The 288358-nt window shown below is 40.1% G+C and overlaps 1 protein-coding gene across 2 annotated transcripts; it reads right to left on the reverse strand.

Annotated features, from left to right (window-relative positions):
• Positions 1-23600: 23600 nt before the first annotated feature.
• epha3 (eph receptor A3) lies at positions 23601-176774 on the reverse strand. Of its 2 annotated transcripts, XM_056252219.1 has the most exons (18): positions 176572-176773; positions 167405-167469; positions 158774-159431; positions 109939-110094; positions 90910-91245; positions 78978-79102; positions 69326-69488; positions 67156-67258; positions 66589-66653; positions 63998-64123; positions 61474-61659; positions 56935-56996; positions 53574-53783; positions 50095-50244; positions 48188-48381; positions 41450-41605; positions 28181-28273; positions 25077-25192 (listed from the first exon to the last, which is right to left on the reverse strand). In XM_056252219.1, exons 1-17 carry the CDS (start codon positions 176654-176656, stop codon positions 28198-28200), a joined length of 2916 nt encoding a protein of 971 aa, XP_056108194.1. In that variant the 5' UTR covers positions 176657-176773; the 3' UTR covers positions 25077-25192; positions 28181-28197. The 2 variants fall into 2 exon arrangements, with proteins under 2 accessions (XP_056108193.1, XP_056108194.1); XM_056252218.1 differs by lacking the exon at positions 28181-28273 and having other exon boundaries at positions 23601-25192; positions 176572-176774.
• Positions 176775-288358: the final 111584 nt, after the last annotated feature.

Here is a 288358-nt window from a genome sequence, read left to right on the forward strand (position 1 = left end):
TCTTTAAGATACGAATAGAAAAACGAATAAATAAATAAATAAGAATAAAAACATCTGCTTAAACCATTTTCATTTTTCTCCTGCCTGAGGCACACAACCTGTTTGCTGCTATCTTGGCTCATGGGCACTTTGGAAACAAAGAACATGACAACTTCATAGAGAGTACACTGCACTTTGATGTGAAAGGAAGCAGACAAAGAAAAATATGTCAATTTGATTAACCAAGTGAATTCAAAATTTGCATCCAATCTTTTCATTTCCCGGGTCTGGTTGGACAGCTTAAAGCATATTGTATCTAAAGAAATAACCTCTCATTAATGAGTGAATGCTATGTCTATCGGAACCATGTTATTACCATGTTATTATCATGTTATTACTACATTTCCCCTTTTATTAATTACAAAAATTGGACATGAACTACAGAAAAAACACTTTCATACAAGAAAAAAACTTTCAGTATTCATGAGAAATTGTATTTGAATATACAGTTCATTGAATATCCTGTATATGACATTTATGAGAACAGAGTTTGAGAATAACCAGTATTAACTTTAATAGATTAAATTAAATTCAAATACATTTTTAAAAGAAATGTTGATTCATCTGTCAGAAACAAGTGTGCATATTCATGTTTAACAAAAAAAAAATCAGTCCTAAAAGTATCTGTTAGATATGAGAAAGAGGCTAAATAGCCTATAACAAAAAAACCTCCGTTGATACAGGTGTACCTTTCGAAAATGGTTATGTCTCTCAAAAAGGTTATTGTACTAAAAACAATGCATGTTTTAGAAATTGTATACTTCTCTTCTGGTTCAAAATGGACCTGAATGCATTATAAGGGTTAAGGGCCTTCTAAAAAAAAGTTACAAATAAATCTATAAATAATAATTTAATCTTTTAAAAATATTAAGTCAGAATACACTGCTTCTTTCAAGTAGTCATTAATATAGTCATAAAAATGATTTGAAATTCAGAATGATGCAGTTACTGCCTCCACCAGCAGGGACTAAACAGCCAAGAAAAATATACAATTCTGACTTTCACACAAGTGATCATTTGATTACATCAAGGATTCAAATTTTTTTTTGTGGTGCAAGAAAAAAAAAAAGCCATCAGAGTGATAAATATGCTTCCCAAAAATGTAATATTAATTGAGTAGTAGAATGTCACAGGGTAATATTCATTACCTAGATATTTGCATGAAATAGAGATGGCGAGAAAAGATTCTTTCCTCGGCAGTAAGTGGAAAAACCTCATTGTTGAGCATTTGTGATGATAATTTCCCCTGCGCATCGGACAGATCATTTGTTAAGCAGACAAGAACAGAGAAGCGTGTTTAATCCCCCGACCTGTTTCCTACTTGGAGTGACATTGACTTTTCCCCTGGTTCCAGTGAGATTGACGAGCCAGTCCAGCCACAGCACCACAGAGACTCCCTCCTCAATGTATGTCTCAGACATCATCCGTTCTGGCACACACAGCGCACATCTTCTCCAGCGCATGCAGTGTGTGTGATGAAACACTGTTAGGGCAGCGCTCTGGCCCCGAGGCCCTGCTTTCACTCATTCTCGACACCAACCGACATTTTAATTGTCTTTTTAGTTGTCTTTGCTTTCATTTGCATGTTGCTGATTCATTTTTGAACACACGACAAAACGTTCTCCGAATCATTGCAGTTAAAACAAGATCAGTTTCATCCAAGAAGCAAGAGACGTGTATTTAGTGAATGTTGTGAATTCAGTTAAGTTTGTTATTCTGATTCCATTTGCAATTTTTTTTTTCCGTTTAAACATAAATACAATGCTTAAAACAAGAACAAAACTATTTGCAAATGAGGTTAAGTAAGCTCAGATACAGTATATATTCAGGAACAAGTCTTAAGGCCCGTTCACAATGAACGATAACTATAATGATACTGTAGCTGTATTAACGTTTACACCAATGCACAATAACGTTCTGTTTATAATAAGCACATGCTGCAGTTCTGTCGTCTGCCACTTTAAATGCTCTTTAAACTCTTTAAAGCAGAATTGGCTGTCAAGGATTTTATCCTTCATCAGCTGAAAAAAAGTTGTGAAATGATTTATATCATGCCAATGATATTATTCCTTTGTACTGTTATCATTATAGTCGTGGTGTGGATGTCCCTATTCTTTTAAATTTAGAACTATTTTTAAAACGATATCTCATTGTTGTCATTATAGTTCTTCTCCTTGGTATTAACATGCCTTTATCCTACACAGTTATTATTTACTATTTAATTATTATCCGTTTGGTTCTCAATTAAATGTAACTTGTTATCAGAATGTTTAAATATTTTACTAAAAAAAACAAAACATAGTTCAAATAGTTGAAAAAAGAAAAAAATACTTTTTCAGCACAACGCACGAGCATCTACTGAAGCAGTTGCATTGCATTTTTCTTCTTGAATCCCAGTGTCTTTGAGGACAGAAAAACAAGAGCAAATGATAAACACATGACATGCCAACTTTATCACTGACCCAAGACCCTTTCCAGGAAGTGACCTATGTGGACGACGCTCGATCAGGCCCGGGACTGCCAAGAGAAAGGCTGCTTATGGCTTTGCAAGGTGCTGTTCTGCTTTGTGCTACAGCTGCAAACAGCTGGAGGCTTTTGAAAGAGCTTGAGTTTTTTTTTTTTTTAAGAAAACTCAGCTGTCTTGTTTGTCATTCTCGTCATCTGATCCGTTGCACATGAGTGGAAGTTTAGAGGTTGTTTGACTTCAAAGTCTTGCCACCTACTTTGTCTCGGTGGAGCGCCCCTAATCCCCCATACTTGTAACCACACTGTTGAGGACAGTGGACTCTTTTGCAATTTGTTTTGAAATTCATGACAAAGACTACCAAAACCTTCTAAAATTTATCCACTTTGAACTGTAACTTACCATAGCATGGGATTATTATGACCTACTCACACAAGCCTCCTGGAATGAAGCCAGCTATGAAATCAGACTGTAATCATTAGAGTTGAACTGTATGATGTGCTGTGCAGTCCAGACTGGTGCGAGACCCCCCCCCCCCCCCCCCCCCCCCCATTACTTTCTAAATCCCATATCAACCTCAACCAGTTGAACAATACAAGAAGAATCTGCTCTTTTGATTGTTTCAAATAAACAAAATTAAATAAATTATTCGTGAGCTGACCAAAATATTTAAAGAGAGGTTACATTAAAAACATACATTTTATCATTAGATTGATAATTTTTAAATTTTGTATGTTAAATCCACTATTGTTTTAGATAGAATTGTTCTATACACTGTAAAAAAAAAAAAAAAAAAAAAAAAAATCCTGTAAAAAGTCTGGCAACAGAGTTAAGTACAATTATTCTGTAAAAATACAGAAAATATCCTTTTAAAAACAGACATTTGATGTAATACCAAAATTTAAATTACAGCAAATATCTGTCAAACAACAGGTCTATCTATCTATCTATCTATCTATCTATCTATCTATCTATCTATCTATCTATCTATCTATCTATCTATCTATCTATCTATCTATCTATCTATCTATCTATCTATCTATCTATTTATCTATCTATCTATCTATCTATCTATCTATCTATCTATCTATCTATCTATCTATCTATCTATCTATCTATCTATGCTATCTATCTATCTATCTATCTATCTATCTATCTATCTATCTATCTATCTAACAGGTCCATCCATCTATCTATCTATCTATCTATCTATCTATCTATCTATCTATCTATCTATCTATCTATCTATCTTATCTATCTATCTATCTATCTATCTATCTATCTATCTATCTATCTATCTATCTATCTATCTATCTATCTATCTAACAGTCCATCCATCTATCTATCTATCTATCTATCTATCTATCTATCTATCTATCTATCTATCTATCTATCTATCTATCTATCTATCTATCTATCTATCTATCTATCTATCTAACAGGTCCATCTATCTATCTATCTATCTATCTATCTATCTATCTATCTATCTATCTATCTATCTATCTATCTATCTATCTATCTATCTATCTATCTATCTATCTATCTATCTATCTATCTATCTATCTATCTATCTATCTATCTGTCTGTCTGTCTATCTATCTATCTATCTATCTATCTATCTATCTATCTATCTAACAGGTCCATCATCTATCTATCTATCTATCTATCTATCTATCTATCTATCTATCTATCTATCTATCTATCTATCTATCTATCTATCTATCTATCTATCTATCTATCTATCTATCTATCTATCTATCTATCTATCTATCTATCTATCTATCTAACAGGTCCATCTATCTATCTATCTATCTATCTATCTATCTATCTATCTATCTATCTATCTATCTATCTATCTATCTATCTATCTATCTATCTATCTATCTATCTATCTATCTGTCTGTCTGTCTGTCTGTCTGTCTGTCTGTCTGTCTGTCTGTCTGTCCGTCCGTCCGTCCATCCATCCATCCATCCATCCATCCATCCATCCATCCATCCATCCATCCATCCATCCATCCATCCATCCATCCATCCATCTATCTATCTACTTCTGTCTGTCTGTCTGTCTGTCTGTCTGTCTGTCTGTCTGTCTGTCTGTCTGTCTGTCTGTTTATCTATCTGGGTAGATATCAACTGTTACAAATATAATAAATATTACACCACATTACACCTGAACTATACTGTTTATTTAAGCAGAAAAGCAGTTTTGTTAGAAAATATTTATTTTATAGCTATATTACTGCAATGTCAGGTTTATGTTCTGTTTTCATGGACATTTTTAAGTGTGCTGCATCTGAAATCGTATACTTCCCTATAGGTGAAAAACTGTAACAAAAGCAGTATGTCCGAATTCACAGTAGGCTTCTCATTACCCGGAAAATGACCCGGATGACCCACTACTTCTGGTGAGATTCTGAAGTGTGCAAATGACGGACACTTTACTTTCCCATGAGGCCACGGGAGAGGATTTGTGAATGGCAGAGTGAAGCGATGCAACTGACGCTGGCAGGTCACATGATCATGACAACATGGCGGACATACTGACTAAACACATTGATAACATACTTTTGGTTCTCCTGTCTTGGATACTGTTCTCCTGTGTGTGTGTACTGAGTGTTTTTGTTTTAATAATTAAATGTGTTAACTGTTTGTATTGAAACCGACAATTCATTACTTCATTGTTTCTGCCTTAAATTATTACATTGTTTGATTTGATTTGTATATGTACATTTCTGAAATACATAACTCATACCGTTACCTCTGACAACAGATCACTCTAAATTGTAATGTGGACTCAAGCATTTTCTGTAAAGCTGCTTTGAAACGATGTGTATTGCGAAAAGAGCAATACAAATAAATGTGAATTGAATTGAATTGAATTTGATCCTTTCCTTCATGTCTATAGTATTCAGATCTGTATTCAGATCATCATATGAATTGCAAATAATGTATGATCTGGACAAAAACGAGTGTCATGTCATTAACTTGCATAACAAATGCAAGATAAATTTCAATTCCAACTCTTTTTACTCATGCTGATAAACTAATTTGTAATCATTATTTTATTAAAATAAAAAAAAAAGCAAAGAAGTAGCATTTTCACTAGAGGTTTCTACCTTTTGAACCTGACTTAGCTCAAATCACTGCAGGTGAATTCCTGATTCACTAACAGTCCTCACAGGAATCACAGCTCTGTCTCCGAGGACCACATAAAAGAGCAATCTCACATGACAAATGCAGTTCTACCCTGTCTGACCATACTATCACACACAGCACTCCCGTGGCCTCGTTATACTTATGTGGGAAAGATACAGTGAGTCGAAGCCTTTGACTCGATGCTTATACCTGCTCGTCTGCTTTACATTTCATTTCATTATCCTCAACCCACACGAGTCCTTCTGGAGCAGAGCGGCAGTATATCACCTGCTGAACAAATTGAGCAGCATCCCACATACTGGACTCATCTGAACCAACGGCCCACTCTTCCTCTGCCTGTGAACATCAGGCACATCTGCATCAGCACATCTGCTCCTTCTCAAGCTCTCTAGGTAGAGCAGAGTCTGCATCATTCATCCTGGGAACGGCCATGTTCGACTGCCTCGGAATTCGAAAGATATGTTGCATTAAAAGAGCACAATAAATTACCCGCCTAACAATATCTTTAAGGGTATGAAATGTTTTATCGACAGAGGGTTGTAACATGGCCTTCTTAGACTATCCATAATGTTCTGAGAACAGAAGCCTTGCAAACTAGTGGAGCTGCTAACCATATGTGCAATCCTAAAACTACATAAACCTTCTTTGTGCGTCACCTTAGGAAGCCTTCGCTTTGCCAAAAAGTGTTGTCACTTTTCCCAAACACTCTTCTTCATTGTCAGATTTACTGCGGGGATATTTTATTTTTTTCTCCGTATGTTGCGGCAATACTTTCCAAAAATTTCACTTTTAAATACTGAAGTCTATTCCAAATAATGTCTCTTTTGTTAAAATAGACCTCCGTTCCAACAAACAAGCCAATGAGTGGGAGACTAATAAGAGAAGGAAAAAGCCGTTTTTTTTTTAATTGCACACTGAAAACTACAGGAGTCTTAGACTTACCGCTGACAGAGGGCAAAAATTACATCCTCTAATTAAATCCTTTCTTCATGGCTGTCAATGGGTACAGTGTTTGCCAAATATCTCGGTGATTTGCAAGTTATTTTAGTTTGTTTGGAATGGAACAGTGGTAAGACAGAAAACTTAGAGAGCAATTAAATCCCACTAATTAGATAGTGCCTCCGATCGTCGACTGTTAATAATAATCTGATGCCCAGGAAAAGATTTATTTCAAAAAGAAAGGAAAGAAATGACAGCGACAGTATGTCATGGATATGGGTCAATGGGGACATCTTTACAAAATCTATTTTAAAATGAGTTTTGCGATTGTTAATTAAATCTTTGTATTCATGTTGGTTTCATATACGGTTAATAAAATGAATTTTGCAATTTGTTAATTAAATCTTTGAATTCATGTTGATTTCATATTAAAAAGTTTGGGGTTTGGGGTCAGTAAAAAAAAAAAGTTTTTGAAAGAAGTCTTTTATGCTCAACAAGACTGCATTTATTTCATCAAAAATACAGTACCAAAGAGTAATGTTTTTATCATTACAATTAACTGTTTTCTATTTGTATATAATTTAAAATGTATTTTATTTCTGCATTTTACTCCAGTTTTAGTGTCACATGATCATTCAACATTCATTCTAATATGCTGATTTGATGCTAAGGAAACATTTATTACAATTTTTTCATTTCTCAGATCAGAATTGAAATTCTCAAAACTACCTGTTCAATCTTCACATCATTGAGTCACTTGTGCACATCAAAAAAGCAGTTTCTCATTTCTTTGAACAAGTTGCAAATGCTTTGGTACATCCATGCAAATGATTATGTACAATTCTCTGCTGTTTCCTACATTATCAATTGCTCATGTTGATCAACATGTATTATAATGGGTCTCTGTTGAATAGTCTCACCCCCCACAACATTTAGGCATTAGTTCATAGCATCAGGCCAGATTACAGTCTTGCCTGGGCCCGGGACAAGATTTTAGATGGGCCCCCATCCCCCCCCCCACAATTTTTTTTTTATATAAAACACCATATACTTTTACCCAAACTGAATAATAAAAACCAGTTTAAATGGGTACATTTTCTATAAATGTCTTCATTTTCTTTTCTAACATAGCCTACTGCAGTTCTTGTTAAAACACACTAGACATGCAAAATCTGTGCATTTGGGCACTTTTTGTGTGAAATCATATTTATTTTTTTGTCCATCAAAACTATGCTTTCACTTTTAATTAAGCATGAGCAGCGCAGCAAAACTCAGATCTGGCCCATTATCTGTTCACCGATGCCGACAGTGACGCATTTCAGCCGGCTTTTTATTTCTCATTTCCAATAAATATATCTAGTAGTAAAGCTAATGCAAGGGCTAGAAATCAATGAATTCTTTGCTAATACTTCCTCGTCATCATGGAGAGCGCAGTTCGCACCGCTTTCTCCTTTCCACAAGCGCTTGGTGTCCCGTGGCGTCTGTCGTTGCTATGCAACAATGAAAAACGAGCGCGCCGCGGCTATTATGAGCTAATATCCTAAATATTTCCATATGTGGCTCTTTCCTCATTTCTTATCAACAAGTGGATTTACAACCACCACATCAGCAGCACCGCCGGTCGCCATGTCTCAGCGCTTTTATGAAGATGACGCAACTGCACGCGCTTCAGGCATGCACGCGCATCAAGTACCGGGTTTGAGAAAAATGTTCTCAAATGTTCTTGACCACTATTTCAAGGACAATTAGGAAGAAAACAAATAAGAAGCTTTTATGTAACTCAAATATTAGATATTTTTACCACAAATATGCCTATTTTATTTATTTTTTAACAATTATTCCATAATTTAATGAGGGCCCAGTTCTGCCCCCCCCCCCCCCCCCCCCCTTACCCTGGGCCCGGGACAACAGACCCGTTTGTCCCCCCCTGTCGGCGGGCCTGCATAGCATTACATGCAAAATGGTTGAACAAGTTGTCATAATCAAGCATATTTCTATACATTTCCATTAGACTTTTTTCTAAATCTGTCCTGTTCACATTTCTACTTTAGTTTTTTGTTGTTTTTCTTTGTGCTATGCAGTGCTGTCTTTTCCTTTTTGTATCGCAATGACATGGTCTGTCAACAAATTACAGTACAAACATTAAAAGCGAATGTGAATCTTGTCCAGTCTCTTGCATACACAATGGTATATAGGTGTGTAACCTACAATTTACAATAATTGTCATCAAAACTTTAGCCATAGTTTACATCAGAACATCCCTCCAGAGTACACTGTTATATTGACAACATGACTAAGCAATTTGTCTTATCCATACACAACGACACAAGGACTTGTCATTCTGATGGCACTGACATGTTCATTGCCACATATATTTACTTTTGAGAGATGAACTAAGGATTTTGAGCAAGAGACTGGCTTTTGCAGGAAATCCATGGTGTTTTGCTATTTGTACGAATTGTTTTGAGAAATGCACTTACTGTTTTACAAATGTCGAGGATGATTCGAGAAATGTACTAAAGCGACTGAGAAAAACTGTAATGGCCTGTATGAATTGAATTTGACTTACAATAAAGAAAAAAGAAAAGAAAAGAGAGACCAACACATAGACCTATATACAATATCCTTATATTGTTAAGTCCTATTTTTTTCAGCGTAAATACATTAATTTGTGCACGCTCTTCATCAACACCTTAACAGTGTGAATATCTGCTCGATATCCTGCTATGTTTTGGGGCGATGCAGGTGTTAGGAGGACTCTGGCAGGCAGTCGGATCTGGGTCACAGGTTCTGCTCGGCTCAGATAAGACTGAAACACACTCTTATGCGTAGGCCTCAGGGAGTCCCACATGGCTGCTCTTTAGATGCTCTGCACTCAGATGGCTGGACACATGCACCGTACAGTGGGGGGCTAATAGATTTATTAAGGTCATCTCTGTGGTGCACGGAGCGTAAATGAACACCTGCTGATGCACCACCCACCTTGGACAAACAACTATTATAGGGTCAGTGATAAATAAGGCTGCCTGAGGTAATGAATAAGAAAAATATGTTTGAAATCCATATATTTATATATATAATAATCTAGTTTAAAATGTGCGAACGTCTGAGAAATGTAATCTTCATATTTATGTCGTTTTCATAGATACAAATATATGTAACAAAGTAAAATACATACCCGTCAAAAGTTTGGAATAATGAACATTTTTAATGTTTTTGAAAAAGGTTTCTTATGCTCACTATGACTGCAAAACGTCCCGGGTTACGTATGTAACCCTAGTTCCCCGAAGGGACGGACGCTGCGTGTAATCGCAGTGGGAACGCCCCCAGCGTGACGCGTCTGAAGCATGAATGAAATCAGTCAATGGAGAGAATGAGCGTACGGCGAGTGACGTCATAGACCAGGAAGCTATAAATATCCCCTGAGCACACCACACGCCAGCTTAAAAGTCACTGAAGCAGCGACCCAAGGGGATGCCGAGAGTATGGCAGGACACGCAGCGTCCGTCCCTTCGGGGAACTAGGGTTACATACGTAACCCGGGACGTTCCCCTTCAGGGACTACCGCTGCGTGTAATCGCAGTGGGAACGCAATACCCACATCCCCATACGACCAAATCCCCGTCGTGTGTCATTAGGAGACACAAGCCGACGAGAGAACCTGAGCCCCGGGAGTGGAGCTAAGGTCAAGGGAATAAAATCTGACGAAAGTGTGCGGTGAGGACCAGCCTGCCGCATCACAAACGTCCTGAAGAGAAGCTCCTGAAAGAAGAGCTGTAGAGGCAGCCATACTCCTGGTGGAATGAGCCCTTACAGCCAAAGGTGAAGGCTGATGGGCCGAACCGTAAGCAAGCGAGATAGCCTCGACCACCCACTTGCTCATCCTTTGCTTAGATGCAGGACACCCTCTCTTAGGTGACCCAAAACAGACAAACAGTTGTTCCGATCTCCTCCACAGAGCAGCTCTGTGGACATACGCATCTAAAGCCCTAACAGGGCACAGCAAATTAAGTTTCCTCTGGTCTGACGTCAGAAAAGGCGGAGGACAGAAAGCCTGCAGAACTATAGGTCTAACCAAAGTAGTCGGCACCTTAGGAACATAACCTGGTCTCGGACAGAGAAAGGCCTTAACCATACCAGGAGCAAATTCCAGGCACGAGGGAGCCACCGAAAGTGCTTGAATATCACCAATCCTTTTTAGAGATGAAATAGCAAGAAGAAGGATAGTCTTAAGAGTAAGAAACTTTTCCGAAACTTCCTCGATGGGCTCAAAAGGAGCAAGGGAGAGACCTTCTAAGACGATGGCCAGATCCCAAGCTGGTACCCTTGTGCGAACTGCAGGCCTCAGCCTCAGGGTGCCACGAAGGAAGCGAGATATAAGTGGGTGTTTCCCGAGGGAACCTCCACTTGAAGGGGCGTGGTAAGCAGCTAAGGCCGCCACATACACCTTCAGTGTGGAGTGGGATAACCCTGTGGAGAGACGGTCCTGCAGGAAATCCAGCACTGTACCAACCGGGCAGTTAACTGGGTCCTGCTGGCGCTCTCCACACCAAGAGGTGAAAAGCTTCCACCTCGCAGCATATAACTTCCTCGTGGAGGGAGCTCTGGATTGGAGGATGGTCTCAACGACCTCAGCCGAGAGACCAGAATCTATGAGCTGGGCCCCCTCAGAGGCCAAGCCCACAGCCTCCATAGCTCTGGACGGGGGTGAAGGATCGACCCACTCGCCTGAGAGAGCAGGTCTCTCCTGATCGGTATCTCTAGGGGAGAGCCGTCGAGGAGAGACACTAGGTCCGAAAACCATACTCGGGCCGGCCAGAACGGGGCTATAAGCAGGAGACTGAGCCCGTCCCGGCGAACCCTCTCCAGAACTCCTGGGAGCAGAGCGATCGGGGGAAAAGCGTACAGGCGTGACCTCGGCCACGGATGTACCATAGCATCCAACCCCAGTGGGGCTGGCTGGCTGAGAGAGAACCACAGTGGACAGTGTGATGTCTCTCGGGACGCAAATAGGTCTACCTCGGCACGACCGAAATGTCCCCATAGGAGCTCCACCACCTCGGGGTGAAGACTCCACTCCCCGGGCCTCGGCCCCTGCCTCGACAGGATGTCTGCCCCCTGATTCAAATACCCCGGGAGATAAATAGCTCTGAGAGAGAGAATTTTCCCCTGGGACCATAGAAGGATCTGACGTGCCAGTTTGTAAAGCGGGCGAGAACGCAGACCCCCCTGATGGTTGATGTAAGAGACCACCGATGTGTTGTCTGTCCGGACAAGAACATGGTGGCCTCTTAGGTCTGGGAGGAAATGTTTCAGGGCCTGAAACACTGCCAACATCTCTAGACAATTTATGTGCCATAGACGGTGATGGTCCCCCCACAGACCCTGAGCCGGGCGACCACTCATGATCGCCCCCCAACCCGTGAGAGAGGCATCTGTCGTTAGCGTAACGCGACGACAAGGAGCTCCCAACACAGGGCCTTGGGACAGAAACCAAGGATCTTTCCACATAACCAGGGCGCGATGACACCGTCGCGAACTCATGATCATGCAAAGCGGATTTCCCCTCGGGGAGAATCCCTTGGTTCTGAGCCACCACTGTAACGGTCTCATGTGCAGGAGGCCAAAAGGTATCACGTTGGACGCAGCTGCCATGAGACCTAACAGTCTCTGGAACTGTTTTACAGTGGATGACCGGCCTAGCTTGACTTGATCTACTGTGGCAAGAATCGAAGCAACACGAGCAGGTGACAATTGTGCCTGCATCGTCGTCGAATCCCACACTACACCGAGAAAAGTGGTTCTCTGTAATGGAGAAAGAACACTCTTCTTGGCGTTGAGTCTCAACCCCAACCTCTTGATGTGAGCCAGAACGACATCTCGATGCCGAACCGCCTGTTGTTCCGATTGAGCTAGGATTAACCAATCGTCTATATAGTTCAGAATACGGATGCCCTGCAGCCTGAGCGGAGCTATAGCTGCATCCATACACTTCGTGAACGTGCGGGGTGACAGTGCTAGGCCGAACGGAAGAACCCGATATTGGTACGCTTCGCCCCCGAAAGCGAACCTCAGGAACTTCCTGTGTTGAGGGAGGATAGATACATGGAAGTAAGCGTCCTTTAGATCTATCGTGACAAACCAGTCCTCGGATCTGATTTGTGACACGATCTGTTTGAGAGTGAGCATCTTGAATTTGAGCTTTCCTACAGTGCGATTTAAGACACGCAGATCTAGAATGGGACGCAGCCCTCCATCTTTTTTCGGAACGATGAAGTACCGGCTGTAGTATCCTAACTCCCTGCTGGGTGGAGGAACCCGTTCTATAGCCCCTTTTTGCAGCAGAGTTTTTACCTCCTGTTCTAATACCAGAGCCTGCTCGGGGCCCACCACCGTGGGCAGAACCCCTCTGAACTGAGGTGGACGCGTTCTGAACTGAATAGCGTACCCGTTCTTTATAATATTCAGGACCCACTGAGAAACATTGGGAAGCATTTCCCATTCCGCCAGGAACTCTACTAAGGGAACCAGCCTCTCGAGGCTGGCCTCTGGATGAACATCCCGAGTGACAGACACAGCGCCCTGTAACATACTGGCAGGAAACAGCTGGTCTGAACACTCCACAACCCTCCTCGGAGGGGGCGAGCGTCCCTCGGGAAATCGCTCGCCGAGTCTCTCTACGCCCTGTGTAGGCAGGGTTAGTAGAACAGACCCCTGAGGGCATCGGGAAAGACAGGGCACCGTGTTCTTGTGCGGTGAACTCAAGTCTCTCCCGATGGGGACCACCCTCAGAGTCCTGACGTTCAGCCCGTCAGGATTTTTTCGACGCGGCCTTCCTGGCGACAATGACTGTCCTCAGATCAGTCCTGCCCCGAGACGGCCGCGCCGGGGAGCGCCCCGCCTCGTCCCTCCAGTTTCCCTGCGGGGGGGCACGAGACGCGACACTCCGCTTCTGCTGTGCTCTTCTTGAAGAGGAAGAACTCGACGGCTGGGACTGCCCTTTTCGCTCAGCAGCCCCAGTGACACGAATCTTGAGAGGGATAAATTTAGAAAAAGCAGCCGCCTGTTTTTTCTCTTCCTGGAACCTCTCCGTGACCGAGTGAAGAGCGTCACCGAAGAGGCCCGCAGGCGAAACAGGAGCATTTAAAAGGAGAGACTTATCTTTTTCTTTCATCGATGTTTGACTCAACCATAAGTGCCTCTCTGTGGCCACCATGGCTGCCATAGATCGACCAACAGATTTAGCGGACTCTCTGGTGGCACGCAGAGTGAGATCAGCAGTCTGCCTAAGTTCGCTAATCATATCAGCCGAAATTTCACCCCCCTCAGAAACATCTTTGAGCAGGTCGGCCTGATAAGCCTGCATAATAGCCATCGTATGCAAACACGCAGCCGCCTGCCCAGCCGCCGAGTAAGCCTTCCCCACCAGCACCGAGGTATTTTTTAGTGGTCTAGATGGAAGAGCCGGCGCTTTAAGTGAAACCGAAGAAGCAGGAGAGAGATAGCTCGCGAGCGTCTCCTCCGCCTTCGGCATCGTCACATAACCAGCAGATTTTGCACCAAAAATGTTACCATAAGCATTAGATTGATTCGTGTAAATTCTGCTAGAAACCGGTCTAACCCAGGTCTTTGAAACTTCAGCATGAAGGTCTGGGAAGAACGGCAAGCACCGGCGAGAAGGTTGAGGTCGTGCAGACAGAAATCTATCATCTAGTTTGCTTTTAATTTTAGAATCCTGTCTATCAGCTGGCCACTCGATACTGAGCCTTTCAACAGCCCGAGATAACACATCCATCAAACCTTCTTCATTTGCAGTATAATGTGTGACACTAGAACCCTCTGATGCAAAACTTTCGACATCCAGATCCTCAGAACTGGATAATCTTAATTCAACATCGTCATATGCCTCCACCTGGGCAGAAGTAACCGCCGCAGCGCGTGCTTCCGAAGCCGGGTGAGAGGCACCGGATCCCGCCGGAGAAAGCTGAGATAGGGCGGGGCCCGTCTCAACATCGCCGGTGAGATCCATCTGCGAACCCCAAGTCAAGCGCCGCCGCTCTGCCTCAACAGAAGCGGGACCCGAGCCTTGGGGAGCTCGCAGCAAACCACTCTCCTCAAAGAGCGATCGCCGCGAGCGCAGAGTTCTAAGAGGAAAGCGTTCGCAATGCTGACAGTCGACTCCCTCGAGAGCCGACTGGGCATGCTGAACACCCAGACAAGCCACACATAACTCGTGTGAATCCCCACCCGTGATATATCGAGTACAGGGGGGAACACACTTTCTATACTGCTCGCTCATATTGGTTTTTTTATATATATATCTATATATAGTGATAAACTCCTGACAGAACAGACAAACACAATCGACAGATTCAGACACACGCACAGAGCTGCTGAAGTGACAAAAAGCTGGCGTGTGGTGTGCTCAGGGGATATTTATAGCTTCCTGGTCTATGACGTCACTCGCCGTACGCTCATTCTCTCCATTGACTGATTTCATTCATGCTTCAGACGCGTCACGCTGGGGGCGTTCCCACTGCGATTACACGCAGCGGTAGTCCCTGAAGGGGAACTATATTTTCAGCATCATTTCTACAGTCTTCAGTGTCACAAGATTCTTCAGATATCATTCTAATATGATTTGCTGCTCAGGACACATTTCTTATTATTATCAATGTTGAAAAAGTTGTGCTGCTTAACATTTTTGTCAAAACCACGGCCATTCAAAAGTTTGAGGTACGATTTTTTAAAGACAGAAATTAATACTTTTATTCAAAAGTGACAGTAAAGACATTTATAATGTTACAAAAGATTTATATTTTAAATAAATGCTGTTCTTTTGAACTTTCTATTCATCAAACTATCCTGAAAAGAAAATCATGTTTTTTTAGACATTCCAACATTGATAATAATAAGAACCATTATTAATAATTGAGTAATAATAATTAACAATAACTGAGGAGCAAATCAACATATATTGAGATATATATTGACACTGAAGACTGGAGCAATAGCTGCCGAAAATTCAGATTTACCATCACAGGAATAAAGGACATTTTAAAATATATTCAAATAGAAAACAGCTATTTTAAGTTGTAATAATGTTTCATATTAATATTTTTTTAGTGTATTTTTGATACACTGATGGGTCTAACCACCCACAAAATGGGTAGTGGGTGGGCAGCGGCTTGACTTGGGCACTCGCCTTCCTCCCCTCAGAGCTTTTATGGATGACATCACTACTCTGACCACCACTGCTCCATGTACCAGGAAGCTGCTCGGAAAACTGGAAGAGAACATCAGCTGGGCTCGCATGAAGATAAAGCCATCAAAGTCACGCAGCATCTCCATTGTCAAGGGGGTGCTCTCTGACTGCAGATTCTTCATTGGAGAGGAGCCCATCCCAACAGTATCTGACCAGCCTGTTAAGAGCCTTGGAAGATGGTATGATGCCAGCCTAAAGGATAAAGATCAGGTACAGCAGCTGCGGAAAGAAATCAAAAGTGGACTCCAGGCTATTAACAACACTCAGCTCCCTGGAAGATTGAAGGCCTGGTGTTTACAGTTTGGCCTTCTTCCCCGAGTGCTGTGGCCCCTTACCATTTTTGAGGTCCCAATCTCAACGGTGGAGAAGTTGGAAAGAGGAATCACAGGCTACATCAAGAAATGGCTTGGAGTGCCTCGATGCCTTACCACCATAGGCCTCTACGGAGATTGCGCCCTCAAACTGCCCCTCACCAGTCTCACAGAGGAATTCAAGTGTGCTAAAGTAAGACTCCAGATGACACTGAATGAATCTCGTGATGCAATGGTGAGTAACAACGCACCAACCTTGGTGGCAGGCCGAAAATGGAGTCCAGCCAGTGCGGTGGAGGATGCAGCAACCGCTCTGAGACTTGCGGACATTGTGGGGCATGTCCAGCAGGGAAGAGGAGGCCTTGGGCTAACAACTAGGCTACCAGCCTGGAGTACAGCCACGGCACCAGAACGGAGGAAATTGGTGGTGGAGGAAATACATCGGCAGGAAGAAGCAGCAAGGTGGACCAAGGCAGTTTCCCTTGGTAAACAGGGACAATGGACACGTTGGGAGAGTGTGGAGAGGAGGAGGATCAGCTGGAAGGAGTTGTGGAGCATGGAAGCGAAGCGAATCAGCTTCATCATCAGGGCTACATATGATGTTCTTCCAACACCTAGCAATCTCCATCAGTGGTTGGGTGAAGATCCAGGATGTGCCCTCTGCTCCAGACCAGGTTCTCTCAAGCACATACTGACCGGGTGTAGAGTCAGCCTCACCCAGGGACGTTATACGTGGCGTCATAACCAAGTCCTTAAGATCCTCGCAGCCACCCTGGAGAACAAACGGACTGCTTCCAACTCCCTACCACCATCAGCACCCAATCCACTGCATATCAACTTTGTCCGCATGGGGGCAAAGGTAGCCAGTTGCAGGCCCACTTCTCTGGAGCATGGTCAGCTTCGAGGGGCCTGTGACTGGAAGATTCTAGTGGATGTTGGTCAGCGGCTCGTTTTTCCTCCAGAGATTGCAATCACCACACTCAGGCCTGATATAGTTCTCTGGTCCCTCTCTCTGAAGAAGGTCTTCATCATTGAACTCACTGTACCCTGGGAGGACTCAGTGGATGAGGCATATGAGCGAAAACAACTACGCTATGCTGAGTTAGCTGCTGAAGCACAAGATCGCGGATGGAGAACTGAAGTCCGTCCAGTGGAGGTGGGGTGCAGGGGGTTCGTGGCAGTGTCTACCACCAGACTGCTTGGAGACCTGGGAATCAGAGGCCAGAGTCTGCGCCAGGCCATCAAAGCAATGTCTGAGGCAGCTGAGAGAAGCAGCCAGTGGCTGTGGATAAAGAGACAAGACTCTTGCTGGGCTCCAGCTTGATTAGGTGATTGGGGGATACACTGCGGGGACTTGATCACCCCCGTAGGGCCTTCCTCAGCCAAGGATGTCTAGTTATAATGGCCGAAACATCCAATGAAGGTTGAGGTGTACTACTGATGATGTGTCCCTCGGATCACCCATCAAGGGAGGATACCCACCGGAAAACTCCACTAAGACAACTACATTGCCAAGGTCAAGTACACTCTCCTGGTACGCGCTTGCACTTAAAGGATGTATTACATCTCGTCCTGTGTTTCCTGAAAACTGAATATCTGGACAAGTCCAGTGACTGCTGAGAAAGATCAGCTGACGACAGGGGAAAGTCCTTGTGACGGCATGGAGAGACAGCTGGCAGGAGGGAACAGACCCCAATGGGACGGTCATGGGCTAGCTACCCATGGCTGTAGTTTCCATAGCTTTTGTAGCATATGGAAACACCCGCTATGGCTACGAAAACACAACAGAAGAAAATACCCTCAGAGTCTGCGAGAGCGAGGGCGCAAGAAGACTCATCGGCTGACACTATGGTAACAGACCCTGGACCGGAATCGACTACGAATGGAAAAAGCGCAGACCAGGAGAGCACCACAGGAATTGTCGTATCTACATCTGCAGCAGGGCACCGCACACTTCAGATATGTGCCTGCGGATGGAGGAAAGTAACGTCATACCATGGGTTGAGGATTCATCAGGGGAAGAGAAAGTGTTTGGGAAACCAGAGACAGGGGCCTCGCATTGACTACCTTCTGCTGAAGGAGTCAAGTCAGTCGAATGAAGCACAGCAACCGGACCTAAACCACAGCTTGCAGTGCATCAGCACCACTGTCATCAAGGAAGTACCCTCAAGCACAGAGATGGCTACATCACAGAATCCCACCCAACTTTCCAGACCCGCGATCGAGAGGAGGTTGGTCGGGCACAGACCACGAGTGAAATGGCCAGCTGCTGCCGACAAGAAACAGTGGGAAACAATCAACAGCGATTTGTCCCTGACCTTAGAGCAACTTAAAGGCACTGCGGAAAAGAAGTTGGAGAGTATGGGGGACATCATCCACCAGTATGGAGCAGAACGCTTTGGTATACAAGAAGGGAAAGGCCAGAAAAAGTCTCCAACTGCGACAACCTCCAGGAGGCAACAAGAGATCAAGCGCCTCATCCAACAGAGGAGGCAACTTCGGAAGCAGTGGAAGAAAGCCTTGGAGGGGGAAAAGGAAGGCATTGAGGTGCTTCAAGCTGACATCAAAAACCGATTGGCATCCCTCCGCAGAGCAGAAAACCTACGGAAACGCAGAAGGAAAAAAGAAAGATCTAGAACACAGTTCTACAAAGACCCCTTCAAGTTTCTAAAAAGCCTTTTCAGTAGAGAGAAAAGTGGATCTCTGAAGGCAGCAAGGAAAGACCTAGAAGATCACCTAAAAGCGACACACTCTGATCCAAAACGACATGAACGGATGACCATTCCACCAGACATCCCACCAATCAACTCTCCAGAACACCAGATGGAGACTGGTCCTCCAACCTGGAGAGAAGTGGAAAAGACAGTACAACGGGCAAGGGCGGCATCAGCACCAGGTCCTAATGGAGTCCCATACAAAGTATACAAGAACGCGCCGCAAGTCCTGAGGTTTCTTTGGAAGCTCATGAGAACAGTGTGGCAGAGGAAGATGGTGCCCAAAGTGTGGCGTAGGGCAGGAGGGGTCCTGATCCCAAAGGAGAAGAAGGCGGAGAACATCAGCCAATTTCGGCCAATATCCTTACTAAATGTAGAGGGTAAAATCTTCTTCAGCGTCATTGCTAAAAGGATGTCCGAATACCTTCAAAGAAATAAGTACATTGATACATCAATACAGAAAGCAGGAATCTCAGGCTTTTCTGGATGCTTGGAACACTCTAGCATGATCTGGCACCAGATCCAGACCGCAAAGGCAAGGAAAAAGGACCTCCATGTTGTCTTTTTGGACCTTGCTAATGCCTTTGGGTCAGTGCCCCATGAACTCCTGTGGGCCGCCTTCACCTTCTTTCACATTCCGGACACTATTACCACCTTGGTTAAATCCTACTTCCAAGACCTGCAGTTTTGTTTTACCACTGCTGATTTTACTACGTCTTGGCAATCCTTGGAGGTTGGCATCATGGCGGGATGCACCATCTCACCCCTGGCCTTTACAATGGCAATGGAGGTCATCATCCGGGCGTCAAAATGGGTAGTGGGTGGGCAGCGGCTTGACTTGGGCACTCGCCTTCCTCCCCTCAGAGCTTTTATGGATGACATCACTACTCTGACCACCACTGCTCCATGTACCAGGAAGCTGCTCGGAAAACTGGAAGAGAACATCAGCTGGGCTCGCATGAAGATAAAGCCATCAAAGTCACGCAGCATCTCCATTGTCAAGGGGGTGCTCTCTGACTGCAGATTCTTCATTGGAGAGGAGCCCATCCCAACAGTATCTGACCAGCCTGTTAAGAGCCTTGGAAGATGGTATGATGCCAGCCTAAAGGATAAAGATCAGGTACAGCAGCTGCGGAAAGAAATCAAAAGTGGACTCCAGGCTATTAACAACACTCAGCTCCCTGGAAGATTGAAGGCCTGGTGTTTACAGTTTGGCCTTCTTCCCCGAGTGCTGTGGCCCCTTACCATTTTTGAGGTCCCAATCTCAACGGTGGAGAAGTTGGAAAGAGGAATCACAGGCTACATCAAGAAATGGCTTGGAGTGCCTCGATGCCTTACCACCATAGGCCTCTACGGAGATTGCGCCCTCAAACTGCCCCTCACCAGTCTCACAGAGGAATTCAAGTGTGCTAAAGTAAGACTCCAGATGACACTGAATGAATCTCGTGATGCAATGGTGAGTAACAACGCACCAACCTTGGTGGCAGGCCGAAAATGGAGTCCAGCCAGTGCGGTGGAGGATGCAGCAACCGCTCTGAGACTTGCGGATATTGTGGGGCATGTCCAGCAGGGAAGAGGAGGCCTTGGGCTAACAACTAGGCTACCAGCCTGGAGTACAGCCACGGCACCAGAACGGAGGAAATTGGTGGTGGAGGAAATACATCGGCAGGAAGAAGCAGCAAGGTGGACCAAGGCAGTTTCCCTTGGTAAACAGGGACAATGGACACGTTGGGAGAGTGTGGAGAGGAGGAGGATCAGCTGGAAGGAGTTGTGGAGCATGGAAGCGAAGCGAATCAGCTTCATCATCAGGGCTACATATGATGTTCTTCCAACACCTAGCAATCTCCATCAGTGGTTGGGTGAAGATCCAGGATGTGCCCTCTGCTCCAGACCAGGTTCTCTCAAGCACATACTGACCGGGTGTAGAGTCAGCCTCACCCAGGGACGTTATACGTGGCGTCATAACCAAGTCCTTAAGATCCTCGCAGCCACCCTGGAGAACAAACGGACTGCTTCCAACTCCCTACCACCATCAGCACCCAATCCACTGCATATCAACTTTGTCCGCATGGGGGCAAAGGTAGCCAGTTGCAGGCCCACTTCTCTGGAGCATGGTCAGCTTCGAGGGGCCTGTGACTGGAAGATTCTAGTGGATGTTGGTCAGCGGCTCGTTTTTCCTCCAGAGATTGCAATCACCACACTCAGGCCTGATATAGTTCTCTGGTCCCTCTCTCTGAAGAAGGTCTTCATCATTGAACTCACTGTACCCTGGGAGGACTCAGTGGATGAGGCATATGAGCGAAAACAACTACGCTATGCTGAGTTAGCTGCTGAAGCACAAGATCGCGGATGGAGAACTGAAGTCCGTCCAGTGGAGGTGGGGTGCAGGGGGTTCGTGGCAGTGTCTACCACCAGACTGCTTGGAGACCTGGGAATCAGAGGCCAGAGTCTGCGCCAGGCCATCAAAGCAATGTCTGAGGCAGCTGAGAGAAGCAGCCAGTGGCTGTGGATAAAGAGACAAGACTCTTGCTGGGCTCCAGCTTGATTAGGTGATTGGGGGATACACTGCGGGGACTTGATCACCCCCGTAGGGCCTTCCTCAGCCAAGGATGTCTAGTTATAATGGCCGAAACATCCAATGAAGGTTGAGGTGTACTACTGATGATGTGTCCCTCGGATCACCCATCAAGGGAGGATACCCACCGGAAAACTCCACTAAGACAACTACATTGCCAAGGTCAAGTACACTCTCCTGGTACGCGCTTGCACTTAAAGGATGTATTACATCTCGTCCTGTGTTTCCTGAAAACTGATCAAATAAATGTAGTCTTGGCGAGCATAAGAGACACCTCCACATAACTACCTCTTGATGTATTATTTTATGTATGTAAATTAATTTAAATTGAACATTTTCTGTGCTTCATATTCATGCTGCCATATCTTTCAATGAACATTTCCTATGTCCTTATATTTCAAATGTCTTTAAAAACATACTAAATAGTGTTTTATTAAAAATATAAAAATGCATAAAGTTTCCTGTGATGGGTAGGTTTAGGGGAGTTAGTGTAGGGGGATAGAAAATACATTTTGACCAGTATAAAAACCATTACGCCTATGGAATGTCCTCACAAGTATAGCAAAACAAACCTGTGTGTGTGTGTGTGTGTGTGTGTGTGTGTGTGTGTGTGTGTGTGTGTGTGTGTGTGTGTGTGTGTGTGTGTGTGTGTGTGCGTGCATGCACAAAACAAGCACCAAAGTGACACTTTCTGCTTAGCATTCATTCTTTAGAAAATATCTTGAGAATGTTTATTATAAAAATATAAATGTTTCCACTACAAATCATTTTACATTAGTAGACAAGGCCATCTACACACTCACACACATACACACGCACACACATCAATCTAAAGAAGGGGAACAGGACGCAAAACAGTATTGCTCTTCAAAATATCTTCAAAAAATAAAACATAAGGTACACTGATAAAGTTGCAACATAACCATGTCATAACTTACTGAATGCTTACTGAAGAAAGAAAATCTGCACTGTGTATGGTGGTTTGTTGTTAAGAAATAAATAATAAGTCATTATAATTGTTTTTATGTAAAAACAAATACAATACAAAATAGCAAAATATAATACAATGGAATTCTGTAAAGGTTGTACAGATATCTTGTTCATTCTTTTATACATACATACAGACATTTGTACAGGGATGGCCAGGTAAATGATAGTACCTCTAGAGTCACCACTGCTATCATCACAGGTCCGGTTCACATGCTAACAGCAGGGGTAAAGCAACATTTACAGGCAGAATCAAAGGGGCGTAGAGGAAAAATGTATTGATCCTTCATAAGGTAGTGCAGTACATGGTCAGACTGTCATGTGCACCACAGATTTTACCATGAGGATGTCTTAAGAAAATATTCAGATGATGATTTGCAAATGTAGAGACACTTAGAAGTGTATTAAGCCTAATGGCAATATCCAGTCTCAAATTAATAAATGATCAGGAACCTATTGTGAAGATGAGGGTTGTGAATCCTGAGTGTTCATCATCAGATAGCCGCTGTCCTTTCAGAATAGCAATAGCAATGTGAGAAATGATCATACGATCAAATGTAGGACAGTTTCTACGCAACATTTTATAAATGAGGCCCCTGATCTCGAAATGAACGTCACTACTACAGAGCATGGCTATGTTCGGAATAGTACACTACCATACTACTCTTACTATTCTTAAAGTATACAACACAGAAGGCATATGTTCTGTATGCACGGAATATCCAGATGATAATGTATACTAACAGAGTACACTGCACACAATGCTATATCCATTGCAACAAGCTTGATTTAATCTTCCATTTCCGGTGTGACACATTGCTGGAAGTAGCTGTGATATTTGCACTATTCTTTTCCACAAACCAGTTCAAACTCCACCCCTCAGATTTCATTGGTCATGTCATGACAGGTGACTGATAGAGCTGACCAGTGAGTTTGCGTTTAAAGGGATAGTTCACCCCAAAAAATGGAAATTCTGTCAGCATTGACTCACCCTCATGTCGTTACAAACCTGTATGAGTTTCTTTCATCAGCGGAACACAAAAGAAGATACTTTGAAAAATGTTAGTAACCAAATTTTTTTGGTGCTCATTGAAAATATTCTCAATATATCTTTCATGTTCCACAGAAGAATCATATAGTCATACAGGTTTGGAACAACATGAGGTTGAATAAATTATGACAGAATATAAATTTTGGGTGAACTATCCCTTTAAGTGGTTTGAAAAAAAAATCACATGTGACATTTAATTGTCTTTCTTGACTCATTATTTGATTGTGTGCCAAATGTTAAACTCAATGTGAAGCACAATTCACAACTCATTCTACTCCCATAATTCGATTTCCAGGATATTCAACAAGAAAAAAACGAGGGCTGGGACTTTGTTTAATCAATTGGGAGCTGATTGGATTGTGAAAAGTTGGTGTTGCCAGAATGTAGTCCGGTGATTGGAATGAAGGGGTGATTTGTGGCCACAACAGAAAAGAGTAGTAGTTTCTAAGGTGGAGTCATACTGATATCAAGTCAACGTGATTTCAAATACAATTTTACACATATTTGGATTACAAATTCTCGAAATGATAACTGGTTGTTGTTGAAAGCAGATTGATGAGGTTATGTCACAATATTACTTTAATCTTCTTGCAAAACCCTTTTGTTTCACCTATTAAACAGGCAGTACGTAAGCTAGTATTTTATTTCGAACATAGCCCATGTCCCTCATATACATCTGAGACTTCTGAGATCAACACACTGCTGGTATTGCGTCTGGTTTTCTCATGTGATGCAACCATAAAAATGCTTGGGTACATTATGATTTACTGACTGTTACTGATTCTAGTAAACAGTTTTTTTTATTTATTTGATAATGAATTCATGTATCATCTGAACACAGTGGTACAAACAAACATTATGTCATGGGCTACATTAACAAATAAACCTTTTAAATGGCAAGTTTACCCAACGCCTCTACTCTACTCCATCCCTGATTCTCGAGAATGGCTCTCTGCACTTGCAGATAAATGGTTTATTATCAAATATATAGCCAAATGTGTCAGATCCTAACAAGCATTACCAGATTTCTCTAACAGTAACCAGCTGCATTTCTCCTGCTTTTCTTCAGAAGAATTAAAGGGGGCTTTTCCACAAGTGGCCCAAAACCACCAAAAACTATTGCCTCTCTGAAGTGCTACAGTACCTTCCAAAAGGAAGACGGATGCTTTTGCAAAGTGTTTTCCTGAAGGCTTTTTAATGCTCCCCTTCCACATGTGAAGAATTTTTTTTCACTAAATCCATTCAGAGCGGACCGGCTTCCATCCCTCTAGGAGTCTTTTGTCTATAAGAGCCATGTAGCATGACCGTAGACTCCTAAACACGAGGCCCGCGATCATCCGCTTCTCCCGCGTCTCGCCGATAACGCAACATGTTAATCGCTGGGAGATTCGCTCCTCGTCTTTGCACCTCGTGCCCCGGGAAGACGTGATCATTCTCCAGGAAGGTTGTTCTGCTTTGCACATGTGTTCAAGAATTGTAGTTCCACTTCCTCTTTTCATTTAAATGTCTATTTCCGGTCTGTTAAAGCCAAAGCAGCATCAATCTCATATAAGTATCTTTCCTTTCCGTCGCTCGTTTTTTAATTTTACACAGGAACTGGACCGTTCTTTGAGTGTGTTTCAAGTGTTGTTAGGCTGCTCACGATCTTCTTCTGAGGTCCCACGATCGTCACACCGACTTTCTTGAAGTCCCTGTGTGTCAGAGCGGAGAGAGAGACAGTGAGTGTGGGTACTATAGCTCTCACGGTTTGACATATGTTGACATTAATGACAAGCCCGCAGCATCGCTCTGCCTCAGACTGCATGTGTCAGTCATGCAGGACAAAGTATTCCAGGCGGACACCATGCTGCCATGCATACAATAAGTCGAGGAGCTGCTCTCTGGATTCGTGACAGACTTTGTGTTATAACTTAAGAAAGGGCTGATTTACAGCTTCCAGTGATGAGAAATTGGAGAAGCTGCTACATTTTCTGAGTTGGTTATTTCTACTGTAATTTGAAAGGAACAGCACTGTCAGGGTTACCCCCGGGGGAAAAAGAACGGCATTTTTCATTTAATGAGATCCATGCAACAGCTGACAGAAGCTTGCATTATTTACAATCGTGAATAGACTCTCCAGACTTACCATATGGATGAGTTCATCCCGTGCGCAAAATATCCTACCTGGTCTCGTAGGGAAAACGTGAATCTACATGAGGTTTTAAACAACGTAAGTCGTGGTTGTTTACAGGTGAAATGTCCGGAAGTGGCAATAAAAGAGCAGTTTACTCTCACCATAACACAGGTTATGAGGGAATAACGAATTACATTTTTGCTTTTGCTTTTACTTACAAGCCTACTGAAGGCATTAAAAAAAAATGACTGTTCGAATGTTTGGGATCGGTAAAATATTTTATCGTTTTTGAAAGATGTCTCTTATGCTCACCAAGACTGCATTTACAGTATTTGATCAAAATACAGTAAAAACAGTAATATTGAATACAAATATTATTGTAATTAAACAACTGTTTTCTATTTACATTTTATTCCTGTGATTGCAAAGCTGAATTTTCAGTGTCATCACTCCAGTTTTCGGTCACACAATACTTCAGAAATTATACTTATATGCTGAATTGGTAATCAATTAACATTTTGTAATATTATAGTCAATATTGAAAATAGTTGTGCTGCTTAACATTTTTTTTTCAGGATTCTTTGATGAATAAAGTTAAAAAGAACACTATAAATGTATTTTACTGTCACTTTCAATTTAATTTACCCTTGCTAAAAATAAAAGTATTCATTTCTTTGAATGGTAGAGTAGTTCAGGACTCAACAATAAGGATGGCCTGATGTCTTGCAAACCTAACAAATTGGTTCCCTTTCGAGGGAACTCGCGCTGCTAGACTTTGGGGAACACTAAAGCGCGTAGTCAGTAGTCCAATCTTAATTGGCTGAATGTGTCTTAGCACGCGCAGGTTTTCCTTTTTTTTTTCTTTAGTCCTGCTTATGAGTTCATGGGTTTGATTATAAGGAAATGGACAGAATATCCCGTGTGCGCTATTACTGGTTTAAATGCATCAGAAAATGCAGTGGTCTATTCTCAGGTTGAATTTTGGGTATATAATTACATTTAATTAAAACATTTATTCATGTAGGTGCTACTGACTGATTTAAAGTCACTAGAACATATTTGGTGATATGCTTGTTAACATTAACAATAACATCTATATAAAATATAATTCCACTCAATGGACATTTCACCTCTGGAAACTGCAGCTATTTGTAGAGCGTATTTCAGGTTTTACAAAAACCTATGTCAAGTCACGTTTTCCCATTAGATCAGATTGCACTGCAAACATGTGACAAACCAATTACTTTCATGAGCTCAAGTACAGGAGCTTTTGCAAAAGAACAAACAATAACACTTTCTATGAAGACCATGCTTATAAAGAATCTTAGCTCCATTTGTACTTATTTATAAGTATTACTTTTTTATAAATATATTTATAAAGACTCATCAAGACTGCATTATAGTTACATTTATATTATTTTTTACAAATTACTTATAAGTCATGCATTTGCTTTTTTAATGCTCATGTTCATAATCCATTATACACTGATTTATAAGTATTAATTAGTCAGTCGTATGGTTCCATGAATGTATTTATAAAGATGCAGCCTGCATAATATTAGCTACTATGACTTTTTAGTAATTCAGATTTATTTCTGTCAAATAAGTGAATATATTGTTATTATTGCCGTGTTGTGTTCTTATAAATATTTATTGTGAGTGATAATACAGTTACTAACCTCTATAAATGCATTATTGATGGCTTTAAGTAAAGTGAAAACAGAATGTAATTTATCTAAAGCAAATGTTAAGAAATCATGAAGATGTGCTCATTATACATTTTAAGTTTTTTACTTGTAAATGTAACTAATGAACAATAATTCATGTAGTAAAATAATGGAGAAAAAAAAAGAAATCATTAATACAAACATTTGATTTTTTAAAATCTTTTTTAATGTAACATACTAGCAAAACACTGCAACAATATTTTTTAAAGTATAATTCCAAACTGCTATAACCAATAGATAAAGATTTAAACAAATCAAATTATCATTCATGACCTCTAATGCAAACATTAGCCATTAAATACATAATTGATAACTAATCGGTACAGCAAACAAGTGTCTCTGGAACTATTTTATATTTGATCATTTATAAATCAGCGTTTAATGGATTATGAGCATGCACATTGAAAATGCGAATGCATGACTTATAAGTAATTATACAAATTACATAAATGTAACTATAACTGTTCTTATAAAGCAGTATAGGTCTTAATGAATCTTTAAAAATATATTTCTAGAATAGTAATACTTATAAATAAGAATAAATGAGGCTATAATTCATTATAAACATGGACTTCATAGAAAGTGTTACCGAACAGACATTCAATTCTTAGTATTGTCAGATCAGGGGATGCAAAAGCTGTGCAGTAAACATCATTACAGCATATTAGTGCAAGCAAGTTTATGTCACGACCTAGGTTAGGCTATGCACACCTCTGGTATGAGTTCTGTTAGAAACACTTCTACAAAGTGCAGCAGCGATTTAGTCCCGAAGTGGACATTAGTGCAAACAAAAGCTTGAGGGAGCAGCCAGAAATAGAAAAGCTATGACCGAAACCCACCATCCAGTCTATAAGCTTTAAAGTGTTGTAATTCCCATGGACGGCTCCCACTCAGGGCACGTGGCTGCTGGTCTGACTTCAGTCAGACAGATTCTATGGGCAAAATAAAGCTTTAGATCGACTGACACATGGCTGTTTATCGTCAATGCACTGCTATTGCACTGGCATCAGCCAGACAAATGCTCTCAATGTCAGTCAAGACAGGCCTGCAACATTTCTGTCAGACAAAACTTTAACTAATTCAGTGATTCTTTGGGCAGGCATGTCATCTGTAGCGCAAATTAAAATCAAGGAAAAAAAACAGCTGAATTCAAGGAGTTTCTGCTATACCATTATGACAGATGTAAAACATCTTTACTGCTGGAGGAATCAGACATGCATACCCAGTTTGATCAAATCATTCTGGTTTTAAAGCATCCCTTACAAAAAAGAAGTATACTGTAAGTAAAGTAAACTTAGAGTATAATTTTTTCAAGTATACTTTATGTAGTAAATCAATGCACTTGTAGTATATTTGTAAGTGTACTATTTCAATACTAATTGGGACTAAATTGCTCCACTTCTTAGTTTTTTTAAATTATACTTTTAAATAGGGATGCACCAAAATATTGGGCAGAGAAACCAAAAGAATATGAATCAAATTAGTTGGTTTAGCAAGTATATATTTCCTTCAGTTATGTTTATGCCTGATTCTGCTCCTGTAGGAGCTACTGTTACTTTCACTGTTCATATTATTGCTCATAATATCATATTTTATCTTTAATTTAATAGCACAGTGAATATTTAGAGCTGCTCAGTCAAGAGCAGTGAGTGATTTTCTTTTGTTGGTAGATTAACATTGAGGACAAAGACAGCATTTGTCACTATAAGAGCTGCACGTATCCAACATACTGTTACACACAAGTTTTCTTTTCAACTGTTTACGTTCACTTGTGACATAACTATGTTTCACATGAATACTTGCCTATATGGGCATTTTAATATAATTTTGCGTGAATTCATCCGTTCAAGTGCAAGAAAACATGAAAGACAACATGTAACTTGCACATCCGATTTAGTTTTAATTCAAATGGCGCATGTGTGCTGAGTATGCAACTATACTGTGAACTATATTTGTTGAACTTTGAAGCGACTCTTAGTAAACTACTAGTTTAATACCAGTTTGTACGCACACCTTATAAAAACTATCAATAAAATTAGCAATCATTTCAATAGACAAATCATTTCCAAAGGGGGGTCACCAACGGACGTAGCTCAAATGCCTCTGGGCGCAATTGGATAGACTTAAAACCAATCAGAGCGATGAAGGAGATGACGTATGCAGAGCGACGTTCGTCTGTTATTGAACAACTTAGTTTGAATAAACGAGCAGACACTGATTAGCTACTTTCTCTACGTTTATTTAAAATTAACAGCAAGACAACTTGAAGTGAATTTGCTTTCCATTAAATAAATCACACACAGTAAACAAAACCTTAACAAAAAAAACTTTGCAATGAACTTTGCAATTTAGACGCACAAACTGGGTGCCGGTGCGGTGAGACGTAGTACATGCTCGGGCAGCCCATTCTCATCCCAAGGCGTCATCTAACTGACGCTTTTGACCATGCGTCAACATGCCGACGCACATGGTACCCCTTAAGCGTCAATATGAGACGCGCCTCCTAGTGGTCTAAACCTAACCCTACCCCAGACCTAAACCTACCCATAACCGAAGCGTCATCTAACTGACGCTAAAGGGTGCCATGTGCGTCGGATTTAGACGCATGGTCAAAAGCGTCAGTTAGATGACGCCCGAGGATGAGCGTCTCATATTGACGCTTAAGGGGTACCATGTGCGTCGGCATGTTGACGCATGGTCAAAAGTGTCAGTTAGATGACGCCTTGGGATGAGAATGTGTTGGCTCGGGCAGATTCGGCTTGAAGTCGTTCGGACGCGGCGCCGCGCGCGCTGTTACAAAAAAAGCCGTGCACACAGCCAAGCGAAATGGGGTCTTGCGGGTCTTGTGCACCGAACGCGTCATTTTGGCCGCGCGCACCTTCGCGCTCGTGCGGACGAATCGAGTATAAACAAGGCTTTACTCCGTGTCAGAGGCGCTCTGATCGGTAAGGGTGCACAGACCTCTCCCGAATCATCTCCAGCAGTAGCAGCCTCTGAAGCACCACTAACTCCGCCTCCGTTTCCCTCGTAAGCTGATATTAGTATTTAAACATTCTAAACATTTAAAAAAATATTTTTAATAACATGGTTTTGCCGGTTATAGAGTTCTAATGACGGTGTTTAACTATAACGTCACACCCCTAGTTCCATCGCTGTGCTGTCGTCATAGTGTAAAGCCCGCCCCAACGTTTCTGATTGGTGCCGCGATTTCGACGGATTAGAAATGGGCTTAAATGAGCTCTCTGCCAGATTAACTTGCAGAGCAAATCTAAATTTTCCGGAAGTTGTCTGGGTTTTCCCAGGCTACCCCTTTACTATTTACTCTAACCACCCAAAGGTGTTTTGTAACTAAACTTGATCATGCAAGAATATCAGATAGTACTGTGTGTAAAATATGGTGGAGTACTACCCAAAAGAAGCCAATGTGTGTGGAAAAAAGTATTTTATAGACCACTCTAAGGAGTAAACACAACTACAAGCAAAGTATATTTAGAATACTAAATTATACTTCACTTAAGTATATCTCGATCAAAAGATTAAGTACAAGTATAGACCAAATACAAGTATAGGCCAAACTTTGTGTACTTGTAAGTATAAGCCAAGTTTACTTAAGTATAGTTTTTTTTTAAGTAGGCTTCATCTCTCTGATAAGTATATAAAAAAGCAAACAGAAAGTATACTCAATAAAAAAAAAAAAAAAAAAAAGAACTAATAGCACACTTGTCCTTCAGTAGAACTTTGTTTTAAATGACAATTTACAACGTATTTACTACAATATGAAAAATGCGTTACCATTAACTACCATTTTTAAAAACAAAAACACAAGAAGGTATAAACATTGAATGCTGCCAGCCATATAAATTCATATTTGTCTAGTCTAATGTGACTTGAGCTAAATAAGGTAAAACTTTCAAAGATAGATTAAAAAAGCATAACGTTCTGTTCAATTCAACATAAAATTGCAATAAGAGGCCAAACATCTGGTAAACTAACTATGGCCTCATCAACAAGAAAACCCAGAGGCGCACAACCAAGGTAACGTAATAAGTGAATAAATTATCAATAATTATGTCTCTCTTGTGGTTCTTCGTGTTCCTGATAGACCCTTTACACTGCAATGTTTTTAGGGCTTATTTAAGTTTGAACGAATTTTTGAAGCAATTTTTTGGGGGATGAAAACGTTGATCTTTAAGACCACAGATTCGTCTAAAACTCTCAAATTGGTGCACTCCTCATTCATTCTGCTGAAAAGACTAATATAAATCCCTATGCCGGTGTAGAGTTGGTCTATGTTGACTTTTTGCTCATTTTTGTACTTGTTAGTGTTGATTTGTATAGTTAGTACTGATGGGTGGTGGTTAATGCTGGTGTGATTTTACTTTGTCGCTGGATTATGTTGTTGAATGCAGATTTGATGCTGATTGTTCATGCAGTCTAATACTAATTACACTTTATTTTGATAGTCCACTTTAGACATTCTACTAGCTAAAAGTAATTTTGGCTCATTAGAGTATTTAGTCATTTATGGAGAAAAAAACTCTCATTAGAGTATTAGTAGACTGTTAAGTTATAGGGTTAGGGTTTGTAGAATAAGTTTACATATATGTTTGCAAAGTTAGTCAGTAGAATGTCAGTTAGGGGACCGGGAAAATAAAGAGTTAGCAGATATTAAGCAGACAGTCTACAAAAAAGAGTTGCCTAATTTGGTGCAGCTTTTAGCCTGATTAGTAGTGGTTTATTCTGGTGTAGTTTAGCAGTTGTACTGGTTTGTGCTGGTTAGTGATGGTTGCTGATTATTAGCAAAACTTAGTGAAGCTGATTGATCTTGCACGGTCTCACTGATGAAGATGATTGGTGAAGGTTAGTGTAGTTGTGGTTAAACAGAATCCAAAACATATAATGGTGATCCTGGCCTTTTCAGCAGTTCAGACATTTAAATTAACATTTTACTTTACAATACACAAAAATTGTAAACACACACGATTCTGTGGTCAGACCAAAGAGTGGTGGTGTTCACTCACTTCAGAAGGCCAAACAAACTGCATGTTAAATAACCCAATCTGGGTCATGGATGAGGGCCGCTATTTGCATGTGATTATTTACGCTGACATCTGAACAAAATATAAAGACAAGCAAACAATTACAGACTGCTCGGTGTTTAGATGTTTAGTCCTGAGGGTACACCGTGCAGCACAGCACTGCCACTGTTCCGAGACCGGGTCTTTGATCATTTTGAAGTTATGAATGTCAAATTATTTACATTGTCAAATGCCTCGTCATTTGAATTGAAATGTGGTCTCAGGAGATGCTAACCAGGCCAGGCAAGGTTCCTATTCAACATCTACAAAGCATTTCCCATAAACGCAGATCCACATCGTGGAGCACAATAGGGTCTTTATTATTAGAACTTTGTTTTGACTCAGCTAAGATTGTCCAATACTGGGGTTTATAGGAGGATAGCACTTTTATTTTTGGCAAAAGGTGTTTTACTTTTCTTTTTTCTTCTTTTTTTTGTAGGATTCATTGGCATACAATAGAAGAAAACATTACAAAAGCACTGTCATTGAAGATTAATAACAAATGTTATGGCCACCATTAAAAGATAAAAGCTGGGCTTCATTTACTGATCTGTAAATAAATTTGGCATCATCTTCGACAACGGTTTTAGGCTATTTTACACTATAAATCTTAAATTATATCTCTTGTCTGTTGCCTTGGACTCAAAAATACAGAATGCATCGTAAAAACTTGGAGAATGAATATAAAAGAATGACTATAAACACTACCAGAAAATATAGAACACTACCAGTAAAAAGTTTCTGATTGGTAAGATTTTTAATGTTTTAGTCTCTTATGTACGGTGGCCGAGACAGCTCAACGCGCTGCAACTGAAGAAAACATATGCAAATAGAAAAAAACGCGTGCAAATAGAAAAAAACACATGCAAATAGAAAAAAACGCGTGCAAATAGAAAAAAACACCTGCAAATTAAAAAAAAAACATCTTGCATCAGTTTCACAACACATGTGTGCTCCAAATCCAGAAACGCGCTGCAAAAGTTCACAACACAACCAAATACATAAATGCGCTGCAAATAACACAGACCACAACGGAAATGTTTCCAGGGGAACCAAATAAGTGACGAACCCGGCTGGGACGTGCTAACTGCTCGTGAGCGTCTCTGTGCCCTACTTCCTTCGAAGGGCAGACGGCAGAGCCCCTTAAAGTGGGACTTTGGAGTGAGCAGGGCTCTAGTGTGCCATTATAGCCGTGTGGAACGCACTTGATGAAGGAGCAACTAAAGACAACGTAATTCCTCATTATTTTCACCTGGGATGTTCCCATGACAACAAAGCACGGCGTCCATCTGAAGAGCTGGTCTTACGACAGAAATATAATGCTGTTAACATAACGGTTGCAAATACATTTGTATTTTTACTTTTTTTTTTTAAATATGCGTTATATATCTGTGTGTCTCAACTTTAAAATTTTGGACCCTACATTACCTAACATTTCTTACGAAACTTTTCTTTATGAAAATGTAAACATAACATGAAACAATTTGTACAGTGTAACTGATGTATAGATAAATATCTTTCCTTCATGTTTTTCTTCTTTATCTTTTTTATTTATTTATTTTAGTTTCCAATTCATTATTCTTTTCTCATTTGTATTCTGATGACATTGAACATAATTATTGTTAATACATTTTGTACATTGTATACAAGTTGTATGTAAAAAAAAATTAATCTCTGTATGTTTTGCACAAATAAATAAATAAAGTAGAATTTTAAGCTGTAAGCACCAGCACGCATAGATTTATGGATATCTATGCCAGCACGTCCCAGCCGGGTTCGTCACTTATTTGGTTCCCCTGGAAACATTTCCGTTGTGGTCTGTTATTTGCAGCGCGTTTATGTATTTGTGTTGTGAGCTTTTGCAGCGCGTTTCTGTATTTGGTGGTGTTGTGAGTATTTGGAGCACACGTGTGTTGTGAAACTGATAAAGATGTTTTCTTAATTTGCGGGTGTTCCCTTTCGTTGTCACTCCGAGTTCCGTCGGATGACGACGAATGGGGGTTTCGCTTAGAAAGCCAATCGACTTCGAGTACTACAAAACGAGCCAATGGCAAGAAATGCCATGGGTCTGCGGAATTTGCATAGCGTAACTCCGCCTCACCTCGTGGGTATTTAAGGAGGACGCTGGCAGCAAATAGGCATGTTTTCGCTTCGGAGCCAAGGTGATCCTTCGCTCCACAAGCCATTCCTGTACTGTCAGTTCTGCAGACGAGCGAGATTCTCTGGTGTTGGTGTGACGGCGATCTCCGGCGAGGACGCGCTTCCTGCTTTTCTGTCCGTGATTCGACAGCGAGTGTGTTTCTCCCCGGGCGCTTCAACACAGTCAGAGTTTCTTTTTCTCACAAAAGAGCTTGCACGCGGCACGTCTTTTTAAAGATGCCTCGCCCGTGCACTTCTGGTTGCGGTAGACTCGTTGATGACTCTGATGGGCACGAGTGGTGCATAGTGTGTTTGGGCATTAATCACGCTAGAGCAGCACTCGTGGATGACTCATGTTCTCTCTGTGGGAACATGACCATCGCAGCATTACGATCAAGACTCGGTGATCTCGCAAGAGTGAGGGTCCCCTCATCCACACCCCGATCTACTGACTCTAGAAATAGAGCTAGTACTTCGGCTGGTGGCCAGGGTGATCTGAGGATGACGGTTTGGAACAAAGCGCCGACTATCAGTCCGTGCCCAGCCGCATCCTCTCCAGTGCTGCAACCCGTGAGTGTTCGGGGGATTCCGGCGGGATCATCTTCGGGTGTCCCGCGGGTTTCCTTTGACGCTCCAGAGGATGACGCGATGTCTATCGCAGCATCACAAGGTGGGTCTGAGTCTTCTGGAAGTGAAGACTCATCACAGCTGCCACCTTCGGGTGTGAATACAGTTGTGCTAGAGTCTGATCCAGAGATGACGGCCATGCTGTCTCGAGCCGCCGCGAGCATCGGGTTAGAGTGGAACCCTCCGCCCTGCCCCGAGCGCTCGCGGCTGGATGACTGGTATTTGGGTCAGGCTGCGGACCCCCGTCCGCGTCAGGCCCCGATACCTTTCTTCCCGGACGTGCATGATGAGATCTCGAAGTCCTGGAAGACTCCCATGTCTTCCCGTGACCGCTCGCTGATTTCATCCGCCTTTCCTCCCCTCGATGAGGCCGCTGCCCGTGGGTACACTGGGCTCCCCCCGGTTGAACGCTTTGTTGCGATGCAACTGTGTCCTCAGAGCGCTTCTTCTCGTGGTGAGCCTAAGCACCCATCCAAAGCCTGTATGTACTCGTCTGCGTTAGTGGCGAAGTCCTACAGAGCTGCGGGACAGGCAGCCGCCTCTTTGCATGCCATGGCCATTCTGCAGGTCTACCAGGCCCAGATGCTCAGGGACATGCACGAGGGCAGGACAGACCCGGGGCTCTTCAATGAGCTGCGCGCCGCCACCGACCTTGCTCTCCGAGCGACGAAGGTGACCGCACGCTCCCTGGGTTTGGTGATGTCCACAGCCGTGGTCCAGGAGAGACACCTCTGGCTTAATCTTGCTGATGTGGAGGATGCCGAGCGGTCCCGGCTGCTCGACACCCCCATATCGCAAGATGGCCTTTTCGGCGGTGCAGTCGAGGATTTTGCCCAACAGTTCTCGACTGCCCAGAAACAGACTGAGGCTATTAAGCACATTCTGCCCCGACGGCCCGCTGCTGCCTCCACTCAGCCGACCGGGCAGAATACTCAGTCTGTTTCCCGCCGAGGGCGCCCTCCTACGGCTCCCACCCCTCCCGCCCGGCCCAAGCAGCAGCCTTCACCCGGGCCCGGTCGCGGAGGAGGCCGTAGGAAGGCGCCCCAGCCCTCTCCAGTCCCGCCCCCCGCTAAATGCCGGGTCAAGCGGCGCTCCTGAGACGGGCTGCTCAGGGATGATGTACACTTCTCAGGAGGTGGTAGCAGGACCACTCCTTCCCCCGGTGGAGGGCCGGGGGAGAATCTTGAGAGAAGTGACACATTCATCCCTGAGCATACAGAGTTCTTGGACGACACGGTGCGCCGCCCCCGGGCCGTGCACCCCTCGTCCTCCTCTGTCCCAGAGCCGGATGACAGTGCGCGCCGTCCCCGGACCATGCCGCTCTCATCCCCCTCTGTCGCCAGACCCCTGGCAGAGCAGACCCCCGTGGAACGTTCGTCCTTCCCTGGTCTCCTCTGTCAGGGCGCGGTTCATGACTGCACCCCCACATCGGGCCGCTATGCCGTCCACGTCTGGGTCAGTCATACCGCCTCGCTGCCCCACCGACGGGAAGTCTGTGGTTCGCATGACCCCGCTGGTTCAGTCCTTGGGAGCCTGGCTAGAGCTTCCCAACCTGTCCCGCTGGGTCGCACGAACGATCAGGCTCGGCTACGCGATTCAGTTCGCGCGGTCTCCTCCCCGCTTCAGGGGAGTCCGCTCCACTTTGGTCGGTGGCAATGCCCCTATCATGAGAGCGGAGGTTGCTACCCTGCTGGCGAAGGGTGCGATCGAGACTGTCCCTCCAGCCGAAATGAAGACCGGCTTCTACAGCCCGTATTTCATTGTCCCGAAGAAAACCGGTGGGTTACGGCCAATCCTGGACCTGCGCGTTCTGAACCGCTCCCTTCACAGGCTGCCGTTCAAGATGCTCACCGCCAAACGCGTTTTCGAATGTGTGCGGCACCAGGATTGGTTTGCAGCGATCGACCTGAAGGACGCCTACTTTCATGTCTCCATTCTCCCTCGACACAGACCGTTCCAAAAAAAAAAAAAAAAAAAAAAAAAAGCGAGGCAGCCCTTGTTCCCCTCCGGGAACACGGGGTTCGCATTCTGAACTATCTCGACGACTGGCTGATTCTAGCTCACTCTCGAGATCAGCTTTGCGAACACAGGGACTTGGTACTCCGCCATGTAGCCCGTTTGGGCCTTCGGGTCAACTGGGAGAAGAGCAAACTTTGCCCCGCGCAGAGGATCTCTTTTCTCGGTATGGAGATCGACTCGGTCGCCATGTCCGCGCAGCTTACGAGCGAGCGCGCGCAGTCACTGCTGACTTGCCTGAGACAGTTCGAGGGCAAGAGTGCGGTTCCACTGAAACTTTTTCAGAGGCTCCTGGGGCATATGGCATCTGCAGCCGCGGCAACGCCGCTCGGATTGCTTCATATGAGACCGCTTCAGCTTTGGCTTCGCGACCGAGTCCCGAGGTGGGCATGGCAACACGGCACGCTCCGAGTACCAGTTACTCCGACCTGCCGTCAGACCTTCACCCCGTGGGGGAACCTCAGCTTTCTACGGGCAGGAGTGCCTCTGGAACGAGCTTCCCGGCATGTTGTTGTAACGACAGATGCCTCCACCACGGGCTGGGGTGCCATGTGCAATGGACGTGCTGCCGCGGGCTCCTGGACAGGACCCCACCGCTTATGGCACATCAATTGCCTCGAGTTGCTGGCTGTACAGCTCGCCCTGCGCCGCTTCCGAGCCGTGCTCTCGGGCCAGCATGTACTAGTCCGATCAGACAATACCGCGACTGTAGCGTACATCAACCGTCAAGGTGGTCTGCGCTCTCGCCGTATGTCGCAACTCGCCCGCCACCTCCTATTTTGGAGTCAGAAGCATCTGAGGTCGCTTCGTGCCATCTATATTCCAGGAGCTCTGAACTGTGCAGCCGACGAGCTCTCACGGTTTCAGCCCCTCCCGGGAGATTGGCGACTCCATCCCCAGTCGGTTCAGCTGATTTGGGACCAGTTCGGGGACGCACAGATAGATCTGTTTGCCTCTCACGACTCGACCCATTGCGCCCAGTATTATTCCCTGACCGAGGGCACACTCGGCACGGATGCTCTGGCGCACAGCTGGCCGCGGGGCCGCAAATATGCGTTTCCCCCAGTGAGCCTTCTTGCGCAACTCCTGCGCAAGGTCAGGGAGGACGAGGAGCAGGTCACTCTGGTCGCGCCGTACTGGCCCACCCGGACCTGGTTCTCCGAACTTGTACTCCTCGCGACAGCACCTCCTTGGCCGATTCCTCTGAGGAAGGACCTCCTTTCTCAGGGACGGGGCACCCTATGGCACCCTCGTCCCGATCTGTGGAACCTCCACGTGTGGCTCCTGGACGGGACGAGGCAGGTTTGAGTACCCTGCCACCAGCGGTGGCGGCTACCATCACTTCCGCTAGAGCGTCGTCCACGAGACACCTCTATGCGTTGAAGTGGAACCTCTTCGTCAGCTGGTGCTCTTCTCGCCGAGAAGAGCCCCGGAGATGTTCGATCAACGTCGTGCTTTCCTTCCTTCAAGAGGGGTTGGAGCGAAGGCTGTCTCCCTCCACCCTCAAGGTCTATGTCGCCGCTATTGCCGCACAGCATGATCTTATAGAAGGTAAGTCGGTGGGGAAGCATGACCTGATCGTCAGGTTCCTGAGAGGAGCGAGGAGACTGAATCCTCCTCGCCCTCCTCTCGTACCCTCTTGGGACCTCGCAGTGGTCTTAACCGCCCTGCGTAGTGCTCCCTTTGAGCTTTTACAGTCAGTCGAGCTTAACTTCCTGTCAATGAAGACGGCGCTTCTGACTGCATTGGCCTCCATCAAGAGGGTAGGGGACCTGCACGCATTCTCCGTTGACGAAGCGTGCCTGGAATTCGGGCCGGCGTACTCTCACGTGATCCTGAGACCCCGGCCTGGATATGTGCCCAAGGTTCCTACCACTCCCTTCCGGGACCAGGTGGTGAACCTGCAAGCGCTGCCCCGGGAGGAGGCAGACCCAGCCTTGGCACTACTCTGTCCAGTACGTGCGCTCCGCATCTACGTAGACAGGACGCAGTGTTTCAGGACCTCAGACCAGCTCTTTGTCTGTTATGGTGGGAAGCTGAAGGGAAAGGCTCTCTCCAAGCAAAGGTTGTCTCACTGGATAGTGGACGCCATTGCTTTGGCATACCAGCAGCAAGGGCGACCGTGCCCCCTTGGTGTGACTGCCCACTCCACCCGGAGTGTGGCATCCTCTTGGGCTCTAGCGCATGGCGCCTCGCTAACAGACATCTGCAGAGCTGCAGGCTGGGCGACACCTAACACATTCGCCAGATTCTACAATCTCCGAGTGGAGCCTGTGTCCTCTCATGTACTCGCTTCAACCAGCTAGTACCGGACCCGCTCAGGTGTCTTCGCTTGCTCGCCATTCCACTCTACGGACTGGATACGTGCGATATTCTCCTCAGGTGAGCTTCTCCGAAAGCCCTGAGTTCCTCCAGCACTCCTGACGTCGGCGCCAGTGTCTCTTGCCTGCGCGTCGGCTAGGTGCCTCCCGTGTGCATGGTACCTCCCGGAGCTACCCCCACATGTGTATTCCCACTGTAAGCCTCTCTGAGCATGTGTCTTTCCCTTGGCAAGCCACCTTGCCACCCCTGGGGTTGAAATATTCCACCTGCGGCTGGATACCCCAGTGATTCCCCATATGCATCCCTCGGGTCATATGTGTATTTCTAAGTCCCCCCCTCTGGGTTGGCAGTAATTGCATACTTCCCTAAGACCTGGGATATGCTCCCCAGTGTACCTTGGTATTCCTGTGTTAAATAGGAGTCCTTCGTCCGTGCTAGGCTCACGACAGGGATCTCAGATTTACGCAGGGCACTGGAAGACAGCTGGGAAGGTGGCGTGATTAGACTGGTATCCCCATTCGTCGTCATCCGACGGAACTCGGAGTGACAACGAAAGGGAACGTCTCGGTTACGGATGTAACCCTCGTTCCCTGAGTAGGGAACGGAGACGTTCCGTCTGTCTGCCACTTCCGCTGTACCGCGGGGATCGCCTGAGCTCAGTCTTGGCTCCTCAGCGAAGAAAACATGCCTATTTGCTGCCAGCGTCCTCCTTAAATACCCACGAGGTGAGGCGGAGTTACGCTATGCAAATTCCGCAGACCCATGGCATTTCTTGCCATTGGCTCGTTTTGTAGTACTCGAAGTCGATTGGCTTTCTAAGCGAAACCCCCATTCGTCGTCATCCGACGGAACGTCTCCGTTCCCTACTCAGGGAACGAGGGTTACATCCGTAACCGAGACGTTTTTTTTATTTGCATGTGTTTTTTTCTATTTGCACACGTTTTTTTCTATTTGCATGGGTTTTTTTCTATTTGCACACGTTTTTTTCTATTTGCACACGTTTTTTTCTATTTGCATGCGTTTTTTTCTATTTGCACACGTTTTTTTTATTTGCATGTGTTTTTTTCTATTTGCACACGTTTTTTTTATTTGCATGTGTTTTTTTCTATTTGCACACGTTTTTTTCTATTTGCACACGTTTTTTTCTATTTGCATGCGTTTTTTTCTATTTGTATGTGTTTTCTTCTGTTGCAGCGTGTTGAGCTCTCTCGGCCACCGTACTTATGCTCAAGTAAAAGCAGTAATATTGTGAAATATGTCATTACAATTAAACAAAATATATTTAAATATATTTTAAATTGTAATCTATTCCAGTGATGGAAAAGCTGTCACACGATCCTTTAAAAATTATTCTAATATTCTGATTTGGTGTTCAAGAAACATTTCTTATTATTGTCAAAGTCAATTTTGAAAAGTTATTGCCACTTAATACTTTTGTGGAAACCTTGATACACTACCATTCACAAGTTTGGGGTAAGTTTCGACATTGATAATAATAATAACTATTAATAATTGAGTACCAATAATAATTAAAAACAATTAAGCACCAAATCAGCATATTAGAATGATTTCTAAAGGATCATGTAACACTGAAGAATGGAACTTTGCAATCACAATTACATTTTATATGTAAATTTGAAAATATATTCAAATTAAAAGCAGTTGTTTTAAATGGTAATGATATTTCACAATATTACAGTTTATAATAGTTTCTATTATAACTGTAAAGCTGCTTTGAAACAATCCATACGGTTAAAAGCGCTTTATAAATGAAGGTGACTTGACTTTTTACTTTATTTATAATCAAATAAATGCAGCCTTATTGAGCATAACTTCAGACTTCTTTCAAAAATCTTAATCAGTCCAAACTTTTGACTGGCAGCGCAGATTTTAGTTTTATAATACAAAAACCTGAAAGGCTCTTACTCTGCTGAGGTTTTGGCCAGTGTATCACAGGAGCTGTAGCTGACACCAGTGAACGCATCTTTACAGGGCAACGTCCTTGCACTCTCCAGCCAATCACCCATCGTGTGAAAGGAAGTGATGTCAGTGCTGGTCCTGTCCAGAAGCAGATTTACCGGTCTGGGAAGAGATGAAAAACATAGAGCAAGTACTGTTAGTTGTATTGTAAATATTGAAGATTAATCGTGTAATTTCTGCACCAGTGGCATCAATAAATGGTACTGGAAAGTATTTGGCTGAGCAGCCCAAAAGAAATGACAAACTTCACCCTCATGAAGCGCAAGTAACATTCATTTGCAGAGCTGATGCACAACAGCTTTTTATGAGAACACACCCCATGACTGTTCCTCTAACTTGCTGACTCAGAAAAAAATACAACACTGAAGTTGTGGTCGTCTGCAATTCCCATCACGTTTGACAAATGTCATTTATGGAGAAAACAAGCTTATAAAAGTGCAAGCCGAGGGTAAACACAAAGGCCTTCAAATCCGATATGCAAGCTTTGCCTTCAAGGTCTCCATAAGGAAATACCTGCAGAGAAGCGGGACTGATTCTCTCCATCTGTGTTATGGCAAGCATTCCCCAGGAAGAAACCAATACATTTAGGAATGTTTATTCGAATACACAGACATCTCTGTTTCTGAAGACTTCCCATTGTTCGCATACCAATGATTGTTTCCATTGTTTATTGGGTAAAATGCTAACTCATTAACCAAAACCTTTATAAACCTACACGAAAATATGTATTATTGCAGTATAATTAGCTTCTCAAACAAACACAATACTTTTAACGTGTTATTAGCATGTACGGTATGCTAATTTTCTTATATGTAATCCTTTTATGGGCAAATACTGTGTGGACATTTTATAATGTAACCAGACAACATTATGAAAACAATTCCAGATAACATTTTGAAAGTGAAGGAAAAATGTTTAAATAAATCATTTAACATATGGTAATAAAAAAAAAAAAAACTGAATTGAATTAAATAAAAAATGCTCGTCTTTGTTGATTCAGGTGAAACTCTCAAAATGTATGTGATGTCAAAGCATCTGAAATCCACAATTCAAGGCCAAGAGCACCTGATCAGAACCAGGGGAACAGACGGAAAGGAGACCACAATCCCTGTGGGAACTGCTGTTTATAGTCATGCAAATAAACAAATTAGAATACCAGGAAGTCCACTCAGATCCACATGTTCCCAGTGTTCCATTACTGTGTGATGAAAATAAAAGAATAATGTACGCTGAGTTGACTGGAAAAGAATGCTGAATGGATCCAAGTAACTTGGCAAAGGGGATCAGTAAGTGCTGACACAGCTCATTGAATCGAGCTGTCTGCAAGACTGCACTGATGTGCACAGGATCTTTAGAAACCATTTCCTAATGTCGGGAAAGAGTGGATAAAGTTTATTTTTAACAATGTCTGATGATTTTAGTCTGACCGTCACAGTTTGAGAAGTACATATATGTGCTGATTGTTTTATGAACCTGTGATGGAACTTTATAAAAAGGCTGTTATTTAAGGATGGGACGGCAAAGATTACTTTGGACTCAACATCAAACACAACAGTACTGTATCTAATTTCAGATGCAAAGGGTTTTTTTACATTTAGTCTTAGGCTGCATTAACACTGCAGGTTTTGATGCCCAAATAAGATTTGTTGACTATATCTGATTTGTTTTTTTTTTGATAGCCAGCTTACATCTTTTTAAAGTGACCCATATCCAATATCTGCATTTATACTATAATCTTGGCGAAACAACCCAAGGAAGACATACTGACCCGGAAAAGCTTAAGGCTGAAAAGGAAGTAAAAACGGTGCGATTTGCTATGGACACAGACAAAATGATAATACAAGCTTTTGTTCTCCAAAACCATCTTTAAAGGTCAGGAAAACATTGGTCTCTTAATGCGGAGAAAAAAGAGGAGAGCCTAGTTGGAGCCTGGGCATTGAAAAGAGTCATGTGATCACGGTTGGTGTCCAACCTGATGTCATTCACCACCGTCGCTTTTTCAATGACGTATGAGGAGAATATCCGATCTGTCTGCTTTAATGGCTGATGCAAATGCACTTATTCAATTCATATCAGATTTATTTCCACATATCAATGAGGCCTGAAACTGATCTGAGAATATCGGAATACATGTGCTTTTTTTCTGCTTACACATACGTGGGTCAAATTCGATCTGTGCACATGGGAGGAAAAAATCGGAATTTGTTCACTTGAACCATGTAATGTAAATGCAGCCTCTAAGGTACAGCAGCTGCCCCCCAAAAAAAGGTTACACTTTATTTTGACTGTCCAGTTTAGATATTCTACTAACTATAAGTAACTTTGCAACTACATGTCAACTAACTCTCATTCGAGTAGCAGTTAGTAGAATAAGACTAGTTGCAATGTTTCTTATAGTGAGTAGAATGTCTCTCGGTGGAGCATTAAAATAAAGTGTTAGCAGATATTAAGCAGACAGTCTACTAATACTCTAATGACTGCTAGTTGATTGGTAGTAGCAAAGCTACTTATAGTTAGTATAACGTCTAAAATAAACAAAAAACAGAAAAACAGTCAGTTTAAAACTAAGGGTCAGAGAAAACAAAATTATGATCTAAATTATGGCACAAGTCTTAATTTAAAAAAACAAAGTAAATAAAAAAGTATTGCATAATCCCTTTAATTAAAAGGGTTCTATCTCATTTCTAAAAATATATGACCAGAACCCTCATAGCTGACTGGAAATTATTAAAGCCAATTATGTACTGTACATACCGTGTGGGAAAAGTTGTATTATTGAAATACTGCAGCTATGTATTGTGTTTCACATTTATAGCATACATTTGTGCTTGTGTGGTGTCACCCACACAAATTGCAGAACCTAATACGTACGGTACCAGTGTGAAAACTATTGTTTTCTTTCATTAAAAAGGTACTGACACATTCACTAATATGTTAACTGCAGAAACGTTATATTAAATACAATTGATATGTTAAAGGATGGACAGGGCTACTTAAATTATATGTACGTGTACAGCATTAAAGGATTAGTTCACTTCAGAATTAAAATTTCCTGCTAATTTACTCACTCCCACGTCATCCATTTTGTCCAATGGTGTGAGGAGTCGCACCTTCAATTGAACATCTCCAAAACGAAGGATATGTACATTGATTTTGGAAAAACTCCAGGATATGAGGCTATAACTATAAATGTCAACTAGTGGATCAAGTACAATCCTATAGATACCTAGGGACAATTATTGACTCTAAATTAAATCTTCAGGAGAATTGTGAGGCTGTCTGTAAAAAAAGGACAACATCGTCTATACTGTTTGAGAAAATTGTACCATTTTAATATAGACAAGACTATGATGACATTATTTTATCATGCTTTTATTGAAACCATCATATCTTTCTCCCTATAGTGGCATGGTTTGGTTGTGTCTCAGTCAAGCACAAGAATCGCCTAAAACAAATTGTAAAATGGTCAAATAAGCTGACTGGGGAGCCCCAGCTACACCCCGCATCCCTGTATGCTAAACAATTACAGCGGCTAGCTATGGCTATCAAAAAAGTTACAGAACCACAAGATTTAAAAACAGTTTTGTACCAGCGGCAATCAAACAAACGGTAAAATTATTGGCACAAAACGCATAAGCAATCTGGTCATGTACTGTTTTCTGTTCCTCCTTTTTTTTGTTACTACCTGTTTTTATATGTTTTAATGTTTTGTATGTTGCATGCTATGTTGTGGTCAACAACGTTTTAAGGATGTCCTGCCTCTCAGACTGTAAAACTAGTTTACCTTTGGGTACCAATAAAGTAACCTATCCAAGATATTCATGTCTTTCTTTCTTCAGTCGAAAAAAAAGAAAACATTCCAGGTTTTTTCTCCATATACCGGACTTCAATGGGAACCAACGGGTTATAATAATAATAGGAATAAGGGTCTTATCTAGAAAAACGATCGGTCATTTTCTAATTTTTTTTTAAATGTATATACTTTTTAACCACAAATGCTCGTCTTGCACGTCCACGACTTCATGCATTACGTAATCACGTTGAAAAGGTCAGGCGGTAACCCGTAAAATGTAGGTTAGGGCGAAAAACTCATTTTCTCCTCCAACTTCAAAATCGCCCGACATCGTTGTTTTAACTTTTTTGAAAAAAAATTTGTAAAGGGTGTTTGACTTAGTCTTTGGACGTTCACTTTGTAAACACTAGGTCTGTACTTCCGCCTACGTCTCGCGTGACCTTTCAACGTGATGACGCAATGTGTGGCACATCGCAGAGCTAGCGCAAGATGAGCATGGTTAAAAATGATACACATTTTTATTTATTTTAGAAAATGACCGATCATTTCGCTATATAAAACCCTCATTCCTTAAACCTTAATTTCTTTTTGACTGAAGAAAGAAAGACTTAATTAATATTAATAATTTGGATGACGTGGGGGTGAGTAAATTATCAGAAAAATGTTAATTCTGAAGTGAGCTAATCCTTTAGTATGATAAATTATTTGTACATCTTATTCATAATGGCCAACATGGTGGAAGAAAGTAAAGATTTGACAATATAATCTAGAGAAAAAAATGATTTAAATCTCTGAAGGACCATACTGATAACCAAGAGATGTCCAGTCCTCTGTTGTTTGTTTGTGATGTGTAGCTACATTCTCACTTAAACTCACAAGGTGAAAAAGAAAGAAGCAGTTGACGAGGAGAAAAGTCTTTGTTGTTGGGTATAGAAGTGATAGCTTAAACTCTGGCATAAACACACTGCATTTGGACGCATCAGCTGCTGGCGTCAGAGATCTGAGCCGTCACTCGACAGGAGCACAACAGGCCATAGGGTGAGGAAAAAGAGAGGTAAACACTCGGCCTCTTTTCTTTTGCTTTCCTCTCTCCCCTCTGGTGTAGTGACCTCTAAATAACCGAGGATGCTTAGTATCATGTTTTTAAAGTTCTCTGGGGATAGGAAAGGGGGGAGGATGTTCCTCACAGAGAAACATCTGGGTAGCTTCGTCACGGACAAAAATGCATCTCTTGCTGTGAGTGTGAGGAGGCTCTGAGATTGTGCACCTACTCTTGTCCTAAGAGTGCCAACATTTTACATCCGAGCATCTGCACGCCATCTTTCCAGCTTAAAGTGGTCTGGCCTTAATGTCTAAGGTCCATCCATGAGAATAGCAGGAGTGCCGCCCCATTAGCATGCAGGGCATGTAGATAAATGAGGTGCAAGGGCTTGGACGCAGCTGTGGCTTCAGACCGGCGGCAGAGGAACCTCAGAGTGTGTCTCGCTCAGAGAGTCATAAATCACCTGGGCCCAATGCTGGTCCCCCAAACGGCCATGTTAAAAGCCAATCAGGAAAATTACATGCAAACTCCCTGGGACCCATTTTCACTTTCTTAAGAAACCATTAGTCACTGTTACATACTTCATAATAATAAAGCTCCTGGTTATAGCACTTACGTCCACACTCGTGCCGGACGAACCCTCTGGTCAATGGAGTCTTATTGCAATAAAGAGAGGAAAACAAGAGTCTTCGACCTTTTTTAGGCTAAAGACTCTTCAGTGAATAGATATTTAAAATGGTAAAATGGATAAATAAAATGGATATATAAAACTTTAAGTTTGGCCTATAAATACACAGATTTAATATAGTATAATATTATATACTATACTTTTTATAACAATAAAAAAAAATCTAAATCTAAAAAAAAATGTCTTGTAAAATATATGTGTGTGTGTGTGTATTTTTAGATTACCATTTTTTACATTTGGATTTAAAATCAATATTTAAAAACGAATTATTTGATAACACTGTTCAAAGTAATCTTTAGCAAATCTCTAAATATTTTCATTTAACAAACTATACATTATGATGTTGTGATGCCTAGCTTTTAAAACTATTAGTGTTAGCTTTTATTATTTTATTTTACATTTGTTTATACAAAGTAGCATAGAATTTTAAAACAGTTACAGGCCATGAAACATTAAAATAAATTAGGCAGCTTATTACGATCAATAAGAATTTAAATATCAGTGCAATATTTTAATTTCAATTCTGGACTTTGTGAAGGATAATCAAGTTCTTCCAAACCAGAAAGTGTCAAACCATTACAAAATAGATCTCACCAGGGGTATTGTCATGCTGGAAGAGAAAAAAATAATCTTTCCCAAAACTATTATCACAAAGACAAATCTAGAATGTCATGTGCAACCAATCAGGGGCTCTTGCCAAACCCATTACCCAGAAGTCTACTGTGTATACTTTTGGCTATGTTGTGTATAATACTTTAAATAACATTAGTACTGCATTCTGGATACTGGAGAAACAGGATGTCAGCAAATGTTTATCACAAACACTGCCTGTCTGAGGACTGTTTCTGCAAACTGGCTCCATAAATAAACTGATTTTGTCTAGAAAAATAATCTGTAGAAAATATTGAGGTCTTATGTACATCTTAATCATAACTGTAAGTGACCAGCTGTAGGAGTGTGTGATTATTCTAGACCTGAGGGGAAGACACAAATTAGAGTTCAGGAGGAAGAGAGAAACATTTCCTCTCATTCGGGATCATGAGAAGTTGATCTGAGCGTGACATAAAGCAGAAGAAAGAGAAGAAGGCAATTTGGGATCAGAACAAGCATCTAGAACTCGGTCTAAAAGCAGTCCTCTTGGGTACGAGAACAGCGACGTACCTGGACGCAGTGCTGGCCGTGATTTTAAGACTGCTGGGGTTGCGGATGAGCTTATCCAGGATGCTGACGATCTGCTCAAATTTGGGCCGGTTGTTTCGGTCCTTCTGCCAGCAGTCCAGCATCAGCTGGTAAAGGGTAGCAGGGCATTCCATGGGTGGGGGAAGACGATAGCCCTCATCCACCGCTTTTATCACCTGAGGCACACACGCAAATATCGTCAAGCTGAAGTTCTGCCATTCTGTCTAAAGGTGTGGTCACATTAGCAAAATGTTGGTGAAATTGTGTCAACTTTGAGATTCCTTGAGATTTGTCTATTGTCAATAGTATATCAATGTATGATATACTATTGCTCACACAGAAGTTACTTTTGGTTGGTCAAAGCGACAAACTCATCTGACCCCATTGCAAAATCTCCATGGGGAAATATTTTGCCCTCATGCGAAATTCCTGTTTTCATGAATTCCCATTAAAAATGACCGGATTTCACCCATGAAAATTTGCCGTACATTGGTAAATGTAACCGTACCTTGACATCTCCTCACTCCTATCACAAGATTGGAAAAACACATACAGTGGGTGAGTAAATGATGTCAGAATTTCCATTTTTGGGGGAACTATTTCCTTCAAAAGATGAGGTACTGTAATTTGCTGAACTATTTTCTTCAATTTCCTGTCTTTTGAGCGCCTAAGTCAGGACATATTTCTTCCTCTTCCCCGACTGTCACAATCCAGTACGATAAAACAAAAACAAAGCATATCCGTCCATGCAACAACACAAAATCAGCTGCCCCAGAACTGTGACTCCCTTTTGCTTTTCATCACTTGATCATCGGAACTGCCACAATCCAGTTCAAATAAACTCTCAGGGTCTTATTTGCTCAGGGTGAAGTTACTGAACTGCAGCAATTAGGCCACTGCGCAGGGTCAGTGCTAAAGAACTAATAACATTATCAACACAACAAGATTTCATAACAAACCACTACACATTAACCACAATTCCACACATGGCTCTTGTTCTTAACTTTCTGTAAAACCTATAGCATTTCTCTCTGCCTGTGAATCAAAAAGCACATTTTCACCATTGGCTGCTTAATGTGTGTTTGGTTTTATGTCCTTGTGAAGTTGAGTTTTCCTTCTATTTTCTTTACTTAATAAGAGCAGTTTAGAACAGCATGAATAGTCTAGCCATGCTGTTCAACAGCAAAAGTAGCTTGGTTGCTGGTTGATCTAGGATAATATTGCTGGTTTAATTATATTTTTCACCCAGTAAGGAAAATTCTGTCATTATTTACTCACCCCCAACTCAGTAATTTCAAACTCTTAGTGGCTGGTCACAAAGAGCACGTTTTTTTTTTTGCAGTCTTCTTCACTGTTTTTCTGTAAACATTCCCTAAATCAGGGGTTCCCAAGGTTTTTTTTTTTTTTTGTTTTTTTTTTTGTCAGCCGCACTTCTTAGATGTAAAATCATTGGGCCAATGGCCAGGGGTTTTTGGCACACCGAATACCTTGGTTCAAAGCGGGCCAACTAGGGCTTGAGGAGTGGTCATGAACAAAGGCGGGGTTTACCTGAAAAGGCCCATACATTTATATGATTTATACCACTTTTATGATTTATTTCCACACAAAATCTGTTACTCCATTTTAATGTTCAATAAAAACATATATTCTTTCTGCAATCATACACTATGGGAGTAGTGAAAAGCAAATTTTTCTTAGGGTGTGCCTTTTGCCCCGTTGTACCCGAGTACCCCTTAAGTTAATATTTCCATGTTCTGTGTGAATGGCCTCTTATTCTGTAATTTTTTTGTAAGACTCTTTAAATCAAATCAAACATTGAACATATGCCACACTGATCTACTTTGGCATGAAAGACATTGGATTGCTTTGCTGACAGCTGCTCTACTCACGTCCTGATTGGACATCTCCCAATAAGGTCTTTCTCCGTAAGACATGACCTCCCATAGGACAATCCCATAGCTCCATACGTCACTGGCCGAGGTAAACTTACGATAGGCGATGGCCTCTGGTGCGGTCCATCGGATTGGAATCTTGCCACCCTATAAACAGACAAAATCCATCTGTCAAGGAAACATATTGCCACCTGTGACAATATCCAAACACATATTTTGGAATAACAAGCATGTACCCTAACTTTCATATGCCAAATCATGTAATCTGTATGCATCTGTGTTAAAAACAGCCCATATGTAAAGTGTCAGAGCTGGTAGAAAGGGGATTTTTGAGAGTTCCATGCATCTAATGAATGAGCATTTGAAATAAGCTCTGAGGTACTATTAAGATTTGATCGTGTTTGAAATGGGATTGACTATACAACATGCGTAGTGGTTCAAAGTATACTCCATTTGAAAAAGCTACATGAACGCAGGATGTATGATGCATGTATACATGTATGAACACATGTGCTCTAGAAAGTTTCATCTTTGTCTAGTGTCTGCGCAATTTTTCTCCAGAAGTTATGACCAAATAAAAATAGCTTTGTATTCTCATAACCCCCTCACAAAAGCGCTTGTCAATGCAGGCGTTGTTGTTGTTCCGTCTCTTTAGTTTAGTTTTTCTACTGTGAAACAACGGCCCAGACCAGTGTTGCAACTGATTAGAACAAAACAAATTCAATACGCATGTGCAAAGTACACGAGGTTACAAAAATTGGGCAACGCGCTTACTATTCTGGTGGCGACATTTTTGTATGCATGTAAATATAGGTCATGATTTTCTCTATTAAATCACTGTGCAACAAAACACTGTCTACTCGAAACGACTTAAAATATGACAATGCATGTATTGTTTGACTGCAATGGTGTGGATGAATGAAATTGAAGCTACCCAGAGTGAAGAAAAAAAAAGTGATCTCTTTCACATCATAAATGTTTCTGCTAGACATAAATGAGGTAACATTAACATCAAGAGGAGGCTTTTGCCTGAGTCCTGCTTCTCAAACTTTTTTTCTTGAGACAGAAAATTCGAACTCTCTCACAATGGTCTCCTTTAAAGTTTTAGAAGAGATCTCATCATCACACACTGTGCTCAGATTTTTCTCCTTAGCTGGAGACTCTGGATCGCTCACATTTGTCTCCTCTAAATATTCACGAGGGCACACTTACATATAATTAAATAGAGTAAAAGATATGCGTATTTGACGTGCTCTCCAGGGGGAGGGCTCCGAGCTCAGAATCTGGCCCAAACCCAGAGTACTCCCCCATCCCAGGTTTGGGATATGAGTAGTAAGTGAGGAGATTCTGGTGGTGGAGGGATGCTGAAAACTTTCATAGAACAGCGGTAAAAACTGCTGTATATATACTTCCTGATGTTAATTGAGTTGACTGGATGAGCTCCTCCCATGATAATTAGGTTAATTATCTGAACGTGCTCCTCCAGAACTTTATTAATAAAACATCATATACGGAAAGATCTCAACAACATCACACACTGTGCTCATATTTTTCTCCTTATTGAGACACTGGATCACTCACATGTGTCTCCTTATCTCAACAAGATCATCCGACATCTCTGTGCACATAACCCATGTCTGACAGTTTCTTTGTGATTGTGAAAATTGGTTCTACACCTTTTTTTTCAGTGAACTGTTCTATCTTTGCTCATGGTTTGTGGTACACCACCACCTTCATCGATCCTGTCTTCAGCTCTGAACGCTGGCTGGGCTTGTTTCATGTGCTCAGGTCCACTTTCTCTGAGGACCTGCTTTGTATTTACCCAGCTCGGCTGCCGGGGTAACTCTACACTCAACCTTCATGAAGGAGGTAGACTGAGAGAGAACAGGGTAGAGCCAAAGCCAACCAGCAACCTGGCCAAGTCACACAATTCCTACCCCACATTCTCCAAATACAAGGCCTTTAAAAAATAAACCCACTTGTGCACAGGCCTCCCCATTGAGTGCGTACAAACAGTCCCTGCAAGATCACTGCTAATGAATGTAAAATGTGACACAATGTATCCTTTTGGTTTTAATAGAAGTAGAAAATGAAAGTTTCCAGCATTCTTGTGGGTTTGAGGTTCTCATAGCCGCACAATGATTCAGTGGGGGGTCTAGTTGTAACGGTGAAAAGATACATTTACATTGGCTGTCTAACTAACACAAGTACAACCCAAGCAATTTGGGTTTATCTAACTAATAACATGTTGGACTTCCCCTCCCCAGCATATGCTATATATCAGTGTAACACTTATGTTAGGTGACACTTGTATTGGTAATTTAAGCAGCAATATCTCTTCAAGCCTCACATGCTGTAGATTTATGCCTGAACTCTAAGTGTATTTATGCATTAGTTATCTCTTCTGATAATGAATGCTGCTCTTAAGGATGAGAGTGACAAATATGGTTATTAATCCCAGAGAATAATGTTCAGACATGCTGGCTGAGAGGAGACAGTGAGCTACATTGGTCAACCATGGCCTGGCCCACAAGGAATGTGCTCTGCAGATTTCTGCAGAATTGGGAAGCCCATCATTTACAAAGTTCTACTCATGCCTTGTTCCTTGCCTGTCATGGTAATGCTTTCAGCTACAACAAGAGTGAATTTCTCTCAACTCTGTTTAACACATTTTACCTTGTTTAAAATCTTTCCACATATTCAGTGTAGATTCTGTCTGGGTCTAATTACGGCTGAGAGAACATTCGGTTAAGGCTTGCTAATAAAGCACTAAAACACACTCCTTTCCCAAATCTAACATCCATCCATCCACCCATCCTCTATCTATCTTTACACTTTTGAATGGTAGTGTACAGTTTATAGAGCATCTCTCAATCCTCTCAGATCAATTTGAAATCACTGTGTTACTGTGTGTGTTTGAGTGTGAGAGAAAGCAGGAGAAAGAGGGTATGTTTTGTACATAACAAAACTACATTTTGTGGCAAAATAATAAAAACATGGAATAAATTTGTCATTTTCATCCTATTGTTTACTAGTTATTTGATTGGTCAGTGTCATTGTCGGTTTTAGTTTTTGCTGTTGTAGGCTGTAAGGAACTTTGAAATAACTAAAATCATTTGGCGAAGTAATATGGACATGTAATGCGGTCAAGACCTGCCTGGAACTACTTTAGTAACTGTGCGTTTCCAAGAAAATAATTGCACACATTAGAATGTCCGACAACCAATCAGATTCATGCATTCAACAACTCTGTAAAGGTGAAAATAAGTTCATATTGACATATCGTTTGAACATAGTCAAAAAGGCAACTGGAGTATATTTCAACTTCCAAAAAATGTCACGTTGAAATATTATGGGACATATGACATCTAAACAGATAAAACATGTAAATCCATCTCATTTAATCAGGTAGCATTTGCTATTGCTTATTGTTGAATTTCACTGCTGAACTGACAACAAAAGTGAGTGTGACTTACTCTTGTAGTGTAGGCAGCTTCTGGGTCGTCCTCCAGCACTCTGGACAAGCCGAAGTCTGACACTTTACACACTAGATTGCTGTTGACCAGGATGTTGCGAGCGGCCAAGTCTCTGTGCACATAGCCCATATCCGACAGATACTTCATACCAGATGCGATGCCACGTAGCATGCCCACCAGCTGAATCACTGTGAACTGGGCGTCGTGTTTCTGACAGAGACGGGAAGAAGGGAAAAGTCAAATAAGGTGTTTTATATCTACTGTATAAACAGAAGTCATGCTATGGGTTATAAAACACAATGGAACATTGGTGACTCATATCTCAAAACACTGCCTGACTTTTCCAAAGACATCTGTCATGAGCTAACTCCATCTCACGACTCATGAAATGGTTTTGCTGAGAGTAGCAGATCCTTGACTTAATAAATATGAGCGTTTGACTGTCTTTGCTGGTTTTATCCACAGTGTGCTGCAACTTGTTGAAGAATATAAATAGGATGTACACACGAACACATCGCTGACTGCATATCTGAACTGAAGCCCACTGGCAGGCTCGCAGTGTTTACACTGCTGCGTGTGAATAGGCCTTTTATACGAAGAATGATATGCTCAGGACTTGGAGATAAACACCATGGGAGGAAGCGCTTCAGTAGGAGAGGGAGAGACTGGCCGGATGAGTGAGATAGCATTGATTTGTCAGGGAGCTCTGGAGAAATGGCTTTCTATACCAAAGAGAGGCAAACTGCAGTTTTAAAGGAATAGTTCCAAAAAGGTTTTCACTACATGTAATGTCCAAACCGGTATGACTTTATTTCTTCCGTAAGACATAAAAGGCAAAATTTTAAAGAATGTTCTCGTCAATATTTTCCTAGCAGTTACAATAAATAAAAATCAGTGATATTTTACTATCATTAATATACTACTGTATCTTTTTGTCATATATAATATTTTGAATTAGATTTTTTTGTATTTTAATTTTAGTTAAAGTTTTAGTCATTTTGCAGTTTTTATCTTTTTTTTTTGTTTGTTTAAATTTAAAACAATTGTCTAGTTAATATTAATGTTAGTTTTTAGTTTTAGTTTATTTAGTTTTAGCTATTTTAGTACTCCAATATATATATATATACACTACCGTTCAAAAGTTTGGGGTCGGTACGATTTTAAATACTTTTAAAAGAATTCTCTTTTGCTAACCATGGCTGCGCTTATTTGATTAAAAATACAACAAAAATCAGTTATAGTATTAAATATTATTCCAGTGTAAATCAGCTGTTTTCTGTGTGAATATATAGTAAAGTGTAATTTATTCCTGTGATCAAAGCTGAATTTTCAGCATCACCAGTGTCAGTGTCTTCAGTGTCAAATGATCCTTCACAAAATCAGTATAATATGAGGATTTGATGCTCGAGAAACATTTGTTATTATTATCAATGTTGAAACAGTTGTTGGTTGTACAGTTTTTTTTTTTTTTTTTGGATTCTTTGATGAATAGGAAGTTCAAAAGACTTTTGTAACATTATAAATGTCTTTACTGTCACTTTCGATCAAATAAATTATTCCTTGATAAATAAAAGTATTGATTTCTTTCCTCCAAAATATAAAAATAAAATTCTCACTGACCCCAAACTTTTGAACGGTAGTGTATATTCTTCTCACACAAAGCTAATGCTTATTATTTCAAAAGATTTGAACTATACTGCATGGGTCACATGAACCACTTTTATGATATATTTGGATTCAGTTTTGAAGCTCCAGTCCCCATTCAGTTTTCACTTTTGTGTTCCACAGAACAAAGAAAATCATACAGGTCTGGAACGACATGAGGAGTAAACAATGTCAAATCCTGTATTATTGTTTGATCTATTTCTCTTCTTTCTCATTGTGAGTTTTGCTCTTTCTTCCTTTCATTCCTTGTCTCTGTCCACTCTGTTTTCACTTGCTTTCTATGCGAGTGTTTATGTACTGCATACAAACTAAGTTTGGATTAAAATAAACCCTGGACCACCTGGAAGAGAAAGGAGCTCAGAGAGGTTCAAAGGCTTGCTAATAATAGTGACATGAGCAGTGGCGAGGAAGCGTGTTGGAGGGAGGATGACAGATCTCTTTGATAGAGTGCAGGCCAGGCTGCAGTGCGCAGGAAATTGCTGCAGAACACTGCAACTTTTCTCTCATTTGTAGGAGTGGGATCATGTGCAGACACACGTGGAACGAGTTCATATAGGTCCTGCTAATTCCATGTCTTGTTTGCTCAGGTTTTTTTAATAAGCTGCCTCTGCATACTCATTTCAGTAGTGTGTATCAGTTAGTGTCCACTTTTTCGATGCTCTTGATTTCTGGAAGTTTTTTTCAAGTTCATCCCCATTCATTGTAGTGCCCAAGTCTAAACCACTGGACATTTAGAAACTCTGCATTGAACCTCTAAATGAATGGTTACACTCATGGATAAAAAATTAATTAGTTCTCAATTTTCAGTTATTGTTATGAGTGCAAGCTCCATCCGATGCTTTAGATTCTGCTGTGTTCATTTTGTTCTACACATAGCAGATTGTCTGGCACAATAAACCATGGCTGGTGGTAAACTGTTGAAAAATGACACAAGGCTGATAAATTCATATGTCAGGTGTATTAGAGCCAAGGCAGGATGGCCACAGCCAAAGGTTAAGCTGACCCATTTAATGATCTCATTAGCGCATTTATCAGCACTTTTCAGATGGGCCATCCCACAGCCTGTTGTTTGCTTGTTTACTTTCGCAGTGCGAGCGATGGGCTAAGAGGAAGTCATCTGAAGGACAGAGCATGCCCAGTCTGTTTAACTGGCACGGATGGGTTGGATGGCGGCGAGCCATTCTCCCCAGTGCCGTTTCAGTCTGATCGCAAGCGAATCCACGTTCTCTACGAGTGTTTCTTCTGAACACAAGCCTGGTCTGTTCTGTGTGAGAGAATGAGGCCATTGTGCATATAGGCTCAAGTGAAATTCAGACACTACAAAGCACTTGAAACACAGGTAGTGTGAGTGTCTATTTAAAGAGGACTGTGCCTCGGCTACGAATACCAATGTGATGAATTTGGAGGATGTTGAACACAAAGGCACCGTCGGAAAAAAAACTAATCTTTCCGCAGCAAATAGAGACATAGGTGAGGCAGCGGAGAGCAATTTGTGTCTATTTGTACAAATGAGAATAAAATGTTGAGAGAGCTTGGGAGAATTGAAGGCATGCTGCGATAAGCAGGTACTGTGAGAACGCAGGAGAGGCTGAGACGCAGATGGGTTTTTAAATGATTTTAGGATGAGCCCTCTGTGCTTTTCTTCTGATCATACATAATGGAGTCTCATTAAATGTGCTCAGTGTGTCACACTCACTCGCAGGAAGCCATCCAAGGAACCGTTCTCCATGTACTCGGTCACTATCATCACGGGTTTACCTGAGGAGAGAGAGAATTCAGACTTAGTCTAATCGAGAAAAGATGTGCCAAAATTGAGCTGTGCTTTTCTGCAATGCTGTCGTTTCTTTTGGAAGGTTAAATTACCCAATTTGCAAACTAATGAGCTTATGTTGGACAAAAGAAAACATCTTCAAAGACAGAAATTCTCAAGAAAAAAAAAAAATACATTCAAAGGCATGGATAAGTTTGACCTTACGTTTAGATATATATGCTTAGCATAACAACTTTCAAAGTTATTTCAATGATGACACTGAAGAGATTTAAGAGCAGACTGGTCATGAAACCTGTCAAGAATTTTTTTTTTCATCATGATAATTATGCAAATTACTCTACAAAATACACTACTGTTCAAAAGTTTGGGGTCGGTAAGTTTTTCTGAAAGAAGTCTCTTATGTTCACCGAGGCTAGTTATTTGATCAACAATACAGTAAAAACAGTGATGTTGTGAAATATTATCATAATTTAATATAGCTGCATCTTATAATTTAAAATCACTTAATTCTAATATGTTTTAAAATGTAATTAATTCCTGTGATGCAAAGTTTAATGTTCAGCATCATTACTAAAAATATTTTATTTCCGAATTCTTTGATGTATAGAACGTTCAAAAGAACCACATTTATTTTAAATAAAGTCAAATAAAATAATTATATATTATTAAAATAGCTTGAAACTCATAAAGTGGTATGCATTGATGTAGCCATTTGGATAATATTAGGGCTGTCAAACGATTAATCACGATTAATCGCATCCCAAATAAAAGTTTGTGTTTACATAATATATGTGTGTGTACTGTGTATAATTATTTTGTATATAAATGCACACATGTATATATTTAAGAAAAATATGTTATTTATATATAAAATGTTTATATTTATATAAAATATACATTATATATAGGCTATATTCAGTCTATATACAGTATATACATGCAAATATTTCTTAAATACACATGCATATGTGGGTATTTATGTATTAAAAATAATTATACACAGTACACACACATATATTATGTAAACACAAACTTTTATTTTGGATGCGATTAATCGCGATTAATCGTTTGACAGCCCTAGATAATATATATATATACAGTATATATAAAGGAAATGACACATTATCAGAGAATGTCTTGCTTTATCATTGGTAGTATTTGATTTGCTGCTTTTAATTTGTGCTGATAAATAAAACATATATTGTATTACAGTATTTTTTAATTATCGTAATGAAAAATCAGCATTGATATGGTAATTGCATAATGGTACCACAATGGTAAAAAAAAAAAAGGGAAATAATTGCCATGAAATTGCAGAAAATCTTAGTAGGCTTTATTATATTATATTTAAAAACAACTAATTTGTTTTATTTGATTTTGGGCTGAAATGTGACCTGGACGAGTTCCTGACAGGTTTCTTGCGATTCACTCTTACAGTGCTCAGCGCTACATGTGGGTGTTATAAAAGGCTCCGGGTTAAGCATATGAATCTTTTGCACAGAGTTTATTGGCTACACACCAGGTTTTCAACACATTATTGCCTGAAGCCCATAACAAGAGCAGGGGTGTCGGAGCAGAGGTGCACCTCTTCACATGACACCTCTGACACCACGAGGTCACCAATCATAACCATGACTTACTGGGACTTCAGGTAAATGAGAGTTTCCTGCAGGATGAAAAGAGTCTTGGCCTGAACTTGGACGGACCACAAGGTCAACTGTCACTGTCTGACAGCTTTATTTTCTCTGTCCTGCTGCTCGTATATCACCGGTTTTATCATCTGCACTTAATCTGTGCCTTATTTCAAAGCCTGTACATAAAACGACTTTATATCAATAATAGCCTTATGACCAGCCTGTGTTGTCACGATATGTATGTACAGAAATCATAATTTAGTCTTTTTCTCCTCCCAGCGTCCCGACAGCTGACAGCCCAGCACTGTGATGAATGGAATTTATGAAATGTGTGTAATTAAAATGAGTGGAGAAGAGCAACACTGCACAACTCATGACTATAACAGTCTTGCTCACATCAAGCAGCCTTTTCCACAGAGTGGATGAACAGTGCAAAAGTTTTTTTTTTTTTTAGTATTTGCGTCTTAAAAATTAGATTAATTTACTTGGGAACTAGACTATTGCAACTTCATTTCATACGTTAAAATATATTTGTTAATAAAGTTAAGTAAAATAAACTTATTCTTTATAAATCTGAATACAATAATAAAGTCTTTTTAAAAAATAAGAAAAAGATTCAGGTTTTTTTTATACCGCGCAGTGCTTTCTATGGAAGCTTGTTTCCGCCACAGAATAAAAAATAAAAAAGGTAATTGCGACTTTTTTCTGCGTGATATAAAGTCAAAATGGCAAGTTATAAAGTGAGAATTGTAGGATATAAACGTGCAATTGCGAGAAATAAACTCACAATTCTGACTTTATAACACTTTATAACACAGGTATAAAGTCAGAATTGCGAGAAATAAACTTGCAATTGCGAGCAAAAAGTTTATATCTCACAATTCTGACTTTATAACACGCAATTGCGAGTTTATATCACTCAATTCTGACTTTTTATTGATATAAAGTCAGAATTGCGTGATACAAATTCGCAATTGTGAGATAAAAAGTCTTTTAAAATGTTTTAATCTGTGGCGGACATAAGCTTCCATAACTTTCAGTGTTTTATGCACATAGATAAAACATTACACAAACTGTAATGGACCAGTCTTAAGATTTTTTCAGTTAAGTTGTTTTATGGTTTCTGATAGCAAAAAAATCCCTCCTCCTTAAACCACACATCTATCCAGTAAACTTTTGATCCTGAAATCCCGCTCGTAATCAGTATCCCGGTCCCTCCGTCTCTGTGAGGCAGCAATTGCCGCTCCACAAATATTTAGCCTTACGCAGGGCCAAAATCAGCAGGTTAAATGGGGTGTGAAAGTCTCTGGATTATTAAGAATTAACAGGGCAGAGTTAATAAATCACTTCACGTCAGAGGCTACAGAAGACACTTGCCAACCTCCTCTGGCCCCACGGCCCAAACCCGGCACCCCAGACTTACTTTCAAACACACGCAATGTGCACCACCTCCCTAAATACACACACACACACACACACACACACACACACACACACACACACACACACTACAAAGCCTCGTTCCTTACCAGCAACAGCCACATTTGACAGTCATTTACAATGAAGTTTCCCATTATTTACAGTCAAAAAGTCTGAAGCATGAGCACAGTAAGATTTACTCAACCAACATAATCCTCATTTTATGAGGAATTATGGACATGAAAGGAAACTGTGGCATTCCTTTCAGAATACTACTTAAAATAGAATGAAACAAAACTTGTCCGGGAACAGAATGTTTTTCACTACTGAGTAAAACATTTGAGGATTTTTTTTTAAGTTTGCCTGAATGAAAAACAAGTATAAAGACTAAAACGAAACATCTGATTTTAATTTACTTGTTATATTTAAAATGTAACATATGTATAATTATAACAAAAAACACAAAAAACCTGTACTTCAACATGCTTTTGAACAATATATATTGCGAAATGCCCTATTTAAATAAACTGAAACATCAATTGTTTTTGTGGTATACCTTTTTTAGGGTAAAATACTTTCCTCCATCATTTTAATATGCAGAGACTATTAGTCCATTTCTAGGTTGATGTGGCCAAAATGTCCCAGAAAAATCAGGCTGCGCACAAAAATCAGGCTACACACATCACAGTTGTTTTTTTGTGAGCATGTGCAAGCGACTGGATGCTCAAATCAAATATATTGAAGACGCCAAACATATAATGAAGACGTCATCTGTGCTCTCCGTCAATGGAATACAGGCTTGCACCCTCAAGCAGTCTGTTTGAAGTTAGATAAGGTAAAGTGCGAACAATTTTTTTTTTTTTTCTATTTTCGCCTATGAGTCCCTGAAGAGGATTGTGGAATGGATTAGAGAATTTCGCTTTGATCATGCTACATAATAAAGACTGATCTAGGGAGATTTACAACCACAGGTGATTTACAGCCCTGTGTGAATTGTCTCTCGTGCTGGACATTGGCCCAGCGTTACAAGAAAGAGGTCAATAAAACAGTGGCTTTCTGTTCAATGGATTTGCCAACTTCATGACATTCACTAATATTCCATAACTGGAAACAGCTAATGTTTTATATGAGATACTCCCAAAAGGACGAGCTCTGAACTAACATCTCTAAAAAAATGTAAACATGATAAATGAATCTTCCGAACATATTCAACTCACTGTACAGCACAGGAGAATTATCACATGCTTTTCATATAGATGCAAAAAAAAAAAAAAAAAAAAATCACCTAAATCATTCGTCTTTCTCCTTTTGAAATGGAATATTAGAAGTATTAGAACTGAAGTATTAAAAATAAATTGTAAACAGGTGGGCGCACTGAATGTGTTTAGTCAGTGAGTGGAATGTTACTTACTTCGTGTGACCACACCTTCCAGCCTGATGATGTTGGGGTGGTCAAACTGTCCCATGATGCTCGCTTCACTGAGGAAGTCCCGTCTTTGTTTCTCTGTGTATCCGGCTTTGAGAGTCTTGATGGCCACACAGATCTCCTTCTTAGACGGGAGCTTCAGTCGGCCACTGCACACCTCTCCAAACTCCCCTGGTGAGAGATGCTTATTTTAGAGAAAATGAAAGCTGACAGGAGAAGCACTGATTTCTCTTCTAATTAAACTGTATTCATGCTAATTACCTCTCCTGACTGCAGTTGATAGATTTAAGAATTACATCTAAGCTCTGTCTGTCTAAGAAACAAAACATTATCTGTGGGAAAATAGGGAAAAACGTTTCCATTAACATTTTTGGTACAATATGCTCATAAAGCGTGTTTTTTATGTGGGTTGGAATGAAATGAGCAGGAATCTAATAACATTGTTATCTGCCATTTTTTATTTTAGATTATTAAATGCAGCAATGTGTTTTACATTATTTGTGCATATTTTCTGTAAAAATATGTTTTCACACTATAAAAACATACAGATCCTTCATAGGTTTATACTACCCTTCAAATATTTGTGAAGGATCTTGTGACACTAAAGAGTAATAATGCTGAAAATGTAGCCTTGCCATCACATAAATAAAGTACACTTTATAATATATTAAAATAGAAAATAGTCATTTTAAATTATAATAATATTTCGCAATATTGCTGTTTTCACTGTAAATCAGCCTTTGCGGTTAGGACAATTGTGACTAGTCAGTATTTTTTTTAAGGTGGAGCATAATGATGATCCTAGCCTTAAAGGGATAGTTCACCCAATAATGAAAATTCGGTCATTATTTACTCACCCTCATGTCGTTCCAAACCCTTTAGACCATCGTTCATCTTCAGAACATAAATGAAGATCTTTTTGATGAGATCTGAGAGCTTTCTGTCCCTACATTGACAGCTACGCAACTACCACTTTGACGCTTCAAAAAGTTCATAAAGCGTAAAACTAATCCATATGAATTGAGCGGTTTAGTCCAAATTTTCTGAAGAGACTCGATCACTTTATGATAAACAGATTGAATTTATGCTTTTATTCACATATAAACATTGATCAGTGAACACAAACAGAAGTTCAACCAAAACTGCTTGACTCGTGAAAACAAACATCATTAGTTCTTGCGGAAGCTCAAATGTGCTGCGCGTAATATGAGAATGAACCTCATTGGTTCTCGCACGTCAAGCGAACATGCTTGATCTTCCGTTTACCACAACTGATGTGTGAGTTGATGAATGTTTTTATGTGAATAAAAGCCTAAATTGAATCTTTTCATTTTGGACTAAACTGCTCCATTTATATGGATTCGTTTTATGATCTCTTTATGAACTTTTTGAAGCATCAAAAGTGGTAGATGCGTAGCTGTCAATGGAGGGACCAAAAGCTCTCAGATTTCATCAAAAAGATCTTCATTTGTGTTCCGATGATGAACGAAAGTCTTACGGGTTTGGAACGAGATGAGGGTGAGTAATTAATGACATAATTTTCATTGTTGGGTGAACTAACCCTTTAAATTGATTTCTAGGGCCTGTACGCAGGTGTAAGGCAAACTTCAAAGTCCTCGGCAGGGGTTCAGATCTCCACAATGGACGATGTTGACAGAGACTTGGATGGACATTTGGGTAAAGATGATGTCACCACCTAGACATCCAGGCCAGGGCCATGTCCTGTTTGCAGAATTCGATGTGCAATTACTTTATTTCCCATGCAAGTTTAAAGAGATGGGTGAAATCCAGGATTGATGTCTGGAAAAAGTTAGCGGGAATAATTGCAAGCTGTCTAAACAACCGCCACGCTGGACTTGGCCAGCGCTCGGATGATGTTGACCATCTTAAATATCAACCTGGCTTAATCCTCAGCAGTGATCGCTCTGAAAAGCTTTGCAGATAAATGAAGATCTACCAAAACCACACTAATAGATCATTTTCCAAGTCACCTTTTTGCACCTTTGTATCACTTGCCAAAGTGTATGAAAGCTGCAAAATGCAGAAGTGATATTTGAACCAGGGAACGTGCTTATTTGTAGTGCGTAAGCCCTGATGTTTGTATGCCGACAGTACGGTGGTGCATCAAAAGTCAACGGTTCCTTTATTTGCTGGGCTCTGCTGCATTGTCTATAGAGCCATGAATCACAAGGCATTATCTTGATATGTGCTTCGCAGTTTAAGACATCAGGGATGCGGGGAGAGAGAGAGAGCTGTGGGGGGTGAAATATAATATCCCAGCCGGAGGTGTGCTCTGCTTACCCATGCTCCTCTGCTCCGGCAGCAGGCAGTCTATTAAAGGCATTGAGGCAGTGAGGATGAGCACTGGGAGGGACCCTTTCCCCATCTCAAAGCCACACACCTCCAACTGTGGTGCTAAATGATTCTCATTTACACCACCTGCCATGTTTGTTACAAGTGTAACAACTTTGTTTCATTGCACCAAAGAGTGAGTGATTACGCCGCATACCTGCCCCAACGACTTTGTCTATGGCGATACAAGACGCTTCCAGTTCCTTGGCGAATTCGTGCACGGCTTGACTCGGGTCTTCATAAGTGTGTGGGTCCACATAGGTCTTGATGCCAGGCAGTCTCACTGAAAATAAAACAAAATAATGCCAGTGTTTATGAGGCAGGGGGTTACTGTTCCGGTTTTGTGTAGCTTTGTTGTTGTTGTGACATTTATTGCTTCTTTCTCCTGTTCACTGCATGAGAGTATCAACAAACAACGTGAAAGCATTTTTTGCAGTGTAAAGACAACTATTTGGTTGAATAGGTACAAGAGAGAAATAACAAGTAATAGTTTGGCATGCAAATAGATGTAGAAAAGAAGAGCAATCAGAATTCAGTATTCAGTGAATATTCTATTAATGTAATGGGAGATTTTCCAATTTTCAATTATTAAATAATTATAAAGCTCACAAGACCAAAAAAAAAAAAAAAAAAAAAAAAAATCAGACAGCACATCTAAAGGTATAGTCACTTTTACCTTTGCTTAGCGGAATTTTGCAGGTGAAAGAATGCCGGACCAGATGTAACAAAATACGGTGAATGATGCAAAATAACAACAAAATCAACTCGAATTAACGGCTTTCTAAAAGCCTCTGACCATTTTATAATATTGAAGTGTAGTGTTACTGTTATATGTGCTAAAATGAGTTTCTCTCTTTAGTTTTGCTTTGTTTCTAAGTTACGAATCTCTGCCCATACAGCAGTCACTGCGGAATCAAGAGGCTTGCTATTGGTTGACACTGCGAATTTGTGTCTCACCAAAGTTGAACCAGATGCAAAATTTGCATAAACAAATTTCTTTGCCACCAGATGTCCATCAGCCGAAATTCTTCATCGTTCCGATTCCCATTCAAATGACTGGATTTTGCTTGTGAAATGTCGCAGAGCAACGATAAAATGCGACCACACCTTAAAGTTGACATGAAACGGAAATTGTGATCGTCTTTTCTTCTGTATTGTGACATATTTGAGTGAAACAGCTTCTCGAATGAGAAAAAGGTAGGGCAGCATTTTTTTTTTCATCAGGAATTAATTTGGTTATTGTCATTTTGGTGCACACGTGATCTGAAAAGAGATGTTTTTACATTAAAGATATTTGGCCCTATCATACACCCGGCGCAATGCAGCGCCAGACGAGACACAAGTGTTTTTTGCTAGTTTCAGCCCAACGCAGTTATCATTTTCACGTCCGACGCTATTTTTAGGCAACTGAAATAGACTGTGCCATTGACCAACAAAAACCTGGTCTAAAGTCAATGGCACAGTATTTTTGGGGTTATTTAAAGAGCGCGTTAGTAATATGTGCCTATAGGCGAGTCCACAACACACGTCACACTTTGTCCTGTAGATGGTCTGCTTGCGCGCTTTAACCTCGCGCACGAGCAGATCCGTTTGCTCTCTGGAGAAGCGTTCAGTCTTTCCATAGCGAATCCGCCATGGTGCGAGCGCAACTGGCTTTTAAATGGAATGTGAGATGAGACTCTGATTGGTTTATTGCACGTTTCGCCCAAAACACACCCATTACTCATTAAGAGAATAGGGACAATTATGGTGTGTTCACACCGAACGCAAATTTAATTATTTGCGTGAGTAGATTATGTAATCTACTCACGCAAATAATTAAATTTGCGTTCGGTGTGAACACACCATAATTGTGAACACTTTGTATGTACAAAGTCAATGCAAAGACGCGAATAGACGCATCATTCGCGCCGGGCGTTGCGAATGACGCGAATTGCGCGACGCGTTTGCCGCGAATGTCTTCCGCGCAAGTTGACTAGACGCGATAGACGCGTTTGGTGTGAACACACTATTAGACCATGTGCCGGGTGCGCGGACCATTTTTCCCATCGTTAAACTAGCAAAAGTGGATTTAGACTTAAGTGCACTTGCGGCGTGCGCTTTAGACCATGTGCTTAGACCATGTGCTTTAAGACTGCAACTATCTTCAACATTTTGTTTGTATGTTTATCAATTCAGGCTGAATTAATTGCAGAAGTTTGACATTGTGGGTTAGGATGTTAGAAAAAACCCTAACTTTGCACTGTAAAAATACTGATGCTTGTGCTTGGGAGGTCCAGTGGAAAAAAATACCATATTCCGTCACAGAGGTTGTTGATTTGAATCTAAACGATAGGAAGCTAAGGTTGTCAAGAAAGGTAATTTGCTGGGTTTCAAGATGGATAGGTCTATTATGGATGACCTAATCAGTTACCTAAGCTATAGTCCTACAGGGCAGCTCGTGCAGGTTAATCTAAGAGAAATAGTGTGGGCCTCCATTAAATCTCCTTCCTGATACCTCTGCCAGTGTGAAAAATGGTAGCATATGGACAATTGGCTTGCTGTAACTCGGGAGCAAAGGATATTATTAAAAACCTTCATCGTTACTGGGTTTTTGTGGGCTGTCTGACATTTAAAAATAAATACCACAGCAAAACTTTGTTTTTATTTTTACTATATTTTTAAGGAATGGGTATTAAATGCCTGCAACTTGCAAGACTGAAGAATAGATATACAGTATATAAGATATATATATATATATATACTCACAGTGGCCGTTGCCAAAGGGCAGCCTCTTTTCATCTGGATGTTTGGACTTGCTGTATCTACACAACCTGTCAATTAAAGTGATGAAAAGTGTTAATTATTCTTAACAGCTTTAATTGGAACATTTTTCTTCTCTAAACGATGTACAAAGAAACTAAAACCTGAACAGACAAAAGTCAGAGCCAGGAACAACTTGACTGTTTTGCTTTGCTATGAGGCATGACAGTATTCTGGGGTCTTATAATAAGCCATAGATTCAGTGCAGTGCAGTCTGCCAAAATTAGCCCCTCTGCATGACATGACACTTGACTCTCAGGGTGCCCGTTACATTCGGCAAAGCAGGGGCAGGGGAACAAAAAAAACAAAGCTTCTGCCAAGTGAATCGTCTACAACTATTTATAGGCAGAAGACATGAAGGGGCACACATTTTCATACTTCATATCTGAAGGAGGGGGGGGGGGGGGGGGGGGGATCAAGGGTCCTGGGGAGAGACTTGAGACAGCAAAGTGACAGCTTCAAGATGGGCACACTTAAAGCCCTGCGTGACTGTGGTTTGAGTGACAGACAGACCTGCTAATCACAATGTAGAGCACTACAGTGAGAAGGATGATGGCCACAGCGGAGGAGATAGCGATCAGCACCACCTGACTGTTCTCACTGGAGATGGAAAAGGCTGGGGGAGAGAGAGAGAGAAAGAAAGGGAGATTTTTATGTACACATTGGACAGATTATGTAGCTTTTCAAGGGCTTTCTTTGCTGCTCAAAGGTCAAATGTAACATTTAATTAGATTGTTTTTCTTTATTCGATCAAAATAATGACATTATCTGCCACTAACCCTTAAACCCCCTGTCCTCAGATCATAACTGAATACTTTTTACTGAAATATAACAAAAATCAAAAAAAGAGTCTATATACTCTTGTGGAAATTGTATAGAATGTGCATTTGTTGGGTATTTCAAATCATAAAAGTATATATTTTTTTAAAACTGCACATGCAGATAATACAATATTAATGAAATAAAAGGCCACTTAAGTGTATACTTAAAGAGAGTACACTTTCATGTTTTTTGTAACAATTTAAAAACAATTATGTACACTTTTTAAAAATGATTCTAAATAAAAGATATAAATTGTACTGAATGTCAGCTTGCTTATTTTGCTCAAGATAAGGATTTATTGTTTCCACATGTCATGCAAACAAGAAACGATTCTTCTAACCACAACTCGAGACCTGTCGTTCCAACCACACAACTTTGCAATGCTGTTTGTGAATGTTTGTTAGAACCATGTTTTCTGGAAACACTGACTCGTTGAACGATGCTGATAATGACAGAACTTGCAACCGTTGGCTAACGATGCTTTTGGGAAACACACACCAGAACATTCAGCATTACACTTTAACCATATTATGAAATTACATATAAAGATGTACTAAATTTTAACTAGCATATAATTGCATTTAATAATAATAATGTCCACAACCAGTAAGTATATATATATTTTTAAAGTATATTTTTTCTGTATTTACTGTAAAAGTTTAACAGAGTCACACAGGCTCTGGTGATTTTAATTTTTTTTTGGTGAATTTCAATTTTAAGCAGTTGTGTGCATATTTTTGTGTGCGATTTTTAGGTAATTTTCCACATTTGAAGTAGATGTAGCTACAGTAAAACAACAGAAAAACAAAACTGTTTCTGCATTTATATACATATGTCATGTGAAAAATACAGTTATTTTGTTAGCTCCATAAACACCGTCTGTTTTCCTTCAGGAGATGTCAGTAAGTTTGAAACAATCCTGTATTCTGAATCCATCCTTTAACAAAGTTAAATGCAAGATTGTAAATATTTATGATAAACATGTGACATGAGAGCACAGTTGTTGTTGCTTTTATTTGATGGTTTTGACACCTATTGAGTGATGACAAAGAAAAAAATCATTTTGTGAGAGAATGGAAGCAGCAGGAGTTTGCATGCTGATGTAAATCAATACCTCTGAACATACGGAACAAATTAATCCAAAATTGGTCCTATAAGAAAAGGAACCTTGTTCCTTTTTAGATCCGTAGCTTTTTTCCCCCAGAACTCAATAAACGGTGATTAATTAATACAACCCAGTGATTAATTAATAAATCCATATTGAGAAATAAACTTCTACCAATCATTTAACATTTATGATGCTACTCATTTTCAACTAATGAATATTTAACACAAAATATACACATTTATCTCTTTCATTATTGACACATAATTCCATATTCAGACCTTTTCTGCATGAGTTATGATCTTAGTTGTGCCACGGTGTATATTTCGCTACTATATGTGTAGAGGCGCCTATAGATCTCTGATCATGCCCAGAAACCTGTGGAGAGCCACTCACAGTATCATTTCATTACATGAGTGTGCATTGATTTCCTATAAATGTTTCATTAGATAAAAAGGCCTTCAGCAATGCTGCTCTACAATATAGGGTTTACAACTGTTTAATAGTGTTTCAGATAACAGCTGCCAGCCATCACGGGACAAAAGATGCAGCATGTGTCGTTTTAACCAAGTGGTTTACTGTGTGAATGACTTGCTAGACAGTGTGTGAGATGAGAAACCAAGAGAATTGTGACTATTGTCTATATTGTTCTTTGTTCTGCACAGCTGTGAATGGATCGCATAGATCCGGCGTGGTGACTGGGGGAATGTGACTGTAAATAGAGCACAGCATGATAGGAAGTAAGTAAATGCTTACAGTCTGGGCTGGTCTCAAACTCAAACTTGCGACTGGTCCCGCCATAACCGGCAGCGGTGCGCGCTCTGATCTGCAGCAGGTACGTGGTGTCGGGTTTTAGGCTGTTCAGTGTGACATTTGTGCCCTTCGACCTCAGGATGGTGTAACTGGTTTCTTGTTCCTGCTGTAGGAAATAAACCAAGAGGAAAACAGAAAGGAGATAAATTAGTTTCAGCATAGCATAAACATCTGAGCATCTTTTGCCTGCAATAACAATGCAAGATTAATGAATGAGGTTAATGGTGACTCAAATGTATCTTTTATGATATTATAATACATTATTATTATAATGTATAATATCAACTTGAAGTGCTTTTCACAACATATTTTACTTCATAATCCCATATACACTACTGGTCAGATATTTGGGGTCGGTAAGGGTTTTTAATGTTTTTGATAGAAGCCTCTATGCTCACCAAGGCTGTATTTTTTTGTATCAAAAATACACAGGAAAAAACGTTTTTTTTTTTTTTTTTTTTTTTTTAAGTTGTAAATGAAACGGAAAAAAAAAAGATGATTGAGTATATTTTGCAAGAATACAATACTATTTCAGTCATTCTACTTAACAATCCAATGTGTTACTTGCCGTTGCTTTCTGAAATGTACTACCAATTTCTGAGTGAATAATTTTAGGAGATCATAACTCAATTGTCTTTAGTTTAGAGTAAAAATAGTAATATTGTGAAACATTATTGCAATTTAAAATAACTGTTTTCTATTTTAATATATTTTAAAATGTAATATATAAAGCAGAATTTTCAGCAACCATTACTCCAGTCAGTCACATGCTCATTCAAAAAATATTCTAAAAGGCCGATTTAGTGCTTAAGAAATATTTATTTTATTTTTAATGTCGTGCTGCTTAATATTTTGTTTATGAAAACCATGATACATTCTTTTTAGGATTATTTCATGACATGAACAGAAAGTTTAAAAGAACAGCATTCATTTTTAATAGAAAACTTTTATAACTTTATCAATGTCTTTACTGTCACCTTTGATCAATTTGATCCACCCTTGCTGAATAAAAGTATTTAATAAGAAAATATTTAATAAGAAAATGTGGGCCGGGACTAGTTTTTATCCAACAGGATTTGAATTGATTAAGTTGGCGAAATTTAATTTTGATTGAAGCTTAAGAATTTTTTTAAAGAATATATATATATATATATATATATATATATATATATATATATATATATATATATATATATATATATATATATATATATAAAAAATCCTATTCTAGTAGACGCATGTTTACCACCTACCCTAAAAACAGCTGCCTGGGACTGTTACTAATATGGATTGACTTGCCTTAAAGGGACTTAGAGCAACTCAAGGCCACTTACGCAGAGCCTTGTCTTAAACCGTAATAATGAGCATTTTAAGTAAATCATATCTCATTAGAGACATACAAAGACCATCTGACCATACGAGCGGACAGGAAAGGGAAAGCGCATGCCCATCGGGAGCATCTAAGGCTAACTGGGACAGTGCCAGCTCATCTTAATATACTGCCACCTTCAGTTCACATTTTTATGGCTTTCCTAAAGATTTCTGTGGTACGTTGATCCTCTCTACAAGCAAAAAAACCCAACTGATTTATGGGGCGTCTTTGCTTTCAAACCATTGTTTCCAGATGTTTCTCTGACTGGAAAAAGAGGCAGGAGTGGAATGAGAAAGAGCGGAGGTTTCAGTTGTATATTGTAGGAGTTCAGAAAAAGGGGGAAAACATCCCACAAACAGAGAGATCACTCATTTGCCGGCATTATCCAGCACATTCATCCATGTAACTTATCAGTCTTCAGCCATAGCTAGTGTTATGGCAAAACTTCAAAAGTTAATTTGTGTTTTGCTCTATCGTTGACCTCTAAGAATAGCTCACTTGTCCACACTGTAGATATTGAATTTCCCCACGCTGAAGTAATTAATGGCAAAATGAGATTTGAGAGCATCTTTTCGAGGGTCGGTAAACATGTAACAGATCAAGCTCTATTGGGTTTCACGTCTAGACTACACATGCTAATAGGATTCATAATGCGCCACGGTATGGACCATAATTGTCAGACGTCACTATAGATGAGAGATGTAGTGTACAGTTACATACGCTGGATTTCTTTGAATATCCTCTGCTTATCCACTAATCAGAAACAAATAAAACAGCAATAATAGCCACATTTATAACAATGTGAGCAAATAGACAAGAAACAAGGCTTTTAAAATGCTAAAACAGATGTTAAATGGATTACTACCAATTGATCAAATGTGACATTAAAGACTTTTGCAATTTTATAAAAATAGATTTAAAAAATATTAAGAAGCACAACCATTTTGAACATTGATAATAATAAGAAATGTTTCTGGAGCACCAAATCAGCATATTATATTGATTTCTGAAGGATCATGTGAGATAAATGATGCATCTAAATTTACATTTTAATAAAAGTATATTACAACAGAAAACATCTGTTTTAAATTCTAATAATATTTCTCAATATTATAATGTTTACTATTTTGATCAAATAAATGCAGCCTCGGTGAACATAAGAGACAACAACCCACATAGTAGTGTTTTGATTTTGAGAAATTATTAATGTTAATAGAATGTTGTCATATAAATAATTGTGGAATTGTAAATATATAATAAATGTACAATGTAAAATTATATGTAGATTATTACATAGTAATTTTAAACATCATATTATATAAAAAAATAATAATAATTAACAACAGACCAAGTCACTCAAATAATTTGGCTAAAATGTTGAAATCATGACCTCAAATGTATTTAACATTTCTAAAGCCTAAGAAATATAATAAGCAAAAAATAAAAGAAACAAATATGCACGCACAATATGCGTCCTAACGGCTTAAATACACATTTCACCACATAAGTAATAATATTTGACATTGACCAGACTTATACAAATCAAAACCAGACCGCTAGTTTAGTTTGAACATGTTACTTAGAACATTTAAAACAAATGAAAAGCCATATTTTACCAGGATTGCATGTTTTTTATTCACATGTCTTTTCACAAAGAGCCAGTATGTGCAGCGATGGTGGAGTTAGATCATAGATGGTCTTGTACTTGGCTTTACATCTGTCAGCGCGGCTGAGCTTTAGAAGTTTTGCGATGTGATAATGTTGATATTACAGAAACATCCCAACTCTAAATCCTATCTGTTTAGCAACCATGGCAATTTCAGGACGGAAATAGAACTTTTTAAATCTTAAGTCAAGAATTAAGATAGGAAGTTTGTATAATACAGCCCCAGAAGCAATATTTTGGTATTTCGGCTCCTCTCACAGCACTTTTTGAATGAAGAACTAATCCAAAACAGCTCTTTTCTGGGGTCCCCGAAGAGCCTGTAAGTGTCACCAGTGGACATTTGTTTGTAAAAAGTGATTTCATCTGTATATCTAGCAGTTTTATAAATGCGGTAGGACGTCTACTGACACGACCCATGATGGAAAGAAACATCCATATGATGTAGCGGGACTCTAGTGGAAACCCAGTGACTAATGCAAACATCACATTTGATCTGGATCTGACGACAAACATTCCTACTTCTTTCCCGAACGCAGAACAGAAACCATTTCTAATCTTTGAACTTTAAATGCAAAGCCACAAATGGAGCGCATCAGGTTTTATGGTTTGAGGAGGCCTCGAATATAAATTCACTCTGCCACGGAAGACGAAACCAATACCTTGTGTCATATTGTACGCATCCCTGTTCGAGTCATAAATCTTTTCACAGGGTGTCACCGTTCACTGCTCACGACATCATGTGATCAGCTGGAAATCATATACAGGTGTGTCTAAATTTTTGCTGCAAAAAAAATATTCTTACCATATGTCCTAGGTCCGCATCAGCCACCTCCCAGCTCTGGGGTTTGACAAGGCGTGCAATTGTTACATTTCGACAAGTGCGCTATTGGTGGAATTTAATATGCTTGTCATGTTCTACTTTGACAGTCTAAATATTGCAATCTGGGCTTACAGCCTTCCTCTCCTCTAAAGAAGAAATTCTGTAAATATGAAATGGCTTTTCCAAAGCACTCCTTCCATCTAAGTTTGACGAGAAATAAACATTCTCAAATACACTGTGAGATCAATACGATAAACGGAGCAAAAAAAAAAAAAACATTCATAAATGTGCACCTTGATGAAGATGAAAACGCAGATTTGTGAGTGTTCCCAAAAAGACGAGAGCGACCGGGATGCTGTAACGTCAGGGAAACATGAGCCAGAGTGCTCAAGTATTTAGAGATGCTTGAATTGTAAGGCTCTTTCCTCTTTCATAGCTTTGTTAATTTGATATATACACACAAAGAGCAAAGTATTTCCCCTCTGGCATATAATCAAAAAGAGATTTATTTTAAGTGAAGCAACATGGACCTCTTGGACCTCCGGATTGGACCTCTTGCTTTCTCACAGGAGCTGCATCACTCCGGTTACCATGCATCCCGATGCCTTTTTGAGAATCCATTAAGCGCAGTTTGTTTGATTTTGCGCTATACAACATTATGCAGTGTAAACATCATGGTGTTTTTGAACTCTGCCCGTTGATGCCACATTTTTCTTTGAAAAGTCACTTAGCGAATCTGGCTCTCTTTTATGAGGTTTCTATGTTCAAGTCTGCGGCCAGTGTGTCAGTGAATCCGGTAAGAAGATTTGGGGCCCCCTTTCCTTCTCAGTGTGTGTTTTGTGAGGGTGAAGGTGGCTTGTTATCCTCTGCCAGCCTAGATCAAGGGGCACCAAGGGTCTTACCGAGGGTGTCCCTGGCTTTTCCACATGGCAGCACCAGTTGTGTAGGATTTGGGCGACTCCAGCTATGCCTGATGAAGCAATGCCTCACAAGGTTGTGTAATTAACAGGATTCAATGGAGAGAAGGACCAGATTTTATTGTGAACGGGGAACACTGTGCCACCCAGGGTCAAATGAGACATGGAGGATTTCAGGAGACCCCGAGTGTACCTGTGCCAGACGGGGAAAATAGCCCACGATGAGCTGCCTTTTGCTTGCAAATAAGGGGATTAGGGCCAAGCGAACACATTTCCACAGGCAGAGATTTGGGCCTCACTGATCTCACAGAAAGACACATCACAAAGGTCCTCACTAGGAAGCACAGGGTCCAATGAATCTAACAAACACTCCTTTTTCACCAGCAGATGGAAAACCAATATCAGCATATTTGGATTTAATGTAAATGATGAACACATTCTGAGTGTGTAACTCGGCTCAAGAGAGTTGAGCTGCTATCCTCAAAAGGTCAACTCATAAAGTTTCCATGTGAAACATGCAGGCCTAACTTTCTTGAAGCGATTCAAACTGTTTCTATGGCTAACTTATTAGCTCATTCTGCAGAAGCTTAGGTTACATAACAGTTGATTTTTGTTCAGTTTATGCTTATACGGTAAATCTGAGGCCGTAATAATAAACCCTGTTTGGAAATAAATCCCCGTTAATTCTGAGAGCCCTGTCAAAATAACTTAACAGATAATGCTTACTGTAAGATATCCTTTCATTATGACTGGGGGATATTTTCAATATTCACAATATAGTATCGTTCAAAAGTTTACAGTAAGTCAGTTAGATTGAAAAAAAAAAACCTTTTTATTCAGCAAGGACACATCAAATTGATCAGAAGTGACAGACTTTTATATTGTAACAAAACATTTTTTATTTCAAATTAATGCTGATCATTTGAACGTTGATCACAGTTTCCAAAAAAAAAAAAAATAATGTTTTCAACATATTAATAATAAGAAGAAACGTTTCAGCATATTAGAATGACTAGATCATGTGACAATGGAGACTGGAGTAATGGCTGCTGAAAAATCAGCTTTGCCTTCACAGAAATAAATTACATTTTAAAATATATTAAAATAGAAAACAGTTTATTATAAATTGTAATAATATTTCACAATATTACTGTTTTTACTGTATTTATATCTAATATATGCAGCCTTGGTGAGCATCAGAGACTTAAAAATAAATCTTACCACCGAAGAGTAGTTTATTCAGCAATTATTATGCAGCAATCTTAACTGAAGCAACTATTATGCAAATTTTTGGGCCATTAAGTTTCATAAAAAGCATGTGTTTTCATGAATCCGTTTAAACTGTATCTATTCAATAAACGTGTGTCAACACATAACATTTTAAATAAATAATTAAACATAAAATCTTAAAGCCATATTTTAAAAATTTATTTTAACTGTGTTATAATTTGGCCACAATGACTGTTGGGTTGAAACAATATATTGAAATTCATTTGAAATAAGCCACCTCAAAGTAAATACATTAAACTCAAAAGCTATATGACAAATCGTCAGAAGGCTGATAAATATCTAGATATCATTTCTCTTTTTGCTATATCACTCAGCCCTAGTATTTGGAGAGTGGAAAGCACAGCCTGAAATGAGATGCTTGTCTACAATATTGGCATGAGCTTTCAATTTTGAACTTGTAAGACCTTTTTGTCATGATGAAGATGAACCATGTCTTGGAGACAATCAAATCCTGTCTACAATTTCACTCTGTGCGTCTCTGTGTGGTCATACAGTCAAGCCATTTATCCACAAAGCTACGGAATGTTTTTTCTGCGGGAAGAATCCTGGATGGTTGCCATTGGAGACTGTTCTAGGGCTTTCTTTCACACCCTCAGATCCCCTGCCAGTTCGGGATAGGAGTCTCCCGCAATGTCAGGGCCCAGTTAAGTTCCAAACCCAGAGTCGCGCTTTCTTTATAGCGAAGGAGACGTTACCCACTTCACCTAGGAGCAGAAGACATCACAAGATCTGACAGCATGAAAGAGTCCTCTGAAAACTGACCCTAACAGAGCAGCGCTACAACAATAACCCTCGATCAAGACTACGGCTCATTAATCATATGGCATCTGTAGGAAACCAGCGGAAGGGCCGACCGGAGTGGGTTGTGACAGGAGAGGAGAGGTTGTGTTAAGTTTTTTTGTTTTTTTTTAAAGATGGGCAAGCAGGGGCTTGTATCCCACAAGGGCTTTAATGGGCAGGTGGTGTTTAGATCAGTGTCTCCAGTGTTACAAGACCAAAGCCGAGATCATCTGGCACTTTCACAGATTGTTAAGAAGGCTTAAAATGAACTGTCCTGGTCAGTGAGTACTAAGCAATGTTTCCTCTAAAACTGCCTGTGCACTTCCCACACAGAGAGAAAGAAAATTGGTGCAGAAGGCATTCTCAGATAGGATATAGAGTTCTCGAAACAAAACTAAATAGATAGTCACAATTAAACAAATAAATAAAATCCATCTGCATGTTCATATTCGTTGATTTTGAATGAACTGAAGCTATGAGAAATTGAGTGCATATATACACAATGCTGATTAATTGTAAGCTCACAGAGGCCAAGCATTATTATTATAATTTATATATTTACTATAATTTGTCTACTGTTTAAATAATACATTTTGTAGACTGCATGATTCAAGTTGACTGGCTCTAGACTGCATGGTTTTATTATTATTTTGCATATTTTTATGAAAGATGAAAGTGAATATGGCAACGTTTTATTACGTTGGAGTTTGTACATATCACCGCAGTTGAAATGTCCGGTGAGTGGCGCTAAAAGATTAATGCTCCATTTTAAAATAACGTACACCTTACACTAAACCCTAAACCTACCTTAATAGTGTTAACAAAAGCAAATGTGACATAAAAACGTAATCGTAACCATGGCATTTTAGCTTGTTTTTAAACTCTTGTCGTTGAGCTCTTTTGCTGGACTCGTCTTTCATGGGATTCGTACCTGAGCTCTCCGCATCACAAGTACAATTCTGTACCAGCTGAGTTACTGAGAAAGCTTAGTACGTCATTAAAACCGAACATATGGAGCTGGTTAAGTGATGAAAACTCCAAAATATATTTGTTTACAAATATATAAATTTACCATAGTGGTAAAAAGTGTTTTGAGGTCGTAACATAATTGTGCAAGGAGCCGCGTGAAAACAAGTCTTTATTAATCCATAATCTGCCCCTGTAATCATAATTGTGTGTGAAAACTATTAAAAGTGCTTGATGTGTTACTGCTTCTAGTGTTGCTTTTTGTTGAAACTGCTGTGATATGTACGTATTGGTACGTATTTTGCGTTGTGCAAAAAAGTTGCCACATGTAAGTTTTTTCCAATGAGCCTGTGTTGGATATTATACATTATGTCTATATAGCAGTGGTGAGGCTACATAAAGGCCATGTGGCACTGGATCCACTCAGATTGACGGCTGGTCCACCAAATCAAATGAGACACAAAATATTTTTTATTTTATTTTTTTGTGGGAAAGGAGAAAAAAAAAAATCACGCCTACATGACAATAATAATTCCTTGAATACATGAATTAATCGGATGTCACTTCCGAAACTTTGGAGCCTGTATGTGGCCGCTGGTCAAGCATGAAAAACAATGTACATGTCTGTGATTGGCTACATTGCTCCAAACTGCAAAACATGTTGTAAATAGAAACATTTGACGCTTTTCAGAACGCAAACACAGAAATGCAGGGGATCGCTTGCCAAATCACAAATATGCTATTATTACAGGGATAACTGATCCTAGACCAGCAGTTATGAGCAGCTTTTCCCTCTAAAAGCCATCAGAAGCAGCACCAGGCAGTGGTTTAAGTAATACACTCAAGCCTTTCATACGCTCCACCTATGATTATTTAGCTTTGTTTACTGTTCTTATTCGGTTCATTGGTTATTTTATTTATTAATTGATTTTGTTGTTTTCATGAAACTGTTGGTTGACAGTAAATCACATTCAACTAATCTTAAGCCCTATTCGCACTGGATTATATTATCTGGGGACCTCGTGTGATTTAGAAATTATCCCCCCACATCTGAATTTCGAGTGGCGCATTCGCACGGGATAAGCGAAGCCTGTGATTTTACTCGAATTTACTGACTTATCTCCCGGATATGATGTCAATAGGCTATTTTTTGGAAATGTCTTGTCGTTATAGGTCTAGCTGTATGATATATCATAAAAAGAAGAATTTTTACTTTACAAATTACAGACAAGGCTGATTCGCACGGGATTAAGATCACTGACAACCTCCACAATTATTATAATGACTAGAGGTCACCAGGTAATACTTATCCCGTGCACATAGGGCTTTAATTGTCAAATTACTTGTATCCAATGTATTGTAAAATTATGTAATTCGAGAGGTCCACCCTATTTCATCAAGGCCCACTCACCACTGGTTTATAGAGTTCTAAAAGAGTTTCATAGTGAACAGTGAACAGGTGGGTGATTCTCTTCAGGTGGCTGAAGGGTCTGTCCGACAGACATATATTTTGCTCAGCAAAAACAAAAAATAGTGAGAACATTAGTACCTGGTTAAACATTTAATTTCAGGCAAACGTCTCTCAGCAGAACAGAAAGAATCTATTTCACCTCAAACAATCAAATTAAACCACATCCACTAATGACTTGAAATGCTCCCAGATATATGGATGTGCACTCTGGACCAAGATTCCTAATGAGGCCAAATAAAAGAACATGATGACTTCAAATTAAAATGTTAATGCAGTGAGTGCCCACAGCGAGTCGAAATTAAACTGCCCCCACCTTCTCATAGTATTTGACCTCGTAGTCCAAAATGATCCCATTGGGTCTCTCTGGCTCCATCCAAGACAGTGAGATGCTGTTTCTTGATGTTCGGTCCTTCCTGATGACAGTCACTGCAGATGGAGCTGCGGAGAGAGAGGGAGAGGAACACACAAAATCGAAAGAGGATTAGCTGTTTCCACTCTGTATTACAAGCACATAAAGCCGTAAGGTCACAGGAAGTTCAGCTGACATTTTTATTCAACAATTTGCATCCTGTGAACTGGTTCCTGTGGACCTAATCGAGTTTGCTCTCCACTGGGGGCCTGTTTCAAAGTTGGGGAAGTTGGAGGACTGAAAGACAAATTGATGCAATCGGGCAACGGCTGGTGCCTGCAAACAACGGCCACTGCTATGTCAAGAGAATACCTTAAAGTTTGAGGCATAGCTTATCACCTTCAGTGTTTTTTTAATTTTTTATCATACATTTATGGGAGGAGAGTGTTTAAATGAATCATGCAATGTGACGTTTGCGCTAGTCAATTTACTGGTATTTACGCCATTATTTAATGCCTCAAAAAAGCATGTCTTAAACCAGATGTGAATTTGTGCTGCTCTTGGTAGATTGTGTTGGTCATCATGGAAATGATCTGGTTGTGTCAGTGTTTTTTAAATTGCGTGTCGTTAGTAAATCAACAATAGAAGTCTTTCCACTCCCATTGACACTTTTATAGGATTACGCTCTCACACTAATTTACTCTGTATAGTAAATCTGGCCCTATATTTCTTAAAAGAAAAAAGGGGAAAAAAATCATTTTGAGTGGATTATTTATTTATGTATTTGTTTTAACAGTTTTTACACAGTTTTAACACAACTGCAAGTGGTTGAATATTTGAATGCTACCCAATCTACATTCTGACTTGTGATGCAGCCTGATTCCTAAAGACACTGTGTTCGTTCATTGCCCAGAGGAGAACTGGTCCCTGCCTGAGCCTGGTTTCTCCCAAGGTTTTTTTTTTTCTCCATTCTGTCACCTGATAGAGTTTGGGATCCTTGCCACTGTCACCTCTGGCTTGCAGTGACACTATTGAATGAGAACTGAACTGAGCTGGACAATGACATCACTGTTTTCTGCAGAACTGCTCTATAGATGAAATGAACTAATTTAATAACTGATGATCTTTATAACGGAACTGAAATTACTTCAGCTGAACTATGACACTGTTTACTTTTAGAGCTGCTGTACAGAAAATATTACCTCTGTTTGCGAGATTGAATAATAAAGCTGTAAAAGCTGCTTTGAAACAATCTGTGTTAAAGCGCTATATAAATAAAGGTGACTTGACTACTTTTTTTACACTATTCTCTATAAACCCACTGCACCCCCTTTCATCTCCTTTGGGGCCAGCAGATTTCATTTTAAAGAGACTGCATAAGTTTGTTTAAAATCATAACGTTTAATCAATCCCCCACTGTTTTTGATGGTTTCACAATGAGCGTTGCATTTTTAAGAGGCTATATGATGTTTTAGCTTGTACAAACCTGTCTCAAAACTCACGGTTTTCTCACAGAAACACCCTCTATAAGAATCTGATCAGGGTAAACCAGCATAATTATTCAGGGTTATCCTTGAGGCAGATTAGTCATCTACTGTATAACCCACTAATAATTTTTTTTTTTTTTTTTTTATATTTTGCACATCTATAATCGTGCTACAGGCATACGGCTCAAAAGTTACGGCTCCTTCAACTCTGGCACTTCACATGGTCACAATCTGTGATCGTAATTCAAGTCAGAGTTTGGCCGTGGTTTCCTCCAGCCTGGCACTCGTGTTCTTTTTTCAAGTTTACAGCTCTGTAATTGCGAGGCAGCAATGAGGCCACGGAGGTATCTGACTTGCCTGTGTTTTAATTTTATTAGACCACAGGAAAAAACATGTTGTTCTTTCAAATGTTCAAGCCTTCCTTGATTGTGATTATACAGTCTTGAAATGCTTCTTTTCCCTTGGAACTCATTTCCCCCCGTCTATTTCTCTTTGTTAATGAATCCAGATGGGCACAGTCTGTTTCAGTTTGCAGCCCCCCTACACAACCCTTTTCCCAACTGCACTCTGATAGGGGAGGTATTATTGAAGTTTTAGTGGCCACAGTTTATGGAAGCTATGATTTATAATGTCTGGACAGCAGGCTCATTTGACACTGTGTATCTTTCTCAGCGTTCACAGTGTGAACAGACTGACTTTGTCTTAAAATCAAAGAAAAAACATTGGTTCCTCCAACTGAAAGCGACAGTAAAGAGCTAAATATGGTTATATTGTTTTATATACATATATTAGGGCTGCACGATTAATCGCAATTGCATGTAATCACACTTAAAAACATGAGAAGCATTTAATAACCTATTGTCCAACAAAAGACAACATTTAATAACATGCTTTTACTCCAAACTCACTTCATAACGACAGTTGAGCATCCTTCTGTGAGATGATGTGGCTTCTTACACAGAATAAGGCAGTCGTGTGTTTATTAGTCATGTTTAATCAATCAAAGCGTTTCAGTCTTCTGTTTATTAGTAAGATGCCCATTGGGATTTCCTGGAATGATGTGTGTTATCATACTTCTGCGGGGCATATTTGGCGTGTCTGTGTGAGAGCGCCCTCTGGCTTTCAGGTGGAGCAGCATTTACTACCGATCAGCTGTGCTGCACTGACAAATGGGGGCAACAATCCCATATATGCCTACAGCCTTGATGTGAAGGCTCCAAAAGATTATCAACATAATTAGTCTGCAGTCTAAGAGCCTCAGTACCTTCTTTTGACCAAATTCTGAATCACAGAATTAGTTAAAATTTGCGAAAAGCAAAAAATCTAAAATGGCGGACAAAGTGATATAAATGTTTATTATAATTTATTAAAATAGTGGTACTGTAAGTATTGAAAAAATAGTTGAAATAATGTGACTTTTTTTATCCAATTCTGTTTTTTGATGATTTTCCCGTTTTGAGTTGTTAGCTTAGCCTCATGCTAATGCCAAACTCAATTGAAAAAAAATGTGAGTTGAGTCTGTTATGTGTTTCATGTGAGAAGTGCTAATTTTGCGGCAGTAGATCTTTCAACAGGATGTTTTGGAACTGTGTATATTTCTTGGCTTTCTCCTTTTGAACAGATCACCTCCAACTTAAAGCCAAAGGAAATCATCAGTTCCCACAAACCTTCTTAGAAGAAAGCGACAGCAAAAAGAACCACACGATTATGTATGTGGAATACTGCAAGAATATTCAGTTACGAAAATTGCAGAAGGGAGGGACCTTGCTTTTCTGCTACATTCTGCTTGAACCCACAACCTCAGAAGTGGACTGCATTCAGATCTCTGCATTTACAGGTGTGGCTGATGAGAATTCTCCAGCACTTATTCTTTTGTAAACAATTCTAGTGAAGTTCTGTTAAGATCATGACATGCTGCAGAACACGGTCATTAAAATGTCCTCCACATGGCTCTGCGTATGTGGGACAGAGGCATGGCATTAATGTGGTTGCCCATGCCTGAGCCAGACCTTCCTTTTCTTTCTCGCTGCCCTTTACAAAATATTTCAAGAATGCATGAATGAGTCATGGAAAACCTTCTGTAATGCCGTGATCCAGCTGAACACTTCCACGTAGATCAGGGTCCGAAATTAGCACTTGCCAAGTGCCAAACACACGTAAAAATTGGCTTCGGCTGTTAACATCATCAAAAACGGCAACATTGTGGTTTAAACCGAATTGTTGGAATGATAATCTGACCCTCTCAGATGTTACATGAGCAATTGTAATGAAACATATACAATCTGTCTGGTCAAGTCCATTGATACCTTCCTTAGGGGATTTTTATTTTATTTTACTTGATACAGAAACATACACTATTGTTCAAAACTTCGGGTTCAGTATGCTTTTGTAATGTTTAGAAATAAGTCTCTTATGCTCACCAATTCTGCATTTCTTTGATGCAGTAAATACAGTAAAACAGTAATATTGTGACATATTACATAGAATTTAAAATAAAAATTCGGTTAGACTTTATTTTAAGGTGTCATTGTTGCGGTGTAATTATATATTTAAGTGCTGAGAGTAATATTAATCAACTATATGTACTTACTATAGGGTTAGGGCAGGATTAGGATTTGGTTGAGGGTTAGTTGCATGTAATTAAGCATCATTTTATTTATAAATTATTACTATGGTAATTACATGTAACATATGTAAAAAGGACACTGTAAAATAAAGTGTTAAACAGTTTTCTACCTGTTTACTAATTTTTATCTTTCATGGCAGAGCTGTATTTTCAGCATCATTAATCCAGTCTTTAATCCAGTGTCACATGATCAATCAGAAATTGAAATCATTCTAATATTCGTATTATTATCAATGTTAAAAATGCCTCCGTTACGATTGTAACCTTGTTTCCCTGAAGAGGGATTGACGGAAGTGTCAATTGACGCTGTGGGAACGCTCTGCGTGATTGCGTCGTGAAGCACGTGTGAAATCAGTCGAGGCCTTTAGGGACGATGCAGTCTGAGGGGAGAGATAGGTAGTTGGCTTTTTTTGTGGAACTGTGATACATTGTTTCCCCAGAATACTCTGATGAATAGAAAAGAACAGCATTTATGTAAAATCTTTAGTAACAATTAAAAGTTCTGATCAATTGAATGCATCCTTGCAAGAAAAGTGTAACTTTTTTTAAGTCATACTGACCCTAAACTTTCCAATGGTAGCATATATATTTATTGGGAATATGTCTTGCACTAAGCCACCAAAAAATCTGAGGTACAATCATAGACTGTAAACAAATATGGACGTTGTGTCCGTGACATCACCCGTAGGTTTCTGAAGAGCATTTTTGAAGCCCAAAGTGGGGAGAGCCGGCCGTCGCCATCTTGGTTGCGCGTCACTCCCGTATCACCGAGAATGGGCAAAGGTGGGATTAGCTGAGGTGATGTGAGGCAAACAGACAGCAGACAAACGGCTATTAGTGACAGCAGCGGGAATCCACCTGTCACTCAAGTGGCCACGCCCTTAATTATGCAGAACTTTAAGGCTTAAAGGAACACTCCGACTTTTTGGGACTTTAGCCTATTCACCGTATCCCCCAGAGTTAGATAAGTTCATACATACCTTTTTCATCTCCGTGCGTGCTATAAGTCTGTTTGACGCACCCACCGCTAGCCTAGCTTAGCACAAAGACTGGATGTAAATGGTTGCAGCTAGCATACTAATCCAAATAAGTGACAAAATAACGCAAACATTTTCCTATTTACATGTTGTGATTTGTATAGTCACAGAGTGTACAAAAAACAAAGTCACATGAGACACAGACATATTTTAACAGTATAAATACTGGGAATTATATTCTCTGAAGGCGAAGCACTGCTACTTGGGCGGAGTGATAACCGCAGCACCTGAGACGTGCCGTGGTGAGGAGCAGAGAGCGCGTCTCCGGTTATCACAACATGTAAATAGGAAAATGTTTGCGTTATTTTGTCACTTATTTGGATTAGTATGCTAGCTGCAACCATTTACATCCAGTCTTTGTGCTAAGCTAGGCTAGCGGTGGGTGCGTCAAACAGACTTATAGCACGCACGGAGATGAAAAAGGTATGTATGGACTTATCTAACTCTGGGGGATAAGGTGAATAGGCTAAAGTCCCAAAAAGTCGGAGTGTTCCTTTAATATAATTTAAACGAATGAGTTATAAAAAAAAAATTCACCCCCCTCACAGTTGTCATGAAGGGCAAATTTAGCTATATAGACCAAAACCACTTTTTTAACCAGGATGTAAACATATTTTTTTCTGCTGTAAAGTTGGGCATATTCATATTCACATATATGGAATTGACTCTCTTTTGCAGCCTGTCTCTAGTGGCCAGTCGATGAATTGCAGTTTAAGTCACTTCCATGTCGGTTTCAAGAGAGAGACTTGGGTACAATATCTCATTATAATTTTGTGATATATATATATATAAGCCCTTTTTTTCCTCCAGTTTACTCATCATACTACCGTAAAAGGGAGTCCAAAATGAACTTTTTGGCACAGTAGTATGAAACTTGGTATTACCAAAAGTTAGGTTGCACGCTCTTATGGCTTTGCTGAAAATCTCTGCTCTGCCCTGGCACGATTGAGAGGTCGGGTGAAGCAGCCTGTTAAGAAGCCAGAACTGTCAGGTCTCAACACAAGTGTTTTACAGCTCTGATGAGGTTGAGAGCCAAGCAGAGAGCACCGTCCTGACATGGAGGGCAGCTTACGTGTTCTGTCTCCCTTGGGCTGAGGAGCACATGCTGGCTCTGTTTAGATGGATTGGGCTGCGCTGACAACCCTCTGAGCCCCTCGTAAATGTGTTCTCTGCAGGCCCGATTGGCCATTCACACATCCATCTCCTTGTTCTGGCTGTGTTTTATAGGACAGTAAAGTAAGCTGGATTACTTGTCTAAGAGCAAGAAGAACAGAGAGGGGTCACGGTCTTCCTGGGTTAGGTTTCTGAAACAGTCTGAACTAAAAAATTTTGGTGAAAAAACAGAAAGTGAGGGTGTAGTGCAGTCTCTTTACTCGGAAATGAATACCATTAAACTAGAGCGCCTAAGTGCCTAAACTATGCTTCTTTGTACTGTGTCCATCGAAAGAAAGTGAGAATTGAGAGTGGGAGTGTGTATGTCCGATGAGATTAATAAATTGTCAGAGAGTAGGGGTGTAACGATACCCTCATGTCACGATTCGATCTGCATACATATCAAAATTCAATATTATTGCGATACTCCAAGGCACATGGTAAAAGGTTAACGGAAAATGTACTGTTGATTAAAATGCTCAATTTGATATTACATTGTGGATGTAAATGAATACATCCTTGGTGCAGGTAACTCAATGCACAGGACAACAGCGACACCAAATAATGCACAATGTGAATAATGCACAGTGACACCAACATAAAAATATTCATGATTCTGAAGCTGAAAATACAGAATTATTTTAGACAAATATGCTTGCACTCTGTCACTGACTAGATATATTTAAAATCATGTAGGCCACTTTTTACTGGTAACATAAGACATTTGGCATTATCAGGACCCACAAATATTCCCCCATTGCATTATTATACATGATATTCAACATTATATATAGTAGTTTAATGTAGTACTGACACTGAAACTCTGTAAACTCAAATTTTTTCTCACACAGAAATGTTAATTTTGGGTGATACACAATACATATTGTCACTATCCACGATACATATTAATGTATTTTTGCATTGCGATATATTGTGGCACGATATATTGTTACACCCTATTAGAGAGTAATACAGCCATAGAAAGCAACAATCAATGAATAACAACAAATGAAAAAAACATAAAAAGAATGCAATTTAAAGTTTATAAAAATGTTTCTCCGATACATCACTGAAGGACTAGGAGAGAGAAGTGCTAAGTCCATATTTACTGCCCATCAACCTGTCACCTGAAATCCTTGTCTGAAAAAGAAAAACCTTAAAACCTTAAGCTGTGACCTAGCAACACACACGGGCGCGCACACACACACACACACACACACACACACACACACACACACACACACACACACACACACACACACACACACAGTCTCATATTTTTTTTCAGGTGCTATGCAATAAATCCTAAAAGGAAAAAACATGTTAATTAATATAAATAATGTATTCATATTAGTAATATAATTATTTCAGTGTTTACTGTTTATTGGTTCATTTTTACCCTTCTCTAATTGAAATGTTTCAAACAAAACCCTTATTCTTAGGGATAATGTTTTTATTGATTTTTCCTGTGTCCTTAATTTCACTTTCTATCATTTTAATATTTTGTAACATCCCCCAAAAAATTCTTATTTTTATCATCCTCCAGGACTAAAATTATTTGTTTGGGAAAACAACAGCTCAAACATACGTAAATGTTAACAGCGTATTAGATAAATGTTGATAGTGTTTTTTTTTTCGTTTTTTTTTTTTTGGGGGGGGGGGGGGGGGGATTATTAGTTTTATTAGTTTACTGTTTCCTGACTTTAAATTAGTTTCCTGTGATTACAATTTATATATCTTTTGTAACATCATAAATGTCTTTACTGTCTCATTTGATCAATTTTATGTGTCATTGCTGAATAAGAGTATGCATTTTTTAGTAAGTCATTCCTCATTTTCTTAAATCATTAACATTTAATAGGTTTTAATGATTTACTGTGGTTAAAGTCTGAATGTCTGGAATACTCTTTTATGCAAATAATTTAAATTATAACACAGGCTTATATTCATTCTCAAAAGTTGCAGAATTTTAAAGGCACTGCACATCAGGAATAACCCACAAATACTTCAAATATTGAGGAAAACATGAATTTCCAATGACTTGAAGGTTGATGATGGAGTTGATAGTCAATACATTTAGGCCTGTGGTGCTGTATCATTCTGAAAGAAGATCCCTTTCTTCACAGATAAATCAGCATCTGCTCTATGACAGAAGATGAAAGATCTACTGAGTGAAATTGCAGTCCTCTCACAATGACAGTAAGGATTTTATGAGGTCTCAGGCAAAGTCAACTGCTCCCACTGGTAAAAGGGTGCAAAACTATCAATCCCTAGACTTTGAACCTCTAGTAGTCCAAGTAGTCTTCTGCCTACTATTTCATGACACCAGAGCCCAAAGCCTGTAAGCTGTGGACCAAAGCCTACTCTAAATCATCCGGCAGAACCTGTACCTATCACTCCACAGACAGCACTGAACTGACAGTGGCCTGAGCCCCACAGGGCTAGAGAACAGAAACACTAGTCTTCACAAAGGAAGCTTGCGTGGAATGAGAGGCAGATGGCCTGTCGTTCAGCATCCCTCTGCTTTAGTAACCTGAGGAGTCGTGACCTTCAGTCAGCTGTACTAGAGGCCAGCACCTGCAGAATGATATGCAGCTGTGATGAGCAATTGACTTGCGGAGGCATTAAATGGTTCTTTTCTTCCTTCCAAATGGAATTTTGAGCTTTGTTGCACATCGCCGAGAGGAAATTGAATTGTCTTGTGCACACGCCTCAATCGATCTTAGGGGACCATTAAAACATTTCACTCAATCAATGGAAATCTTTGAAGACATTTTTTCTTTTAAGACATGGCTTTGAATGAAGTGTATATTCTTGAGAAAATTGTGTTAATCATATTCCATTAGAAGACATGGGAGAATTAAACGGATAGTTCACACATTCATTTGCATGAAGCTCTATGAAGCTCTGATGCTCTATGATTCTTCCATGGAACACAAAAGGTGTAGCCTGACTTCGTCACACTCATATTCTAGTCAGAATGTGAGTCTGATACGGCTCCATAGGGCTTTGATTATGAGGCGTGTCTTAACCGAACCAGGAAAAAAAAAAACTCTGCACTCAATTGGACAGACCTACAACCAATCAGAGCAACGCAGTAAGTGTTTTTTTTATGAGCTATGCAAAGTTGTCAACAGAACAACTGCACGCACGCTGGAAGAAGTAGTAAAATAATGAGTGTTGCTTCTTTTACTTGGTCCTCCATGAGTGCGACCAAAGGAGAAACCACAACGACCACAGGGTTTTCATTGTGTCCCACCTTCTTAGCGACCATCGGAGCCAGCTGATAAAATAAACTTTTGCCGAATCCCGTAGGAAGGACGGCAAACACATCTTTCCGATTGACAAATGCCTTGATTGCAGTTCTCTGTTCGTCTTTTAAAATGAATGCGCTGTCGATTTCTTTTACAACAGACGCGATAGCGGAATCTATACATCTCAATTCTCCAGCTGCAGTCATCTTTGAGGGAAACCAGTTCAACCCAAGCGCTCTTTGATAACGTGATGATTACGTAACTGCAGATCATCTGTCCATCATCGTATAAAGCCCGCCCTGGCAATTTGATTGGCCCGACTAATTCTGAACCGATCATAATTACTCCTCAATGGATCGAGTCCAGACCGAACTTCCCGACCAAAAAATGTTGTGGGCGGGGTTCGGGCTGGCATCCAGGCTACAAAAGGTGAATATTTGAAGAAAATCCTGTCTGATCTATAACAATTAATGGGGACTGCAGGGGCTGTATAAATGTTTATTTTTTTTAATGATTATAAATGTTAAATATGTGTGTGCTATATTCCTTTATATATGCTACTGTACCACCTAGGCTCAATGGAAAAACGTGCCAGTGGTAACATTTCTGCAAAAAGATATTACGTTGATTTTTGCATGTTTCGCATGTTTCGTGTCCATGGAGTGGTGCTAACAGCGCGTTCGGTTTTATCCATTATATTAATGTAAATCTGCCAATTTTGTATTATGTTGGTTGTATTATCACGGCAGTTCGGAAATGGAAATGTCCAGTGAGTTAGAAGGTTAATGCTCTATCATGTTTGAAAATAACTTACCATCTAAACTACACTCTACACTCAACCTAACCGATAGTGTTAACAAAAGCAAACATTTTCTGAAGCAACCATGCCATTTTAGCTGGCTTCTATGAGTTATTTTATCATTACTCGTTCCTGAGCGCTTCTCATCGCAAGTGCAGAGCTGTACCAGGTGAGATACTGAGTAAGTTTACTATGTAAAGTAAAAGCCATACACATGGAGCTGGCTGTGTAATGCAAACATTGAAATTTATTACTTTAGAAATAATGAGATGTGGTAAAAGTGTTTTGAGGTCAAAACATAGCATTGTGTAAGGAACCGTGTGAAAAGAAGTCTTTATTAATCAATAATCTGCCCTTGTAATCATAATTTGGGTGAAAAAGAATAAAAGTTGTTTTACTGCCACTAGTGTTCATTTCAGCTGGAAACTGAAGTGAATTGTATGTATAGGTACATTTTCTGAGTTTTGCAATAATGTAGGTATTGCCACATTTTTCCAATGAGTCTATACTCTGCAGTGAACTGGCAATATTTCAGGGGTGTCCAATTCTGCTCCTGGAAGGCCACTGTCCTGCAGAGTTCAGCTCCAAAACCAATTAAACACACCTGAACCAGCTATAATCAAGCGCTGCGTCCCAAATCCAATACTACCCTACTATACAGTATGCGAAAAACAGTAACGCCAACAGAGTAGTATGTCTGAATTCATGGAATTCCAAAAACAGTAGGCTGAAAAAGTACCCGGATGACCTACTATTTCCGCCGAGATTTGGAAGTGCGCATTCGATGAATGCTTCACTATCCCATGAGGCCACAAGAGAGGATTTATGAATGGCAGTTAAGTGACGCAACTGACGCTAGCTGACATGACAATAACAACATGGCGAATGTAGCTAGTACGTCTGAAATGTCATGCAAACACAGTCGCAGCCGGATGATTTCCATAATGACCAACGCAATCTACCAATTAGCGTCTGCTTTGAGAAAAAAAAAAATTGGGGCGGTAAATAATGGTGCAAATACCAGTAAATTGACTAGTTCAAACCTTAGTAAATCACTGTGCATGCTTCATTGAAACACTCTCCTCCCATACATTTTGAGTCTGAAAGGTAAACTCCTACAAATGCAAATGCAATAAGGTCAGCTGCAGAAATAACTGTGTCCACGCCTTTTCAGCGTTAATTTTTCACTACGTGTCTTTAGTAAATCTGACAGTAGTTTTTTTAACACCAAAGGAAGGTTTGCACTGGCGAAAGCTGTTAGTAAATCTAAAGTGGTGTGCTTGAATCATATTTACCTAATACGTATGGACTTTTATAATACATTTATAGTGCTTTTTGTCATTTTGAAGCTTGACAGTTCCAGTCCAAGTTCATTACATGGAAAACAATCAGGATATTCTTCATAAATAAATTTTTTTGTGTTTCACAGCTGAGCAAACCTCATAGGGGTTCAGAAAAACATGAGTGTGAATAGTTAACAGACTTATTTGTGACGTGAACTATTCCTTTAACAATAGGATCAGCTAGGATGACAGACTCACCTGCTTGGTTGGTAGTGATGGTGACCGCAGCGTAATGGCGGATCGTGGGGGCATGGGAGGACACTGCGTTTTGGGCCTCAATCTCAAATGTGTAATTGGTGTGTGCCAGAAGGTCTGCCACGGTTACTGTCGTGTTAGTGAGGCCGAAGGCACGGGGCAGGAAGCGCACAGCCCCTCTGCAGGGTTCACACTGTCTGGGACCCGGCCAACATCGCTTACAGACTACGTTAAATATCACATCCTTCCTGCCTCCGCTGTCAGCCGGCCAGATCCAGTCCAGAATCACTGACGTCTCATTAATGGCTGAGATCACATTGCGTGGGGCAGATGGAGGTCCTGTGAAAAGAACATATGATATAATGTTTACTCTTTTTTTTTTTTTAAATCAAGCTATAAAAAAATATAGTACAACAAAGATTAACAAATACAGTAACACGTGTATTGCTCATGGCTAGTTCATGTTTGTTAATACATTAACTAATGTTACCTAATGAACCTTATTGTAAAGTGTTACCGCAATAGCAAATGACGATGATCCACAACAATCCAATCAATTTCCGATGGACAAAATAAAGTCCAGCGCTATATTTTTTCCTGTTCGAGCAGCCGCTTTACTTGGATATATGTCACAATAGGGAAGCAAAAACCATTGCAGCTTCATGATGACTTTAAATGGAGATGAAATGGAAACATCAATTTTACTATCAAAATTGTATTGGTCTCAATATGAACAAACATTTTTCATTGAATTATTTCAAGATTTACATTTATTGAATTATTTATGTAAAAAGATGTATGTAAAAAAATAGCCTAAGTTTCTTTTTTGCTAAGGGATGACAGGAGTAAGATCTGGGACAAAGTTTATACTTAAATGAAACACAACTGAGAACTCCATTAAATCTCATAAGCTATGAAAGAGCAATAAAACGTCCCTCTGGGGAAGTACGTTTACTTTAAAAAGTGTGGGTTTAATCGTTAAAGTCATCAGTTATGGATGGATACGGAATTTAGGCAGGCATGTCCTTCCCCTTGTTAAAATGTTGGCAACGCCTCTAGAAATTACTCCGGAGTTCAGAAGTGTCCTCAATGGATTGTTATATTAACTTTAAAGATTGTCTCGATAAAAAAATTGGGTATGAAGTGCAGCCAGCACTGATACTGATTGAAATAGCAGGCCTAGACATCAAGCTGTTATTTGAATAAGTGACGACTTCTACGTATATGTGTATGAGAGTGAAATCTCAGATTTAAGTAAGGAGATGGACAGCAGTTCAAAGACAGATCGTAATAAATAATAATTTTTGAATGTTTCAAGAATTTAATATCTGACCTCTGGGTATTATTACATACAATTCTTCCTAGATCTTCCTTAAAGATGGTGGTACGTGAATAAATGAAGAGCGTAATGTTTGTGTTTGGTTGGTTTGATCTGACATGAATTCACACACTGAAGCCCTGGAGCTCAGAGAAGGTTTCCTGCCTCTTGAACCTAAGAATCATTTTGACAGACATTTTGTCTGAGAAGGAAAGTGGGGGAGAGGTAGGATTTGATACTACATTAAGAAATAGAACATTACACAAAGGAATCTCTCCCACAAATTCACTGCCGGAACATTCCAGAACACTCCCTGTTGCTTTCGCTTGATTCTGACATGACAATAAATCAGACATTTAGCTTCAAGGTCAAATACAGGATTCACCACACTGGCCTTTTTAAAAGCACTTTTAGAAAGAAGAGCAAAAAATCCTTAAGGAATAATTCACTCAAAATGTAATTTCATAAATTATAATCATATTTGCCAGCTCTTGCGGAGGGAAACTTGAACTGAATGTCTTAACTATCAGTCTGGTCTTGTTTTCCCCCTAAAAGACAGAGAATATAACACATAAGTCTTAAATACCAGTGGTTCTCAACCTTTTTGATTTGAAAGCCCCTTACTCTCCGCCCATATAAAGGCCCCCCATACAAGCTAAGCTATTTCTTCCACTCTTTCTGATGCATTTATGACAAAGAATGCTGATTAAATCCTTTGTTGAAAACGAATCGGTTACCTAACGTAACCTCGGTTCTCTCTAGATGAGGGAACGAGTATTGCGTAAGCTAGCTTACGCTGCGGGAAAGATTCATCTTTTCTGAGAAATTGAAGCCAAAAATTATCCTATAATTTTTTATCCATTGTCAACGCAGTTCAGCTGCAGCAGAGCATGAGCAGGCTAGCTAGCAGCTCATTGGCTCGCTCACAGGGAACTGCTTAAGCCTATGAGGAGACACGAATGAACTCTCGGCCAATGAGAGTCTGACCTGCTCTCATTGCGTCAGAGCCCGCCGAAACGGGCGTGGCCAGAGAGTATAAATTCGCCTCTCAGGCTGCAAACTCTGGTTTTCATAGAATGAAGCGAGAACGCTAGTAGCACAAGCACGGCCAGGAACGCAATACTCGTTCCCTCATCTAGAGAGAACCGAGGTTACGTTAGGTAACCGATTCGTTCTCTTACGAGAGGTTCTCTCGTATTGCGTAAGCTAGCTTACGCTGCGGGAACACCTGGTCAACGCCGTGCGTGCTAAGCATCCACTATGAGTCCCAGGGGGGACCCCGGGGAACCCTTATGAGTGGGAATAATATATGTACATGAGACAAAGGCCAGCAGAGCGGGCCGGGGATTGTGAAGTACATAAGCACGTGATAAGGAGGGACAGAGCGAAACCGGTCTGAGTGAATAACTCCCTATAGTGCAGCTCAACCAGAAGAGCTGTAACATACTAGACTGCTAGTAGTTTAGCCTGCAAGGCGGGAACTTCCAGATTGTAAAATCTGACAAAGGTGGAGGGGGAAGCCCATCCCGCTGCCACACAAATATCATGAATGGAAATTCCGCTGGACCACGCCCACGATGAGGCCATGCCTCTAGTGGAATGGGCCCTGATGCCCAGAGGGCATGGCAGGTCTTTTGACGCGTATGCGGCTGCAATGGCATCAACTATCCATCTGGACAGAGTCTGTTTCGAGGCGGCCAACCCCTTGGTGCGCCCACCGAACGAAACAAAAAGCTGCTCAGCTCGTCTGACCGGAGCAGTGCGAGTAAAGTATAATCTCAGGGCCCTGACCGGACACAGGAGATTAGAGTCAGATTCGCTATCGGATGCAGGCAGAGCCGATAGGGAGATAACTTGTGCCCTGAACGGGGTACCAATCGCTTTTGGGACATAACCATGTCTAGGTTTGAGAACGACTAAGGAGTCATTGGGCCCAAACTCCAGACAGGAAGCGCTACTGGACAGCGCGTGAAGGTCTCCCACACGCTTCACTGACGCGAGCGCGAGCAGAAAAATGGTTTTGAGCGAGAGGTATTTGAGGTCCACGGTGTTTAACGGTTCGAATGGGGGGGCTTTCATAGCTTCGAGAACTATGGAAAGGTCCCAAATCGGCACCGAAGGGTGGCGTGAGGGGTTCATCCTTCTAGCTCCCCTGAGGAAGCGGATGACTAAGCCATCTTTGCCCAGTGACTGGCCGTGCCGGGGTTCAGCGAACGCCGCGACGGCTGCCACATACACCTTGAGAGTGGACGGGGACCTGCCCTTGTCCAGCATCTCTTGGAGAAACCCTAGCAAGGAAGGAACCTCGCATGACCGTGGGTCCAAGCTTCTGTCGGTGCACCACTTAGAGAACACAGACCATTTAGACGCATAGAGCCTTCTAGTAGAAGCCGCTCTAGCCTGCATGATCGTGTTTAGAACTCCCTCTGGCAAAGCAACGGGTAGTCGTTGATCACCCACGCATGAAGCGCCCAGCGCTCTGGGTGGGGATGCCAGATCGTGCCGCGAGCTTGGGAGAGGAGATCTGTTCTGACTGGAATGGGCCACGGGGCTGTCTGTGACAGCTGAGTGAGCTCCGGAAACCAAGTCTGACCCTCCCAACGCGGGGCTATGAGGAGCACCGAGTGGCGTGTTTCCCTGATTCTCTGAAGCACCTGCGGTAGTAGAGAAACCGTTGGGAATGCATAAAGCGGGCGGCTGGGCCAGGTCTGGGCTAGCGCGTCCTCGCCTTTTGAGAAAAATATTGGGCAGTGGGTGTTTTCTTCTGAGGCGAAGAGGTCCACCTCTGCTCTGCCGAATATTCGCCACAGCTTTTGGACTGTAAGAGTGTGCAGGGACCATTCCCCGGGGGGAATGGGGTTCCTGGACAGACTGTCTGGACCATCGTTCAGAGCAGGTGACACTGGGACCAAACTAGGATGCGTTCTGTCAGCCGGAAGAGATTTCTGGATCTGACTCCGCCCTGACGGTTTAGATAGGAGACCACGGCCATATTGTCCGAACGGATCAGCACATGGTGACCGTGAATGCGCGGCAGAAAGCGCGTGAGCGCGTTCTCGACCGCCAGCATCTCCAAACAGTTTATGTGGAGGAGACTCTCCTGAGTTGACCAGGGGCCGAAGGCCGGTGAGCCCTCGCAGACCGCACCCCAACCCGTGTTGGATGCGTCTGTCGAAATGACTTTTCGGCGAGAAAAGGTCCCCATGGAAACGCCCCGCTGAAACCATTCTGTCATGGTCCATGGCTGCAGAGCTGTGATACAGGTCTGCGTTACCTTTATCAGCTGGCGGCCCGTGGTCCACGCGCGGTGAGACACACGGCTCTTCAACCAGAACTGAAGCGGGCGCATGCGCAGTAACCCCAGCTGGAGCACTGCGGAGGCTGAGGCCATGTAACCCAGCGCCTTCTGAAAAGTTTTCAGAGGTGTAAGTCTGTTCATCTGATGGATGTGGCGAGACGCTGAACACGGCGCGCGCGCTGTGTAGACAGACGAGCCGTCATCGAGACCGAGTCTAGCTCTATACCCAAGAAGGAGATAGTCTGACTGGGATGAAGTGCGCTCTTTGTCCAGTTGACAGAGAGGCCCAAACTTTTCAGATGGTCGAGGAGAACTGTACAATGAGACAGTAGCTCTCTCTGTGATTGTGCCAAAATCAGCCAGTCGTCCAAATAGTTCAGTATTCGCAGCCCCTGACTCCGCAGGGGGGCGAGCGCCGCATCCATGCACTTCGTAAACGTGCGGGGTGCTAGGGACAGGCCGAACGGAAGGACGGTGTATTGATAAACCTGGCCTTCGAAGGCGAAACGTAAGAATGGCCTGTGAAGGGGGTTTATCTGAATCTGAAAGTAAGCATCTTTCAGATCTAGTGAAATGAACCAGTCCCCCTGGCGCACATGCGCGAGGAGTTTTCTGATAGTGAGCATTTTGAACGGTCTCTTCATGAGAACTTTGTTCAGAAATCTGAGGTCTAAGATTGGTCTGAGGCCGCCGTCTTTCTTTGGAACCAGAAAATAACGGCCGTAAAACCCTGACTCGCTCATAGACAGAGGAACTCTCTCTATAGCCCTTTTGCACAATAGTTTTGCTATCTCTGAACGGAGCAGAGTCACTGCTTCTGTGTTCACAATAGTTTCTAGCCGCGCTCAGAAACGTGGAGGGCGGAGGTGAAACTGTAAGCGATAGCCTAGCCTTATTGTGTTTAGCACCCACTGGGAAATTCCCGGAATAGCTTCCCACGCTTTGAAGCGTAACGCTAAGGGGTGAATGGCTACATGGTCCCCGTTGCTGCACACAGCGGGCCGCGCGGGCGCGCTCATAGTGTTTATGACAGCGGGACTTACACTCAGAGAGGAGTTTAAGGGCCGTGTAACAGAGTGAGCAGAGGTGGGACGCGCACACGGGCTCGTGGGCGCGCTTATGCACTCTGAAACTCGAGCGGGTTGGAACCGCTTTATGAGAGTGGGCTCTGTGAGACACACAGGAACTGAAATGCTTTTGTGTATGAGTGAACACAGTGTTGTGGGAATCTACACGTGAGGCTTTTATGCTCTTTTTGAGATTTCTCTGGGTCGCCGTGATAACGGCGTTTGTGCTCATGCAAGCGGGAAATGGGACCGGCTTGGTAATGGCGGGGTACACTGCAGTAGTAGCCGCGTGAGCGGGGACTAACAGAGGGCGAAACTTTTTTCTCAGCTGTGCTAGGCAGACTTTGAGTGATCAGGTTTCAGCGTGATCCTGGACCGAGGCCCCCGGGAAGGCGGCGGTCTGTGGCGGCTGTCTGAGCGAGAACGAGGGCGGCCGCCCTGGCGTCGCTGAGAAGTCTGACTGTGCTGAGCTGGGCGCTGGGGTGGGGCTCGTGCAGGAGGCTGGTCACGTGAGCGGCCTGCAGAGGATCTAGCGCGACGAGGCAGAAAAAGATTCATGGCCTGGGAGGCTTTCTGTACTTCGGAGAAACGGTCAACGATACCCGTGACAGCAGATCCGAAGAGGCCGGATGGAGAGAGCGGGGCGTTGAGAAAAGCGGCGCGCTCGGAATCTCCCATGTCGGCGAGTGTGAGCCACAAATGTCTTTCAGACACGCAAATGGCGGCCATACATTTCCCCAGGGCTTGAGCAGCAGATTTTGTAGCGCGAAGGGCAATGTCCGTGGCGCTCCTCAAATCCGCGACTGAGGGAGGATTTTTTCCGCTCTCGTCCCACTCACGCAGTAAATCACCCTGTAGAATCTGAAGGACGGTCATAGAGTGAAGTGCAGAGGCTGCTTGGCCGGCGGCTGAATAAGCGCGGGCGTGGAAGCTCGAAGTCGCTCTGCAGGCTTTAGAAGGAAGCACAGGTGATGAGCGCCATCTCGTGGAGGGCGGGCACAAATGTGCGGCGACCAGGTCCTCTACAGGGGGAATGGAAAGATAGCCCTTTTCTGCGGCTCCGTCCACAACGCGAAGCGGGGCGGAAGAGTCGGAGCGAGTTCTGGCAGATAGCGGGGCATTCCAGGACTTCGTGAGTTCCGCGTGCAGTTCGGGCAAGAAGGGCGCGGCCCGTTTAGTGACGGGAGTCGAGCGCTGGCGGAAATAGCTGCCGTCCATACGGTTGATGGTCTGCTCGGGGGGAGGAGACCAATCGAGCCCGAGGCGTTCGACGGCCTGTGAGAGGAGGCGCACTAATTCCTCCTCGATTCCAGCGCGGGTCCCAGAGGATTCTCGGGCCGTAGAGGCGTGAGAACCGGACCATTCCTCACTGTCTGAAGCGAGAAGCGAACATGTTTCCTTGATGTCCGCGGCGTCATCGGAGGCGACAGAGCGGCCACTCGGCGGCAACTGTATGTCCGGAAGCGGCGGAGAAGGAGAGCGGGAGGCGACAGGCTCCGGCGGGATGAACGCTTCTGGCTGGGGTTCCGGCGGCCTCTGAGAGCGGCGTTTCTTCTTACGCGGCGAAGTCAGAGGCGGCGCGGAAGAAACTTTAGTGGCCTGAAGTCGAGCCCGCAGGGTCGACAACGGCATCTCCTCGCAGAGATCGCAGCCGCCATCGGCGAGGGCGAGCTCGGCGTGCTCCAATCCGAGGCAGAGAGCGCAGATGACGTGGCGGTCTCCAGTCTCGAGGGGAGCGCGGCAAGAACCGCAGGAGGAAAAACGAGACATCTTTACAAAGACGCTCGGCTCTTTTAGATACACACACACAAAAACAAGAAGCTTTTTGGTAAAAGGATATGAATCCGTCGGATGGCGCTAGCTTGCAGGACGGCTGAAGGTGGCGAAGACGGCCGGCTTCCTCAGTCTCCCAGACGCTCGCTAGAAGGTGCCTTTTCCACGACGGCGGCTTCTCTCAGGATCAGCAGATGCGTGTAGCCTCGCTGAAGAGATGAAAATCAGAGTTTGCAGCCTGAGAGGCGAATTTATACTCTCTGGCCACGCCCGTTTCGGCGGGCTCTGACGCAATGAGAGCAGGTCAGACTCTCATTGGCCGAGAGTTCATTCGTGTCTCCTCATAGGCTTAAGCAGTTCCCTGTGAGCGAGCCAATGAGCTGCTAGCTAGCCTGCTCATGCTCTGCTGCAGCTGAACTGCGTTGACAATGGATACAAAATTATAGGATAATTTTTGGCTTCAATTTCTCAGAAAAGATGAATCTTTCCCGCAGCGTAAGCTAGCTTACGCAATACGAGAGAACCTCTCGTAAGAGAACTACTTTAGTTTGTTGAAAAATAGATGTTAAAGATTACCGTGATTTTAACGGTAATATGCTACGGTGAAAAACTGTTAAGTTTCCGTACTATTTACGGTGAATAACTGTGCTCTAATGATCCGTACATTTTTACAGTAAAATACCGTTAACTGTTACCGTTACTGTATACCGTTATACAGTTTTTAGATGTGAAAAAGAGAAAGAAGAAAGTCTTTGTATACAAATCATTGTAGAATTTACAGTGAAAAAACGTAAATTGACATTTTCACAATTCCCTGTAGTGACACTTCACATTTGATGTATTTTTGTTGAAATAACTATGTTTATTCATAGTTTTTCTTAGTTTTTTTCTAATCAGTTATGTACATTAGGATTTTATGTTATACATTTAATGTTGTTAAATTAATGTTTATTGCACTTTTTAAATTTCATGTGTTTTACCATGATGGTGTTTAGTGTTTGTGTGAATCACACTGTGCAGCTTCAATATACACTACCGTTCAAAAGTTTGGGGTCGGTACGATTTTAAATACTTTTAAAAGAATTCTCTTCTGCTAACCATGGCTGCGCTTATTTGATTAAAAATACAACAAAAATCAGTTATAGTATTAAATATTATTCCAGTGTAAATCAGCTGTTTTCTGTGTGAATATATAGTAAAGTGTAATTTATTCCTGTGATCAAAGCTGAATTTTCAGCATCACCAGTGTCATCAGTGTCAAATGATCCTTCACAAATCAGTATAATATGAGGATTTGATGCTCAAGAAACATTTATTATTATTATCAATGTTGAAACAGTTGTTGGTCTGTCAGTTGTACAGTTTTTTTTTTTTTTTAGGATTCTTTGATGAATAGGAAGTTCAAAAGACTTTTGTAACATTATAAATGTCTTTACTGTCACTTTCGATCAAATTAATTATTCCTTGATAAATAAAAGTATTGATTTCTTTCCTCCAAAAAATAAAAATAAAATTCTCACTGACCCCAAACTTTTGAACGGTAGTGTATATTAGTATTAATTTCTCAGCTTGTGGAAAAGCAGCTTGAGATGAGCTTTGATTCATCATGTGACTCTGCTCACCACTGTGATTGGTGGTTGTCAGTGTATTAGAATGGTACAAAACAGATGTTAGTACTTCAATATGTCAGTAAATTAACATTATATCAGATAATGAAATATATATATTTTCTACTGTAAATGTAAGTTAAGTCTGTAAAACCGTGTATGATGGCAACACGTAGGCTAACTTGAAAGTATTTGGAGGTGCAGAACAGAGGAGGAGGAGAAAGTAACATGGAAAGTAGTTGAGGCCGTCAGTTATAACGACCCACGTATTAAAATGGTCGGGTTTAAATCGGGCTCGGGCTCATAATTATAGTTAATGTGTCGGGCCGGGCTCGGACACAACGTGCACAGCTCGGGTAGGGTCGGGCTTGATTTTTTGGGCCCGATCTAAGCTCTAAGTTGAGCACGGACACTCCAATGTTGGGGTAAGATGATGACACACACAACTGGATGTTAGCTGGCTGAGCAAGTTCAGCATCACTGAAAATTAAACATTAAAAATAGCACTCATGAATGTGTATTATATTATTAGCTTGCTAATCGCTAGTAAAGCTAATTAATAATTAGCCATCATGCTAGGTAAACTTGCATGAGTGCTATTTTTTAATGTTTAATCTTCAGTGATGCTGAACTTGCTCAGCCAGCTACCCATCGAGTTGTGTGTGTCATCAACTTACCCAAACATTGGAGTGTCCATGCTCAACTAAGGCAGAGGCGGCATCGTTCTATCTGAGGTGAACCGAACGCGAACAATGGTGTAATGATTCAGTTCGACAGTTGACTCCCAAGACAAGACGATGCTCACCCGACTGGCCAATAGGAACGTTCCAATAGGAAAAAAAAGAACGTGGCCCCGCCCATGACACAATTTTCACAGCGAAAGCAAAATCCTGACACGAGAGCAAAAAATTGCATTGAGAGCAAAGAAAAGCGGTTTGAGAGAAACACTTTTATTTTGTTGAGAAAATGTTTTCACACTGATAGCAAAAACTATATATTTAAGATTTTTTTTCAAAGTATTTTGAGAGAGATTTTTTTGTCTAATTTATATATTTTTTTATGTTCTATGAGAAAATACTCTCTCAAAACTTTTAGTCTCAAATTGTTATGTGGATGCAGATTGACGAACCCAAAAGCAGACAGAATGCTCTTCACACAATTTATTGAAGACAAAAAGGGGAAAACAAAGCCCACGAGGGGGCAAAACAAGACAGGACTATGGTGACTAACTAGACAACGACACTGACAAAATACTAGAAAACAAACACTACGAGAGATATTAACAATGACTAGACCTTCAATGACAAGACTTTCACAGGATACTCACAAGTAACGTTTGGCAATGAACCGACACAAGACAGCAAACACAAGGGGATTAAATAAGGAGACTAATCAAGACATAACAGGTGACACGGGTGAAGCAATAAAGACTGAATCAGGATAACAAGGGGGCGGGGTTAAGAGACGAGACAACACAAGCACATGGCCTTGACAATTGGCCATGCGCTTGTACACAAAACATTGGTTCTGTCATGATCCTGCCAGGTCTGGCGGAAGACACACGAGGACGAGACTTGGGCGGAACAGTCCGGGTTTCGTGGTGACAGGGGGAACAGTCCGGGGACTAGTGACGACAGGGACAAACGGGGAAACAGTCCGGGGGCTGGTGGAAACAGGGACGAACGGGGAAACAGTCCGGGGGCTGGTGGAGACAGGGACGAACGGGGAAACAGTCCGGGGGCTGGTGGAGACAGGGACGAACGGGGAAACAGTCGGGGATGCTGCAGCAACAGACTCAGACACAGGGGACACAGAGGACACGGAGGATGAGGTAACAGGACTTCTGACGGGGGACATGGCAGGTGACGGGGCAGGACTGGGTGCGGCGCTCACGGCGACCGGCTCGGGTGCAGCGCTCACAGGGACAGGCTTGGATGCGGAGGACAAGGCAGGACAGACAGGGGGTTCAAGAATCGCGACAAGACGGGACAGGTAATTGGAAAGGGCCTTGGCCGCAATGATGACCGGCATCTCCTGATGAGCAGAAACAGCTTGCAGAACATCTTTAGCGGCTAGGTCGGCCGCAACTCTCTCCGCAGATCCTGGAACAGCGCTTGCAGTAGCGGGCTCTGGAACAGCGCTTGCAGTAGCGGGCTCTGGAACAGCGCTTGCAGTAGCGGGCTCTGGAACAGCGCTTGCAGTAGCGGGCTCTGGAACAGCGCTTGCAGTAGCGGGCTCTGGAACAGCGCTTGCAGTAGCGGGCTCTGGAACAGCGCTTGCAGTAGCGGGCTCTGGAACAGCGCTTGCAGTAGCGGGCTCTGGAACAGCGCTTGCAGTAGCGGGCTCTGGAACAGCGCTTGCAGTAGCGGGCTCTGGAACAGCGCTTGCAGTAGCGGGCCCTGGAACAGCGCTTGCAGTAGCGGGCCCTGGAACAGCGCTTGCAGTAGCGGGCCCTGGAACAGCGCTTGCAGTAGCGGGCCCTGGAACAGCGCTTGCAGTAGCGGGCCCTGGAACAGCGCTTGCAGTAGCGGGCCCTGAGAGAAACGGAGGGCAAGAGGCTCCCCTCTTCCTCTTCTTCTTCCTGGGTCGCGGAGCAGAGGCCGTAGCCGGGCTTGTGACCAGTTGAGGCTGTACAGCCGGGACTGCAGTCTCAGCGGAAGAGGACTCCGAAGTCGACTCCCACGACAGCCGTCTCTCTCGTTTGCCACGGAGATCAGCGGGTGCAGATGATGCCTCGGGAGTCGAAGTGGGACAAGTCTGGTCTCCAAGCGTCACGACGCCTAACATACGACCCTCCGGGATCACCGGCAGACAGGCAGGAGGTGAAGACACGATGGGACCCTGCGGCTCCTTACGAGACAAACAGTCCACCATGTCCCGGAACGGGCGGTGGACCAGCCTCTCCCGTTCAGCCAGAGGAGGCGGAGCGTTGAGACCCACGATGAGGTAACGGTTGACAAGGATCTCAGGTAAGAAAAACCTCCTTGCTTCCACGGCCTGAGCATATCTCCTCAGAGACCTCTCTCCCTGGGGAGGGAAAGGAAGCTTGCCCAACTTGCTGTCGGTGATAGCTGACTGCCACCATAATTCCTGGTCAGCTGACTGTCGCTTAAGCAGGGAGGACATACTGTCTGCTGGGTTCAGTTCTGGTCGGTTCATTCTGTTATGTGGATGCAGATTGACGAACCCAAAAGCAGACAGAATGCTCTTCAAACAATTTATTGAAGACAAAAAGGGGAAAACAAAGCCCACGAGGGGGCAAAACAAGACAGGACTATGGTGACTAACTAGACAACGACACTGACAAAATACTAGAAAACAAACAACACTACGAGAGATACTAACAATGACTAGACCTTCAATGACTTTCAATGACAAGACTTTCACAGGATACTCACAAGTAACGTTTGGCAATGAACCGACACAAGACAGCAAACACAAGGGGATTAAATAAGGAGACTAATCAAGACATAACAGGTGACACGGGTGAAGCAATAAAGACTGAATCAGGATTAACAAGGGGGCGGGGTTAAGAGACGAGACAACACAAGCACATGGCCTTGACAATTGGCCATGCGCTTGTACACAAAACATTGGTTCTGTCATGATCCTGCCACAAGACCAGGGGCCCGTTCTTTGTACGTTGCTTAAAACATCCGAGATCAAACGAGACATCCAAGATAATATCATCGTGCTCATCATGATCCGGCTAATTAGGTTCTTCGAACACTCCTGCCGGTTATGATTAGTATAGCTGGATTGAGTTATCTGAGATAATTGCGCGTTCATGCGCTGGGTTAAAAGGGAATATGTATCGATAGTAGAAACATTGATCAGCAACGCTGCTATTGGCTGCTCACCGTGGCCAAAGAGCGCGCTCAGTTTTTTTCTCCACAGAAGAGCAAGAGTTATTGCTTAAAGGATATGCAGAATTTGAAAACTTAATTAAAACGCCAGGGAACACCTCAAAGTGTGCAAAAGCCAAGAGAGAGGGCTGGCAAAACGTAGCAGACAAATTAAGTTTGTAGTTAGATGTTTTTATCACTTATTAAAGTCTATATTTTGATATTTTAATAATTTCTAAATAATTAATAACTTTGTTCATTGTAATGTCAGAGTCACCACCCACTACTAGAACATGGGAACAAGTAAAAGTGAAGTACTAGAATATTCTACATAATAGTAATTTCTACTAACTAATCTCTTTTAAAAAGGCACTGTTAATTGCCTTTTTAATTGCCAATTTGCCTGTTTATAAAAGCAACCAAGAAAAAGGCTAAAAAAAAAAAAAAAAAAAAAAAAAAAAAAAAAAAACAGGTGGTGGTCCTGCACCCCCACATTATACCCAGGCAGAAGAGCTGACCCTTGGGATGAGTGTGAACCTTGTGGAGGGCATCCCTGGGTTCAGCTCTTCCTCAGACACACAGCCAGAGGCCAGGAGCAGAACACCTTCACTGCTGGTAAATTAACTTTAAATGATCCTAGTACACTGTAAAATAATTTGTTGCTGCATTAAATTAAGTAGGCCTATAATCCAAATGGCTGTCCAGTCATATCAGCTGTTAAACCTTGAGTAGCAATGAATTGCTTTGACTTGTGAAAGTCTACATGTGTGACTGTGAAACTACATTTAATGTAAAAAAAATATATGTTGCCATGAGTTATTGATCACATTTCCCCCCAGTGTACTTCATTGTAATGAAATTGTGTTTTCCTCTCTTGTGCAGTATTAAACAATACACCAACACTTTTATGTGTTTCCAAGCAAGTGGCTGAAGCATGTGCAGTAAGTGGACTTTTTCTAATGTTACATCAAAAGGGAAGAAAGTAGCTACAACACTTTGTAATGCCCATTCCCCCCCCCCCCCCCCCCCCCAAAAAAAAAATGCACAGGACAGTGAAGAAACCCTCTCAGGTATCTTTAAGTGCATAAATAACTTTACTTAATTTACACTTGAGTACCTATTATTTCTAATATGAGTTGCAGGAGTCCACATCTACAGAAGAGTCTGCACAAAGCAGTGATGCAGAGGTGGGCAGTGTTGTACTTTTCCTTTGAATTTTTGATGCATAAGCCATGTGTTTGACAGGTTTACCCCTACCCCTAGAAAACAGAGTATTTTGAAAATACTTGACAACTTAAAGAAAAAAAAAACTGGCACTAGAGATATAGTTGCTTAATAGGAACTTCAGAGTAAGTGCTAATATATTATTTCACACAGAGTACAATATATATTATTTGCAGGCAAAAGATGACTTGATCACTGGCTTTTCTTTACAAAGAACAATTAAAATAAAAATCAAGGAACTAAGCATATTTGTCTAGTCTTTTATTAAACATTAATGAAATGTTTTATATTTTTTCTGATGGTGCAATGTTGTGTAATATGGCCCATGCAATGTCACAGGCCCTGTCAGGTGCAACCCTCAGACTTTTCAGATACTTTAGTTGGCTAAAGTTCACTTCATTGTGTGCCCTTGTCCTGGCTAGAGCTGCATTGTAACTGGTCTGGGGTTTGGGTCAGGGAATGGGGTCATAAAACACCTGTCTCCAAGCAGGATCCTGTTGTAATCACCTGTTTAATGGAAAAATTCAGTTCTGTTAGGATAAGCATACGTGTATGTAATACAGTGAGCTTGAAATTTATATTTTTCCTTACCACGTTCAAATAATGTGCATAAATCTCTGAAAATTCTTGAGTCATGCACAGATCCTGGCCATATTTGTGATATGGAACATAGTCACACACCATCTAAGAGATTTTAGTCAGTCAACTGCCTTTTTAAAATTTGATATAATACTAATCTGGATAAGAATCGCAATAGTAACTTGCCTGCACTGTTATTAAAGCCCGACTCCGACGAGTCGAACATTTATGCGTTTCCAACAAATTAATGATGTAAACGACATCCTCACGAGTCATGAGAAAAATGATATCTCTCAAAAAGTACACTATCGCGCTGCGCTAAAAGACTTCCCGTATCAGCTCCGCTTAAAAAGCCGCGATCTAATCCTGTTAACATGAAATAAGCCTGCTCGCGAGCAGGTTCAAGCTTGCGCACCTGTTGCTATGACAGCAAGTCCAGGATGAGCGTCGAAGAACCAAACAATCCAAGATCATGCCAAATCGCCAACAATCAAATCCAGCTAAGTGAGTTAGCGACGTACGAAGAACAGGCCCCAGGAATAATCAATAACATGATGGCAGAATCATGACACAAATATTATTTTTTGCTATTGATATGAAAACTTTTTCTCTCAAATAATATTTTTTCTCTCATGAAATGCTTTTTTGCTATCAGTGTGATAACTTTTTCTCTCAAACTTTTTTTTTTTCTCTCAGATCATTTATTTTCTCGCATGTAATAAATAAAAGACACATTTCGAGCTCCATACTACAGCTGCCGTTTTTTTACCGTAAATTTAACGGAATTTTTTTTTACAGTGAGCTTTTATTTTACAAAGAACAGCAACGTGGTTATTAACTAAAACTATTAAAAATAATTTCCGGCAATAGTAATATAGCTTAAATAAAATAAAATCTAAATAATGGGTGAGTAAATGATGACAGCATTTTCATATTTGGCTGAGCAATCCCTCTTCCTATTTTAAAGTATAGTGGACTTTCTATTTTACAACTCATCCCTGATCTTTCCTTTCTATAAAAAAATTTGTATCATAAAAAAGGAGGTTTTCTGTGCCAGTACAGATTTTTTTTAAAAGCCTTACATAAAACAAAGTATCGTTTTATAGGATGGAGGAAAAAGTAGTTATATGTCACTAGGTAACATCTTTGCCAGAGCAAGGCGTCCTTTGATCCTGACATTTAATAGAAATCACAGTGAGCAGGTAATGTTAACAGACTGGCTCTCCTGTTAGCAGTGCCAGGGTAAGCCATCCATAACACAGACAGTTCAGTCTGACAAGAAGCCCACAGAAGTGTGACTACAGCCTTCATATTAAAGTGGACCTCAACAATCACCACCATAACATGACATTCTCTGTGATGTTTGCATCAATTTCGATAAGTGGTACAATTATATAACATATCAGGTGTTGACATTTTCCTCACGTCAAGGATTTACGCTGTAGAATATCGCCTTTATGAGGTCATAAAAATTGAGACAGACAGAAATAAACAAGTCCATTTATACGTACTAAAAACAGGCATAAATATGTATGCCTTTGAAACGTTCAACAGTGATTAAATGCCGACCTTCACTGACACGGCGTAGAATGCAACATAAACTGCAAATTTTACAAAGCAATAATTCAAGGAACAACTAGCTGTGCGTATAATGCAGCCATGACCTGAATAATTCACGCAAAACAGTGAGAACAAAACATCTCTGAAGAACTCAAAATGACCTTCCGCAATTATTGCAGATAATATCGTGCGTCGTCTTCTTTTAATTGCAGTTCCGCTCTCAGAGCTGCACTTAAAGCGTATCTGTTCCACTGCCTGCATCCGAGCAGATTCTATCAAGATAAATGTATAAACTCGAGGGCTATGACAATATGAAGTGGAGGAATTAAAGACGTACACTCTGTTCAAGCGTTCTCCCCCTCACTGTACCCATCAAAGTCTTAAACTAACATTGGCAATGAGTGCTTAGTGGAAATGAAGACTCAGTATTGCTTCTGACAGCCTAAATAAAATGCGACTCACATGAGTGTGGCATGATCCAACGTGCTGACTACTTCGGATGTCACGTAAGATACACCCGATTAAACTTGGCCGCAGAATTCAATAAGGCTCTTGGTGGTTATATGTGATATGAATCAGCACTGATAGCAATGCAATGATTTATGGATAATGTGTTTTGGAATGCTTGGCAGTCGCTGCATGCATCTGTCTACCATCTGCATGCTTCCTCATAAAAGAGAATGGGTTAGCTTGCTCCGGTGAGCAAACCCAAGGAGGCCCGTCGGCTGAAATGGTAAAAAATAAGCAAACACGGACTATTCTCGGTGGGATAGCTTGAAGGCCGCAGAGGGGGTATCGGAAGCTTTGTCAGAATGAGCAAACACAAATTCATCAATCCTTGAACAAACATCATCCTTCAAAAAGCTCCGGCGCTTCTGAGGGCTCTGTGGCGAACAGGAACATAAATAGTTATCTGTACAATAACGTAACTTGTAAATGCTTGTGGATATGTTGTTATTTGCAGTTTTATATCTAAAGGGATAGTCTGCCAAAACATGAAAATTCTGTCATTTTCTCTCTTCTGCTGAACACAAAATATTAATTAATCAACTTGGTAGGTACCTAAACAGTTTTGGTTCCCATAAAGAAAATACAATGAGAACTGAAAGAGTTTTGCTAGTTTAACGACGGGGAAAAATGGTCTGCGCACCCGGCGCATGGTCTAAAAGAGTTGTCCCTATTCTCTTAATGAGTAATGGGTGTGTTTTGGGCATAACAATCAATAAACCAATTAGGGCTGTTTTCGACTAAGGATTTTCATAGTCGAATCTGATTCGTTAGATTTTGCCGTAGTCGACTGATAGTCGTTTTTTTTTTTTTTTAGATAGCAGCTAGACGTTCGGTTGAATAACTGTTCGTCAAAATGAACAGCAAGACAACTAGAAGTGAATGTGCTTTCCATTAAATGAATCCTTAACAAAAAAAAACAAAAAAAACGTTGCAATGAACGTGCTTTGTTTTAAATAAATCACACACAGTAAACAAAACCTTAACAAAAAAACTTTGCAATGAACTTTGCAATTTAGACGCGCAAACTGCGAGCCGGTGCGGTGAGACGTAGCCTACATGCTCGGGCAGATTCGGCTTGAAGTCGTTCATCCTCGGATGCGGCGTCGCGCGCGCTGTTACAAAAAAAGCCGTGCACACAGCCAAGCGAAATGGGGTCTTGCCGGTCTTGCTCACCCAACGCGTCATTTTTTGCCGTGCGCACCTTCGCGCTCGTGCGGACGCGTCGAGTAAACAAGGCTATTACTCCGTGTCAGCGCGTGCTCTGATCGGTAAAGGTGCACAGACCTCTCCCGAATCATCTCCAGCACTCAGCCTCCGATGCACCACTAACTCCGCCTCCGCTTCCCTCATAAGATGATATTAGTATTTAAACATTCTCTATGATAAAAAATGTTTGTACAAAATATTTGAATAGCACGGTTTTGGCGGTTATAGAGTTCTAATGACGGTGTTCACCTATAACCGTCGTCTCACGGTAATATAATACACCCCTATTGGTTACGTAACATAACACTATTATTCGACTATGAGGTTCACAGTCGAATCAGACCTCTCCGAATCGAATCGTCGAATCCTCGACTATTAGAAGTCAGCCCTAAAACCAATCAGAGTCTCATCTCACATTCCATTTAAAAGCCATTTGCGCTTGCGCCATGGCGGATTGCTATTTACATGGCGGAATTTGCAAGCGGAAAGACTGAACGCTAGCCAGGAAACGGATCTGCTCCTGCGCGAGGTTAAAGCGCGTAAGCAGACCATCTACGGGACAAAGTGTACGCGAGTTGTGGACACGCCTATAGGCGCACATTACTAACTTACTTTAAATAACAAAAAAAATATTGCACCATTGACTTTAGACCAGGTTTTTGTTGGTCAAGGGTGCAGTCTATTTCAGTTGCCTCAAAATAGCGCGTGTTTACAATGCGCCTGAACACACCTCGTTTTCAGACCAGCATACCCATGGGTGCACAAATGCATTTGCTATTTAAACAACGTGGCGCAGGACGTGAAAATGATAACTGCGTCAGGCTGAAACACTAGCAAAAAACACTTGCATTCCGCCAGGTGTATGGTTGGGCCCAACATCTATTTTTTTATGTTTCACAGAAGAAAGTACCACAGATTTGGAATGACATGAGAGTGAGTAAATTATGACAGTAATTCCTTTTTTGGGGTGAACTCTCTCTTTAAATGCGAAGTTAAACCTATGGAATGTGGAGCAAATGTACTTCAGTAGGTAAGCAACACGTACGGGAGCAGGCCATAGAGGCGGGATCCTCTTCTGCGCGGAAGTAGTTTTTCTCGCATCCGCAGTGGACGGAGCCCTCCTGGTGTGTGTAGCTGTGTGGAGGACACTTGGAGCACTTGACGTTCCCGGAGGAGGCCTTATAAAAGCCGGGCCGGCAGGCTGTGGAGACAACAACAGGAGGGAAGACAAATTAGGATGCTGGGAGACTCTAGCCAACAGGACCATTCATTACCCCATTACTTTGCTGCCACTTTTAATGGAGCGAATCATTTCACATGACCATATGCATCGGCGGACACAATGGAAAGACATTTAATCATCTGGGTGGACTTAAACAAACTAATAGCTGTACCAACAGCGCTGAGATGTGCGTACGGTCGGCCACACGCATATGCGAGCGAACGTTATGACCTCATAGGAAAGAAATATTGTTTCTAGACAGCAACAAGATGAAATGAAGAGCAAATGGAGACTGCTTCTTAGTTCTTACAAGTGTCTCCTCAAGAGATTTAATGGAATATAGAGATTTGCCAAGATATCAACGTCTGAAGTCTCAATATGAACTCAAGCGTTTTTCATGACAAATTTTGAAAGCTGTGCCATTCATATTCACTGTATTGCTCCATACTATATGACGATATTTGTTCAGATGTAGTTTATGAAATGCATTCATTTCATCATTATACAGAAAATTACTTGAATACACAATTATGATTAACTTTTTATTGTTATTATTATTATTATTGTTATTTAGGTTTTCAATGAAGTTTCAGGGTGATATAACTGTCCCGATGTCATAATGAAGAATAAGCCAATAAATTCTTAGAAAAGACTAAAACAGACACAGGAGATTATATATCATGAGGAGACCCTCATGACTGTAAAATACTGTTCAGGAGTTTGGAGTCAGTAATTTTTTTTAATGTTTTTAAAATAAGTCTCTTATGCTTACGAAAGCTGCATTTATTTGATCAAAATTACAGTAAATGCAGTAATATTGTGAAATATTATTATAATTGTTTTCTATGTTAATATTACAGCCATTTCTCCAGTGTTCAGTGTCATATGATCCTTCAGAAATCATTCTAATACTAATTTCAAGAAACATTTCTTATTATTTATGACCCCTTACACCCTGAAGGCATTTTTTTGGGATGATTTTACATCTAAGCGTCATACTTAAAAGTATTGGCTTATAACTTCAAGTTCATGGTCTTTTGATAGAAAACCTTTAAAAAAAAAAGAAAGAAAAAAAAGATTTTGATCACGTTTGGAGGTTCTTATGTTACACTGCTGAGAAAACCCCAGAAAAAGTGGTGCAATTTATTGATCTATTTTGTTATTATTCATACTTGGCATGATGACTATTAGAAAGTATATATGACAGGTCATAAAATCAAGTTTGGGCTTGTTCACAATCATGCATTTGGGCCAAATTTTGTGTTGATATCTCAAAGCAATCAAAAGTTATGGCATTTGGAATGATGCTGACATCCTTTTTATCAAAAGTCCAAAAAAAGCTCTCCAAACAAGTGTTTTTACTGAACATAAAGACTGCTTACATGTGTAAATGTCACAATAAAACAATCATTTTATAATGACATAGAATAAGTAACAAATAATAAGATCCTGGTTGATGAATGATGATTTTCCAGCGCTCTTTCTATGGTGCACGCCACAGTAAATCAAGACCTGCCAATCTGAGAGATCGATCCAATCCAAGCGTGCTGTAAAACAGTGTCTGATTAGTCTGTGCCTTTCTCGGATATGGAATACATTTTTCAAAACAACATGACTATAAAGATTAGTCCTATTCTAAGGAATTTGTAGAGGAACATTTGTATGTTTAAAGTTCAAAGTTTATCTTTGACTGAAATATAATTGGAAAACCTTTTTTCATCGGGGAGGAGAACATTTGAAAGGCTAAAGCCATAGATATGTGATAAAGTATGTTTAAAAATACTTTTAAAGTCTCCTTTAATGTCACATTCAGTGGCTGTTTCATGAATTATGCAAATACACCTCTTATAATGGAAAAAAATATCTCTGCTATTAAAGTGTATCTCATCAGCTCATCCATCCCTATTCATGAGAATCCCATTCCATTACCCATAATGAAGAGGGAAAATCATGATGAGCTGGCTAATTACTAGAGCTCACACACATCTGTATTCCACTCCCCTGTTGTTGCAGGTTCAATACCTGATACAGTTACTGAACCAAGGCTTCAAGTCAGCACCGTCTACCTAGAATCAATTGAATTCTACTTCAGGGCAAGAAAAACAAAGGGGTTTTATTATTATAGAAGCAGCAAGGTCAGGTTCTTCCCTGGGAATACAGCAGAAGATCATCATACCATTTAATAAAGGCTTTCTTGGGTGGGATGCATGCATCCACTTCCAATATATAAGTTTATTATGTTTATTATCTCACAGTCAACATTCCCATGCACCTACATGCCTGTAGATTCTCATGAGAGGTTTTCTTATGCACAGTGTGAGCAGAAGACGGCATGGAGAGTACCTGTGATGCATGAGAATGCAGGTTTACATTAACCTGTTTCTCCTCTGAGGCCCTCCATTAGGGACTGCACAAAATAAGTCTGCATGGTGAAGAAAAAAAAGATCAGGTGCTCTTAATAGCATTTGTTACAGGAAATCTAATCCGACATCCTTTTACTTCTGCAAATCAGAAAACGAATAGTCCCAAGCGTCATAAAAACACACCTGTGTGGTCAGAAGAGATCTGAAGACCACAGAGGAACATTTTATTGCTTAGAGGTGGCTTTTTCAGACACTGGAAAATGAATTAATTACCCTTAATTTTTTTTTAAACACAATTGAATTGATTTAATTCAAAGTCATTATCACACAATTTAGTTGGATTAGGTCAAATGAATGTAGATTTAAATTTAAATGATCCACACTAAATCTTCTCATGCCATTCCAACTTAATTTAATTAATTTACTAAGGTAAATTTAATTTGTTTTATTTTGTTAGTGCTACTTAATTTTGTATAGTTTTATTAAATAACTTAGGTTAATACATTTTCTTATGTTGGTTTAATTTCAACTACTTTAAGAACTAGTATAACTATTGGAATTATGACATTTTTTATAATTATATGTTTATACATGGTACAGTTAACTTGTTTCATAGTATTTTAAATGTATCCCAATTTTATTTCAATTAGAGTAAAATTGATTTATTTTCTTAGTGCTAATACTTATTTTTTGTGAGTTTACCTCAGGAGACTGGAAAAAATCCTTGTGAGAAGGGTTCTCATTGCTAACTAAAACTAAAGCTAAAACTATTACAAATTGTTATATAATACAATAGTATAATACTAATACCAATTAAACACTCGTGAGAATTACAATCGACCTAAATGAGAGAAGTGTTGACATACAGTGAGAATATGTACCTTATGGCTAGTATGTCTCACATAATTTGGTCCTGGAGGACACTGATGAGAGTTCATGTTCAGAATTTTGATTGCAGACTTCAGTTGACAAATCTGAGCACAGTGTGAGACATTTTTCAGATCTCATTTGTTAGATTACAGTTTTTTTTTTCTTCAGGAAAATATGTTATCAGAAAACCATTTCCATTTGTTCTCTAGGAAAAACACTTAAGATCTCAATTGTGATTTTCTTTTCTATGTGGTTGGTCAGACAAGAAAAAAAAACGTATTTTCTTCCAATCAGCCTTGATTTTGCGACGCCCTTGACAAGCAATGAGCATTACTTATAAATAGAAATAAATTACACAGGCCAAAAATAAACAAAGGAGATGCAAGACAAAGAGTCTCTAGGGTCAGCGAAGCAGGTGATGATGGAGAGAAAGGTGCCCCACTTTCCGTCACGAGAGCTATAACCTGACAGCTCTTTAATAGAAGCCAGGGAAGCCAATGGCTCTCGACGACACCATCCTCTCATCTCTCCAAACTGTCATACTATAGTGAAAGGCTATGAATGACATTACCCAAAGCTGTGCCTGCACTTCCTCCATGTAATCCAAACGCCTCAGATGTACAGGGGAGCGCTGAGTGTGGGATGATATATACGTTTGTGTGTCTAACACGACGTGCTGAGGTGGAAGCGCTTTGTGTGTGTGAGCTCGGGGGCTGTTATTGATTACACGTGTGGTGCGAGGAGACGTTGGGGCTCACTCCCGGGCTAACAGGCTCGAGAAGGGAGTGAGATCGCTACAGAGGTGATTTCTCATCCAGGCCTCCCAGCACACGCTCCCATTCGCACTTGCTCTTAACAAGAACACACACATGCTCTCCCAAGAGCGACTCTTAATAAGGATATGAGAGATGATCTTATTACTTTGTCTATCTTTTCTTCGCTATCTCGATGATGTTTGATGGTGGGGCGGTCGAGTCAAATCAAAAGAACTGTGAAAGAAACCTTAGCATGGGATAGAGAAATCAATAGCTTTAGCAATAAAATGAAGAGCAAATGGGCAGAAATTTTCAATGGGCCAAAAAGTTTACACTGTCGGGCAGTTTAAAGTGATTTAAACCCCAAAATTAAAATTCTGTAATCATTTACTCACGCTCAAGTTGTTCCAAACCTGTATGAGTTTATTTCTTCTGCTGAACACACAAGAAGGTATTTTTAAGAATATGGGTAACCAAACAGTTGACAGCACCCCTTGACTTCCATAGTATGGGAAGAAAATTACTTTGGAAGTCAATGGGGCCCATTAATTCTTTGGATACTGATATTCTTCAAAATATCATAATTTGTGTTCAGCAGAAGAAAGAAATGCATACAGGTTTGGAACATTTTGGGGGTGAGTAAATGATGACAGACTTTTCATTTTTGGGAGAACTATCCCTTTAACCGTTCCATTCCGTGCCGATCTGGCACAGTCGTTACGGATATGGTTTAATTTTACACTGTGGGGCTGATAACAGAGCTCTTTTGAATTTATTACAAATGTGTCAATCCTGCAGTTGTTGCAAGAGTTTACAGCGAGCTTGACCAGCTACAAAAACTGCGTCCCAATTCAGAGGCTGCACCCTTTGAAGGCCAGACTGGAAAACCGATCGCGAAAAACGATGGCTGTTCAAATTCGAAGTGTCCTTCAAATGCAGCCTCGAAATGCGTCTTTCCTTTCCCGGGCAATAAAGGATACAACAGATGAATCCTTCGTGGTCTACCCTATCCCAGAATTCATTGTGAGTTGGTGACAACAGGATTTATTTATTTTTGTAATCTAGCGAGAGAGAAATTGCTAGATTACACTTTTATATGATGAGATACTTAGTAGACTGTCCTCACTCAATGGCTGGCTGTCTAAGTGGTATCCGCAAAATAATATAGAATTCATAGACATTTGGAAAAGTTTTTGGGGCAGACCTGAGCTGTTGAAAAGAGATGGTATTCATCCCTCCTGGGATGGTGTTGTTATTCTCTTTAGTAATATGGCACATAGTCTTAGAGCTCAAACATGACAATCTGGGGCTCAGGTCAGGAAGCTGACAGACTGGCTAAGACGACCGTCTGCTAGCTGTCTCACCTCACAGAGGTCAGATAAATCCCATCACATAGAGCCTCTTTCACCTAGATATCATCATATAGAGAGTCTGTCTGTTCCCCGAATTAGGACATACAAAAAACTAAACCCCTTTAAAGGTAAAAATTTAATTGATGTTCAACAAATAAAAAAACAGATATAAATAATACAGATGAACAAATGATAATGCTCGGGTTGCTGAATATTCAATCCCTTACTTCAAAAGCACTTATTGTTAATGATATGATTACAGATTATAACCTAGATGTACTGTGTCTGACAGAAACCTGGCTAAAACCAGAAGATTACATTACTTTAAATAAGTCCACCCCCCAAGATTACAGTTATAAACATGAGCCTCGTCTGAAAGGCAAAGGGGGAGGTGTTGCTGTAATTTATAGTAATATCTTCAGAATTACTAAGAAATCTAGTTTCAAATATAATAATATATAGTATAAATGATAAATTACGTCTGAGATTTGTGCTGGCTACTGTATACAGGCCACCAGGGCACCATACAGACTATATCAAAGAATTTGCTGACTTTCTATCAGAGTTAGTACTGGCTGCAGATAAAATCCTAATTGTTTGTGATTTTAATATACATGTAGATAACGAAAAAGACACACTGGGATTGGCATTTAAAGACATTCTGAACTCTATTGGAGTTAGACAACACGTGTCAGGACCTACTCATTGTCGTAATCACACTTTAGATCTAATACTATCACATGGAATACATGTTGATGCTGTTGAAACTCTACAGCAGAGCGATGACATCTCAGATCATTATCTAGTCTCGTGTAAACTTCATTTAGCCAAGGCTGAAAAGTCGACTCCGTGTTACAAATATGTTAGACCTATCACTTCTGCCACTAAAAATTGCTTAATTAATAATATTCCTGATCAGTTTCGTCTCCTCAGCATCCCAGATAGCTTAGAGGAAATCGATATTGCGACAGAAACTTTTCACCCATTCTTTTCCAGCACAGCATATATATATAAAGTGGTTCAAACGTTGACATATCTTAATAAGATGCAAGTTTATACTCTTTATTATGTACAGAAATGGACCAAGGTGAACATATTTAGACAGGATGTTTTCAGACAGCTGATTATAATTTTCAAAAAAAAGTCCAGTACAAACGTTACTGCCGCTCATCAACGGCAGCTGTCAGAGGTGCTAGGCGACAAGGCCTCAAATAAGACCAACAATGCTTGGTCCAAACTTGGCGGCCTTCGAAGGATGCAGCCTCTGAATTGGTACACAGCAAGAGAAACTTGAAGCCAGGCGACAGACAAGTGACCAATCCTGAGTGGCGACATCACTACATGCATTCTACCAGCGGTTCAGTGAGCCAACAGTGCGGAGAATTCTGTGCCGAAAATGGTTTGTAATCATGCCAAACCAAGCTCAAGTGGAAATATAACTGGAACTAACTTTCAGAAAATAAGACTTACTAATTTAATTTAGCTTCTTAAGTAAATGTAACTTGATTTAAGAATGAAAATATTTGTGTTAAGTAAGAAAATATATATATTTTTTTTGCAGTCTGCCAACAGTTTATCTCAAATGTGTGTCTATTTCAAAATTCCCTTAATTCTTTTTATTCAATGTAGAAACATCAGAGACTAAGGTAATGCTTAAGTGAAACAAAATTGATATCTCCATTTAATGATTTGAACAATGAAAGAACCTCAGAGAAATACAATTTTCCTATGGGAAGGGGTAGCTATGTGATAAAATACAATTAAAAAATAAAATGTTCCTCTGAGCTACAGGATAGAAAGCTGAAAAGACTATGTCATGGGTAACTGGTGATATGATATAAGGACAGACCTCCTTGTGACTAAACAGGATCCTATCAATCAATAGAAGCATAATGTGATGACATGACGGTAAGTGCTGGCTAGATTCACTTACGGTAGTGTCTTTATACAGTAGCTGGCAGTGAGGGAGAGGATACAAGGAACAAATGCATTCATTCAGCACCCCCTGTTCAAACTAATTGCCTCTGAAACTGTATCTGACTCGCTGGCTCTCAAAAGAAAAGCCCACAGTGAATGTCCTTCCTCTGGGGAGACGAGAACAGAGTCCTCAAAGGTCAAAATTTCATTCCCGTTATTATCACTTACAACATTTCTGATGTAAAAGTCTAAAATTAAGACTATAAAAAGGGGGGAATCTTTTAAATTTAGTTAGCAACATGTAACAAAATACCTTTCTTACAGATTAAATAAAAATTATCAGAGTTGGGGGTTATCAGAGAAGTTATTTAGTTAAAAACTTTTTAGGGAGTGACACAATATTGTAATGCATACATTTTAAAAGTAACGTTCCCTGGTAGTAGTAATAATAATAATAGTTAAATCAGAATTGTCAACATTTTCAAACATATTTTTCAGGTAAAAATAATAATCATGAATATCATAAATTTATTCTATACGCCATTTGACAACTTACTGACCTTTACAAACAATTGTTTTCAGTTCCCTTTCGAAGGGAACTCAACAATACGTCATCGACGTTATGGGGAACGCCTCAGGCGTGACAGGTGTCTGAAATCACTATCAAATCACGTCAATCACATTGACCGGCGACAGCCCGTGAATCATTAACGTGAATGATTAACGTGCGACCTGGAAGTATATAAGGGCGCCTTGCAAACATGACAAACCATCTCATCGTCTTCAGGGACTGTTTGAATGAAACGCACAGCAAAGGCGGATTGTTTTCGTAAGTGTGCCGACCCGTGTCCGAGGTTTCTGACACCGGCTGACACACACGAGCTGTGCGTTTTTTGTTTGGGAGAAGAGCACGCACGGGAGGTTCTCGAGGGAACCCTCTGTGCGAACTGCGAGCATTTTTCTCTTAAAATGCTCCGCTCTCGTCTGGCCCTCTTCTCGAGTGAAGGGGGCTCAGCATCTGTTCCTCGTGGTGCAGGTCCCGCTCGTGCTGAGGCAGAGCGGCGACTTTCATCATGGGGTTCTCAGATGGAGCTCGTCGATCGCCTTGAGAGGTCTGTAAACCTCTCAGATGATTCGACGGCTGACGAGAGCGAACTGCAGGTCGATGATGGGGAAGATTACTCACCGACTGTACCTGCAGTTGCGGCTCTTCCGGACGCGCAGGAGATGCTTGGGGAGGTTTATGATCAGGAAGATCTTGAACCTCCTCAGCCACTCTGCCCCATGTATGCTGAGCTAATGGATGTTATGGAGCGCGCTGCTGACAGGCTGCAGTTGCCTTGGCAGCGCGCTAGAGGAGGGGCCGCTCGCGGAAGGCTCGATGATCGGTTTCTCCCCGGCCATACACCACCAGCTCGGGTGAGCCTTCCATTCCTTCCTGATCTGCACATGGAGATCGAGAAGGCATGGAAGAACCCATACTCTGCCCGTATTCACCAACATCAGCGGGCCAGTTTCGCTGATGTTGAGGGGATCGGAGAGCATGGGTACGTGTCAATGCCACCCATTGACGAGACGTTCGCGAACTATCTCGTGTCTGGGCGGGCAGCGACACTAAAACCTCCAACCCTGCCATCCAAACCGCTGAAAACAACGGCTCGTTTGAATGGCAGAGCATACACGGCAGCAGGTCAGGCCGGGGCTGCACTTCATACCATGGCGGTGTTACAGGCGTACCAGGCCGACCTGCTGAGGGATCTCGACCAGGGGGCAGGGTTGTCCCCTGAGGCGGTGGCTGAGCTGCGCCGCACCACAGATCTGGCTCTCCGGGCTACCAAGCAAACCGCTGCCGCGATCGGTCGGTCGATGGCGGCGATGGTGGCCACGGAGAGGCATCTGTGGCTAAATCTAGCTGGCATCGGGGAGAAAGAAAAAACCTTTCTCCTCGATTCGCCAGTTTCGCCTTCCGAACTCTTTGGCACCTCTGTAGAAGCGGTGGTGGGGAAGTTCAGGGAGGCGAAGGCGCGCTCAGCAGCATTTAAGACATGTATACCGCTGAGATCCGCGTCCGCACCCAGGCAGGCGGGAGAGCCTGGCCCTTCACAGTCTGAGGACCGTAGGCAGGGCCAGCGAGCCAGTGTCGCCTCTCGTGCGCCCCCTCCCTCAAGGAGCAGGTCGCAGAGGAGGCGTGACTCCCGCAACAGAAGAGATTTGAGGGAGGTTATCCAGAACAAACGCTCACAGCGTCGGTGATGGATAACCTCCCCGGAGGGTCAAGATCTGCCCTCTCTCTTCTGACCCCCAGGCGTTCATTACATCAGGCCTGGGGATGGGCCTATGATAAGAACTATGTTCTGATGGCCCACCTGGGCCTGGTTGGTGGAAACGCCCCTTTCAGGCGTGTAAAGTGGCGGTTCCCAGGTTCATAAAGAACTTCTGGCGAGTCTTCACTTTGCACGCCGCAGGTGAGCTGCTGGTCTTTTCAAAGAGTATATTTTTTGTGATAAAAAATAACCTATTTCTCTTTACAGACTTCGTTCCCTGTATAAAGAGTTATGGGGTCATGTCAAGGTAATAAGGTAAGAGAACTTTATTGGATTATTAGGGCCCTGAAGTTCCCCGTTGGGTGGCCAGAACGATAACTACGTTAGCCTTCGGGCTGTTAGCCACCTCAGGGTAGAGTAGTTGGACTCTCTCTTAGAAATTTTTACTTAGAGTATTGACTGACGCTAGAGCTTCAGATAGATCTTAAGTCCGGCCCACGGGACCGTTTGACTTTCCTGAGAATTTCGCCCCTTGAGCTCTGTTGGGTTTTCATTAGGCTGAGCGATTCTGCAGCCTCTTGTATCGAATAAAACAGACTTTATTCCTTATTAGGCTGTGGCTCCTCCGAGCCCTCAGATAGATCTATGCTTGCAGGCTGGCCCTCACCAGGGCCGCCTCTGTAGCTGGCCTAGGCTGTGCCAGGGATATTAGAGGCGTTCTGCTAAAATTAGCATTTTTTCCTCTGACCCTTCACTTTGTGAATGTAGGGTTTTGGCATCCCTGTATAATCAGCCTCCTCCCATGGGAGTCGTTAGGCCAAGGCCCGCCCCCTTCTCTGCATTCTGGGGTGACTAGAGTAATGCAGCGTGGTGCAGAGGATGAATTATAAGGACATGGTAGGCCTCAGTTAGGCCTCCATGGTATATAAGTCCTTTTGAGCAGGGTTAGGCCGTCTTTCGCTTCACGAAGTAGACTGGGTTTCCTGCCCGACCCTGCCGTCCAGAACTGGCCTACGGATTTAGGCCGCCAGTGTGGGCTTCACTAATACCTTGCTGAGCTACTGCTCAGGCTGTGGGTTGTAGGTGGTTGGCTTTCATTCAAGCCCCACTCCCCTAGGTTGGGCACAGATGTTTTTCTGTTACCCCTAGAGCCGCTGGCAGGCCCGCACCCTGGTAAACTCAGGGTGAGGTGTGAGTATTCCCCTGTGATTCAGGGTAGGTCTGAGCACTTCACTCCCAGTTCTGTTTTTATCCTACCTCGCACTACTATGGCTCGGGTCGAGTATGAAGTAAGCCTTCACTTCTTCTTTGGTCGAAGTTCGCTCCCCTGAAGCCAGAGCATTGCCCTGTGCTGACGCCCATGCATAGATGGTAGGCCCCTGACTAACTGGGGCCTCCACTGAGGCAGAGTGGCGTATGTTGTACTCCCCTTGTTCTAAGGGTATTAGCTCTCTATGCTGAGTACACTGCCATGGGCAATGTGATTAGGCACCAGGATGCTGTAGGCGCTGTGTAAACAGCTTATCTGCCAACGAAGGCTGCGCCATCAGGTAGTAGGCCTCAGCAGGCCTCCTTGTATGAGCAGCCCCCAAGAGGGCGCTATAGGCTACTTCTCGAGAGAATTGGTTGGCCTTGGTGGTTCGGGCAGTTGACTCACCGGTGGGTAGTAGGCCTTAAACAGGCCTCCTCGGAGGTGAGTCCCAACATTGTGGGACATACTTTAATGCCGCTACAGGTAGCTAGCCGTACTAGGCCTCCTGTGGGTGGGCCCAATAGTTACATTGGTGTAGTATGGTTCCCAACAGTGTTCCTTTGTAGCAGAATTGACTTGCTATCAGCTAGTAGGCCCAACCAGGCCTCCCTGATAGGCGAGTCCCCAGCTGGCTGGCCTTAGCAGGCCGCCTTGGAACTGTCACCCGGACTCAGCTACCAGTTGCTATCAGGTGGTAGGCCCCTCAGGCCTCCCTGAAGGTGAATTCCCATTTAAGATGGTTATCAGGTAGTAGGCCTCACCAGGCCTCCCTGGAGACAAGCCCAAGGACTGACAACTGGACAGCTAGCCAGACTTTCTATCGGGTAGCAGAAAAAGCTCCCAGATATTATGGCTGTCAGGTAGTAGGCCTCACCAGGCCTCCCTGAAGACGAGTTCCCACATGCTGTGATTATCAGGTAGTAGGCCTCACCAGGCCCCCCTGAGGGTGAGTTCCCCACGTACTATCGTTATCGGGTAGTAGGCCTCTCTAGGCCTCCCTGTAGGTGACCACATACTGTTGCTATCAGGTAGTAGGCCTCACCAGGCCTCCTTGTGAGTGGTTCCCTAGCGGTGCTGGGTTCAGGAAGCTAGTGGCCTCTTGCTATCATTTCAGCTGGCCTTATCAGGCAGCTGCTGAAGGCGAGCTTGCACCCTGGCTCGACTAAAGTGTTCATTCTCTGCTACTGGTTCCCTCTCGGAACCTCTTTCCTGCCTACAGCCTGGTTTTGCCTACCAGGGGGACCATATGCTCCCCTCATTGAGGGTCACTGTGAGCACGCAGACTCCTGAGTCTGGTCAGACGGTCGTAGGCCTCTCGTGAGGCCTCCCAGTTAGATCAGTCCTTAGGCCTTCACAGGCCTCCTCAGTGTTTTGAAACACAGACACTGGGTTGATCCGTGGATCGAGTAGAGAAACTCCCCTCGCTAGCAAGGGTTGGAAAGCACTATGCTGAGTCATACTCTCCGGGATATCCCGTCTCTGAGATCCGGGCCGAGTGGTTCACTGCCAGCTTCGCAGTCCCTCGGGTTGGATGCCTTATTTAAGGCAAGTGTCCAGAGGCTCTGTCTTCGGACAGACAGGAAGTGGCCAGACTAAGTGTCTATGCTCTGACGCCAGGTCAGGCCGTCCTGGTGGCACTTCGGGGTGAGTACGTTCCCCTGAATAGTGACTGGCTGGGGTTCCTTCGGGTTCCCTAGCCACATTCCCTAGAAGGGACCCCTTCTAATTGAAGTTGTGGTCCTAGGCCTTTGAGCAGGCCCAGGTAGGCCTTTTTATTTAACCATGTTTATGGAGGTTTTCCTGTGAGGCTTATAGCTTGGGCTATGACCGTAGGGAATGCTGTCACTGACAGCCCAGTATGACCTGACGGTGAGTGGTTCTAGCGTTTCATTTGAAATTGCTGGTTCTGACAGTTGTCACTGCCTGAGGGCATGCACTCCCCTCAGCATGGCGGAGTGGGTATTTCGTTCCCCATAACGTCGATGACGTATTGTTGAGTTCCCTTCGAAAGGGAACGTCTCAGGTTACGAATGTAACCTTTGTTCCCTGAGAACAGGGAACGAGACAATACGTCTCCCTGCCATGCCTCGGGGCTTGCCTACCGTACAGTCCCTTCAGACGATAAGGTGATTTGTCATGTTTGCAAGGCGCCCTTATATACTTCCAGGTCGCACGTTAATCATTCACGTTAATGATTCACGGGCTGTCGCCGGTCAATGTGATTGACGTGATTTGATAGTGATTTCAGACACCTGTCACGCCTGAGGCGTTCCCCATAACGTCGATGACGTATTGTCTCGTTCCCTGTTCTCAGGGAACAAAGGTTACATTCGTAACCTGAGACGATTTCCTCTAAGATATAACTTCCTGGTTTTGGTGTCACATGACAACAAAATGGCTTCCTGGTTTTTCAATATGACAGATTAAAGTTTTTCAAATATTCAAAGTATTAAAAACATACTGCATAACTACTGAAATAATTATAACATATAACTAAATATATATATATATATATATATATATAATTTATTTAAATTTCAATGTTGTTTCCCTCAGTGAAACGTTCATAAGCCCTATTATATAACTGTAACAAATTAATTTACTATACATTAGATTTAAATGTAAAAACTTACATCAAATAGATTTATTTATGTAATCAATTATTAATCAATTTTCAAGTAGTGCATCCTTAACATTGAATATTTATGCAACAGCACAAATAAAAATCATGTTTAATTAAAGTGCAATCCAGTTGTCTCATCACAGATCTGAAGATGTTTTTGTCCCTTTCTACTTGGAAAGCAGAGCTTTGTTAATTTCCAGAAGAGTTTTATGTATACAGTTTAAAATGAAGGTTATTACTACATGTTGAGTTGAGAACCACTAAGTGAGCAACATGGGAAAAGCCCCAAACCCAATTAAAGTGCATGCATCATGGGTTTCATTTGCACTGCTAATTCAATCACTGCCAACACTGACACCTCTAAAGCTCTCCATTCAAATGACCTTTGACCTTGATCAATGCGTGCCTGGCACTCCTGCACAGCCAGAGCTCTGACACTGCCTCTCTAAGCATATTCACATTGCATGACAAATCCAGTTTGCGGTCCGAAAGTTTCAAGCCACAACGGACTAAATAAAGTTTCAAAGTTTATACGTCTTCTAAACGCGCTAACAAGTTACATGTGATCATGTGTTGAGGATAAACACACAGAGGAATACACAAACAAATTCCTCAGCACAAATGCACAATTAAACACACAATCATAAATCACAGATTCACATGTGAGTCTGAATTGTGTTCGCATAAGCAAGCTCTCTTCACTCAGTGGTCCATTTGTAACCGCGGGCACTTAGGAGAGCTCAGCTGTAGCACTCAGAGAGGCCTGAAATGTGATCAGCGCTCCTCTGTTTGTCCTGGAACCTCTACAATGGCGCTCTCAGAGGAGAATGAGGCCACCTCTCCTTGAATCAATACACACTGCCTTGTAAACAACACCAATGATACCACCAAAACACCCCATTTTATGGGCCTTTTTATATAAAAAAAATGACTCAAGAACACATATGTGGCCAAGGACATCAATGTCATCTGCATGCTTTTTGTTCAGCTTTTGCATTCAACAACAATCGTTCTAAACAGATTTAGTTTCATGACCCAGATTTTACATACAAACAGGCACATTTCAGCACAAAATCTTTTTATATATTATTATTTTTTGCATAAACATAGCTAAACCTATTTTTTGGTAATTGAAATAAAGCTGAAATAAAGGTAATTGAAATAAAGCAGAAATAAAGTAAATCATAAATATTAGAAAATTAGAAATGCTACCTTGGCATCTAACTGAAAATAGTTTAAGAAATATTTAATATATGTAATATAAAAAATGTAATAACATTTAATAATAATTTAATATTTTATATTAATATTTAAAAAATATTACTTATTACTAAATATTTACTTTTTGAAATATATATAAAAAAAACAATATCAAAAACGGCAAAAGCACATTATAATATCACGAAATCTAAAACAAAATTCTAAACATATAAAAACAAAAGCTAATTCAAAACATTGATAATACTGTACTAGTATAAAAAAAATGATCTTGACAGTTTTCACGACATTCATTGTCAGGGAACAGATTAGGCTGACTGTTAAAATCTGAACATAATATATTGCAGAACCAACATATGGAACCTACCAACTTTTTCACAAAAACAAAAAAAACAAAAATCTCTGTTCTGGGAACGTTCTGAGAACCCAACTCTAACATTCCCAGAACATTCTGGGAACCAATAATTGGAAAAACTCTACAGTTCACAAAGTGGATAAATCTGTTGTGGAGAGGGAGCCAGGCTCTCCATCAGCTCTCTCAGAGTGAAAGGAAAGGTCAGTGAAGGTTTCGCTCCACTTCGATGGTGCCAGCGGTAAACAGAGCGAGTAGTTGAGAGTGTTGACTAAACAAATGATTTCCTGGTTCCATAGACTCGCTCCCACCACCCCTTCCATTCCACAAGGTCAGAGGGACTCTCACCCCCCTCCTACTCTCCTCTTCGCGTCTCCTCTCACTCTCCCACCCCAGCTCCGGGTAAAATTAGATTTGATCAGGCATCCTGTGGGACAGCTATTCTTCTGCGTTAGGAATGGCAGAGGCGCAGCCCCCGCTGGAGCCCATCACACTGAAGATGGATATTAGCATTGTAATGTGTGCCGCGCTTCTGGGACTGTTTACAGTTCCAAACATGTGTTTCCACCCTGCTTTTGCAGCACGGCTATAATGCCTCCAGTGTGCCCGCACCTTCCCGATCCGCTCATCAGCGGGGCTTTCTCATTCAAATCAGCTTGAGATCAGACCGCTTAATTAGCCCGCACATTTCCCAAAGTGAAGCTCCGATGTGAGGAGCCTCTTTAAGAGCCTTTTGAAATGAATGAGCCTCCACTCCAGAAACATTACCTTGTAGTTACCAGCACAAACACCAACAGAGGCCTGAGAAAGCTGATATGAATTAGTGTCGTAGAAAGCGCCAGCTCGGCAGCTCCCAAATGTATCCGCTGGCAAGCTAACAGAGTGAATTCGTAATTTTTTTTCCGGGGATTCGTTTTGATTATTTCTGGCTGCGATGAACGCACTGCATCAAGGGTAACAATAAACATTTTGCTCTGACATTACTGTATCTTAGTGATGCTCGCTAGTTCATTGGTGTTGGGTTCCAAACACCATTGACGCACCGTGATATGCTACAAATGTACTCGGCGAGGCTAATGAATAGCTTTGCAGGCGCTCCGCTAGGAATGAGAAACAGCGACGCCATTTTAATACAATTATCACACAGCAAATGACCACATTGGGTAATGCATTTGCCTTTAAAGATCCTAATAAATGAATTACAGACCTCTGTGGTTGATTCCTCTTTGTAAATCTGTCAAAGAGAATCATAATATTGTGCTCGCTAAAAGCGCTCTAATTATGATTCAGTAATGACTCAGAGCAGAGCGGGTCACTCATTGTGAGAGCCCTGTACAATCTAACAGGCATACTTCATAATTAGAGAGCCAGCAAACGAAGGATTTCGAAGCATCTCGTCTGTGAAGTGGGATAGAGATGCAGCTCCATCTCATTAAAAAAAGCATTTCATTCCTGTTCAATGGCATAATCCTGTCGCTACGGACGACAACGTTGTGTCTCACCGCTCTATTAAAGGAGAGATAGCTGCATACTTTCCTGGAGTGTCTCACTCTCTCCTTCTTGCGACATCTTTGTTAGGCAACAATTCCTATTTACACACTGTCACGGCAGCCGGCAGCTCTGCCGCAGGATGGACACACAAGCGCACGCAAACCCACATGCTCATCTGCATTAATGTACCATCTCATGCGAGCCCTTCAGGCTCGATCCCTCGTCTTGCTTTTCATTGAGGCTGAAAGCACCTCTGAAAATGAATCTGAATCCAGCCACCAAACGCTAATTAGAATATATGCCGAGTGAGAAGTGGAAGAAAACTCTGGCCCTACTACTTGTAAAAAGTGTGTATACCTGTACATGTACTAATTTGTTAACACGTTACAGTAAGGTCTAATTTGTTAACATTAACAATGAGCAATATAATTTAGCAATAAATTATTATTATTATTATTATATTCAGTGCTGATTTTGTTTCAGTCTTAGGGTTAGGGTTGCAAGTCTTAGGGTTGCAACTTTGAATGAGACAAACTATATAAAAAAAAGAAGAAAATCTTATAATTTTTTACAAAATTCTCATACTTTTATTTGTGCAATTTCATAGATTTAATGACTTTACAATAGTTTAAAAATAAAATAAAAAATATTATTTTGAAATGTTCTGTTTTGTATAATAACAATATAATAATAATTATAATAGTAATGATGATGATGAATATTATTATTATTAGTGGCAACACTTTACAATAAGGTTTGATTTGTTTCCATTAAAAATCAATAATCATACATTAGTTAACATGAACTAACAATGAACAATACTTTTACAAAATGTATTAATCTTAGCTCATGTTAATCTCAACGTATTTAAAAATTCATTTTTAAGATTAAAAGTTGTATCTGTTAACATTAATGCAGTGCAAACTAATGAACATGAACATTTTTAACTAACTAATGTATTACCTGTCTCTCAACAAACTTTTCTTTCCCCTCAAAGTCAGCACTGAAAAAAAAGAAAGAAAAGAGTCCACAGATTCGATATAATCTGTTTTGGTGCACTGCTTGGGCAGTATACGTTATAGAGATGCTATAGGACCACAGATTTATTGAACTCTTGGTGATGGACCTCCTTTGCAAGGACTGTTGTTTCCAAGGCTTAACTCTACATCAGTGTTCTTGTCAGCAGTTAAGGTCAGTGTGTGCTGCGTGTTTGAAGGAAAGCTTAGCTCTATGTTCACAGCTGGATGCATGTGTACAGACTATAAACTAACGCAGGGAACACCTGGGGGCCCCAATAGCAACTGCGGATGGCAACATGCATGAGTATGTAGGGGCCGTTAAACAGTTCCTGATATCTGCAAACATAAACAAATACACAGTGAACACAGTCATACAGAAACACGCTATTAAAATAAGGACAGTTTCGGAGACGTGATCCTATCCTCTCGTAGAATCCTATATCCCTCTTCCTTAATGCCTGATCAAAAATGTAGTTTCGTGGTATCTTTTTCTAATCAAAGGTGCTTTACTATACTCAATCACTAATCTTAGCGCTATGCTAAGTTAGCAGGCTAAGCTTTTAGCTTGCAAATGGATGGTTAACTGAAAACACAAAGAATTAGATACGTTTAATTTAATAAATTTAAGCTTTGGAATGCATGCAACTTTGCAATTTCATGATCAAGACTAAATACATGGTAATTTTTTTTTTTGTTTATCATTTCTAATCAGGCAATCGAATGCCTTTGGGGCTCTAAAATCTGTAAGGAATGGAAACGTCAATATGTCAGACATTTATATAACAAACAAACTGTATATTCAATTGTACAATTCTTGTGACAAGTAATTCATTTAAATATTTATTTGGGTCTTTTATAGCCATTTCCGCATTTGCATTTAACAACTCATGGTAACTATTTATTGCACATTGATGTATTTTATTATATTGCTGTTTCTGCTGTTTTATTTAAAAAAGTAAGCCACAAGATATTATTGTGTAAATATATTACATGGATTTTGCTCTAATATAGTACAAAAGCATGTGAAACGTATGCAATAACGTCCCTGCATCTTTCTCGCTAAGGCGCTAGATGTGACTGGGTCAGCCAGTAATTTTAGGACATCATTTCACCGAAATCCCCTGACACGTCTCAATAAGCCACCATGATGCCTTTAGCAAATTGAGAGCAGGAGACGAAGAAAGAGGGAAGAAAAAGAGAGAAAGTAGCTTTGAAACAACTAAGCCTATTAGCATAATTTTCAAAGCCTCTCAGAATGCGAGTCCTCCAGTCGGAGCCATCCCTCTTCCTTGGTGCCATTGTACTGAATGTACTGCTCTGCTACAGAAGCCAGCACAATGGGAGCCCTGCATCGGCCACCACCTAATCCCCTATTGTGGCAGGTTTATGGCCGCCTCTTTTTCGGGGGGCCCTTAGGACCCTCCATTCCTCTGGAGCTGCAGGACCACACGGAATCGGCTGCCACTGATAAATCTCCACCGCAGACAAAGAGATGGCAGGTCAGCCAAGGGTTCAGGGATTGTGCTGGCCACTTTTAATGTACGCTGACTGTCAGCCACAGGCATGACTGATAACAGAGGTATTATTTTCACAGAGGAGCAGTGCCCAACACCAGCCATAAAACCTCCTATTCTAATCCAAATGACCTCCCTCTGGCTATTGTGGAGAGGACGCGCTTCCGTGCAGAGCTCAAGTGCGATAACCGTGGCCAACACAGGGATCCGTCCGCAGAAGAATTACTGTCTATCTCTCCATTGTGTCCCTGTGTGGGAGGACTAGCTGCCAACAGACGACAACAAGGAGGTGTTCCATATGCCCACCTCCGTGACGCTGACAGAACATAAAAATTCAGGTGGCAGATTTGCTATCTGCTCAGCGTAGGCTCCTTTCTTCCCCCATCGCGATTCCCCATCTCTGGTGATAAAAAAAAGTAGGAAATGCCTAGAAATCTAATGGGCCGAAGAAAATATTCAAATGCTTATGCTATTACTCCACCCACGTCATCAATGAATACATGCATATGGGATCCGTGTGAGAGTGCATACGCTTTTTGGCTTCATTCCCATACTTCTACTGTCTATGTAGACATTTGTCTTTTTAAGACAGCATCCTAACTTCCTAAGTGACTAATTTGGAACCCTCTATGGAAGTCTACCCACACTTTATATAAGATGCAACTCATTCCAATAGTGTGATGTTAAAGGCCCCCTGAAAGCTGGTGTGCTCCAAAACAATTTGCTTTTAGGAGATATAAGCATTCAAAACTTACAGTCTCCCACTTCCGCTAAAATGGATCATGGATTTCTATGACATCACCGCGTACTTCAGCTTCTCATCACATCTTCTGTCCAATCAAATGCTCTCTAGAATCTAACGTATCACCAGTGCCTGGATTCGCTTCCATGGTGCTGTCAAGTACGACTTGCCGTCCGTGAGGTAAACTAAACGCTATTGGCTATTTGAAAAGGGGGAGGAGCCATTAAATATGTCTCACCTTAGCTTCATGTTAGCTTCCTGTTTAAGTGGAAATTACGTCAACGGATCATACAAAGCTGAGCGTTCCAAGGCACTTCAGTGGGCCTTCAACATGTTGCTAAGCTAGCAATGCAAGAGTACAATAAGCATACAAATACACCATACAAACAAATGTGAATGAAATATTGGTAAGAATAATCAACATTTTCCCCGCACCCTGCACCATATTGGATTTTTTTTTGTACAGAGCTGGATGGGACAATATCACAATGTCAACAATGATTGCCTTCTTCACAAAGGATGCATGTAAGCATGCCTTAGATTTTGGCTAAAATTAGCTACCTTAGGAGGCAGCGTAATTAATGTTTTTATCATAATTACCTTTCGGAACAGTCTTCGCAATGGGGACCATTCCTAGGTATTCACTAGGTTTTGGAGCAGAACGTTTGAGTGTTTTCTTGTGTGCAAGGTAATAGAGGAGAGAGCACTCTAAACAAAAGCCTGCACGAATGACCAGCATGTGTGAGGAATAAGTGTCCTCCTTTCAAGAGTGCTAAAATAGGTCATCTCCAACACTTCATAAAACAACACTGGGCTCCAAGTGAGGACAGCTCACTTCCTCTTTCACCAGCTCCTGACCAAAAATATATTACCATTCCATGCACAGGAAACAAAATATCAGGATTCTCAGACCTAAGTTCATTATTAAAGGCACAGTTGTCTCAAAAAATTAAATTCTGTCATTTTTTACTCACCCTCATGTTTCAAACTAGGATCACTTTCTGTCAAACACAAAAAAAAAAAATATATATATATATATATATATATATATATATATATATATATTTTTTTTTTTTTTTTTTTTTTGAAGAATATGCTGGCTTTTTTTTTTTTCATATAATGAAAGTCAACGGGGATGATTGCTGTCAAGCTCTGAAAGTCATACAGTTTGGAAGGACATGAGGCTGAGTAAATGATGACAGTATATCTTTAATAGCCAAAAATGTGTAAATGTGATCTCACAAATCCGAGTTTTATACATCATAGCCTTGATTAATACCCACTCTTACAAACAGTGACATGTACTTTTATTTTCCAATTTATTTACACAGCTGAAATCTTGCTTGGCCAGTGTGTGTTCAGTAACTTTATCAAGGGAACTAAAGTAATGCTCGGCAAGAGGATGTCAACCACTGCGCTAGAATCTGTTGAATTTCTAGAAAGTCCTTGCCAAACCACAGCTTTTCATTGTAACCATATGGCCAATCCCCTTGGTCACCTTCCCGCTTACTTCACACCTGCTGTTCCAGCCCAAACATGAAGCTATTCAAATAGCAGATGAGTGATCACTCATTTACTGGAGATCATTATCAAGAACCCATTTAGTTTCCAAATGACCTGGGAACCCTGGTAACCCACACCCAATGTTCTGACCAAATCATTAATAAAACTACATTTGCCTTTCCTTAAGGAAATACCTATGGTTGCAAGGCGGAAAAAGGGATATTGTTGAAGTTTTAGGTTTTAGGCGTGGTTCTGTGCAAAGTATGACAATGAGCCCGCATTTCATTTTAAAGTTCAATACTTAATATGTAGAACAAACTGTAACCTAATAATTGGATAGTTGCTGGAACTGTATGAGCCTCAAGTCTTACAGAATTTCATATTTCTACAGCAGGGTGTCCAATCCTCTTCCTGGAGGCCCAACGTCCTGCAGAGTTCAGCAGCAACCTGCCCCACAAATACTTGGCTGAAAGTTTCTAGTCATCCTGAAGACCTTAATTAGCTTAAGGTGTGTTCAATTGAGGTTGAAACTAAACTCTGCAGGGCTGTGGATTGGACACCCCTGTTCTACAGTGGCTACGTTTACATGCAACCAAATAACCCATTAGTAATCGGATTGACTGCTCAATCGGACTGATAAGCCTTCATGTAAACAACTTAATCGATTTGATTGAGCTCAATTCGAATGAAATTTCGATCAGATTGAAAGGGGTGGTTTATTCCTTTTCTAATCCGATCGAGAGAATATGTAAACACTTGATCGATTAGAAAACTGAAAGGACGACGTATGAAGCGCTGAACGAGCTGTTCTTTCTGTTGAATAAAGTGTCATATAAATGAATGTCCCGTCATTCTAAAATTCTCCTTTCACTCTGCGTCTGTGAAGTGGAGCAGGACAACGTCCCATCAGTCCTTGTTTTGGAGTCTCATCCACAGACGACTGGTTTTGAGCGCGGGGAGGGGCATTTTTACTGTGTGATAAATATAAGCAGCACGGCACAACGGTTCATATGCTCATTTACTCCAAATTATGACCAGAAATGGATAAATATTAAGTCTGCTGTTTAAAACAAATAAAGAACCAATGTAGGAGAATAGTTAGCATGCTCAAACAGCGGGAAACTCTGTATATTCGTGCAGTGTGCGCATGTCAAAAAATCTATTCCGATTTGAAGCTTGTGACATATAAACACTCACATCAACCCGATCACTTGTTTAGCGTTCATGTAAAACACTACGTTCGGATTCATCAATCGGAATTAATTCAGTCCGATTGAAACAGTTGTGCATGTAAACGTAGCCAGTGATACAGATTCTTGCAATGATGATTCGTCACTTGCTCATAATGAAGTTGTAAGCATGAATGCCCCTTAGGAGGCCTTGGCTGCCTGAATATAAAATATCCGGAGAAAAGATCAGGTTCTTCAGCGATCAGCAGCTCCTGCGAGGGTCAGGAAGGGGTCTGACGCCCATGCCGTTACGGGCAGCTAACAGAGCGAGAATGCTATTTAGATTTCTCCGGCAGGTGCCCCGTTCCAGCCTGGGCAGAGGGGCCCACAAATCAATCTTCTGTGTCGAGCCACTCCGCAGGGTGTCCGCACATTTGTTAAGACTTGCCTGCCAGCCAGTCCCCATTCGTCTCTCTGAGGGGGCCACTCTAGGGGAAAGGCTGTCTCACCAGGGGCTGCGCCGTGCAGGCTGGGTACAGGGAGCAGAGCAACCATAAATCAGAGGACCTCTGCAAGGAGCTACGCTGTGAGGCTGTCAGGGTCGGAGGAGACGCGCCACCGCAGGTGACCCACAGACACCATGGCAGGACGGCACCGAAACATCAAGAGTCTCTTCTTACCTAGCCTCAGACAGCTGTTGAGAATGCCCCTCTCTTTCTTCATAAATACCCAAGCTCGCACTGACAGGCGCTCACGCTACGCTCTTCTGTTTGTTAACAGTGTGTTACATAAAATGCCCTCCTGCGGCTCGGTTCCTGAGCCACGGATATTTTCTGATGACACAGCAGAGTGGTAGAATTTATGAGTCTAGAATAAACCTTTTTCTGAAAAGCACAAGTGCTTGCAAACAACCTCAGGCTTTGTCAGAGATTAAATGTGAATGCAGCGGGTTGCTTGATGCCTGCGCTTTGACAGTGAGAGAAGAGGGGGAAAAAATGCAGAGGTTTTGAAATGAGCCAAACACCAAGGGACCGTCTCTGAGACGAGCGAGCTCCTCTGGGTCCTCCTTAGATATCTTGAGCGCACCAAGAAAGGGAATGCTTGAGGAGGGCTGACATTTTACACAAAACCCCATCTTTATACAAGGAGAGGGGCAATTATCAGACTGTTTGCACCAGTCAGGGGGGCGATTACCTGAGAGAAAGGTCAGAAAGAGTGTTCTGCTCCGGGTCCTCCTCCACAGGATTGATTACTCACCTGGGTTCATCACCTGGTGCTGATACGCATGGTCTCATGTGATTTTGTCTCCTTGGAGTCACTGAGATATCCTGACACAGTTCTCTGGCAGATCTGTGTTTCCACCAACTGAGGTCTTTACATGAAGAGTCAGCTGGATGAGTCGAACTTTGCAATGTGGTCAGAAAGGGTCCCTTGGTGTTTGGCTCATTTCAAAACCCCTCATTTTCAAAGTTAAAAGGTATTGGAATGAGTTTACTGAGCAAACTATGTCTGCCTTAAAAAATAGCCATTGCACACTGCAATTTTACTGTTTTAAAATGGGGAAAGAGATTTGAAGTGTTTACACTTTTGAATGCAAAATATGTTAGCAAAACTTTTCAGAATAACGTTAGAATTATTGTGCTCCCATTATAATCACCTCTGTCTATTTGACACGCATGTTTGTGCCGGCACTTGCTCATTGAAGCCTGCAAAGTTAAACGTAGACTCTTGCTGTCAGGATAGTCCTTTATGCAAAATGTTAATACTTGCGTAAATTTGTTACATTTACAAGTATACAACTGTAATATGTAACTTGTGTGAGTCACACTTTAGATTAGGGTCCAATTCTCAAAATTAACTAACTATTAACTACAACTTTTGCCTCAAACTCTTAATTACTGCTTATTAATAGTTAGTAAGGTAGTTGTTACATTTAAGTATTGAGTAGGAATTGGGTACTACTAATAAACAGTCAAGTACTAATAAACAGCCAATATCCTAGTGATATAAATGCTAATATGCAACTAGTTAATAGTGAGAATTGGACCCTAAACAAAAAGTGTTACCATAGTGCGCTAAGGAAAAGCGTCTCAAATTCATTAAACAGCACATGTATCTGACAGTAGGACAAGCCATGTAGGCTTATGAATTCGTTTGAAAATAAAACTTCAGAATAGTTTATTCATAAAGTTGTGTGAACAACACATGGCATCCGTTTACGTCCGAGCACATGCGCACTTTGGTCAGAGCGGTAATAATGCGATTAAGGTGTTTACATACCTGTTTATTGCGATTACAATTGGCATACACCACATAGTTTAATGCGAATATGGTTGCTACGATTATGAGCTTAATCGCATTAGTTTGATTGAAGTATTGCTTGTTTACATGAGGTAAAGTTAAATCGAAATGTTGCCAAAATCCCATTATAGTCGCATTATGAGGGTGCATGTAAACGCACTCAATGAGTTTTGAAACAGAAGCAAGAAAAAAACTTTAGACTTTAGTTCTTGCTAAATTTGATCTGGATTTTTAATATAAAGGGGGACATGAGGCTATGCCTCTTATCACAAAACTCAGTGTTCAGATTGTTTCTGCTCACCCTTCAATCTAACCACCTTGTAGTACAGAGAGAATACATCACACCTCAAGACAGTCTCGCTAAATTACTGTTATAAACTCACACATCTCCCAGATTCAATCTCACAACCTACCTAGACTCTAAATTTCTCTTTCTGTCTCTCACACTCTCTTCCCGTATCCTCAGGGTTCCTGCTACTCGAAGAAACGCTCATACAGCAGAACACAACTTTAGATAAAGAATCATTTTGTGGTAAGTTTTGAGACGTCGGCATAAACTTGGATTGAGTGGGAAACAATGGCTTAATCTTCACTGCTACAATACATCATGGCTCTTTCTGTAAAACAGAACAAATGCACTGACACTGTGCACTGACATTAATCAAGACATTAATGAAAACCATGTTTAATTGGCATTGACCAGTCTGCCAAGAAACAATATTGTGGTTACAAATGAACGGGTTTGTACAATAAGTGCTTTTGACAAATAAATAATCACCGGCATGAAATCTTTGAAAGATATTGAGGGTAATGTATAGTGTACTGTATTCTAGTCTACACATATCTCTACTAATTTCTTCAAAGTTTTTTGTACATCAGACCTACATTGTTTGAAGAACAATTTTGTTCCGCCCATGTCTATTATTGTGGTATATTTTCTCATATAATGTTAATACAATTTTAAATGTGGCTTAAAGGGATAGCTGACCCAAAAATGAAAATTCTGTATTCATTTACTCACCCTCATGTTGCTCCAAACCTGTATGAATTTCTTTCTTCTGCTGAACAGAAAAGAAGATATTTTGAAGAATATGTGTAACCAAACAGTTGACGGACCCCATTGACTTCCATAGTAGGAATTTTTTTTTTTAATACTATGGAAGTCAATGGGGTCAATCAACTGTTTGGTTACAGACATTCTTCAAAATATCTTCTTTTGTGTTCAGCAGAAGAATGAAATTCATAAGGTTTGGAACAACATGAAGGTGAGCAAATGATTAAAAAACTTTTTGGGTCAACTATCCCTTTAAGTGTCTAAATAATTACATATATACACTCAAATAATGTTTACACTACAAGTTTATATTTACACTTCGAAAGTTTCTTTTCATCAAACAATCATTACAAAAATACCACAGTTTCGCACTTCGTTTCCACACTTCATGCAGCACAACAATTTTTCAACTATCACTATAGTAAGAAAGGTTTAACCAAATCAGCATATTAGAATGATTTCTGAAAGATGATTGAACACAGTAATCTTACTTATCTTTGCCAGATCAGATGACCAGATATTTAAGTAAAAAAAAAGGCGGGCCAATAAAAACTAATTTCTGAAATAATTGACATCATGCCACAAATGCAATCAAATAGAGCTTGAACAGAGCCCGATCCATTCCTTTAACTCATCTGACAACCAACCATTTGGTGAGAGAGTGTGAGGTTTGTAGAGTCGAGAAGCGAGGGAGATTTTATAGATGGAGGTCTATCAAGGGAGCAGCCTTGGTCTCTGGCCTTTAGCAGCTCACTATTAGTTACACTGATAGATCTCTTAAGACATCAGAGGGGAGATTAGAACACACTTTACTGTGAAAAACAATCCCTTCGGCGGGCCCCTCTACCACAGCCTGATCGATGCACACTCAAACAGGGCTTGTCAGGACTGGGCCACTTGGATTGGCTGGCGCTGAGGAACAGACAGCAGACAAGCTGACAGCGACCCTCCCCATAAGCCTCCCATCGATCTTCTGAAGGCCCTGCTGCAGCACACACAGAGATGCTGTCGGACCACACTGTGGTGAGCACACAGCGTGACACATACATGCCAACATATACACATGCACACACGCTGTCTTTCCCACATGTGTTGAAGGAAGAAAGCGAATGAAATGCTGAATAAATGGGCATTAGGCTGCCTGAAAGGCAGTTTTGTTAGGAAAATGCCTTCTATTTTGATGATTGCAGACTAAGATAATATTTGTTAATATAATTTGTTATTATTTGTGTTATAAACTGACATTACAGAAAAGTATTAAAACAAAATGTATTATGCATATGGTATATTTAAAGTTACATACTGTATATTCTATTAATACGCCTTGTAAAACTATTCAGTCCATAAACTACCATTGCTTCAACTCATTTTACTGAATTACAAATAGTACCCTGTTTCTAGTGAAATATATCCCATTTGCATAAGTACATACTAAACGTTAGATGAGAAACTAACAAGGGTACAATTGCCTTCTAATTGGTCCCTATACCAGTGAATCATTAAAATAACTACCATATTTTGGATTATTATGAGAGATAGCTGTACAAATGAACAAAGACGACCCTTGGTCCTTCATGCTTACTTTTTTTTTTAAATCACACATTTTCGTACAATTCACAGTGAATTCATACGAAATTGCCACCATTGTAAAAAAGTTGCATTTTCCTGTGAGATCAGGTAGACAGATTTTCTGTCATTTGTGTGTTAATAAGTTAGTGTTTTTTATTTAAGATTATGAGAGCACATGAATAAATAAAAAAAAAGAGATGTGCATGGATAAATAATCTATAATAAATTCTGCAATACTCCATGAACAAAATCTGTACTACTGTACTACTTACTGTAATTCCCTTTATATGGGTATTAATCAAGCATCTCTTGCCTGTCTGCAAATGGTAACTGGTGACAAGAGCACATTACTCCGGTTTTACTTTGTTTGCACTGGCTTCCAATTTGCTACGGAATTGATTTTAATGTTTTGTTACTGGTTTTTATTGGTATTTTAATAATCCATTCTGCATTATTCTCCTGTTCCCTGTAGTTTCCATTTGGCCCTGCATAACAGTCATTTCAGAGGTGTTATGTGGAGAGGAATTGTTGATACAGTGATGGATCCACAACATTTCTGTTCTTTCACAATGTAACATGGGTGGTGGAGTCGACATGCTTCTGATTAGGGGGTTTGTTAGGGGGGCTAAGGCCCAGAACAATGCGATTACAGTGGGGCTTCCAGAGGACGAATGTGATGAGGAAATCATAGGATTGGAGGAATGTCCCCCTACTGGGCACACACATGGTATTTCGCTCGGTTCCACCTCTCCACGCTCACCGCTGTGGCTTGGACAATGAGCCCTGCAAAGCCCATGACCACTCTCGCTGGTGCAGGATTGCAAAAACCATGTCAGAGAGCCAGTGGGCCCCATAACTCTGCCTGGAGAGCCTTTATGCCATGCAGATATTTGGCGTCCACACATTCCTTCCAGCAGGACAAAATGATATAGGCTCAATCTGGATGTTTTTTCGGCCAACTGATGCTTAAATGTAATATGCATAATGAACATGCATGTAAATGGCTTTCACGGAGTCATAAATAGAGCCTGACGCAGATTCACTGACCCTACGGCTCAACTGGTATAAGAGTGGGCCATGATGATAAATGGCTTCTATTTATTGCCATGGATCTCACTTGGCAAAAATATTGGCTTTGGATGAACTTCCCTCCGCTCTGTTAATGTATTTCGAGACCTCCTCTGGCATTGATTTATCCTAAATACAGCAGCAATCATAATTAGCCCAATTAAAGTGATGAGTAATAACCATGCCGATTATTCATACACCTGGAGACAATTTTCTGATGCTCTACACTATGGTGCATTAATTACCATTGATCCACAGCATGCAATTTCCATTTGCACATTGTTCTATAAATCTCAGCTGTAATTTACACTGAGCAAACAATTATACAAGATTAGTATTCCTTTAGTGACGGTTGCACAGAGCTGGTGTGTGTCAAAAACATATACTTGCAATGCCACCGTGGGAAACAACGGGAAACACATCATATGTGTCATACTAAACAAGTTCAAGTTTGCATAAAGATATTAAAAGATCTGAAAACCTGCATGTTTTATGTATGATACTGTGATTAACACCTAATGTTCAACAATCATATGCAGTGTGATCAGATATCACTATGAGATTCTCATTTGCATAATAACTACATGCAAATGACACTTAACAAGCAGTCATATCTATTTAAATGTAAATCAATGCATTCATAGGTCTGTCCTCATTAAACATGGCAGGCTGTTAATGCTGACGTCAATACCCAGACGAAAGAAAAATCACAAATGTGATCTCATTAATATCTCAATGGTTTCTCCAAGACAGAAGTGAGATTAAAAAGTCTGCAAATGGACAATGCAAGTCTTCTGATTTCTCTGGGGGTTCTCCGGAGAGACAGGTCCCAGTGTGTGTCTGTTGTGTATGTATATTCAATAGAACAGCGTTTCTATTTTCTATTTTGAAATAGAATAATGTCTTTACTGTCACTTTTGAACAATTTAGTGCATCCTTACTGAATATATATGTACTTATTTTTTTCTTTTGCATTTTATTGAGAGTTGATTCTTAAATGAAACATAACTGAAAACTCCATTAAGTCTCCTTAGTTCTGAAAGGAAACTTTGAGAAATTTAATTTTGTTCTGGCTAGGTCTGCCATCACAAAATGATATTACTTTCTAAATTGTGAAGAAAAAAAAAGAAAAAAAATATAGTGTCTGAAAATTGTTAATAGTGCTCTGTTTCAGACATACACGACCTCATAATCTGTTTTCCATTTCTCATTAGAGTCATTGCACTATGCTGTTGCGGCCTCCAGTCATTCATCTGACTGTTCTGTTAAGTCTTAATGTATGGTGAGTGTCAAAACACCGATATAATGCGCAATTAAACATGACTATTACTTGTTTAATAGATACAACTCTCTATAACACAAGTCGGATTCAGCTGTGTAAACGCTGCAAGTCTTTTTACTGGGAAATGAAAAGGTTCTGATGTCATGCTTTTATTGCCCTGCTCTGGGAGTGAGTCTTTTCTTTGGCATTATAATCTCTGAGGAGCACAATAAATGAGCACAGTCTTTATGGTTTAATTGTGTAACACTGTCTCGGTGAGTGGCCTTTGGCAACGGGGCTGGCATTCCACTGGCAAGCCCAGAGAATCAAGGAAAGTTAAAGACGGATAAAATATGCATCTCATCAGTTCAACAGATTTCAGTGGTGATGATTAAAGATACACGCTGTCAGTCAAGAGAAAGAAATATTTTAACAAGGAGCCAGCCAGTGCTGCTTTTGCATGAAATTGCTTTTATATACAGTAACAGTTCAATAAACAAAAAACGTATCATTGAGTAACCTAAATTTTAGAGACAGTTACTTAGTTTTTACTCAGTCAATGAATATAGCAAACCCACAGAAGAAACACTATAACATTCGAAACACAGAAGATGTGTTTCAAATGAATAAGCATTTTTGAATGACTCGATTGAATCAATAAATCAATAACTCACTCATGAAGACAGGCACTTGTTTTTTTGTTTTTTTTCTTCCTAAATGAATCTGTGTTTTGAAAGAATCATTTAAATCAATGAATCAGTTATTCTCTTATAAAGACAATCACTTGCTTTGTTCCTGACTGAATCAGCATTTCTGAATGAATTTGTTGAATAAATGACATAATGACTTGGTTATAACAACAGTCACTTGTTTTGTTTCTGAATTAATAAGTGTTTTTGAACAAAGTGGTTGAGTGAATAATTCAAATGACTCAATCATAAAGACATTCACTTATTTAGTTCCTGAATCAGTCAGCATTTACGAATGAATCGGTTTAATAGATTATGCAATGACTCATTCATAAAGACAGTCACTTGTTTAGTTACCGAATAAATCAGTTGAGTGAATGAGTCAAAGACAGTTTCTAAATGAATCATCGTTTTTTTTTAACAAATCGGTTGAGTGAATAATGCCAACAACAATGCAAACAATGCAAACCAAGATTGGTCATTTTACATGCCGGATTGACTTGGACACATTTTTTTCTGTCAAAGTGGGAGGTTCTTGGTCAAAATAAGATGCGTTGTGGACCAGACTTTATGCTGTTAGTCAAAGGTCTGGCTACATGACATAACTAAAACCAGGGTTCCCACACCTTGGTTAACTTCAAATTCAAGGACCTTTCAATTACCTTCCAGGTCCAATACCCTCAAATTCAAGGACTTAATGTGGGGACACATTTTGAGTGAGAGCAAGGTTACATCGTGTTACCTCGTAAGATACATTGTTACAGTTTTCATGTGTCAAACACAAATATGCATTTTTTTTGGCCATATGGATTTGCATAAAACTGAATAATATTCAGTAAATCCTATATTGTATTCCAAAATTCTGTATTCTTTATTGAAAAGACCTTCGGCTTCATGTAACCAGCCTATTTTTGCAATGTTTCACGGTGTGAAACGTCCATCGTAGTAGTTTTGTGCACGCGTGAACATCATGGCAACGTACAACACAAAGTACCTCACGCGGGAAACACTTAACATACCGCGTAAATGCGCGTAACTAATGCAAATCAAGCAAGCTAGTATGCATAGGCCACAAAGTGTTGGCGAAATAACACATTAGTGGACCGGAGTGAATAATATGGATTTTTGCACAAAATAAATTCAAGCACTTTCAAGGACCTGTATCTATGTGTGTTTATTTTCAAAAACTTTCCAGGGCCTTGAAATCTCTTCTTTTTTTTCAGATTCACAAACTTTCAAGGATTTCAAGGACCCGTGGGAACCCTGTAAAACTCGACCAAGACGGCTCAGGAATCCAGTAGGTAGATCATCACCCCTTAAAAACCAGTCAACAAACCCTCTATGGGTTGTGTTTCATTCCATTTGACAAATACCTCAACAGTAACAATATTAGCGGAAAAACGTCTGGAGATTAAAAGGAAACCAAGCCTGGAAATGTCTGCCGGTCAATTTTCCATGATGGGTATATTAATCTTAGTGGACTGGTCTCTGTGGCATTTGGAGTCACTCTCCACAGTCCCAAGCACCGGCCGTATGTGTTTAAAGACACGGCTCACAGACAGTGGCTTCCTGAAAGGTCAATGCACATCTCAAAGGCATCCCACAACCTTTAAAGGTCTTCTCTTTTGTCCCCTCTTTAAGTGGCAGAGGCATCAAAGAGCGGTCCGTGCTGTTTGGAGCTTTCCGCAACAGATGGATTACAAGTTCAGATGTGCTGGATAAATTAAAGAGCAAAATGACGCCTCGGGGCTGTACTTTACAGCTTTAGCTCCTGATAGCATCTCCACTGAACATCTTAAATGAAAAAAAGTGTCTCTGTTGAGTCTCGGCTCAGATTCAAGCTCCCGGCTTTCATCATTCTAAGCCTAAGAGCACAACGTTTTTTTTCCGGGTGGCTATTGTAGCCTCCACGCACTGCTGCTCTGGAATATCCAGTGTTATGCTTGGCATTCAAGGTGGAGAGCAGACTCAAAGGTTGGAGAGCAGTACAAGTGCACTGGAGCTTGAAATGCTTTAATAAGCTGAGGGTGCAGAAATTGTGGTCTCTCTGGAATGATGCATGGACTCACCAGACTGATCCACACTATGGTGTAAAAGGAAGTGTGTGTGTGTGTGTGTTTGTCTCTCTGATGTCGACCTCTCTACTTCTCCAGCTGGTGGGGGCGACGCATAACCATCCTGTGTGAACTTTGGACCTGGTTTCCTCCTGCATTTCTCATCTTTGCCGTGTTTGTCCTAAAACGTATGCTTTTCAGGGCTGGTGGAGGGCATATTGGACAGCTTCACCTCGTTGGACAAACTTGTGTCCTTAAGCGTTAGAGGTACATTAACTGTAATCAGCATACTGTAGATTCAACTGTTATGCCCTTTAGGCAAGTTCAGAGATATGTGTGAATGCCATCTGTGAGCATTTCATTGGGTCACAGGGATTTGAAAAAGCTCTTAACTTTTTGTGTAACGTGTGTGGCATTTTGTGTGGCTGGTCAAGGAAAGACATGCTGATATAAAAAAAGATGACTTAAAGGATTAGTTCACTTAAAGCTTCCTGATAATTTACTCACCCCACGTCATCCAAGATATGCATGTCTTTCTTTTTTCAGTCGAAAAGAAATTAAGGTTTTTGAGGAAAAACATTCCAGAATTCTTCTCCATATAGTGGACTTCGACTGAAAAAGAAATTTTAATTCTGAAGTGAACTACTCCTTCAAAATAAAGGAGAGTCAATTTTAGGGATTCTACACTGACCCACGGGACCTGGTGCAACAGAGAGCAGCGCAGGACAAGATTTGATGTTACTTACAACATTTATTAATCATAGGTAATGTTAATTTCTACATTTACTAATACAATATTAAAATGTAGTACACTATTGTATCTGTTAACATTAGTTAATGCACTGTACTACTGTAAAATGAACAAAAAATGAACAGCTGTATTTTTAAAGCCTGGAACACACCAAGCCGACGGTCGGCTGTCGGGCAGTTTTTGTGCGTCGGCCGACTAAGTTTCCTCGGTGTGTTCTGCACAGATAGAAGGCTGTTCTTATGTTACGTCATCTTACCTGAGTGTTCCTTGGCGAATATTTCAATATTAACACGAGCGAAGTGGAATAAAGAAAGTGTTTAGCAGGATTGATATTCAAAACGGTAAGCACGCACTGCTTTGTTTACGGTATGTGTATCTGCAGCCGGCAGCGTCGGTTTCCCTTTTTGAATGACGAATATAGACTATTATATCTGCAGAAATAGACAGCTGTCTCATTTACACGCAGGCGCAGAACGCGCATTCTAGCTGACAGTCGGCTGTAGTTCTCTCGGTGTGTTCAAGTGCAGATTTTAACCCGACGAGAGGCGACAACACAGTCGGCTTTCATCAGCGCTAGTTCGTCGGCGTCAGCTTGGTGTGTTCCAGGCTTAACAAACATTTACAAAGGCTAATAGATGCTGTAAAAATATATTGCTCACTGTTAGTTCATGTTAACTAATGCATTAGCTAATGTTAACTAATGAGACCTTATTGTAAAATGTTACCAAAAACTTTTACGATCCCAAATGTTTGAACGGTAGTGTAAGAACCCGGAACATCCTATAAACTGCATAACAATGTGCCATAGCACCATAGCAACCGCATGGCAAAACCCTGTTATCATAGGCAGCAACGTTTGCACAGGTGATTCAAGTTTTGCACAAAATGTTGTATTTCCCTCAGAAGGTCTTTGGAAATACAGCTTTATTGAGGAGGAAGTATTTTGGGAAACTCTGGTTGTTGGATGCCTGCCTCTTCCCTGCAGGAGAGGGGTGGAGCACAGCTTGCCCACTTCATCACATGGACACCCGAGGCTATCCCAGGAGGCAATGGTGTAGCAACCAATATAACTGTGAGGGGACATGTCCTCCTTAATATTTGGGAGATAATTATTATAATTTAAAAGTTTCATTTTGCTTGGCCATTGTTCAAAGAAAAAAACAATGCAACCATTAAATCCTCTTTGTACAAAAATGTTACAATTATGCAGAAATCTGTGAACTTTTCAATACTACCGGGTGAACATCACATAACTAATATTCATGTGCAAAGCAGATAAGTTTTATATTGTGTCCCTCCACTATTCAGACAATACCAATGCCCTTGCCAAGATGCCTAAAAAAACCCAAAAGCATGTGGAGACCCATGGGATACTGCTGCATGGGCTCATTTACAAAAGCAACAAACATGTGCAGGACAATGCAGGTGTAGTATTAAGCACTTTTAGTACCTAAAGCATAAACAATGTATATAAAGTGATTACGGTGCAGGATAATTGCCAGAAACAGTTCCGCTGAAAGAAACAGTCTGGGTCAGGAGGATATAAAGAGTGTAATAGTACTGTAAATGTCTGCGGTGTAAATGGAAGTGCACTTTAAGGCCTAATGAGAGACAAAGGTTATGCTGTCATGTGCATCACATCTGCCCTCTCTTCTCTGGTTAACTATAATGATCTGACCGAATCGACAACGCTGCTGAGGCGCCACACAAATGAATCCCTGGCAGACATGCTGAGGTCTCATTGCCCAGCGCTGTGATTAAAATGAAGCACTCGAACACAAACAAAGCAAACCCACATCTAACTTCAAAGAGCACTGTCAAGGACTTTGGCGCGCTCGTCCGAGTGCTCCGCTATGGGAGCTCAGCGACATGAATGACCGAGCAAACCCAAGGTCTGACTTAGAAATACCAGCGTAGCCTCGGATTGTTTTAAAATAAACTTCTCTCCAGAAGAAGTGTCAGAGGATGTGACAGCATGAGAATTCAGAGAATGGCCCACTTGTATTTGCCCTCGCTGTATGGCTGGCCAGATTCCTCGCAATCTGATTGGACGGATCGCATGAGCCACTGACATTCAATATATAGCCTATATATATATACACACACACAATACAATATTTTTCAGTTTCAAACATACATTTATTTATTTAATAAGTCTTATTATTGCAATTTTGCTTCTTAAGTAAACGTGTTTACCGTTCAAAAGTTTGGGGTCTGTTTAAAAATGATTATTTTTAATTTTTTTAAGAAACAGTAAAAACAGTAATATTGTGATATAATATTTTATTATGTATCTTAAAATGTAATTTATACCTGTGATGGCAAAGCAAAGTTTTCAGCATAATTACTCCAGTCTTCAGTGTCACTTCATTCTAATATGCTGATTTGCTACTCAAAAAACATATCTTATTGCATAACATGTTTTATTATTATTATTATCAATGCTTAAAATGTTTTATTATTTTGAAGGAATCTATGATGAATAGGAAGTTCAAAATAACATGATTTATTTGAAATCAAAATCTTTTGTATTATTATAAATGTTTTTACATCAACTTTTGAAAGATTAATTTCTTTCAATAAAAACTATTTCTGACCTCAAACTTTTGAAGAGGCTTTTTTTTTTTTAGGAAAACAGGACAAAAACCCCAAGAAACATGTGGGTGCTTTCCAGAAACATGTGAGAGCAATAAAAGAGCATAGCCTTCGTCAGGAACTCATTAATAACAGTGCTGTCAAAATCCAAGTATGATTTCAGAAAAACAGACACGCAACACTCAGAGAGGCTTCCATTGTGTTTGTCCTTGTGAATGGTGAGCTTCCCCCTGTGTGGGAAGAGAGAGAGAGAGAGAGGGGGCTGCTCAGTCCGAAGCAGGCCTGGAACAGTGGTTGTCAGAAAGGCCTTGTCCTGCTGTCAGGCCAGCACCACGCTCATCGATCACAGTCACACCCCCTTCCAGTCCGTGTCCCATCCACCATCGGGGGTCCATGCCGCATAAACAGCCCTATCTGCCGCCTGGGGCCTGCATTCCAGGGCCTGCAGAAACCATCTTTGAAGTGAAAAGCACTGGGTCTGCTTTAGAAAGAGTCCTCTTACCCTTCCGACTGCCTCTTACTCCGGCGCTTTGGGAAGGTGAGGCCATAAAGGAACAGTTGGAAAAGCAAACAAGCTCTGACGCCCTGAAAAGACTCAAGACACAGCCCTGGCACTGTATAACTCGTCTTGGGCATTGTGATTTGTGGCTTTCTTCATTTTAATTAATTCTTGGGTCAGGACTTCAGAATGGTGTCTTCAATACAACTGCATCTGTAAACCCACGCAGGTTATTTAGACGGCTGCTTTCCCACAAGATTCCTGCTCTGCTGACGTTTGGTGGAAACAGTATTATTGCTACAGGGGTTTCTGAGATTTAATTAGTTTTTGTTATAGAAAGTGGAATGATGGGATTTTCAAAAGTCAAATATCTCCTTGGGTGTTTACTCGGATGCATCAGGAAAAATGCAGCTGGAAGACTACACAAATAACTCACTGCTGAATTAATTTGTTTGCAGGATTAATTGACTTTTTGCACTGTAACAACAAATTTTTGGTTTCAGAATTGGATTATACGGACAGCACTATTGACCTGGAATAATAAATAGCATTTATACTAGGACTGGGCCATATGATGATATATGACGATATATTGGTGACTACATAAAGTGTCTATCCTTAGAGATTTTGCTATATCATTTGAATCATGGTATGCAGAATTGGGGGTAATGCATTACAAGTAACGCAAATGACGTAATCAGATTTCAAGTAACTAGTAAAGTATAACGCATTACTTTTAAATTTACAACAAAATTGTATTTAAAAAAGTAACACAGGCAGTTATGTCTCAAGAACGTAAACAAATGGGTAAATATCATCAGTATATTAGACCCGTGCATTAGGTCTTAAAGTGACAGCAGCCTAATATACCTTCTGCCATCTGTGTCATTATTGTTAATCAAACAAAATGACAAATTGAAAATCATTCACTGCTCTTTACTAACTTTTGTATCTTTGTATCTTATACAGAATTTGAATAATCAAATGCATGGTGTTCACTGTATGAATTACATAGAAATGTATTCTTATTGAATACATTTCTGTGTAATTCATACAGTGAACACCATGCATTTGATTATTCAAATTCTGTAGTATCTCTTATTAAATTTTAAAACTGAAAACTACAACTGAAAAACTTTACCTCATTTGTATCTTTGTTCTATTATATTTGTCCAATTTTTTGTAATTTGCTTTGTTCTCATTATTAATTAAAAATAAATGTGATATATAGCCTACCGTTATCATGAAATAATTTTGTAATAATTTCTTATATTGTGAAATAAGATTTTGTACATATTGCCCACCCCTAATTTATACCATGTTTCACTACCATCTGCTGTCAGCTGAACTGCTTTTTTTTCATGTCTTGACCATTTGGATAAGTAACCTCTCATGGTTTATATGTTGCAAGCACATCCCGAAGTAATCTCACATCATTTGGCCATGGAAAATGTCAAGACTAAAACTTTATGGTGGAAAATGCTTTGGGGTCACATATTCGTTGGAAAAACAGCTAGAAAAATACTCAGGGAGTGAGTGTCCCCTCGCTTGAAAATGATAGAAAAACCAAATGCAATGAGTCAGAGGTACAATAATAGCTTCCATCTGGGACCTGGCCCTAGTTTACACAGGATAATTCCAGCATGAAAGGCCCGCAGCAAACCTGAAAATGACAGCGCTCTTAAGAATAAAGCTTCGGTCATGTGTGCGAAAAGCCAGTCTGTCCTGCAAAGGTGTTAAACGATTACCAGACCAGGTGAAACCAGAAAAAAACCAAGGACAAGTCTTATTAGTCATCTTATTTTAAAGGATAAAACAAATCTCTTTTCCGCTACTGTTACATAGATTCTCTGAGTTACTTAAAGTTCTCCGACTAACTTGGTTCATTGGGCTTCCCTCACCAAACAGATAGACATGCTTCTGAGTCAGCTACTTTTTCCTCGCTTATTTAGTGGGTCTGACACTCTGTCATAGTGAATTATAGCACAAACCACTGCCCTCCTGTTTCTAAAGGAGACAATATCAAGGGCACAATCCCATGAGTTGCGTCTGAAGAAAATACCCAGGTTACATAATGAACACTACACACACATTCAAATGACCCAAAGTGTTTTATATGAACATATAGCGCATAAGGATAAACTGTGTTATTTCAACTAACAAAGATGCCCTAAAACCCTTCTCTCTTCTCTTCTTCCCAGAAAAATGGGCTGTAACTAAGGGAACCTGGGGGACAATTAATATTCAACAATATTCAAGAATATTATTGATCTGCCTGCATTGACACCATTATATGAGAACTGAACTGAGCTGGACGATGACACCAGAGCGGCAATATATATAAATGAACTAAATTAATAACTTTTTTACAACAAAAATGAACCGTCACTGAACTTCCTTAAGCTGGACTGTGACGCTATTTTCTTCTAGAAACAAACTTTGTTGCATTATTTTCCGGTTATCACTGAAAAGCTGCTTTGAAACAATCTGTATTATAAAAAGCGCTACATAAATAAAAGTGACTTGACTTGATCAATATGAGATTTCTAGGGCTTTATTATGTCAGAGCCCCAATGATTATGTGCAGTGTGCAGTGCATTTTCTGATGCCTGAGCAAATCCAGGTCATGTCTGAAGCCCCATTTTGTCCACTCATTACTGCCAATGGCCCCAACAAAGACCCAAAAGAAATGAGCCAAAAAGCAGCACATTAGGAACACGTTTTCTGATTGCAAGTAGGGGAGATCTGGTCAGTGCAACCTACAATAGCCATTATTTCGGGAGAACTGGTGTGGATGGCAGGGTGGTGACTGGGGATCTCAAAATCTCATTCAGAGAAAGATTAAAGAGTGATGTAAAACACGTGGTATTGGATCGCTGGACAGACACGCAAATACAGCCTTTGATCCACAAGCCAGGACAATCATCCACCAAGACGACGGAACACTATTTCAACCCACTTATGGTGAATCGGTCAGAATCCAGAGGTGGAAAAAACAACACTCTGGACTCCCTGTACTACCGTTATTCAAGTGTACTAATTGTGCAACGAAATGAAACATCTGCACAGATGAAGATCTATTAAAGTTCCATCATCTGCTTGAGTGAGAGAGCACGACCCTTGAAGGAGGCCTCACTGCTGTATTAAGCTTTTTCAGGAGTGTTTTTAATTGTCCATCGAGGTGAGCACAAACTTTCCTAACTGACTGAACGCTCTTCAGGGACTTTCAGTCTTAGCAATCAGTGCATAAAATTAATGAGCTGTCCTGCTGTTGTGATTTGAAACAAAGCCGGGCAAGCGAACACGTTCCCCGTCTGAGCCTCATGTTTTGGGTATTGCAAAACTCAGCCTCATTATCACCACTACCGACTCAAAAGGAAACTCCCCACTCAGAACACACGAACAACACAACCGCAGCGAGAGCGGTTTGGTTTTTGAAATACTGTTCAGAATGAAGCAAACCGTCTATAATCCGCCGCTACAGTCATCAAAGCGCCTTTGTAACAAATCCACCATCTTCTACAGTGCATTTCAAGATTTTTTTGTTGTATTTCAAAGTATGGTATATGAAAATAAAATAATTATAAATTAAATTAAATTAATGTCATTCAAGAGTTTGGTCACTGTGATTTTGCCAAGGCATGTTCTTTGATCAATATATTTTGTTGATCCTGGAACAATATTCCTGTCCATAAATTTAGTCGTAACCCTATCCCTACCCCTAATCCTAACCCTTTCCTCATCCATAAAATTATAGGTGAATAAAATTGATGTAGAAGCATACCCTGGTTGTAAGCCTAAACTTGACATAAACTATAAACTTGTCCCTCAAATCTAATTGGTTGATTGAAATGTTGTTCCATGATCAACAAAGATGTTGATCCAGGACCATGTTGTATAGGTGAAATCACATTCTGAGTTTTTTGGTCTATTTTTAAAAGAAATTAATACTTTATTTAGAAATGACACGTTAATTGACCAAAAGTTACAATAAAACCATGTATAATGTTACAAATGATTTCTATTTCAAATAAATGCTGTTCTTTTGAACTTTTTATTCATCATGTAATCCTAAAAACAAATGTATCACTTTTTTTTTTACGTTGATAATAATAAGAGATGTCTTGAGCAGCAAAACAGCGTATTAGAATGATTTCCGAAGGATCATGTGACACTGAAGACCGCAGTAATGATGCTGAAAATTTTGTTTAGATAGAAAACAGTTATTTTAAACTGTAATAATATTTCACAATATTACTGTTTTTACTGTATTTTTGATCAAATAAATGCAGCCTTGGTGAACATAAGAGACTTCAAGACATGTTGATATCCGATATTCCATTTGCTGTCACTGTCAATTTAAATGGTCAAATCCTAATGTGACTGTACTTAAGGATTGACTAGTTGTGAAAAATTATAAACAAATAGCAAATTTGTACATTGCTAAACTGGTGGGATTTTGGGTTTGTAGCATAATTATTCTTTTCAAAAGTGAGGGACACCAGTAGAACTACATCAGGACAGAAGTACAGCTGCTTTGAGGTGGTGCATCACTAAACCAGATCAGCCCCCAAATCTGCCTGAAAACCAAGAATAGACTCCGTTAGGCTGTATTAAATCCAGCTTTTGGCTCAGAGGTTTCCATCCAGCTTTAAGGGCTTGTTAAAATAACCCATTGCACTTTCTGCCGCCGCATTAATAAGATCTGATAACTAATCAGGGATAGCGAGCACAGGGATTGTATATCTTGGTAAATCCAGCCGGAATGTAAACCATTGCCACTCTCAAAGGAGCCCCGTGGCAGCTGCGAACATGGGAAGCTTCGCAAAACAGACAGACATCCGGCTCAAATACTCCTTTTATTTGCTGTTTTAAGATCAAATTATGGTTAGAAGAATTTCACACAGATTTTAAATCATTGACTCGCTCCATTTCATTATCATAATGAGTTGTAATTTCCAATCCTGGACTAATTTAACTAAACAGTGGAATGCAGCAGCCATACAGCAAAACTTGGATGAAGAATAGGTGAATAACAGCGCATGGTTATTATATGGTGCAATATTTCTACACTCTTAGTGCTGACACCGTTACAGTGGAGTCGTTCTGTTGGCGATAATGAACATGTGAAAATCCACTTAAGAATCACCCCTAGGTCTACGGCTCTACCGATGCTGATAATTAAAGTAACCTTCATTTCATCTGTTGGAAATATATCACTTCTCTCCACAAGTTCACACATATTAACGCACAAAATCACACTCATTCACACAAGCTCACACCCACACGTGCACATGCATTTGTGTGTGATTTAGAGAAACGGTTCATTTGCATTCAGAAAGCAAATCCCTTTAAAAAAATATTACAGGCATATTAAGGTTCTCACTTCCTTTTACAGCTAGGCAAAATATAGTACTAAAAACTTCTTAATATTTTTAAGCCTTCACAATCCAATTCCTAAATCTCATTAGCCAATTATTTACTTGAAATTAAGGGTATAATTAGTATTTATCAAAGGAACCATAGAAAAAGTAATCTAACCATGTTTTCTAATAAATTAACTATTTAAAATTAAATAATTTCCATTCATATAAACCAAAACAGCAATACATAGGAATAAACAGCAATGTTTACTCACAAATAGTTTTACTAATATATTTGAATAAATGAAAAAATGGGTACTTCTGAATTTTCAGCCTATTTGTGGAAGATGCCTTCATTCCTAATACACCTTGCATATGTAGCATTATCAAATGATGATGCAAATGATTAATTGAATCAGAACTAATTCAATTAAACTAACAGTGTGAGCTGAATGAATGAATGAATTTATTTAAAGTTTTATTCTAAAATCTAATTGCAAAATGGCTGTACTAAATGAACACAGTGCCATGCTTTACTCTGAAACACAGCACATATATTATTTAATTAAATCACAGATTTGATAATGACACTAAGCTAATCACACTAAGATTGCGATTCTAGTTGTATTTCAATTAATTGTGACGATACTTTATTTATTTATTTATTTTTAAAATATTAAACATCTAAATAATCCCAATCTTCTTCTGAACCCTTTTATTTTCTAAGATAAATTGTGTGCTATGAGCTATTCACTTCCAGTTCAGATACTGTAATCCAACACTCAAAATGTTAACTCTTTTGCATCCCAAGTAAAACTTCTCAATCCAAACATTTAAAAAGTCTTTTTCCAGGAAACCGCATGCAGTGTTTGTACTCCACAAAGACAAAAAGCTATTAATTATTTACGAGGGACTCCCTCAACAAAGCATCAAAACCCGCTATATGACTCATCCACACTTGAAGTGTTGAAATGGAAGTCTGCACACCTCAAAATATCTCTGTCAGAGTCACACTCGGGCTCTCTGCCGTAATCAATCCGTTAGCACAGCGGGCCTGCCAAGAGATTTGTGACTTAGACCCTTCCTTGCACATGAGTGTACGACGCAGCAGCTGTCACACTCTGGTAATATAAGCCCTTATTAGTGTCCATTAGGCTGCACTGAAACTAATAAGAGATTGTCAAATACATCCAAACATTCACACAACTCTTCAGAAAACAGAAGGGCATGGTGAATCATGCTCTTAATGCAAAGCTTGTCGACATGATGACTTCCATTAAAGGGTGAGCAGGAGGAGGAAGAGTAGAGATTTATTGACGAGATCAAAATAAAATAAAAATCTACTTGTTAAGTACACAAAAATGATGCTAAGATTTATTCAATGACATCACATTCATTTGATCTATCACTCACTCACTCACTCAATCACTCACTCACTCACTCACACACTCAAACACTTACTCACTCGCCTATTTATTCACTCAATCAATCAATCAATCAATCAATCAATCAATCAATCAATCAATCAATCAATCAATCAATCAATCAATCCATCCATCAACCAACCAACCAATCAATCAATCAATCATGTATTGTATTATTATTCATTTACTTTTATAGTTTTCATTAATATTTTGCATTCACTTTAATTTTTATATTTCCATTTTAATTTAATTATTAGTAAATAGTTACAGTAAGTATCTTAGTTAAGTATTTTGTTGTGTGCTTTTGTAATTTTTATTAGTTTTTTTATATTACAGTTTTTTTTATTCACTTTGGTACTATTTTCATATGTAAGGTGTACATTTTCAAAACTCTTAGTACAAAAATCCAAACTGATCACACTTGAAACGCAGCTAGTCATTCTTTCAAAACCTGATGTCATGCTTTCAGTCAGTTGCACATGTTTTCAGTCCACATAATCATTGTTTCAAACACAAGATTGTTGTAATATGTAATGAGAACATTTGGGTTAATCACCGAAACACAACAGTATGATCTTCTTTCAGTTTAGTACTTTTAACAATCAGTTCATACAACAGCAAACAATGCAAGATACATGTTTCAAATCAGCCTTAGAAGTGCTGAAATTAATATGCTACAGTTGCTATAAAAGACAGATTACACAGTTTTCACATAAGGCAATACACTTACATTACCCAACATTTACATAATCTATAATTTCCAAAATATCCATCATATGTGTAATCAAGTGAAGGATCAATGAAGACATCCTCTACAATCATTTGGGCAAATTAGTTTTTATTTTTCAGATATAAGGTAGGCCTATACTTTCTATAATGAAATGTAACTAAATAAGAACAAAACAATAACATTTAGTGCACACATTACATTACTGTAATTTGGATCAAGCCTTGAGCATTTGGCCATAGATTCTCGTCCACATCACAATGAATGTTATCATTGTTCATGCACCTTGGAAAAAACCTTTTGGCGTGACGAATCCATGCTTGACATTGGTCTACAGTACACTGATGTCATCACATGCATCATCCATGGCCTGAAGGAGGGTGGCACGCTCCAGGGGTAGGCGATCATAGACCTTCCTCCTCCATGCTGAAAGAAATTCCTCAATAGGGTTGAGGAAAGGAGAGTATGGAGGCAGGTAGAGGGTCATGAATCGGGGATGGGCCTGAAACCATGCTTGAACTACCTCTGATTGGTGGAACCTGACATTGTCCCACACAATTACATAGGTGACCCCTTCACCTTGACAGGCCGGCTCAATTTACTGTAATTGAGAAACTCAATAAGATGTGCAGCATTATAGAAGCCAAGTAATGTCCTACGACACCATCTTCAGAGATAGCTGCGCACATGGAGATGTTTCCTCCACGTTGTCCAGGCACTTGGACTGTGGCCCGTTGGCCGATGATGTTCCGTAAAGCACCATAACCCTCTAAAAAATATATTTTGGTTAGTTCTTTTAACAGTGTTGTTCCAATATACATATGACGTAAGTGATGCATCAAATAGTAACAGTAATACAATATATAGTGCTGTACCTGAACATACTCAGCCCTTAGTTGAACATAGAATTGACAGTTGATCTTTTTAGATTTGGATGAACTAATCTGGCAGCCTCTGCCATAGTAAGGCCTCTGTTCACCACATGATCAACGATGATGGCCCGGACTTTATTAGAGACAACAGTTCTGCCTCCCTCTCTCTGATGACCAACCCTTTGACGGGCCCCATGCCCACCTCTCTGACCTCTGTTGGTGCCCATGCCCACCTCTCTGACCTCTCTGACCTCTGTTTGTGCCCATGCCCACCTCTCTGACCTCTGTTGGTGCCCATGCCCACCTCTCTGACCTCTGTTTGTGCCCATGCCCACCTCTCTGACCTCTGTTTGTGCCCATGCCCACCTCTCTGACCTCTGTTGGTGCCCATGCCCACCTCTCTGACCTCTGTTGGTGCCCATGCCCACCTCTCTGACCTCTGTTGGTGCCCATGCCCACCTCTCTGACCTCTGTTGGTGCCCATGCCCACCTCTCTGACCTCTCTGACCTCTGTTGGTGCCCATGCCCACCTCTCTGACGGATCCCTTGTCCACAAGCTCTTCCTATTCATTGCTGTCTATCCTGCTCCATGTTGAAAGAAATGGCCAGTGTTTACACCCCCACTTTTATATATAGTAACCAATTGTGGTTACCACTATGGGAAATCAATTAGCAATAACGAGTATTCATCATGTGTGGTTACACGTAATTTATATGTTCGTACAAACGCACATTTTATTTCTGTAGTTCTCAAAATTCCATATACTGTATATTGCAGAAATGAAAATCTATAGGTTTACCAAATGATTCATTGATTAACCATTAAGATCAGTTGGATTAAATAATAGACAACTGTTTTAAACTGAACAAAAAGAGATGCAAATCAAAAGTTTGATAGTAAAAGCTTTATGAAAGGCAGTTACTATGAATGAAACAATAATGTAGATGAAACACTTATTTTGTGTTGTGAAAAAGGATACTTTGTGATTTTGTGAATTGTACTAACACAATTGAAAACATGATGAAATGTTTGAAAAAACTGCACTTTTGATGATCTGTTGTGATATTAGCACCAAGAGTTTTGAAAATGTACACCTTACTTGTGAAAATAGTACCAAAGCAAATAAAAAAAACTGTATTATTTATATTTATTTTAATTTTTTGTTTGATTTATTTCCAGTTAGTAATTGTACTGCTTCTGCTTAAGCTTATTTTAGTTAGATGCCAAGGCAACATATACAGTATATTCCAAATTACAAAATTGTTTTTAATAGTTTTAGATTTAGTTAATAAAAACAACCCTGGCTCACTCATTCTTTCAATCACTCATTAAAATAATTCGCTCATTCATCTCATTTACTCTTTCATTACATCACTTGTTTATTTATCCACTCATTCACTAGGTCATTCACTTATGTGCTTATCAAAGCCCTACCATTGCCCTGTCATTATCATTTACATCCTAGAGACACACTGAATCACTTGACAGGCGTCTGGTTCTACACACCACAAATGGGTGTTTGGATTGATAAATTGTATGGAGCAGTCACCTTCAGAGGCATCAGTCCTGCATTTCTCCTGCCAAACCACAGGCTAGAAAACTAGCCAGCAAAAATGCATGACCATGCACAACTATTTGAAATGTATGGTCAGGCCTCAGACATCAGCATTTGTATTCAGTTTCATCGTGTTTTGGCTGATCCCACGTTTCATTCCACTCATGGGGTAAAACGAGAAACGCCAAAATCACATGTGTTTCATATAAATCATTTTGATGAGTAAGGAATTAGGAGAGAAATATTGTCTGCTTACGCATATTAATGAGGAACTTTCTAAAAAGTTAGATTCTCAAATCTAGTCATCAGTTGTCATAGCTAAATAAATATTTATTTATATATTTGTCATTTTATCTGACTGTCAATCAAAATAACCACATTTGAATTATGTTAATGTATCTTAGACATTTAACAAATTTAAAGTATAATTATTACAAGCAGAGTGTGATGATAATCAGTGATGAAATGTCTTTGATCTTCAAAGGGAAGGATGTCATCCCTAAACTTAAAGCACCAGGTCAGAGGTCACAGATCCTTAATGATTTAACCGCTTTCCTCCGACTACACAGGCCAATAACAATACTAGAACAAGAGGTCAAGTTTAGCCTATCATTGCTATGCTTAATAAAATCTCAGTAACAACAGCATAGTCGTTTTTAGAGCAGGGAAAACTGTAGTGTGGTCTTGTTTTCCTCATCACTTCGCCTACGGCATGCATGTCTCAGATGCATCTTGATGTAAAGACCCTCATGACCCATTTTGCAGCTGTTCCACATATAGTATTCCATAACAGACACATAAATACACTCAAACACAGACATCTAACTGAACACAAGCTGACAATCAGGGATACTCTCACATCAAGAGTACATTTGGACAGAGAACATCTCTGAGTAGTTCTGGACTACAGAGGATAGACGCAGAGCATTTTATGAAGAGCAAAAGTGATTTCTCCAGGGAGACGGCGTAACTCAAATAAAACCATAGGCAGGACTGCAGTGCTCAAACCAGCTGCCAGCCAATCTATTATCAGCTCCCTGAACCACAGCAAAACTCACATGTGTATACACACCAGACAAAATGTTCTTAGGGCACTTTCAAACTAAAAGCTTTTAGGCGTGAAAACAGATTTCCAAACTTGGGTGTCCAGTTGAAAAGGTGGTCTTTGAAAAAAGTACTACAGTAGAGTTCATAATTGGTATAAAACACAATAACAGCTTAACTTTTGGAACTGAATCGCTATTGATCGCATTCCCATTCCCGAGCATGTTCCTGACTATTTCTCATGATTGCTTCTCTCTGAAAAAAATGTGTTTGAGAGCAGCTCTGCATTCTTTCAATGCATCTGCTTCAGACAAACGCAAATGTGGTTTTGTGCGTATTAAGTTTAGGTGGTAAATTCAAAGGGGCATTAACAATGTTAATGATGCAAAAAGTGTAAATGGACCAGCCATAGTGGTTCAGAATAGGCAAACTGCCTTATGCACAATTCAGGACATATTCTTGAGTTCAAATAGATCAAACGTAGGGGTCATTGTTTTTAAATTGAACTTCTTTTAAAGTTAACTTGATATGTTTTGAAGGAGTTACACCGCACTCACGATCATCAAGGTGCCAGACAAACAAGACTAAAGATCTCAAAAAATAAATAAACTGTCCGCACACTTAAATCCTTTAAGGAAATTTACTCACCAAGCTTTCGGTCAAAAGACCATCCTCAGGCCCTGGATACAGCCCCAGTGACAAGATGTTGTACCCCTAAAGGTAACATTTTTGCACAAACAGCATTTACATCTAAACCCAAACTCTAGCACTAGAACTCAATCTGATCCTCTGAATCTAATGCGAGACAAAGACAGATTGCCAAGATATTCTCTTTTCATCAGTTTACAATGTTTAAATATGAGTATATGAAGAGAATTTGTGTCTTTAGACTATAAAAAATTCCCATTAAGCAGTGGAAGTCTCACATGCTTTACATCAAACACACACACTTATCCATCTTCAATGACTAACATCCATCTATTTGTGTGTCTGATGAGGTGATGCAGAGAAGTGTTTCACAAGCTTAACTGCTTCAAGCTGCCTTTTAAGGGGGTCTGCACCACAGATCTTCTCTGTCCTCGGTTACACAGAACTCTCATATTCCTCTCTCCAGAGCATGTCTGACAGATCAGAGGTGTGTCCATATCTGGGAAAAATCCATTTGCACTCAGAGTGCGGGACAGATACTCAACTCACCATGGAGTTTAGAAACATTTCCATCGTGAGCCAAATGCTTCGCCATTACAGACAATGAGCAGCATAAACAAATGAATGGTATTCCAGGGACACACTCAGTTGTCCTATTTAGAGCTGCTGTCTACAGAGCTGGTGCTAGTACATTACGCTGATGAAAGGAAGAAAATGGGCCGTGAAATGAAAAAGGCACTGTAAAGGAGAAAAGTGTGCATGTGAGAGGAAAACTCTACCTTGGCATGTGACTCCCCGCTCCTCGTAACCTATGTTGCACAGGCATTTCCCAATAGGCACCAGCCACTCTCCCTCAGTGCTGCAGTACATTTTTGGTGGATCCTCCTCCCTGGAATTGTTGACGCAGGAGCCCCTAACCTCCACCAGCGACTGAGAGTCCGTGGGCACCGTGTCAGGAAACATAGCCAGGTTCCTCACTGTAAATGGGCATTTTTTAAAGTACACCCGCACCGAAACCAGGGCCACGCATGCTCCCACGTCCTGGAAAGCCAGGTAAAAGCCCTTCTTAGTCATGGGTCCCACCTCACGCACCTCAGTGTTTAACTTCAGGATGCGGTCGCCTAGGTCCATCTGAGTAAAGCTCTCATCGGCGGCGATGGTGTCTATTTTGGAGAACTGGTGCTCACGGAACTTACTTCCCTGGTCTTCATCCGTCTCCAGGTAGTGTAAGTTGAACGTCTCTTTGCAGGTCAGGACCATGGGAATACTGTTGCAGTCTCTCAGGGTAAACTTCAGCTCCACATAGATCTTCTGCGCGGAATTACGAGGAATCCAGTTGGTCCTCAACCAGTTGTTCTGGCTGTACTCCATCACGTTGCACACCTGGAAGGTCCGGATGGGTGTGTAGTGCTCATCCACACCGCTAATTTCCTCCCACTGCAAAAACGAGAAAGAAGTTAATCAAATCTATTCCGAGGAAAGCGAACGGCTACTGTACTCCTACATTTCAGTGGAAGCGAGACAAATGTAAAACACCTGAACAGTGGGCTTATTTATTTCCCAAACACATTTGGAATAATGAATTGTTTCAAGTTAATATCTCCCCTGTTCCTATAATTAATGTGGGGCGTAATTAACGAGGCCTTCCACTCTGAGCACTCTCCGTTGTAAGGCGAGCCTGACAAATCATTTTGTTTTGTCACTTGGGGTGTCCGAAGTCACAATGCGGCCAGAAGTCTTGAGGTTTAACGTACACAAAGCAGAATAAATGATGAACTGAGAGGCAGTGTTTTCTATTACAATAATGGGGTAGTATATGGCTCTCTGTCAAGCTGAAGTTTATAAAAGCCCTTGGCTGAGTGAGACAAGGCCTCTGGAGTGGCTGCGAGCTGTTCATTACCCGGCAGAACAAGTGTGCCCTGAGACTGAAGAATTGCCTATTTGTGTTTCAACTGTGAGGGTGCTTAATGAAACACCCAAAAAAGTTGAGTTTTTTTCAGACCTCAAGAATTTTATGTACTGTTTTGCATCACATTGTTAGATACACAGCCTTTATTTTGGAAGAAAAGTAAACTGACTGAACTCATTGACAGCTGAAATTCCAACCACATATTTTAATGCAAATTGTGGGATATTTCATAATTAATGCTATGTGGAAAACCAATTTCTGAAATGCAAGATCGGTAAGATTTTTAATGTTTTTAAAAGAAGTCTCTTCTGGTCACCAAGGCTGCATTTATTTGATAAAAAATACAACAACACACACAAAAAAACAATATTATTGTTAAATATTATGACAATCTAAAAAAACTGTTTTTTATTTTAATATATTTTAAAATGTAATCAAAGCTGAATTTTTTAGCATCATTACTCCAGTCTTCAGTGTCACATGATCCTTCAGAAATCATTCTAATATGCGGATTTGATGCTCAAAAAGCATTCATTATTATTATAAATGTTGAAAACAGTTGTGTACAACTGTTTTTCAGGACTCTTTGATGAATAGAAAGTTCAAAAGAAGAGCATTTATTTGAAATAGAATCATAAACTGTACTGTAACTTTACTGTAAAGTTACTGTGTCTTTACTGTAACTTTTGATCAATTTAATTTATCCTTGATGAATAAAAGTATTGATTTCTTTTATTTCCCCCCAAAATTTTTTAAATAAATTCTTACTGATCCCAAACTTTTGAACAGTAGTGTTTAATGTTACAAAAGCTTTCTAATTAAATTATGTTCTTTTGAACTTTCTATTCATCAAAGAATCCTGAAATAAAAATGTAAATAACTGTTTTCAACAATGATAATAATGAGAAATGTTTCTTGAGCATCAAATCATCACATTAGAATGATTTCTGAAGAATCATGTGACACTGAAGCCTGGAGTAATGATGCTGAAAATACAGCTTTGATCACAGGAATAAATTACACTTTACTATATATTCACATAGAAAACTCTGTTTCACTGAAAGGCAGAGATGACAAAAATGAATGGAGTATTACTTTATGAATAACAGGCATCCCGATTCTGAAATTTGCGGGCCTGGCTTTAAGGCAGGATCTAAATAAGAAGTTATGATGATAGAACAATGGAATCTGCTTCTGATATTGTGTTTATGAAGTTGTGAAGTGAACAAATATGATGCAAATTGAAATAAATCAATGGAAGTTTCAGCTGGTCATTTGTCTCAGGGTTATTTGCTGAGCCAACCAGTGTTCACCAGCATAGCTGATGCTCCAAATGAAGTCCAGGTGCCTGGGCTGTGTCGCATTATCAAACTGTATAAAGAATGACTGTACTGAAACCGTGGCTGCCAAAATAAATGAAACATCATATACGATGTGTAAATCACACACACTTGAGAATATAGTGTGGACTGTCTGCTGCCATGAATGACATCATTACCAGCACAAGCCAATCTCCTTCAAATAACTCTACTTTATAATGCATAACACTCGCTTATAGAGAGGGGGAAACTGTAAAAGCCTTGCCTGGATATCTCTTTTACGGACAGCAGCTTCTAAAGGCTGCATTGATTTCTCGGAGAGCGCCAGGCTACGATTGGACACCAATCTTTATTTCCTTCTCCACAGCGGGAGACGTCAGCCCTGCGCTTTGCAACTTAACACTCGACGGGCAGACTGAAGATGACTTTGGGTTTCTCCGAATATCACTTTACAATATAATCCCCCTCCAGCAAGGAAAGCAGCAGAGAAACGAGGAAATCAGCAGTTGGTACATTTGACAGGGCTGCGGCCCAACTTCCCCCTGTGTACACTCAGTGTGTACACAGGCCAACTGGTACTTTAAACTAATAGATTCCCTGGCACTTGTGGACAAAGTGGAGCAGAGCTTATGTTTCAGACAGATATATAATAAAATCATAATCCTCCTCGCTCATATTACAATGGAATTGCAATAGTTAGCGAAGACTGAGATATACTGCTGCCTTTTGCTGGTATCACATGCACATTTCCTGAATATGTGCGCACAGTTTCTCTAGATCAAATCCCGCTCTCTTCATTATAATGGACAAAACCGGAGCGGATTCTGAGGACTCCGTGAGTCTGAACGCTGGGATGCCGGTGAGGCAATAGAGGATATGCTTATGGGTCACAGGAGATGTAGTAAATTGCTTGGTGTAAAAATACACATTTGTACTAATCGACACAACTTGTGCAGTGAGTGCTTGATATCCACTAAGAAAACACATCATTCCAAACTGGAGTGGCATTAAATTGTAAGTGGCATGATTTGGCTGAAGATAAGCTAATGCTAGCTTTTGTTATTTATTTTTAACACACTTTTTTTTCTCAATTGGAAACCATTTAAATGAATTTAACATTTATTTTCTTTCTTCAATAGCAGTGTTGGGGAGCAACTTTCAATTTTCAGTAGCTTAACAGTAACTTAGCTACATTCAAAAGTGTAGTTTTTCTAGTAACAAGCTAATTTTTCCCCAACAAGTATCGATAAAGAATGACAAAAAAACTAGATCACTGTTTTTTGTTAGTGTATTGCAAAATGATTTAATAATCAAATACACAATATTTTTCCCTTATACACATAAATAGATAAAAAAGAAGATTATATGCAGAAACTTTGTATGTATAAAAATAATTTTGCATCTTTTTATAGCAAAATGGGTTGCACTTTATTTTACCATACATGCACTTACGTGTACAGTGTACTTGCCTTAGAAAGTACTGGGTAATATAAGGTAACTACATGGGTTAAGGTTAGGTTTAGGGGTAGGTTTAGTATTAGTATCTAGTTATTATCCAGTTATTGTAATCACTACAATAAGTACATAGTATGTACATGTGGAACCGGACTGTAAAATAAAATGCTACCGTAAACTGTTATCTGGCAAATACTGCTCTAGTTCCTATATAGTGAAAAAGAAGTACACTTCAGCATACTTTTAAAAAGAGTACTTACTACTGAAATAATATAATTTAAAAGAATATACAAGTGAAAACTGAATGTAAAGGTTCTGAACACTTAATTGCATGCAATTATATGAAATTATATTATTGTTTAAATTCATATTAAAAGCTATTGGTTAGACTTTGAGTGCTTTTTTTGACCCACTTAGGTAGGACTTGAATAAATCTTTGTATGTCATTTCATAATTACTTCTATTGTCTTTAAAATATGGTTAAAGTACACTGCCATATTTAATGGCAAGCATGTATTACACTATAAAATACATTGTGACTTTAAATGCAATATTGAATAACACAGTACAGTTAAAATTATAAGTACTTTACATGTGCGTATGTTAGTCAACTCATCAAATGTGCACTTCTTTAAAGCACAACAAAAGATTAAAACAATGATTTAAAGTGTACAATCTTTAATTTAACATTATCACTAAGCGCACTTGTATAAATGTCTACTTAGAAACATGAAAGTGTCATTAAAGTCATGAAAAGTATCTAAAGTGGCATTTTAGTAATATTATATATGCAAATACAGTTTAAAAAACAAATTTAAGATTTGAAGACATTACATTCAGTATAATTAAGCAAACATATTATAGACAATATTAGACACACATAGAAAGAAAGAACGAAAGAAAGAAAGAAAGAAAGAAAGAAAGAAAGAAAGAAAGAAAGAAAGAAAGAAAGAAAGAAAGAAAGAAAGAAAGAAAGAAAGAAAGAAAGAAAGAAAGAAAGAAAGAACACTGAATGTACTGTACACTATCTTCAGTGTAATTAGCTACTTTCGAAGATTGCTTGTTGCGTAGCTAACTACTAGCTTACTAAATTACCTTAATTTATGTGTAGCTAGTATCTTAAGAATCTACAGTTTCAAAGCAGTTTACCCAACACTGTTCAAGAAGCATAAACTCATACATATTATATTGCAAACACCTAACTAAATTTAAGACACGAATCACTTCAAAAAGAAAACTAAAAAAGACTTTTGTTTATACGTGAGGCCCATGACCTTTCCCTATTCCCACAATATAGCAGGAAACACTAGAAATGACAAGTGCTTCACCATCTAGGATTTCCTGCACAGCAACAACTGTACCCGATCAGTCAATACCTTTTCATCACAGCTTTTACCATAACACATTGTGTGCTGCCCGCTCACCCGCTGTGGCCATATGACGTGCTAATCCACCTTTATAGAGGGGGTTTTCTTTGCACTTTGTACAGCTGGAGACCTTTCACACTTTCTTTTCAGGGGGGGGGGGAACTAAATGAGTTTCAGCATCATGTTGGAAATATTGTCTTTCGCTGCGGGCACTGGCAGAGTGTGACTTACCCAATGCATAATGAAAAGTGTGTGTTTGCTGCCTATTTTGTCTCAGTTGATTATGCTACAATGCTTGAGATCTTGAGCTTCTACTGCAGATTTTTAGAGACCAAAATAAGACGAGGAAGTATGTTATGAAGGGATGTTGATGTGCACAATGTGTAGTCTGACTTTTTGCTCAGATGCAAAATATGATGCAGAAAAAGAATATGAATACTGGTATAAATAATATTTTATTTTGCATCAAATTCTAAATAAAATAGAAAAATAAAATGTAATTCACTGTATTATAATGTGTGTGTGTGTGTGTGTGTGTGTGTGTGTGTGTGTGTGTGTGTGTGTGTGTGTGTGTGTGTGTGTGTGTGTGTGTGTGTGTGTGTGTGTGTGTGTGTGTGTGTGTGTGTGTGTGTGTGTGTGTGTGTGTGTGTGTGTGTGTGTAGCATAATATAGTAATTTGGACAAATCAATCAAATCATACATTGCTGGGTAGCAACTGATAATATGAAATCAAATGATTCATCTCATTCATTTATTTTTATGTTTTGAATTGTCCTCTCTTAAACGGCCTATTGCTTATGTATGTTCTGAAAGTCTTGTGGAATTACACAAGTCAGAGGCCACACAGCATAACAAATAAAAAAAAGACTTTTTGTGTTTTGTTTTGATTGTTTTTATTAAAATGTTGTACATCTTTATGGTTTTATTTACTTTTCTTTTCATCAACTTACCTGCAGTTTCTTTACAAACCCCAGTTTAATGTTTAATACACTTATCTTATCACAATTATCATATTCAAATCTGTGATAAACAACTACAGTTTTCATCATGTATTTGGACTACAATAAAAAAAAATTAAAAAGTACATAAGAATTTCAAAAACTAGTTCTGCTACACTAACCGATGAAAACCATTCAGTCAATCCATATTTGCAGCTCTAAATATTTACATATCTGGCCAACTATCCAGTACAGCCCCCGATACTCCCTCAGCGAGAGATGATTCATTCAAAATCTTAAATGGATTGAAAACAATGCCAATGCCAGGCCAAGGCGGTGTTCAAGAGTCATTTGCACTTCTCTTTCTGTTCCTGAGGAGAAACGAGTCATTCCAAACCCCAAAACTACAACCACCAGTCAAGCTCTAATCGGTGTCTCCACAGCAAAGATGCTTTTAACAACTCCAATAACAATTGCGCAGGGTCCTCAAAGCAACGCAACAGATCGCAGCAGTTTCATACGGGCAGACAGAGTAATCCGACTGCTGTGGGTAATGAATCCCAGGCTGAGGCCTGATGCAATTTGGAAAGGCCATACTAAACAGCGCTGCATGTTTAAAGAGCTCTGTGCAGGGCCCATTTATATTTACTGGCCTTATCTGAGCGTCCGATGGGCTTAGCTCTTAATTTGCTTTAACCGGGCCGATTTGTGCTTACACTGGCAGAAGGCGGGCGGCCCATCCGTCAGTGTCAGCACTGCAGCGCCACATTATTTCAACTCATTTTTGAGGGCACTGCTTTCAGGGGCAAAATGCTTATCGCTCCAAACTAGGGACAAGTCCTGAGTAATTAGAGTTAATTCACCTTGAGAACCCGATCTTCGCTGTAGTCGTGACAATGCTTACACGTCGACTTAATAAATCCCAGAGCATTCCGCACATATCTGCGAGGAATTTCTTTTTTTCATCCTAAATCACCTTTATGGCTATTGTAAAGATTAATGACGCTTTCTCTGTTGAACTTATGAACGTTTAGAAATTAATCTAGCAAATTAGTGCAATTACTCAATTTTCCATAAATGCTCTCTACATTAAAAAGCACTTAATTTAAAATGCAAAAGCGTTTTTGTTTTTTTTGCTTCATGTTTTTCTTTTTCTTTACTTACGCTTTTCTTCTCCCTTGCGTCTAAGAAAGGAAAGCTTCACATTTTACTGTGCCAACACTAAAAAAGAACGAGGGGAAACTAGGTTTGGCAGCTATATGGAACAAATTACTGGATTACCTTTAGCAACTGCCAACAAGTCATTTTAACACATAATAAAGTTGAAAGAATGATTTGGTCCGAGTCGCCCTTGAGACCAATACCTGTACAACTCGACAAATAAACAGGGTTATTATCGGAAGTTGTGACTTTGAGGTTTTGACAACAAAAATAAAGTACCAAGAGCTGTTCTACACTGACAGGAAAAACATACATTTGGGCTAATATGTTTATGATATATGTTATCTGTACCGTATTGCCGGTCAAAATTTTGTCACACTGAAATCGTTCGAATATGCTAGTGCTACATTATACTTATTATTTGTGCTCAATTTTTAAAAATGGTTTATTATCCTGATGATAGATTTCTTTTCAAGATATTTTGATGAATAGAAAGTTCAGCATTTATTTGAAATAGAAATTTTGCGTAACATACATGTTTACAGTCATTTTTGATCAATTGAATGCATCCTTGCTGAATGAATTTCTTTTTTTTATCTTACTTGATCTAAACTACTAATCTAAACTCTAATCTAAACTTTTGAATGGTTGTGTATTATGGTTTCCGAAACATATTAATCTGCAAAAACTCAACATTGATAATAATAACAGTTCAATTCTTGAACAGCACCTCAGCATATTAGAATGATTGGTAACACTTTACAATAATGTTCATTAGTTAACATTATTTTACTACCTTAGTTAACATGAACTAAGAATGAACAAAACTTCTACGGCATTTATTATTAATATTAATTTCAGCATTTACTAATACATTATTAAAATCAAAGGTTGTATTTGATAACATTTGTTAACACTGTGAACTAACACAAAAAAGCATTGAATATTTTTTATTAACTAAAGTTAACAAAGATGAACTAATACAGTAACAAATATTACTCATTGTTAGTTCATGTTAGTTACTACATTAACTAATGTTAACCAATGAACCTTATTGTAAAGTGTTACCGAATGATTTATATTAATTGAATGCTAATTGCATCTGTTAAAATCTACTTAATTTTAGTGTAAGCCTTAATAGTTTCCACATTTTTTAAAAACTATGCGCATTGTTTTGGCTCCCCAACAACATCCTCAAAGCATGAAATCTCTGTTCTCTTCTTTTCCACTAAGAAATATGGATTATGTCTGCAACACTCACCCCATGGGATGGCGATGATATCCACCCCAGCTCCCCTTGACTTGCTTTGGAGTCCAACAGGTTAACTGTAGAGAAGGAGAGAGAAGGGGAGAGAAACAAATGAGCAGTTATCCCTTTTTAGATCCGGTTTCACCCCCACTCGGAGCGGGATACAGCTCTCAGTGTGCAGCGTCCCGATCAACACAGTATTTACTCAGCTGTGCTGCTCTTGTGCCACAATCCAATTAAACAAACAATGGAGTCAGCGGACTCATCCTTCAAAACAACATTTTTCAGTACGCTGCGCTAGCTTTAACTGGACGGAGAAAAGTTAGCCTTGTTACCCCGTGCACGGGGTCTTTAATGTCTGACCAAACGTTGATCTTGTGTGTGTCACAGTGATAGGTATCTTTAAGGAAAACAAATCAAAAATGGTTTCTTTCATCTGACAAGCCGAGTGGATTTCGATATGTTGATAAGAGATTGTTGCTTTTTTTTTTTTTTTACTATCACTTAATAAATAAAAAGGACATATCCTTTATTTTCCATTTATATTTGACTTATTACTGTTTTTTCTCATTCATGCAAAATAAAAATTCATACGTCATTGTTTTATTAGGACAATGTTTAATCTGTATCTGTCTTTGTGTTCAATATTTATTTCTGTTTTTGTAGACATTTTCATTTTTTATTAAACACATTATCAAACCTTTGTCAAATCCAATTCATTTAAAATGAAAGAACCCACAATAAAAGAAAAGATTAAAACAAAAAAAAACTAGTCCTGGGCAACGACTAATCGCGATTAATCACATCCAAAATAAAAGCTTGCGTTTACATAGGCTAATATATGTGTGTGTAATGTGTATAATTATTTTGTATATATAAATATACACACATGCATGTATATATTTAAGAATTTTTTTATGTATATATAAAATATTTATATATAATATAAATTGTATTTATATATATATATACATACAGTATATACGTGCAAATATTTCTTAAATATATACATGCATATTGTGTGTATTTATATATACAAAATAATTATACACATTACACACACATATACGCAAACTTTTATTTTGGATGCGATTAATCGTTGCCCAGCACTAAAAAAAACACAAAAGAGAAGGAATAATAAAACAATGGGAGACGACAGAGAGGAAATATTTCTGCATTATTTAAAACGTCTGGCTGCCGGCATGGTGTGATACAGCCGAGAAGGTCGTGACAAGCTCTTGATATCTCAGTGTCTCCTGCTCTCGTAACAACGACTCCTGTTTGATTGAGCAAGGCTTCTACGGGCACAAAGGGAAAGAACAAAAGCCTCCGTCGGAGTACAGTAAACGCATAATCCCAGATGACATGTGGGCACTCAGCATGGCGTCTACGGCCTCAACTAATAGCTGTGTCACTCATTCTCCCTACAGCGATGGCAAGGAGACATCCAGCCAAATCACAAATGGACGGGACATGGATGACATAAACCTTTATTTTATAAAGTGTACTTCAATGGCAATATTTATCACAATATTTTCACAAAGCTTGAGTCAGAGTCAGAGACAGTACACCTTACATATACGTAAGAAATCAGCCCATAAATGCGGTTTGTTCCTGGTACCAGTCAAAAAACTGGTACCAGGAACATTCTTTAATATTTATTATTATTTATTTATTGTTTTCCACATTTCAGAACAATAGTAAAGTCATCAAAATTGAAATTGAAAAGTCATCACAATTTGTGTTATTTCAATTTTGATGACTTTACTATTATTCTGAAATAAATTTAAAAACAATAAGAACTAAAACAATAAATTTACTTGTGGAAATTTGGTATATATATATATATATATATATATATATATATATTAGCTTTCTTATCTCTTTATTTTTTGGGGTTAGATTTCAGCTCTGAACACTCTGGACATTCACTCAATGACCTTCATGGTGGAGAATGAGATGCCTTTAAAAAGTGTTGAAGTTCACATTTATGCTGGAGAATTTTCATTGTTTACCTTTTCAACCAGGGGTGCGTTTTTCCGTACAATGACGTAACTGGTTGCTTAACTACTATAGTACGATGCATCGTTGAAAAAATCAACTAGCTAGTCATGACTGTTTCAAATTTCTAATTTGTCATTTAACCACATTGGTTGATGATGTCATAAAGGTCGTAAAGTAATAACTTTTTTTAATTAATCCATTCTTGAAAAAATTAAAAGTTAAATTAAATTAAATTGAATTAAATTAAATTAAATTAAATTAAATTAAATTAAATTAAATTAAATTAAATTAAATTAAATTAAATTAAATTAAATTAAACTAAATTAAATTAAATTAAATTAAATTAAATTAAATTAAATTAAATTAAATTCCATTAATTTAATTTAACATTTTAGTTTTGTAAAGAAATTAAACTGGGACAATTTATATTTTCCCGTGTATCTATAAAACTAATTTCAAGTATTCAATAATACGTTTTAATGAATTTTTAGATCACAATTATTATTTTTTTTAAATACATCAGTCAGGTGCTTCCATAATTCTGACAGGTAGTGTATATATCAGGGGCTCTGAGGAGAGTCTGTTGGAGACCCCATTATCAAATTCCAGCACAAACCGGCACCGCACCTGAGTGCTGGCCAAACAGCTGGCTGTTCTCATACTGTCGATGATCCCTATTAAGTATAATAAAGCTATCTGCTTATGTCAGATAATGGCAGCTCGCATCCAGCTCCGTTGCTTCCAATTTAAATTTCTCAATGAGCCGAGCCGGCATCTCAAATTGAGCCGATCAGGGAAATTTGAGACCATAAAATTAGATAGCTACATGGGTGAGGCAAATTCTGCAGCTGTAAGAGAAGGAAATCACAGCCAACGTCATTCCCAACCTCTCCACAAGAAGTGTAGCGTCAAGCAACGCGTCTAAGCACAAAACAAAGGGCAAATTATGAACAGCTGATTCAACGGCCATTTCATCCAACCAACCACACCAGACAAAATAGGTAAATCAATACAGGAGTGAGACAATAATCTAGGATTCCAACCACAGGCCACCAAGGGGTATCTCTCTAATGTATCATCCCTGCACTACTAGCTATTGTTTTCCTTTCATCAGCACATGGCACACTGATCGAATACATTAACAGTGCTGACAATGGAGACAATGGTAATGTTTCATTCACAAACTATCAAGAACAGCTCAATGTGAAATATATATTTACATTGAGATCATAATACAGAACAAAGAAGACAAGGAATCAGCATTAAAACTGCCCCATTACTTTTAACCATCAATCTATAGATTAAATAGGTAAAAACATTTTAGGTAGATGACATGAAATAGGTAAGTTGAAATGTCCTGTTGTGAAAATCCACACTGAAAAAAAATATTGTTGGTTTAACTTAAAAAAGTAAGTTACCTGGTTGCCTTATTGAGGTCATTGAAATTAAAATGTTTAGTTAATACAATGAAGGAGGTTAGTTTATTCAACAGAAACACAAAATGTTATGTTATCTGAACCACATTAATTATTTAAGTTGTTTTGACAAAGGAAAAAAAAGTGTGATAGCAAATCATGAAAAAAATTTTTTACAGTGCATTTACATGTTTAAGCAAAAGTCTAAAATATTGTTTAAATACTATGCAAGCAGCTTTTATGACATTGTATTGAAAACTACACTGAATATTTGTACTTTTAATTTGTCACACGGCAGGACCATTTAAAATTAACTAGTGAAAATAAACTAAACTAAAAATACAATAAAATTAACATGTATACACTCACACACACACACACACACACACACACACACACACACACACACACACATACATATATATTAGTCAAAAAAGAAAACTAGATGTCATTGCTTTGACATCTTGTTTGTGAACATTTTTGTGTGGTTCAAACCGCCCTTTTACAATTGCCATCGTCACATAAGATTTTACTATGTTTAAGCGAAAGGGATAGAGAGATCACCGAATATTGCCACTAACCTTAAACATATCAGTAAACATGTTGTCGATTACGATCTGAATGAGGTTTGCATGAGAACCATATGGCCCGTGAATGGCACACTGCCTTCTCTTCTCTGCGTCCTCTTCACCTCTCAGGTAGTTCATTAAATCTGTTATTGAATTAAGATGAGAGTCAGGTGTCTGAACACCTCGGAGAGCAGAGGACTCGATGCCTGGCTTTATTAAAATCTGACTGTGGGTGTATAAGACACATGGTCGGACTTGGGGATTATTTTCAAAGGATTTTCGAGTAAGCACGACAGGCTTCAATATGTGTCCAAAATACCCACTGCTGCTCCAATGATCCCTTTTCTCACCCACACTAGATCCTCTCGTGCAGCTGGTGTACCTCCACAGACACCCCAAGGGTCACGGCGAACCCCACACGTGCATCGCAAATAACTCTCCGAGAGGTCAATACTTGTAAGGGATGTTATCACGAACATGTTATCATGATTCAAGAACATTTGGCACTTCATTTCCCTAACTTAACTATCAAAAATAAACAAAATGGAAAACAATAGCAAATCACAGGGCTTGGGGCTTGATCGAAGGTTCCGCCCATGGTTGCAAGATGGCAATGAAGTATTAACCTCTACACTATGAATAATTCAGTCGAGTCTCAGGGTGTCTGCCTCAGCCCCTCTGAATCATCACAGCTTATTTTGCACGCCATCTTCGTCCAAAACACATCAGCATGACCATGCACATTACTGTTATATTGATGATACTGTATGGGTATTGATGCGTTCATATGTGTAAGCAAATTTCCACACATCCGAAAAGTAACGCCACTCACAAAACATTAGACGTCCCAGCTGGAAACTAGTGCACCATGACATCACACCACACCATGTCGTGGTGCTGCCATCACGTAGTCTGAGCGAGCGGAGCGTACTGCGCCATTTTAGCCACAAGTTAGAAAATGGAAACCCTAGTAACGTAATTGTGTTGTATGATTCGTTTACATCTATATTTATGTTTTTGGCAGATGCTTTATTCTGGAGCTGATCGGCTTTGTGAAGATTTCCTGAGATATTTCAATGAGACTTTTGTTATTTTCGTTGAAATCGTCCTATAAGGATGTGGTCAACTGTTAGCTGTAATCCCACATGCTCGGAAAACTGTCTGTCGTAAGTGTACTGACAGTAGAATAGGCGATATGCATTACAGTAGACTGTAAGTTTACCCACCACAAGCTTGACTCACAAAGGCCAAGCTAAATGGCAGAAAAATTAATTTGCTTCTTTACACAGATGTATGTTTCACTAGGCAGTTTGCCCAGATCCCCTTCAAAAAATAAATTCCATGTTTTTTTTTTCTCTCTCTCTCATGTGTTAGGAGTGTTATTAAATATATATATATAATACTAAGCTGGCATTAAACTCAATGCTATTAATGCATAAAATTGCCACTATTTATTAAATAAACTTTAAACCAGTAAAGTTAAATGTGTATATTTTCAAATATTTAATTTACTCTTAGCAATCGGAAATTAACATAATTTGAGTTTGAAAAATGAGACAATAAACAAATAAATAAAATAAATAAATGGATTTTATTTTTTAATAGAAACACTGTGTCCTGAGCAACATAAAAAAGAGCTAAATGTGAGATTGCATGATGTCTGCATCTATAGACAGCAGGGGCGTAGAATTTAGTAGGGACGCTAGGGACGTGTCTCTACCAATATCCAGTGACACTGATATATCCCTAGCAATAATTTCGATCAAAACTTAAAATATATTTATATATTGGTGTCCCCGTCCCCACCAATTTCAAAATCAAACCTACGCCACTGATAGACAGGACAGTGTAAGTAGGCCTCAAGTGGATACTTTGTTGTTTTCAAACATAGCCTATAGAAGAAGAAAACATTTTAAAATAAAATAATATAATATTTTTAGACTATTACTGTGATAATCAACATATTCCTTTAGAAATACCTAGTACACCAGAAAATATCTTACATTAAATAAATTACAGAGGTCAATTGGTCAGTCAACTTTTTATTATTATTATTATTATTATTGTTGTTGTTGTTAATATTATTATTATTATTATTATCATTATACTTAGGTGTTGTTTTATAGTTTATATCGTTTTTTAGTAGCCTACTGTAGTTGTCTGTTAAATTGTCCCACTACTTTCCAATCGTTAATAAAAACCATCAGCTATGGCTTTTTAAAAATTATGTTAATGCTTAATTCTGCTCAGTTAAAAGAAAATGACATAGTAACGTGTTTCAGGATTACGTTTATTTTATCTTCCATCTTTAACGACAAATATGCTAATTATACACTGGACCGACACAAATGAGGTCGCGATGCGGTGCATTGTATAATGTTTTGGTTATTAAAATTAATTTCATGTAATAAAGACTTAACTTTAAAGTTTCTATTAGCCCATTATTATTATTTATTTTACGAGCTGATGTTTAGGGTGAAAGTGGACGGTCATGTAGTAAATCGGCCCATTTCAGCTCGAGAACAAGAACACTGAATAAGTGTCAGGTCAACAGTTAGGCTATGGGATTTGTTAACCAAGGAGAGTTAGCCTGTGATGAAATATTATTCAAATTAAATAAAGAGTGGCAAAAGTGTCCCATTTAACCTGAATTCAAAAAAATAAAGATGAACACGTTACAAACTTTAGTTTGGGCTATTTCCTGGGGAAAATAAATGGAAATAGGTGACTTTAGTCTCGCTTCGCATCGATATAACTTTTGAATCACATATAACCTCTGAAAGGATTTATGAGTCTCTTTTTTCCTGAATGCTCATTGTGTAAAGAATGCGTCAATATTCATCTCGGGACGTTAACCGCGATTGCCCTATAGGTCATCATCATGGCCTTGACGGTTAACACTTTCAATATAATATAATATATATAGGCATATATGTTAATAATAAAAAAATAGACCTTTTTATTGATAATTAAATTCATATTAAGAGATTATAAACATTACACTTGAGCTGATTAGGCGACTTCAAGCTGTAAAAAAGCACTTTGCTCCAAATGATATCAATAGCTGCGGCTCTATACTGACACTCTCTGGTGAAAAACACGTCCCATTACATACTATTTGAGCAAAAGGTAATTCACAGCCCATAAATCACAATAAGAGAGAAAAGCCGCTGTTACACAGAACAGACAGCTAAACCTGAAACATCAGGCAGAAGATCACCTTGAGTTGACAGCATTTATGTTCTCATCTTTTCTACACAGATCAGATTCTAAACTCCCATACACAAATATGAATTCTAAACTCAATAAAAGCAAATGGGCCTGAATATTTAATCTTAAACATGAAAAGCCATATATCACCAAACGAATCAATCCATCTCTCCGTCATATCGCGTCACAATAGAATACGATTAGCGATTAGGCCAAAAGAACACATGGAGCTTTGGAAATGATAATAGCCTATATATATATATGTGTGTGTGTGTAGCTACTATATATATATATATATATATATATATATATATATATATATATATATATATATATATATATATATATATATAGGCTATATAATGAATATGCGACAACACTGACAACTGAAACTTTTGCAATTAGTATAGAGGGGCAATACACGAAGGTTTAGAGTCCCACGTAATTTTTTCCTCCCGAACGACTCTAAAAACTTGAACGGGACACAATTTTAAACACTGTGTGAACTAAACAGGTTAGGGATATGCAGGAGATACATGCAAACAGGATGCATTTCAAGCAAAGGCCTAATAAAATAGCATACAACATATTCTTTGTTTAGGCATAGGCTATTTCTATATCTCGACTGCGCCGCTTATATAAAGGACGTTTAGATGTCAAAATACAAATATAATATGCCTAAGTGTTTTGTTAAAAATGAGAGTGCTGCTACTGTCCCTAACTTTGCTGGCTCCGAATATTAATAGGCTGTAGATTTTAAGTTATTATAGGCTACTTTGCAGAAGGCCTAATATCCCACTGTTTTGATTGTTCACTTTATTTGAAATCTCATTAGATTGTAGGCCTAGTGTAGTTATACAGATTATCCAATAGGCCATATGTGATTGAAAAATAAAAATAAATCTGGCAGCATATGTGCCAATAAGTTTTAGTTAATAACTCATGTGATTAACTTTAGACAATTGCGTGACTGAGGTTTTAAACAAGGTCGGTAATAAACTCAGAAGTATATATTTTTTTTTTAGGAATTAGGCTTCATGAAACCACCCTCCACTGTAAGCAGCTTTACTTCAAAATATGCTTTAAGTAGCTAACATCAACGTGTGCTTTATGTCAATAAATTAAATAAATAAATAAAACGCAGAACATCCTAGCTATATGTGACAAATACCTGTTTGCAACGCAAATCTCTGCTTGTCCAAAGGGTGCATTTGCAATTCAGTATTAGCTATTCAGTAAGTTGAAGTATTTAATGTGGCTATTACAACAAAAGCGCAAGTGTAACTGAAATAAACTCGGCGCACAAACTTGCAGCGCATGGTAGGCTATAGGCTATAGGCTAGACAGGCTATCGTTTACACGGCAAAAATACAAAATAATTAAAGCAACTTCTTAATTATCAAGAAAGTGCAAATACATAAACTGCACAAAGAGTCTTTAAACATAGGCAACAGCCCATATGAAGATGATGCTGTATGGTCGGCAGATTTTCGGACTGAATTTCGCGCTCAGCCGGTGCGCGTTCTCGCTTTCCCAACCGATCGATCGTTTCAAAATATGTTCATATCGTGTATCCAGCTGTGACCCTTACAAACAATAATAAACAACACTCAAAGTTTGATTTGCAGCGATCCCTTTGCAGCTATTTCTAGCGAAATCAAGTCAATGCGTCTCGCGCACAACTGCGATATTATTGATTCCCAGAACAAATCGGTTCATTTGAAGCAGCTGGTTTGACATAAAGTGAATAAGCGAGCGATTAGCCAATATGATCAAATTCGCCGCGGCTTATTGGATGAGCATCGGAGGTAAAGCAGGTAACTGTTTCAGTTGAATTTCATTTCCTCTGTCAACGCTACGCAGATTAAACAACCCTGAATGGACGAGCTCAAGTCAACTGACAATATTGTTAGGACAGTCACGCTACAGTATAAGCAAGAAAGATGAGGGAATATGTCTCTCACTCCAGACGTTATCTTACCTTCATTGGACGGATGAATAATGAATTCTGCTCTGGAAATAAACGTGAAGAAAAAAAGGAAAAGTATTAATGTTTTGAAATCCATGATAGCAGTTCAGGGGGCAAAGCAAGGTACATAACTCCGTGAAGCATGCCACTCATGTGAGGGCTTCTGTTCCGACACAAGTTACCATTCTCGGCTCAGAGGCTGATGTCAAGTTTGACACTGGAGACGAGGAGGAGTCTCTCTCTCTCTCTCTCTCTCTCTCTCTCTCTCTCTCTCTCTCTCTCTCTCTCTCTCTCTCTCTCTCTCTCTCTCTCTCTCTCTCCCCAGTTCTCACCGGGAGCTTCCCTTTTTCGCTGGGTCCTATACACGCCAGACAGAGCCGTTTATTAGACCGACAGGTTCAACAGAGGTCATGTCATCTCTCGGAAATTGAAGAGAAGACAAAAACACATCAGGCAGCTCATCAAATTCAAGTTACTATATGTCACACTGTGGAATTTATGCACTTCGTTTGCCTTAAAAAAACAGTAAGCTCTACATTTGTCACATCAGCTCAAAGCCTGAGCTATAACAACTCGAAGTATTAACACTTTGTTTGGGCAAATTAATGTTATGGTCAGACTTACACTGCTCAGTGTAGGCCTACTAAGAACTGAATATACAAATAAAAACATATTAAACATATTTTATTGAGCTGATTGCAAATAGCCTACATTTTGTTAGTATTACACATAACAAAATCTAGCCTACTAACATTGACAATACAAGTCATCGTGAAATCAAAATGGACTATTCTTGTTTGTTTGTTGTTTTTATGGAATATTGCAAATTATAAACGACCTATCCGTGTACTTTATTATTTTTATTCTTTAATTAATGTGCCCTCATAATTTTTTAATCAAAAAAATATATCTCTCCTCTGATGGCGTTTTGACGGCCACGAGGGCGAATCAAAACTCCACTCACATCGCAGCAACTGCAACCCGCAATGATCCAACCATCCAATCAATTCCCAATCCAACCATCCAATCAATTCCCAATCCAACCATCCAATCAATTCCCAAAGAAAGTGGGAAAGTCCCTCCCTACATCTTTTCTTGTTCAAGAAGACTGACTGTAACTGCAAATACTGTAAATACATCATATTGAGTATATATTTTATAAAAAGTTAAATTGATGGACACGAATGTTATCCCACAATGATGAAAATATGTATTGTAAGATGCAACATGGACCGTAACATATAAACAACTTTTATTCTGCACTGTTAAACATTTTAGTGTGAAATTACAGTTAATTACAGGTTAATAATTGCATTACTTTCACAGTAATTTCACAGTAGGACTTTTCTTGTATCTTAACTGCACTAAAAAAGTGGTTTTACTGTATGGTTAAAGTATTGGAAAACACAATTTACTGTAAACAAACAACATCATACTGTATTAGTGAAGGCTACTATGAAGGTACCCAGCATGCAGTGCGGTTTATTGATTCTTATTGGTTTTATCTGTGCTGCTGAACTTATTTTTGCTTCACTTTTAGCAGTTTTTTGTTGTTGATTTATTTTGTAATGTTGGTTAATGTTTTTTTTATTATTATTTGTTGTGTTTTGTATGTCAAGTATTGATGTCTGTATATCATTAGGTTATGTTTACAAGATGATGTCACATATTTCAAAGATGAATCTCAGCAGTTCAGATCCATACAAACAGTTATGAATTTGAAATAAGTTATTAGTAAATATTCATGCTTAAATAATACTAAAACAAAATGTTCATATTCATGCAACTAAACTATTTCATAGCTTGTCATCATTTTAACGTTTTTTTATTTGTCACATTTCTGACTTGGCTAGATCAGAAATTTGAGTAGCCTATTATACAGATGGTCCAAGATCCCAAGCTAATGGACCACTGACACTGTAACTGAAAAACAATTAACAATTACAGTGGTAAAGAATAAATTTATTACAGTGGCATGGTTGAAGACAACATTATATTGTGAAATCACAGTAAATTACTGTGATGTCAGCATCATTCTGCTGTTGATTCACAGTCATTTGTAAGAAAATGACCCAGCATGCATTTACTTCACAGTAAATTTCTGACCACAGTCATTTATTGTAAATATACTCTTTAATCCTGTAAATTCCTGGCAATTTTTTACAGTGTGTTATTTGTTGAATTCCCGGATTATTATTATTATTATTTTATTTTGTTACAATACTGTGCACTGTCCTCAGAAAGAGCAAATATCTCTCAAACATTCACTGTCTGTATTCATTATTTTTCCCCTACAGAAACTCTATGTATTGTGCTATTATATCAGGCCTTTAAAACAGCTGTTGGGCGGAGAGCCGGCCTGTAGAGGCTGATCGAGCCTGGGACAGGCATCATATATATACAACCGACTGGAACAACTTTCAAGAGACACTTAGAAAGGAAGTAAACATCACTTGAGTTTCAATAAAAACGCTCACAGGAGACTGGGGAGATTTCTCAATTGTAATATGGGGACATAATTGTTGCAATATGTTTCTTGATATTGGATGTTAATAAATTAATTTAAAACCAAAATGTATAATATTTATTAATGCAAATTTTATTTTAATACTAATAAGTTAATTTTAGTCAACTTTAAATTTGTCTGTTCTTCAGTAAAATAATAGGAATATAATTAAATAATAAAATAACTTTCATTTGTATTTAAAAACAACAACATTTAAAAAATCAAATAAATGATTATGTAAAGGGAGAAGTTTGCAGAACAGCTCTACAGTTGCTTAGTCTTGGGGTTTTTAAAATAGTAATAGTCAGCTTTAAATAAAAAGCCTTACATTCCACTGCAAATAATTAAGCATGCCCTTCTAAAACATGAATATAGGGAAATAGTAATTGCTTGAAAGAAATATAGAGACTCTTAATGGCAATATAATACATGGCAGCATATATTGCTTTTGTTTGTAACAATGTAATGTCTTTATTGACAAACTGGGCCTAAAAGTTTAATCCAATTTAACATCATGATCAATGGATGCTTAATGTCTGAACGTTTTTACAAGCAAAAAAAAAAAAAAAACTATTATATTAAATCTGTTTTTCCATTGCTCTTCCAACCAGGCTCAGAAATATTTAATCCTTGCCTGCCCGTACTTGTGGTGAAAAATGATTTTATTACATTTATTTTTCAGAGCAATTTAATACTTTAAAAGGAATAAAATTAGATTAGAAAATGGAATATATATATATACAAGAACTGTGATTTCAATTGCTGACAATTATATTACTTTCTCCTGTTGTTAACTTGTATTTCATTATTTTTTTCCCCCACTGGTCCCTTTTCCACACTGGATATGATATAAGCTGTCGGACTTATGTAAACGCTTTTATAGTACAGGCATTTTTTTGGTTCCTTAGCTGCACTTTTGGATCTTTTTTGGAAAACTCCCTGTCACCGCAATCAAGTCTGAGTATTGATTTAATGTTCCAATGCGACTTAAATACGTTGAGAGGAAGAACAGCATTCTTCACTTTTACAAAAACAGAGAAAGCAGATGTTAATATATATACACAGTATATATCCCTGCAGCTACAGAGAAAAACTTTGCAAAATACAAATACAATACAATCATGTTTAATGGCAGTACGGGAAGCCCTTTCCTGTCTGCTGAGGATACACTTTTCATTTTGTTTCTTACAGCGTTGGGCTCTACTCAGTAATTTCATTCAGTGTTTTTTTTTTTCCCCCAGAAGCTGTCAAATAATTTGGCAGGATAAAAACACATCATTTAAAGCCATTGTCTCACTGACTTTCTGTCTTGAGTATGAAGTTTCAGCTCAACATCAAACCTGAGTTAAAGCCCAGGCAGTCTAAAGGGATACGTTTCTACAGCTGAAGCATTTGTCAATTCAATCCCATTCCCACTGCAAAAGTGCAAACATGATGAAGCAAATCCCAGATTTAACAGTATGTTTAACAAGTAAATACGTCTGGAGCATGATTTAGTGAAGAGAATGGTAAAACAAAGAGACAAATCAACTGAAGTAGCGATTAAAAACAGGGAAACAACATTTGGTTTTCCCAGTGCCATTGAGGTTTTGTCTGAGGCATGCGCTGCCTCGATGTGTGGCCCTTATTATAGCGTGTGAAAGTTAAACACAATACTTTTTGCTGATCTCAGCACGGTCGAAAAAACTTAAACAGGAAAACCCAACACCACTTCATAAGATAATACTGCCTCTAATTTTCTCATCAAATGAATTCATACAAATACGTCAAAATTAATTTCATAATATTGTTTTTAATGTAACATAATTTTTTTGTATAATATTAAAAACATTCCGTAATCAATTGCAATTCTGCCAATGTCTAACAACAATAAAGCAGCCCAGCATGAGTCTGAGTTGTAGAGTTTCCCAGATCTCCGTAAAGCCTCTCTTTTGTCTTGCACTTTAACAACTTTGCTGTTTTTGTCGAAGAGCCATGTTGTGTTCTGGGTTCCAGTTTTGGATGCCGTCCCTACACCATCTGCTCCTGGATCATGCCAATCAGAGTTTGGAATGGCACCTCTGTCTTGCCAGCCAACATAACAGTTGCATTGCAATTGGTCGGCTGAAGATTTTCCCTCAGGCCGCACCTATCTCTCATTTCACAGAGGATGAGTTTCCTATTTGGTCAGTTTGCTATTGCATACCATGAATCATCTGTGCTGCATACTTGTTAGATACACCACTGAATTTAATGAGTAGGATAATGAATCTAAAATGCAAATGTGCGGCCAGTATATATTACCTCCACATATGTGTTTATGATAGCTTTATATACATGCGAATGAGGATTATTTATACAATTTGTGTTGAAATTGATTTATTATTCATGCATTATGATACCCAGAGTAGTAATGCTTTGTTTAGCATTCTTTCCACAAATGCTATTGGCAAGTCACAGCGAGCTATTGCTATACAGCCTGCAAATAGCTGAGTACACAATCATTATTCATCAACATTGAACTGCAGGGATTTGGGTCATTGCATTGCTTCAGATGAATGCACAAATAGTTCAAAAAGTACACATGAAATGGGTCATCACTTATGAAGCATGCAGTTTCTTCATCTTTACAATGGGACACTTGAGTTTAGCAAGACGCTAAGTGCAAAATCATTGTTGTTTTTTTCATACACCATTTTGGGCTATTTGGCTTTTCATAATGTGTTGTTTCAGACAAGTTGAAAGAAAACATCCAAAAATGCAGTCTATTTTATTGCACCATATCTATTTGTGTATGTAGATTTCAATTCCCATACCTTTTAAGGCCGTTTTCTCAAAATGAATATTTTTCTCATCCACACCAGTAGCACTTACATACACCAAACTGGAGTTTGTTCATATATAACTTTTCTGGCAGTTGACAAAAGGAAGGAAGGAAGGAATTATTTATTTACTTATTTATTTATTTATTTATTCATTCTCTCTGTCACTCACTGACTCACTCCCTCACTCACTCATTCACTCATATTTAATAAATGTATTGCATATTTCATCCAAAAAAACAAAAATTCTGTCATCATTTACTCACCCTCAAGTCGTTCCAAACCTGGATGATATTCTGTCTTTCATGGAATACGAATGAAGATATTTTGAAGAATGTTCGTAACCAAACAGTTTTGGTGACCACTGACTTCCATTTGTAAACTGTAGGGGGAAAAAGAAAGAAAAAAGACTTTTCTCAAAATATCTTCTTTTATGTTCCAAAAAACATAATAAACTTTATAAAGCCACAGTAAATGACCAATAATAATGTAGTATTATTTTTTCACAGTTCATTAACTTTTAAAAGCCTGGATATATGCATGTCATACATCTTAGGAACTGACAAATTACCCATCGAGGACTAATGCAAGCACAACATTGGGAATTATAATGCTGTATTGTGTTTGAAAAATGGCCTAAAATAAAACACGCTCTAGATTAATCACAGTGGGGTATATGATATAGCGCAGGCCTCATGTGTGCAAAAGATGTATATGAGCACTTTGTCTAATAGCACGTTATTGGTCTCTGGCTTATTAGGGCTCTGTTCAGTGAACACATTTGTGTAGTCTAGACTGTAAAGCAGGGGGGCCCTATTCCACAGACCTAGTGTTACGATACTGCATCAAGACAAGCTTGCATCACACACGCCACACACACGATCTGCCTCTGCTCAAAGTCAGAGAATTTGCCCTCGTGAGTTCATTAATCATGGCCTTTAATTGCAGCTGAATGAATCGCAGCCATGCAGCTGCAATGGCATAAAAAAAGAGATGGGAAAAACTGATACAAGCTTCAGTTATACTCTATAGCATTACAGTGATTTCTCTTCTGACAATTGCGATATTAGCAACAATCCAAACCCGCAGAGTCTGCCCAGCAAATTTTGCGCTGGTGCCAATTCACAAGACAATTCAGTACTCATTGACTCTGTAATATGTATTTTCATTGCAAATAAAATAGGCTTATGCCAGACCACTTTGGAGGTACATTATTAGGAAAACAGAGACCTCTCGGAAGCAATTAGTTGTGTCAATACTTCACATTTAGAGCTAAGTGTAATTGCTCCCTTAATTAGGCTTACGGCCCTGACACAAAATCTAATCTGGCAGGATTCTGACTGGAGGTTACAAGACTTTCACAACTCAAATGGCAGGGATCTACATTTAATGCCGTAAAGAAAGAGCAAAAAAGACAAACAAGGACAGGCATGCGTGCACAGGCTCACATTATTGTACACATTAACAATCACGCTGCTATTGCTTTAGATAATGGATGGATTAGTAATAATACACGCACACAAATATAAATCAAAAGTGAACTTAAATGGTCTATAAATATATATATATATTTTTTTAATAATACATATAATTTGTTTACATTAATTCATATAAAATATTACAAATAACATAAAATATCCGTCTGGACACTTACGCAACACTAATTTGGTAGTCGCTCCAAATTTATTTTAGAGAAAGATGCACAAACACACTTTACAAGTAAAGAATTTAACAAAAATAAATGTGTTAAAAGTATTGTTACACTTTGTGGTTGTCACATTTTTTACATATTATGTACATATCATGTGTGTTCTTATGTATATGTACTTATTTTGTTATTTATTTTTACTCATATTTATTTATAATTTTAGATTGTTATATCTAATTTTATTTTATTTTAAATTGAATGGAATTATTTTCAGATCAGAGTGACTCAAGTGTCAGGGTCTAAGTACTTTTTAGGATGACTATAATCAAAATAAATATCTCACTGAAAAAAATGGTACATTATGAAAACATTGAACTAAATATACCTGCATTTTTACACACACAAACACACACACACAAAAACTAAAAGCTTTTTCTCCCACTCACGCCAAAACAATTTTTCAAGCAAATGATAATTTGTGCTCATTTGAAAGTATTCGTATCAACCAATAATGAGTGGCTGTCAGGTGTATGATTATAGGTTGCCAATTTAAAGCCACTTGCATTTATCAAACTAGACGAGTGGGTGAGTGCACCAGCGCACTGAAACACAACACAGATTCACAAAACACCTTAAACTTGAGCTGATGACAGCAAAGCTCAGCGATTTTTATTTTTTTCAGCGAGAAGCCTTCGAGTTCTCTCTAAATATAGCAGGATATACTCCTCTCGATCAAAGGCCAAGAAAAGAGAAGCCCTTGAAAACCTACAAAGCAGAGTTAATTACAACAGAGCGGCATCTGCATATTCAAGGAGACCTCTGCTAAAGATGTGGGTTTCAGGGGGTAATTAACTGAATACAGCGTAATTACAGCTGTCTTGCACTGCTCTTTTGGCTGGGCTTGACTGCATAGGGGGTGTCTTACAGTGGCAGCCCCTTCCCCATACCCCAACACCAGTGACAGAGCACTTTAATGAGGCCAGCCATGCCAAATGTGGGGTTGCTGTCTGAGAAAGCCACTAAAGACATCACCCGCTAACAGAAGGAACCTCCCATAGCAAACCCAAGCATTTCATTGGGCTCTTTTTAGGTTTGAAACAAGCATTCATGTATAAAATATGTTGCATTTAACAGTCCACAAAAACATTTAGCTGTAATATCTATGGTCATCTCATTTGTGATTGTATTTTTAAAGTATAGGCTATAGATATACTAGGAAATGAACAATTTCAACTTATTGACAACATATAAAACAAATGCTTTGCATACAGTATGTACAATTTTACAGACATACAAATATTTTACAAATACTGAACTTGGATCTGAAACGGACAGGACCTTTGTGAGGGTACCACTGCAAGTGGAAAATATCCAACACATGCTCATTGGAAAAACATACCTGTGGCAACATTTTTGCAAAACACAAAATACGTACCAATACGTACATATCACTGCAGTTTCCAACAGAAATGAACACTAGAGGCAGTAAAACAGCACTTTTAATCGTTTTAACACACAATTATGATTACAGGGGTAAATTTTGGATTAATAAAGGCTTGTTTTCACACGGCTTCGTACACAATTATGTTATGACCTGATTTGAGTTTTCATCACTTAACCAGCTCCATATGTTTAAAGCTAAAGCTCCAACGTACTAAGCTTTCTCAGTAACTCAGCTGGTACAGAACTGTACTTGTGATGCGGAGAGCTCGGGTATGAATCCTGTAAAAGACGAGTCACAATAAAAGAGCTCAAAAACAAGCTAAAATGCCATGGTTACGATTGTGTTTTTATGTCACATTTGCTTTTGTTAACACTATCGGGTAGGTTTGGAGTTTAGTGTAGGTGTACATTATTTTAAAATGTAGCATTGAGCACACTAGAGTGTTAAAATAACACTGAAGCAATGTTGAAGTTAACTAGATAATTAAGTGATTCATCGAGGGATGATTGAGCATTAGTGACGAACACCTGCTGTAAGCAGAATCACTGAGGAAAAGGGAACAGGAACAGAAAAAAAGACAAGAGACCAACAGAAACACAACTTCTGCATCCTTCTAAGGCCGCATTTGAAGGCCGATTGTGTCACCGCTGCGTGACAAAGGCTGTCCCATTTCGAAGGCTCCTTCAAATGTGTCCTTCGTTTCCTGTGAAATGAAGGATACAACAGATGGATCCTTCGCAGCCTTGTCTACCCCAGAATTCATTACGCGCCAGTGACAACGAATTTGTTTGAGAGAAATTGCAGAATTACACTTTTAAATGTAAGAATTGGGTTTCAACTTACTCAAATATCTAATGAGTTAAATGTAAAAATTAAAACTTTCAAAAGTGGTTCAAATGTTGACATATCTTATTAAAATGTGAAATAAGTTTATACTCTTTATTATTTAAAGAAATGGACCATGGTGAACAGATATAGACTGTTTGTGATCTGTTTTGTTTTCAGACAGTTTAATATAACTTTCAAAAAAGTCCAGTACAAACATTACAGTCACTCAATGGTAGCTGTCACAGTTGCTAGGTGACAAGAACAGTCCTCTGTAGGACCGTCCCATTTAACAACGCTCAGTCCGACCTTCGTGGCATTTCGAAGGTGTGGCGTTTGAAGTTTGAGTCCTTCGAAGGATGCGGCCTTTGAATTGGGACACAGCCAGAAACTAAAACTCACTTCCAACCATTACACACCATTACACTTATTATTTGACTTAATTTCTGATTTATATCTTCAAAAGTTCTTATTGAGAATTAACAGAGGTTTAGGTGTTGATGTTTTATTGAATGGTTCGTTTGAAATCACCATTATGATGATCAGTGTTTGTTTTAGTTGGGCTCTTATGAGGACATGAGAAGATGGAGTCACATGACACTAGAAATGAACCATTATTTTGACAATATACAAAATAAAAGACATGACAACTTGAACTGAGAAAAAACTTATAGAGACGTGACAATCCCACACTGAAGAAAAATGGAAAAAAGGTTTTATATGGAGACCAAGTATAATTTTGTGCTAAACCGTTCCTATATCTTCATGAGTTTGAGAACCGCAGCTGATATGCTGAGCCATTCTGCTAATAACCAGACATCATTTCGTGTTTGTGTACGTGTGGTATATCAGGGTCTCCAGGCATTGTGGATTTGCTTCCCTGCAGAAGGCTGTTGAGCAAACATTAAAGCACCCTGGCCAGTCAACAGCAATGCATTTCGACAGGGAGGAGATTACTAGTATTTATCTTCACTAGCACATTAGAATACTGCCCCTCGCCTCCGCTCGTGGGAGGCTGAAGTAATTGCCCGCATGGCCTGCAAATACAACACAACAGAGAACCAGGAAGTTCTGAAGTCCTAGGGCTTCACCTTGACATTTCTTCTCTTGGAGCGGCGAAGTATTGACATGACTAAAGGTCAGCAACAAGACTTAGAACTAATTCGTTTTTCAAGACTTGCTGTGATGGTTAGAATGTTTGTCATAAATGTTTGTCAAAAATAGTCAAGCATTTTATATTTTAAATAAGAGACAAGACCTGACTATTCATAGAAGCATTTATTGTTAATAAGAATTTGAATACATATTCAAAAGTAATGGAATTTATATGAATGCATAAGTGTATATAATTTATAAGTAGTTCCGTAACTGGTCACCATTTTGTTCATGTTTTTCACAATTTAAAATCACCTTTTTTTGTCTTCACTGGTTCATTAGTCCTAGGGTGTGACAAATTTATTTTTAAAAACATTCCATGGAGTCTGGAGTCTTACTTACTGGAGTCTTAAATATATTGTAACATGAATCATTTTAGGAAGTCTCATAAATGCTATATAAACTATGATGTAAAACTAATAATATGAAGACATATATGTAATCATAATAAAAATTAGCAAAATGAAAATAAAGTTTTAGAGCCAATCACTTGAGCTATATAATATAATATAATATATAATATAATATAATAATTTTGACTGCCTGCCAATGGAGAAAATGCTAAATGGTGCTAAATGAAGGGGGAAATAATAGCTCAAACCCTGTTTCCAAGTCTGTTTTCCCTGACCTGAGGTTACATGTCAGGATGTGTTATTTCAAGGTGTGTCTGATTGAGCTTAAATAGGAGTCTTATCCTGGCTTATAGTAGTAAATAGGATGGTTTGAAATGGGACGGTTTAATGATCCAACTCAGCTCTTTCATTCAGACTGCACGCATTCAGACAAGACTTGAGCAATTGCACGCAAGCTCTCAAGCACGCACCTCAGGCACTGTCAAACTCTTGCACTGTTTTCCTCATGCTCCCTACCTCCATCAAGACATTTCACCACAAAATAAAGCCCTACACAGAGTGCTTGCCAATGACACATAATTAAAAGTCGCCACGGTGCAGGAGACCTTGCAGCAGGATTTGTTCTCTTGTCTTTCTATTCTCTTGTCCTGGGGCCGTATGGGATGCGCTGGGGGCAAATGATGCGTGTATAATGCTAGCTGGCTAGTCAGAATGGATGAAGTGAGAACCTGGGTGTGCCGCCAATGGCAGAAGCTCTCGTCCTGCCAAACCACTTTGCCCAGAATCTGCCATACAGCTCACGCAAGAATCCAGTTTATATTAGAGAATATACCTCACCAAGTTCAAAGCGACACCAGCCATCATGTCCCGTTTCAGCCCTCACACAATTTTTCCTTAGTCTATTTCAGGACACCTCAGATGTCAGTGACAAGTCTGGCGGCAACAGTCGCCAAGAGAGTTCGGAAATGAAATTACAGTGTAAATCATGCACGTCGCTCTCTGGTGAATTCAAGGTCCAAAATGGTTTCAGTGAACGCGATTTCACCGAGAATGTAAACGTTTTGAGTGACTTTAAATTTTAATACAGTATGAAAGAGTACCCAGTAATATACTTTAATATTTCAGAAATACACTTTAGTATATTATTTATTATATTTATTAGCCTGTATTATAATATTGGAATATGATAAAATGTATCATATATATATATATATAAATGTGAGTGGAGTGAAACAAACAACAACAAAGGTTATGAAAAATTAGTATGCATTGTTATGAATTGCTGTTGTTTTTATTTTATTTTTATCACTTTTAAATTACTGCTGATTCTGGCTGATAACTGCAAAGCTTGCCTGTGATCTCAATTATTCATTTGTTGTTCCCTGTTCTATTGATTATCATTCATTGTGTATTTAAGCCCTCAGTTTTCCTTAGAACAATGTCTTGCTCTTTGTGTTCATTAAACATTGGTATTTCTTCATAAATTCTGTCACATCTCTTCATTGGATATACTACACAGCAACCCATGACAATAATAGGTGAATGTGATTTCACCAAGCATGTTCCATCAGCATCTTTGTTGATCATGGAACAACATTCCAATCAACCAAACAGATTTGAAGGACAAGTTTACATTTTATGTCAAGGTTAGGCTTAAAACAAGGGTGTTTTGTTATTCACCTATCATTTCTCTCTGATTTTAGGGATAAGTTATAGGAAGGGTTTAGGTTTAGGAGTAGGAATAAGTTTTGGACATTTTTGGACATTAATGTTGTTCAACGGAATATGTTGATCCAGAAACGTCTTTCTTTGCAAAATCACAGTGACCGACAAGAATATATTGGAAAATTAAGCAGTAATCAGCAAGGGATCATGACATGGATTTTTTTTTTTTTTTAGCATTATTTAAATGTTTCTTGAGGTTCACTTATAATGTTAATAATTTTTTTTTTTTGCAAAAAAAAGAAAATGAATAATAATAATAATATATATATATATATATATATATATATATATATATATATATATATATATATATATATATATAACGTGATCCAGGCCACCAATAAAGTAAATCAAACGATCTTTCACTCTTCCATTTGTCCTGTTTTTGACTCAAGCGTGTGGAGTATATCAGAAACTGAATGCATATCAGTATATACTGTATCTAGTGTAGACAGCATCTGGTATTATAATGGTTTCTCTTTGCTTTTGACATGACGCTCACATCCAGTGTAGGCAAATGTCAGCCGTTAAGCCAATTAGTTCCAGTGGGCAGGGCCTTGTGATGATGTCAATGTCTTGCTCAGGAGGCAGGCATACTGTATGTAAATGTATTTGCTCATGTGACATCACAGATCCCGCAATATCAAAACAAGCTATTTTTGGAGCTTGATTAAATAAATGCATTGTTTATAATGAGGAGGAAATTTTAAGCTATGACATTTCTAGAGTGTTTTAATGGTACAAATACCTCTTACATGTCAAAAGATCAAGGCAAAAGATCGTCATGACCCATTTAATGATAATGCTCATATTACCCTTGTGGAAAAGAAGTGTGCTTAACTACATAGAATGTACATTTCTGGTGCACTAAAAATCTTAAAAGTATACTTAAAAAACTGTACTTGCAGATATTATTTTAATGAAATAAAAGGCCACTTAAGAGTTTCTTAAGTACACTTTGTAGTACGTCTTTTTTTTAAACAACAACAACAACAACCTATGTTTTAATATTATGTTGTCATCCTTTAAAGAAATACACTTATTTTTATGTTCTGACTATACTAAAGCACATGAAAAGAACTCAATTTTAATTTTAACTGAAGGGTGTTATTTGATATTACATTTTAAGTTAATCAGTTAATTAATTTAAAAAAATAATTAAATTGCAGCTTCATCATTACAAATACAAATGACATTAATTATATACATATATTTCTTTGTCAGTACCATCAGCAGTACACTTGATCTATATTTCAAAGACAATAAATTACAAAATTACTTAAAAAAAATAAATGTACTTAACTGGGCCAAAAAACCAAACACCTAAAGTATTTGAAAGTGCACTTTCTCCATGTAACACAATGTAAGCAATTGTCTATAATACTGCACAGCAATGTATGTTTAGAACGTCCCAAGAAAAAGAAAAAACATTAGTGTACAAAGTAAACAAATCATATCTGCCTGTTTCTATTTATACATGCTGCTGAGAGAATATTGCTAAGCCTGATGACACGCATGGGCCTTTCCATTAGCGTCTGTCTATGATGGCACTCATCCACCGCTCCTCAACACCACTAATGAGAAGCACACCCGGCCTGTGCCAAAGCCATACACTCCACACCTCTCACACAGCTAAAGATGAACAGGAAATCACCAAATCAAAACCCAGATTCCTCTAACCCAAGGTCATAGTTTATCATTATCACTTCAGTTTGTTTTGGTTCACTTACAATCCGGCAGCCTGAGTGACTCCTGCCGCATGAAAAGAGCCATAGAAAGGTATGGATTTATCGTAGAACAAACACAGACCCTTTGCATTATTCAAAATTGGCAGCTCAATATAACGTGTTTCTCATATACATATGGAATATGTTAAACAATACACAGAGTGATTGAATGCAAAGCTACATTTAGTCGGAGACATTGACAATCGATTGTTTGTTTTATCGTCTCTTTTTGTGATAAAACAAGCAGGATAATATTTCATTGCATGTGTAATGAACTATTGCCTAAACCAGTGATGATAGTTGTGCATTGGCTTGAAACACTAGTCTCAGTCATTTAGCACACCTATGGGCCGCACACAGTTCATTCACTGGCTGGCTGATGCATATGGCCAATCTGAAAATTGGCAGTTCCAATCAGATTGGCTGGTTTCTTACTCAACTTTCTCAGTATACCAATCCACCTGGAAAGAGATTGGCTTTTAATTCCACTTAACGGTGTCTTTTTACTTTATTCACTTTTCACATGATTGCTCCTGTCTGCCTGCTGCTGCTGAGTTGGTCTGCGTCTGTAAGCTTCGTATATCTTTCTGTTTTGAATCATTATTTACTATCATTCCCTGTTGTTTATACTGCTAAATATAACTTACTCAACATCACATATTAACCTGACATCGCTAGCTTCAATCTAAATGGTTGCTAGCACAACACGCTAGTAATTCGCTAGCCTGTTAGCGTGCCATCCTTGTGCTCTTTATTTATTTATTTCACTCGCGCCTTTTCCAAATCCATCAAAAAACTTTGGTGAGTATCAGTCAGTCAAACAACACGGTAATTCATGTCATCTTCTCCTCTTATTGTCACTTGCACTTCATGTAACATGTATAGCATAGCCTTCTCTGTCAGCACAGCATTTACATGCAGGGAGATAGTCAGGCTGACGGAGAAGATTTCAGAACCACAGACACGCATCCAAACTAGAGCCCGTGCAGCAGGGCAATTGGGTGACGGTGAGACGCTGTAGTCGCGGGACAAAACACTGCTCTTCCATTCCGATTACAACATCAAATACATTCTCCCCACTCAGTGAAACACCCACTGAGAATCCTGTTGAAAGTGCCCTAGTTATTGGCGATTCTATTACACAGAACGTGAAAATAGAGACACAGCCACAATAGTCACATGTTTGCCGGGAGCCAGAAGGCCTGACATCAAAGCAAATTTAAAAGTGCTGGCTAATGCTAATCGTAAATTCTCTAAGATTATTATTCACGTCGGCACTAATGATTTTCAACTTTGCCAGTCGGAGATCACTAAAATTAACGTTAAAGAGGTGTGTGAACTCGCAAGTACGATGTCAGGCACTGTAATTTTCTCTGGCCCCCTTCCTGTTCGAAGGAGTGATGAGATAGTTAGGAGACTGTCCTCACTCAATGGTGGCTGTCGAAGTGGTGTCCGCAAAATAATATAGAATTCATAAACAATTGGAAAAGTTTTTGGGGCAGACCTGACCTGTTGAAAAGAGATGGTATTCATCCCTCCTGGGATGGTTCTGCTCTTCTCTCTAGTAATATGGCACATAGTCTTAGAGCTCAAACATGACAATCTGGGGCTCAGGTCAGGAAGCAGACAGACTGGCTAAGCCGACCGTCTGCTAGCTGTCTCACGTCACAGAGGTCAGATAAATCCCATCACATAGAGGCTCTTTCACCTAGATATCATCATATAGAGAGTCTGTCTGTTCCCCGAATTAGGACATACAAAAAACCTCCAAACCCATCTAAGGGTAAAAATTTAATTGATGTTCAACAAATAAAAAACAGATATAATACAAATGAACAAATGATAAAGCTTGGGTTTCTGAATATCGGATCCCTTACTTCAAAAGCACTTATTGTTAATGATATGATTACATATTATAACCTAGATGTGCTGTGTTTGACAGAAACCTGGCTAAAACCAAACAATTACATTACTTTAAATGAGTCCACCCCCCAAGATTACTGTTATAAACATGAACCTCGTATGAAAGGCAAAGGGGGAGGTGTTGCTGTAATTTATAGTAATCTTTTCAGAATTACTAAGCAGTCTAGTTTCAAATATAATTCTTTTGAAGTGTTGGTGCTTAATGTAATAATATCTAGTGTAAATGATAAATCACGTTTGAGATTTGTGCTGGCTACTGTGTACAGGCCACCAGGGCACCATACAGACTTTATCAAAGAATTTGCTGACTTTCAATCAGAGTTAGTACTGGCTGCAGATAAAGTCCTAATTGTTGGTGATTTTAATATACATGTAGATAACGAAAAAGATGCATTGGGATTGGCATTTAAAGACATTATTAACTCTATTGGAGTTAGATAAAACACGGGTAAGGACCTACTCATTGTCGTAATCATACTCTAGATCTAATATTATAACATGGAATCAATGTTGATGCCGTTGAAATTCTGCAGAAGAGCGATGACATCTCAAATCATTATCTAGTCTCGTGTAAACTTAAAGGTCCCGTATTATGCCTCTTTTCACAAGATGTAAAATAAGTCTCTGATGTCCCCAGAATGTGTATGTGAAGTTTCAGCTCAAAATACCCAACAGATCATTTTTTACACCATGTTTAAATTGTCATTTTTGGGGGCTCAGAAAAACGCGCTGTTTTAGTGTGTGCCCTTTAAATGCAAATAAGCTGCTGCTGCCGGCACAGGGGGCGGAGCTTCATGAGCTCGCGCTCAGTCTCTCAGGACAATTTCATCTCACGGAATGATGATAATATTAGAAACTCTCAGTAAAGGTGTTCATTTCGAGTCGGACAATAATGCCTACAGAGTCAGAGTGCTGTATAGAGATGGAACAGGTATAGTTTAGTAGTTTAATTACACGGTTATTATAACGTATTTGTCATCTGCTTGTATGTATCCATTATTTATTAATAGCCTACAAGTCTGCTGTTTCGTTCGGACCAGGTCCGAATGATGATCAAACATATACTGATGAGTTTAATAAAGTTTATTGTACATCACACAAAAGATGAAGCGTCAGTTTTACTTCAGAAAATCACCGTAAGAGCTGAGTAAACACAGTAAGTTATAAGAAGTGCGCAAGTTGAGGGAGCATTCCTGTGGGCGGACGTTAGTCAAAAAACTGTTCTACTGACGTCATTAAAGAAGGAAGTAGAGGGATGTAGTCCAAACGGGCCGTTCGATGTAGGCGATTTCTGTTAAATAAAATATCGCGCTTGGCATTGAACTTTGAGCTTTATAATTTTACAGATATTATTTATACTCTAACAACAACATTACACACTAACTAAAGTTTGAAACATGGGATCACGAAGAACGGGACCTTTAATTTAGCCAAGGCTGCAAAGCCGACTCCGTGTTACAAATGTGTTAGACCTATCACTTCTGCCACTAAAGATTGCTTTATAAATAATCTTCCTGATCAGTTTCATCATCTCAGCATCCCAGATAGCTTAGAAGAACTCGATATTGCGACAGAAACTTTTAACTCTCTCTTTTCCAGCACTTTAGACACAGTTGCTCCTTTGCGCTTAAAGAAGATTAAAGAAAATAGTCCAACGCCATGGTACAACGAGCACACTCAGGCCCTTAAGAGAGCAGCCAGAAAAATGAAGCGCAATTGGAAGAAAACAAAACTAGAGCTATTTCGCATTTCATGGAAAGAGGGCACGATTGCATACAGAGAGGCCTTAAAAACTGATAGATCTGCTTACCGTGCAGCTCTAACAACGTCTCTGTGGCCTTGTTATCACTCGAAAATCCAGTCGCCAAACCACGGCTGTTTACTTTATTACAAGGCTCACAGGAAATTAAGTCTCTCACTCTGTATGTGCATGCATTTCTGTGACAGATTCTGTGAACTATTTTAATATATTTTAATTATATTTCCAGTGATGGCAAAGCTGAATTTTCTGCATCATTCCTCCAGTCTTCAGTGCCACATGATCCTTCAGAAATCATTCTAATATGCTGAATTGGTGCTCAAGAAACATTTTTTATTATTATCAATCTGAAAACAGTTCTGCTTAGTATTTTTGTGGAAAACGTGATACTTACCAGCCCGTTCTCATCCCAAGGCGTCATACATGTGACGCTTTGGAAGTTTCGTCGAAATCTTACGCACATGGCATCCTTTAGCGTCAATATGAGACGCAGAACCCAAGGCGTCATACAGGTGACGCTCGTCTAAATCCGACGCACATGGCATCCTTTAGCGTCAATATGAGACGCAGATCCCAAGGCGTCATAACCGTAACCCTACCCCAGACCAAAACCTACCTATAACATTGCGTGTTGTATTGACGCTAAAGGATGCCATGTGCGTAAGATTTCGACGAAATGTCATATGGCGTCACCTATATGACGCCAAAGGATGAGAATGTGTTGCACATACTGTTCAAAAGGCTAGTCTCCCATGGTATGCCAACCAATCATCGTAGAGATGTGAATTATGTTAAATTAGTTTGAGCTGCTACCTCTGAGAATGTACTAACTACCTTAATTATGGTGAGTAGAGATATTAAATATTTGATTGTCAACAAATTTACCAAACTGCCATTTGAACAGCAGCCACAAATTAATAATGAAGGAAGACTCCACGCCTAGAGTTAGATATAGGCTGCAGCAATTAGCTTCACTAAACAGCCAAGCATGCTTATTTAACTCGGCCATTTAAATGACAGAAGGATGGCGTTTGCTTCAAGTAATAGACTAGGTGAGTGAAATTATACTTATATTGCCTTGCTGAATGTGTCATTTGCCTTCTGTCTAAAAGTGACCAAAAAGGTCATTCAAATAAAAAATTCTTCAGGAGGGGTTCTCCGCTACAATTTAGTGTGCCTCCCTTACTTTAAAACACACCACTGCTTGAGCACTAAATCAGCATATTAGAATGATTTCTGAAGGATCATGTGACACTGAAGACTGGAGTATTGATGCTGAAAATACAGCTTTGCCATCACAGGAATAAATTACATTTTAAAAAATATTCAAATAGAAAAGTTATTTTAAAGTGTAATGATATTTCACTATTACTGTTTCTACTGTATTTTTTGATCAAGTAAATACAGCCTTTGGTGACAATAATAAATCCTAATATTCCAAACTTGTGTATGTTATAAGATAAATACAATGTTCGGTCTAGCTCAGAAAACCTTGCGTTGGAAAGAGTACAGGCTAAATTATAGTTTAAGTAGATATTCTCATGCAAGGTGGGGGGGGGGGGGGAGGGAGCCTCTATCTTGATTGATTACACTCCTGGATAATGTCTGATAAATCTGGATTCTCATCCTGCAAAAAACATAATAGCTAGCACATGTCAGAGTTAATTAACTGAGCACCAAACCAACATATCTGCATGTTATACTACATCATACGGGTCAAATACTCTGACTGTGCACCTCAATCCATTTGAAAAACGCATTGCATCATTACGAGAATCATTACTAATCTTCTACATGGTATGAAACCGCAACCACTTTCCAATTAGCTGTCAACATCTTAATACCTTAACAAGCAAAAAAACGCAGGCCAAAGTGTCAGTCATATTGAACTGGTTATAAAGTAAATTGCAGCTGAGGTAAGAGTTGGGGTTGGGGGTTAGAGCCGCTAAGCTCGATCGTTAGCCTCCGTAGTTACTGGGTCAGTCTACATGTTTGCATTTGGCAGTGAACTGCAGGAGTTCAACTGCCGCCAATTTACTCGCCAATGTTGGGAAAACATTGAACAGATAATTAGTTCAGTCTCTCAGTCCATGCGATTAACCGTGGTCGAAGAGACTTGCAAATGACTAGGCAACCAATACAGCAATTAGTCCAATGTGTGCAGTGACTGGGTGATGTATTTAAGGCAATCTTAGGCCACACCAGTGCACTCAGTAGGCACAGGCAGACTAACAGCTTTCTCCATTAAACCTGCTGTCAAGACCACTTAATGGGTGTTAGAAACAGGGTATTCTTAAGTTAATTCAGATTTCGTGAAGTGGGGATAGAGGGAGGAGGAGCCTGTACAGACACAAAGTTAAGCAATGTACAAAGTTGCAACCTGGTCTCACACCCAATGAACAGTGAAACATGGTCAAGCACCTTGCATCTCACTGGTAAAACACTAAAGATAAAGCTGGGCATCGCAATATCGACAAACTTTGAATTTCTTTGTTTTCAATTGCTTGCCTTATGTGTCTCTATTATAATTTTGGCTAAAATGTCTCCATATTTATGATATTTGTAAGGTAAAACTGATTAAGCATTTCTTTGTTGTCATGCATATATATATATATATATATATATATATATATATATATATATACACAGTAAAACAATATTTAAGGTTTTCATTTGCTGAAGGTGGCAATTTTTGATGATTCGGGCACTACTGCAGATGGAGGTGGTTATCAGTTTTAGGTCAGATCTTCACACAAAGCAATCACTTGGCCTTGGAAAACATGGAATATTTGTAATTTTTGAATACAATATTGTGACTAATTATATCCACCTGTCATATCCTGTGTTTTAATTGTTTTATTTTGAGAAATGGTTATGTTTAACAGTAGGAGTCAGATTGGGTGCTCATGCTGTCTAAATAGTGTAATGTTTTTGTAATTATTGTGCTTTTTAAAATCATATATGTATGTCACAATATCAAAATTATATCCCAATATATAATTTTATGGCGATAAAATTCACATTTGTGCATTGATGCCAATGCTTTCCTATTAAAAGCAATTGAGTTTCTAGTTCAATGGTATAGCAACAGGAAGAGGTACCTTTAGTGTCTTAATAGTGGGCACTTGGCCATGTTTCAGAATTTGAGAATTGAAAGTTGTTCGTAAATAGCAATCACGTAAATTGTTATGTGTTTGTGGAATAGAAGAGAAATTCCTTAAGCTTTACATGGTGATACGTATGCTGTCTTGCTGTCAAGTCAAACTGGACAAAATATAAATTAATTATAAACAAGAAAAGAAAAGAAAAAAAAGGGAAAAAAAACAACTATAGTAGTTCTCTCAGCCAATCGGAGCAAGGGGCGGAAAACGGGAGAAGGAAAAAGAGTTGGGGTGTATGAGACGAGTCGGACACGAGCTCTGTCGAAAACTGAACAGCTGGACACGGAGAAAGTGCACGAACTGTAAATACATCGTCAAATCCCGAAGTGGCAGCCGGTGAGAAATTTAATAATTCGTTTGTTTCTGTGAATGGAAGAGAATTACGCTTGTGGAGCGGCAAATGCCGGATTAGTTTGTGACGCAGCATATATGTCTGTGCTCGGCACGTAAAGTTTCCGTGACCTACTTTCTGTAACTGCTCATAACGTGACTATTTCAAGCTAAATTTGGTTCTGTCTAGCAAATCTTAATGTTATTGAGTTACTGGTGTTTATTTGTGTACCTTTTGATTTGTATTTCGATTTAATCGCGGGAGAGAGTGACGATACAAATTATTTCTGAAGTTCACGTGTGATTAAGCAGATCGTTAAACGTGATCTGATTTCATATACACATTAAAAATGTGATAAAGTGTATGAAGCTTGTTAATATATCGTTTGAGAGTGCTGCATTTCAAAAGAGATACAAAAAATGACAACAACGGATGTTTAATAAGTCTTTATTTGCAATTCATTTACATATTTTGTATTTTTATTTCTGTTAAAGGTTTTTCACCTTTCTTCTGTCTACCTATGTGAACATTCATCATAATTGATACAATAAAAAGAAGAGTGGAATCCAGTTAAGGCCTTCGTTGATGATGTGTCTGTCCTTTTCAAGCGGGGAAATTGTGCACAAAAAAGCAAAGCTTGACAGTGAAAAACCGAGAAACCAGTAGAAGCTGGAAACCTGAAGAGCTCAAAGAGACATCATTTGAAGATATATACATTCTTTCCCAACCAAAAGAGAATTCAAAATGGCCGAGCAGGTGATAGGAAAGTCACTCGAGCAGCTCAAAGCAGAAAGGACAGTGGAGAAGAGAGCATTCACACGACTAGTCAACACCATTGCCAGAGCCTATAAAGAGATGACAGAAGAGGATCTTCAGAGCAGTTTAAATAAACTCACAAAGCAAGCGGAGAAAGTCATGGAAGCAAATGACGATCTTGAATCAGGCATCATCGCAGAATTAGAGGCGGAGCTGGACGCAGATGAGACAGCTATGTTAACAGAACAGCAAAGAGCCGACCTTGAAAAAACTAGAAGTGAATGTGAGTTAAAACTAAATGAAGTTAAAGGTCTTCTTCAAGAAACACTCTGGGCTAAGTATGGAGATGTTGAACTGTCCACTGCACTGCAGGTTGCCGAAGCTGAGAGTGAACGAGTCGCAGCAGTAGTTCCAGATGGTAATCACGAAGCATACGACTTCATGCTCAGCCACCTGCAAAATTTAACAAAGACTGCAAAAGATCTGTACAGCAGGTGGCAGCGGTGCATCCCACCAGATGATCAGAATAATTTCCGCCAAAGCCTGAGGGGTCTCGAACTCAACGTTACAAAGTTGGTTTCGAGAAAAGCTGATTTCATTCGGGCGAGACGAAAGGAGGAGGCAGAGAGTTCAACACCTCCACCAATGATCTCCAACTACCCCGTGGCTACAATTAAGTTAAAGCCCACAGCCCTCCCAAAGTTCACTGGTAACAAGCGGGACTTTCATAGGTGGAAGAGAGACTGGGAAGCACTTCAGAAGCAGGGCGAGCCGACCGGTTCCAAGGAAGTTAAAAAGATTCAGGTGTTAGACAGTCTTGATGAGAGGATTGGAAGAGATCTCCGTCTCACCGCTTATAACACAGCAGATGACATTTTCCGTGTCTTGGAAAACCGCTATGGCAACGTGACAGCCATTGCAATTGAAATAGTGGAGGACTTGCAAAAAATCCCTGCTATCAGAGGTAACCAGCCAAGGAAAATTGTTGAATTAATTCAAGCAGTAGAAAAGGCATTTGGAGATTTGAGTGACCTTGGAAATACTGGTGCTATTAAAAATCCGCTAGTCTGTGGTGACGTTAAGCACAAAAGGAAACACTACTTCTGCAAACAGTTCCGGTCACTAAAGCTAGCAGACAGGAAAGCTGCAGTAAGAAAACTGGGAGCTTGTAGTAGGTGCCTTGAAATCCATGAAGACCTTTCATTCTGCAAACCCAGCTATCTATGCAAAAACCAAGACTGCGAAGAAGAGAGTGTTCCTGAGCATCACTTTTATTTATGCCCAAAAGCTGAAAGAAAGGAAAGCAGCGCTATTCAGAGGAAGAGCAGGCTTTATCCCGACAGAGACAAGGGCAGGAAGGGCTACACTAAAGAGCAGGAGGACTTCCTCTGTAAACTTCCACCAGACTTAGCGCAGCAGTGCCAAAGTGCGTTCTCAAACACTGCAGCAAGAGCATTCAACGTGACGAAAGAACAGCTAAGTTTGCAAGCAGAAGATGGGTTGCTGGAACTTCCCGTAATCATGATGCTTCTCAATGTGACAGCTAATGCTGGACAGAAAATTGGGACATTAATCGACTTAGCATCAGACACAAAGCGGTGAAAACAAAGCGGTGAAAGAATTACTCTCGTCATCCATGGAGTCGGAGGGATGAAGGTTCGCGTAAAGACCAAGCGATATCTACTAAAAATCAGAGTAAAAACTCTCCAGGGCACTTTGAAGTCACATCAGCTAGCTTGCTATGGATTAGCAATGCTTGCAAGCATTGCGGAAATTCACAAAACGGTGCCACCTGAACGACTGCAAAATTTATTTCCAGACGTTCCTCTCATCGAACTTGAGAGGCCTAAAGTGGTCGAACTGCTTATAAGCCATCGAGAAGGGCAACTAGCCCCACAGAGAGTCCGAGTAGTCGAAGACCTTGTCCTGTGGGACGGGCCCCTGGGAAAGACAGTTGGAGGAACTCACCCCGAGCTCTTCGAAGAGGTAGCTGTGTCGGCCCACAAAACCAAAACGCACTTTGCAAGGTCGATGAGAATGGCATCTGTGAAATATGAGGAAATAAAAGAGTACCATCCACCAAACAAGCCATTAGTTAGGTTTCATGAATCAAGCACTCTGACCAGCAGCCGAGACTTTCTGGAGTGGTGGAAGTGGGATTCCATTGGAGCAGCGTGTGAGCCTAAATGTGGTGGTTGCCGCTGTGGAAATTGTCAGCCTGGTGGGAAAGAAATGACTCTTGCTGAGGAGAGGGAACTCGAAATAGTAAGAGAGGGCCTCACTTATGTCACAGAGGACAACCACAGCAAAGAGCCGCATTGGCACGCAAAATATCCTTGGTTGGAGGACCCAGTTTCCTTGCCGAATAACAGGGGTGCGGTTGAGGCTACGTTCTTGAGAATGGAAAAACAGCTAGCCAAAGAACCTCAATGGAAGGCTGCCTATAGCGCTCAAGTGCAGGACATGCTTGACAGAGGGGCTGCAGTAAAGTTATCCAAAGAACCATAGCTAACTGGAGTGGGCCTGTGTGGTACGTAAGCCATCTTATTGCTCCTAACCCTCACTCAACGCCAGTGAGGCTTGTTTGGAACAGCAGCCAAAGATTCAGAGGTGTCAGCATGAACGATTTGCTAGTAAAGGGCCCAGACTTTCTTAATCAGATACGTGCTGTCCTACTGAGGTTCAGGAGTGGAGTGTACGCTGCATTAGGAGACATCAAGAAGATGTATAATTCAGTTTGGTTGGAGGACCGTGAAATGCATATGCACAGGTTCCTTTGGCGAGACTTTGAAGATGAGGAACTGGAAGAATACGCGGTCACAAGAGTCAACATTGGCGACAAACCAGCAGGCTGCATCGCACAACTGGCAATGCGTGAAACTGCCAATTTGCCATCCTTTGCTCACCTTGAGGAAGAGCGTAGAGTGCTCCATCAAGACAGCTATGTTGACGACATTCTCACGTCCCACAATGACCTTCATCAGCTGAGGTCTATTGTGGCAAATGTGGAGCGAATCTTAAAAGCGGGAGGTTTTCTTCTCAAGCCGTGGGTCTTCTCAGGTCAAAGTGGGAGCGGTGAAACAGGAAATGAGTCCCTAGGAACCAAAGAAAAGATCATGGTTTTGCCAAACCAAATGCACGTTGATGACAACAAAGCACTTGGTCTGGGCTATGATGTGGAAGAAGACAAGCTCCGTGTGATGACGTCAATCAATTTCTCGCAGAGAAAGAAGAAAATGAGACTTGGTCAGAATCTCGTGAAGGAGCAAGTCAGAGTCCAAACACCAAATCCACTGACACGAAGGGAATTGTTGAGTCAGGTGTCGGGGGTGTATGATCCTGTAGGTCTAGTGACTCCAGCCAAGCAGAAGGGAGCAATTCTAGTCCGCAGAGCTTTCCAAGAGGCAAAGGATGGAAGAGTTCCAGTCAGTGAAACTTGGGACACCGCCCTCTCAGATGGTCTCAGAGAAGATGCGGTAAAGCTCTTTGAGGAACATGTTCAGCTTGGCCAGATTAAATTCACTAGAGCTATAACTCCACTAAATGTCAGTGATGATCCCTGGGTGATAACCTTTTCAGATGGAAGCGAGAATGCTTATGGTGCGCTAATGTACCTCAGATGGAACTCTGATAATGGCTCAATCACCAAGCTTGTGGAGTCCAAAGCCAAACTAACTCCGTTAGACCACAAAGGAGATGCTGTCAAAGCGGAGATGTGCGGAGCAGTGTTTGCCTCACGGCTGCGGAAGTACTTTGAGCAGCATAGCCGAATTCAAGTTGGGAAGTGGTTTCACTTGGTTGATAGCCAAACAGTTCTTGGTGCAATACAGCGAGAAAGCTATGGTTATAAGACATTTTTCGCTAATAGAATTGGAAAGATCCAAGGGATTACCAAGCCGCAAGAATGGTGGTGGATACCAGGTCCACAAAACGTAGCCGATGTAATCACTAGGGGGGCTAATCCTCAAGATCTTGATGAAAATTCAGAGTGGCAAAATGGGCCAAAGTTCCTGAGCTTACCAGTAGAGGAATGGCCAATCAAGTCAGCTAAGGATCTAGCAGCTGACGCCCGAGAAAGCATCGGTAAGCTTCAAAAGAAGGCGTTCGCAGCTGCACTGACAAGGTCTAAAGCAGAACAGCAGGAACCAGCTGAAGTATCAAGACAAAATTAGGATGTCATCCAAATCCAAATTGAACCCAAGAGACCACCTGCAGGATCAGCTGTCCAAAACTTAATTAATATGGAGCAGTTCAGTGATCTAACCAGACTAGTTAAAACAGTAGCGTGGGTTTGGAGAGCAGGAAAAAAGTTCCTTGGCTGGAATCGGACCCTAAACAACCCAAAGTGGGAGGCAGTTTCTTCAGCTGGAACCATCTCGGTGAGAGAAAGAGTAGATGCCCTGCGAGACATTTTCCTTGCTGTGCAAGAAGGTATGACCTTTCCAAACACCACCAGAGACAGACTGGTAGTCTTTAAGGAATCAGACTCTGGGCTGTTGGTTTGTGGTGGGAGAGTGCAGGCCTTTAAGGAAGAACAAGTTAGCATTCCGATCCTTCCCTATAATGCCTGGGTGTCCACACTGCTAGCCCGAGAGAGTCACAGAGAAAGCCACGGAGGATTGGCCGAAACTTTACTTAGGATGAGGAGGAAGGTTTGGGTCGTCAGGGGTAGGAGAATAGCTCGAAAGGTTGTCGATAGCTGCGTTCATTGTAGGAAGACCAAAGCAAAGAAATGTCAGCAAGTGATGGGTGATTTACCACCAGAGAGATCGCAGCCTGCAGCACCCTTCGAGTTTACTACAGTAGATCTCTTTGGACCCTACTTTGTGAAAGATGACGTTAAGAAAAGAGCCCAGATGAAGGTTTGGGGAATTGTCTTTTGCTGTATGTCGAGCAGAGCAATCCACACAGAACTGGCTAACACCCAATCTACCGAAAGTTTCTTAATGGCCTTTCAAAGATTCACTGCAGTAAGGGGCTGTCCTAAGAAGATCTATTCAGATCCAGGCACCAATTTCATTGGGGCAAGACCAGTTTTGCAGGAGCTTAACAAGTTCCTGGAGGGCATCGACAAGGCTGCTCTAGAGGAAATGGCCGCGCAAAATGGGGCAGAGTGGATGTGGAAAATCCATCCAGCTGATTCTCCACACAGGAATGGAGCTGCGGAGGCTGCAGTGCGCATTGTCAAGAGGGCGCTCCAAAGCTGTGGAGGCGAGTCTACACTGACTTACAGTGAATTCCAAACAGCCCTTCAAATGGCAGCTAATCTCGCTAATGAACGGCCTATCGATGCCAGAGCGCAAACTCAGGAAGACTGCATCCAGTATGTAACTCCGAATTCTCTACTGCTGGGGCGAGCATCTCAATGTGGTGATGTCAAAACATTCGACTTTTCCAGTTACCCATTCAAACGCCTCCAAGCAATGCAGTCAGTGGTGGATAAATTCTGGAGACACTGGAGGCAACTTGCGGGTCCTAATTTATTCTTAAGGACCAAGTGGCATACAATGCATAGGAACGTTGCAATGGGAGACATTGTTTGGATAGCGGATCAGAATGCACTCAGAGGACAGTTTAAACTTGGCAGAGTAGTCAGTGTCAATCAGGACAGCAAGGGTGTCGTAAGGGATGTCAATGTCCGAACCTTCCCAAGTTATCCTGTTCCTATCACAAAGCCCTTAAAAGCTAAAGCAAAAAACTATCCAGTGTTTAAACGGCACAAGGTGAAGATCCCAAGTACTGTTCTTCACAGAGACGTCAGACGACTGGTGGTTCTCCTTCCAATTGAGGAGCAAAGGAGCAAGTAATTTAGGTGGAACATTGTAACTGGTCTACAATTAGTAATCCCAGGCAGTTTGCCTTCAAAGCATTGCGATTTCCTCTTGTATCCGAGGAAAATCGAGTGGGAGGTGTCAAGTCAAACTGGACAAAATATAAATTAATTATAAACAAGAAAAGTAAAGAAAAAAAAGGGGAAAAAAAAAACAACTATAGTAGTTCTCTCAGCCAATCGGAGCAAGGGGCGGAAAACGGGAGAAGGAAAAAGAGTTGGGGTGTATGAGACGAGTCGGACACGAGCTCTGTCGAAAACTGAACAGCTGGACACGGAGAAAGTGCACAAACTGTAAATACATCGTCAAATCCCGAAGTGGCAGCCGGTGAGAACTTTAATAATTCGTTTGTTTCTGTGAATGGAAGAGAATTACGCTTGTGTAGCGGCAAATGCCGGATTAGTTTGTGACGCAGCATATATGTCTGTGCTCGGCACGTAAAGTTTCCGTGACCTACTTTCTGTAACTGCTCATAACGTGACTATTTCAAGCTAAATTTGGTTCTGTGTAGCAAATCTTAATGTTATTGAGTTACTGGTGTTTATTTGTGTACCTTTCGATTTGTATTTCGATTTAATCGCGGGAGAGAGTGACGATACAAATTATTTCTGAAGTTCACGTGTGATTAAGCAGATCGTTAAACGTGATCTGATTTCATATACACATTAAAAATGTGATAAAGTGTATGAAGCTTGTTAATATATCGTTTGAGAGTGCTGCATTTCAAAAGAGATACAAAAAATGACAACAACGGATGTTTAATAAGTCTTTATTTGCAATTCATTTACATATTTTGTATTTTTATTTCTGTTAAAGGTTTTTCACCTTTCTTCTGTCTACCTATGTGAACATTCATCATAATTGATACAATAAAAAGAAGAGTGGAATCCAGTTAAGGCCTTCGTTGATGATGTGTCTGTCCTTTTCAAGCGGGGAAATTGTGCACAAAAAAGCAAAGCTTGACACTTGCAATTGTAAACAAGAAACATGGATGGTAACATTTTACCCTATTTTGGTGTTGCATTTATTTTGACTGAAGTAATATTAGCAACCAGAGGCATATCATCTGGCAATTTTTAGTAAACCGCCATCAACACTGGCACTGTGTTGTTGATGCTCATTAGAGGCTGTTCACACTGCATTTTGTGTAATTGCTAGTTTATGCAAACATGCACTAAAAGGATGTCTTTGGCTGTACAGGATGTGTTTAAGCTTGTGAAAACTGTACCTATAGCTGTAGTGTATTGGTGACCATTATATTATTCTGACTCTGTGGATCAGATTAAATTCACATTTCCCATATCTCTGTAAGATGTTTACAAAATGAATATGTAGATGTCCATATGTCCATATGATTCTGGTCACACTAGTCCCAGGTTTTCTTATTTTGGGATTGTTATCCATTATTCATGTAACTTGCCTGAAGATAATTGACTTCAGCGTTTCGGCAAAGGACACGTTGCCCCTGACACTGCAGAAACTTCACCCTGCTCTCAGGGGAACTATGTTTGCTCACTCTATCCCTATAGGAGCAAATGGACATTTGTTTCTCATTAGAGTTAAAATGTGCATTTAGAACTACCATGCCATCATTTCAATACAATTTCAATGAATCAAGTTCAGACGCGCATAATGCACGGAACCACATAATAGCTTCAAGCAGACTTGACTATTGTTTGTGGAGACTGTGACTTGTGCTACATGGTCTTGTGCACTTTAATGCAATCCATGAGGACTTTAAGGTTATCCTGCTGAACTCATTGGAGTCTGGAAATATGCAGGATTTTTTTAAATCCTGGCATGTTGATGTCTTAAAGTAGATCCTTCATGTCATTTGCATTTTATTCTGTACTTATCCTTGTTAGAGAAAAGAGTGCTAAATCTTAGGCTGATGAGATTAGTGAAAATGTCTTTTTCACCCTGTTGAATGACAAATACTGTAAATGATGTAATCTTAATGCAAACTTAATCAATTAAATTGATCGAACAATTGTTGAATAACTTATGGTATAAATCAAAAGAACTATGAATTCCATGAATATTAGCTAAGAAAAACCTGCACATGAAAATAGTTAAAGGAGTAATTTACTCAATACACAAAAGTGTGTTTAAGTAAAAAAAAAAAAAAATCATATATATATATATATATATATATATATATATATATATATATATATATATATACACATAAATGCACTCACTCTAAAAAAGAATGTGTTGGTTCAAAAAAAAATATTTACGCAACAGTTGAGCAGTTCAACATGCATGAGTTATGACAACTTTGAGTGAATTTACGTTCAACCAACAAGCTACATTGAGTTAGAGGAACTGGTTTCACTTTATTTGGATGGTCCCTTTAACACATTCAGTTGACTATAAGTAACGTTGCACCTACATCTCTGCTAACTCTCACGCTTAGAAAAGTGTTAGTAGAGTATTAGTGGACTGGTAGGGTTAGGGATAAAATAAGTTGACATGTAGTTGCAAAGTTACTTATAGTCAACAGAATGTTCAAAAGGGACAATCAAAATAAAGTGTTACCGAGGAACTTAAAGGGATACTCCACCGGTTTTTCATATTAAACTATGTTATTCCCTTAACTAAGACGAGTTGATACATACCTCTCTCGTCTCAGTGCGTGCACTCAATCGCTCTGGCGCGCGAGACACTTTGATAGCACTTAACTAAGCCCAGTTCATTCATTAGGATCCAAGCAGAGAAGCGACCAAACACCTCCACGTTTTCCCTAAATACAGTTACACGAGTAGTGTAACTCGACCAAGAATGGTGACACAAAATAAAACGTTGCTATAACTATAATGTATGGCGGAATACCACAGCAAGTGCTTGGGAGCACTTCTATCTATGGACTCGGCGCAGTAATATCATCACTCCGGAGAGGGAGAGGGGGAGATGACTTTTCACGAGTGATGATATTACTGCGCCGAGTCGAAGTGCTCCCAAGCACTTGCTGTGGTATTCCGCCATACATTATAGTTATCCACTTTACACGCTTAGAAAAGTGCAACGTTTTATTTTGTGTCACCATTCTTGGTTGAGTTATACTACTCGTGTAACTGTATTTAGGGAAAACGTGGAGGTGTTTGGTCGCTTCTCTGGTTGGATCCTAATGAATGAACTGGGCTAAGTTAAGTGCTATCAAAGTGTATCGCGCGCCAGAGCGATTGAGTGCACGCACTGAGACGAGAGAGGTATGTATCAACTCGTCTTAGTTAAGGGAATAACATAGTTTAATATGAAAAAACGGTGGAGTATCCCTTTAATAATTTGTAGCATAAACACAAATTTTTAAGTTGATTACTTAAAAAAATGTAATCGCTCCAACTACCAGAGTTGTAGCCCTGGAACCAATTAATCTTATCTATTTCAGTTCAGTTCAACAGCTATCATAGCAAATGCTAACATAACTTTTTTAACTTAATGGACAAGATAGATATTACTTGTCACTTGCATTAGCTCAGTCGTTGCTTATAGAGTCAATGTAGTGTAGTGTATAGTTTATATATATAGAGAGGCCTATATGTTTTTATACACTTGCGTTCTTGTATTTCATCCGTGTTTTTTAATTGTTGGTCTATGCACACAAGCAGGCTTATGTCTTGCTGTCTTTCAGAACATTTTTAAGAAGCAATTTAAAGTTGAAAACAGTTTAAATTTAAAAAACGAGTTGTGTTCGATTGTGTTTTTGCATTTTAGTACCAGACTGATCTCATGAAATGGCGTATGTATGACACGCCAATTCGTATTTCCATTTTTGGCGTGCTATCAACACGCATAATCGCTTTTCAGCGTGTTTATCAACGCCTTTGACTTAACGTTATATTACTGTATTATGTACATATAAATATATGACCTACCCCAACCCCGTCCCTAAACCTACCCGTCACTGGGGTTAATACCATTTATGAGTCTTCTCCTACCATCCTAGGAAAAGAAATATCGCTCCACAGATGTAGAATATAGATTTTGCTTCGTTTCGCTCGGACATTTAACGGCGTACACATACACGCGGAATCACTCGGACGTTTAATGGCGTAGACATACACGCAAAAGATTTCGGCGTGGACATACACGCGGATAGCTCAAAATGCGTATAGATAACACGCCACTTGAATTGAAAGTGGCGTGTATGTTTACGCAAAGTCATGATGTCATGTTGTTAGTACACACCCTGCGGTAGCAACTGTAGCTGCACTGTTTGTGGCCTTCCAAAAACATCAAGCTCAAATTACTGAAATGATAGGAAAATCTTGTATTACAGAATTTTAAATATTGCTTATAGAATACGATTAATGACCACTTATTTTAATCATTTAATCAATTGAACTACATTAAAGTAATATCAATAAATTAACATGTTAGATTGACATCCCTCAAAATGGTCAGATTGTAGGATGCAAGGAGAAGGCAACAATCAAAACTGCACTGATAAAGAGCCATTAGGCTTTTAATGTTAGAAACAAATAAAGGGGTTGAAAATTAAGAGCAGGGATGAGAACAGACAACCATTAAATATATGTCAGTTAGGGTCATGGAACTTGTCACAAAGAATTATCAACACCACTGTGTTTAGCCCTACTGTCATATTCATTCCAGTTTAAAACTGATCATTTAATTCAGGGGTCAGAGTTCAATGTTCCACAAGGATTATTTGACTCTTTTCATGACCTTTATAGATGTGATTTGTTAATGACTGGCAGGAGAAACATAAATGAGAACTGGCACCACAGCTCTAGAGAAGGTAAGGCTAAAATTCATGTAGATGGGGAAGACACAATGAAGATGATCTACATACAGATCCAAAGAGTAAGCAGAGGAAGAGCAGCATTTCTAATTCAGTCTCTATAGGGAGCTGAGCATTATATAATTGACAGCCAATAGCTGCGAGGTGAAGGCAAGCTAAGGTTGTGACGTCTGTTGTAAGCATTTCAAAATCCGGGGCGGCTGGACTGGAATGTGTATTCAGTGATTTGTACTAGAATAGTTCAACCCAAATTGGGAATCTTGTCATTTATTTGATTTCTCTGTCCACATATTGTTCTAAAACATGACTTTTCTGTGGAACTTAAAAAGTGTTTTGAATAATCTTCACACAGAACTTATACTGTATATCCACAGTTCATAGTCAACATGGCTGGAAAGAAAATGCACCAGATTTTTTTTTTATATACATTCAGTATTCAGTACTATCAGTGTTATTTTGGTACTTTATTTTACAACCCTGTCCTCCATGTAAATATGTACTTATGATGGTAATTACAATAAATGGGTAATAACAAGGTAATAAGTCAAGTCAAGTCACATATATTTATATAGCGCTTTTTACAATACAGATTGTTTCAAAGCAGCTTTACAGAGATAACATGAAAATAAAGCAAAAAAGTTTGTTTCCAGTAGAAAATAACGTCACGGTTCAGCTTACTTAAGCTCAGTGATGTTTCATTTTTGTTTAAAAAAAGTTATTAATTCAGTTCATTTATATATATATATATATATATATATATATATATATATATATATATATATAGCCGCTCTGGAGTAAACCATGATGTCATCGTCCAGCTCAGTTCAGTTCTTCTATAATAGCGTCAATGAAGGCAGATCAATATTATTGTTGAATATTAAATTAAATCTTAAATTTAATGTCCCCAACTAAGCAAGCCAAACCAATGGCAACAAAGGTGGCAAATGGCGACAGTGGCAAGGAACCAAAACTCCATCAGGTGGCAGAATGGAGAATAAAACCTTGGGAGAACCCAGGCTCAGTCGCGGGGCCAGTTCTCCTCTGGCCAATGAACGAACAGGGTATGATTATGATTGCGTTCATGACATCAAGACTAGATTATTGTAATGCTCTACTGGGTGGTTGCCCTGCACGCTTAATAAACAAACTACAGCTAGTTCAAAACGCAGCAGCTCGAGTTCTTACCAGAACCAGGAAATATGACCATATTAGCCCGGCTCTGTCAACACTGCATTGGCTGCCTATTAAACATCGTATAAATTTTAAAATATTGCTGATTACTTACAAAGCACTAAATGGTTTAGCTCCGCAGTACTTGAGCGAGCTATTAACGCATTATAGTCCTTCACGCCTATTGCGTTCTCGAAATTCCGGCCAGTTGATAATACCTAGAATATCAAAATCGACTGCTGGCGGTAGATCCGTTTCCTATTTAGCACCAAAACTCCGGAACAATCTTCCTAACATTGTCCGGGAAGCAGACACACTCTGTCAGTTCAAATCTAGACTAAAAACACATCTCTTTGGCCTAGCATACACATAACACTCTATAGACTTCCTTAATTCAAAATTAGGCTGCATAGTTTAGATCAGCCGGAACCGGGAACACGTCCCGTAAATCCTGATGTACTTGGTACATCATAAGAAGGATGGCGTCTACGCTAATATTAGTCTCTGTTTATCCCGAGGGACCCTCTATGGTGGACCTGCGCCTGGACCCATCCCAACTCATCCTGAAGTGCCAGCCTCATCAGCCCTGTGAAGGCCTCATCGACACGACAGCCATCTACACTGATCCTCAACAACTCGTCTCCATACCGGCGTGATTCCTTCGACTTCCAACCAGATGGAAATGGATAAATACTCTAAATGTTCCGATCCAATCTGACTTGTAATGCTGCCCGAATCATACACTGTTCCTTCGTTGGCCAGAGGAGAACTGGCCCCCGACTGAGTCTGGGTTCTCCCAAGGTTTTTTTTTCTTTTTATTGCCACTGTTGCCTTGGCTTTTGGCTTGCTTAGTTGGGGACATTTAATATTCAACAATATTATTGATCTGCCTTACTTAAGGTGGGCGTTGATGCAATTTTCTTCTAGAAACAAACTTTGTTGTATTATTTTCATGTTATCACTGTGAAGCTGCTTTGATACAATCTGTATTGTAAAAAGCGCTATATAAATAAAGGTGACTTGACTAGACTATGATTCAGGCAGCATTATAGGTCAGAAGTCAGATTGGTTTGGAACAATCAGAATATTTCTGGTTGAACATTTCAGTTCCATCTGGTTGAAGATCAGAGTCACGCCGGTATGGAGACGGGTTTGTTAAGGATCAGTGCCGATGGCTGTCGTGTCGATGATGCCTTCACAGGGGAGAGTCTAGTTGACACAATCTCTGCTGACACTTCAGAGATGCGTTGTGGTCGCATCTAGGCGCAGGTCCACCATCTGATCTGAATACGGCTCGGGTCCGGCTGATTACAGTAAACCTCGGAATAAGCAGAAAGACTAACATTAGCGTAAATGCCATTATTCTTATGATGTAACGAGTACACCCGGTGTTATAGGAAGTGTTCCCGGTTCCGGCTGACCTAATTTATGCAGCCTAATAATCATTTAACTGATTTGAATTATGGGAATGTATAATTTTCTGTGTATGCCAGGTTAAAGAGATGTGTTTTTAGTCTAGATTTAATCTGACAGAGTGTGTCTGCTTCCCAGACAATGTTAGGAAGACTGTTCCAGAGTTTAGGTGCTGAATAGGAAAAGGATCTACCACCAGCAGTCGATTTTGCTCTAGCTGCTGCGTTTTGGACCAGCTGTAGTTTGTTTATTATGCGTGCAGGGAAACTACCGACTAGAGCATTACAATAATCTAGCCTTGAGGTCATGAAGGCATGAACTAACTGTTCCACATTTTTCATTGAAAGCTTATTCAAGAAAGATTTAGATATATATTTTAGATGGAAGAATGCGGTTTTACAGATGCTAGAAACGTGGCTTTCAAATAAAAGATTGGTTTCAAAGAGCACACCCAGGTTCCTAACTGACAGCGGAGACTTGACAGAGCAGCCATCAGGTGTTAGACAGTATTCTAGGTTAGTATGTGCGGGGGTTTTTGGTCCAATCATTAGAAACTCTGGTAAGGAAATTACTAGTCATCCAAATTTTTATATCAGCTACGCATTCCATTAATTTCTTGAATTGGCAAGTTCCGTCAGGGCGCGAAGAGATATAGAGCTGAGTATCATCGGCATAACAGTGAAAACTAATCCCATGCTTCCTAATGATATTGTAAGGGGTATACAGTCAAAGACCCAGAACCAGATATGAAGAATGAAGACCCGGAGTCAGAATTATAAAAAATTAAAGAAAAGTTTTACTGAAGATAGTTTGCATTTTCATCAGCAGAAGTCAGCTTCAAGACTCACACAGGAGTTCGTAGGCCGCCCCACTTACAGTTACAAAGATCACAGCAGTTATACCATTTCCAAGGTCTAAGCTACGTCATTGCTTACAGGTTGAATGATTCTCATTGGCTAAGAAACATGAAAGCCTAAACAATTTAACACATGTGAGGAGATAGGGGTGCCTATCGCCATTAGTAAAGATAGTTGTCGTCCACTCATTGGATTTAGGTCTGTGGTGGCCTCGCAGGTTAGAGAAGGGCGCCGGGGTGTCTGGTCCGACCGTCCAGAACCTACATAGAATGTCATACGCACACACACACACAAATAACAGACAATAGCAAATAACAGCTCCCATCAAGGCTGAAGAGAGTCTGAGCTCCTTATTATCAGTTAAGTATACCAAAACATAATGCTAAAACATTCACTCATTTGGGAGAAAAACAGATCACTGGCATTTACTCCCAAGGAAGGAAATATACTGGAAAGAATACATTTTAATACAACAATTAAAGTTTGATAGTAACGCTCAATATAGCTTGACCATATGTCCAGCGAAGAATCATATGTGCCCACGCTGCCTTTAGGACCCTCTAACCTTTCTACTGATCCCAGAGAAAGAGACAAACGGCCTTGTGGGTTACGTGGCCTTCATGTCCTGCGTGTACTACGTGCAATCTCAAAGTAAGATTGGAATGCACCTAAAAGAAACTGGTTACTTGCATCCATGCATTTAAGAAAATATAATTTCACAAGCACAAGAATATAAAAATTATTATGTGATAATGAATATATTTGATTATTGATTTTTATAAAGGAAGTATATAACCATTCAAAATGATATATGATTATATATGTATTTGAAGAGGCAAGGGATTTTGACCAACCCTTCAGTCCCCCGTTTTAGACCAATGTGGGGTCCAATACCGCCACGTCTGGTCTAACCAGTGAGGTCACTACGGAAGGGAGGAGTGGTGACGCATGCTCCCCTGACGGGTCACACTTGTCTCTTCACCTCGTCACGGACATGCTGGATACTAAAAATTCCAGTCCCCATTAAGAGGCTCTCCCGCCTTCCACTCACAACAGGACATCAATGTCATTCTTCCTCAGTTTATCAGTCAGGTTAAAATTTTTATAAAACACATAACTGATTACGAATCCAGTACATATTTATTCTCTGGAAGCCAGGCTAAATAAGCAAGCACTATTGCTGTATTCCTAGCATGGGCTAGATCCACAGTCACTACTCAGATCCTAAATAAAGAGATTGTCTATAATCATGAGTACCAGAATATATGCACTAGTTTTTTTTATTTATAAAATTATGATTTCCAAATCCTTTTATTATAAACAAAGTTGGATGGTTAATCCATTATTTTCACTACCCCTTTTATAGACCCTTTAGGTTTAAAACACAATGGTTGTCTAACTAAAAATAAACAACAAACAATAAAATATTAATAATTAAGACCCATAATAATCGATGTAAGCACTTTAAGTCTTTACTGAAATCATCCTTCAGTTTACAGTCACATAGCATGTACCATTTTAATTGTATAACATCTTATACCCTTTTTTGTTTGTTTCAAAAATAGAAATAAAATAAAACAAATTCACATCATCATTTCAGTCATTATTTTACCACTAAAATATAGGATCGTTCCCCATTCTGCTTAATAAAGCTTTTGTTCATTCCTTATCCTTATATCACTTGAATCCCTGTCAATCATACAATGTCTAACCCTAACCTTTTACATACCATTTAAACTTAATTTGACTTCCATAAATCCTATCAGAAATTGTATTTTCATAACATACATTTTCTTCTACTATATTTCTTCCATCTTGCCCTACATGCCAGTTCCTTCTGCATCCGAGTCTCTCACCACTGTCAGCCTAGTGACACTTAAAGTTCCCTCGTTAGGGGAAATCATGGTATTTTATTAATTCTTCAATACTCTTGTTTTCTTATCATTAACTTCAACTTTATTTTTCATTATAACTACTTCTCACAGTATTTGTCTCAGTTCCACTTATCTTTACAGTTTTACAGAAACCAAAATATTATGTTACTCAGATCCCAGCCCACAGCCATATAGCTGCTTTCTCTTTTTACCTTTATTAAATTGTAGTTTTCTTAGACATCTAATGTCATACATACATTTAAGGGATTGAGAAATAAAACCTTTTCTTTTTAGAAGTTATATTCACTCCTTCTTTGTTCGCCCTCCGGCCTTTCAATAAAAATGAGGGAGCTCACTCTGGATAATTTGGATAGTGACTTAGCCAATGTGCCACTTTGTCTCTCTGCCGTCAAGTCTATATATATATTTTTTTTTTTTCCTACGTTTATCCTTATGATCCCACCTAGTTGTCTATTTAAATTTAGACCCTCAGTTGAATTTAGACAAGAGTTTTACCCCATAATGGACAGCAATCTTCTTTACAATTCCAATTTATATAAAATACTAATCCAGAGAGTAATTCAGTTCAATATCATAAATGACAAAAGCATTCATAATTACCAATAGCAGACAGAGCTGGAAAACCACTCCAATTAAAGCTCGTCCCATGTTCTGCATTGTCTTTTCATCAGATTGACTTAGAATTATCAACTTTTCTAAAGTTGGTCATTTCACTTAACCCATCTGTAATGATAAAACACTAATTCCAGAGGTTAATGACACAATATCCTCAAAATCAGGAAATAATAGTACCCCAAACTAACACATACAAGACATAAAGTGCTGTCACCATCACACGCACTCATACTAGACACACATATGTTAACTGTTCATTTTCAATGTTCATTTTTCTTTATATTATTGCTAAAAGATTTAAATTTTAAATAAGATTTTAAACTTCCCATTTTCCGGTAGCTTCTACCTAATTTTACATGGTCTCCCAACCAGTTTCAAAGCATGTCTTGTTCATTATTCATTAGAATTTAACAAGGTCAGCTGGGTTGTTTTGTTTCATTATCATTATTTTGCTTCAGCTTGCTCTAGCAGGCCAATAATGGAAAGACAGACACAGTTACCATCCCTTCCTCTGCTCAAGCAGTCTCTCTCACTATAAATAAATAATCTTTTTCAACAGCCTTCTAAGGCTGTAACTTAGACATAATGTAATATTAAATTAATTACAATAACCTTTGACCATTCACCTTGTTATCCAGACTTTTCTCAAATCTACAAAAGCTGTCTTCATCTTTAGCCACCACCATGTCTAACGACCTTCAGGAGTTAAAACTATGTCATAGACCTATTAGTTCAAAATCAACACTATGATTTTCCTTGCCCTTAAGGCAAACCAGTACATAAAAAGTTTTGCTACTGTCTCCACAACAACTAATGGGAATCACTTCATGGCCTCAGCTGGCTCTTGAAAGCCCACTCCTGTTAGCCCTTTATCTATAATCTCCATCAGGGTGTTTTCCCCTGGCATATTTGCAGACGCTTGTCACAATAAAAAACAAGCCATACAATGAATGCGGTTTCTTGTGATTGGTATAGAGGAACACTCACGTTTCTGGGTCAGACTGCCTGTAACTCCTCACAGCTCATCCGCCCTAACGATAAAGGATGCTGCTGGCCTCACAGTCATCCGCTCCACTCTCATACCTTTCTCACATAAACACCTCCATCTTGAGATGCCCAATGACTTTACGTGATCCACTCTGGCTTGGGTTGCCCCCTGTCTGGCCAAAGAAGGTCTTACCCGTCATAGAGATGGTCACTCGTGCCCACTGGTGACCGCTCTTTCCAATCACACAATCAGTTCTCTTCAACAGAACTCAGCTGTTTTCTGGAGCTTAGGAATGGCACGTTCAAGAGTCACCAGGGCCATTCGGATTGCCTAATAGTCTTCACATAGGGAGACAGGTCAATAACAACAGTATTTAATCACTTAAATCCATTAACTATCTTAAAAGCAGCAACCTAGCTACCCGGATTATACTCAGTGAATTTAGATCACAACCGTACATTCAGTGTACATTTCCGTCGGCCCCTCCCCCGTTTCATGGTGGGGACTAAGATCAGACAAAGAAGTTACTGGTCCTAAAATAACCTAATCAAAGATGTCACTACAAATAGCTTATTATCACTTATGACACCGACTCAGGTAACAGCTTTTAGCTGACATTGACTGAGAGAGAGACATTGAATGAGAGAGGGACTGGTACACTGCACTCTGAACGTCTAACTTTATCTACCATCTTTTAACTCTATCCCAGCTTAAGGCATCTTTGCCAGATATTACATACGGTTTCAAATAAACATATTATTTATATTTGTCTTTTGCCCATACATCAGGAAATTTAGGCATTACAAATTTCCACTCAGATTGAGTCTGTTGCACTGGCAGTTTCAGCCACAGCACACATCAGATTCAGATAAGCAAACTGTTTCATTACAGCCAATAACAAACTTATCTTTTGAAAGCAAAACATCAGCTTCTAGTTCTTTCATGGTCAACTTTTCAAGCTGTTTGTTTAATCAGCATTTAGCAACTGTTAATCCAGTACTGCTTCTGCTTATTTGTTCTTACATAAAAATAATTATTCTAGTTCTCAATAACGTTTCACATTTCTCAATCTCAATTTTAATATTTGACTTAAGATTTCTCTTGGAGTTTATCAATCTCCAATTAGGATTCACACTAAGTTTGACGAGGCAAGCACTCTCTGCTTGTGATACTTTTGCAGTTATTGTAAATCATCTGTGAGATTAGTCTCTCTATATCATCTAAAATCTTTTTAAAATTTTTAATGGCAACACAATCATCCTTTTAGTTACTTTGATATATTCTGCAACTCACATTTGTTGGAGTCATTAATTTTACATCAACTTATAAAAATTAGTATTATAGATCTTTTCTTCAAAAGGGTTCACTTTAAGACTTCAATCTTTTGACCTTGTTTTTATCTCTTGTTCTTTCTCAGACGACAACTTTAATATCGTCATTTAAACACTGATCTACTTTCAAACTCACATTATTACCAGAAATGTGTCACGTGTTAAATGGCCCTACTGACCACAATCAAGACACTCTCTGTCATCTGGTGAATTTGTTTCAGCCTCAACTACAGCATCACACCCTTGAAGCAGTGTGTCCCATTCAGGAATGCAAACAGAGCTACTGATTAAGCAGTTCTCTGTATTCTTTTACAGTCCACCAGTGGCTGATTTAATCATAATAACCCAATCATAATCTTCATCATTATTATTGGCAGAACATTAATTTTCATAAGCTGCAAAATATTCTAAGTTGTTTTCACAAAGTGTCTGTTTAACTTTAGTCGCTTGTCGAGGGAAATTATCCCTGACCCAGAATTTCTTTCACTTGCTTCTTGTAATCATTGTAAGCAATACGAGGCTAAACATTTTAATTTTTCCGTTTCTTTGTTTGTTTGTAGCCAGTCAAGTTGTTTAAATTTCCAATCAGAATCAAAATCCTGACTACCATTTACTTAATCATTTCTGCAAATTTATTTAAAGTGAGGGCTTTAGAGCACAGCTGCTTACAGCGTTTGCTTTTCCTGTCTCACTATTTGTTTCAGGACTCTTCAGGTTACTGATTAAGTTATTACTTTTTTTTTTGCCATATCTTAATCATGGTTCATACTCACCTGAAGTTATTGCAGAAATGGAGGCGGCGATCTTTGAACAACACAGCTTGGCTTCTGCGTGATGAAACTGCAAAGTATACTCCAAAATCACAGTTACATATACTGGTCCATGCCAATTTGGGTCACAACTTTTTAAATTTTTCTCTCGGAATTGTTCCTGATGCATCCCTGGCAAACAACCCTATTATTGTTAGTATCCCTAACTGCCTGATTCACTTCACTAAGTTCGGGGATCCCCTATCTGAGATGGAAGAGATTGAGCAGGTTTACGGTGCCACTGGACCTCTAGCCCAGGGACGTGCTCTGCTGGGGTGGTGCTACACCAGTAATGCCCAGCGGGGCCCCCACAGAGCACGCTTCGCTTGCGCTGTCTGCTGCCGTTACCCTTAACGACGCTCTCAGCGACTTCTTTTACTGTCAGCAGTATAATTAACTTACTCCTTCACTCGCCTCATCGGAGTGAAGCTCTCCCGCTCTCCTTCAAAATCTTTTCCAGTCAGACAGCCCTAACAATTAACAAAAGCTTACTACCTTGTTTGTTGATTTGCCAGGGGTGTCACCGAGAATAATTGCCAGCGCATCCTCCACCATAACTGTAAGGGGTATACAGTCAAAGACCCAGAACCAGATATGAAGAATGAAGACCCGGAGTCAGAATTATAAAAAATTAAAGAAAAGTTTTACTGAAGATAGTTTGCATTTTCATCAGCAGAAGTCAGCTTCAAGACTCACACAGGAGTTCGTAGGCCGCCCCACTTACAGTTACAAAGATCACAGCAGTTATACCATTTCCAAGGTCTAAGCTACGTCATTGCTTACAGGTTGAATGATTCTCATTGGCTAAGAAACATGAAAGCCTAAACAATTTAACACATGTGAGGAGATAGGGGTGACTATCGCCATTAGTAAAGATAGTTGTCGTCCACTCATTGGATTTAGGTCTGTGGTGGCCTCGCAGGTTAGAGAAGGGCGCCGGGGTGTCTGGTCCGACCGTCCAGAACCTACATAGAATGTCATACGCACACACACACACAAATAACAGACACTAGCAAATAACAGCTCCCATCAAGGCTGAAGAGAGTCTGAGCTCCTTATTATCAGTTAAGTATACCAAAACATAATGCTAAAACATTCACTCATTTGGGAGAAAAACAGATCACTGGCATTTACTCCCAAGGAAGGAAATATACTGGAAAGAATACATTTTAATACAACAATTAAAGTTTGATAGTAACGCTCAATATAGCTTGACCATATGTCCAGCGAAGAATCATATGTGCCCACGCTGCCTTTAGGACCCTCTAACCTTTCTACTGATCCCAGAGAAAGAGACAAACGGCCTTGTGGGTTACGTGGCCTTCGTGTCCTGCGTGTACTACGTGCAATCTCAAAGTAAGATTGGAATGCACCTAAAAGAAACTGGTTACTTGCATCCATGCATTTAAGAAAATATAATTTCACAAGCACAAGAATATAAAAATTATTATGTGATAATGAATATATTTGATTATTGATTTTTATAAAGGAAGTATATAACCATTCAAAATGATATATGATTATATATGTATTTGAAGAGGCAAGGGATTTTGACCAACCCTTCAATATCTCCCAAGGGTAGCATGTACAGAGTGAACAGCAACGGTCCTAGAACTGAGCCTTGTGGTACTTCATACAGAACTTGTGATCGATAAGACATTTCTTCATTTACTGCTACAAACTGATAACGGTCAGATAAGTATGATTTAAACCATGCTAATGCAATTCCACTAATGCCAACATAATTTTCGAGTCTATTTAAAAGAATGTTGTGGTTAATGGTATCAAATGCAGCACTAAGATCGAGCAACACAGAGATATACAACCACGATCGGCTGATAAGAGCAAATCATTTATGACTCTAATGAGAGCTATCTCAGTATATGGTACGGTCTAAATCCTGACTGGAAATCCTTGCAGATATCTTTTCTTTCTAAAAAGGAACATAGTTGTGAAGATACTGCGTTTTCTAGTATCTTTGACAGAAAAGGTAGATTCGAGATCGGCCTGTATTTGACTAATTCTCTAGGATCAAGTTGTGTTTTTTTAATAAGAGGTTTAATCATAGCCAGCTTAAAAGTTTTCGGTATATATCCTAGTGTCAAAGATGAATTAATGATATTAAGAAGAGGATCTATGACCTCTGGAAGCATTTCTTTCAGTAGCTTAGTCGGTAGGGTCTAACATACATGTTGTTGATTTAGAGGATTTAACACGCTTAGACAATTCTTCCTCTCCTATTGCAACACATGAATGGAATTTCTCCTCAGGGACACTACAATGCACTGCCTGATGCGATACTGTAGCAGATGGTTGCATAGCATGGTTTCTCTCTAATATTATCAATCTTGTTAATAAAGTGCTCGTGCTCGTTGTACCACATCGTTGGACTATTTTCAATGATCTTCTTTAAGTGCAAAGGAGCAACTGTGTCTAAAGTGCTGGAAAAGAGAGAGTTGAAAGTTGCTGTTGCAATATCGAGTTCTTCTAAGCTATCAGGGATGCTGAGGAGATGAAACTGATCAGGAATATTATTAATAAAGCAATATTTAGTGGCAGAAGTGATAGTTCTAACATATTTGTAACAGAGTCAGCTTTGCAACATTGGCTAAATGGAGTATACACGAGACTAGATAATGATTGGAGATGTCATCGCTCTGCTGCAGAATTTCAACAGCATCAACATTGATTCCATGTGACAATATTCGATCTAAAGTATGATTATGACAATGAGTGGGTCCTGTTGTCTAACTCCAATAGAGTTCAGAATGTCTCTAAATGCCAATCCCAATGCGTCTTTTTTCGTTATCTACATGTACTATATGTTAAAATCACCAACAATTAGGACTTTATCTGCAGCCAGTATACTAACTCTGATAGAAAATCAGCAAATTCTTTGATAAAGTCTGTATGGTGCCCTGGTGGCCTGTATACAGTAGCTAGCACAAATGTCAAGCGTGATTTATCATTAACACTAGATAGTGTTACATTAAGCACCAACAGTAGAAGTAATTCTGAAGATATTACTATAGATTACAGCAAGACCAGCCCCTTTTCCTTTCAGATGTGGCTCGTTTTTATAACAGTAATCTTGGGGGGTGCACTCATTTAAAGTAATGTAATTGTCTGGTTTTAGCCAGGTTTCTGTCAGACACAACACATCTAGGTTATAATCTGTAATCATATCATTAACAATAAGTGCTTTTGAAGTAAGGGATCGAATATTCAGCAACCCAAGCTTTATCATTTGTTCATCTGTAATATATGTCTTTTTTATTTGTTGAACATCGATTAAATTTTTACCCTTAAATGGATTTGGGAGTTTTTTGTATTTCCTAATTCGGGGAACAGACACAGTCTCTATATGATGATATCTAGGTGAAAGAGTCTCTATGTGATGGGATGACCTCAGTGACGTGAGACAGCTAGCAGACGGTCGGTTTACTGCTACCTGACCTGAGCTCCAATTCATGTTTGAGCTCTAAGACTATGTGCCATATTACTAGAGAGAAGAGCGGCCCCATCCCAGGAGGGATGAATACCATCTCTTTTCAACAGGACAGGTCTGCCCCAAAAACTTTTTCAATTGTCTATGAACCCTATTTTATTTTGCAGACACCCCTTAGACAGCCAGCCATTGAGTGAGGGCAGTCTACTAAGTATCTCATCCCTTCGGCGAACAGGAAGGGGTCCAGAGCAAATTACAGTGCCTGACATCGTACTTGCGAGTTCACACACCTCTTTAACGTTAATTTTAGTGATCTCCGACTGGCAAAGTCGAACATCATTAGTGTCGACGTGAATAATAATCTTAGAGAATTTACGATTAGCATTAGCCAGCACTTTTAAATTTGCTTTGATGTCAGGCGCTCTGCCTCCCGGAAAAAATGTGACTATTGTGGCTGTGTCTCTATTTTCACGTTCCGTGTAATAGAATCGCCAATAACTAGGGCACATTCAGCAGGATTCTCAGTGGATGTTTCACTGAGAGGGGAGAATCTGTTTAATGTTGTAATCGAAACGGAAGAGCGGTGTTTTGTCCCGCGACTACAGCATCTCACGGTCACCCAGTTGCCCTACTGCACGGGCTCTACAGCCGGAACCGAACAATGTACAGAGTTCACTAAACTAGTCGCATCCAAAGCAGTATCTACAGCCCTTGCATTCTTACTATCCACGATTAAAGTTTGGATGCGTGTCTGTGGTTCTGAAATCTTCTCCGTCAGCCTGACTATCTTCCTGCATTTATCACATGTGTAGTCCTCACCGCTGACAGAGAAGGCTATACTATACATGTGACACAAAGTGCAAGTGACAATAACAGGAGAAGACATTCCTCACCATGTTTGTTGACTGATCCTACTTACCACTAGGGGTGTGCCGGTTTCAGAATTGGTGATGACGGTTATGACGCGAGTCAAATGTGACGGTTCGTAACATAACCGTCGTCGTGGTTTTGATACATTTCCATTAAATGTATCACACAGTAAACAAATCCTTAACAAACAAAACAAACAAACAAACGTTGCAATGAACGTGCTTTGTTTTAAATAAATCACACACAGTAAACAAAACCTTAACGAAAAAACTTTGGAATGAACTTTGCAATTTGGACGCGCAAACTGCGTGCCGGTGCGGTGAGACGTGCATGCTCAGGCAGATTCGGCTTGAAGTCGGTCATCCTCGGACGCGCCGCCGTGCGCACTGTTACAAAAAAAGCCGTGCACACAGCCAAGCAAAATGGGGTCTTGCCGGTCTTGCGCACCGAACGCGTCATTTTTGCCGCGCGCACCTTCACGATCGTGCGGACGCGTCGAGTATAAACAAGGCTTTACTCCGTGTCAGCGCGCGCTCTGATCGGTAAAGTACAGACAGACCTCTCCCGAATCATCTCCAGCAGTAGCAGCCTCCGTTTCCCTCTTAAGCTGATATTAGTATTTAAACATACTCTATGATAAAAAATGTTTGTAAAAAATATTTTAATAGCACGGTTTTGGCGGTTATAGAGTTCTAATGACGGTGTTCAACTATAACCGTCGGTCTCACGGTTATATAATAACCGTCACACCCCTACTTACCACACTTGATCCTACTGGATGGACTCGTAAAAGGCGCGAGCGTGCACAAGACGGCAAGCACGGGGGCCAGTTAACAGGCTAGCGAGATACTAGCGTGTTGTGCCAGCGATAACGATTTAGATTAAAGCTAGCGATGTCAGAATAATGTTATAGGCAATATTAGACCATATCTAATATATGTTGATGAGTAAGTTATATTTAGGCAAAAACCATGAACCTACACCTAATCCAAACCTGTAATTACCTTATAATACCCAGTATTTTCTTAGGTAAATACCCTCGTAAGTACATGTAATGTAAAATAAAGAGCATCCGTTATTTTAATAATATTTATATAGTATTATAGCATTTGTTAACATTTTTTAGTAGCTTTTATTTTAATATTTAAGTTGCTTAATTTTAATCTTATATGCTTGACATTTTTGTTAATTTTTTGTTTTATTCAGGGTTTTTTTCTCTTCTTGTTTTTCCTTTTTTATTCGTCTGTCGGTTTAATTTAATTTCAGACTCATTTTGGGTGAATGACTCCTACCATATACTGTAGTTACTTGTTATTTTGTTTAACGCAGATTTTAAATACAGTTCACATTCATTGTGGCTAAGCTGTAGTTGGGTTTACAAAAGTGTATTAAAAAGACGCATACTGTGAGCATTCAGAAATAAAGCTAGCATTTAGCTGTAATAGGGCATGAATTAAACCATGTACTAAAACCAATCATATAAAACATACGATGTACATACATTTTACATACATTTTACAGTCATTTCCCTAAATAATGTCTGTCATTTTAAATGGTATTGGGGGGATTTCTTCTGCCCCTGTCTGTCTTGTCAGCCACCACATCCAAGTACCCATTTCATCTAATCCTTTCGTCTCCCTTTTCTAGTTTAGTTCATCATTACCTTCAACTGTCGTCCTCTCACCTCTTATTCACACACACACACTTTCTCCTCCATCACTCTGCATATTTTTCACTTTACTCACTAATTCGCTCTCCTGTCTGTCAGCGCTGTGCATCTCCTCACCTCACCTTTCCCTCTATCGCTCGCTGTTTCTCTGTTTATCTCTTTCTCTCTAACACCTCACTTTCTATTAATTAAGTCCTGAGGGGAGGGGAATACTTCCTGTCAGACACTTTGTACATCTGTTTGGCCTACCAAATCGAACTCGTGCTTTCACTGCTGAAAATAACTGAAGTTAAAAATACACAAAAGTGCCAAAATAAAGTGCAGCTTCCCAAGAAGCAAAAATATTCTTGCTGTGGGGAGTCTTAATAGAGGGGAGGAACTCAGTCTGTGTAGAAACACCACACTACACAACATTATGGTGACTACATCTTAGAATATAGCAGGAAGGAGAGTATTGAAATAGGACCAATATGAATAATTCAGACACAGCAAGTATTGAAGAAATGAGAGCCAAAGTGTAGCTCTACGTGATTATTTACAGCACCATTCAACCCACTTCAATGCAGTCATGAAGTGCTAAATTCAAAGTCAGAATTATATTTGGTGAGTCTTTCCCAATGCAAAAACTAATAGGTCAATGACAAAAAAGGATGTTCGGTAGTGAAGAAAAAGCAGTTTTATAGTGAACCATTTTCAACAAAAACTCTAAAGGTACACTGGAATGGGGAAAATGAGATGAGGTGGAAAAATAAACATTTCAAAGCATTTCCGTACACATGCAAACCTATTGAATTCTCACAAAAAGTTTTTGGATAATAATATTAATTTCCCCTCCCATCTCATATTTTTGCCATCACTATCCCCTTAGGGGCTCCATAAAAATTTGGTTCCATGACTCCAAACATGTCAAGTGGTATGAACACTTCGTATAACCATGTGACATTTTTAGAGAAAAAGAAATCCTTACACCTGGAATGCTTCTGTTATGTTGGTTGTACAAGTTCAAGAATTTCAGACTTTTTTATTACATATTACATTCTCCAGACCAGACAGTTACACCATCTAGACATTTAAGTCCTGCAAAACTTTTTTAATTCATAAATTGAACAAACATTCATCACGTAACCTGTCATGTTAAAGTAAGATCAAATGATTTATTAGATCTAGACAAAGCAATGAGCATTTTGTCATTGACCCTATATATTCTGATTACTGCCAGAATGTATTATGCAAATATCATTGTCTAAACCTAAGACTGGACAAACACACTTATCTATTGCAGGCTTCACTTGCTGAAGGCAAAAAGCAAACAGCAAATGATGAACGTTTGGTCTTATTATGAACAGGCACCTGCACATGACTGGCCAATGTAGACAATCTCCATCTCCAGACTTCCTCTGACCCCTGAGGAGGGAAAGAAATGCCCTTATCACAGGGCCTGACCCCAGTCCCGGTCATACTCAGATAGGAGCCCCCCAGAGAAAAGCTTCCATGCTCCTGAGGGAACAAACATGCTGCCTATCACAACAGTGGGGCCAGATGATGGCCCCAGGTCCCCTGATCTCATTTGGCCTAGTAAAAAAAAACATGCTGCTGGTGTGACTCTATCCCATATTAGGGTAATAACCTCAAGATGACCTTGCAGTAGGATGCCCCTTAAGGTTCATGCACAAATCTTCCCTGTGTGCATCCAGCTGGTCTTGGTCTGGCTGACCCACACTCACCTCAGTGAAAACACTGGCTCCATTTACATTCTTTAATATTGAGAGAGACAAGGACCCCGGGACAAAGGCTCTGTTCCAAAACCTAGAGAGCTGCTTTGCTGTCTACTGCCCACTGTACGTAAGCATTTACTTTCGAAGCCTGTTAACTGTCATGGAACTTGATATGTTACTGATATGAAACACTTCACATATAAAGCAACACAGAGTCACAGAATTCATACGCTCCTAAAGGCAAAAATCTCAGGAGATTCATCTTACGATTGAGTTTAAAAGTGTTTGTCGTTAGAATGTTGCTAAGCTAACAATGCGATACTCTAATAAACATAAAAATCACATCACATTTTGGGTAACATGGTATGTTTCTTTCCCTGAGCTCTTCGCAGGAAATTCAAAAGAACAGCATTTATTTGAAATAGGAATATTTTGTATATTTTTCCTTGTTGAATAAAAGTATTTGTTGCTTTCAAAAAAAGCAATAGTCTGCTATTTTTGAATTATTGGTGTATGTAAATGTGTTCTTGGCGGACATTTTTGGCTGTTATACCATGTCCAGCCTGACCTATTTCACGAGGTGGTGATTTCGTACATCTTGTATAATGTGATTCGTACAGAAATGTAAGATTTTTAGAAAAAAAGCAAGCATAAAGGTCCACTCCCAACCCCATCCTAACCCCCAAATGTCAGTGGGACAAGTTGAAAGTACAAGCTGAAAGTAAAAAAATTACACGTTTACAAATTCATTCAAATTAACCACCAATTCGCCAAAACGTACAATTGTTACGAATTGCCATTGAAGTGTGTTGACTACGTCTCACTGTTATTTAGTAATTTCACATCATGAGTAACACATTTTTAGAATCTAAATTAAGTTTGACTTTAAAAACCGAATCTTGAGATCCATGTGCTTTGAGATCCATTAGCTCCAAAATCTGTGAATGAACGACCCCTTAGAGGGTAGCGTAATTATGCTGCCTACCGTTTGGAACAGCTATTGCATCGAGAGCACACCTATGATGCTTTAAAATGCTGCTTACATAATATTTTGGAACAGTGGCAAAGTAATCATTCTGTCTCTAAGCATTAATAAATGTCTTAATCCAGACCTATTACTTGTTTCTCTGGATGTAAGTTAGGCTCATTGAATTTTAATGGTCTATATACAGATAATAATAATGAAAATAATAAGCATACTGTGAAAGCTATGACTGAAGCAGAGCATTTCTATTTACACTTACACTTACAGTATGTAGAAACAATTCATTTTTCACCCATTTGCTGTTTATTGCACTGGATCTGAAAGAGGCCAATAAAGCCTATAAAACTTGCAAATACAGAAGGTGCAATTATATATTTATAATCTTTATGCAACACTTTTGTATGTTAAATTGCTATTGTTTCTCATTACACCTCCACGGGCCACCAGTGACCCCTTCTGAACTAACAGCAGGTCTCCTTTGGATTTATTTCTGTGCATGCAAGGTTAGAACAGGACAATATTTTAACACAACCGAAAACAAGAATAAACATGGAAAGGAACATCTACCATGTGGAAAATTAAGGTTCTAAGAGGTGGGTTTTCACAGTGATATAACCATTTTTGGTTCCCCAAAGAACCTTTCAGGGAACAGTTCTTGAAAGAACCTTTTTTTTTTCTTACTGTGAAGTTTTATTTAAAAAATCTGAAGAACCCTTTTCCACCATAAAGAACCAATTTGCAATGGAAAGGTTTAAGGTTCTTCACTGAATCATAGATGCCTATAAAGAACCTTTATTTTTAAAAGTGTACAGTCCAGAACAGTCCAGAACCAAACACCTTATCCTTGGAAAAAGTCTGTTCTCAGAATATAGATCATGGGATCGGTCACATGTACAGTAGGTTGTACGTAAAACACCACCTAAATAACATCCTTGAGAACCCCTCTGCCAAGTTAATGAATAATTCATTGATAGATAAAAAGTTTCCTGCTGTGCACATGTATGTAGGTGACATTGGTTCTCACTTTGTCCAGTTGTTTAAACGATCTGACATTGGGTTGGCTCTGCTGATGTGCAGAGGCTGTGTGGCCAATCTGTTGTTGTTTTTGAGGCTGATACGGATTGGGAGGGCCGGCTGTCAAGGGAGACGACCCGGCCACACCAAGGGAGCACCTGCTCTGTTGCCGGGGAAACAGCAGGTGTGGGCTGGAAAGTGGGGGTTGAGTGGGGAGGGTGGTTGGAGATCAGAGTCTCCAGAGAGCCTCTCGGAATGTGGAAGTGAGGGACGTGAGAAAACTACAAACGTCCTGACGGTATCAGTGGCAAGTGGGCCTCCACATCAGGGCACAGCAGACAGTCACTTCTCAAGCACTGCACTGCTGATAACAGGCCAATAATGATGAGGTTCTGGTTTAGAAAGTGTGACAATGTTATTTAAAATATCAGAAACTTCAAGTGTCCTACAAATTAATTAAATATGCAATCTAAATATACCCCATATACATATATATTTATTCATTTAGCAGACACTTATCCACAGCAAATAATAAAAGCATATACAGGATTAACCTCAAATTGCCGGATTACTAAATTATATTAATTACAAAACAAACATAAAATCCTTCTTTACTGTTTTGTACTTACGATAACTTTCCAATCCAGCAATTTGAATAGTAACTTTTAATTTTCAAGAAACTTTTTTCCCAGGATTCTTTGTTGAACAAGCATTGAGTTGAGTTCAAGCATTTATTTGAAAAACATATCTTTAATTGTAAATTGATTTACTATCACAAATAAATGTAATGCATCCTTGCTGAATAAAAGTTTTTTTTTTTCTCAAATAAATGAATAAATAAATAAATTCTGACCCAAAACGTTGCATGTCTGTATACTGAAACCCAAATAGCTGTAACGAAACTGTGCTTTACAGAAATCGCACAACATAGGAGTTCCACAAATAAAGTCTTTAATTAGAATAATAAGCACTTAGGAGATATCTTGAAGCTAAACAGGAGAAAACATACTGGAAACCACGGTATCTGAAATGAGAACTGACAGAGGAATGAAAAAACAAGGAGTACTTCTGTACATGCTTAAGGCAACAAACAAGGAGAACTGTGTAACTATAGAAACTGATACTGCATGAACATGAACAAAAACATAATTAAACAAAACATAACTCTGACGGCTGCACTGACACGTGACTTTATTAGAGATAAAACTCCGTGAATCAGCTTATTGGGTTTTTAAATAAACCTTTAAAAGGCACTGGTCAAGACATTGCTACAGAGTCTTAGGGTTAATGTTTGGTTGTGAATTCATTTAAATTAATGGCGTCATTATGCAGTTCATTCATAAAAAAGATAAATAAATAAATATAGTTTACATTTCAGATATTTTAGTGAATTTAAATTCCATTTAAATCTCAAATTATGATGGTAAATATTAGCAGACCAAATGCGGAATCACAGAGCATTTTAACATTTGATGGGAAATGTAAATAGTTCTGGGCAAATTTCCAGATTAATAAAGAGAGGGGGGTGGGGGTGATAGGGGTGAAAATGAAATACACAATGGTGATATGTGAAGCTGTTAAAATATTTTTTAAGGATACTGTAAATATAACTATTTTACCATAACAGATAATATTTCCCTCTGTATGGACTTTTACTCTGCATGTGACAATGTTTCAGATGGTTCAGTATGTAGACCTTCTTAGCTCTGCATCTGGATGATTCTCTGTGTGGTTAAATATACCTGACACATGCATAAAAGAATCACCTCAGAGTAAAGCAGAGGGAAAAATGAATCTATCACACAGCTATATTTAGCACTGATAACACACAGAATAATGGAATCGGGGAGAAGATTCATTACGAAACACATTATGATTTAATCAAACTGCAAAAAATTCTATTCATTACTCTCTGACAAAAGGCTCATTTATTCCTACTGTCTTGTTAGCTGGCAGGCACACAGCGTAAGTGCTTCCGCCAGAGAGGTGATCTGACTGAACGCTAACTTCCTCTGCGGAGCTGTGAAGGTGAAATTCACTGCTGCATATGGTAATGACTTCTGACCAAGGTTGTTCATCTTTGACATTATGCAAAAGGCTTTTTTCGTTTTACTTCTGTCAAGTCTTGCGAGGTTTGGTTTTAAACTGAGTGTATTTTGAGTAAGTATAGTGCATTATTGTTGTTCTCTTGTTTAAATGTCTTTAGCATTTCTGCCTGCTCAAGTTGCTTTACTTGAAGTGTGGTTTTCGTTTGAGAAGAAGCACATAGGTGCGTAGCACTGACAAAGGAAGAAGAGAAGTGACTACCTTCAGTCCATGTTAGTGGTGTTTACACTAAAGCACCTGGGTCTCTGTTCAGTCTAGTGCGGCTCGGGGTCCGACTCGCTCCTGCCCGTTTGCCACAGGTTGTCCAGGAGAGGGCACTGACTGGCACAGTGAGGAGCCGGTTCTCCTTCTTACTGGAGGCCTCACACACACACACCTCACACAGAGCAGTTTTAAAGAAAACTCTACATTGGTAAAATAATGAAAAATATTGGGTCGCACTTAATTGTAGATGCAATTACAGATGCAATTACATGCAGGTTTTATTTTTTAATATAAGTACAACTTTAAAACATACATGTACACAATAAGTGCATTCTATAAAATTATTTGAATTAAAATGAATTCAAGTGTAAGTACATAGTAAAGACACTGAATATAAAGTAGGTCCAAATATTGCACTGAATAATTTAGTAAAGAGTAATTAGGCTACTTTTACTGTTGTTTGGGAGAAGATAAAACTATATGCAACTTTTAAAAGGAACAATGAATGAATGAATAAATAAATAAATAACAGTGTTATTTAAGTATCATTGATATTAATATTTCTAATTGGATTTCATATTATAGTTAAAGTTTTAATACGTTTTTGTCATTTTTAGTACTTTTAAAAAAAGGTATATAAAGTAAAAAAAATTGAGTTTTAGTTATTTTTGCATCAAGTTAAAATAAATTAAACTGAGAAAGATTTCTACATTATATTTTATTTCAGTTAATGTTTTTTTTTTTTTTTTTTTTCTCCAATGAATGCAGTTATTGTTACAGTGTAATTTTTCATTTAAGTTGTAAGTAATATTAATTACTCTATTACTTAAAACAATTTACTGTAGGGTTAGGGTTTGCTTTAGGGTTAGCTGTGTGCAATTACACATCATTTACTGTTGTAACGTGTAACAAAGACACTGTTATCTTCCATATAACGGTAGTTTGTGGTGACCAAATCTGTCAAGCTAAAATGCTTGAAAAAGCACAATTAACATCTATATATAGCTGCATATTCAAACTCGTGTGTAACATTCAGCTACAACAAAATGCATTTTGCATCAATGTCAAACCATGGCTTCAGACAACTTGGAATATAGTGCAAGGCAAATGGACATCTTGTCCTTTTTGGAGCTTGACAGCTGTGGTCACCATGAGCAGTTGCGGTTGCTGTACATCTGTGAAATTTAGATTGAAAAATTTCACCTTTTGTGTTCGACTGACAAAAATAACAGGATATGAGCTTTAAATGGCATAAAGCTGAGTAAATAATGACAAGGTTTTCATTTCAGAGTGAACTATTCCTGTAAACTATGGATAAAGCTAACTTGGTTTTAAACGATGCTATTGTTTTCCCATTATCCCATCATGCTGGAAGACAAATCATTGTAAATGTTCCCATATATGTTCATTAATAAACTTCTGCAACATCCATTAATTCCGAACTTGATCTTTAGCCAAAGCAAATTTGCTTTAGCATCAATATCACATGCTGAAAGCATGCAGTAAAGAGTTAAAGCAGGTCTGCGGCGAGAACAAGGATAAAAGTGTTCGTGCCCGACTGGTTTTAGTTTTACACATTTCAAGGCCCCTGCATATGCCCAGAACCATTTCACCTACTTCCTGTGGCACCCGTACATGGATGGCTAAGTCAGGAACTGGACCATTAGGTCGCCACTTTGTGGTATGCTTCTGTGGGAGCGTGTTTAAGAAAACGGGGGAGGGAATCATCAGACCCGAGGTTAACGAGACCCTCGGTGCGATTACCAGACACCCGGGAGCTGCTGCGCACTCCCTCATTCTGATGCACTCTACGGAAAGTAAATAAGATTTAAATAATAATAAATTAGATCATTTAGGAGCCTGCCTTCTCCCGTCAACCTGAGAGGATTGGGGCCAAATAGTAGAACAGTCGTACCTTCTCTTTTATGTTAATGCGGTCTCTGACTGGCTCAAAAGGCCTGGAGAATGGGAAACACATGTCCAGTTCTCCACAGATGGCACAAATTGCTCTTTCATTCGGTGGACATCGGCTCCCTGAGAAAATGCAGTCAGAGCCGGCCCTTGCAATAATAGTTTGAGGGGCTTGTCTGCCCTCAGACACTTAGCGGTAAGGAGCCCAACTCACCTTGGGCCTCTGTATGCACTGCAGTCAAAGCGTAGTATGGGGAATCATTTACATGCTCTGCTGTGGGCGTCTCTGCAGACACAAGTGTCCTTCCTGCACACCTCACAAACCAAGGCTTTGTGCGCCTGCTGTTGCTGTTAATGTAATTTTATTGTAGACTAACCCTGCATCTCAATGTCCATACAATCCATCCTAAACAGTATGTGAGATTAAAATAAGTGTGTCCCAAAGCATAGTATGTTGAAAAGAGTATGCCAGGAGTCCCCGGATGGTCTACTATTTCCGCTGGATTTTCGAAAATGTGGATCCGTACACACTCTAATATCGCTAACATCGCCCACAACCCATTGCGCTTTAGAGGAGGAACTACAAACACAAGTAAAAAGTGTTAAAAAAAATACAAAACATGGCGGATATGAACGACCGATGGTGAGAGGTTTAGATAAAGGTTTGAGTGACCTTGTTTAACCTGATTAAAAAAATATTTATTTAATTTTATCCGTGTTATATTTCATCTGCAATAACAATGTGGACTTTTATAAAGCCATTAACTTTTAAATGCATCATTATGCACTAATATGAGGAGAGTTCTCTGCATGAAAGACCCGCGACTGCAGATCAACGTGCTTCTGCATTTCTCTCTGATCCGGTAGGAAATGAAACGGAGGATTTTATCTTTGACAAGATGATTGACAGGCCAGTTTACCATGTCAGGATGCGACAGAGAGCAACCGTTAAAGACGCAATTGTATGACGTGATAGTGTGTCCCAAAGCTTGTCTACTCTTCTACTACACACTCAAAAGTATCTACTTTTTCTTCACAAAAAGAGTACATACTTTTAGGGCGTAGTATAAGAAGGCGAATTGAGACGCAGCATGATACTCCTTGAACGTTTGATCAATACAAGACCCCATAGGGTCAATGTTTCAAATCAAATCAATGTTTCCTGTGAGTTGTATGCGGGTTTCCATACTTTTGATGTTGCTGCCATGCAGACCAGAAAGAATTGTCTGCAGAAGTGAACGGACAGCAATTGAGCTAGGGTTTATCCATTGATTTTCAAAAATGGAAATGTTTGTATCTTCTGGATTTCTGTATTGTTTCGCAGTAATAATCTGTAAAACTTACTAAGACGCAAAATATATATATACACTACAAGTGTATGAACTTGTCTGTCTATGCATAGTTTTGAGTCTTAAATTTGTTTTGAAGATATTTTACTTGAATAAAGACAAAAAAACACTGTTTCTATTATTTTATTTTTGTTTATTTTTTAAACTAAACTAAAATAATGTTTACAGTGTACTAAGAAAAAATAAATAAAACACATACAGTAATATCTCTAGATAACTAACCAGATTAAACAATGATGCATTTGGTACAATGAGGCAGTTGGACTAAATATTTGGAATTTACAGGGTTTTTTTATTTATAAAAAATATAATACATTTTACCCATTATTAAACACCAATTATGAGAAATTATCAGGAGGTACTGTGTAAAATGAAACACTCTCGAAGGGTCTAGCAAAATACTATAAAGAATGTAATAAAGAAATGAACTGTTCTGCATTAAATGGTGATTAATATGTATAATTCTTTTGTAAAGCTTGTCTCAATTGTGCAGTCTGTTTCTACTCAGGTGACTGAAGGGGCTGCCCAAGAGAAATAGGTTTCAGCAAGAACAAAAATGTTAGGTGAACATTTGATTATTATTATTATTATTTAATATCAGCATCAGTGCTAATTGTAAATGACTAGAGCTACATCATTCACAACTTTCTATAAAAATGCTTAGTTGCTTTACTGACTTTCTTTACATTAAAAGTCTAATATAAATGAGAGTGAGGATAAAATAAAACTAATTTGACACGAGTTTTACTTTTGTATTAAATCATGAGAACGTTTTAGTGCAGTGTGCATCCAGACTCATAAATACTCATGACAAAAGGGCCTGCATGTGAATGCTCTAAATAAAAGTGCTTTCACCTAGTGAAGTAATGTGTTTAAATCAGGCCCATGAGAGTGTCCCATTTGTCTATTGGAATGCTTTATGAGCAAGCTTTTTGAAGTGATTGTGTTAAACACTTCGATTTGTGAGGTACTTGTCTATTACTAACAATCATTCCCAGATGTGTTATTTTAATTAAATATATAGATTAGTTTAATTGTTTCATATACTGCCTGTGCTGTGTGTTATTTATCTTGCGCACGCAGCACAGTTCAATTCACTCTTTGTAATTAAAAGATTCCCTGGAAAAGATCCAGACTTAAACGGTTGGGTTTGCAGGAGAATGACAGCTGTGTGGCACTCTCTTAATTCCCCCAATTCTTGAGTAATTAATTTTAAAACAATAATTCTTAATTATAACAGTCTTAATGTCTGTGTGATATTTTGTTTCGTTTGGGTCAAAGGTAATTTATTAGAATTCATTGAATTGCATAAGGAATACCGGTAATAGAACATTCTGGTCCTGAATACTGATGCATCACTTTGAGACCAACTAGATTACATGTCACAAGTCTATTTCATCTAGTGGAAAGATTACATTAAAGAATTTGCTTAAAATAAATAATGTTTTTCTGAAAATGTGTGTGCATAATATTTTATCATAAGCAATAAGACACATGAGGCTATCAGATGTGAATTTTACATACAGTCATAGCTAAAGGGGTTGAAGGCTAACAACGCCACTACAGTATAGACACATCCTTTTATATTTTACTGCTTGAAATTAGAATAAAATAGGATTTCCCATAACCACCATAGTGGTCTATGACCGTACTTCTTAAACCTGTCCTAGGGACTCCCTACCACTGTATGTCTCCCTCATCGGAGACAACCGATTCAAGTCTTGCCATCTCCATAAATGCCAAGTGACTAATACTCTAACAGCATCCCGACAACGATCCAAAAAAAGCATGAACATCAAGTGAAAAACAGCTTCTTGTTTCTTTCAGCAAGCTGTTGTGGTTAGGATATCTACAGTACCAGTCGCTGAATCATGCTAACCAGTCAGACATTGGTTTCCCCCTCCCCTGGATTGTATAAGTCAATATTTGAATGACAACTACAAGGCAGTCAGTGAGTGCTGTTTACTTAACGCCTGACAGATTTTGAGCATGGCCTGATCATTCCTCCTGAGGCTGAAATCCAATCTAATTGTGAGAACAACAGTGGGATACACTATTTAGCAACTACATGTGTAACCGATTTCAACCTCAAGAATCCCACGATATGGGAAATGCATAACTTATTCTTGGCTCATATTTCCTTTGGATTCATTCTGAGTGAAATAATAACAGAACGGCCGAACATGCTAATTGGATAGCATTTCACCCATAATACCACCCATAGCTATTAGATGTTTTAGTTCACAGAAGCAAATCAAGTAAGACGTGTCTCCTGACTTCGGCAAAGCCTTCAGAGACTAAAATGAGAACGAAGTTTGACCAAAGGCTGAACAGGACAGGGCTTTTGAGAGGTTTAAGGCTCACTTGTATGTATTATATTCATTTCCTTTCTCTCTTCAAGCCCATGTGTCACACCGTTTTTTTTTTAGTTGTTTTTTTAGGAGAGCCTTGTTAGCAGTAATTAACAGCAGTGGGTTCCATTGTACACCCAAGTAATTTCCCCTACTAAATACCACTGCGGCTGCCTTGAGCTTTTCATTCCAGCCCATGCCTTCCAAAAGCTCCCTCAAGTTGGTGAATTTTCCCATGATAGCACTGTGGGTTGTGGCAGGATGGGGCTGGGGCAATACACAGTGTGTCAACGTGGGGCTGAACCACAGGGTCAGGCCCAACCAAAGGCTTTCACAAACAGGAGCCTGAACTCTATTACAAATGCAAATCCAAGCTCTAAGTAGTAATTGTTTTAAGGGTACAATGGAGCTTAAGGATTTACCAAGCCCCTCTCCAAAGGTCCCTCTTCTCTCTCTCGCTCTTGCTCTCTCTGTCTTGCACCTTAGGTTTCCCTCCGTTGCCAACTCATAGGTCTCTTTTTGTCTGTCTAACCAACATTCTGCAGCCTTCCCCCATTGTTCAGGCACTTTCGCTGATTTCCTTCCCTGCCAGCATCTGACAAATAGCCTTATATGAACAACTTTGTTACCACCATTGTCTGTATATCAGAGTAATGTTGCAGCATTTTGGTCCTGGTTGGAAGAATACAACCTTACAACACACATTGCCAAAGAATTGTCGGATTTACATCTCATTTCAGTCGATTTTTTACTTGTGATACGGAAAGCCTCTTGTCACAAAAGCCGTTCTGAAAAATAGGGGCCAATTTAGATGCTCAGTAACAGCTTAATATAGCCCACCGGATACAGCCATTTCATCTTCAAAAAGGGAAGCATTTAGTCCTATGCTCACAGCTTTAATTAGAGGTGGTTCCCTTCGTTATTTAACATGCACAAAAAGCCCACACAAAAGCCCTGCAAGCTGACCTACAAAATGGTGGTCAAGACATGCTATTATTTGTCTAATGAAAGAAGTGAATGTCCTTTAAAGGGGTGGGTGAGGAGTTCAACAGGCTTGGTAGTCAAGGGCTAAGATAGTTGTGGTTGGACATGTCTCTATTGAACTGCATGGTACGGCTCAGTGGCTATGAACTGGACAGATGCCCATACATCTATAGTCTAAACAGTTCACCACCAATGCACCTCAACAAGAGGCTGTTTATTCAATCTCTAGTGCATTTAAATGCATAAGAGCAAAGCTTTCCAAAAGATCACATTTGAGACCATACAGTACAAGTGAATTTCAAGAATGTTAAAGGTTGATCAGCATAACCTAACCTCTCAACGTGACATTATCAAAGAAAAAGTGAAAGCAATTTCATGCCACATACAGAGACACAGGTTACGTTCAGTTGAAAGGGGCATTATAGCTGATCCTCTGGGTTAGGTCCTGCTCTCCACACTTTCAGAATTCAATGAACATGTTATACAGCTCTCTTTCTTAAGTACTACAAAGCACAAGGGTATCAATGAGACTGAGCTATGGGGAGGCCCAGCCTGTTGAGAACCGTACAGGCAGGGCAGGAGCAGCCATGTCTTTTTAATGATCGCGCTAGAACACACGAGCCACCCACCATCTACTGACTACTGAACCGTCACCTCCAGACCTCCATCTTAATTTAGCTAATGAACAAGCACCTCAAAACTTACCACCCTCCTTTTCTAGCTCACTGACTCCCATCTGCTGCAACCTTCACAAACCTTAAGATCAAGACTCAAGGCATTGTTTGTTTTTGTTAAATGCAAACTGGTTTGAGATTCTCTGGGGTCCATTTTGTGCCACATGCAGCTTAGTTTTTTTCTCTTCTCTTTCCTCACATTGAAAATAGGGCCAGTCCCAAGAGAGGGTAGATGGGCTGGACTATCTTAGTCACACAGAGGGTCAAGTTATGGGTCTTACCTCTTGCTGTTTCCTAAAGAGATGGGTGTTTTCATGAAGCAGAATTTACATAGATTGTGGGTCATTCACAGCAGTTCTGCTTTTTTTCTGAGAAATAGTTGTTTGGCTGCCTAGTTTGCTTTGGCAGGAACTGATTATCTGCTACCTTAGCAGCCTCACAAAAAAGACTTGTGCCTTTAAAGGGATACTCCACTTTTTTTGGAAATAGGCTCATTTTACAACTCCCCCAGAGTTAAACTGTTGAGTTTTACCGTTTTTGAATCCATTCAGCCCATCTCCGGTTCTGGCGGTACCACTTTTAGCATAGCTTAGCATACATCATTGAAGTGGACAAGACCATTAGCATTTCTCATAAAAAAATGACCAAAGTGTTTCGAAGTGTTTGCGTAATAATCAAGAAACTTTACTGCCGTACCATGAGTGCAGCAGGCGTAATGATATGACGCAGCGCCTGAAAATAGTTCCGTTGTGTTGACGGAAGGTAGCCTATTTTCAGGCGCTGCGTCATATCATTACGCCTGCTGCACTCATGGTACAGCAGTAAAGTTTCTTGATTATTACGCAGGAATGAGAGTATAGTTCCTAGCCATATCAGCCTAGAAAATCGCAACTTTACATTTTCCGTCGGTCTTAGTGCACGATGTAACTACAGAAGAGTCAAGTTTTAAATAGGAAAAATACCGAAACTCTTTGGTCATTTTTTTTTTAGAAATGCTAATGGTCTTGTCCACTTCAATGATGTATGCTAAGCTATGCTAAAAGTGGTACCGCCAGAACCGGAGATTGGCTGAATGGATTCAAAAACGGTAAAACTCAACATTTTAACTCTGGGGGAGTTGTAAAATGAGCCTATTTCCAAAAAAAGTGGAGTATCCCTTTAAAATTGGAAAGGTGAATTGAAAAAGAAAAATCTCAGAAGGAGGTTGTACATTTAAAAATGTGTGTAATGAGCCTTAAGCCCAAAGTACACTTAAGTACAGTAGTTTGATGTTGTTCTGTCTCATCTGTCACACCATATGTACAATTATAAAAAAATTTCAGTGCGGGTACAGTATGCACATACTATGATGATAATGAATTTTAAATACTGCACACTGTACGCATACTCTAGCATACACATACAAAGCTAAGTATACTTGGGGCTTAATAATACATTTGAGTTCTGAGTTTCATTTAAAGGAATAGTTTACCTAATTTTGTGATGTCTTTCCAAATCAGAATGATTGACTTTTTCCCATGGAACACAAAAGTATTTAATTATATGGACAAAACAGCTCTAAAACATTCTTTAAAATATCTTATTTGTGTTCCACAAAAGAAAGCAAGTCATTCCAGTGAGTCTATAAGTATCGATGTTCTCTCCTTAAAAATTCATAAGAGAAATAAAAAAAGACTCAAAAGAGACGTTCGTTTCACACTTGTTATACACAAATGAGACAACAGTCATAGTTAGAGTATAGAACTATAACACTACTGAGCACAGAATATCCCACATAATTTGGTCTTGGAAGAATTTGATAAGAAATGTGCTTTCATATTAAACGTTCAAGTTTTGAGAGTTTTTGATTGGAAAAACTGTTTGAGACTTTGAGATTTCTTCTAAAATTCTACAGGAATCCCACAAACTGAAAGTCTCTATTTGCACTCATTTTTATTTCTGTTCTGTTCGAGGAGAAATAGCTGGGATGTACAAAAGAGTTTTTGAGATTTGTTTCCTGTGAGATTCCTCCTTTTAAAATGAACTATCCTGAGTGTATTAAATATTGGAGAAATGTCAACAGGATTATTTTCTAATTATTTTTACGCTTACTGTGTAGCACCAGAAACCCTTGATTATGCAAATTGTATGGAGTCGTAAATGTTGGGCAGTTTGTTTAGGCAACGCACATTCCAGTGTTTAACCCCGTTCAATGGTCCATTATGACTACAAAACTCCACACCAAGAGTCCAGGGTCTTTTTCTGCACGACCAACCCTGTATCCTGATATAAATCTGTTTGTAATTTGGGTCATCCCAAGCAGCAGAAGTGATTCTGCGTTCTGTGGCCTTTTATTCTATTGAGCAAGAGCTGTAACTAATGGATGACTGGCTCTGTGATTAAAAGTCTGTGGCTTGGATTCAACAAGATTCTTCTGGTTTTTACAGGTTTGTTTTGTTAACATAAGAGAAGAATTAGAAAGTGCTACGATGATCCCAATTTTTGCCAACAACAAGAGTTACTGGAGAAGGTTTTTATTTATAGTGTGACATTTTTGTACTATTTGTGGCTGCTTACCACAATTTGACAAATTATGACATCAAACAGAAAATGACTGTATTGTTACTTCTTTACAATGATAGTTGATGATAGTGAGGAATTTAATTTCATAAACAACACACACAAACTCTAATTTACCTCACTGAGCACATCAAGTCAAGTTACTTTTTCTCCCTTATGAATGAAGTGTGTATAGGTCCCAAGTCAGCGACACCAGACCTCTCACAAATAGCACCGTTAGTAGTAAAGTCATCTCTGGTTGGGGTTTGAGTTTCCTGCACTCTTTATGTACATTTCTGAAATATATAACTTGGACACAGTCACCTCTGATAACAGATCACTCTAAATTTTAATGTAGAAACATGCATTTTCAGTAAAACTGCTTTGAAACGATATGTATTATGAAAAGTGCTAAACAAATAAATGTAAATTGAACTGAATTGAATTTATAAAGTGGGAAAGATATTTCCTTTCAGATTATTTCTATATAATCCATCTGTAGCTTACAGTTTTTTTAGACATTTTTCCCCTATATGTTTTGTCATACAAAACGGTCACATATAATGAGACCAACTGAAATTGCTTCTCTGCAACAATAATATAATCCAATCATAATATTTGTTAGGGCACATAGGCATGTAATGTAGGATTTGACTGACAGTTGGAGACCTTAATTAATTTCCTGACAGAAATCAGATGGAAGTATCTCACGGTTTTCTATAGCTTAAGGTTCAAAAACCTGAATTGTTGTAAGTTCTTGCAGAGATGGTAAAGGTTAAAAAAAACTAGATGATTGTGTTGCTAAGATTACTTGTTTTGTATAATTTATAATGATTTATAGATTTACTTAATTTATAATTCACTAAAACAACAGTTGTATTTAAAATAACTTTACCCAGTATTTGTGTGTGCCAATCATTTTATGCGCTTTTAGTATCTCATTATTTAGCTTAGCAACATGCCAATGGCAAACTATATTCACATCAAATGTAAAACAGTTCTTCCTTGTGCTTCATGTGAGGAACACTAGTTGTGTGAAGACACAGAATTGCTGCCTATGCAGAGTGTCTAAATCGGTCGCATTAAGATCTCTTTCAGTTAAGAAGTTGTCTTTGTAGACAACAATGCACTTCATTAGTTTTGAACCACAGCCTATTAATGTTTCATCTCATAACATCATAATGTTTTTTGCACCTAATTTTCCCCATACATTTAGTTCAGCTTGTGGAAACACATGAAAAGTGGTTTTCTTTATTGAGTGAAACTCGACCGAGAAGTTCACCGCAGTTTCTATGAACTTGCTTGCCCGCTCACTTTGGCTCAACATACGGTTCTTTATGTGTGAAACACTGTTTGCTATTGTTAGCCTCCAGTTCCCACTGTGGTCTCGCCAGATTGGAGCTCCAAGCTTTGCCTGACAACATGGTGTAAAATCCTATTTGCATTGTATTTGTCCGTGGAATCGTCAAGCCTGTGAGCTGTAGAATCACCCACTACTCCCCTGCCAAGCCCTTCATCTTCATCACCTCTCTCTCTTCCCTTCACACACACTCTTTCTCACTCTCCCTCTCACTCTCTCAGACCACCACCCACCGTCCTTAATCAACACTCTGAAGACACTCTCTTCACAAGTGCTCACATAAGTAATAAAGGAGACCAGACATTGCATGATGACTTCGCTGCAAAAGCGCTCAACCTAGCTTAGTGTTATAGCATAAACTAGTAAATATAAACCTATAGGATAAATCTATAGAATTAACTTGTACAGTGGGTCTGTATTATAACGGATTTTGTCTTAAAGGTACAATAAGTACGATTTTTGTAATAAAATATCCAAAAATCACTTGTACAGTGTGATATATTTCCTGCAGTTGTGTATTTACAATATCCCAAAAGTTCCCAAAGATTTTTAATTTCAGAGAAATTCCCATTTTAAATAATGGCTTGTCCCTGGTCATTGTCGCCTGTCAATGACGCAATATCCGCGTTATCCCTGGTTTCCGCTCGTACTGCCATAGTAACTATGGCGACAGACATGGACAACTGCGTCACGTCTAGCGGCACGCTCATGCTGTTGTTGTTTCGTTCAAACATTATGGACCATGGCAAGCAAACTTTGGATTAAAAAAAGGACAACTAAAACGAGGATCAATATCAGCATGGCGTTTTCGAGATGCCAAGAGGTCCACGTCCGCGACTAACTTCGACTTGACAGAGACACAGCTCTTGCATGTACTTTATTAGACAGGTGAGCAAATGTGCATAAAACTAATCAATGTTACATAGCTCAACTTGAAGAAATGTTAGAATATGATATTCTAATGTTGATCTAGCTTACTGCTAGTCTCATACAGCCAACAAACTAACACATAGAATAACATTATAACTTTCAACACACTCAAATGCAGTTTAGTGTGATAGTGTAGACCAAGTGAAACAGCGCTGCGTTACCTCACAAGTTTAATTTCTCAAATAAACTGACCTGTGTGAGTAGTAATTCCGCACTTGCGGGTAGTTCGGTAGAATGAAATGTCCTCATTCCTTTATATCCGCAGGACTCATGTTAAAAATGTTATGTTAAAAACATCAATGTATTCACTCATCCATAAACATTATTAGATCCATCAGCATGACGACAAGTTCCATAATTCCGCTTATACGTCATCAACCTACGCCTTTGTTATTGTAAGAGGTTAGCGACCACCAGGGGGAAAAAAATACATATTGTAGCTTTAAGACTCGTGTTTTATAAATAGTAGGACATCAAATAATTAATAATAATAATAATAATTCGTTACATTTATATAGCGCTTTTCTGGGTACTCAAAGGGCTTTACATGGAAGGGGGAATCTCCTCAACCACCACCAATGTGCAGCATCCACCTGGATGATGCGACGGCAGACATATTGCGCCAGAACACCCAACACACCAGCTTACTGGTGGAGAGGAGACAGAGTGATGAAGCCAATTAGTACATGGGGATGATTAGGAGGCCATGATGGATTCATAGATAAATGGCGACCCACTACCAACAAAACTAAAGTAAACAAAATTGTCCTTAAATGCAATTATTGTAAACCTTAATATTGGGAAAAACAGTATTTATTAAAAAAAATCAATAATATTTATTAGCAACAGTATGCAAAATTCACATTCACATTCTAAATGTCTCTTTAATTTCAAAGGGTCTGTGCTCTCTGCAGCCAATAAATTAAAAATGTAACAGTTGTAGAGACATATCTTTACTTCTATATTGTGACATAAATCCGGGTGAAACAGATTGTCAAAAAAGAAAAATGTATAGGACAGAGACTTGGTTCTATCCACTGGTTTTTGATTGGACGAGGCGGATTTGAATGCTATCTTGTTGTCAATGGTAAGAAAGTGACCGAGTTTAAACTCACTAAATGATTGGAGAAGTCCGTCGTACATTACCAGAAAGAAGTCTGTTAGAAGATCAAGTTATACAACATAACATGTAGTTTGATTTAACGCACAACCCTGGATGTTACAATGGGAAATATAGAAAGCTGGTACATGATTATATGGTAAACTGCGTTCTATTTAGGGTCACACTTTAGATTACGGTCCAGTTTTCACTATTGACTAACTATTAACTATGACTTTTGCCTCAATAACGTCCTAATTACTGCTTATTAATAGTTAGTAAGGTAGTTGCTAAATTTAGGTACTGGGTAGGATTGGGATGTAGAATATGGTGATGCAGATTAAGGCATTAATATGTGCTTTACTAATAAACAGCCAATATTCTAGTAATGTGCATGCTAATAAGCAACTAGTTAATAGTGAGAATTGGACCCTAAACTAAAGTGTTACCACACTTAGAATTGTTTTTCTCGCACCCGATCTCATGAGACAAAGTTATTATTTCATAGTGATTTCGTATGAATTCGTATGATGTGATTTTTAGAAAATGTAAGCATGAGGGTCCATCCCTAAACCCACTGATGTAATCAGATTGTACAAAAATGTACAAATGAGACTGTACAAATTCAAATGTATTAACCATCAAAAATAGAGTGTGTTATGCGGAGTCGCACATTGAGAACCACTGACCTTGTAACCAACTCCAATCCCAATAGAAGAAGTTACCCCTGAACTCATGTCTTGCAACCTACTGGATTGACAGAAGCTAAAATGGGGGAATTGAAACATCCCTTTTATAGTATCTAACACGGTGGCCATCCTGGCGTGATCTTCTTTCATAGTCCCTTGCCTGGGGAAAAGACTGGGGCAGCCTGCATCATAGAGAACTCTATAGGGAACTGCAGGAAAACAAGCATCAACCCTTCTCTTTCACACCATCCTATATGCTTCATTGAAGCTGAGCTATAACAAATCATTTGTTTTCCTTCTAGCTTGCTACCATCAGTCTCAATTCTAAGTCAAACTTTTCAAATTATTCAGAATTTTTAATAATAGCTTACTGACTCCAAACATGTGGATTAATAGCAAAAGGCATGTATTAATATTCATACTCTGGGATACCGGGGAATAAAGGCTTATTTATTGTGCACTCAAACTTTAGCAGCAACAAAAAAAAAACCAAGTGGCACCATTTTTCTACTGTCCCTATACAGCTCTGACAGCTGTGTGTAAGAGTGCTTCATCTCACGTCTTCATCGGAGTCTCTCTGGAAAAAAGAGCAGTGGCCCCCACCCTGGGCTGCCAGTGAAAACAAATCGTCACGGTGATCAGGCTTGCCAGTTACCCACTGTGGGTGGGGATTGGGATATAATAGGGGTGAGTAATGAAAGGCGACAGAGAATTCGAGTGTCGGGGCCGAGTTGCTCAAACAGCGCCCCAGAGAGCAGGTGCGTGAGGATAATGCCGCTAAAACCAGCGTCTGTAACTTCACGCAGGGCATGGGGAACTAATGAGGGGTCGGGTAGATAATTGAGTTGCCATATTAGTCGTTGAATATCAGCTCAGACGTGAAGGTGTACAGTGAGCTCAGCCCCTTCCTATCCAGATGTGTCTCTTTGAGGAAGAGCCATTTTTCACCCATCTCATTACTCTACGTTTACAGCCCCCTGCTCAATGTTTTACGGCGTACAGTAAACCCCGGCATAAACGTACGCCAGCCTTTCTATTAGGCTTTATTGAGGGAGGATCACTCCAACAAGAGTCTTTTATTTACTGCTTTACTTCACAACGTCAAGCTCAGGCTCTGGAGATTTGGAGGACTTTGTTGGAGATTGAGGCAATTCATGTCATCAACACACCTCTTTTGTTCTTTCTAACACTCCATTGTTTTTTTCCCTGCTGAATTATCCTTTAATGTTCAGATTACCATCCTCAGATTCATGTTCCCTGTTTGTCTCAATGATTCATCATGGAAAGCTGAATCAGGGATAAGGTGTTTAGCTCCTAATGGACTGAGACACAAAATCTATACACAATAACAATGGACAAATGTGGTATACCTTAAAGGAAAAGTGCACCTAAATACATAAATAAGCACACTTTAGCATACTTTTAAAAAAAATACTGCTTATTATGTATATATACTTAAATAATATACTTTAAATGAATATAAGAAGTGAAAAATTAATGTTTTTGAACACATAACTGCATGTTAATTTTGAATAATTGTAAATGTATTAAAATTAGCTGAACTTATATGCATTTGACTCACTAACATGAATGTAATTTCACAATTATTTCTACTGTCTTTGAAATATTGTTAAAGTGTTCTGCCGAATGTACTGACAAGATTTAATGGTAAACTAAAATATACTTTAATTGAACATTTGTATTGAAATTTGCATGACATATTTGCAATTACACATTTAACTATGAAGTTGCAATATAGTACATTTAAAATATGTTAACTTTAAATGTAATATAAAATAACACTACCGCTCGATATAATCAACTTTACATGTGCATTAGTACGTTAGTCAACACATCAAAATAACTGTACTTTAAAGCTTGACCAAATATCGTAAAAACAATTATTTCAAATCTCCTTTAAAGTAAAACATTTTACAAGGTGCACTTAAGCTTGTCATGAAAGTGTACTCACTTCAGGTATACAGGTATACTGGCCTTTGGTCTCATTAATATATAATTTTTTGAAATATACTTTTAAGATTTGAAGTACACTACAAGTGCACATTCAATACAATCGTTTCACATATGTTGCATTCATTGACATTATAATACTGACTCAAACTCATGCCATTCCAACATATATATAATGGCTCAAGTCGACTTGAAATATAATGTGTAAGTCATATGGAACACTTTTATTAAACCATTTACGGTGTTATTTGAAAAATAAGCTGGCAGGAGACAGGAACCATGGATCTAAATGATGATGCCATTTAAAATATGAAGAAAAGTGTTTGTGATCTTAAAAACTGGATCATGCAATGATTACTGTTGGATTTAACACACCCCACATAAACCTAAGTGAAGATAAGGAGAGACTAAATAAACAAGCACCTGCGTCTCCAGCAGATCACAGAAGGAACAGATGGATTGCGTGATGCTGTGAAACACAAAGAGAGTGTGCCAGATCTAAGCAGAGTACTTTATCAAACTGTAATCCACAGCTTGTAAAATAATAGAAGAACTCAGACGATCTTTTTCCACCTCAGTCAGTACATTTAGACTTGAATACATAACAGCAATGTCAGATACAGGCAAAGGTGATAAACAGTCATCTAGGGCGTTCTCTGGGGCAGCACCCCAAAATAAATTGCATTGATTTATGGCCGTAGCCAGCTATGAGGACACAGAGGTCCGGACCTCGGAAAATTTGAAGTTCTCTCAATGACTAATTAGTCATTTAAAACTCCTCCTATGAGTGACTGCATGTATATTTCAGTTTAAACAGTTTGCTAGATTGTTTAATGTCTGTGGTGTGAAAATGATGGATAGCGAACCATGTCGCTGTGAGACGCTGACTGAGTGAACAGGGCTTGAGCGAGAGTCGTTTTTTCCTCTTAACGTGACACTTTAAGTAAATAAAATGAGACGTTGCAGGTTAAGGTTAGCGATATCAGTTAGCGATTTTGGGGCGGAGGGGGGTGGCTTGTTTTCGCTGCACTTAAACTGACAGTATTCAAAAAAGGTCCATAAACTGCGCAGGCAGGTTCTTGTTGACAGAATGCCACATTCGGGAAGACAAACGCAATGATCATCTTGACATTATCTGTACACACTAGTACCATCTGTTGAACAAGTAGGTTACAGAATAAAATATGCAAACACTGACCAAGAAGAAGGCTTATGCTATTTAGTTTAGAAGTTAACCTTTCATAAAGTCATGATAAAAACATTCATAAGAGCACAGGCGAAGTTCTTATCTTATCATTCATATAGAAATGCTTATTATTAAGTATTGTTGCATGAATAATATACAAATAAAACAATTACCTAAAGCATTAATAAACTGTGATGCAATAAATAAGGTCTAACTTAACAATGTCCATCCCCCCAAACAGACAGAACAGAGAGATTACATGTCTGTAAATTGTAAAACATTATCTTAAATAAAATATCTTTCATAAACATACATGTTTCTCGCTCTTTTAAAGTTTATATATAATGAGTTAGATTTGTAGGTGTTATCATAGCTCATTTCATAATTTTCCATTTTGAAATATACTGACAACCCCATTAGTGAAGCAGCTCACTAAAATATTCAACATCTGAATGATTTTCATACCTGCTGAGAAGGTACACCACAAAATACCACAGGCATTTCCCCCCGAGGTGCAAAATGTCAGATGCAAAGATTTCATTTACCTCCATTCAGCTAAAAAGACAAATTTAAATGCCAATAGATACTGAAATGATACATATATCATTTAAATGCCTCTAAAGAATAAGAAATGTTCCCTGTTTAAATAATAATATTAAAAAATAATAGTAGCAATTCTTACGATTCAATAAATGAACTACACAGTCCACTCAATCATGTTATAAAAAGGGATGGTTTACTCAAACTAAAATACTGTCATCATTTACTCACCCTCGTGTTGTTCCAAACCCGAAGGTCTTTATTTCTTCCATGGACACAAAAGGTGAATTATTAGGTAAATATCTTGTTACTCCTTTTCATATAATGAAACTGGGCTTGCAAGCTGCAAAATCACAAAAAGCACTATAAATGAACAATTCAATTGGTCCATGTGACCATTGTGTTATATTCAAGACTTCTGAAATTATACAACAGCTTTGAGTGTGGAACAGTAAACTCTTAATAATTACAATACTAAGGAGAGATGGTCTCTCAGATACGTCAGGGCTTTGATGATAAACCATCTACTGTAGATGTTCTTTGAAATGTCAGTTGGCGAAAGCTGAAATATGACAAATGAAGACTGTTGTTCTGGACTGTTTGAGCTTCACTGATCTGATCGCTTCATTCTTTAAAAATTCCCTTTTTATACAGTAACTGCTATTAAAAAACACTTAGCAATGTGGAGTCAGACAAGGTGCAAAATAACTGCCCATGATCCTAAACATATTTGACATATTGTGTTGACCTCAGTAAACCATCTTCCAATATACTAAGGACAAGAGCATTGTTTTACTCGCCTGAGAAACTTAACACATTGGAATTATTAACATGTTCACATCAAACTATTTTCTTGTGTATAGATGGTTGATCCCTATAAATACAGAATAATCTGCTTGTGATGCTATTTCTTTAGGTTAGCACATCAATAGCACTACTGAAGTATCAAAGACAAAATTAATTTTCTCTACTGTGCAAAGCTAATTATCCCTGGATCTGGCCAACTGGATCTGGCCCTCCAAGAGCTGTTCACACATTTACAGTAAAATTCTAACTAGTTTCAGAGAGTGATTACACTATTGTGGATATTCAATTTCAAGCACAGACTTTGTCTACTGTTCACCTTCCACACACACACAGTCTCAAGTGAACTCATCTGAATTGCACTATATTCTCTTGCTAATGGTTATGAATCCCCTAAGCATTTTCATTTAGATTTCTGAATAGTAGCAAATATTACTTCAGTTTTCACTTCGATGATTCATTTCAAACCAACAGCAACGTAGGCAAGTAGAGGTCAGATGCATCCGATGCGAAACGCAATCTTTGTTGACTCTTCAAAGTGAGTCGTGTTGGATACGTTCACGCACGAACAAGCACAATGCAGTCTGAATGTGGACAATGTCTGTCAGAGCCCTGCTCGAGCACGATTGTGTCCTTTTCAGTAAAAGACGCACCAATAAAAATGTCTGGTGAGAAAGCTCAACAATCCATCAGCCCATGCATTGGCCAATGGTCCCTCAGGATCTGCAGGCTGTCTGTCTTTATCGATGTGGGGGTGGTCGGAACAAGCCCAACAATTAGTTCCCTTGCTTTCTGAATCCAGCAGGGAAGACAGTTAGAAAGTGGGTGGATTTAAGGTCAATCTTAGGTTTGTGTAAAAATAATTAAGAGCACTTATCGACATCTGCTAGTATTTAACCATTTAACAACCATGAGAACAATTTCTTTATGAATGGAAGCTTTAATATAAGCCTAGCCAATATGTATTTATTAATCCTATGTTTGCCAAAATTATTCACATTGTGAATATTGGGGTGGTTTTAGTGTGCTTAAGTTTCCTAAAGTCTTAGTTTACGTAATTTTCCCTAAGTGTCATTAGTTTGTCAATTTATCCGTAATCCTTCTTCTTTAGTGTTTCGTGAATGTAAGATACATGGAACAAATGCTTTGCCTAATTTAAACCTTAAAAAAAGGTGTTACAGTAGATAAGTTTGCTTAAAGGGGTCATATAATGGTACATGCACTTTTTCAAGTTGATTGTACTGAAATGTGTGTTGGCAGTGCCTGTACACAACCATCATATAATGATAAAAATCCATCCAGTGTTTTTGTTTTAATCTCCTTATATGTTTTCCCCTGCCTCAAATCGAGCCGTTCGACCGTGTGACGTCACACGGTCGAACGCCCCTCCCGCGATTGTTGATTGACAGCCGGGTTTCAACACAGAACCGCCCTCGGTTATATAAATGAGGGTCAGTATAAAGCTGGTTTTGCTAAGAAGCTACTCCTGAATAAAGGATCGGTACCAGCTATTCGTGTTCCTGCTGAACCTCTAGAACAACTGAAGTGAGTGTAACGTTTTATTAACTTTTATATTAATATTTATATCTTTGCAAATCGCTTGCACGCTTCACGATGAATGAGTCTAAGGTTTACACTCAGGGTACATTACGGCATGTTTTCTATGTACGACGTTCTCAATATAATTCATAATCCCACGTTTATAATGAACAACGCATTATGGTTATTGTGTTACAAACGTGTACGCACAAAACAGAGGGGCGGAGTGAGCACAGCTCATGATCATTTAAAGGCATATGCACTGAAACGGCATGCTGAAAACAGAGCTGTTTTTGACCAGGTAAAATAACTGTTCCCTTTCGAGGGAACTCTACACTGCGTCGAGAATCGACACTTTCGGGACGCTCCCTAAGCGTGCGCCTCTGAAGTATGAATGAAACTAATCCAATCCTGATTGGTGTTGCGTCGTGACGTAACGTGACGGCATACCCGGAAGTATAAACGCTGTGACGCTGTCACAACACACACTAGCTTTCGCTCTTCAGCAAGCGCTCTGTGTTGAAACTGTCTGTCTTATTTGGTGTTGTTTGTCAATCAGTTGATCAGAATGGCCAGCGAACAATTTAAAAGATGTGTGCATCCTTGCCCTTGTTTTATTACGGGTGGGGACACACATGCTTTGTGTGTGAATTGTTTGGGAGCGCAGCATGCACAAGCAGCTCTTGAGGGAGCTGTTTGTGCAGACTGTGAAGCACTTCCTATTAGAGTGCTGCGCTCCCGGCTGGCGTGCTTTGATGAGCACGGTCAGGCTCGCGTTCCCCACGGTTCTGGTCCCGCGTCCGTTGAGGCGGCGCGACGATTGAGATCGCGGGGTTCGCAGCGGGATCTTACAGATGAGAATGAGACTGCTGCGGCACTTTCTCATTCTTCGTCTGAGGATCCCGTAGCCCCTGAGAGTGGTACAGGAGCCCGCATCGCGGCTTCTCCTGCCCACGATCAGGTCCCAATGCTTGAGCTCTCTGCTTCCGAGGAAGTGGATGTGCTCAGTATTGATGCGGATGACCGTGATTTGGGCGCGCCAGTTCACGGCCAAAGCTATGAGGAGCTGGTAGAGGTTGTGACTCGTGCTGTGGCCAGACTTAACATTAGCTGGCCACATGATGAGCAAGGAACGCAAGTGAAAGCAAGCTTGATGAGCGTTTCCTGCAGCACAGGTCACAACCTCAGCGCCGGGCTAACTGTTTTTCCCCAATCTTACAAATAAAGAGATAGGAACTCTCCTGGGAAAAACCCCACTCTTTTTCAAATCTGATCACATTCACTAAATGATTATTTGAAGAGGTGGGTGTGAGATGGGCGGGTTATGGCAAGAAGCTGTAAATGGAGGAAGCTTAGTGAGAACTATCTTTCTCCTGATGTGGCATCTTCGCTTAAAGTGGCGGCGCTGCCCAAGAATCGTGCAGGGACACCTCTGCACTGGTTGGCTGGGCTTATATGGCGGTTGGTCAGGCTGGTACGTTCCTGTACTCTAAGACGATTTTACAGGCGTATAATGGCACTAAACGTACCATAGCTTATTGTAGCAGTTATGATGGTTGAGAGACATCAGTGGCTTAATTTGTCTGGTATAAAAAAGGGAAGACAAATATTTTCTGCTGAACGCTCCGCTATCACCTTCTGGCCTGTTCTCCGACGCTGTAACTTCAATCGTCGACAGGTTTATGAATAAATAAATAAAATAAATATATATATATATATATATATATATATATATATATATATATATATATATATATAAATATATATATATATAAAACTATATATGTTGTCCCGCCGTTTTTGAACGTTTCGGGCTACATCGATTTCCAGCGAACGCACACCGTGGCGTTCACCCCAAGAGCTTGCAACCGGGCACCGACTATGGTCACAAAATTTTTCTAGACTTTTTCCTGCCGGTCATCTGCTTCAGGAAGTCGAGAATAGTGCTCGAGAAACACCCGAGGCCGGTCCCAAGGGGCTGGTTCCCTTAGTAGATTTTGTAGAATGGCAACGCCTTCCAATTATCTATATGGGTCCTGAATATTTTTAAATATGGGTACGGACTGCAGTTCGGTTACCGACCTCCCAGCTTTGTTGGGGTCGTACCGACCGCAGGGGTTCCAGAACAGGCTCGGGTTATGGAACAAGAGGTACAGACTCTACTGGAGTTAAGGGGCCATAGAGAGTGTTCCCCTACCAGATAGAAAGTCCAGGTGTTACAGCCGGTACTTTTTAGTTCCAAAGGAGGATGTTGGACTGAGGCCAATTTTAGATCTGAGGCTATTGACTTGTTCTTTGAGCAGATCCAGGTTCAAAATGCTTACAATTTCCATTATCGGAAACCAAATCAGATCCGAGGACTGGTTTGGCATGGTAGATCTAAATGTTGGGGCTGTCCACTCAGTTGCAGGGCAACCGATGTTGTTCTTGCAGCAGGGCTTAGAAACGATGTGTATTGCCCGCCGTCTATGACGCTTCGGGCCGCATCATTTTCCAGGGAACGCACTCTGCGTCGTCTGTCCTCGAAAAATAAAAGACGAGCATCAGTTATGGTCACGAAAACCGTATCGACTACAGCCTGCCGGTCTTCCGCTTCAGGCAGTCGAGAAGGGTGCTCGGAAACCACCAGAGACCAGTCTCGAGAGGCTGGATCGGATGTGGTTCTTGCAGCGGGGCCCGGAAACGATGTGTATTGCCCGCCGTCTATGACGCTTCGGGCCGCATCATTTTCCAGCGAACGCACTATGCATCGTTTTTCCTCGAAAAATAAAAAACGAGCATCAGTTATGGTTACGAAAACCGTATCGACTACAGCCTGCCGGTCTTCCGCTTCAGGCAGTCGAGAAGGGTGCTCGGAAACCACCAGAGGCCAGTCTCGAGAGGCTGGTTCTCTTAGATCGGGGTTCTTCCGTTCGGCCTAGCACTCTCTCCCCGCATGTTCATGTGTAGGTTTATGGATGCGACTCTGGCTCCACTGAGGCTTCAGGGCATCCGTATACTGAATTACTTCGACGACTGGCTCTTATTGGCCCAGTCTCGAGGAATGGCAGTTCGGCATTGAGATGTCATCCTTGGTCAAAATTAGAATCGGGGGTTGAGACTCAACACTAAGAAAAATGTGTTGGAACCAGCTCAGAAGACTGCTCTTCTGGGCATGAAATGGAATTCGGTTACAATGCAGGCACGTATGTCTCCCGCTCGTATCGAATCCATCCTGGCCATGGTGTCCGGGATAAAGCTAGGCCAGGCCATCACTGTAAAGCAGTTTCAAAGACTGCTGGGCCTCATGATAGCGGCATCCAACATTATACATTTGGGCCTTCTACACATGAGGCCCCCTTCAGTGGTGGCTGAGAGCCAAGGGTTTTTTCCCTCAAGGGGAATCTGTTCCGTATAGTCAGAGTTACGCGCAGATGCCTTCGTTCTCTGGTAATTTGGAAGAAACCTTGGTTCCTATCCCACAGACCAGTGCTGGGAGCATCATGTCGCCGGAAAACCGTTTCGACAGTCGCCTCCCTCACTGGTTGGGGCGCGGTCATGGACGGCCGCTTTGCCAGGGGTCTGTGGCAGGACATCATCATTCTTGGCACATAAACTGTCTAGAGATGATGGCTGTGTTCAGGGCTTTGAGGAGCTTCCTCCCAGACATCAATGGTTACCATGTCTTAGTACGATCAGACAATATGTCTGTGGTAGCTTATCTGAACCGACAAGGGGGACTCAGATCGCGCCCTCTGTGCAGACTGGCGCATCAGATTATTCTTTGGTCCCAGGGGAAAATACTCTCTATCAGAGCAATGTATATTCCGGGGGTTCAGAATCAGGGAGCAGACATCCTGTCGAGGCAGGGGCTGAGGCCCGGGGAATTTAGACTTCATCCAGATGTGGTGAAGTCAGTATGGGAGAGGTTTGGACCATTGGAAGTGGATCTGTTTGCGTCTCGAGAGACGTCCCATTGTCCACTTTGGTTCTCCCTCACACATCCAGCCCCACTGGGGTTGGATGCCATGGTACAGGCCTGGCCGAGGCTTCGCCTGTACGCACTTCCCCCGATCGCTCTGCTCCCGGGAGTCCTGGAGAGGGTCCGTCAAGAGGGCATCAGTCTACTTCTGGTTGCCCCGAGGTGGCCGACCCGAGTATGGTTTTCAGACATAATATCACTCCTGATAGCTCCGCCATGGCAGATTGCTCTGAGGAGGGATCTGTTGTCCCAGGCGGAGGGCACAATCTTCCACCCTCACCCAGAGCTGTGGAAGCTGTGGGTCTGGCCTCTGAGGGGGTTCAGTACCTAAATGCTGGTCTATCAGCTGGAGTAGTTGAAACCATACTTAGCTCTAGGGCTCCATCTACTAGGAGATTATATGGCCTCAAGTGGAATGTGTTTTCACTTGGTGTAGAGAACATGAGTTGGACCCAGTTAACTGCCCGGTGGCTTCAGTTCTGGAGTTCCTTCAAGATCGTTTCTCTGTGGGTCTCTCCCCTTCCACGCTTAAGGTGTACGTGGCTGCCATTGCGGCTTTCCACTCACCTTTAAGTGATGGGCCTCTGGGGAGGCACCAGTTGGTCATTCGTTTTCTCCGTGGTACTTGGAGGATGAGACTGGCAACCAGGTCCAGGGTTCCTGCCTGGGACCTGGCAATAGTTCGCCTAAGGACTTAAGCTGAAAATGGTTTTTCTCTTAGCTATTACCTCACTTAAGAGGGTGGGAGATCTCCAAGCCCTGGTACACCAGCTTGCTTGGAGTTTGCCCCTGGCAGAGTAAAGTTTTTTTGCACCCGAGTCCGGGCTACGTGCCTAAAGTATCGAATACGGCTCGGTCTACAGTTCTTCAGGCATTCCATCCTCCACCTCATGTGTCGGCAGAAGAAGAGAAGCTTAATTTGCTCTGCCCCGTCAGAGCTTTGAGCGTGTACCTTGAGAGGTCCTCTTCTTGGAGAAGGTCGGACCAATTATTAGTATGTTTTGGGTCACCTAAGAAGGGGCTCCCGGCATCCAAGCAAACTATTAGTAATTGGATTGTTCAGGCTATTACTGAGGCTTACAAGGTGCGCGATTTGCCTTCACCTTTAGCCGTGAGGGCTCACTCAACTAGAAGCATGGCTTCTTATAGGGCCCTTCTTTCGGGAGTTCCTCTACAGGAGATCTGTGAGGCAGCCGGTTGGGCTACTCCACATACTTTTATTAGGTTCCACAGTCTCCACCTTCCTAGTACGCCTGGCACACACGTGCTCAGTCCTTGCTGAGTGCCTAAACAGTTTCACTCCGGGACAGGCCTATTCGGTGCGTGGCCTAGTGGGCACTCGTTCCCCAAAGTGTCGATTCTCGACGCAGTGTCCCTCGAAAGGGAACGTCTCGGGTTATGACTATAACTCTTGTTCCCTGAGAAGGGAACGAGACACTGCGTCGTTCTGCCACGCCCCTTGAGGCCTTGGAGCGTCTTCATCGCGAGGCTAGTGTGTGTTGTGACAGCGTCACTTTTATACTTCCGGGTAGTGTTGTCACGATACTAGAATTTCTAACTTCGATACGATACCTTGAAAAATATCGATATTCGATACCATTTTCGATACCACGGAGAAAAAACTGCCACAATATTAAGGGGGTATTTTTTTAATTTAAAGCTAAATATAACAAGTCTAGAACATGACAATGATGTATATTTTACATGAACAAAAATGTCCTGAGTTCTATTTGTTTATATTTTTTAATTGGACCAGAGCTAACATGATGTATTTTTATTACCTACTGTTATCAAAGATTAAAATATACTGTAACAAAAAAGCACTTAACAGTATCAAATTGGAGGATAGAGAGTCAGTAATGTATAATAATAAGATTAAACATTAAATTTTCAGTTAAAGGCATGTCATTATTGAATTTAGAGATGCCATTGTCTAGCTGTTTAGTTTAATTAATATCTGTGTAATCAAATTGATGATAATAGCTAATGAAGGAAAATTGCAGAATTAAATAATAATTTTTGAATAAAGTTAAATAGGCACCAGTTAATTTACATTTGACCACAGTTACAATATTTACTTGTCTAAGATTCCTCAGTCAGATTATGTTAACTTTAAGAATTAAAACGAGACAACACAGACTCTTATCAACAACAATACTAGGCCATCTTGGTTAATGTTTCAGAAAAGTTCAAATGAGAAGAGTTACAGTGTTTCCTTGAGGATTTTTTTTTAGCAGTGGGGGCAGACGTCTGTCCAAACAACAAACACCCCTGATGCTGAGCATATGCTGCTAAATAGTAGCCTACCCCTGGAGCCTGTTCCTTAAGTCTGTTTACACCTATACAATAATTTTTAAAAATGAGTGATGTGAGGGATTATTGATAGTCAAACAATCTGTTGGGTGCCCGCAGCCCGCTCGCGTGTCCGCGCTATTCTCCTACATGCCCGCTCGCGGTGTGTAGCTCGTGTCCGCGCTATTCTCCTACATGCCCGCTCGCGGTGTGTAGCACGTGTCCGCGCTATTCTCCGACATGCCCGCTCGCGGTGTGTAGCGCGTGTCCACGCTATTCTCCGACTCCGAAATGCCCGCTCGCGGTGTGTTTTTTACGCGTGTCCGCGCTATTCTCCGACATGCCCGCTCGTGGTGTTCTTTATCAATCAACCAAAGCCGGTCGCGGGGGCGCGGCCCTCGCCATCTTTCCATTCACTTCACTTTTGCTATTTAACCAGAGCGAATGAGACGAGTGCGTCACGTGTGGTGTTTGTCAACGCGCCTTTTGAGAGAAGTGAAAGTGACTGCTCGGCTAGTATCGATACTTCGGGAAATTAGTATTGGTACCGTTCAGATATTTCAGTATCGATATTTATCGAAATATCGATATTTTTGACAACACTACTTCCGGGTATGCCGTCACATGTTACGTCACGACGCAACACCAATCAGGATTGGATTAGTTTCATTCATACTTCAGAGGCGCACGCTTAGGGAGCGTCCCCAAAGTGTGGATTCTCGACGCAGTGTCTCGTTCCCTTCTCAGGGAACAAGGGTTATAGTCATAACCCGAGACGTTTTCTTACAATACTAATGAGAATTTTTAATTAAAGTATATTACAAACTTTTAATTTAGACCCTAAAGAATCATATTAGCTTGTACAAAAATGGCATTATATGACCCCTTTAACATTTCATGAAACAGTTCAAACTAAATCAATTAATTCAAATGATTGTCCTATTATTCATCATTTTGCATCATCAATATAAAAATCTTCACAGAAGCTTTGTGGCATTTTTAATATATATTAAAATGTTTAAATTTTTGGTTGTTTTAGTTCTCTTACGAGAGGTTCTCTCGTACTGCGTAATATCTTACACTAGGGGAAAACCTCTTTTCCTCGAGATATTGAAGCCAAAAAAGTATCCTTAATTTTGTATTAATGTAAAACGCATTGCAGCAGCAAGCAGACATAGGCAAGGCGGCTTAGCGTGCCTATTGGCTGACCTGCGGTAATTGCAGCAGCCTATCGAGAAGGGCCATTCAGTGACAGTCCAATGAGGGCGCTTCGCGCCCATTGCGTCACGCTCCCACCGAAGCGGGCGTGGCCTAGCCCTATAAATACGGCTCGATGGGCTGATATAATCTGATTTTCATCTCTTCAGCGAAGCGTTCGCACCGCTGGATCCAGAGTGAGAAGCCGCGCCGTCGAAACAGCTTTATGCGGGACGAGCCTCTGCAACTGAAATCGCTGGCCTTCACCTCGCCGCCTTCAGCCGCCGTTCCTGCTACGCTATCCGGCGTACTATATATCCTTTACTCTGCTCTGTATGTGTGTGTTCGCCCCGCGACTCACACGTCTATCATCTAAAAGAGCCGCGTCTTTTTAAAGATGCCATCCTCCTGTGGCTCGTGCCGAGCCCCACTCAGCGACGGGGACCGCCATGTGATATGCGTTTCCCGCCTGGGAGAGGATCGTGCAGCTCTCGTGCTTGCCGACGGCGGCTGCCCTCACTGCGAGCTATTGCCTATGGTGACTCTGAGGACTCTTTACGTTATAAGAAAGCTACCCCGTCCCCGCCCCCCATGGGCGTGCGTCATCGGCAAAATGAGGAAAGAGTGTGTTTTAGTCCCGCCGAGGCCGGACTAATCTCCATTTCTCAAACATTTCTCAGCTCCTCTTAGTTTGAGCGGCTGTAAATGTCAATATTGCAGCAACGAGCCTGTTGTATAACACGCACGCCTGCAAATATCAACAAATAATCGTGATAATTAATCGTGATTTCAATATTGATCAAAATAATCGTGATTATCATTTTGGCCCAAATCGTGCAGCCCTACACTGAATGGCCCTTCTCGATAGGCTGCTGCAATTGCCGCAGGTCAGCCAATAGGCACGCTAAGCCGCCTTGCCTATGTCTGCTTGCTGCTATGCGTTTTACATTAATACAAAATTAAGGATAATTTTTTGCTTCAATATCTCGAGGAAAAGAGGTTTTCCCCTAGCGTAAGATATTACGCAGTACTCGTTCCCTCTCTAGAGAGAACCGAGGTTACGTTAGTAACCGAGTACGTTTTACGTTGGTGAAATTATAAACTAAAATAATTTGTGGGGGTAACATATAAAAACATAGGGGTCATATGAGTATTATTATTAGTAGTAGTAGTAGTATTATGTAGTGTAATGGTAATTAGAGCTCAAACATGACAATCTGGGGCTCAGGTCAGGAAGCAGACAGACTGGCAAAACCGACCGTCTGCTAGCTGTCTCACGTCACTGAGGTCAGATAAATCCCATCACATAGAGCCTCTTTCACCTAGATATCATCATATAGAGACTGTGTCTGTTCCCCGAATTAGGAAATACAAAAAACTCCCAAATCCATTTAAGGTTAAACATTTTATTGATGTTAACAAATAAAAAACAAATATAATGGAGATGAACAAATGATAAAGCTCGGGTTGCTGAAAATGCGATCCCTTTCTTCAAAATCACTTTTTGTTAATGATATGATTACAGATTATAACCTAGATGTGCTGTGTCTGACAGAAACTTGGGTAAAACCAGACAATTACATTACTTTAAATGAGTCCACACTGCAAGATTACTACTATAAACATGAAGTTCGTTTAAAAGGAAAAGGGGGAGGTATTGCTGTAATTTATAGCAATATCTTCAGTATTACTCAGATATCGAGTTTCAAATTTAATTCATTTGAAGTGATGGTGTTTTCTGTAACGTTATGTAGCATAAGTGATAAATCCCGTTCGACTTTTGTGCTGGCTACTGTATACAGGCCACCAGGGCACAATTCAGATTTTATTAAAGAATTTGCTGATTTTCTATTTGAGTTAGTACTGGCTGTAGATAAAGTCCTAATTGTTGGTGATTTTAATATCCATGTAGATAATGAAAAAGATGCATTGCGATTGGCATTTAAAGACATTCTGAACTCTATTGGAGTTAGACAACATGTGTCAGGACCTACTCATTGTCGTAATCATACTTTAGAACTAATATTGTCACATGGAATAAATGTTGATGCTGTTGAAATTCTGCAGCAGAGCGATGACATCTCAGATCATTATTTAATCTCATGTATACTTAATTTAGCCAAGGCTGCAAAGCCGACTCGGTGTTATAAAAATGGTAAAACTATCACTTCTGCCACTAAAGATTGCTTTATAAATAATCTTCCTGATCAGTTTCATCATCTCAGCATCTGATATCTTAGAAGAACTCAATATTGCAACAGAAACTGTCAACTCTCTCTTTTCCAGCACTTTAGACACAGTTGCTCCTTTGCACTTAAAGAAGATTATAGAAAATAGTCCAACGACGTGGTACAACGAGCACACTCGGGCCCTTAAGAGAGCAGCCAGAAAAAATGGAGCGTAGCTGGAAGAAAACTTATTTAGAAAAATGTAATTAAAATTAGAAGTTTTTCGCATTTCGTGGAGTGAGAGCACGATTGCGTACAGAAAGGCCTTAAAAACTGCTAGATCTGCTTATTTTTCAACACTCTTAGAAGAAAACGAACACAACCCTAGGAATTTATTCGAAACAGTAGCTAAATTAACAAAAAATAAAACTTCAACACCGGACGTTTTCAAACAGCACAGCAGTAATGACTTTATGAACTTCTTTACTTACAAGATTGATAATATTAGAGAGAAAATTATAACTATGCAACCGTCTACTACAGTATCGCATCCGACAGTGCGTTGTAGTCTCCTAGAGAATTAGTCAATTACAGGCCGATCTTGAATCTACCTTTTCTATCAAAATTACTAGAAAAGGCAGTATCCTCACAACTATGTTCCTTTTTAGTAAGAAATGGTATCTGCGAGGATTTCCAGTCAGAATTTAGACAGTACCATAGCACTGAGACAGCTCTCATTAGAGTTACAAATTATTTGCTCTTATCATCCGATAGTGGTTGTATCTCTCTATTAGTTTTCCTCGATCTTAGTGCTGCATTTGATACCATTGACCAAAATATTCTTTTAAATAGACTTGAAAATTATGTTGGCATTAATGGAATTGCATTAGCATGGTTCAAATCATACTTATCTGACTGTTATCATTTTGTAGCAGTAAACGAAGAGATGTCTTATCGATCAAAAGTTCAGTATGGCGTACCACAAGGCTCAGTACTAGATCGTTGCTGTTCACTCTGTACATGCTACCCTTAGGAGATATCATTAGGAAGCATGGCATTAGTTTTCACTGTTATGCTGATGATACTCAGCTCTATATTTCTTCACACCCTGACGAAACTTACAAATTCACAAAATTAACGGAATGCATAGCTGATATAAAAATTTGGATGACTAGTAACTTCCTACTACTTAACTCTGAAAAAACAGAGATTCTAAAAAATTGGCCAAAAAACTTCCTCACTTAATAACCTAGAATACTGTCTAACAATTTATGGCTGCTCTGTCAAGTCTTCGACGTCGGTTAGGAACCTGGGTGTGCTCTTTGATACCAATCTTTCATTTGAAAGTCACGTTTCTAGCATCTGTAAAAGCGCATTCTTCCATCTTAAAGGGATCATTTAATGGTACATGCACTTTTACAAGTTGATTGTATTGAAATGTGTGTTGGCAGTGCCTGTACACAGCCATCATATAATGATAAAAATCCATCCAGTGGTTTTGTTTTAATCTCCTTATATGTTTTCCCCTGCCTCAAATCGAGCCGTTCGAGCCTGTGACGTCACAAGCTCGCACGCCCCTCCCACGATTGTTGATTGACAGAAGGGTTTCAACACAGACCCGCCCTCGCTCGTGAGCTAGCTGTCAATCATAGTCCGCGCGGACCGGCGCGGTCATTGTTGATATGCTGGAGCACTGTCTATGAGCAGAATGGCGTCTAAGCGATTGTGGTGTTCTGTTCTTGGGTGTAATAACTAGGGTTGGGTACCGAAACTCGGTGCCAATTGGGAACCGGTTCCGACGTAAACGGTAGTAACCAGACCGAATAAGAACGACAATTTCGGTGCCTGATTTCGGTGCCTGACTTAATTAGGCAAACACACACGCACAGTCTCTTCTGTCTCGCAAGCGCGCTCTTGCTCGCAAGGTTTGGCTGCTTTTCACGTGTAAAATTACGCGTCAGAACGCCCTCTGGGTGTGCCGATAGTCTGAATCCCATATAGAATCAAGCCAATTCATTGGCTAATGGCGCGGGCGCCGCCTCGACGCACTTACGTCGTCATATTATGTTGGCGCGCGCGCGCCATCTGCTCCTCAGATTTCTCTGTCAAAAAAGGAAGCTGGTCGGCAGCGCGAGGAGCTTGGCAGCGTCTCGTTCCCTATTGAGAGAACATAGGTTACACCAGTAACTAGAGATGTTCTCTTTCATAGGTTCACTCAACGCTGCGTAGCTAAGAAGCAGTGGATTTGTATTTGTAGGCTGCTGTATCACGTGCCGTTTGAACTGACGCGCTACAGCGATCTGTCACATTTCAAAGAGCCAAAACGTTATTTATTGTGTGAATCTCGTAAATATATTGACAGAATCTGACAGCTGTGGATTTGTTCCATATCAAAAGTAACCTTCTCTGTCTTGTCTGTCGATGTCCTCTTTGTCCGCAATTTTTCTCTGCGTGAGAAAATGGATGTGTGGCGTGAGAGCGTGTGAAAAGGGACAATTGCGTGAGTCTCACGGTCAATGCGTGAGAGTTGGCAGCTCTGCCTGCTAGTAATCTCTATTAATCTCCAGTATTATTACATTGTTTGATACAATATTGTTTTATTTAATATTATGTAAATGTGTAAAATGTAATGTAAAAATTTGTATTTTATATTGGTTTTATTATTACCATATGTTACTTGTATTTATATTGTTTAAAGATTTAAGTTAATATTGTGTCCAGTTTGGCCCTGTAAATAAAAGGGTATTATTTTTTGATAAAGTGTGTGCGGTTTCGTTTTCTTAAGTACCGTTTCAAGAACCGTTTAAGCACCAGAACCGTTTAAAAAATACAGAGTAGGTACTGGTATCGGATAAAACCCAACCGATACCCAACCCTAGTAATAACGAACACAGCAGTCATTTTAATGTTCCTAAATCCGAACCGCCGAAGACGCAGTGGCTGAGTTTGTTTTCGAAGGGAATATTCCCCACGAGCAACGTCAATGCTCTCATGTTTGCGCGAATCATTTCACACACCAGACTGCTTTATAAACGAGGAGGTATAAAGCTGGTTTTGCTAAGAAGCTGCTCCTGAAAGGATCGGTACCATCTATTCGTGTTCCTGCAGCTGCTCCAGAAGAACTGAAGTGAGTGTAACGTTTTATTAAACTTTATATTAATATTTATATTAATCCTTGTAAATCGCTAGCTGCACGCTTCACAATGAATGCGTCTAAGGTTTACACTCAGGGTACATTACGGCATGTTTTCTATGTATGACGTTCTCAATATAATGCATAATCCCACGTTTATACTGAACAACGTGTTATGGTTATTGTGTTATTGTGTTACAAACGGTGTACGCCAGAGCCGGCTCTGGTGTACGCATAGAACAGAGAGGCGGAGTCAGCAAAGCTCATGATCATTTAAAGTCATATACACTGAAACGGCGTGCTGAAAACAGAGCTGTTTTTTACCAGGTAAAATAAGTGTTTTCTTACAATACTCATGAGAATTTTTAATTAAAGTATATTACAAACTTTTAATTTAGACCCTAAAGAATCATATTAGCTTGTACAAAAATGGCATTATATGACCCCTTTAAAAATATATCTATATTACGACATATACTTTCAATGAAAAATGCGGAACAGTTAGTTCATGCGTTCATGAGCTCAAGGCTAGATTAATGCTGTAATGCTCTACTGGGTGGTTGCCCTGCACGCTTAATAAACAAACTAAAGCTGGTCCAAAACGCAGCAGCTAGAGTTCTGACTAGAACCAGGAAGTATGACCATATTAGCCCGGTTCTGTCAACACTGCATTGGCTCCCTATTAAACATCGTATACATTTTAAAATATTGCTGACTACCTACAAAGCACTAAATGGTTTAGCTGCCCAGTACTTGAGCGAGCTCTTAACGCATTATAGTCCTTCACATCTATTGCGATCTCAAAATTCTGGCCAGTTGATAATACCTAGAATATCAAAATCGACTGCTGGCGGTAGATCATTTTCCTATTTAGCACCTAAAATTATAATGTTAGGCCCTGTCCCATTTCTCCTCGCTTTAAACTTCCACTTGGTTTTGAGTGCCCTCGACAGTAAAGTCCCCTCGACGAGGGAAGTGGGGGTGAAGATCTTTCCCTATGAAATGGGACACCACTATGTGCAAATTAGCAGTGAACGTGCTCACCTACGTCACGCGCAGCGTCGACGTGTCTACCGGTAGTAGCCTACTACTATTTTCATTCAGGAAAATGCCGGTTATAATCAGGATATAAGTATCCATAATAATATGCTAGAAATCTAATGTAAAAGTTAATCGAGTAATCGAATGTAAAATAACACAGCATAGTTTATTATAGATAGATTAATGATTATTAAAGCTAAAGTTATTCATTCAAGAGCTGCGAGTAATTTTCTCTTTGACTTTTAGTTGTTTTAGTCACATTAATGGTGCAATCATCAGCAGGTTTATTAGACGCTGCTACTTTAAGACCGAATGCAGATCTAATAATACACATATTTTCTCCCAACTATTAACTCCCATTTAAGACATAAACTGTGTTTAAGTGAATCTGTAAACCGGTCATTTTGCCATATTTTTGTGAATATTTAATCGTTTAGACGCGCACACGAAACCCAAAGCATAGTTTGCTTGTCTAGTTGAAGTCCGTTTCTGAGCGCGCACCGCCATGGGAACAGAGGCAATGTCGCTTGCGCGGATCATTGTGCTTTTAATAGCTCTTTTTTACTATCAAACACGTCCCGCAATTTAGAAACAGCAGACACTGCATTTTACAACAATCACCGATTGTGCTCAGTGCTGATTCTGACGCTAAGTTTGGGTTTAGGGAGAAATGACAGGGTGCTGTGATGATGCGCTACGAACGCGGCTAGTTTTTAATACATCACATATCTTCTTTTTATTAAGGAGCCCCTAAAGGGACCTTTGCAAAAAAAAAAAAAAAAAAAAAGACTTTCTCGTGCGCACGCGATACGTTTCTCGTGCGCACGCATTACAATTTCTGGTTTGCGTACAATTTGCGTCACTGTCATTACTATGAGGAAAACAAGAGCATGGATATCAAAGTGTAAACTTCTCCTCTAGATTAAAAAAGACCAAAGTGTTATTAAACTGTTGGTTACAACGCGACCAATAAATCCTTATTTTTAAGGAATTGGTTTAACAGGGATATTAATCATCTTATGAATATGTTTGATAATTATGGAAATATTTTAACATACGAACAATTTATGCGAATCCATATTTTTCCTGTGCATTTTAAATAATTTAATTCTGTCATTAAAGCTATTTCCCCTACTCTGATTCATCTTATCAAAAGTCATATTCAATTTAACTCCACATTAATTATAAATCCAAAATTAATTTTAAATGGCATTGAATTGATTGATAAAAAATGCAATAATAAACATATTTGTACAATATTTCAAATACAAAATAAAATAGCACATAGAGGAATTTTTTTTTTTGGAACTCTATTATTGATAATATTAATTGGAAGACTGCTTGGTTAATCCCCTTTAAATATTGCATTAATAATAAAACCAAAGAAATACATTTTAAAAATTTTGCATACCATTTGTGATGCATACCATTTGTGAAACCCACCACATGGTGAAATTTGACATATTACAGGTTTTGAGACCATATTAAAGCTGGGTTCAAGCCCTTTCCAAATTTGTTTTTATTTCTTTTATCGTTTGTCTGTAACAAAAGTTATCTGAAGTCGGCTGATCGCTATGATTTTCAGAAACGGAATTTTGAGAAAAACAGGTTTAATTCACTGTCACGTGCTAGCGGGACAACTGACGACTTTATGATTATGACTTACAGCTTATGAAAACCCCAAATTCAAATTTAGAATATTGTGAAAAGGTTTTCATAGCTGTAAGCCATAATCATAAAAATTATAACAAATAAAGGCTTGAAATATCTCACTTTGCATGTAATGAGTCTATATTATATATTAGTTTCACCTTTTTAGTTGGGGATGAATCTAAATATTTTTGCTAATGGATATAAAATTGTGCCAACAGTATAAATAAATTAACAATGTATTCAAGACCTTTGTTAACATTGTTTTCATAATATACAATTATATCCTTTAGAGTAAAATAGTATTACATTTTTTACTAAATTAAAGATAAATTCTGTCAATTCCTTCCAGAAATTTTGGATAATTTTGCATTCAAAAAACAAATGAGTCAACACCTCTTTCCCACTTTTACAAAAGGAACATAAATCGTCAATATCAGAGTATCTTGCAATTAATGATTTGATAAATAGTATGCAAAATTTTTAAATGTATTTCTTTGGTTTTATTATTAATGCAATATTTAAAGGGGATTAACCAAGCAGTCTTCCAATTAATATTATCAATAATAGAGTTAAAAAAAATTGTATTTGAAAAATTGTTCAAATATTTTTATTATTGCATTTTTTTATCAATCAATTCAATGCCATTTAAAATTAATTTGAGATGTATCATTAATGTGGAATTAAATGTGGCATTAATGTGGAGTTCAACTCTGTGAACACTGACTGTACAGGATACAACACAATGCATACAAACATTATGTTGCATATGTTAGCATGCACAGACATATGCACACTTTTGTGTTCTTGTATTGTTAAATGTGTCTAGACTCATTGTTTTGTTAAATGTGTCTAGATTTTTTTTTCTAGACTCGTTTTATAGTGATTTCTACATCTACTTAAGCCCATATCTTATCTCATGTATGGGATGTATTTATTGTATGTATACATTTTAAACTCAATACTCTGTAATTTCTGTTTTAATTTTATAAGCCTAACCAGGGACAGGGGTTGCAAATTAGTCATGGCTAGAAACCTCTATGCATGGCATCTACTTTGTATTCTTTATAAAGCAATGTTTTATGCATTTGTCCCTGTCAAATAAACATTAAATAATAATAAATACATTGAATATGACTTTTGATAAGATGAATCAGAGTAGGGGAAAAAGCTTTAATGACAGAATTAAATTCTTTAAAATGCACAGGAAAACTATGGATTTGCATAAATTGTTCTATGTTAAAATATTTCCATAATTATCAAACATATTATCATAATAAGATGATTAATATCCCTGTTAAACCAATTCCTTAAAAATAAGGATTTATTGGTCGCATTGTAACCAACAGTTTAATAACACTTTGGTCTTTTTTAATCTAGAGGAGAAGTTTAAACTTTAACATCCATGCTCTTGTTTTCCTCATATTAATGACAGTGACGCAAATTGTATGCAAACCGGAAATTGTAATGCGTGCGCACGAGAAACGTATCGCATGCGCACGAGAAACGTATCGCGCGTGCACGCGATAGACTTTTTTTTTTTTTAGACCCTTTAGGGGCTCCGTATTTTATAATCATTGGAAGCCGAAATCGAAAATAAAATTAGATTAACTACCCTGATCAGATGTATATTTGATGGGCAGACTCTCTCGAAGCACTCGGCAGATACCATGAACGTCGGATAGCTTCGTGAAATATTTTCTAACATTAGTGCTCAAAACTCAACAGTCCAATGGATGTGCATCAAACTAATATATTCTAACATATTTCGAAATTTTAACATGCTTATTTGCGAAAATATAAGTACAATTCAATTGTTCCTTTCCAGCGGTGTCCGCCATCTTGGTTGAAAAATTTGGTCGGCTTGCTGAGTTCGTAAGGTATCCTGGGTAATTTAATCTCCCACTTCGTTTTAAGCCTGCATGGGACCTCACTATATTTTGAGTGTTGATTTTAAGGGAAGAATAGCACTCCCCCTTGCTCCCTAAAGTTTTGGGACACCCTACCCCTACACATGAACGCGCAAAAACGAGAGTTAGGGCAAAAATCTAGGGGAAGGGGAGGTATTGGGACAGGCCCTTAGTCTTTCCATTTATTCCGAGGTTTACTGAAGTCAGCCGGATTCGGGCCGTATCCAGATCAGACGGTGAACCTGTGCCTGGACACGACCACAACGCATCCCTGAAGTGCCAGCCTCATCAGCCCTGTGAAGGCCTCACGGACACCTCAACAAACTCGTCTCCATACCGGCGTGATGACTCCGACCTCCAACCAGATGGAACTGGATAAATATTGTGAATGTTCTGATCCAATCTAACTTCTGACCTGTAATGTTGCCTGAATCATAATCATACACTGTTCGTGCGTTGGCCAGAGGAGAACTGGCCCCCGAATGAGCCTGGTTTCTCCCAAGGTTTTTTTCTCCATTCTGTCACCTGATGGAGTTTTGGTTCCTTGCCACTGTTGCCTTGGCTTTTGGCTTGCTTAGTTGGGGACATTTAATATTCAACAATAATATTGATCTGCCTTACTTCAGGTGGACGATGATGCTATTTTCTTCTAGAAACAGACTCCCTGCCTGTTGTATTATTTTTATGCACTGTGAAGCTGCTTTGATACAATCTGTATTGTAAAAAGCGCTATATAAATAAAGGTGACTTGACTTGACTTGACTAATGTAGAATGAGACACTATATCACATTCACAACTAAAAAGAGGTTTGAGTCCTCTTTAAAGTTCAGGTATAAGTCAATGCACATACTTTTGTTTTAAGGAGAAAATACTCAGTTTGAGAAAATACTCATGGTTTGTCTTAAAGCATATTAAAAACACCACATAGGTTTTTTCACAAGTTTTTTTCTGCCACCTGATGGAGTTTTGGTTCCACTGTCGCCTTTTTTGCCTTTTTTCACCTTTGTTGCCATTAGCTTTTGGCTTGCTTAGTTGGGGACATTACATTTAACATTTAATTTAATTTTCAACAATATTATTGCTCTGCCTGCATTGACACCATTATATGAGAACTGAACTGAGTTGGACGATGACATCACGGTTTCCTCCAGAGCAGCTATATATATATATATATATATATATATATATATATATATATATATAAATTAAATAAATTAATAACTTTTACAACAAAAATTAAACATCACAGAACTTACTTAAGCTGTACTGTGTCGAGCTTAATTATTTTCTTCTGGAAACAAACTTTGTTGTATTATTTTCCTGTTATCTGTTAACAGGAAAATAATGCAAATAATTCCTGTTATTACGTCTCGGTTACGTATGGTAACCCTCGTTCCCTGAGGAGGGAACGGAGACGTCTCGGAGGAGTTTCCAATTAATTGGGATCACGCTAGGGAGACCAATTGCCTTCGAGTGAATTAAAACGAGCCAATGAACATTGGCATGCAGGACTTGCATTCCGCGCCCCGCCTGCCAGTACGGGTATAAAGCGGAAGCGAGCGCACACACATATGCTTTACGCTGAGGAGCCGGACGGTGTCCAGTCCTCCGCGAAGGTACAGCAACCATGGCGACGGGACGAGAACCCTCCTCAGGGAACGAGGGTTACCATACGTAACCGAGACGTTCCCTTTCGTTCGGGAACTCCTACGTCTCGTCGGAGGAGTTTCCAACGAATTGGGATCCCTAATAACACGCCATGGTGCTGGCACCTTCCAGCGCCCAGCTTAGCTTCCCGCCAAAGCAGTTTCTTAGTTTTCTTTACGGCGGGAGCTAGCTAGGAAGAATCACACTGCTGTTCCGCAAGACCCGCTCAGTGGATTTGGATAACACTGGGGAAACGTGCCCAACCTGTAGGAGGGAACGCTGCGGAGCCCCTACCCGCCACAAGGGAGGCACTGGAATACACATATGTACTAGCCCATAGGGTAGGGAAACATACGGCAGTCCTTGAGGTAGTCCCAGCCCGAGGGGTGGGAGCGTACTCAGCAAGGACGACAGAACGGGTCTGTCGAGGGGAAGACACGGTGCTAACCCGGAGGGTAGCTGGAACGTGGAAGAAATGGGTCACCGTAGGGACCACTGTTAAGGCCACCCAGTCTAATAACAACTCCTACGAGAGGTTATAGACCTGGCGCCGGGCGATCCGCCTTGCCTGGTGCCGGAGGGGTGATGGAGGAACTCACGAGGTTAGCCGTTTGTTGGGGAACCAACGGAGCAAAAAGCGCACGTATCCGGCCCATAGGGCGGGAATGGCGTAGCAAGCCGACATGACCTAATTCCTCGCACTACTGGCCATAGCGAGTCCTAGTGGAGATGGGCAAGGCACGTCCTGGGACTCATAAGCCCGGACGATAGCATCCACTAGCCAGTGGGCTAACCTCTGCTTGGAGACAGCCTTCCCCTTCTGCTGGCCTCCGTAACAGACGAAGAGCTGCTCTGAGGTCCTAAAGCTTTGCGTTCTGTCCACATAACAACGTAGAGCACGTACGGGACAGAGAAAAGCTAGGGCTGGTTCTGCCTCCTCCGGGGGCAGCGCTTGCAGGTTCACTACCTGATCTACAAACGGAGTGGTAGGAACCTTGGGCACATATCCGAACCGGGGTCTCAGAACAATGTGAGAAAGACCCGGTCCGAACTCCAGGCACGATTCGTCGACCGAAAATGCCTGCAGATCCCCTACCCTCTTGAAAGAGGCGAGAGCCAACAGGAGAGCTGTCTTCATAGACAAGATATTTAACTCCGTCGTATTTAAGGGCTCAAATGGAGGCCTCTGAAGTGCTCTGAGCACTAGAGTTAAGTCCCAAGAGGGTAAGGGGTGCGGATTACGAGGTGGATTTAGCCTCCTAGCACCCTTAAGGTCAAGGTCAAGGTCAAAGTTTATTTATAAAGCACATTTACAAGCAGTCGCTACTGCCCCAAAGTGCTATACAGTTAAAGAAAAGGAATTTAAGGAATCTGATGACCAGGTCGTGCTTTCCTAACGACTTACCATCTACTGTATCGTGATGAGCGGCTATTGCGGCAACATACACTTTGAGGGTGGAGGGAGACAGCCTCCGCTCCAACCCGTCTTGCAAGAAGGAAAGCACGACACTGATCGGGCAAGTTCGGGGGTCTTCCCGGCGGGAAAAACACCAATCGACGAACAGGTTCAACTTCAACGCGTAGAGGCGCCTCGTAGAGGGGGCTCTAGCGGAAGTGATGGTGTCTACCACAGCCTGTGGAACCTCGGCATCCAGTCCAGGGACCAGACATGGAGTCTCCAGAGGTCTGGACGCGGGTGCCACAGAGTGCCCCGTCTCTGAGAAAGCAGGTCCTTCCTCAGAGGAATGGGCCAAGGAGGTGCTGTCGCGAGGAGCATAAGTTCTGGGAACCAGGTCCGGTTGGGCCAATACGGCGCAACTAGCAAGACCTGCTCCTCGTCCTCCCTGACTTTGCACAGTGTCTGTGCGAGAAGGCTCACTGGGGGAAACGCATATTTGCGAAGGCCCCGGGGCCAGATGTGCGCCAGTGCATCCGTGCCGAGGGATCCTCCGGTCAAGGAATAAAACAACTGGCAATGGGTCGTGTCCAGAGAGGCAAACAGATCTATCAGATTCCCCATATCAGCTGGAACGCCTGGGGATGGAGTCGCCATTCTCCCGGAAGGGGCGGTTGCCGTGAGAGCTCGTCTGCTGCACAGTTGAGCACACAAGGGATGTGAATGACCGGGGGGCCAGCGGCGGAACAGAAACAAAAGGAAAAAGAAGATTCTCCAACCGGCCCTCCTCCGGGGGAAGGAGGGGTGCAGAGGCACCCTCCCAAAGAGCAGTCACCGCGTCCTCTGGATCGCCCGTCTCAGGGTCGTTTACCTCTCCTCTTGCTGGGGGGCTTCGACGAACTCCGAGCGGGCTGTGCGCTTCTCTTGCGGCCGGCACCCTGCTGCTTAGCTGGCTGCTGCTTGGGCTGGGCAGGGGCGGAGGCGGCGGCAGGAGGGCGCCCTCGGTGACGAGCAGCCGGAGGCGCAGCCGGTGGGGACAGGGCAGCCACAGCCTGTCTCCAGGGCATGATGTACTTGATCACCTCCGACTGCTTCTGAGCGGCGAAGAACTGTTGGGCGTAGCTCTCCACCGCATCGCCGAAGAGGCCACCCTGGGATATGGGGGAGTTCAGGAACCTATTCTTGTCCGACTCCTTTATATCCGCCAGGGTGAGCCATAGGTGTCACTCCTGGACCACAAGGGTGGACATCGCCCGACCCAGGGAACGTGCGGTGACTTTCGTCGCCCGTAGGGCAAGGTCCGTCGCCGTACTCAGCTCTTGGACACTCCCCTGCATGTCACAGAGCGCCTGGGCCTGGTGGACCTGGAGGAGCCCCATGGCATGCAGGGCAGAAGCAGCTTCTCCACACGCACTGTAAGCCTTTCCAGTCAGACCGGAAGAGAACCTACATGCGCGGGAGGGGAGCGAAGGGTTACCCCGGCACGAGGACGCGGTCTTGGGACACAGCTGCATCACCACAGACCGTTCCACTGGGGGGATGCCTTCATATCCCTTCACTGCCCCGCCATCGAGAGTGGTGAGGGAGGAGGAGGGAGTCGACCTGTGTCTGGCCGCCAGAGGGGCCGTCCACGATCTCGTCACCTCGTCATGCACCTCCGGAAAGAAAGGAACCGGAGCGGAGCGCTGAGAACCAGCAAGCATAAGAGTCATTTCTGGGTCTGGCTCGGACAACGCTACCACACCTGAAGGGGGCAGCGCAGCCGAGTCATCATCCCCAGAAGCTGACTCTTCTCCCTCCAATGCAGCGATCGACATCTGATCCTCCGGTGGAGCCCCGAAGGAAACGACTGGAGCCACACGAGATGGCCCAGCGTGCTCCTCCAAGGGCTCCAATGGCAGCAATGCAGAGGAGTGGGAAGCCCGTGGGGGTCTTTCACCCTGCGGGTCATTCCTCACTGTAACCCTCAGACCACCAATGGGATTAGCCGAAGTAGCCTTCTTCTGGAGTGAACCAGAAGAAGAACTAGATCGGGGAATCTCCAAAGGGACTCCCCCTCGATTGAGGGTTTGCAGTCTAAGTATCAGCACCGCGATGGTCATGTTCCCACAGTGAGAACATGACTCATTCACGAACGCTGCCTCAGCGTGCGCGAGGCCCAAGCACGAGAGACAGCGATCATGACCATCAGCCGGAGGCAGAAGTTGACCGCATCCAGAAACACACGGGTGAAACGTCATCCTGAAAAGGACGCGATCTTCATCCGTGTTGCTCTTTTCACCGAAAAAACGCTCTCTTTATTGTGCTGAAGGACACAGGGATAACTGCGGCAACACAGCGGGGAAACTGCAAGCCCGTTGTGCACACTCAACCGAATACCAGCTGTGACAACAGCTCTTTGAAAAAAGGCAGATCGCGTGCAGCAGCAGCTGGTACCCGGGAGATCGCGAAGATCGCTGAAGCGCCGTCACACCAACACAGAGAGGTCCTTGGAGAAAACAGCAGACTCGTTTGAGCGTGAAGATAATAACTAATCTTGAAGCTCATCACTCATGATGAGCGGCGCGCGGAATGCAAGTCCTCCATGCCAATGTTCATTGGCTCATTTTAATTTACTCGAAGGCAATTGGTCTCCCTAGCGTGATCCCAATTCGTTGGAAACTCCTCCGACGAGACGTAGGAGTTCCCGAACGAAAGGGAATGCTATATAAATAAATGTGACTTGACCTGACTTGACATATACATACAAACAACATTAACTGACAGGAACTTAAGCTCCACTGATTGCAGAGGCTCAAAGGGAGCACTCTGCAGGGCAGTTAGAACCATACCTGTCAACACTCCCGTTTTTCCCGGGTTTCTCCCGTTTTTTAGCCCTATCTCCCGGACCCCTCCCGGTTTGTTATTTTTCCCGGGAAACTCCCGTAATTTGCATGGCCCAAACTCCTTTATGAATAATCGGACCAATATGTTTGCTAATGTTGACCAGTTGCCAGATTGTATTAAATGCATTATATTCACACAATCCACAGACCATTTACAATTTCAACCCGTTTGTCACCTCAACCTGGCAAGCGCAGTCGCGGAAAGTTTAACCCGAAAGCGAGCCGATAGACATGATGGCAGGTGAAGGTGGTGTCCCCGCAATGAAACTGAAGTACAGTTTGTAACGCGTTGCTTCAGGAAGATTAGGGGTAGCTCACAACTGAAGTTATTGCATGCAGAGGCCAGACAGACACACGGAGACGATTGACATCTCACAACTCGCACTTTATTCCCAAATCGAACTCGTGTAGCCTAACTGTCTGTCACACGTTCTACCGTCCACATCGTTACTTAATAAACAAAATAAGATAAAAATTAGCATCAAACAGAAATTACCCACATACATGGGGTGTTCGCATGCATAGACAGTAAAAGGGGTGTTCGACGCGCACAATACAGACTGCCGACAGTTCAACAGGGAGCGCAAAGCTCTTAAAGGGGCCACACCTTATTTCCAGTCGTTACAAGTTGTACATTTACCACAACCCCCAACACCCCCCCCCCCCCCCCCCCCCAACACCCCCCCCCCGCCGGAGAAATCTCCCGGATTTTGAAAACCAAATGTTGACAGGTATGGTTAGAACCACTGAGAGGTCCCAAGAGGGAACGAGAGGAGGGCGAGGAGGATTCAGTCTCCTCGCTACTCTCAGGAACCTGATGATCAGGTCGTGCTTTCCCACGGACTTACCCTCAACTGCGTCGTGATGTGCGACAATAGCGGCAACATAGACTTTCAGGGTGGAGGGAGACAGCCTTCATCCCAACCCATCTTACAGTAAGGAAAGCATGACACTGATTGGGCATCTTCTCGGTGAGAAGAGCACCAGTTGAAGAAGAGGTTCCACTCCAACACGTAGGCATGTCTCGTGGACAATGCTCTAGCAGAAGTGATGGTAACCACCACCGCTGGTGGTAGAGTACTCAAACCTGCCTTGTCCTGTCCAGGAGCCACACGTGGAGGTTCCAAAGATCGGGACGAGGGTGCCCCGTCTCTGAGAAAGGGTCCTTCCTCAGAGGAATTGGTCAGGGAGGTGCTGTCGTGAGGAGTACAAGTTCAGAGAACGAAGTCCGGCTGGGCCAATGAGGCGTAATCAATATGACCTGCTCCTCGTCCTCCCTGATCTTGCACAGGGTCTGTGCAAGAAGGCTCACTGGGGGAAATGCATACTTGTGGAGGCCCCATGGCTAGCTGTGCGCCAGTGCGTCCTTGCCGAGCGTGCCCTCGGTTAGGGAGTAAAACAGGTCACAATGGGACGAGACGTGGGAGGCAAACAGTTTACCTGTGCGTCCCCGAACTGATCCCAAATCAGCTGAACCGACTGGGGAAGGAGTCGCCATTCTCCAGGAAGAGGCTGAAACCGTGAAGCTCGTCGGCTGCACAATTCAGGGTTCCCGGAATATAATGGCTCGAAGCGACCTCAGATGCATCTGACTCCATAAGAGGAGGTGGCGGGCGAGTTGCGACATACGGCGGGAGCGTAGACCACCTTGTCGGTTGATGTACGCTACTGTCGCGGTATTGTCTGATTGGACTAGTACGTGTTGGTTCTTGAACAACGCATGGAAGCGGTGCAGAGTGAGACGTACTGCCAGCAACTCGAGGCAATCGACATGCCAAAGGCCTGTCCAGGAGCCCGCGGCAGCATGTCCATTGCCCATGGCACCCCAGCCCGTGGTGGAGGCACCTGTTGAGACACTCCGGCCCGTAGAAAGCTGAGGTTTGTCCACAGGGTGAAGGTCTGACGGCAGGTCGTAGTAACTGGTACTCGGAACGTGCCTTGTTGCCATGCCCACCTCGGGACTCGATCGCGAAGACAGAGCTGAAGCGGTCTCATATGAAGCAATCCGAGCGGCGTTGCTGCAGCTGCGGATGCCATATGCCCCAGGAGCCTCTGAAATAACTTTAGTGGAACCACACTCTTACCCTCGAACCGCTTGCTCGTAGGCTGCGCGCACATGGCGACCGAGTCGATTTCCATACCGAAAAAAAGAGATCCTCTGCACGGGGCAAAGTTCGCTCTTTTCCCAGTTGACCTGAAGGCCCAGACGAGCTAGGTGCCGGAGTTCGTAAACCTGGTCTCGAGAGTGAGCTAGCATCAGCCATTCGTCAAGATAGTTCAGGATGCGAACCCAGTGTTGCCGTAGTGGCACAAGGGCTGCCTCGACGACTTTCGTGAAGACGCGAGGAGACAGGGCTAGCCCGAATGGGAGAACCGCGTACTTGTATGTCCGCCTCTCGAAAACAAACCAAGGGAACGGTCTGTGTCGAGGAAGAAAGGAGACATGGTAGGTGTCCTTCAGGTCGAACGCTGCAAACCAATCCTGTGGCCGCACACATTCGAAAAAGCGTTTGGCCGTGAGCATCTTGAACGGAAGCCTTTCAGAAGGGAACGGTTTTGCATAGCCGAGCATGATGATTCTCGTGGCCAGCTAACTCATTCAGAACCGCACGGGTTGCAATGTGAAAGAGGGGGTGTGGACAGAGGAAATTTCGTCGGTTTAGTTCCAGACCAGCCGTCTTAGGTCACCCTGGCCACCAGCCAAAGTATTCTCTCGCGTGGAGAAAATAGATCGGGGTGTGGATGAGGGGACTCTCGCTCTATTGAGCTCATCGAGTCTCGACTGTTACATTGCGATGGTCATGTTCCCGCTGGGAGAACGTGACGCATCCACGAACGCTGTCTGAGAGTGATCAAAGCCCAAACACATCAAAACAGCGCTCGTGCCCATCAGCTGAATCTATCAGACTACCGTACTCAGAAATACACGGGCAGATCGTCTCTAGAAAGACGTGCACGCTCTTTTTGTGAGAGAAAAGCTTGCAGCAGTGCTGAAGCGTCCAGGGACAAACACACACGCTGTTCAGTTCAGCAGGCAGGAATGTGAAACTCGCTGGAACACGCCATCACACCAACACCGACTGGAAGCTGCTTGTCTAGAAGATTCTCGAAGATAGTCAGAGAATAGGCTGCAGGAGTAAAGAGGACTTCTTGGCTCCGAAGCAAAAACATATCTGCATATTGCCAGCGTACTTCCTTATATACCCACGAGGTGGGGCGGAGTCACGCTATGCAAAATCCGCAGACCCATGGCATTTCTTTGCCATTGGCTCGTTTTTTAATACTCGAAGTTGATAGGCTTTCTAAGCGAAACCCCATTTCATCGTCATTCGACGTAACTCGAAGTGACTACGAAAGGGAACATAGACAATTATAGGGAATCATGACAATTTTATTTTATCAATTTTACACATAAATTAACACTTTTTTTAACAAAATGATCTGTTTCACCACTGTGTAGGCCAGTGGTCTCAAACTCGCGGCCCGCGGGCCATTTGCAGCCCGCAGGGTGATATTTTGTGGCCCCCTACTTGACATTAAAGTTTAATGTTAGTGCGGCCCGTCGTTGCGTGTGCCGCGTTTAAAAAAAAAAAAAAAAAATTATCCCTTATGGTCTACAATAGATAGTCTCGTGACAGCTTACGGTGGGTTTGTTGTCAATAGTTGTTATAGATAACCGCGAAGTACAAACATACTGCGCCTGGAAAAAATGAGCGCGTCGCTTCAATTATGAGCGCGCTTACCGCGCGCCTACATTTGAAATAACGAACTTGAGCGCGCAAAATATGTGAGCGCGATATGTGAACGGCCCCTTGGCGAGCTACCACCAATCAGGCCACGAGCTACTGGTAGCTCGCGAGCGACGTGTTGGAGACCCTGCTCTAAAACATTGTGAGAATAATCACTTTGAGCTTGTAATATGTGTCCAACAGGTTGATAAGAAGGTTTGCTTTGATTTGTGCAGTCAGTAATTTGAGACACTATACATGTGTAGAAAGAATTCAATAAGACGGGCAGACATGACTGCAAATATTTGTATTTCAAAAGCAATAATTGTTTTTCTAAGTATAATAAAAGGAAATGTGCCTTCCAAAAAAAACAAAAAAACATTCAATATCATTAATGTGTTGTATAAAGAAAATAAAAAGGACATAAGCCAATATAAATATCACAAATATGTGTTATAGACAAAGAAAGTTTGTAAAAATGAACTTCAACTGTCAGAAGGACAGCTCATGAAGAACCAATCATGTACAGAAAGGAATATTCAAATTCAGAGGAACAGTTCAGAAGAAACGTTAATAATAAATATTGAGAAGATTGGATCAGTTGTGCTCCTTTTTGGGAATATTTGAATGCAATTTTTTGTGGAATACTTGATGCGGCCCATCCTGACCCAGACTCTACCTCCAGCGGCCCCCAGTTAAGTTGAGTTTGAGACCCCTGGTGTAGGCCGTCATTTAAACATTGTGCTCCTCACACCGTCAGCTTGCCTGACTCAATTTATTCCGAACTGATTAATCTGCTTGTAGACAAGGTCAACATGGTTTTGCACTGATTAAAACAGGACAATCACACAGAGAAGACTAATCAAACTTTAAAAGCATAAAATGATAAATTGAAGAAAATAGGTACACCTTCATAAATAACCGCAAACAATCTGGCTAGTAATGAAGCTTTTCCTCAGAGATCTTTAGGATAAAAAAATAAGCCTTTGATCATGTTTGCAAGAGGAGCCTCTCCACACACACACAAACACAATTTTCAGGTCCTTGTCTTTAAGCATCATCTGGGTGGTATAATTTCCCTTGTGTCCTGCATGCTGATAGACTTGCATCTCATCAACAGGGCTTGACACCGCCTGCGCCATGAAGATGAAGAGATAATGGTCTTTCAGTGGCTTCTTGGGATTGGCCCAAGCAGGAGGAGGCCCGCTGCACCACTGCAGCCTCTCTCTTTGTTTGTGCTCTTGCTTACACCAACATCAATTGCGCACCATCAGTGAACCATTGCTAACAGTCCAGGGGCTGTATTCTTTATGCAGGCAAGACTCTTTCAGCTCCTGCGGAGGGAAAGCAAGGCTAGATTGAAAGGTAATGAGCCTATTAATTAAAGACCTTTCAAAGGGGACGGCCTGGCAACGTGTCCTCACCCCAGTCCTGGCCTTCTCACAAGGCTTTGGGAGGGTAACAGCAATGACTTCATGTCCCTCTAAAACACACGAACATACAATTCTTCTCTCTTCTAGCAGGTTACTTTAATGCTGTATTAATTCCAACTCAACTTAAATGTGCATGAAATCAGAGAACCATCTATAATCACTGATTATTCAAATGTATGCTTATCAGCATTCCCTCAAAAGAGTGTACAAAATTATACTGACCAAGAAAGAAAGAAAAGCTATGATTTTCTAAATGCTTATTTTGGGGTTGTACTGGGATTTGAAATAAATCTTATGAATATTGGCTGTTCATCAGATTCTATGACTTTTAAATCATAAAAGTAGGCAGGGTGCTATAGGAGCCCTAGCATTCTTTAAGGGCACTAATTACAGATTACAAGGGGTCGATTAGTTCTACCAAAAGTCAACGTGCTGGGTCTATAACGATCTTCATGTGCTACTTACAAAGCACTAAATGGTTTAGTTCCCCAGTACTTGAGCGAGCTCTTAATGCATTATAGTCCTTCACGTCTATTGCGATCTCCAAAATTCTGGCCAGTTGATAATACCTAGAATATCAAAATCGACTGCAGGCGGTAGATCCTTTTCCAATTGAGCACGTAAACTCTAGAACAGTCTTCCTAGCCTTGTCCGGGAAGCAGACACACTTGGTCAGTTTAAATCTAGACTAAAAACATATCCCTTTAACCTGGCAATTACATAACACATTATCAATTTCTATAATTCAAATCATTTAAAAAGATTGTTAGGCTGCATAAATTAATGTAATGCGCATGTGCACTGTCACTGTTTTCACTCACGCTCTTGAAGTTTACACGGAGGTGATAACGGTTTCGCTTTCAACACTTGTTTCAAAGTTATTTCAAAAAACCTATTTCAAAGTTTGCGTTCTCAGGCCACCAAACACCGTTGTCATGTAAATAAACAGCCAGAACGCATTAAAGGTTTTCTGTTTTCAGTTAAAACGGTGTCGTGTAAGCGGGCCATAAGTTAATAACTAAAGATTTTTACAACGGAAATGAATCAATCAAAAACTTACTTAAACTGAACAATGACTTTCTTCTAGATCTGCTGTACAGCCAAAACAATCTTTGTTCCATTGATTTCCTATTATCACTGTAAAGCTGCTTTGAAAATTTTTTTATTGTAAAAAGCACTATATAAATGAATGTGACTTGACTATCGGAAATTTCCTACTTCCCCCAGTCATAATTATGAGTCTGTCATGTTCAAGTGCTTTGTTGTGGTAAATAATAAGAATCATGGAGGTTGGCAGGTTCATTCTTGCCTATTACCGGGGAAAATCTTATTTATGTTGAAATGTATAGAAGACAGTCAATAGCCAAAACATTTTTGAATAAAATGTAGCGTCCCATTCGTAGGCAACCATATAAACATTGTATACATTCACTGTGCTATCTATTGTGATCACAACATACTGCGACAAAAGGCGGAAACTTTTTCTATCCGCAAACTGTGTCCCAGCGTAGCTGCATGACTTTCATTTTTTATAGCAAACTGTGACTGCCAAATAAATTTTGAAATTATTCAACAATTAAAATAAAGTGAACCGGGAGTGTTTCGCATTTACAGAACATGTTTGAAGGAAACCACACAGCCACTTTGGACATCTAACAGGTTCTGAGTTTACATGCAAGCCAAAAATTGCAAACTGCTCTGGAACCAATCAAGTGCGACCCAGCAGCAGACAGAATTTTTATGCGAGTGGACCATGGCTGTTTTTTACCGATCACGACAAAGTCAAGCAAAACTCAGACACTGTCCTCTAACATGGTGCTGAACTCGCCAAAAACAGTAAAGACTACTGATGATGCACGCGTACTACCAGTTATTTACATAAGATAAAGACTTACCCACCAAGTTGTTGACTACTTTTCTGGATTATTAGTAAAAATGACTTGCTGTGCAATGCTCTGATAGAGCATTTGACGCAAAGATGCATTTAGAACGCATGGAAAGAACTGCGTCAGTTTAAAATCAAGCATGAATACAGCTAATTTGATTTCCAAAGACAGAATTGGACCCGCCTCTCTTAAATTCTCATTAGTCAATGAATGTCTACATCATAGTTTCTCAACTTTTGGTTGCATTTTCCAACTTTGGAGCATCACTGCCGCAACCACTTTTCACAATTTTCCTCTACAATATGTCCTTACAATATACTATTCATACTGAAATCAATGGATTGGCTGCACTCTATGATGCAGCATGAACTCTAGGTGTAGGCACCCTAAAGGCCTGTTCACACCGGGACGAATTTCGCGCGCGATATTCACCGACGTTTAACGGCTCGTGACTAAACAAAGGGTGCCAATGTGAGTGTGCACACCGACACGAAAAACACCACGCGTAAAAGCGTCATTTTTTTAAAAACGCCTCGGGTTAGTTTTTTTGGTTTGACGCGCCGCGTCAAAAACTACCCGACCAATGAGATTGGCGCTTTTGCTCACGTGTCTGGAGCTTCTGAAGTTACAGTAAAACACAACTTGGGGGCGCTCAAACACAAAACGGTCTTGCCGAGCACACATACGTAACGGCGAAGAAGATATACGCCAAGTAGCATCTACACTGCTGGGAAGAAATAAGACGAGGAAGATGCAAGGCAAGATGAATGTAGAGCTGCTGGTCTCGTTGGTGTCGGAACACAAAGAACTATATGACAAACGCGACAGCGACTACAAAATAGGACTATTTCTGTTTTACATTAAGCGCCATCTATTGTCAGGGAATGAATTTGCATGTTCACTCAGCTCATCGTCAGCAAAAATCGCTTGGGTGTGAACAAAAAACGCGTTGAAAAACGCTGATGAATAACGCACGCCGATATTCGTCCCGGTGTGTACGGGGCTTAAGGCTTTTCCTTAAGATGCTTCAATTTGGATCAAACAGGAAGGCAGTGATGATCCAGAATATAAACGTTAGACTGCCAGGCTCTTGAGCCATTGATCAGACAAGGCAACGTGACCGTCCAATATTACACCCAAGGATGCAAAAGTGTCTCTATCAATGTCAATGTTCAAGCCATATGCATCATTAGCCGCGTTTCCACTGCCGGGCCAGGGCCGGGCCGTGCTAGTGCGTGCCAGGGCCAGTCGCGTTTCCACTGTCACTTCCGGGGCTTGATCGGGGCTTACTCGGGGCCAACGGCCAGGATTTCTGGCCCGTCGAATACCTTGGGCCAAAGCGGGCCAGCTTGGGCTAGAGGAGTGGTTACGAACAGAGGCGGGGATTACCTGAGTCGAGAGACAGGAGCGCCGAATGATTCTGTCAGCATTAAAGACTTTTAAAATAATTTAACTCACTTTCATGTTTTAATGCCTTCTGTTTGTGATCCGATGTGGATTCTGATCACCGTATAAGGTAGAAATATTTATACGCGATGCAAAATACTATGCGCGCTAACCATTACCATAGTAAACATAGTAAACGCTTGAAGATACGCATAGTAAAAAAAACATGGTGAACGCTTGAAGAAGTCAGACCATTCATAAAGGCTATCACAATCATGTTTTTATTTTATCTGTCAGTAGCCTACATATACTACATAGTAGTCTCTTTATACCGGACTATCTACTTTTTTTTCGGGAGCTTCCTGTTTCTCTAAATGAAAATATATCTGTAGCTACTGGGAGTCGAGACTGTGCTAACGCTCCTCAGGTCGTATTTTTGGTGGCATATAACATTATTTGTAGAAATTATCATTCTTTCTAAATGTGATATATGTCCTGTAACTACCAAATAAACAGAAACAGCCTCGACTGAATAATGTAAGTGTGTCCTCTTTCTTTTTTGAAATAGACCTAACGGTCGTTTATTTCTGTGTGACTAATGTGCAATTTTGACATAAATTAATTCATTATGATCAATGTATCACTTTTTATTGTAAAAATGTGGTAAAACATCGATGCTTGGGTTTTAAATATTCAAGTAATCAACAAAAATGCCAGCAAACGGCCGCTTTTATCATGTTTGTTTTGCGATGCACGCTGTTTCCAGTGATTTCTTTCTGATTAGTTTTCTGGTAAAACTTCCATTTGTTGGTGAAATGATGGGTTAGTGTGACGTTGTTCCAGAGAGGCGTGTTGCGGGCGTCTTTTAGTGACGCGCTGTGGAGCTTCTGGCCCGACAGTGGAAACGCAGGCCAGGTGCTACTGGCCCGAGGCTATTAGCCCGGCACGGCCCGTTTAAAGCCCTGGCCTAGCACTGGCCCGACAGTGGAAACGCGGCTATTGATTTTTATTGAACAGCATCACAGTATATTTAAACAGAGACGCCATGCTAGAAATAATCTTCAATGAAGCTTTGATGTAATGTGGCTTGTTCAGTGCATTGCCAGGTAAACAACCAAATATATATATTATATATTGGCTTGTTAGTAAAGTTGAAGATTACATGGTTGACTCTTAAAGGAGACCAGCATTTCCAAAAATCCTGACTTACTGTGAAGGAAGATGCAAGGCAAAGTATCAATTGGATTTTCAAAATGTTTCCTGCAACACAGGCTCAGATACAGGGACAGTTTATCCATAAATAGACTTATTTACACGCATTTCCTTGCACAATACTAAGTTATGAACTCGAAAAACTTTTACCATTGTTTATGATCTGTAAACTAATACAAAAATTATTTTAGATTTTGAATTTGAACAGGTTTTTTTGTATCATATAACCAGCTCCATTATGTTTGGCTTTTCTGTCATAGTAAACTTGCTCAGTATCTCATCTGGTACAGCATTGCATTTGCGATATGAAGCGCTCGGGTAAGAGTCCTGTGAAACACGAGTCACAATACAATGAGAACAAGGACTTCAAGAAGAAAGCTAAAATGGCATGGTTGATTCAGCAAATGCATTTTTATCTCACGTTTGCTTTTGTTTGCACTATCGGTTAGGTTTAGAGTAGGGTTTAGTGTAAGTTTGTTATTTTCAAACACAATAGAGAATTAACCTTCTAGCACCACTTACGAGACATTTAATTTCTGAACTGCCGAGATACAGTATGTGCAACAACCAATGTAATAAATCATTGCCTGGTTCACAGGTTTTGGATAAAACTGATTTTAATGCCACTCATTGGACATTTCACTTTGAAAGTGTTGTGAAACTTGCAAGAAGCAACGTAATATTTAGCAGAAATGTCACTACAGGCATGTTTCTCCAATAAACCCAACGCTATCTCACGACCAATTCGTACGACTGAGTACAAGGTGGCTAAACCCCAGCGATGGGTAGATTTAGGGGAGGGTCAGGGGTAGGTCATTTGCACGAATTCATACGAATTGTGCAACTCGTAAAATATGTACCATTATCAAAAATCATACGAATTCGTACGAGTAAGGTCATATGAATTTGTACACATTAACCACCTCATAAAATACGTACGAATTCCCGTGAGATCGGGTTGAATAAACCTGGGTTGGTTTCTTGCGCTAATGGAAGGTCCGAATTAAATAAATGGGAGCACCTTGTTTTGTTCTTGCAGATGAGTTGTCAGGAAAAACACATATTTTACTGCTTAGTGTCCACCTCTCCACCCTACAGAAGAGTGCTGACAACTGTTCCTAAACTCTGATTTGCCTTTCAGTGTCAGTCAGGAAACAATGTGGTGGAAACTCTAGACGTACCCTGGAGTGCCGCCTGAACTTTACTTCCGTTTATTGGTCGCCTTGCTTGCTTGACTGGCCAGGGCTTCTCCCACAAGGCAACAAGCTATTTTCCTGCCCTGCAGAATGCTTCCCAGGTTTGACGTTGAGACACAGTGTCTGCCCTTTTTGATTTCATATCACTGTGGCTCATCTAAGAAAATAAAATAAAATCAGTGCTGTTCCACTAGTTTTGTTTGCTCATTTCAGAATGCCACCTCAATGCCAGCCCGCTCAGCAGTGGAATCAATATTTCCTCTCACACGGCAAAGGCCAGGTTTTGCAACAGTGATGAATATTAGATAGGACACTAGCTGCCAGCGATCCCAGAAAAGTCGTCGGCCTCACTTAGACTAGGCTGCTAAGGTTACGGCAGAACTGTGTGTCAACATTGAATGTTTTCAGTGACCCCTTCAACCCAACTTGATACTGCAATGTAATTTCAGAGCAAAGCAATTTTAATAGAGCATACAGAAAAACATCAGCTCCAATTTGTCAGCATCCAACAACGGGACTTCATCTGCACTAAAGCAGTTTTCTTTATTGAAAGGTCAAAGTGCTTTCCACTGTCCTGTCCAGAGAGTGGTTCTCATAGTGCGTGTGAGAGGGTAGAGGGCATGCACCCATATCATGTGTCACACATGTACACAAACACATAAATCAGGACCAGGTTGAGGAGAGAGATGATTTTACCTTCTATTTACAACTGATGAATCCTGGGACCATGACAAATACCCTGAGACCAACAATCCTGGACCCTGAGTTTAAATTTGACCCCATGACATTAAACACAGATGCACATGAGAGGGTAGAAGACTGCCATGGCTAAACCTCATCATTACGATTAACACCAATATTATCCAGGATTTACTATGTCCAGACTAACTATTTCCAAATTTCTAAAATAATGGGAGGTAAAGAGAGAATGAACAACGTAAAATAAATAAATGCATAAATAATTAATAAAATTTATGTGCTTGCATTTTTGTTTTAAATAGAAACAAACAAATGCAAATCTTAAAAAATTAGCAAATAATAACCCTATTTAAAGAAAAAAATCAATACTCATGTATTAAAGTGTTGTAGACAAGCAGAACGCAAATGGCTCAAGGACCGACTGCAGGTGTCGTTTGATATTTTAAGAGAATCTCTACATGTTTCCAGAAAGCTGTTAAGTCTGCCAAATCAAAGTATCTTGCAGAAATTGTCTCCAAAAATCACCAGAGACCAAGAGTTTTATTTTCCACTATCGACTCTGTTTTAAACCCTGTGGCTGATGCTTTCTCTGATGTGTCTGATTTTTTTATGTGAAAACTTTTCATCTTTTTTTGTCACAAAGACAATAAGGTTAAGACCACAAACAACGCCGGGTTCTCTTGTTCTCCCTGAAGTGCCTAGGTGCTCACCTACCTGGAGCATGTTCGATCCAATTTCTCTAGTTACTTGCAGAGATATTGTTGAACATCTAAAACCTACCTCTTGTCCAAATGATATTATTCTGTCACACTTTTTTAAGCAAATTATTGATATCATAGGGCCTGATTTTTTATTTTTTATTAACATTTGTTTGAACACTGGTACGGTCCCGGACTGCCTAAAACATGCTTCAGTCACTCCCCTATTGAAAAAATCTAATCTTGATACATCTGTTTTAAGTCATTTCAGACCAATTTCTAATCTTCCATTTATTTTGAAAATCTTAGAAAAGGTTGTTCTCAATCAACTACACTCCTTTCTGAGTACAAATTCATTATATGATACTTTCCAGTCAGGATTTAGGAAACTATACAGCACCGAATCCGCTTTACTGAAAGTCACTAATGACATTATGCTGGCTACAGATAATGGGAGTGCTGTTGCCCTGGTTCTTTTAGATCTCAGCTCTGCTTTTGATATGGTTGACCATTCAATTCTTATCTCTCGACTGAAGAATTTAGGCATTCACGGCACCGTTTTAAATTGGTTTCAGTCTTTTTTAACTAATAGAACATTCTCTGTATGCATTGGAAATTGCACATCTTTCCTGTGGGGTACCACAGGGATCTATTCTAGCTCCAATATTATTCTCTTTATATCCACTACCATTGGGTTCTATCTTTTCTAAACACGGAGTATCATTTCATTTATACGCCGACGATACCCAATTGTATTTTCCATTTAAACAAAATAATTCAAGCTCTTTAGGAGTCCTGCTTGCATGTTTCCAGGAAGTGAAGCTATGGCTGGCACAACATTTTTTAGCACTAAATTGAAGAGATTTAAAATCTGAAGAATAAAACTGAAGTAATATTGTTTGGACCAAGTGATCATCATGACTCCGGTACTCTAGATCTTGATGAGTTAAATCCTCATGTTACTTCATCTGCAAAAAATCTAGGTTTCCTGTCTTAAGTTTGATCAACAAATTAATTCCGTCATTAAATCCTGCTTTTTTCATTTAAGGCGTCTAGCAAAAGTCAAATCTTTTCTCTCTCCGAAGAATTTTGAAATAGTCATTCATGCTTTTATCACTTCACGGCTATTGTAATTCACTTTATCTTGGAGCTAACCAATTATCCATCGGGCGCCTTCAACTAGTGAGTTGCTGCTGCCAGACTGTTGAAAGTTTGATCACATTACTCCGATTTTAACTTCTCTAAATTGGATACCAGTCAAACAGAGAACGGTTTAAAATTTTAGTCTTTGTTTTTAAATCATTACATGGCCTAGCACCTGGGTACTTATCTGACTTAATACACTACCACAACCCACCCAGGTCACTTAGGCCTAGTAACCTTGGATTGCTCTCTGTGCATAGATCGAGACTGAAACACCGAGGTGACCGAGCTTTTACAGTAGCAGGCAAATTATGGAATGGTCTACCACTATCAATCAGAACAGTTTCGTCATTTGCTACTTTCAAATTAAAGCTTAAAAAACACTTTCTAAATGTAGATCCTTAATGCACTTTATTAACCTTCAATTGTATTATATTTAATGTATTATTTATTCTATTGCTTGTAATTGTATCGATTAATTTTATTATATTGTATTATCCTTTTACTGATTAATCTGTCCTGCTCAGCACTTTGTTCAACCATGGGTTGTTTTTAAATGTGCTCTACAAATAAATAAATAAATAATGAATGAATGAATGACTAAAGTGACAATTAAAGGGACAATGTGTAGGAATTTCTCCCATCTTGCGGTGAAATTGTATTTTGCATTCAAACAAATTGTGCTCTCCAGCGCCTCGCTTTTTCAAATGCGTGTTGTATCTACGGTAACCGTTATGTACCAAAAAGCTATGACAGGATGTCTTCTAATAGCACTTTGTCGAGTGTTCCTTCGGGTGAACAGGTTTGTTATTTCAAACAAACTGCAACTTGACACCACGAACAAATGAATGTTACAGTATGAATTACTGACTGTGAAACTTGCCGGGGCAGTGACAAGCGCCTCTCACTGCTCTGCTCCTCCGTTTCTGCTGCTTTCAGTAACGTGACGCTGGCTCCGAATGAAAACGCGTTGTGGAAACGTGTTGGCCTAGTACTTTTTGTCCCTCTCTGCTATTATAGTTTTTCAAGATGGCGGAACTACATGGAAGCCTCCGTGGACCTACCCGTCCCATGTATATAAAGATAATAAATTCTCCGTTTACAAGGATAAGTCAGATAATTGGCAGAGGTATTTGTACACCATTGAGGACATATTTATGAATAAAAATATTGATTTTAGATAATAAAATACCTAAAAAAAAGTACACATTGTCCCTTTAAAGCTGATCATTAATAGTACAATCTGTACACTTTTTTTTTGTAAATACTCCATTTGTTACGTGTATATGTTCAATGTGTATATAAATCACCTGTAAATCTGAAATGTATCATTAAAATTACTTGTTATTTCATTCCAGTACTTCCTTGAATTCAAATTCTAATTACAATTCTGCGTTATTTTTGCTACAACTG

Source organism: Rhinichthys klamathensis, unplaced genomic scaffold (genome assembly GCF_029890125.1).
Source record: "Rhinichthys klamathensis goyatoka isolate OS25496 unplaced genomic scaffold, OSU_Roscu_1.1 h1tg000093l_1, whole genome shotgun sequence".
Lineage (NCBI taxonomy): Eukaryota > Metazoa > Chordata > Actinopteri > Cypriniformes > Leuciscidae > Rhinichthys > Rhinichthys klamathensis.

What these genes read in the sequence shown, in the direction of transcription:
- epha3 (XM_056252218.1), bottom strand. Translation starts at nt 176,656, where the DNA reads ATGGATTTCAAAACATTAATACTTTTCCTTTTTTTCTTCACGTTTATT. An exon ending in AGGTCAAATACTATGAGAAG is followed by an intron (nt 69,489 to 78,977) that starts GTGGGGGCAGTT and finishes TATTTCCTACAG; the next exon opens with CAGGAACAAGAAACCAGTTA. An exon ending in ACGGCCAGCACTGCGTCCAG is followed by an intron (nt 41,606 to 48,187) that starts GTACGTCGCTGT and finishes ATCTCTTCCCAG; the next exon opens with ACCGGTAAATCTGCTTCTGG.